Genomic DNA, 275,535 nt, shown 5'->3' with positions numbered 1-275,535 from the left:
GCAGGCGCCAAACCGCTGCGCCACCCAGGGATCCCCCTGAGATGAGATTTTTAAAGAGCCCCAAATGATGCAAGAAATAGATGCAACGATCCTACCCACCACCTACATCCTAAGACAGAGGGTCCCCTTTGCAAAATGAAATCTATGGGCCAGTGGGGCCTACAGATATGCTTTTGTTATATCACAAATCACACACACACACACACACACACACACACACACACACTTTTTCTGAGGCAGCTGTTTTGAGGTTTTGTTTTGTTTCTTACTATGAATTAGTTACCTTATCTAAAAATCAGGGGATTGGGACACCTGGGTGGCTCAGCAGTTGAGCATCTGCCTTTGACTCAGGGCGTGATCTCAGAGTCCCGGGATCGAGTCCCACATCGGGCTCCCTGCATGGAGCCTGCTTCTCTCACTCCTGTGTCTCTGCCTCTCTCTGTGTGTTTCTCATGAATAAATAAATCTTTTTAAAAATAATAAAATAAAAAAAGTCAGGGGATTTACAAAAAAATAAATCCAGATTTCTAGCTTCTGTTAAAAAATCAGATTGGGCAACACTAGTTTTTCAATGCTTTGTGGCAGTAATTATCGCCTGGAGCTAAGGAGAAACTGCCCCTTTGGGCAGAGCATTTGGTCACTTCATACCTCCTTCCACACATTCAGCTTTGTTCTTGCATTATTGTGCTTTGTTTTGGTTTCGCTTTTGTTCTTTTCTTCATACACCCAGAATGCTTGTACGTTTTGAATTTGGGACCCCCATCCTGGCCATCTGAAGAGGTAAGTACCATGTCAACGAACAGACCCACAAAAGAAGAGTCTAGAAAATTGGAAATGTGCTAACAGGAAGTAACAGTATCTGTCTGCCACTCAAGAAGTTTTCTCTTTACAAAACCATTAAACCAGCCTCTTCTTTGTATTAGGTTCCCAGAGCTGTCCATGAAAAATTACCAAATTTAGTGGCTTAAAACAAGAGGAATTCACTCTCTCCCAGTTCTGGAAGCTGGAAGCCTGAAATCAAGGTGTTGGCAGAGCCATGACCCCTCCCTAGGCTCTAGGAAAGAATCTCTCCTTGCCTTCTTCAGATTCTAGTGGCTCCAGGCCTCCTTTGCTTATGGCTTCCAATTCCAATTCAAATCTTTGCCTCCATCTGCATGTGGCCTGCCCCTCCTTCTCCCCTTTCGTCTCTAAGAAGAATCCTCATCACTGGATGTAGGAACCATCTGGATAATCCAAGGTGATCGTATCTTGAGACCCTTAGCTTAATGACACCTGCAAACTCTTTTCCAAATAAGGTCACCTCCAGAGGTTCTGGAGGTTGGGACACAGGCATATCCTATCGCAGGACATCATTCAACCCACTATATTCTTCAAAACATGAACTTTACTTAAACATATAGCTTCGTGATACAATCCATTAAAGAATGGAAAATACAAAGAGCCGCTTAAAATACCACACCTTAAGCAAAAGATACCAAAGCAAGTCAAAAACCTACTACAAAACAATGTAAAATTCACTTATCAAACAGTCAAGTGAGGGAATACGATCCTTAAAAAAAAAAAAAAAAAAAGATTGCAAGAGAGCTTTCCATAGAAAACTTTCAGTATATTCATATGGGATTGTTCAACATTGTCCAAAATTCAAAAGTATACAGAACTTTTTAAAGTTCACCTGTATAACCTTTCACATCTTTAAAAGCTCTGATAAGGATTTTAAAGCCTTCAGTTTGTCTTATCGGGACATTTAAAATGGAATTTGGCCATTTGCTTTATGGTATCATGAACTAAGAGGCAAAGAAATGCCCAAGCAGTCTGCCTACTCTTCTTTCAGAAAAGAACATGCTGAGATCTTAAAACTCATTTCTCGAGTAGGTAAGTTAAAGTGATATTCCTTTAGCAGGAAAATACAAAAGTAATGTATTTTTAAGCCAAAATTCTGACACTGAAGTTGGAAAGAACAGGGAGATCTTTTCCAGAGCTTAAAAGCCCAGACCAAGTCTTCCTTTCAGAAGAGCAAGTGATTTAAGATACCAGGAGTGGAGGGGCGCCTGGTGGCGGTTGAGAGTCCCACTCTTGGGTTCGGCTCCGGTCATGACCTCGGGGGCATGGGATCGAGCCACACATCGTCAGCTCAGTGCTCAGTGCAGAGTCTGCTGAAGTTTCTCTCTCCCTCTCCCTCTGCCCCTCCTACTCGTGCTCTGTCTCTCACATAAATATTTATAAATAAATAAATAAATCAAATCCCAGGAGCTGATCTTTAGACAGGTGCGCCAGAGGTTAAGTGAAAATGCCTTTTAAGGTAAGAATATAAGAAATGAAAACATGTGTCCACACAAAAGCATGTACGTGAACGTTCTCAGCAGCATTATTCATAGCAGCCGACAGCTGGAGACACCCATGTGTCTACTAACAGATGAATGGGCAAATAAAACATAGCATATCCATACAATGGGATATTATTTGGCAATAAAAGGAAGTGAAGGACTCACGCATGCTGCAACATGTAAGAACCTTGAAAACATGCTAAGTGCGAGAAGCCAGTCAAAAAGACCATCTATTAAAGGACTCCATTTAAGTGAAATGTGCAGAGTAGGCATGTCTAACACAGCAGGTGGACTGGTGATGGGCACGGGTTGGGGCAGGAGTCAGTTGGGGGAACAGTGAGTGACTGCTGATGGTACAGAGCTTCTGGGGGGGGGCAGGGAAGTGCCAAAAATGTCCTAAAATCAATTGTGCTAATTACACAACCTTGTGTATATATACTCGAGACCACCGAATTGTATACTTTAATTGTTCGAATTCTATGGTATGTAAATCATATCTCAAAAAAACTATTATTTAAAAAATAAAAGAGATTCCAATGATCCACTGTGTCAAACACTAAGAGTCCATGTGAGTAAAGAATAAGAATGGACCACTGGATTTTTTCATTGTGCTAAAATATATATAACAAAATTTAGTATTTTAACCTTTTTTTAAAAATATTTTTTATTTTATTTATTCATAGAGACACAGAAAGAGAGAGGCAGAGACACAGGCAGAGGGAGAAGCAGGATCCATGCAGGGAGCCTGACGTGGGACTCGATCCCAGGTCTCCAGGATCACGCCCCGGGCTGCAGGCAGCACTAAACCACTGCGCCACCGGGGCTGCCTGTATCTTAACCTTTTTTAAAAAGATTTATTTATTTATTTATTTGAGAGAAAGAGCAGGGGGTAGGGGCAGAAGGAGAGGGAGAGAAAGTCCCAAGCAGACTCTGCGCTAAGCACGGAGCCCGACACAGGGCTCACTCTCAAGACCTTAAGATCATGACTGAGTTGATACCAAGAGTTAGTTGCTTAACCGACTAAGCCACCCAGGCGTCCCTATTTTAACAATTTTTAAGTGTACAATTCAGTGGCATTAAATATATTCACTCTGTTTTGCAACCATCACCACCATCCATCTCCAGAACTTATTCCTGTCGCCAAACTGAAACTCTGTAACCATTAAACACGAACTCCCCGTTTCCCGTCCCCCAGCCCTGGGAACCACCAAAGGGACCTCATATAAGTGGAATGACACCATATTTGTCCATCTGCATCTGGCTCGCATCATGTCTTCAAGGGTCATCCATGTTCTAGCATGTGTTAGAATTTCCTCCCTTGTTAAGCCTGAATAAATTTCCATTGTCTGGATATACCAAATTGTGTTTATTCATTCATCCATCAATGGACACTTGGGTTTTTCCCACCTTTTAGACTTGGTGAGTAATGCCATGAACATGGGGTGCACACATACCACTTCCAGTCACTGCTTTCACTTCTTTGGGGTATTTACCCAGAAGAGGCATTGCTGGATGGGGCCATCAGATTTTAGCAACATGGAAGCCACTGGTGACCTGGACAAGGGCAGCCTGATTGGAGTAGGTTCAAGAGAGGACAGATGATAGTGGGGACAGCAAGAAAAGGCAATTCTTTTTTAAGATATTTTTTAACGAAGGGGGCAATAGCAGGAGAGCCTTATGAGGGCAAAAGAGGATTTGAGGAGACTTGAAACAGCAGGCCTGCATGCTAACAGGGATGATGCAGAAAAGGGCAGGGGTAGCCAAGAGCAGGAGGGAAGGGATGGGGTCAGTGTGCACGCAAGGTCTGGCCTTCAGGAGCAGAGCTCAACCTCTGTCAACAGGAGAGCATGTGGATGTCAATGCCAGCAAGTTGGAAGACCTCAGTGGAGAAAAGATAAAGAAGGTATTGTGTTCTTGGTGAAATAAGGAGCTGAAGGGAGAGGGGGAGCCATGTGGGAGAGTTTACTGAGGAGGGAAAGAAGGATTTCCAAGCCATGCCGAGGGCCCACTTGAGGTTTGTGGTCAAATTTTAAAAAGCCCAGTCAACAGGGCTGTGGCTTGCTCCGGTCATGGTCATTTCCAGGGCAGGAACTGAGTCACTGAGAGGCGTCCTTGACCAAGGCTAGGTTCTGGAGTAGTTATCATTTAGAACCAGATAAGATCTAAACAAAGTAACGAGGGAAATAAGGACACGAATAAGGTGATGACCACTGAGAATGATTGAAAGTTCTAGTCATGTTAAAGAACTTAATGGGGGGGGGGGGGGAGTTTATAGTAAATTAATGTTCAGAGACGTGTCACACAGACACACACACAGAGTCACCTCTATGGGTGGAGCACAATTCCTCACCCTTGGATTTTGGGCTTAGCCATATGATTTGCTTTGGCCAGTGAACTATCAGTGGGCATGACACAAAGGCTTGAAAAACACTTGCGCAGTTGGGATTTTCCTCTTGCAATATCAGCTTCCTGAGAAAGGAAAAACAGTAGGTTTCCTTTTCTTGCATCCTCACGCTTCTGCCATCACTAGGGACTAGCCATCACCATGCTCCCCAGAAGGATGACAGACATGTGACACCGAGCCACATCAACAACTACCGCAGCTGAACCCAGCCTAGGTCAGCCGAGCCCTAGCTGACCTGGACACATGAGTGATACATGATGGTTGTTTTAAGTCACTGAGTTTTGAGGTGGTGTTTTACAAAGCAGAAGCTGACCAAGAGAGAGTCCTAGGGGTGCTGCACTGGAAAGAAGGGGTGGTCAAAGTTGAATTTTTGAATAATCACCATACGATCCTAATTGTTCCCACTTAGAGATGAGGGAACTAATACTCAGAGAGGGGAAGCAACGTGCTCAAATATCCATAGGTAGAAAACGGAAAGCATGGATTTAAATCCTGGTCCATGTTGTCCCAAAGCCATGTGACACATCACCTCTTACGAATTTTATTCTCCTTATAAATTTGGCTCAGAAACTCTTAGGATGTATCTTAATGCCATTTAAAAGGAATATAATTCGGGGCACTTGGGTGGCTTAGTCGGTTAAACGCCTGCCTTTGGCTCAGGTCGTGATCCTGGGGTCAGGCCCCACATTGGGCCCCCTTGCTCAGCAGGGAGCCTGCTTCTCCCTCTGCCTCTGCCCCTCCCCCTGCTCACGCTCTCTTTCTCTTTCCTTCGCCATCTCTCAAATACATAATCTTTTTTAAAAAAAAGGAATATAATTCGATACTATCACCCAAGATGTAAAACCTAACTGGATAAGTTAACCTCATCAATATTTATCTTTGAAAATTACAGTAAGAGGTCTCAGGGCAAAACTGGAGACACTTCCAGGTGTCAGATCTTTATATACAGGAAACATGTTAGATACATGTGATTTCTAGCTAGTGACTTACTTCTAGACGACAAAATAGACCAAAGCAGAGAATTATCTTAAAACTCCATCTTTGTGTTTATAACCAATTTCTAAATAAGCTCCGTCCCCATTATTGAGTAACATTAATTTTTATAAGCTTATCATATATATTTAATACTGTAAAAAGCCAGAACGGTAGTGAAGTCACTATATTGAAGAGTATTCACCACTAGGCAGGGCTGGAAAATTTTACTTTCTATGTTGACAGATGTAACAGTCTCCAAGCACACTCAGATACAGGAAGGATTTGGGCAGGAGAATTTGGCAGGGTGGGGGAAATAGTCTGAACCAAAAGATTGCAAGTTTGTGTCTACTAGGGGTCCAATGGTTTCCTGAAGCCCAAGATCTCAAGGAATTCCTGAGAGTAAGTAAAAACTGGTTTTGAAGATCTGAGGTGAAGGGGATAAGGATTTTCAAAGAAAACAGGTTTTTATACTCAAGAGTTCACCTTTAAAACACTCCAATCAATTTTAAGCATGATAAAGATGAGTTAAAGAAAAAAAGAACTGGGGATCCCTGGGTGGCGCAGCGGTTTGGCGCCTGCCTTTGTCCTAGGGCGCGATCCTGGAGACCCAGGATCGAATCCCACGTTGGGCTCCCGGTGCATGGAGCCTGCTTCTCCCTCTGCCTATGTCTCTGCCTCTCTCTCTCTCTCTGTGTGTGTAACTATCATAAATTTTTAAAAAAGATATATAAAAAAAAAAGAAAAAAGAACTGGAGCTTCTTATTTTAAAAATTCATAATTAGACAAAGAAGTGAGCTAGTGGAAAAGAGAACTCAGTAATTTTCGAAGTTAAGAAATTTGCTGTTTTCCCAACAGAATTTAAAATTCTGGTGTCCGGTGTCTCAGAAGGCTGTGTCTAAAGGTTACTGGTTTAAACAAACAATATAGTATCTTTGTGATTTTCAATTTTAAGGGGAAGCATCTGATAACACATGACATTCACATTAAAAGTCCAACTTATATATGGGGCCGAAAGAAAGCAAGTACCATTCTTCTTATGTACAGATTATTTTATTGTAAAAATGTAGCAGTTACAAATCAGTCTGTTGTAAAATCAATGCTATATTAGCATGAATGTAATTCCAGGTTTTAAAAAAATCTGATCAATTCCAGGCAGGAATAAGCATTAAGCTATGATGTCACTGAAGTTATTTTCAAAAGACATCAATGCATTAAATGTGTTTTTCCCATATGGAACTGAGAAAAATTTAAATTTCTGGGTAGATCATCTTTTCTTCTTACATAATTACAGCCACACTTTTATTTAATAAGGCCATGAGATGATATATATAAACATACTAATTTCACCAAGACTTTATCTTATCAAATAAAATCATATTTCTGCCAGAAACTTTCATTCTAGTCATTTTAAGTGAATAATCCAACCCACTGCCAAAAGCAAATACATTTTCTTTTATATCATTGTTAAGCCCTACCCTTACTTCCCCCTAGGGAAATAGCATTAAAAGCCACTGCTACATTACTTGCGATAGAAACCTGGCTTATTTTAAAGGCGTAAGCTTGCATCTGCGCACCTAGCACAGGAGAATCTTCTATCCAGCGAAGGGTGGGTACGTGTGCGAACACCACGCTTTGCTTCACAGGTGGAGAGCAACCTGGGGCACGACTCTCACAGATTGGCTTTTTCCCTGGCAGCCAGGTGAGACCCATGCTGCATAAAGGTGTGAATCGCGTTCTGTTTTAAAAGAACAAGACCAGCAGGTTAATTAACTCGCTCAGCAGCAACAACTTGGTATTTATCTTAGCTTTAATTTGTGCTCGAATGAAAATAATAACCAGTGAGAATTGCATTTACTTCCACGACCTTATGTGGGCCAGAGCTGAAGTGAAGCGTATGTGCTTTGCGGGTGAGTTCTTTGCCTATCAAATGAGTATCCGAACAGCTTAAAAAAAATCTAATAGTTGTCCCTGAGAAGAATCCTCATAACAGGAAACCAAACCATCTGATCCATTCTGATTCAGGACACCCTCTTCCACGGCCAGGCTGCTCTGGGCTCACCTTAGGTTTCTCAGCATTGTATTTGTCCAAAAGAGCCTGAATGCGGGCCCCGTAGTCAGGGTGGACATCACTGAAGTTCTTGACCTGAAACCAGATGAAAAGAATGTAAATATGACCTTAGACTCCTACGAGGCCAGTCCCCAGTGTGTGTTTCCCAGTGTTTACCCTGAAGGTAGAGCAACACGGTGCTTAACACCACTAAATAAGATTTGGGGGGTCCGGGGGAAAACCCTGGCACATACTGGCTGAGCAACCTTGGATAAGCCATCCCTCTGAGCTTCAGTGTCCACTCCCCATAAAATGAGCAAAATAATTAAACCTACCTCATAGAATACTGCAAGAAAAACACACAGGAGGGGAGCGGCACTGACAGCATGTTAACGAGCTGACCTCAGAGAGGCCCAACAAGTCATGATGATTTGTATGAAGAGATGGGCCCAGGCACTGCCTGAATTTAAAGTGACGTATATATACAAAGACACTGGCACCTGCTGGGCAACCCCACATACTTCAAGCAGGAATTCCTGACCGTGGGCTGGTCCGAGGCAGACAGCAGGAGGGGGGCATTGTGAACCCACACAAAGCCTTACAGCTCCAGCACCAGCAAGACAAGGATGCCAAGGGTTCAAGCCCGGTTCTGCGACCTACACAGTCTCACTCGTTCTTACCGGTCAGATAAGACCTGCCCTCACCTACGTCACAGAGCAACTGTCCAGCTATGTGCTGCAAACGGCAATTTAAAAGTTTATTTTTCATACACGCATTTGTGAAAGACATAGGACTTTGCCTACAGAGAAAGCACCCGGCCTGCTGGTACTTGTCTCCAGGCCTTTGAACACATCCCAGAGAGCTGCTGGCCCAGCTGCCCCTTTGAACAGAGAAGCAGCAACCAAGAGACAAGGAAACTGTGGGGTTGCCTCAATTTCCAAGAAGCTAACTCCTGTGGCAGGCCCCAAAACTGCCAAGTGAGAAGCCTCCACGTAGCACAGTGAGCTGCCATTAGAAATACTCTGGCACCTCAGCTCAGTTCAGCCTGAGTTTGGAAGAAGCTCAGTTCTCCCCAGACAGCGTGCAAGTTTCTAGTTGCTTCTGAAGGAGGGTTAGGTCTCATGACACAAGTGGTTAGACAGGCTTCCCAAGACAAAAATGCAAATCTGTATTTCTTATCTTCTAAAGTCAAAGCAAAATTGTGGCAGGAGACACCTCTTATATTGGACATGACTCTGGCACAGAACTTGGCTGCAGTCAATGAAGAGCATAGGACAAAATTCTCCCTGAATTCAATTCACTTATTATATACACTGGCCAAGGAGCTAAAGGATTCATAGGTATAGGCCACATTCACTCAAGATACAACATGCAAAGAAAAGAATTGGAGGTGGGTTGGGGATTAGTACGATTTTTTTTTAAGTCTGATTAGATTCACGTAGAACACAAGGGACTTTTGTTAAAAAGAACACACTTCTTTTTAAACCAGCTGTGCTCTCTTCTCCGGCCAGCAGATGTCACCGTCAGCTTACGAAGTATCACTCACCGCTTTCTTCTGGATGAAAAGTTGTGCGTCCTTCAGATGGCCAGCAATGTTCTCGCACAGGCGTTTCCTCTCCTCTTCACCAAGTACCTTCAAATAGAAGGTCCGCACCTGCTCAGGGAAAATGCACGGTGCAGAGAGTCAAATAACCAGTCCGTCATGAACAAAATTCACCCAACCTGCCCACTTTTGAAATGAGAAAGTGAGACTTCTCAATGGTGTGAGACTGAAAAAGTTTTTGAATTTAAGAATAATTTAAAATTGTAGTGAAAACTCTCATTTGTGTGGTGTTCCTCGCTTTTTTTTTTTTTTTTTTAAGCAAGACAGGAAGAATTTGGTTGATAATAGCTCATAACTGCATCTTAGTAATGTCCCATCTAGTCAGGGCTTGCATGTCTCTTATAAACAAAAGACACAGTATAGCCTACAGTTAAGAATCCCACCCACCTTGCTACTGACCAGTCCAGAGTGGGCAAGCTGTCATCAGATGGAAACTTAGCATAATACAATCTTTGTTCAATTCACCTAGAACCATGGAGGAAAAACCCCTAATTCATTAATCTATACTCTTAGTTTTTCAGAAGCCAAGCTTTCCTGGAAAAGACACATGTTAATAGTGATACTTTATGTGATTACCTCCAAAATGACTACTAACAGATTAAAATGAAAAATAGGGGCAGCCTGGGTGGCTCAGGGGTTTAACGCTGCCTTCAGCCTGGGGCGTGATCCGGAGACCCGGGATCGAGTCCCACGTCGGGCTCCCTGCATGGAGCCTACTTCTCCCTCTGCCTCTCTCTCTATCTCTCATGAATAAATAAATAAAATCTTTATTTTAAAAAAATGAAAAATAGGAGCTAAGTAGTAAAGTATGAGTCCTAAGGGCTTTGCTCACTTCTGAAATCAACCATTTCTAAGTAACAGCTATGATTTTATTCTAACATTTCACTCCTTCCTTCATTCAATCAATACTTATTTATGAAGTACCTATAATGTACCAGACACTGTTCTATGTTGTTCTATTACTGTTTATAAAGTCCAACAATAACCAATTCTCCAAAGTATCAAACTCATAAAATGGCAAAATGTTCATGGCTCTTCTGTGTTATTAAATATCGAGACATAAAAATATTTAAATTTGAGCAAAGTTTATATTTGATACCAAAGTTTTAAAAAAAATCAGGTTTTGACATGAACACAATCCAATCACAGTACTGCATTATGGGGATTTTCTCAGATCTATCCCCCCAATTCACTAATTCTCTCTTCAGCTATATCTAACACACTGCTTCACCATCCACTGAGTCACTATGTCTGCTGAAATTTTATTTGAGAGATTGTACTCTTTGTTGCTAAAAACATATATCTGGTTCTTTCTTAAATCAGTTTTTTTTTTGTTTTCCCATATCCTATTTTTATCTTGTAGATCATATTCCTTTCCCTATCTCCTCAAATATGATATATATGCTTATTTTAAAGCCCTTTGAGATTATTCTATCACATACACAACTCTTCCATCAAGTGCATGTGCAATTTCTCGGGGCACTGGATTGTATTGTAATTTTTCCCCGGGACTCATCTCCAACAGGAGTTATCTTCTGCAGAACCACCACCTGTGTACAAATTGCGAAGGTGTCTTTTTCACCATCTCTGCAAAGGCCTAGAAGGGTTCACTGACTCATTGTTTCTCAGTTCAGGACTTTGATGTGATTCAAAGTGTAGAAGAATGCAGAGATCTCACTTGAGAGGAGAAGAGCACAGGAAAGGGACTCCCAATTTCTCAGGAAATCTAGAGCCCACATGCTGGCAAGCTGCATGCAGCCTCAGTCTGGTACATAGTTTTTCCCACAGAGTACTGGTTCCTGGCTCTCATCATTATGTCATTATGTCAAGAGCCCAGTTCTAGCTCTCTACAACACAAGGAGCCTGCAGCCTAAACTCCTAGCCCCCTTGGAGTCATAAAATCAAAGTAAGATATAAATAGGGTCTGGTTTCCCACCATGATATATATACCTTCAATGTTCACCAAGATATTTAATTTTGTTAGCTCAACTATTAAAAAAATATTTTAATCTAGCATGTCTGTGTATGACAAATAGAAGTAAGGCCTCCTACATCCCATCGATCTATCAACCATCAAACTAAAAAGAAATTGGTCCTGCAATTTCAGCAGTGTGCTGGAGCCTACTTACTCATGAGAGCACTGTCATCTTTTTAAGAATTTTGTGCATTGTTAAACATGGCTGTTATTAAAAACTCAATTATATAAATTTACAATTAAATTATATTGCAAACAAAAATAATAAACCTTTCAAAATGTATGATTTCCCAATTATTACATATTTGTGTTATTTGTGTCTACTCTATCTCACGGTAGAAATTATTACATAATAGTGTAATACTGAACATCACGTCCCAGTGCCACAGATTCAGTCACACCATGTTGCTAGCTTGATATCAGCTCTAGGGAACATTTTCATCAAGAAAACTGACAAACAGGGATCCCTGGGTGGCGCAGCGGTTTAGGGCCTGCCTTTGGCCCAGGGCGCGATCCTGGGGACCCGGGATCGAATCCCACGTCGGGCTCCCAGTGCATGGAGCCTGCTTCTCCCTCTGCCTGTGTCTCTGCCTCTCTCTCTCTCTGTGTGACTATCATAAATAAATAAAAATTAAAAAAAAAAAAAAAGAAAACTGACAAACACTATAGGGCACCTGGACGGCTCATTGGTTAAGCAGCTGCCTTTGGCTCAGGTCATGATCTCAAGGGTCCTGGGATTGAGCCCTGCATCAGGCTCTGCACTAGCCAAGGAATGGTGTGCTCTTCCCTCTCCTTCTGCCCCTTCTCCCATTTATACATGCACTTTCTCTCTCTCTCTCTCAGATAAATAAAATCTTAAAAAAAAAAAAATTGACAAACACTATAAACCAGGACTTTTCCTTTCTGCACATAACTGTTAGTATTTATCAACACACCTCTCAATAAAACCCATATAAAATATTTGCTCTCCTGCAGATCTGGTTAATCTAGCTCCAAGAGGTTAAAAAAAAAAAAACCACACAGACACACACAAAGATAAACAGCACTCCTATCTCAGTGTGTGGACAAGATGATTGCAATATAAACAGCATGGAACCCTTACCCATCTGAGCCTCGCTTCAGCAGTCACGCTGCTCAGACAAAAGGCAGGTGGGGCTTGGAAGTCAAACTAAAGAAGTCTCCAGGGTGCTCTTATCTGCATATCCTTGCACCTGGCTAGCAACCACCATCTGTACATACAGCTCAGCTGCTCACTACACGGGGGGCATGGACCCACACATGGGCTGGCCATTCAATTTTATTAGCCAGATAAAGAGTCTGAATGGCTTTATCAGCTCCAACACTCTAACCATAGACCTTTGATAGCAGGACCAAATTCCTTTTAAAGGAAACGTGATATTTTTACTAGTATATACAAATAGAATGATTTTTTATTTAAGTGTAACAGCCCAACAGTAAAGGGTACCAGCCACAGGCATGAAGTTCAATGATTTTTCAGGGAACACACGACGCAATCACCACCCAGGTCATGAAAGAACATCATTCACACCTCTGACATCTCCCCACCAGAGTCCCTCCTCCTCGTCATTATCCCCTTTTTCTCCAACTGCCTCCCCAAAGGCAATTCTTTTGACGTCTAATATTTAAATGTGTTTTGCCAAATGTGCTTATCCAACTCTAGTTGAACATCTGGGTAACATGAGCAGCTTCTGGTGCTCATATGTACACATTTCTATTAGGTTCCTACACAGCAGTGTCCTTTACTAGGGCCAGAAGACACGCACGTGTTTAGCTTTAATGGATACTGATACACAGTTCTCCAAAACAGCTGAACTAACTTACACTCACAGGAGAGTTGTTTCTTTTTCTCTCAACACTTGGTATGGCCAGTCGTTTTCACTCTAGCTACTCTGGTGCAAATACAGTGCTACCTCTTTGGGGTTTTACTGTGCACATCCCTGGTGACTACGGAGATAGACCCCCTTTCTGTATGTTTTACAGTCATTTAGATCTCTTTTGTGAAGGACCCGTTCAGGTTTTTGCCCAGCTTCTACTCCTTCGTCCTTCTCACTGCTCTGTAGATCTTCACATATTCTGGACATGAGTTTTAGATGAACTTCAAATATATTCTCTCACTCTATAAGCCATGCATTATCTAAATTAATTTTTGCAGAGGTAGTTAATACCAGAATTGGCCTCATGCAGGCAAAATTCTTTGAGAGGCAGGGATCACATTGTAATATACTTGGTATCACCCACATCACCAAGAATAATGAGGTTACTACAAAAGGATTTTAGAAGATTTTTAATTTCATCTAAATATGGTTTACACCCTACTATAATTTTTTATATACACGTACTTACATATACATATGTGTGCCTTTCAAATAATATATTTGTAGTGAATTAATTCATGTATTTAAATATCTTTTACTTGGAACCCACATTTATAAATTGAGAAACTAGAATATAGTTCTTATTCTAATTTAAAAAGTTTAACACCAACTCCCTGAACAGAACTCCAGGACAACTAGACTTTTTAATTTCATTCTTCTCTTTGTGTGAGGTATAAGCTATACTTAATTAATGAGAAGGCTGCTCTTCAAAGTCAAAAGGTCTCTTTCAGTGCGTCCACTGAGAGAACAGCACTCAGCAGCCACACGTGATTGGAAAGAGGGTAGGCACTTGACCCAGGGCAATTAACTACAAGCTGGCCAAAGGTCAATGATGCGGCCTAGAGTGAAAAGATCAGTCAAATCAATTTGACTCCCTCTCTCTAGAATCTGATATAGAATGTGTGTCAAAAGGGTCCAAAAAAAAGTAATAGGTGGAGAAAGAAGCCATAGAGTTAGGCCACCATCATAGCAAAGCCACAGCAATGTTAAAACAGAGGCTAAGAGGTAATGAGGAGAAACTCAGGGAGACATGTCAAGGATAAGCAATCAGTACTGAAAAATAGAAGCCAACAAGTGGAAAGCAGTGGAGTCATGTGAACAGTGTGTCCTACAGTAGAAACACCCACGCTCTCACTACTGAGGCTCCAAGGGCTACTGGGAATCCTGTTCTAGTCCCTTAAATCTGTCTGCCTACCTTCTTAAATGTAATTATACTTAACCTTTATTTGCCTGCTTCTTACATTTCTATGCGTCACTGCTTCCCCAATGGCCCCCACCCATAATCCCTTCAATAAAAATTGGGGGAACTGAAATGAGTCTCCATACCTTGTACTGAAAAAGCACAGTAACACAACTCTTCAACTCCATCTAATAAAGGGTCTGACTTATGATTAGAGATGTCTTTCATGAATTCAATTTAAGATATATTAGACACTTTAAGGTGGGGGGAGTTGGGGGTGCCTGGGTGGCTCAGTTGGTTAAGCGTCTGCCTCTTGATTTTGGCTCAGGTCATGATCTCAGGGTTGTGAGATCCGGCCCTTCATTGGGCTCTATGCTCAGCATCAGCCTGCCTGGGATCCTTTCTCTCCATCTCTCTCTGCTCCTTGCCTCGTTCACGTGTGCTCTTTCTCTAAATAAATAAAATCTTGAAAAAAATAAAGAGGGGGACATATAGACATTGACAAGGAAACTGATCAAATGACTCCCACAGAAGCCCAAGAAGCCATTACCTGAGTGACATTATCTTCATTGGCACTGTTGAAGCGCTGCACATCTGGCGAACATTGGCTGCTATGCTCTAGGACACAACGCTGTTGTTCAGGAGCACTAAAGCTATTGGGGTAGTAATTTGGAGCACCACCTTCAAAAGAAAACCATACAGATTCACTTAGGGAGATGAAAAATGAAGTAAATCTACAGTCAATGTAATAAGATATAATTCAAGTGGTAATTATAGATCATGTATATACACACACATATATAATACATATGTATGCCTTGTACATATTAATGTCTCCTATTTAGCTATAGGCAGGACCTCAGCTTCTTAAAGAATAATGCCACCTTCCAAATGTTCTCATGGGCAGTCTCACTCTGAGTTTTAATAAAGAGATCTCAAGTTTTCTTGAATACTTCAAGTGATCTGATCTTTAAACTCTTCTCTCTATATATATGCTTATATATATATATGTATGTTTGATCTGGCCTCCAGAGAAAAGGAGACCCAAAGATACACTGCAAATTTAAGAGTTTCATTTGGGCTTGGGCTCAATTCCAACACTGAATCACAGAATTCTTGGGAGCAACTGAAAGTTCTAGCCCTGCTCCTTTAATCTACAGACACATAACTGAGCCCTGACATGTTAACTGCCTGCTGCAAGATCACATGATAGTTACTAGTAGAACTGGGATCTGGGATCTGTTTTGTGTCTTCCATCCATCCAGCGCAGACTATATTCGTATTACAAAACTCTACTTCACTATTCCTTCAAGGTTTTTAAGATTCTCGGAGAATCTTCTTTTCATTGACTATGACTTTACACAATTCTAGCTTCACTTTTACTTCCCTCTACAGATAAATAAAAAAGGATTGTTTTTTAGGTTGATATTTCTAGGATATCAGCACTTACAGAAAAAAATGACAACTGCATTCAAAACATATTTTCTGACTTCTGGAATAAATTAAAAGGCTTTTTTTTTTTTTCATTTTGGCATATTTATTTTCCTAACCGCTTCAGCTGATGTTGGCTGAAGGCTGAATTACCTGAGCACATGCTGCCTAAGCAGGAGTGGCCTAGAAACATATTAAGTGTTTTGAATAAACCAGTCTGAGGTTGGAATTTTAACCAGCTCACTGCCAGAGTAAATTATGCGGACTGGATAATCTAGAGGTACCTGTACATCACACCAATCAAGGTTACCAAGGACATATAGGAAGGAGGAGGACACCATACTATTATGGGGCCCAATTATTAGCCCTTGGGATTCATTCTAGGTCAGCCTCATCTATATCTAAGGCAAAGTGCTCCAACAATCAGTCACCACAGTGGTCTTCTGCACTAAGAATTAGCTCTTTGAAATGTGCCTATTTGAGGACTTCTAAAATGCTATCTCCAAATGAGTTCTGACCTTTACTCAAAGTGGGAGTTGTCTTCAAGTCATTGACTACTGGGAACAATTAAGCTTTCATGAAACTTAAAGAGCACAACCCAAATGCTTGGCTTTTAAAAGTAGGCAAAGGGTGTGTCAAAATATATCCTTAAGTAGTTTTTTCACACATGTGCCACTATAATGGTAAACAAGAATGATAAACATGAAGCAGGTGCTTAATAAAGAAGTTCCAGAACATACATGAGCCTCTCTCTGATAAAGCCAGTCTCAATAACAAAAGGACTGACAAATATGAAAGGAAAAAATAACTTTAGAATAAAAATGCAGAAGACAGACACAGGAAATATCAGTTACTTTGGGCAATGGCACACCCCATTAGCTCTATAAACCTCAGAGAGCATAAGTATTGCAACACCTAATATAATCAGCTGGTGAGCAAGTAAACTCATTAAATACAAAAAGAAGGCTTAGTCATAATGGTAACAAATGCAAGGCACAAAATTATATAAACAAAATAACCTTAAGTCTGTATAAAATAGTCCCAGAAAAAACTGGCAAAAAATACAGCAAAATGCAACAGTTGTGGCCTGTGAGTGTTGGGGCTGTAAGTAGGTTTTTCTTCTCCCTCCTCTTCCTTCTCTTCTATTTTCCAAATTTTCTTTAGGGCACATGTGTTATTTGTATCAGAGAAAAATAAACTTTTTTTTTGAATATAGACATCGATGGCTATAAATATAAATCATCAGTAAAATTTCTGAAGGGATTAATGTGCAGCCTATTACTAAGACAAGTGTGTCCTAAATAGAAAAAGAAATTAAGATCTGTATTAAACTAAGGAGACTTAGAAGGAAAAAAATTAAACATTCTCTAATTTGAACAAGCAATCAAAAATAGAGGCTATTTGTACATGGCACCAAAAATAATAGTTCAAAGAAAAAAATCATAAATTTGGTAAATGAGCTCCAAATAACAAAATGCAGTAGAGCCTCATCTCATCAGTTGATTTACATGGATTCAACTACATTCATTTAGTAAAAAATAAAAAAAGTGAAGGCGAATCCCTTGATTTACTGTCTCCCTTATTCTAACCTGTCCCAGTCCATCTAAAACTCCAGCCACATGTTCCTCCATGACCCCAACAAAGGGCAATGAAAAACAAGAAACATGAACTCTTGGCTTTTGCACTTCCAAGAGTCTAAGTCCTCATGATTTAAGAGTGATTTAAGGAGCTGCCCACTTTGTGAAGAGTCTTTAAAACCTAACCCCTAAGTTGAATGCTACTCTACGACAGCCAGTGTAAAAGATCTTTCTCCCCCATCATTCCTTATCAGATGGGCAGCAAGTCAAATCTGAGATGGGAACTCTCAATAAAACATCAAAGAGATAAAGGCATAAAGGGTCTTCAGGCAGTTTAAACCTTCTTTGCTTCAGAGAGCAGAAGGTCCCCTGGGAACTCTTCAAGAGCAGGAGACTGACAACCACTGGCCTGGTATGACATCCTCTGTCCTCTTGCCCAGCAGTACCCTCTAGCCTCCCTGGGGGAGCGGAATGTCTGAGACCTACCCTGATTGTCGAGCATGCACATGGGGCCATCCCGTTGGTAGTTGGCCACTCGAGCCCGGAAAGGACAGTTCACAGGTATCTGAAGATAGTTGGGTCCCAGGCGGTGGCGGTGAGTGTCAGGATAGGCAAAAAGACGACCCTACAAGTTATAAATTAAAAAGGCACTGAGTGTGCCGTCACACACAAAACACAAGTCTATAAACTTTATTCTAAAATTTCAAGCACAAAGCACTGTGTTTACCACCAAACCCTGCCCATTCCCCCCACCCCACCCCAGCCAAAAGAGCAAAGTTTCTTCTCTCATGAAATGAGTTGTCCCTAACCCAACAGTCCTTAATCTTCTGCGTCATACAGCCAAACAACCACAAATCTTCACACCTGTTCTAGATAAGAACTCCCTTTTCCCCCTCAAATAACAAGTTACTGCTCTGTCTCATATTGCTTCCTACTCTCAAGGATGTATCACATTGTAAAATACGTTTGTTAGAACCCAACTAACTGGAATCTATGTCCTGTTCACTGTGATCCGGCTTACCGCTTTGGATAACACTCTAAAGTTCATCAACATGATCTGGTCGAAAGGTAACTGAGACCACTGTTCATTACCACACGACTACTGCCACCTCCAGATGCTCATTAGCACCCATCAGAGCAATTTCGAAGTCCCCCCTATCTGGCTCTCCACTTCTAGCTTGTCCTCCGCCATCATCGTCCTACGCACTCCTGCCAAAAGAATTAGCCCCAGGCCCCACGCAGATCACATCACTATCTGCTCAAAATACTTTAGGGATACCTGGGTGGCTCAGTGGTTAAGCATCTGCCTTGGGCTCAGGGCACGATCCTGGAGTCTCAGGATCAAGTCCCACATCAGGCTTCCCCGTAGGCAGCCTGCTTCGTCCTCTCCCTATGTCTCTGTGTCTCTCATGAATAAATAAATAAAATCTTTAAAACAAAAAACTTTAAACGTTTCCTCACTGGTCTCCAAATGGCTAACTAAGCACAGCTGTCCTTCCCTGCTGGATGGCTCCTCACACGCCCCCGTGGCATTAGAACTCACAGCAAACTGAGCTTGAGAAGTTGTAGAAAGATTGGGCAGAATCTTGACTGTACCTACTAAATAAAGCCCTTTTACTTTTTAAACACACTTCACAAAACAAAACAAAAAAAACAAGAAGATATCACATTAAGTTTAAAATATGTTTGCCATACCCAAAATTAACACTGACAGAAATTATAAGATTCATTCATACAATTCAATTCACTAATAGAATTGCATGATTTCAGTTATCATCTTTCCTCAGGACTTTTTTCCCAAAAGTTTCAATGGAATGTCTTTAACATTTGCTATTTGTTGTTGCAGAGAACACGGATTTGACTTGTGGTCCTTTTCCCTGGGCCTAGGCTTCTATCCAATGCTTCACTGCTCTTCTAACTGTATGACGCAGTGTTGTTAGCTGTCTCTATGTCTCACCATGGACCCACAGTTAACCTGGATTAGGAAAAGAATTTGGATGGTATTTGTTCTTTAACCTGTTCCCGCAATACCAGGGAACAAGTTCATGCCTTGGCAAATCCCAGTAACCTCCTTCACATGGTTCAGCTCCCTTCCCACCCCAAGGGAAGGTTGGGTGCCCAGAGTCCCAGGGCTTGGCTTCCTTTACTCCTTTCAACACAAGCACTTCTACTTGTGCTCTATGATCTGTTTGGCTTTCCTTCTTTAGTCCCTAACCTCCAGTTCTCTCTTGTTCTGTGTGTCACCAACTGGATGGGTTCTACTTGATAGAATGGTTCTACATTTCTCAAAACTGAAGAAACCTTCTTTTCCTAAAAGGGACAATTGTACAGACCTCTACTCAAGCACTGAAGTCCCTCCCTGACAGATGCTCAGTGTACCCCCACCTTATTCCTTCTACTTTAAGAAGTGGCTGTTTACAGTTTAAATATACTCAACATGGTCCATCATACCTATATTCAGGTCTCTCTCCTGCCCCATTTTATCTCTATTGAAAACTGAAATCCTAGCCATTCTTCAAAAGCCATCTCAAACACTACCTCATTCTTAAAAGCTTGTCATTATCCTCCTAATAAGATTTCTCCTGATTCAAATGGCAATCTGCCTTATATTCTAGTTATCTTGTGTTCTTCTGTTACAGCAGCCAGAGTAATCTATTATACACACAGGGGTGTTCAATTTATATTAGTTAAGCGGCCCCTGGGTGGCTCAGTCAGTTAAGCATCCAACTCTTGATTCCAGTTCAGGTCACGATCTCAAGGTTGTGAGACTGAGCCCCACATCGGCCCCATGCTGGGTGTAGAGCCTGCTTAAGATTCTTTCTCTCCCTTACCCTCTGCCCCTACTCACTTGCATTTGGGTGATCTCTCTCTCTCTCTCTCTTAAATAAATAAATAAGTTAAATTGAACTAAAAGCTAATGAAAAACTTATTTTCTATAAAAGTCTTAAATGTTCCCAATGTCAAAGCAAAAATGCTACTATTAAAAAAAAAAAAAAACAGAATCGTAGCTTGTCTCCATAGGGAGTCCAACGCTTACATAAGAAGGAGCCGTGGTCCGATCTAGCATAATAATCTTTAACCTTTGTTTCGAGGTCAGAGTCCAAAAACACAAGAGATTGATTTATTCAATAATTATTAAGCCAATTCTTTGCCTACTGATTTCTGGTCCAAAAAAAGTATTTTTCACTCTTTCTACTCCTGAAAGAGCCTAGTAGAGTGATGAAAAAATAGTGACTGTGTAGGAACATGACTGAAACAAATGGTTAGACTGACCTGCTGCTTTCAATCACTGGTGACATACGTTCAGCTCATAAAAAGCATCTCCAGTCTCTTTTTACAGATGGAAAAATTCAAGCATCACCATGGGAGGGGAAATGAATCAAGTTATACTGGCCAATTAACAATATTCCCTCCCATCAATGACAGACTGAACAAAGAGTGCTTTACTCTACAAATACCGGAGGCATTTCTGATGTCACTTCTTTTAAATTAAGAGACTAAATGTCAAAGTCTTAACATACTATGAAATCCTCTTTATACTGTAATTTTATAATGTCAGGATGCTTAGGTAGACCCGCAAGATTAATTAAATTTAAGTGGTGTTCTAGTTAATTCTTTTTATAAAGGTCATGCCAAATTACAGCACATGTATGTGTGTGTGTGCACAGGCACGCACGCATTTGCCTGTGTCCACTCCTGCACTCCTGCCTCAGAACATCTCAATCCACCAGGTTTACCTGAAGCATTTTGTCAGGGCTGGGCTCAATGCCAGGTGGCATGTTGCTTGGGTCAAATGCCATCTGTTCAACCTCAGCGAAGTAATTAACTGGATTCCGGTTTAAGACCAGTTTACCAACTGGGATAAGAGGGTAGTCTTGGTGAGGCCAAATCTAAAAATAAATGTCATATTCACAATTATCAGACAACCAACTAAAGGAAATTAAAGCACTCATTAAAAATGACAGATTTGGGGGCACCTGCATGGCTCAACCAGTTCAGCATCTGCCTTCATCTCAGGTTATGATCCTTGGATCCTGGGATAGAGCCCCGGGCTCCCCATTCAGTGGGGAGCCTCCTTTTCCTCCCTCTGCCCTTCCCACCTTGCTTGTGCTTGCTCAAATAAATAAATAAAATATTTTTAAAAATACTACCTTTCTAATATAGTGAAGCCATATAATATAATGAAATACCAACTTTCTAATACAATATAATGATAATAAGTGAAAATAATTTGTTAATCCAGTAAAGTGAAAAAGAACTTCAGGTAGTACACCGGTTGAATCTTTCACAACATTAACAGTAAATACTGACATCTTCCCTGGGCAAAATGGACATTAGCTTTGCAAGATCTGTTCCCTGCTAATAATGATATATCAAGCCACTTCAAGGAACTCAATGAACTTAGCAAACGCGAACTAGAAGTGAGATGCACAGGCCAGGAAAATCCAAAGCGGCCCTACTGCATTTTGTACAGGACTTCTCTATCGTTATGAATACTTGACTGGAATTTGTCAAATTAGGTACAAAGAGACTTAAAAAAGAAAATTTGGTTGCTAAGGGACTTACCTTGGTAAGATCAAATGGATTGAATGGAAAAGTTTCTGCCTGACTAAAAGTCATGACTTGGATATAAAATGTCCAGGAGGGGTAGTTGCCTGTGGCAATGGCATTGAAAAGATCCCGGAGGCCGTAGTCAGGATCTTCATGAGAAAGTCTTGCTGCGTCTTCAACAGAAAGGTTTTTGATGCCCTGGTCAGTCTACAGAATGAGAGAAAGCAGCTCAAACTGAAATGCATTGGCAAAGTTACGGACCTTTAATCAGTTATGCACTGAAGGATGATGAGCAACACAACTCAAAGACTGGATTTTCCTAGTAACAATTCCACTGTTTAAATCTGATACAGAGAGGAATTCATCAACAAGAAATTCTACTTGGTTATCTTGATTCTTTCAAATATCCAGGGCATCTGTATATACATTTCATATTTATAATTTGTCCTATCTTTCCCTTTCTGTAGCCTATATTACTTGAAATTTTTTAATTGTTAACATATATTTTATTTTCAATTTCTCACCCATGTAAAGAATGCTGTACTACTGTCTTCAGAAAAGCGAAAAAAATTAGGAATAAAACATATATAACATCAAATGTACCATTTTAAAGTGTCCAATTTGGTGGATTTATTTTATTTTATTTATTTATTTTTTTTTTAGTGGATTTTTTTAGTCTTGAAAGTCTTGAAATAAAGTTGCCAGGTCATACAGTAACTCTACCATCTAATTTCTTGAATAACTAAAAATGGTTCTTCAGAGTGGTTATTATTTGAAGTTTTAGAATTATGGTACTTTCCAAATCAGGAAAAAAAAAAGTCAAAAGGTATTTTTAAAATAGGCACATAATTATTTTTCTGCATAATTTTTCAGTTGTTTTGTAAGAGCTCAAATCAATTAATGAGATTGTGCTAGCTACCATACCTCCACTCCCATTCTCTTCCTTTTATTTTTTTTGAGAAGTCATAGAATCACAGTTCATACAGCTGAAAAGAACTTCAGTAGAGCTGCTCTGAACTACTTCTCTGACTATGAGCAGGCAAAATTCTTATTTTGACTTCCCAAGCAAGCCATTAACTAAGTTAGTCACTGCCACTAGCGCTCCTACTATCACACCCTATTGCCTTTCAACTGATTCTCACCTGTATCTTAATTCTGAAAGACCCTCACAAGCCAAGCATGGAAAAGACTGCCTCAGCAAAGTCAACTATGAAACTCTACCACAGAAATCTCAAGTCTTTCTATCCAGGGGCAAGATTTGAACCCTTCTCACTATCAGACCAGAAATACAGTCACCTTCCAGATTTAAAAATGGAGATCACCATCTGCAGATCACTGGAGAGCTAATACATTAAATTGTGCAATAATATTGCAATACTTTTCTGATTTTAACTGAATCCCTTGGGCTTAGGAAAGACTAATCATAGATCAGAATAATTCCAGACTGATACATCCAAATAGGTCTCAGGCTCCCCCAGGACTCTCTGCCAAACAGACCCATAAGCAATCCAATCCTTCCAGGATCAGGGACAGCTGCTATTATTATCCCAATTTTACAGTGACAAAGCTGGAGCACAGAGAACTTTTAATAAAGTGACCAAGTCACATTATTAAAGCCACCACCACGCGGGTCCCTCAGACACAGTCATTTAGCCTGTTCTTGGTGACACAACACTGCTCCCTTTGGCAGTTACAAGCCAATGAGGCAACTCTTGCTTAAAACTGTTCCTGGCCAAAGATTATACACCCAAGTTACAAGTATAAAGAGGGGAGATAGTTTTCCTGTTTGAGATACTTACATAAGTTGTTCAGATAAAGATTAAGACAAGACAGGAAAACAGGTCTTGGGTAGACACCACTAAGAAGGAGACTATATTTGTCCTGAGTCCACTTCTGGTATGCGCTTATTTTAGCAGTAGCATTTGGAAACATGTTCTTAGGCAACCAGAGGTGTTTTGTTTTGTTTTTTTTTTTAAATATAACCTTCTAGAGTTCTCTGAGAATACTGCTTACTATAACAAATGCCAAGATCATAATAAGAGAGAGCCCTTTAAAACACTTCAGTTAATTAAAATGTTCTTAAGGCTTCCCCCAAAGTTAACTTGTTTGATATGATTATATGAAAATAAATGAAAAAAAAACAATTTTTATTTTCTTACATTTGTAATTGATTACTTTTTTTGCCTGTTCATAACATACTTTTGATAAACACTACTTAAACAAATGGATGGAGGAGTTAAAAAGTTATGAGAAATGCTTCTGTAAAGGTAGTCTCAGACATTGAAAGTCACGGTGAGATTGGAATTACAGACAGGAATGCCCCATTTCTGCCACAGCCCCCTCCCTGGACCACCAAAGATACCTATGCTCAGCAAGATGAGTCAGGGCTACAAAAGGCAAAGCCACAGAATACTTTACTGTTTGCTAAGGCTTGACTCTAAACCCCAACAAAGAAGTCTAGAAGCTAGACTAAACCTGGTAGAAATCTCCTTTCACATAGCCTGGAGGCCTATATATTATTTCCTTACATTTGAGCCCAAAACCAAACCTTAGGTCTTCCCTCTTCAGGAAGAATGGATATTCACCTGCCAGCACTAAAAACATTAAACCAGAGAACCAGCATTAAATGAGCATTTTCCCAAATATTTATGCATTGCTCCAGGGCTCAGAAGAAGAAAGCCTGACCACTGCCAGCAGCTGTGTACTCCTACCCTCTGGTCATATGGAAAGAGGAGACCAAAGAGAGCCCACAGAGCTCCCCTAACTGGGCAGTGTGCATTCACTTGGGCGGAGCCAAAAGAAGAGTCATGGTCCTAGTCAACTGGATCAGTCAACTCTCAGCCAACTCTCAGCCTTTGGAGTGGAGGTAGGGGAAAGGGGGGAGGAGCCTTGATCTTTGCCCAATCCTCATGAGAAGTAAAGAGATGTGGGTGATAGGAGCCTTGTACCCTCTGCCCCAAAGGCATTATGTACCTTATAATGGAATTTGCAATAAACCGCCTCTCCCGCTGCATTAACCAGCTTAAAAGTATGTGATCCATATCCATTCATGTGCCTGTGTCCATCTGGAATCCCTCGATCACTGAACAAGAAGGAAACCTAAGGAACAGAAAAATAATGCCTTAAATCTTTCCATTTCAATCAAAATATCCTAGATTTTTAAGATATTCCTAAATTTCCAAAGAATCTCTTAATGACATGGAACACGCTAACCAAGTTCCCATAAAAAAGGTTATCATTAGTATCATTTATACAAAATAATAAGAATTTTAAAGCAGAATGATATGTAAATCATTAGCCTCATGGCTCAAAATTCAATAAGGAATAGCAAAAACAAATCTGAAAGGTAGCCTAACTTGTCATTCAAAATCAATTTTAACAGTAAATATGTTTGGCAACACTTTTCCCGTCTTTCCCTAATACAAAGAGCTCTACTTTGTACTAGAGACTTTAATCCTTAATATTGTTAAATATCAGTTGACAATGTTTCTAGCATCCCTTAAGGTCTATGAGTGGGGGAAGATTAATAAAATCAGTCATAACACTCTTCAGGGTCAAGAAATCTGAGCAAGCCTCCCAAAAAGAAAGTAGAAACCAAGTCCAATGAGATAGCCAAAACTGGAGAAACACATGATGAAGCAAAATTAACAGTTCTATTGCCGGTAAAGCATTATAATAGAATGGAAAAGAAGAGTTCCCACCTGGTGCAGAGACTCAGGGCGCAGGCTCCAGAAGTCCCAGACCATGTCCGGATCCTTCAGGTGTGTTTGAGGGTTTCTCTTTTGACTATGGATAAAGGACGGAAACTATAAACAGAAAAAGAGGGGGTAAAAATCCCAAAATTAAGTTTATAGGAATTATCATCTTACATTATACATTGCCTATTGGTAGGCTTAGGGATTAAAACTCTGAACAAGATAATCCTAGAATTTTACAGTGCCAAACCCTAAAATGAAATTTACCCTCTATACACTTCCAGGACAAAGTGTTTCTTTGTACTGATCTTCCAGACTCTACAAGGAAAACTGGGCCAATTCCCACGAAGTCAGTGAATCTTGAAATGCCAAACTGAAGACCAACAGTAACTGTTATTTGATTTTATAAGAAGGATATTAAATACAGAAAAATGTGCTTAAAAAGGCAATCCAGCCAACCCAAATTCTTTTTTCTGCTTTTCTCAGGGCTTCTCCTCAAATGCCAGTCAATGTAAGGTGTTTGAAATCAATTTAAATCAAACATTTGTAGAGTGCAAGATACTTTATCACCTACCAATATGGCATCTCTGATGAAGAAAATGGGGGTGTTATTTCCAACAAGATCCCAATTACCATCCTCTGTGTAAAATTTCACTGCAAACCCACGAGGGTCACGAACTGTGTCAGCCGAGCCTGATTCTCCAGCTAGAAAATTCAAATGGGAAGAAAATTAAGCATAAGCCAAGAGTACTTGGCATCCAACAAACCTAACATCACAAAGAAACATTGGGATCTATCCTTTCCACTCTACTTCCTCAAAGGAAACTAGGTATTTAAGTACCTGGGTTATTATCTCTACCACCTACCAGCTAATTCAGTCCACAAATTAAACAACAGAATTAATTGCAAGTAATAAGAGAGTACATAACTGTAAAAGCTCAAAAGATTATCCATTTCACATAAGATAGCTTTGTCCAAACAGGTAATTAAATTTTTAATTAAGATAAAGGAAGAAAAAAAAAAAAAGATAAAGGAAGAAAATAATTATAAAGATTAAGGTAGTAAATAAGGAGAATAAGTGAGTTGTCAAAATTATGAGACTAATATTAAGAAAATGAATGAAAATATAGATTCTTAAGAATCTAGAAACATAGACTAAAGGAGAAACAGAATTAATCCTGCATGGTGCTGTGTTGAGATGTAGCATGATAGATCTAGTTCGTACTAACACTACTGAAAAAAATCACTTCACCTCTGAAATAGAAATAACGCCACCTTGCAAAGTGAATCTACAGATGAGGTTATAGCTACTGTCTGTAAAGCGTCTGACCATGGATGGCACAGAGTTAATTCCCAAGAAAGGTCAGCTGTTGAGGTTGCTGAATAAGTGCCCCCACTCCACATTTCCATCTGAGGCAAGCACTTGTAGGAAAGCTCTTTCCAAATTCACAGAATTGCAGTGGTGGCCTCTGCCTAAGTGTGATTTCCTAAGACCTCAGCAAACAATTAAAAGTAACTTCCTGCCTGTCTCAAAATATTTTTTCTACTGTAAAACCTGGCTATCATTTGGAGAAATGATTTATTCTATCTTCTAATAGGCTTTCCTTGAAATGTATGTGTAAATACCCCAAATAGGTTGGGGGATGGGGTAACTGGGTGATGGACATTAAGGAGGGCACATGATGTAATGAGCACTGGGTGTTGTATGCAACTGATGAATCACTGATCTGAAACTAATGATACACTACATGTTAGTTCATTGAATTTAAATAAAATAAGATTAAAAATCAATCAATCAATAAAAATAAATGCCCCAAGTAAGATACAGGGTTGAGTTATGCAATGCCAGTCACGTAAACAGACGGACTTACCAACAGTGGAGAATCGAACTGCAATGGGGGTCCTCTTTCCAATATGCTCAAACACCTTTGCTTTGGAGTATTTGGTAATGTCATGTGTGACCTCGAAGTAGCCAAAAGCCCCTAATGAGAAAGACACAGAAGTCCTCACGCGTGAGACCATCGCAGACCACTGGGCCCTCAATGAGCATCTAGGTGACAAGAGAAACTGATAGGGTAGCACTGGCCTTTTGGGAGCTTCCAAGAGGACAGGAAAAGGGGAGCTAGATGTCCAAACACAAAATGATGGGGTCAAAATGCAAAGCCCTCAGTGCTATACCATTCAATCTGGAGAAATACCCATCATTTAATTATGAATTCCCTCAGTGGACTTTTTTTTCCCCTTTCCCCCAAGAATGGAGACTTGCCACTTCTGCTAAAGGAGCTTCAACTCTGTGAGAAGTAATTTTTAACCCAGGTGTTATGAAACAATCCTTTTACAGCAAATAAACAAGGCTCTCACCTGCTCCTTTAGCGTGCACGACTCTCTCAGGGATTCTCTCCCGGTCAAAGTGAGCCATTTCATCAGTGAAAACCACATCCTGAACAAGAAGGGGCCCCCGAGGCCCTGCTGTCATCACATTAAGTTTGTCTCCTATTGGATTACCGCCCCCGGTGGTCAGGACATCAGGTTTCTGAGTGGATAAAACACAAAAGGACAAAGAGTGTGGAAGAGTCAGTATAATCAAACCGTTATTTACATTGTCAGAGGGCACACTGTTTTCCAATTTTTATACCCTCTGATCACTCTTTTTAAATTTCCTGTGTCCGAAGTGCTGAAATACTGCCAAGATATGCCACCGCCTGAAATTCAGAGTCCAGTCTCAGAAATCCTTGAAAAATCTCAACACCAACTGCTAAGAAATCTGCTCTGAAGAGCAGAAAGATGGCTAAATAAGCTGCCAACTTGCTCAGCCCTGCTCTAGATGCAGCCACTGGGCTCCACACAGGAAATCCCCAGAGAGGGAACCCCCCACCCAAAGGGATCCTATGTGCTTAACACACTGAATGTTCAAACTGATGGTGAGAAGATGGTCTCTGGAGAAGCCATGCTGCTTAAGGCTTTATTTGGAACTTGCAGATGCTTTCTGACTGATACAGATGTTCAAGGGAGTCATCCCATATGGCGTGTTCATTTCTCTCAAGCAGCATATGCCAGCTCTTTGCATTTGCAACATCTCTTTCCAATTGCAAAACAAAAAAAACAAATAAACAACAACAACAACAAAAAAAACGAAAAAGTCAATAGCTTTTATTGTCACTGAAAATAGTTACTGGTAAAATGGATTATAGTATTAACTTTCTAAAGATGTCAAATGTCCCTGAAATGGGATAGGTTATTTTACTGTAACAAAGAATTAGTTTTTTAATCCACCAAATTCTCTAATATCAGCCTATCAGCTGTCCCTTCTCTAGGATGGGAGCAGCAACATTTTTAAATTAATGATCCTAAGCAGCCTTTCACATGATCTTGGCTCATTATCTTGGTCATACCCTCTACTCGTGACCAGGGACAACTGCCTCTCCAATGTCTTCCCCTGGCTACTGGGAAACCTAAGGGAGATGTGTGGGTGAAGCAAAGCTAAGATAGCTCCATTCTGGGAGAACAACTCAAAAAGGTCTAGTGAATGAAAGTCTAACTTCACGTGCCCAGAAAAGGATTATGCACGGAAGTTTCACAAACTTGGAACGGAGTGTTAACTCTTCCTCTCCAGGTACACCTGTTCTGAATATTAAAATAAAGTCAATATTTATCTCTTCTTCCCTAGAAGGGGATATTGATAGGAGGGGATCACTTTAAAAACTATAAAAATACCATGAGCTCTTTGGGAAAAGGCACTGAAAAGAGATCTTGGAATCTTCAGAATGAATAAATAAGATTCCTACACACAGTAGGAACCCCTCCCCCCACCCACTAGAGTTCTGTTCACATTGAAATGAGAAGAGGCCAACATGGAACCTCAGAGAAACCGTGAGTGCTGGCATCCCAGAGCCTGGGTCTGACTTAGAGCTCTGCCAATCAATATTACTTACTATTTCTGAATCTCAATTCTTCATCTGCAAAATAGACCAGAAACAACTATCTCTCAGAATTAATACGTGGCTTGGTCATCAAGACAGTGTGGTACTGGCACAAAAACAGACACATAGATCAATGGAACAGAATAGAGAATCCAGAAGTGGACCCTCAACTTTATGGTCAACTAATACTTGACAAAGGAGGAAAGACTATCCACTGGAAAAAAGACAGTCTCTTCAATAAATGGTGCTGGGAAAATTGGACATCCACATGCAGAAGAATGAAACTAGACCACTCTCTTGCACCATACACAAAGATAAACTCAAAATGGATGAAAGATCTAACTGTGAGACAAGAATCCATCAAAATCCTAGAGGAGAACACAGGCAACACCCTTTTTGAACTCGGCCACAGTAACCTCTTGCAAGATACATCCATGAAGGCAAGAGAAACAAAAGCAAAAATGAACTATTGGGACTTCATCAAGATAAGAAGCTTTTGCACAGCAAAAGAAACAGTCAACAAAACTAAAAGACAACCTACAGAATGGGAGAAGATATTTGCAAATGACGTATCAGATAAAGGGCTAGTATCCAAGATCTATAAAGAACTTATGAAACTCAACAGCAAAGAAACAATCCAATCATGAAATGGGCAAAAGACATGAACAGAAATCTCACAGAGGAAGACACAGACATGGCCAACATGCACATGAGAAAATGCTCCACGTCACTGGCCATCAGGGAAATATAAATCAAAACCACAATGAGATACCACCTCACACCAGTGAGAATGGGGAAAATTAACAAGACAGGAAACAGCAAATGTTGGAGAGATGTGGAGAAAGGGGAACCCTCTTACACTGTTGGTGGGAATGGGAACTGGTGCAGCCACTCTGGAATGCAGTGTGGAGGTTCCTTAAAGAGTTAAAACTAGATCTGCCCTACGACCCAGCAATTGCTCTGCTGGGGATTTACCCCAAAGATACAGATGCAGTGAAACGCCCGGACACCTGCACCCCAATGTTTATAGCAGCAATGTCCACAATAGCCAAACTGTGGAAGGAGCCTCGGTGTCAATGGATAAAGAAGATGTGGTTTACGTATACAATGGAATATTCCTCAGCCATTAGAAACGACAAATACCCACCATTTGCTTCGACGTGGATGGAACTGGAGGGTATTATGCTGAGTGAAGTAAGTCAATCGGAGAAGGACAAACATCATATGGTCTCATTCATTTGGGGAATATAAAAATAGTGAAAGGGAATAAAGGAGAAAGGAGAAAAATGAGTGGGAAATATCAGAGAGGGAGACAGAACATGAGAGACTCCTAACTCTGGGAAACGAACTAGGGGTGGTGGAAGGGGAGGGGGGCGGGGGGTGGGGGTGAATGGGTGACGGGCACTGAGGGGGGCACTTGACGGGATGAGCACTGGGTGTTATTCTGTATGTTGGTAAATTGAACACCAATAAAAAATAAATTTATTTTTAAAAAAAGGAGAAAATGAATCAGAATAAGGAAAGAGAAAATTGTAGAACTTCCCTTTTAGTTTAAACCTAAAACCTTGAGTTTCCATGTTGGCTGTCACTGGAATCACCGGAGGAGCTTTTTAATTCATAGACTTAGCTGGGTCATCCCCCTGGAGATTTCCAATACAATTAGTCTGGGTGAGGCCTGGGCATTGGGATTTTTTTGAGCTCCCCAGGTGATTCCTAAGTGAAGCCAGGATTAAGTGCAACTGACTTAAAGCTTTGGAATGATCCACAATTAGAATAATAAAAGAGTCTGAGCAAACAATCTGTCCACACCTTACCATGCCCTTTTTGAACATATAAACACAGCACTAGAGGAAATAGATAGATAGATAGATAGATAGATAGATAGATAGATAAGACATCGCATAAAGGAGAGAAGTAGGACACAGGATACCAAGAAGTTTGGGAGAAGGAAAGGTAAACAGGTCAGAGTGATCATTTACATCACTCAGGAAAGCAATAAAAGCATATCACATGCCCTCTCCGCACGACCAGGTCAGAGTGGTATGGTCAAGAATAAAAACCATGCCCAGAGAAGGCACATGCGCAGCAAGGTAGACGAAAATGGCTGGGTGGAGAACTAAAGAATGAGGTGGTCTCACTTCATGGGCCAAACTCAAGGAAAGTTGGGAGCGAGAATACTGGAATTATGCCGTCATGGGGCCTCCCTCCCACCCAACACAAGAATGTCCTCCACTAGGTGAACCTGGCTTTCTACCTTACAAATGTAGCATCCGGCCTCTCCTCCTTGCTCTAACAGATCAACAGTCCTAATTTTTAACAGCCTTCCTCATACACACTAATGTACATGTGATCCGCCTTCAAAACAAGTATGGCAGGAAGAGCTTCAACAGGGTGAGCAACACGGGAGTCCAACAGGAGGACAAAGACTAGAATACAAAGATCCCCAACTTCAAGGGCTGTTTAGGGCAACATTTGATGAGAGAAACCCACGTGAACCAAACAGAAGAGAGTATTTATTAGAAGGTGAGGAGAAGGATGTCATATATTTGCTGAGAAGAAAAAAGTTAATGCAATGAAGCTGTATTAAATAAAACGAAGAGTGGGGGAATGGACCGTGGAAAGCAAATTTTTAAACATAATTTCTGGGGGAAAAAAAAGTGCAAGGCTTTAGGGAAATAAGATAATATCTTGGTGTAAGCAGCGGTCTTACCTCATAATGCCCTCTTTTCTCATCTTTATGTCATAGGGAAGTAAAAATGGACAACCTGAATTAAGGGTCCCCTCTCACAGAACCCAAGACAAAAAGGAATGAAAAGCAGTTATTTAATGCATGTGCTTACCTTGGGGGATGCTATATTCCAACTATGTCTTCAAAAATACTACAAAATAAGAAATTAAATCACCACTCTAGCTTCCCTTTTCTATTCTCCAGGTGGATTTAGAGTCAGGAAAAATGTGCACATTAAGATTTAGAGTAATTTCACCCAACAGCATTCCAAAAGTGTTTAGGGAGTCCCTACCCTGTCTTAGGTGCTGGGGATTACATTACAGCAGCAAACATCAACATTCCTGCTCTCGTGGAGCTCACAGTCTACGGCGGTATTAAATGTTATATTATTTACTGCAGCAAAAGCTGATGGGTAGCTTAAATACACAAAAATAAAGGAAGGGTTAATTAATGAAATATTATGCCACCATTAAGAATTTTACCCACAGAAAAACTTCAATAACAGTGAAATGATCGTAGAATTTAGGGGATATAATTACAGGTCATTTAAATTTTCTTTAGATTTCTTTTTTCTTTCCTAAATTAATTTTTAAGTCAGAAATTCCTTGCCTACATCTAATCAAATATCAGAAGTTTTTCAAATTATCTACATTTTGTATTGACTTAAGGCAATGTGATACACCTTCACGTCATAAAAAACATTTTTAATGAAGGGACTGTATCACCACAAGTATCCACTTCTAATCACCTTTCTAATTACTTTCTAAAAAGTCCTTAAATTATGCTTAGTTTTCACTTGCTCGGGTAAAATTTAAAAACTGAAATTTTCATTTGGAGTTAACGTACCACATCATCAGCTTAAAATAACTACTTCTAAAAACAAAGAAACATGATAGATGCAAATCATTTTTATGAGGAAAGTCCCTAAAGAAGACTCCTCTTCTCCAGTTTCTTTCTCCAGAGAAATAATGATAACTCAGAGAATGGGCTGCTGCTGAGCACAGGCTCTTTAATGTTAACTACCGTTAGTGCATTAATGATAAACATACGCAATTTTTTAATAGTTTTAAGATCTTTAAAACTGGGGTATGTCTTGCTATCTGTGGCATCTTAGCAATGAGTCCGGGTTGGGACAGGCGAGGTTTTTTGTCTTCCTAAGTAGTGTATAGAATACTGGCACATTTCACGGTACACAGCATCTCAGATTCAATGAAAATAGATGTTCGTTCAAAGCTGGGAAAGTGTGGTCTTAAAATCCAACTCAAAAGCAGCTATTTTTATTTTTTTTTAAGATTTTATTTATTTATTTATCCGAGAGAGGGGGGGGGAGAGAGAGCACAAGCAGGGGGTAGGGGTAGAGAGAGAGAGGGAGAAGTAGACTCCCCATTGAGCAGGGAACCTGATGCGGGGCTCGATCCCAGAACCCCGGGATCAGGACATGAGCCGAAGGCAGATGCTTAACCGACGGAGACACCCCGGCACCCCAAAGCAGCTATATTTAGTGGGTAAATATAATAAGGGATTGTGACCATTGTGTTTGGCTGCAGGTCAGTGACGCTGGAGGCCCACGTTCCATGGAGCAGGCCAACGAATGCAGAGGAAGGAAGGAAGCGGAGGTGAGGAATGCAGCGTCCCCAGCACGGCGGGGAGAAAAGGAAGGGGGGAGAGGTGGTGCCTCAGAAAGAAGGCAGTGGGCGCCCCGTGTCCAGTTCCACGGTCAGTGCCGTGTGCTGGGCTCTGTGACCCACCTCACTGTGAGTACAGTTTGATTTTGTGCTGGTTTAAGGGCAAACTTCCAGCAGGCTCCAGCATTTAGACTTTTGGGTTTTGGGAGGTTTTTGTTGTTGTTTGTTTTTTTAAAGGTTTTATTTATTCATGAGAGACAGAGAGAGACAGGTAGAGGCAGAGGCAGAAGCAGGCTCCATGCAGGGAGCCCGATGTGGGACTCGATCCCGGGACTCCAGGATCAGGCCCTGGGCCGAAGGCAGGCGCTCAACCGCTGAGCCCTCCCAGGCATCCCCTTTAGAAGACTTTCGAACTAGCAGGTGCAGAGCAGCGAAAGCCAGCCAGGGCTACAAACCACCACAAAAACAGCCAGGCTTGGAAGAGGGGGCCTGATTAGCTGAGCGCAGTCAGCTGAAGCTACCCCCTGCACCAGCTGAGAGGGGCAGAGGGTCAGCAGAGGACGACAGGAGAGAGGAAGGGGGAACACGAAGCCCACCAATGGCAGGGCCCCCTGCAGCCACCTGAGAAGGTTGAGGGGAGCACAGGGTGGCAGGCTTTGTACAGGTGCTAGGGAGACACGGCAGGAGGCGGAAGGAAGTCTGGGCTTGTCTGCGGGTCGAGGACACAAAAAGCAGCCACAGGGCACCTGGTCACATCAGAGAAGCTCAGCCATCCCAACCTGGACCCCTCGTGATGCCATCCGGAGGGCGCAGCATTAAGAACACGGGCCCCTCGGTCACACTCAGTTCAACACTCATTCATTCATTCCACTGACATCGTCCCCTCCCCTCCTCCCACCCCCACGGACCACAGCCTGCCCCGCAAGGGGAGCCTCTATGTTCCGCACAAACGGGACAGGCTGCAGTCCTGGAGGAGGGAGGCCAGAGGGCCCGGCGGATGGAGGTGGGCCAAACCAGAGCCAGGCCCTGCCATCGGTGCCCTTGGTCCTTGCAAGCACCAGACCAAAGAAACAACATCCCAGGATGCCAGCTCTGAGCTTTCTCTAGTAATAGGATGGAGGGTGGCTGTTCTGGTCCAGAGCTAACCAAGGACAGAGGATCAGTGCAGTTGACAAAGCTGTACAGGATTTCCAATTTCCCTTCATGACTACCATTTCTGAAGCACCTGCCATATCCAAGGCTTTCTCCTGGCTACCTTGACATAAGTCACCTCACTTAAGCCTCCAATAATCCAGGAAGACACATGTGATTATTCCCATTCAATGGGTGATGGCTGTATGATCAGAGAATTTTGCTGATTTTACACAGATTTCAATATTGGGGCACAGGTTTGCTTGTTATAAATAACAAATATGATGGGCCAAGAGATTTCCTCCAACTTGCTGATTATTATGTTATTGTTGTTATTTTTAAACTCAGATTATTTTAGAACTAGAATTTTTTAATGACAGAAAAGCTTTTTATTGCTGGAAAATTCTAAGAGCACACACTCTCCCTCTCAGGAAAAGCGGCATTCGTTTACATCTTTCTGGCTGACAACTACCCACAACATTCATACATGCTCCACCTGAACGGCTCTTCCTGCCCCTGCCCCATGCCATCCCTCGAGCTGGGCATCTCTTGCACTCCACAGAACAAAATATTTATAATTTCCTATATGCTTCACTGTTTTCCTCTCTAGGTGATATACTCATTATAGATCTATAACCCTGACATCTGACATGATGCCGTTATCAACAAGTACACACAAAAATGCTTCTGTGGGATGCCTGCATGGCTGTGTCGGTTAAGCATTCGACTCTTGATTTTGGCTCAGGCAGGTCATGATCTTGGGGTTATGGGATCAAGCCCTGCTTCAGGTTCCATGCTTAGCACGGAGTCTGCTTGTCCCTCTCCCTCTGCTCCTCTCCTTGTACTCTCTCTCTCTCTCTCTCTCTCAAATACATAAAATCTCTTTTAAAAAATGCTTGTGGATTCAACATGTGAATAAATTAAACTATGGACCAACACAAAATGGCCAAGAAAGATTATTTCTAAGTAGGAGGAGGAAGCAACAAGTCTATCCGTCTTCCTGTATCTCCATTCCCAAAAATAAATGGGAAATATCTTAAATTATAACTTCAAATTCTGATCAAACACCTTTAGACAAATGTTTATGAAAACTGCTGCAGAAATTGGCAAAGGAATATTTTGGCTTGGCTAAAAACTGACATCATGATTCAAAGGACAGACTCAAAGTAAAATTCCATTTTGGCTTTGCTCTTTCTATTTTTTGGCTGGAGTTAAGACATGAACGAAGAAATTTTCCTGGGAGGAATAAGGTTAGCTTTCTCTGATAAAATATTCTATCAACAGTTTCCACTTCTACTAGTGTCCTCTGCTTACAGGAGCTCCAAGAACTTACCAAACATCATTCTTCCATTTTTTAATTGACAAAGATTGGTAATACAGCCCGTCCCTAACTTTCAATCCCAAAGAGTCATAATGACAGCTTCTCATTCTCAGAGATCAATACAGAATATACCTGACATTTTCTATCAAGTTATTGCTTAACACTTTACATTTATTCAACAAGATTCATCAAGTACCTACAATGTGCACACTCATGTACAGAAAACCAAGCACTGTCATGGCCCTCAAATTTCTTTGGGGGAGAGAGGAGAAACCAGAGTGCTCCAGGCCTCCTGGCTCATTCCAAGGGGGAGACCGGGCAGTTTGGGAAAAGAACCCAAGCCTGCACAGGGCACCCACCCTTCTTCACCTTGCAAGCCAGTGGCCACAGGCAGTACGCGTCCTTCAGCGCACATCCCGCTCTCCCAGGGGCAGGCCTGGTAATCTCCACTGCCTAGATGCAAGGGAGTAAATTCAACACAGGGGTGCAATCTCAGCAAGCTCTCTTGGCCAAAACACCTAAGCTGCTTCCTCCAATCAAGCCTCTACCAGTATTAAAGGTAACACTTGGCACTCCCTCATCCCACTCACTCTTGATTCAGCTTGGGAATGGAGTGTGTATGAGAGGTCTTACTTATCTCAAAACAACAATAATAACAGCTCGGTAAGTAGGTACTGTTCTAAACTCTACTTGGGTTATCACATTTAATCCAACTGTCTGAAGTAAGTAATAGTATAATCCCTGTTACACAGAAGAGCCACAGGGAAGTTATGCAACTTGCACCAGGTCACTCACTCAAAAAAAGTCAGAATCAGAATTTGAACCCAAGCAAACTAGCTCAAAAACCCAAACTCCTTAACCACAACACTAACGCATTCCTCAGAACAACAGAGCTAGCATGTCCTGTACACATTCTATACGCTAGGTGATCGACCTACATTAATTTATAAATGTATATTACATAAATGAGTCCTCAACAGTCCTTTAAGATAAGAACTGTTATCCCATTTTTAATATGGAGAAACCAAGCGGGAGAAAGGTGAAGTAACCTGCCCAGTAGTCAAGCCACAATTTGAATCCTATCTGAGTATAAACCCTGACCCTTCATTGCTTCACTAAACCACTATAAACTGTGTTGATAACCACCAGAAGATAAAGAGGAGCTTAAAAGACACACCAACCATCGCAATGTGTGAACCTTATTCAGATTTGGGCTTGAACAAAGCATTACAAAGGAGACAGACAGATGTGTCAAGGGTCCCCAAGACCACCCACCTCCAGGTGATTCCCTAGGAGGAGTTAGGAGACTCAGCACCTAGTCACAGTCAGGGGGTCATGAGTCATACTCATATTATAGCATTTTAATACAAAGCAGAACCCCAGCAAGGAGAAAGGCATGTGGAGTGAAGTCCAGAAAACTAGCACAAGCCTCCAGAGTCCTCTCCCAGGGGGGATCACGCAGGACACGCTTAATCCCCCAGCGAATTGTGGTAACACGTGTGAAATGTGGTCTAGCAGGGAAGCTCATTAGAGACTCAGAGCACAGGGTTTACACAAGGAGCTGACAGTGGAGGTGCCCTCTGGCTCCCAGCAGGAAAGCAGGCGTTCAGTAAACACCACACTGTTTGCACGGCTCTTGCACAGTCAGCTGCTCTTATCAGCTCAGGTGGGAGGAGCCCTCCCGAAATGCAACTTCCAGACACCAGCCAAGGGCTGGCTACCCTTGCATGGAGGCCTCTGCAAAGACAGTCGTCTCAGGTCTGTAGATGAAATCATTTCTGCACAGAGACAATCAGGGAAAGTGAACACACTGGCCAGCTGAGGAAGGTAGACATCACTGCTCCTGTTCTAGATGTGACAATGCTATTCTTAAAGTCCTCATCTTCTGGCAATACAGGCACTTGGAAGGTTCATTGCACAACCCTCTCTACTCAGTTCTGGCTTGAAACTTTCCACAATATAAAGAAAGGTTCTGGGTTTTCTCATATCAAGAATCAAGGAGAACTGTCTAATAAAAGAAATAAGAGGAGGTGAAGTGAGAGGAAGGAAGAGCTGCCTCAAGAACTCTGCTCATTCTGACCTCGCTCCATACTGAATCCTTTCCTTTGGCAACTCGTTCCATCAAGACAAAGGGCATAATTCAGCACCACACACAAAATACACACTAGACAACCGACCAGATGGTTAATACCGGCTCCTGCCCAGAGAGGGCTTATCATCACTAGAAGATGGGGAAAACCCTAACTACCACATAGGCCATTTAATCCTAAATTCCAGATGCTGTCTGATGGGCTTTGCTTGTTTTTTTTTTTTTTTTTTTTTTTTTTTAAACCTCAAGACATCCTCAGCATCAGAAGGTGCCCCACCTTAAGGCCACATCACACCAGGGTGATTCACAAGATTAAAATACATGAAGTGGTAACATTGGGAAATGTTTCTGATTGCCTTAATGACCAAAAACTATGCTTCCTGGGCTATACGTGGAGACTTCATCATCGGGACGTGCTTTGTCTTCTAAGTGGACCATCCTGGTCAAGCCACCAAGTGCCTTGTAGAAGTCAATACCAGTAGGTCATTCTCAGCTCAAGAAGGAAGACTGATTTTCATTTCACTTTACTCATTGTGAACGTTATCCAGTACCCTCCACCTAAGGTATGGCCACTCAAAAAAATATCACACATATTTCATAACGTAATCATGGAAAATGTGAAATCTTTTCAAAAAGGGTAAGTAAAAAAAATCAAGCCTTTTTTTTAAAGTATGATGAATGCGCACATACAACATATTGAGTCTACAATTCTATACATTACTCAGTGCTCACCATGGTAAGTGCAGTCACCATCTGCCACCCTGCAGCATTACTATAATATTCAAACTCTGTTCTTTTTTTTTTTTAAGATTTATTTATTCATGAGAGACACAGAGAGAGAGAGAGAGAGAGGGGCACAAACACAGGCAGAGGGAGAAGCAGGCTCCATGCAGGGAGCCTGACGTGGGACTCGATCCCCGGTCTCCAGGACCACATCCTGGGCTGAAGGCAACGCTAAACCACTGAGCCATCCAGGCTGCCCCAAACTCTGTTCTTAATAAACAACACAAATGGATCCTGTTGGTACGAAACAAGGTATATTGAAAGCTTCTAGAGAGACCACTTCAGCAGTGTGCTAACTGCTACCATACGTGCAACCTTTATGGTCTTAGACAAACCACAGCCCATTGAGCAAGGAACAATAAGATCTATCAGGCACGCAAAGAATTGCCTGTCCGTGTGTTTCACACAGTGGGGGACAGGAAATGCAATGACAATCATGCAAATGACACAAGAAAATTAAAAATCCCAAGAAAGAGAACTAGTGGGTGGTTTTAATATTAGAGAAAAAATAAAAGTTGCCTTTTACAAAAAAGATAAATGTCAGACTTAAAGGCCACATGGTGGGATCTCTGAGCACACACAAACTGAGCACACCTCCTCCTTCACCCAAATGGGAAATGTTTGCTTTCCAAGCCAGGCTGTTTCACGTTAGTATGTGTTAATAGGAAAAGTGGCACAATTCTAATGTTTTCTTCTCCCTTCTTGGTGAGCTATCAATGCTTCTGGCAAGAAATGATCAAAACATTGCGAACGGTGGAATGGTGTTCAATCGTTAGTAAATATTTAGAACAATCCTATCATGAATAAAACCTTTAAAATACACAAAATAATAGCTATTGCAAGAGGTTTTCTCTGCCTTGAAATGATCTTAAATAAGTCTGGGAGGACTGAGAATTAGCCTAGTCCTTCAATCTTTCAAAACAGTAGGGAATAGGGGCAGCCCAGGTGGCTCAGCAGTTTAGCACCGCCTTTAGCTCAGGGCCTGATCCTGGAGACCTGGGAGCGAGTCCCACATCGGGCTCCCTGCATGGACCCTGCTTCTCCCTCTGCCTGTGTCTCTGCCTCTCTCTCTGTGTCTCTCATGAATAAATAAATAAATAAAATCTTTAAACAGTAGGGAATAAGAGGAAATGAGAAAGAAAGACTCAAAATATGAAGGACAGTAGATCCACAAATGTGAAAGATTCCTTGGCTCTTTTTATTAGAAACTACAGCAATCACAGTACTCAGGAAGAAAGTAAAGAATAAAAACAAGAAGAAAGTAAACAAAAATAAAGATCCGCTTTTACATTTTGCAATCAGCCGATCTTTTTTATCTAGAGAAAAATACGGAGTGGTCTAAATATTGGCTAAAACAAATGAAAGTTTAGAAATTTTGATTCCACTTCTCCTGTCTCTCTCATTGCCACACTATGACCCAGGTAGTCCCCAAGTGAAAAAAAAAAAAAAAAGGCATATGTTCATAAGGAGCTCCCAGTCACCCCTTCTCCATCCCAAATGTTGGCAGTATGATAACAACGCAGGTATTATCAAATCACCCTAAAAGATACATAAATCCTCATGTGTTCTGTCTTATGACTCAGTGACGGGAATGGATGGACCAAGACCCAATCTCTCTCCCAGGTAATAAAGGAACTGTTAAAAAAACAAGAAGCTTGAAGTGTTCAAATTCTCTAATTTTTAAGGGATCAGAGGCTAATAACTAAGCCTAAGCATCCAAAAGGAAGAGCATTCTAACTGATGAGCAAGAATGTTCCTATTTAAGTTCCATCCAACGTGACTGGGAATAGCTGGAGAACTAATTCCTTCCCTTCAGTGTATTTCGAGAGAAAGAGAAAGATTTTTCAGAAGATCTAAGTCATACCTATGAACATATTTGATTCAATGATCGCTTATTAAAATTTACAAAGCTCCCAATTCACTTGCCAGCAACAAACTCTGACTACAGGAGAGATTCTCAAAAAACTGCTTTTACATTGGTTGACATCCTGGCTCCAAAGGATACACCTAGCTTGGCATTCTGCACCTGGTGCTTGAGGAAGGAGACAACAGGGTGCCCTCCTATAGTAGTTCCAGAAAGTTCTCACAGTCTAGCAATAGATGTAAAAACCAGGGGGCACCTGGATGGCTCAATAGTTTAAGTGTCCAACTCTTAATTTACCCTCAGGTCTTGAGTTCAAGCCCAGTGTTGGGCTCCACTCTGGGCATGGTGACTACTTTAAAAAACTAAAATTAAAAATAAAGGCACACCTGGTGGCTCAGTCAGTTGAGCATTCGACTCTCGATCTCAACTTGGGTCTTGATTTCAGGATTGTGAGTATGGGCCCTGCATTGGGCTCTAAGAAAAAAAGACAGAGAGACAGGAAGGAAGGAAGGAAGGAAGGAAGGAAGGAAGGGAGGGAGGGAGGGAGGGAGGGAGGGAGGGAGGGAGGGAGGGAGGGAGGAAGGAAGGAAGGAAGGAAGGAAGGAAGGAAGGAAGGAAGGAAAAAGGGAAGAAAAAACCAGAGAATAAGAGGGAGGATGTTGATACAGAGTTGCCCATTTATATGGAGGCATTTGCCAAGTACAGGGAGATTTAAAAAAACAAAATACACCCGCACACACATCATCATCATCATTATCATAATTTTCTAACAGAAAGAATATTTTAGTAACAGAAAGTAAAAATGATATCTTTTTTTTTTAAGATTTTATTTATTTATTCATAGAGACAGAGAGAGAGAGAAAGAGGCAGAGACTCAGGCAGAGGGAGAAGCAGGCTTCATGCAGGGAGCCCGACATGGGACTCGATTCTGGGTCTCCGGGATCACGCCCTGGACTGAAGGCAGTGCCAAACCGCTGAGCCACCTGGGCTGCCCAAAATGACACAATCTTTTTAAAGAAGACTGTATCTGTTTGCCCATCCCCACATTACAAGAAATGGCTAAGCAGATTTTCCTATGGATCATATGGTTTGGACAGCATAGTAGGGTCAGCTACCTGGAAAGGAGAAGACTGCATTTCCCAACTGCCCTTACTGTTAGGTGTGGCCCATTGGAGCCAATGTAGTCAATGGAAGATGAGCAGAGGTGACCCACATCACTTCCAGCCTGGTCCCTAAACATCCCACACACCCTCCTCCACGTTCTTAACCTCCTATGGCTGGATGGTGATACCCAGGACAACCTTTAGAGGTAAGTGTTGTCAAAGGGGGAGCCTCTGTCTGCCTGGAGCCCTCAATAACTATGGGCAGTAGAGTACTCACCCAAACTTTGGCCCATCATGTAAGAGAGAAATAAATTTCTAATATGTTTATCCTATTACATATTTTGGAATTATTACAGCACTTAGCCCACATATGATTTAAAATATGAGCCATATGAATCAATAATAAAAAGACAATCTAATATTTTAAAGCACAAAAGAAAAAAAAAATAAAGCACAAAAGATTTGAACAGATATGTCAAAGAACATATACCAATGTCAATAAGCATGTGAAAAGATGCTCAGTTCCCACTGGTCATCAGATCAATGCAAATTATCAGTGAGACCATCACTTCATACCCACAAGAATGGCTAAAATTAAATGACAACAGCAAGGTTGACAGAATGTGGAGCAATGGAACTCTCATATAATGTTGATGGAAGTGTAAAATGGTAAAAACAAACAAACAAAACTTAGGAAAAAGGTTTAGCAGTTTCTCATAAAATATTCACTTGTACCCAGCAATTCTACTGCTAGGTATTTCCTAAAAGAAATGAAAGCATTTGTGCACGAAAATACTTGTGTAAGACTTATCATTGCAGCTTTATTCAGAACAGCCAAACCATGCAAATAGCCCACATGTCCGGCAACGAGATACACACATGGTGCTGTATTCATTCAATGGACTGTTACGCAGCAATAAAAATAATAAACTGCTGATACAAACAACATCATGAAGGAATCTTAAAACTTTTTTTTAAAGATTTTTATTTATTTATTGATGAGAGACACAGAGAGAGAGAGAGAGAGAGGCAGAGACCCAGGCAGAGGGAGAAGCAGCCTCCACGCAGGGAGCCCGATGTGGGACTCGATCCCGGGACCCCAGGATCATGCCCCGAGCCAAAGGCAGGCGCTTTAACCACTGAGCCACCCAGGCATCCCTTTAAAACTTTTTTTAAGTCTTAAAACATTTTTGCTGTATGAAAGAAGTGTTAACACAAAAAAGTACGTAGGTCAATGGTTAAAAAGATAGCAAAACAGTGGTGGAAACAGCATGAGGGAACTTTCCAGGGCGACACTAATTGTCTATATATCTTGATAAGGGAATAGGATTCACAGGTGTCAAAATATCATGGGATGGTACACGTCATATTTGTGTATTTCACTGCCCTATTATCTTAAACACATAATCAAACACTGAACTGAAAAGTAGCTGTGAGAAAAGGGGAGGTTAATGGATATACGAAGTGATGGACATAGAATAACATGTAATAAAAAATACATAGCAAAATGTAGTCAATATATAAGTATTGAATGCATAATTCTTTCAACTTTTCTGAATGTTTGAAATTTCACTGGAAAATTATAAGGCCTATGAGACATATGCAAAATTCCTTTTGGAGGACTGGGCATGGGAGGGAGTAGTCACCTCAAAGAAATGAGCAGGTTTACTGAGAGCAGGTAAAAATGAAGAACAACAAGACATTAAAGTGACTGCCAATCAGGACCATGTACACAGTGCAAAGACCTGCCAGAGGCAGAGGAGACGACAGTATTGCCACTACGAGTCCCCCCCAACTATAGATGTGTTTGGTGAGCAGGCAACCATGGAGGGTAAATCACCAGTAGCACTGTAATGATTTAACAACAGTTACTGATTCTCAAAATGAAGAGGCAAGCTAGTCTCAGAACAAAGTGTGGGGGAGGGGTGGTCATTTAAAAATGAATTAATTGTGGTTTATGCAAAACTCACTACAGTATGTGTATTGTTTGCAGTTCACAGGGTATCATGAGAACTTCAATGTGAATCAGGATTTGGCAACTACTGGATATGGGAAGAATCCTGGGCCCCAACTGGTAAGTTCTCATCTTGACTCTGCCACTCACGAGTTGCCTGTCCTTGATTAAAGACTCCGTGTCGCTCTGGTTCACTTTAGGAATTCATGAAAAACTGAACTAACCCTCCTGGCCTATATTAAAGGACACAACGAGGGATCCCTGGGTGGCGCTGCGGTTTGGCGCCTGCCTTTGGCCCAGGGCGCGATCCTGGAGACCCGGGATCGAATCCCACATCGGGCTCCTGGTGCATGGAGCCTGCTTCTCTCTCTGCCTGTGTCTCTGCCTCTCTCTCTCTCTGTCTGTGACTTAAATAAATAAATAATAAATAAAATATTTAAAAAATAAATAAATAAATAAAGGACACAACGAGAAGAGAGATGCGCCAGGGCCATAGGGTGGTGGCATGACAGCCTTCTCAAGAGCAGGGAACTATTAAGTAACCCACGGACACTTAGCATTAATACTCCAGTTCATGAATACTAACCCAGTTTTGAGAAAGAGCATTAAGACGAGGAAAAGCGTAGCTCTCGTCCTCTCTCTGCCACTAACCAGCTGCCATGGGAACAGGCCAAGTCCCTCAAGACTCTCTGGGCCAAGATGACAAAAGAAGACTCAGATCAGAAGCACTCTCAACTAATCCAACCTGCTCAAGGATGCTCTTTAAGGCTCTGCATCCCAGGATTACAGGGCAAGAACGCCTCACCCACCACCACCACCACCGAGCTGAGCTCCTTTCTCACCTTTAAAGTTCTTGTTCAGCTGTCATGTGCTTTGGGCAGCTTTCCAGCCAAGTCCCATCACTCCCTTTACACCTTACAGATAACCTACATTAGAGCCCTCACCCTGCTGCAGGGTGATCAGGGTGATCACCTGTTTACTCATGTTGTCTCCCTGCCTAGCCTTTGCGCTTCTCAACGCCGCAGTTCCTGGCAGGTGTACACCTGGTACTCAGCACAGCGACCAGCACGGCCAGCAGGTCAGGCGCTCAGCGCCAACGTGTGAATAAAGGCTGTAGCCTGTCCCTACCGGGGCTCCTAGCTCTCCAATGTCAGGCAGGGTTTTTCTTGTTTGTTTGTTTGTTTGTTTGTTTGTTTATGATAGTCACAGAGAGAGAGAGAGAGAGAGAGAGAGAGAGAGAGGCAGCCCGACGTGGGACTGGATCCCGGGTCTCCAGGATCGCGCCCTGGGCCAAAGGCAGGCGCCAAGCCTCTGCGCCACCCAGGGACCCCCAGGCAGGGGGGGTTTAAATGCAAATGGCATCACGGATGTGAAACTTCTTTATTTCGGCGATCCGTCCTCGCGACTGGTGCTGGGGGACCCCGAGATGATACAGCATTGTCACCCCGCAAAAATGGAAGCTTGTAGTTAATGCTTGAGCAAGGCCCAGGCTAGAGCCCCGTTGCCACTTCCCCCGCACCCCCCCCCCCCACAACTTCCTTTTCTGCAGCTGCAGCTCTCTGCCTCTTTCCGAAGGAGCCTTCCTTGCTCCCTGGAGCTGCGACCTCTGTCCCAGCTGGCAAAACTGCAGAATTCGGAGCCAACCACCCACGCCCGCGGCGGCCCAAAGTAAACCTGCAGGAGGGCGCTCCGGCCGGGACAGCACCCCCTGCCCCCCGCCCGGGGCACAGAGGCAGCGCCCACCCCGCCCGCGATCTGCAGGACAGCACCCCACCACCCCCCCGGGCACAGAGGCAGCGCCCACCCCCGGGGCACAGAGGCAGCGCCCACCCCCGGCTGCGATCTGCAGGACAGCCCCCCCCCCCACCCACCCCCGGGCACAGAGGCAGCGCCCACCCCCGGCTGCGACCTGCAGGACAGCGCCCCCCCACCCCGCACAGAGGCAGCTCCCACCCGGCCCGCGATCTGCAGGACAGCCCCCCTCCCCCCCCCCGCCCCCTGGACACAGAGGCAGCGCCCTCCCCGGGCTGCGACCTGCAGGACAGACTCCCCCCCCCCGCCCCGGGCACAGAGGCAGCGCCCTCCCCGCCCCCACCGCACCCCCACCCCCGGGGCGCCGCGGCGCAGGCGATGCCCGGGCCGTTACTCGCCGACGCCCAGCGCCCTGCGCCAAGCTTCGGGCTCTACCTGCGCGGCGCGCTGCTCCTTCCAGAGCTTCATCTGGTCGCTGGCTGGGTCCCGGCTGTCCGCCATGGTGCCCGCCCCGCCGGCCCCGCGTCCCCACCGCCGCCGCCCAGCCCGTCTTCCGCCGCGCGGCTCAAGTAGGCGACCTCGGCCTGCGCCGGTCAGCCCCGCCCCTCGCCCCGCCCCCCGCGGAAGGCCGCCTCCTGATTGGCCGCCCGGGCGCCAGGCAGGATGGGATTGGAGGAGAGGGGCGAGGCGCTGCGGCCCCGGGGAGGCTGAACCCGGCCCGGGAGAGGCGGGAGGGCTGCGGGGAAGGAGGTGTGTCGGGGGAGGGGGAGCCCCGCCCCTCTGCCCTCCAAACCCCGCGATTTCTGAACTCAGGTCTGGGCCCCGCCTTCCGGGCCCTGACTCCCTCCCGCCTCCAGTGCATCCTTCTGGAACCCGCCCAGACGCGAAGGTCGGGGTTGGGGGGGCGGGGGAGGGGCTGCCGATTTTGCAGAAGGAAAGCTAAGGTGCTGCTGGGTGGGGCTTTGCACCCTAAACGCGATCTCCGCTCTCAAGAAGTCAGAAATCCTGGCTTGAATTCCTCGGTGCAAAATGGATTTTTGACATACCCTAATGTTAGTGTCCTTTGCAGCTGAGGGATTGATGGGAAGTTGCAATAAATGCAAACAGCTAAGCTTTTAACGCGTTAGTTTATTCTCAAATGTCATGTTAGTTTAATCGGATCGTAGACTACATACACAGGAAAACTGCCTTTAAAAAAAAAAAAATGAGGATGGGCCGCCCGGGTGGCCCAGCGGTTTAGCTCCGCCTTCAGCCCAGGGCGTGATCCTGGAGGCCTGGGTTCAAATCCCACGTCGGGCTCCCTCCATGGAGCCTGCTTCTCCCTCTGCCTGTGTCTCTGCCTCTCTCTCTCTATGTGGGTCTCTCACGAATAAATAAATAAACCTTTAAAAAACAAATAATAAAAAAATAAAAACAAGACAGTGAAACATTGACAGGTTCTTAATGATCTTAAGAGTCTCAAACCCATAATGAAGGACGTTCAGTCTTTTAGGTTCCCTTTTGGTTAGCAGCTCCCCTCTTCAGAGTGTCTACCTTGTGCTAGATGCTGCTAGATGTTTGCCAGACAATAGCATTTAATCTTTACAATGCGTGGTGGAAGGTTGGTTGTCCCCCCACTTTATTTTTTTTATTTTATTTAAATTAAATTTGCCGATAGTATAACACTCAGTGCTCATCTCATCATGTGCCCTCCTTGATGCCCGTCACTCGGTTACCCCATCCCCAACCTACTTCCCCTTCTGCAATCCTTTGTTTGAATTCCCCACTTTAAATATGAAGAATCTGAGGCTGAAGAGAGGTGGAGGAACTTGCCTTAAGCTTAAAAACTAGCAAAATGTCAGAGCCTAGATCCTTGGCCTTCTGATTTCAAACCCTGGGCCCTGTGCCACTGTGCCATCCTACCTCTCTCAGAATAAGAATTTTGAAAAATTCTAAAACTTTTGGAACTCTGTTTTTCAAGAGTCATGTTGGAAAATTAAATGTTTAGTAAGTCATGGATTGGTTTGTCGTAATCAAATGGACCGAATGATTTTCCTCCTTGAGGTGCTAGGATTTCCCTTTAAACACCTTACTTAATACATATAAACATAGCATGATCTTCAAAATAAGAGTGCTCAACTTTTAAATTTTACTTTTTCCAATAAAGCTACAAATAATGGGCAGACATATGACAATAAAAAATTTCAGGTGTTCTTAATTTTACAAAAGTGTGCTATCAGGACTCAAAGTCATAAAAGTTTCTCTTTTGCAGTTCATTGAGAAAGCAGCCCCAAAATTGATCTTCAGTGCCCTGTATTTTTGCTTCATTTCACTTAACACAGCTGTGAAGATGCTATTAGCTGTGTGATTTGTGTGATGTTTTTTGCTACCCACTCCATCCATACTGCCACTAGAGTGTAAACTCCATGAGGGCAAGGGCCATATTTGGTTTGCTCTGTGTTGGATCTGGTGCACCTAGAATTATTGAGTATTTACTCTGTGCCAAGGAGTATTCTAAGATTTTTGTGTACAAAAAAAAAAAATAAAAAGTTTATTGCATGTAGTTTCTTAGTTGACCCTCCCAATAACCCTATGAGTTAATATTAGTACAGGTACTAATATTATCCTCATTTTACAGATTAGGAAACTGAGGCATAGAGAGGTTAAATAAGTAACTTTTCCAAGATTACACCATTATTAAGGCATAGAGCCAGGATTCTAGCCCTGACCATCTCCCGAGCTCATGGCCTGTTGAATAAATAAATGTTGAAAAAATCAAACTAATCATTTTTTTCATCGACTAAGGTAAATTTCAACGAAGTAAATAAAAAAAGACCTGGTGTCATGTGTTAACCTTTGTTCTTTACATGAACATTGTCCTATTTCTTTTTTTCTATGTTTCCTTCAGTGTTGGTTTGGATACCTAAGGAATTTCCAGTGAAAGAGAAATGGAGAAACAAGACACTTTCAGATCATGTCATCTTGTACATTAAAATAAGGTATGTGCTTACAAGTAATGACAATGAATTTATATTGACTACGTATGTAATATTATATTCATTGACTTCATAACTATAATTTTATTATAGTTTAAGTGAAAACACTTCTAAAAATCAGCCCTAGTTAAAAAACACATTAAATCTATCTGATATGGGGATCTCTGGGTGGCTCAGCGGTTTAGCACCTGCCTTCGTTCAGCCCAGGGCATGATCCTGGAGTCCCGGGATCGAGTCCCCCATCGGGCTCCCTGCATGGAGCCTGCTTCTCCCTCTGCCTGTGTCTCTGCCTCTCTCTGTCTCTCTGTCTCGAATGAATGAATGAATGAATGAATAAATAAATAAATCTATCTATCTATCTATCTATCTATCTATCTATCTATCTATCATCTGATTCCTAAAGGTAACTCCAGGAGATTGCTTCAGTAAACAAATTTGGTCCCAGATTTTTATATTTTATTGATATAAACACATGAGTATTTTCATTGGTATTGAATAAAATTGTTATTTAGAAAATGCTATTCTCTGATTATTCAGAACCCAATGAAGTTAAATGTACTGGCACAAAATATAGTGTCATGAATCCTGATGTCACCAAACCCACAACCGACCGTACAAAGTAGGCCATACAATTAATGCTGAAGAGAAAAATCTGGGCACTCGACAATGAACCTTTATTGACCAAATTTTCTTTCATCACTATTTGAAAGAAAAGAATGGAGAGGATGAATTCTGTTTTGTTGGATGACATGTATACAGAGCAGCATGAGCAGTAATGAGAAACCGAGATAATTATTTCTTTCTTTAAAAAAAAAAAAAGATTTTATTTATCTATTCATGAGAGACACAGAGAGAGAGAATGAGAGGCAGAGATACAGGCAGAGGGAGAAGCAGGCTCCATGCAGGGCTCGATCCCGGGTCTCCAGGATCATGCCCTGGGCCGAAGGCAGGCACTAAGCCACTGAGCCACCCAGGGATCCCCAGTTATTTCTGTTCTGATTCCACCCACCCTCTGAGGGGCTGAGAATGTTCCACGTATTTTTTTTTTCATTCTTTTCACAGTGGCCTTTTGGAGTCACTTGGGGATTGAGAGAGGGGTAGAAAAAAGGAACAGGGTATAAAAGAAAAGAGGTGTGTTGCAATCCAGAATGCCCCGAGAGGGAAGGACGGTGAACACTACCACAGCTGTATGTTTCCAGTCCGCTGTGGGCTAGGCCTGCAAGACAGGAGAAGGAAGCAGAATTTGAAAAAGTGCCGGTGGTTTTATATGTGGTAGTGTCATGTACCCTCTACTCTGCCTATTTTGTTTTGCCACACCTTACGCCTGCTTTAATAAGAACAATTACTTAGAAGGAGGTGGCCCACATGTCCCTTGACGTCTGGTAATGGCCATCGTTGGAACTGTCCTAAGGGAGAAAAAAAAAATCCATATGCTTTTTCTCCTCCAGGCCACATGTTCCATGTATTGATCTGGGTGTTTGTGAAAAAGGAAACACAGAAGTGAGGATTTGGAATTTGTTATTACCCTAACTCCTTTTTTCTGATTTTATTTTATTTTTTTTTTCTTTTTTCTGATTTTAAAAGTAACGAATGCCTACTAATGGGGGCTTGGAAATACTAAAAATATGTAAAATAAACAATTATCCATGGGTGGTAATAAATAGATATCTTTCTTACTAATATTTTCTCTTATATATGTAATGTGTGTGTTTGTGTGTGTGAGAGAGAGACACTAGCAATGGGTCATACAGAATATATAATTTTGTGTGCCGCTTTTTTTTTCAACTGTTAAATCTGTTTAGTAGAGACAGTTTTGCTCATACAGAACAACAGTTTACAACAGTCTGACACAGCATCAGAGACAGGGAGGCACTGCAAGCACTCAGAGCCCTTCCCCACACGCAGAGAAGACCCTGGGTGCTCCTCCACCACCTTGCCCCTGAGGGAGATGAGACTTGAAGTGTAACTGCCACCCCCTCCTCGCAAAAGACCGTGGCAAAGAGGACCTCTCCTTCCTAATGCTAGGGGAGGGCCCTCCCCTCACTGGCCTGGACACAGAAAGCTGAGTTGTTTGGGGAGAGGGTGGAGTGGCTAACGGGCAAGGAGCAGAGTCAAGACATCTTTGGTGTGAAGACCCCCACCAACCCACCCGCTAGGCCACAATGGAAATTTGCAGGACCACAAAAATGGCACTGCCTTTGCCCACAAGCTGCTTTTTTTTTTAAACTTTCAAAAAATTTCATTTCACCTGAATTTCACATGACACAAAAGTATTACCTGCTTAAACCTGTCACCCAAACAAAAGGCTCTTTCCATTCTTTAGGCCAACTTTCCTCAGAGGCAAATAAATAAGAAAAAAAATCATATTCTGTAGATCATGTATGGAAAATGTTCCCTTACAAGGACAAAAATATTTAGACATGTGATATTTAGTATAGCTTAGCATTGCAGTTTATGTTGAGAAATCTAGTTAATTGTTGGGAGGTACATCACACGTACAAAAGAACTCAATAGACAGCAGATCGTTTAACCCTAGATTAAGGACAAAACATCTGACAGTTTTTTAATATATATATATTTTAAAAGATGCTCCATTGGTGAATTCAAGTTTGGTTGGTCCTTTTTTTTAGGCTTTTTGCCCAACTTTTGAGTGCTTCCATTTTTTTCATTTTGTAGAGCTTTGTCTCTCTCATTTTCTCCATTCAGATTCTTGTTTCTTAGCAGTACACTTAGCTTTTACTCGTTCACATTTTCCTTGTGCTTTTTCACCCGATGATTTATATTTCTTTGGAATAGTAATGAAGTTTACACTTTGCTACACTGCGCTGGCTGAGGCTGGTCAACTCTGCAGTGTCCTTCAGATGAAGTCTGGTCAGTGCTACCTTGTTCTTCTGGCAATGGCTGAACAACTTCTTCTTCCGACAAAGGCTAGTTAACTTTTCAAAATTGCTTCCTGAGCCTTTCCTTTTCAGCAAATTATCAGGTCATCCATCTTTGAATAGGGATTCCTATAAGGTTTGAACCTTCTTTTCCTTCCATAGCAACCTCTTGTAATTTTGCTGAATCTTCCGCTTTCTTGAAATGCAAAGCATGCCCATCAAGAACAAAATGGTTAGGTCTCCCCCAAAATTGTTAGGTCACCACATCTTTTGTTTAAATTTCTTATTCCTGAATCTGATCAGAAACTCCTTTGCCATGCATCCCAAAACTCCCTGTCTGCCACCTTGCTGCCAGCCTCTCTGGCACCATGGCATGACAACCCTGTCCTATGTCCTGCTTTTTTTTACTTAATCTTATGAGATGAAATTCTCCCTGAGTTATTAAAAATTCTTCGAAAGTGTAATTTTTTTTCTCATGGTTACACAATGTGCAATGAAAGAACTAATCCCTTATTTACACATTCCCTTCCTGGAAACATTTAATTTTTTTTCCAGTATAAAAAACAGTATAGTGAACATCCTTCTTCGGTATTTGTATTTATTCCTTAGGACCTATTTCTAGAAATAATTTTTAGATCAAATCATATGAACATTTGAAGTCCCTTGTGACATATTGTCAATCATTTTCTGCAAAACTTGAGCCAGTTGACTCTCATCAATGCTTGAGAGTGAGGACTGGAAATAAAATTTTAAAGATAGGTAAAGAGTTGGATTCTAGATGCCTACAAATTGCATGTCTTATTAGATTGTTCAGAAAGAACAACAGTTCTCATGTTATTTTCAACTATTATGCACCCCCCATGGGATTCATTCCATCCATCCAGTAGATGTCTATACTGTCCTCTGTGGTTTGTATACTTGTCTTTCGGAACAGAGCACCAATGGAGATGGGTATAGGCCAAAAAACAAAACAACAGCAACAAAAAAAACCCACCAGGAAATGACACGGTGTGAAGAACGTTCTGAGAAGGGAAGTACAGCTGCCACAGTGGTACCAAAGAAAGTCACCTAACCTGAACTTGAAAGGCCATGGGAGGCTTCCTTCAGGAAACAATGGCCAAATGAATCTTGAAGGATGAACAAGTGTTAGGAATAGTGCCAAGAACAGGCATTATGTTAGCCCCACTGTGGCCACAGAAATCTGAAGAGATTTCTTCCATTCTTTCATGAAAGTCTGACTTCATCAGTGATGGTATTGTGATACCTTGAGTAGGACAAGAAGAGCAAGCAAACATTTGCGGCTGGAGTTCAGCCTTTATCAAGTTTGCCCCTGTATCTGACTCAGACTGGCTTTGGCTCCTGCTGTTCACCTACTTTGCCTCCTCATCTGGGATCTCGCAAGGCCTCTGCAAGTTTGTCTTGTTATCTACTGGGATTGCTCTGCCTGGCTTGAGTTGTTTTCCAAGGCTGCTGTCTCTACAAGGATGGTCTCCTTTGAGTATGCTGTTAAGTGTTGCATTTGTGATTGACTCTGGGCTTAATAAACCTGTGTGCAGAAACCAGACTTAGATCCTTAAACACTGACAATTCAAAAAAATGACAAAAACCCATAAATAAATTAATACATTCAATATGGATTGAGACCACACAATTATGTACCTGTGAAGAAACAAATCGCTATAAATTATACACGCTGAGTAGAAGTATTGGTTGTTGTAGCTGAGGATGTAGACCAGGAGGACTGGCACAGGTATCTCTTTCCCCCTTTCTTTCCCATAAACCCAGATCATAGACCAGCAGGGCTTCAAGGGGCAAAACAACATAACATGATGCCCAGTTAAAAGTCTCAGCTCCAGGGGATCTCTGGGTGGCGCAGCGGTTTGGCACCTGCCTTTGGCCCAGGGTGTGATCCTGGAGACCCGGGATCGAATCCCACGTCGGGCTCCTGGTGCATGGAGCCTGCTTCTCCCTCTGCCTGTGTCTCTGCCTCTCTCTCTCTCTCTATCATAAATAAATAAAAATTAAAAAAAAAAAAAAAGTCTCAGCTCCAGCATCAGAGCACCTGGGTTTGAATCCCACTATGGCTTCTTATGAACTTTGTGACCTCTGGCAAGTTACTTAATCTTTCTAAGCTTCCATTTCTCTTTTGTAAGATAGAGATATTAATATCTTCCACATTATCCATAATCTAAGCTGCTATAATGAAAAGAAGCCCCCCAAAATACCATGACTTAAACAATATAAAAATTTATTTCTTTCACACAAAACACCTCAGAGCTAGGTGGCTTGGCTGTCCAGTTCAGCCAGCCTCAATATGAGGCTTTCGTCTCTGAGTCCAAGATGGCTGTTCCCCCTCCCTTGGCCGTAACTGCATGCCAACCAATGACAAGGGGACAAAGGAGCAAAGGGAGCATACATTTGTTCCTTTTGAAGGCACAACCTGGAAATGGCACACTTGATTTCTGCTCACATTCCTTTGGCCGGAACTTGGTCACATGGCCATGCCCCCAGCTGTATAGGAGGCTGGGGAATATAGTCACTAGCTGTGCAACCATGTGCTCGGCAATACCCAGGCATTCTGTAATAAAAGAAGAAAGGGAAAATGGATATTGATGGTCAATTGGCAGCATCTGCCACACTGATGTTGTTGGGTTGTTGGGAGAATCAAGAGAGGTGGAGCACACAGTAGGCCTTAGTGACTAGCATTTCCCGGTATTGCTCTTGAGCCACACACAGCTCTTTCATGAACTGATACAGCTGTTGAGAAAACACAGCAAACCTGGCATAGGGTATTATATTACAACTACCCTTATAGAATGTGCTGGAGTGAAGAGACTGCCTCTGGCTACTGCAAGTATAGCTCCGAGTCCTTGTTATGGTGAACAAGGACCAGCCACTGCCCTAAACCAGACCTTCCTGTTCCACACAACAGTCACCTCAAACCTATTTTAATATTTATTTAATCAGCATTTATACCATTCCCACTATGGCTCAGGCTCTATTCTAAAAAGCATTTCCCAATATTAACCTATCTAACCTTACCACAACCCCATGAAGTATGAACTCTTATTATCTTCATTCTACATATGAAGATCCTGAGACACAGAAAGATAAACTAACCTCCCAAAGTCACATAGCTCGTTAGTGGTGAGGCCAAGATTGAAACCAGGCCCCGGAGGTCACATCTCAACTTCGACACTGTCCTGTCTGCCACATAGCAAGCAGGAATACAGGAAGCTCTGGAGTAAGTGTCCCACATTCTTAGAACACAACTGAATCATCATACCACCTCCTGCCCACTTGCAGACCTTGCTTTCTGAGAAGCACACTGATGAAAACCAATTGTGAACCCCACATAATTGAGAAAGACCACAAGAGAATGACATTACAGAGTGTCTTTGAAAGAAAGAATGGGAAGTAGTTGTGATCAAGAGCATTACAGGCCTGGGGAACCATATGGGATTGAGGGGTAGCCAAAGGAGGTGAAAAGAGCAGCAGAGAAGATGGGACTTATAGGAACAGTGAGATGAAAGGGGAGAAGGAAGACCCTTAGGCATCTCCCCATCCCAACAGCAAACAGCAGCTGGAACCTCAAACTTTGAAGATAGTAGAATGGACATTCACTGAGAAAACATATTCATTAAAAGACTCCCTTTCCACCAGGCAAGAGGATCCATTGACCTGTATTATCGCTTACATGAAACTCTCACTGTAGGCTATGTGGACGTAAGCAGATTCATTTCTGAGATATTGTATAATTAAGCAAAATTCTTCCTATGGTCTCAAGTGTCAAAAACATTGCTTCATGCAATCTGAAAACAAATTTACTTTCTTAGAAATAGACTTTCTGAGTCTATTTACTTTATTAGAATACAATATCTTAAAATACAGCATATAATATATGCATTGTACGTTATTGTCTAGCTTACTTTGTGCCAGCTCTTATTCAAATTTTGCCCCATTTATCCCCCTTAGCCCTCCATCTTTGTCCCTTGCCTTATCTTTTATTATTCCACTTAGCAGCAACTAGGTTAATTCTCTGAAACTTTGTACCAGGATTACATCTTTCCCAGTTCCAACTCACCCTATATTCTAAATTCCAGTGAACAGTAGTCACTGTTACTTGCCTCCTCCCCAGCCTCTGACATTTCAACTACTTGATGGATAAATTATAGATAATTCACTAATAAAATTTTCAGAGGTACAGTTCTTTCACTGCATGTAAAGAAGTCACATCGCTCAGCCACTGGGCCAGAATGTTCCCTTCTCAGGAAGGCCTTCCTCATCACCTCTCTTAGTGTTACAGCCTCCTGCAGTGTTCCCAATCATACCTTCCTGCTTTATATCTTCCCCACAGCACTTCTTACTTCCTAACATACTATATAACAACCTAAATTGTTCAATATGTATTTCTCCACCCTAGAATATAGAGGCTTCAGGAGGAAGATGTGGTTTTGTTTTTGTTCTTTCTGCTTATCCTCAGCACCTGGAGTGGTATTCTACCACTCAATAGGTGTTTGACCAACATGGACTAAATGAATGAACAAATAAATGAATTAATGGGTGAACTAATAATAGTAGGACATACCATGTGACAAACAAAATCCCTTAAGGGATTTGATAAGATGTATTATTGAAATACATTATGCCCTCTCATTTCATTTTTAAATATATTTTCCTTTAGGACATGAAAGCTTTCTCATATTTGAGTGCTCTTTTAAAACAGTAATGAGGGCAGCCCGGGTGGCTCAGCAGTTTAGCGCTGCCTTCAGTCCAGGGTGTCATCCTGGAGACCCGGGATCGAGTCCCACGTGAGGCTCCCTGCATGGAGCCTGCTTCTCCCTCTGCCTGTGTCTCTGCCTCTCTCTCTGTTTCTCTCTGTCTCTCTCTCTCTGTGTCTCTCATGAATAAATAAAATTAAAAAAAAATAAAAAATAAAAAAGTAATGTATTCCAACCATTGTGAGCCTTCTAATATGCTGTACCAAAAAGAACACATCACTTCTGTGGCATTTCTATCAAACATGCATAACCTGAATCTCATCATGAGGAAACATCAGATGAACTCAAACTGAAGGACGTTCTACAAAATCAGTGGCCAGCACTTTTTTTTAAGTATCAGGAAAATGAAAAAGACGAAAGAACTGTCCCAATTCTAAAAAGACTAAAGAGGGGTGCCTGGGTGGTTCAGTTGGTTAAGCATCTGCCTTCGACTCAGGTCATGATCTTAGGGTCCTGGGATCCAGCCCTACATAGGGCTCCCTGCTCAGTGGGGAGTCTGCTTCTCCATGTACCTCTGCCCTTCCCCCCCCCCAGGTCATGCTTTCTCTTCTCTCTCTAATAAATATATAAAATCTTAAAAAAAAAAAAAGGAGACTAAAGAAACATGACAACTAAGTATAATGTGCGTTCCTGGATTGGATCTAGAATGAGGGGAAAGGTTTAAAGAATATTATTGGGATAACTTATGAAATTTAATATAGACTATAAATTTAATATGAATAATAACACTGTATCAGTGTTAAATTTCCTGGTCTTGATCATTCCACTGTGGTTATATAAGAGGATATTTTGTTCTTAGAAAATACATATTGAAGTATTTAATGGTAAGGAGGCATGTTGTCTGCAACTCACTATCAAATGGTTCAGAAAAAAATACATATATACCTACAAATGAAGGGAGCAAGCAAATGATAAAATAGGGGAAATGTAAACAATTACTGAATCTGGGTAAAGGGTAAACTGGGATTATTTGTATTATCTTTGTAACTTTCTGCAATTTTAACATAGCAAAGTAAACATTTACCAAAAAAATATAAATACAAAGGTCATATATAAATATTTCCTCAGGTAATACCTTAATTATAAATTGTGTAGTAGCTGATTGAGACCCAAAATGGGGTCCAGTTTAGGCCTTATGTGGGAGTGAAGAAGTAGCAAGAGAAGTAGCAAGAGTAGAAGAGAAAAAAGTAGCAAGAGAAAGGAAAATGAGAAGGAAGTGGAAGCCATTGAATTCAAACTTTACCTATGTCACATTTTTCCTTGGACCTAGTGATTTTTTTTATTGTGTTTGTAGCAACAATTTAATACACAAAGACATAAGTTAAAAAGGAAGAAAATAAATAAAAAATAAATAAATAATTTAAAAAGGAAGAAAATATAAACACAATTAGGCTACATAGACAAATGACCATATGATTTTCTTAATTCTTATATATATTATGATATAATGTATTAATACTTAAACCTGAGGTCATCTGACCAAAAGTATGATAAGCTAACCTTGTATTATTATCCTGAGATAAGGAAGGAATTACTTGCCAATGAGCATTTGTTTGTTACCCTTCATTACTGTATAATTAGTTGATTAGTTTAGTAAATATCACCTATTATCTTCAAAACAGGTCCTGATATTATGGGCCCCTTTGGTAGTGTTTAGAATATGACCTGTATTGGGCAGCCCCGGTGGTGCAGCAGTTTGGCGCCGCCTGTGGCCTGGGGTATGATCCTGGAGACCCCAGATCGAGTCCCACATCGGGCTCCCTGTATGGAGCCTGCTTCTCCCTCTGCCTGTGTCTCTGCCTCTCTCTCTCTGTGTCTCTCATGAATAAATAAATAAAATCGTTAAAAAAAAAAAAAAAGAATATGACCTGTATTGCTATGTGATCGATCACACTGTCAGGTTTAGAGATTTTTCTGCATACTATCCCATTAACAGGAACCCTGATGATACAAACCCTGATGTCTTAAGTGTGGGAGACTCACCCTACTTATGACAACATGCATTCCTTAAACAGTCTAACTTCTGATGTCCAGGTGTCCATAGTAAAAATCAACCATAAAGTAAATCTTGAGCAAAGGAAAATATCATGATATTGGAAAGGGGTTAAGGCACCTGAAGCCCACAGCAAGCAAAAGGTGCCAAAAATGTCAGTCACCAAGGCTCCTCTTCATGCCACAGTGAATTCCACAGGGAGCATCACATTTGAAAGAAATGTCTAGCAGTGGCTAACCACAGGCTGCGTGGATGGGGAATTCAACATCAACTATGGACAGAAGCATTGCACTGGGCTAGGGACAGAGGAGGTATGTGGTTTGTACTAAGAAAAGTATATGTCCTCCTTATAATGAATTCTGTTGTTATTACTTTTTGTCCCTTCCAAACTACCAATACGAAAGCCCTATGCTCTAAAGTGAAAAAAAAAATAAGTATTTATAACTGTCAGAGATATAACCTGAAACACAACAGTCTATGAAATCAGCCACATAAATTGTGAAACCAAAGTCAAAGTTACAGTTCTATACCAGTGTTTAAGGGAAAAGGGGGAGGGGATCAAGGTGGGAAGCATATTTGTAAAGAAAGAAACTAAAAAAACAAAGTATTGCATGTGCAGCCATGTGAGGAACCCCATCTAAACCATGTCAGAGGGGATCCCTGGGTGGCTCAGCGGTTTAGCGTCTGCCTTTGGCCCAGGGTGTGATCCTGGAGTCCCGGGATCCAGTCCCACGTCAGGCTCCCGGCATGGAACCTGCTTCTCCCTCCTCCTGTGTCTCTGCCTTTCTCTCTCTCTCTCTCTCTCTCTCTCTCTATGTCTATCACGAATAAATAAATAAATCTTTAAAAAAATAAAAAAAATAAATAAACCATGTCAGATCATCCAAACACTCCACTCCAAACCATTTTAGCCACTCTTTCTATGTATTCATGACTACATCTAGGAAATGAAAGGTAGATCGAATACAATGTCACTACAGCCAATAACTATAGCAAACACTCCTTCCCTCCAAAGCATTAGAAATTTGTGGTCGTGGGGCCAGGAAGCCTGAATCATAATTAAATGCAGATGTGCTATTATTTAATGCTCTTGTGGATCTAAAAGAAAGATGACCTGGGGGTCAAAGCTAGTGCCTCCCTGAGAGCCCAAGCCACACAGTTGGACTGAGGACAAATGTAGCTGTGGGAACCTGGCTGCAAAGGAAGGCTTTGGAGGAACTAAAGAGATAAGGTTGAGTTGATGGAGAGTAAATCGTCTGCCCTCATCAGAGAAAAAATAAAGGAAGGAAGGGAGGGAGAGGGGAAGAAAGAAAATGTGGGTAAATAAACAGTGATCAAAACTCAACTTGAAAACGTTAAGGAAAGTTCTATTTGTCCGGAATAAAAAGATGGAATTTGCTCCAGCGAAGTCCAGGGAATAGTGGCTGATGCAGGGATCAAAATAGAGAGGTGGAGGAAGCAAAGTCTGGCTACAAGAGACCTTTCCACTTAGAAAACTTCCTACTTAGAGCAGCACTTGCCTAGGAGACCGCAGAGGAAAACATTGTGTTTCATCATAACTGGTTCTTAGCAGCTGCAACTGGTTAGGACTGTAAACCCTGAGCACCCCAGGCATGCCTGACCTCAGGGAATCGAACTTCGAAGTATTTCTTGACCAATGGACTGCAGGTCCTGTTTAACCAGCACACAGGTTTGTGGACTTGTCCTTTCCTATCCAAGTGTTAGTTTTCAGTCCTTGATTTGGAGCAGTGAACAACTCTGGACTTTTTCCCCTTGGCAAAACCACTCAGTAAATTTCCTTTGTGATCTATGTTCCCTTGCCTGGTGAGTTAAGAAATACTTGACTTTATTTAAGCACTGTTTTTTTTTTTTTTTTTTTTTTTTTTTAAGCTGAGGAATGTGAACAAGAATGATTAAGTACTGATGTGTAAATGAGCTAAAGGTGACTCTCGTCCCCAAAACTGGATGAAGTCTGAAAAAGAACCCGCTCATGTTTCCTAGTTCTGATGTGGGGGCAGGGCGACTGAAGAGAATGGTAAGTGTGGTCTTTGTCAGTGCAGTTCTTGGATCCTTGCCACCCCTGCTGGTCCTGCACCTCCATCCCAACGCCTTTGGTTTCCTCATTATCACAACAGTGGACAACTGGAAACCCCTCCCTTCCTGCTGGAGCTGTCAACACAGCTCTTCTCTTACAACTCAGATCCCTGCTGCCAACAGCAGGGCCATATCTTGGCATTGCTTCTAGTAGACCCTATCGCAGTCACCAGGGTAACTGCCACCTCCTCTTGTTTGATAGGCATGGCCTTCAACAATCTTTTACTGCTCAGCCAAGTACCTCTCCTGGCCCCTGCTGATGTGCCCATCATATAAGGAAGACCAACATTCAATTTTGTCTGAGACTGAGGGGCTTCCAGGGATATAGGACTTTTCAGTGCTAAAATGGTAAAGTGCCAGGCAAACCAGAAGAGACTGGCATCCTGCCACCATAGTGGTTACAACTGTCACTGCTGACCTGTGTCTTAGAATTCAAGGTGGGGACAGTGGAATCAAAAGCATACTCATGTCCTAAGAAAAACTACTGAGATTGCTTTTTCCTCTGCCTTGAGGGCACTCCACTGGATACCCTGGAGAAACTCACACACCTCCATTTCCTTAGATGGAACTAAGCAACCCTAGGAAGCTGCATTTCCTCTCTGCAGTCCACCCTGTGACACTCTGTGTCTATCCCACTCTCCCCAATGCTTTTATCTTAGGGGAGGACCTATCCTCACCACCACAGCGATATGGCCCGTATTTATAATTTACTGTGATTTTTAATATGTGTGCAGTGAGATACTGTGTGGATTTCTCCCATTTTTTTTTTACTTTAAAATCTGCTAATATGTTATGCTAAATGCTAAAAGGTAAGGGATACTTCCAGATAAGTATACTTGCAGATTTTTTTTTCTCCCAAAAAAAACTCTGAAATCTTTTGAGGAGAAATTTCTTAATCTCACCAAAAACTTTTTTTTAATCAAAATGGAAATTAATTTGCTGGTTTAAAAAAAAAAATTCTTGTTTATTTATTTGACAGAGGGAGAGCACAAGCAGGGGTAGCAGCAGGCAGAGGGAGAGGGAGAAGCAGGCTCCCCACTGAGCAAAGAGCCTGACCTGGGGCTCAATCTCAGAATCCTGGGATCATGACCTGAACCAAAGGCAGGTACTTAACTGACTATGCCAACCAGGCACCCCAATTTGCTAGCTTTTATAAAAGCCACATATGCTTATTTCAAGTGCTTTAGAAAACAGAGAAAATCATATAAACTTAACCAAAAATATCCCAAATCCTACCATTCCAAGATAACCACTGTTAATATTTTTTATCAATTAGATAAAACCAATATTGTGTATGTCCTTCTAGTTTTTTTTAAAGATCTTATTTATTCATGAGAGACACACAGAGAGAGAGAGAGAGAGAGAGAGAGAGGCAGAGGGAGAAGCAGGCTCCATGCAGGGAGCCCGATGTGGAACTCCATCCTGGGACCTCAGGACCATGCCCTGGGCCGAAGGCAGGCGCCAAACCGCTGAGCCACCCAGGGATCCTTGTCCTTCTAGTTTTATCTATGCATATATATGTTCTTAGATATAGAAGGCTTTAAATAAAAATAAAATCATATAATATATACATTATGTATAAATATTGTGCATATATGCATACTATATACCTTTTCATTTATTAATATATCATGCACATCTTTCCATATCAATAAATAATAACTCACATGATAATTTTTAATGGCTGTATGGTATCCTGCAGATGTTTACACTAAGTGTTCTTTACTGGAAGTAGGGGCAGCAGAAACTTCCCAAGGAGAAACTGTTAAGAAAGCATTTTTCTTAGGGTCTATCTCCATTCATCACAGTGTTGGCACCTCTTAAAAATCTGCCCTAACTGCAATTCCCAAAAAAGTTTACAGAGTGTCCATAAAATAAAAATAAAATAAAATAAAATAAAATATCTAAAAGTGCATCTTTATCAAACATCAGCCAAAAAAAAAGGAAATAGAAAACCCAAAGGTCTGGTCTAATAGACAGTGCATCTGCAATGTACACAGAAAACCATTCCTGAAAACAAAAAGAGGCAAAAGGAGCTCAGTTGCTGACTACTGGCAGTATAAGCCTGGGAGGTGAAAGACAAATTTACAAGAGCTAAAGAAGCTAGCAGTCATGAAGGGAGCAGAGGTAAAAACCAAAAAGGAACACAGGACAGCCCCTAAGATAAGAAAAAGAAGGCAAATATGAAAAGGACTCTCCAGAACTTGAAGATTACAATAAACAATAAAGAGGAAGAGCACTAAAAAGCAAAGGTTTCAGAAAGCAGAGCAAAGTACAAATCAATACTTACGTGTTTTTGGGCAGCCCCAGTGGCTCAGCAGTTTGGTGCCGCCTTCAGCCTGGAGAGTGATCCTGGAGACCTGGGATCGAGTCCCATGTCAGGCTTCCTGCATGGAGCCTGCTTCTCCCTCTGCCCCCCTCTCTCTCTCTCTGTGTCTCTCATGAATAAATAAATAAAATTAAGAAAACTGTGTTTTCTTAAATCGGAAAAAAACTTCTAATTATGACACATTTCATATTTAAAATTTTGGATGTGATGTAATTCATATATATGTAATGAGTATACGTCTATTATAAGTAATAATAAAATCAAACACCATGGACACACCACTCAGCCTAAAAAATTAAACATTACTAATATAGGTAATGTCTTTTATGTATCCCTCCCTGACACTTTCCTCTCTCCCTCTTGCCTGCCTTTATAGGTCAGCCAAACACAAATGTTCTATAAATATTTGGAGAACAAAGTCTACATATTTTTGACCTTCACGTAAATGCTATCACATTGTTTGTTCTTTTGTAAACATGAAATCTGCCTCAGCAGAGTCCATCTGTAGGAGGTAGGGTGTGTGGATATGTCTGATGAAGTAATGGGGAAGGCCAAAGAAAGTCTCCCTGCCTGAAGGCCAAAATGTCTCCTATTAAGAACTTAAAGTGCACTATCAAACATCAGCCAAAAAAAAGGAAATAAGAGTTTCCTGGACAAGTCTACTAAACTGGTAGCAAGAAACAATACAACCTACTACAGAACAACCCATCCTACAAGAAGAAAATCCAGGCATCAACTTCGGGATCCAGAACAAAACCTAAATTACCAAAGAGAAGTGATTCTAAATGCACCCTGGGAGCTGTGATGCAGATTTGGAGTGCAAATTTAATTCCAACAGTACTGCAAAATAAAAGATTATTCTTTCTGTGTATTCTTAACACACTAGAGCCCAGACAACACTGCTTTAACATGCCATCAACAGACTGGAACCTAAAGGGGAGAGAGTCCTTCTTCCTCACTCTGCCAAGGTCAACCTTGGCCTCAGGAGGGCTTAAGATGCACTGGCAGGAGGACATGGTGAAAGCCACTGGCACCACCAGAAACACAGACAGCTTCCCTGACACCTAGCAGGGTGGAGTAGCAGCGTGCCTGGCTGTCAACTCAGATATCATTTCAATATATGGGGACACTCTACTGGAATTCTCAAAATATTTGAAAGAAAAGTTGGTAAGGGCTTGGACTTCCTGTGTCTGAGAAGCTAGTGAAATTGGGGTACTGATGCTAATGTGCCTCCTATTCATCCTCAGGCTGGTGAGGTCTGAGGAAATTTCAAGTTATAACCACATTAGCAGGTAATCCCAGGTAGAAGTAGGGTACCGCGTGGGGAATCCAGGGACAATTCAGTTTGCCTGGAACTTAGGATCTCTGGAAGTTACTGGAGGATGTCTGGAAAACTAGGTTTCTCTCAAGTTCTTTGGGACCTGGAAAGCCAAGCTAAGGGGTGTAGACTGCTAAGGCTTACTGAGTCCTGCTGAAAATGTTTTAACACACAGTGGCATGCTCAACACTGTGTTTTAGGAATATCAATTGGTCAGCAAGATAAAAAGAGGTCATAAAATGGAGAAAGTGGAGATCGGAAAAGTAGTCATAAGAAGAGTCTGGATAAATTGAAGAATAGTGGCCATGGGACAGATTCTAGAGCAACTGTGAGGTAGAATTGATGAGGCCTGGGCACTTCACCCGACACATCATTAAGTGATGTTTGCAAATCATGCTATACTATGCAAGTCAACTATGTATGAAACTTGCTGAAGTTTAATGCCTTTGGATGTAAAGCCACAAGGATACCTAGAAAATATGTCACTGTGGAATTGTCAGTGTTGCTGTAACTACAGTACGACAGCTCTAACACATACACATATTCTTCACATATATCCTATATTTCCCCCTTTTTATTTATTTAAAAGAACAAACATCTTAGAAGGAGAGAGATGAGCATGTCATTTTCCAGACCTTCAGATTGTTAGCCTGGTCGTGTGAAGAGAAATCTGAAAATTATGCTGTGCTTTATTCTAAAGAATCTGAGAAGCCAGACTTCAAGTGTCCTGTCTCCATCCAGATTGCGCATGTTGGGGCTTTGAGTGAGGTCTCAGGTGGGTCTCTGCTCACATGCCTACCAGACATAATCTGCGGTCAGGACCACTGTCCCACAGCGCTGCAGGTAAGGACACTATTTTATGTGCTGGCTGTGACACAGGAGGCTACAAGTGAAGGGCAGGCCTAGCATTTTCCTAACAAGAGAGCCATGAGCTCTGTTTTGAAAAGATTGTGTCCCCAGTTTAGAGAAAATGATTTATACATTGATTGGTCTATTCTAAGTGATTCCAAAAGAGATGAAGGAGAAAGTGGCCTCTCCAGTAATGACCCCATTCCAGCGACTCCTCTTCTGTTGAAAAGAAACCATTGAATCTTAACTGAATGGCTCATGCCCACTTGCCAATCCAGCGCCCCCTAACCTGTGTCCCATGATTATCATGTGTGAGTATGAAGAGCGTGTGGCAAGGTGGAGGAGGGGACAACTCTTTTAACTTCTTTGAACTTTAAGAGTAATACATTTATACTTTAGCCAAGAGGGTTTTTTGTTTGTTTGTTTGTTTACTTGGGTGTTTTAGAAGAACAACCCATGCTTCTTATAAAACAGGATGCAACAAAATAAAAATGCACAAAAAGCGAGAGTCCTTCCCCATCATGACCCACTCTTAATGCCAAGCTTGTCTTCTCTCTCTCCCTCTCCCTTTCTCTCATCATTCGGTACAAACTGATCTGAAAATTGCTTATGTTACTGAAAAATACCTTAAGACTATGCTTTCCTGTTAACATACGTAACTACACCTTGTTCCTTCAGATCCCTACGTGATGTTCTATAGGATGTGCACACCGTGAGGTGTGTAACCACTCTCCCAGTAACAGACATTAGGTAGTCTCCAATGTTCATTTTTACAAACAATAGTGTCCTAAATCTGTACTTGACTGTACAGTTTTGTATACCTTGATAAGTCTTCCTGTAGGATGAATTCTTAGAAGCTGGATGACAAAACCCCTCTCTCCTATCCACAACACTCCTGCACTAGCCAAATATCCGTCACACCAGCCTTCAAAGTCAGGCATCCACTGTCTCTCCTCCCCCACTCGCATCCATTCCCAACTTTCATCTACACACTGCCACTAGCCACTGGAGACAAACCATTTGTTTTATGCTCAGGGGATTCGGCCAAGCAATAAGAAGCAAAAATTAGTGTCATAAATATAGAACAAGCTTAGTCTGAGAAAGAGCCTACTGAGAAATGATGGATAAGAAAGTGGGTACTCTGAGGTCATAAAGTAGACTGAACATATTCTTAGAGTCCCCTAATGGGGACTTCGTTCTTAGTTTTGACTCCTTGTCTCAGTGCTGGGTAGAAAGAATTTCTAAATATTTTAGTAGATTCTCTTTTCTAACTAATAGCTCCTTCATTAGGCAACTTGTGCAAGGAGAAGCAGACAGGCTGGTGCCGACCGTTGGCAATGCATGTTGCAAGGTTCCTTTGCAAACCACATGTCATTTAATCCCCACACCCATCCTGGGAGGGGTAGAGGTTATGACAGGGGCTCAGCAATGATGAGGTGACTTACCCACCTAGTGAGTGAGGTCTAGGGTTCTGAGACAGGTCACCCTTACTCCGAAGCTCACGTTTCTTTCAGTCTTTGAGAAACTTGGTCATAGTCTTACTCCAGACCATTCTCTCCAGACAAGTGGTTAGGTGACCTCCTTGCACAAGTGCACCCCCTCGCTAGAATAAGAAGAGAAAATCATTGTTTCTGCTGGGTTGGACAGCAGAGACTGAGTAAAATACAACTTAGTCTCTAAAAGTCCTTTACTCCTTACAACATGTGATAGAACATGAAGGCGGAACCCAAGTTCAACTGAGGACTGAGGGATGGGCAAAGCACCACCTATTTTTAGGAAAAAGAAATTCAGGGATCCCTGGGTGGCTCAGCGGTTTGGTGCCTGCCTTTGGCCCAGCGCGCGATCCTGGAGTCCTGGGATCGAGTCCCGTGTCGGGCTTCCGGCATGGAGCCTGCCTCTCCCTCCTCCTGTTCCCTCTCTCTCTCTGTCTATGATAAATAAATAAATAAATCTTTAAAAAAAAAAAGGAAAAAGAAATTCTCAGACTGGCTCATAATGTTGAAGAATGATTAATCTTTGGTTACTTGACCTTTGAGTTAAGCAAATGGAAATAGATTAGAACTTATTTTTTTAAGAAATGTGTATTTCCAGAGAAATTCATGCCTCGCAAACAGTAAGAGCCTGTGATTATTTAGCCATTAAGACAATCCAGAGGCTCTCAAACCCATGAGCTATAAAATGATCTTGTAATTAATATAGGCCAAGAGCTTTCTCCCTGAAGCCCTTTTATTTTTTTAATATTTTAAAAATTTATTATTATTATTAATTCCAGTATAATTAAGGTACAGTGCTATATTAGTTTCAGATGTACAATATAGTTATTCAGCAATTCTATACATTACTCAGTGCTCATCATAAGTGTACTCTTAATCCCTTTTATCTGTTTCACCCAACCCCCCACCCACCTCCCCTCTGGCAACCACCAGTTTGTTCTCTATATTTGAAAGTCTGTTTTTTTGCCTCTTTTTTGTTGTTGTTCATTTGTTTTGTTTCCACATATGAGTGAAATTGTATGGTATTTGTCTTTCTCCGACTGACTTATCTCAATTGATGTTTACCCTCTAGATCTATTCATGTTGTTGCAAATGGAAAGATTTTGTTCTTTTTATGGCTGAATAATATGCCAATATCTATGTAATACTCCACATCTTCTGTATCCATTCATCTATCAGTGGACATTTGGGTTCCTCCTATACTTCAGCTATTGTAAATAATGCTGCAATAAATATAGAAGTGTATATACCTTTTCAAATTCGTGTTTTTATATTCTTTGGGTGAATACCCAGTAGTGGAATTACCGGATTATGTGGTAATTTTATTTTTAATTTTTTGAGGAACCTCCATACTGTTTATCACAATGGCTGTTACCAGTTTGCATTGCCACCAACAGCGCACAAGAATCTTTTTTCTCCATCTCTTCACCAACACTTACTGTTTCTTGTGTTTTTGATTTTAGCTCTTCTGACAGATGTGAGGTGATATCTCATTGTGGTTTTGATTTGCATTTCTCTGATGATTAGTGATTTTGAGCATCTTTTCGTGTGTCTGTTGGCCATCTGTATGTCTTCTTTGGAGAAATGTCGGTTCATGGTTCCTGCCCATTGTTTAATTGGTTTATTTGGCTTTTTGGTGTTGAGTTGTGTAAGTTCTTTATATATTTTAGATAGTAACCACTTACTGGATATATCATTTGCAAATATTTTCTGCCATTCCGTAGGCCATCTTTTTGTCTTGTCAATGATTTCCTTTGCTGTGCAGAACCTTTTCATTCTCATGTAGTCCCAATAATTTATTTTTGCTTCTGTTTCCCTTGCCTCAGAAGACATATCTAGAAAAATGTTGTTATGGCTAATGTCAGAGACATGACTGCCTATGGTCTTTTCTGAGATTTTTATGGCTTCAGGTCTCACATTTAGGTCTTTAATCCATTCTGACTTAATTTTTGTGGATGGTATAAGAAAGTGGCTCAGTTTTATTCTTTTGCATGTAGGCTGTCCAGTTTCCCCAATACCATTTGTTGAAGAGACTGTCTTTTTCCCATTGCATATTCTTGCCTCCTTTGTTGAAGATTAGTTGATGAAATGATCGTGGGTTTATTTCTAAGCTATCTATTCTGTTCTCTTGATCTGTGTTGTCTATTTTTGTGCCAGTACCATATTGTTTTGATTGCTACAGCTTTGTAGTATATCTTGAAATCTGTGATACCTCCAGTTTTTTTTCTTTTTCAAGATTTATTTGCTATTTGGGGTCTTTTGTGGTTCCATACAAATTTCAGGATTTAATGTTCTAGTTCTGAGAAAAATGCTATTGGTATTTTGATAGAGATTGCATTAAATTTGTCAATTGTTTTGGGTAGTATGGACATTTAAATAGTATTTGCTCTCCCAATTCATGAGCAAGGAATACCTTTCCATTTGTTTGTGTCACCTATAATTTCTTTCATCAGTATTTTATTGTTTTCAGAGTACAAGTCTTTGTCTTTCTTATAAAACAGGATGCAACAAAATAAAAATGCACAAAAAGCGAGAGTCAGTTCTAGTAGGTTTTTGGTGGGGTCATTAGGGCTTTCTATATATGGTATCATGCCATCTGCAAATAGTGAAAGTGTTGCTTCTTCCTTGCCAATTTAGATGCTTTTCTTTTTCTTATCTTGTTGCTGAGGCTAGGCCTTCCAGTACTATGCTGAATGAAAGTGGTGAGAAAGGACATCCTTGTCTTGTTCCAGATCTTTGGGGAAACGCTTTCAGTTTTTCATCATTAAGGGTGACATTAGCCCTGGGCTTTTTGTATCTGGTCTTTATTATGTTGAGTTATGTCCTTCTAAACCTCCCTTGTTGTGGATTTTTATCATGAATGGATGTTATACTTTGTCAAATGCTTTTTTTGCATCTATTGAAATGATCATATGATTTTTATCCTTTCTCTTGTTGATGTGATGCCTCACATTGATTTTCAAATACTGAGCCACACTTACATCCCAGGAATAAATCCTACTTGATCATGGTAAATGGGTGTTTTTTTTTTTTTAAGTTTTTATTTATTTTTTTCATGAGAGACAGAGAGAGGCAGAGTCACAGGCAGAGGGAGAAGCAGGCTCCCTGCTGGGAGTCCTGTGGGACTCCATCCTGGGACTTAGAGATCACGACTGAGCCGAAGGCAGATGATCAACTGTTGAGCCACCCAAGCATCCCTGAATGGGTTTTTTTTTAATGTATTGTTGGATTTGGTTTGCTAATACTTTGTCGAGGATTTTTGCATCTATGTTCATCAGAAATATTGGCCTGTAGTTCTCTCTTTTCTGTAGTGTCTTTACCTGGTTTTGGTATTAGGGTAGTGGCGGCTTCCTAGAATGAATTTGTGGGCTTTCCTTTGTCTTGTTTTTTGGAATAGTTTGAGAAGAATAGGTATTAACTCTTCTTTAAATGTTTGGTAGAATTCAGGGCATCTGGGTGGCTCAGTCAGCTAAGCATCTGCCTTCAACTCAGGTCATGATCTCAAGGTCCTGGGATTGAGGCCTGCATCAGGCTCCCTGCTCAGCAGGGAGTCTGCTTCTCCCTCTCACTTTGCGGGCCCCCTGCCCCTGCTCCCCGCACTCTCATGTGCACATGCTCTCTCTCTCTTTCTCTCTCAAGTAAATAAATCTTTAAAAATAATAAATAAATATTTGGTAGAACTCACCTGTGAAGCCATCTGGTCTTGGACTTTTGTTTGTTGGGAATTTTTTTTATTACTGATTCAATTTCATTGCCAGTAATTGGTCTGTTCAATTTTTCTTTTTTTTTTTTTTTTCCTGATTCAGCTTTGGGAGGTTATATGTTTCTAGGAATTTATCCATTTGTCTTCTAGATTGTCCAATTTTTTGACATATAATTTTTCATAATATTCTCTTTGTATATTTCTGAGGTGTCTTTCTGAGGTGTCCATTGTTATTTCTCCTCCATTTTTTATTTTGTTTTGAGTCCTTTTACCTTTTTATTTAAAGACTTTATTTATTTATTTATTTTAGTGAGAGAGTGTGAGCAGGGGTCTGGAAGAGGGAGAAAGAGAATCCCAAGCAGATTGCACTGAGTGTGGAGCCCTTCTCAGCTCAATCTCACGACCCTGAGATCATGACCTGAACTGAAATCAAGAGTCAGACTCTTAATCAACTAAGCCACCCAGGTGCCCCCTCTCTTTTTCTTTTATGAGTCTGGATAAAAGTTTATGAATTTTATTGGTTTTCAAAGACCCAGCTCCTGGTTTCATTGATCTGTTCTGTTATTTTTTTAGTAACTATTTTGTATTTCTGCTCTAATATTTATTATTTCATTCCTTCTACTGGTTTGGGGTTTTGTTTGTTCTTTTTTTAGCTCCTTTAGGTGTAAAGTTATGTTCTTTATTTGAGATTTTCCTTGTTTCTTGAGGTAGGCATGTATGCTATAAATTTCCCTCTTAAATCAGCTTTTGCAGCATCCCAAAGATTTTGGACAGTTGTGCTTTCTTTTTTTTATTTTTATTTTTTTGTGTGTGTGCTTTCATTTTCACTTGTCTCCATGTATTTTTTTAATTTCCTCTTTGATTTCTTGGTTGGCCCATTCCTTGTTTAGTAGCATATTATTTAAGCTCCGTGTATTTGTGTTCTTTTCAGATTCTATTTTTGTGGTTGATTTCTAGTTTCATAGTGCTGTGGTCAGAAAAGATGCATGGTATGACTCTGGTCTTTTTTAATTTGTTGAGACTTGTTTTGTGGCCTAATGTATGATCTATTCTAGAGAATATTCCATATGCACTTGAAAAGAATGCATATTCTGCTGTTTCAGGTTGGAATGTTCTGAATATGTCTGTTAGATGCACCTAGTCCAACATGTCATTCAAAGCCACTATTTCCTTACTGATTTTCTGTTTGGAGGATCTATCCATTGATGTAAGGGGGTTGTTTATGTTCCCTACTGTTATTGTTATACCATCATTTACTTTGTTTATGTTTGTTAGTAGGTGTTTTATGTATTGGGTGCTCCAATGTCTGGCACATAAATTTTTACAGTTATATCTTCTTATTGGATTGTTCTCTTTGTGATTATGTTGTATCCTTCTTTGTCTCTTGTTACAGTGTTTGTTATAAAGTCTATTTTGTCCAACATAAGTATTGCTACCCTGAATTTCTTTTCACCTCCATATTCATGATAAATATTTTCCCATTCCTTCACTTTCAATCTTCATGTGTCTTCAGGTCTGAAACATATCTCTTACAGGCAGCAAATAGATGGGCTTTGCTTTTTTATCCATGCCATTACCCCATGTCTTTTTGTTTTTTAAAGATTTTATTTATTTATCAATGATAGACACAGAGAGATATAGGCAGAGACACAGAGAGAGGGAGAAGCAGGCTCCCAGCAAGGAACCCAGTGTGGGACTCGATCCCAACCCCAGCATCATGCCCTGAGCCAAAGGCAGATGCTCAACTACTGAGCCACCCAGGCATCCCACCCCATGTCTTTTGATTGGAGTGTTTAGTTCATTTACATTCAAAATAATTATTAGTAGGTACATATTACTGCTATTTTATTGTTTTACTGCTGCTTTTGTGTAGAAAATAGTCTATAATAAGTTGATGGTCTCTTAAGTTTGAATCTGTTGTCTCCAATATCACTATAGGACAGGAGCCTCAACATACAGTTGCACACCTAGTTCTTGATTACAGGTCCTGAAATGGGTGGAAAGCATTTCAAAAGTGCCTGTGCAAGATAGACTTAGGACAGAGCATAAGAGAGAAGAAACTTCCACTCAAGATAAATAGTCAAATAAAATTTTCAGGCATATAATGAAAATGAACAGAAATAACCAGCCAATGAGCTCAATAATGGAGAATTTACTTCACTGCTCACAAAATGCAATTGGTATACTGCCCTCAAAATTACTTTGAAATAAGCACATTTCAGGGGTGCCTGGGTGGTTCAATCAGTTAAGCATCTGCCTGATGCTCAGGTCATGATTGCAGAGTGGAATCACGTCCATATCAGGCTTTCTGCTCCATGGGGAGTCTGTTTCCCTCTCTCCCTTTGCCCCTCTGCCTGCTTGTGCTCTCTCTCTCTCTCTCTCAAATAAATAAATAAAATCTTTTTTTAAATACATTTCAGAAATTCAAGGAAATAAATTAAGCAATAATGTGCTTTAAAAAAACAGAGAATGTTGGGACACCTGGGTAGCTCAGGGGTTAAATGTCTGCCTTTCAGCACAGGGCATGATCCTGGAGTCCCAGGATTGAGTCCCACATCGGGCTCCCTGCATGGAGCCTGCTTCTCCCTCAGCTTGTGTCTCTGCCTCTCTCTATGTGTCTCTCATGAATAAATAAATTCAAATCATTTAAAAAATAAAAAAGACAGAAAATATAAGGAAAAAGAGCTTAAACTAAGAACCAGTGTGTATGGAAAAGAACCAACTAGAAATTCTGCAGATAAAAAATATAGTCCTGGAAATAAAAACATGGTGAACTGGATATACAGGCAGTCTTCACTTTGCACAATGTAGCATTATCCCAACTCATGCACATCAGAACTGTGTCCTTGCACCATTCTATGATCATTGAGGACACAGATATGCACAGATTTCTTAACATGCTATCATGCAAGGTAATGATGGCCTAGACCCTAGGCAGACAAAGTCAAAGAAAGAATTCACGAATATTGGAAGCTAGTACAAGAATTCAACTGACAGTATAACACAGACCAATAATGGTATTAAAACACGAATGGAAAACTAAGAGAGATAGAGTCTAGATTAAAGGCTTTAATACACATTTTTCAGGCTTTAGAAATAGGACGGAATAGAGAATGGTAAAGGGTCAATAATGGAAGAAAAATGTTAGTTTTTAGATTTTTTTTTTTAAGTGCATATTAGGGGTACCTGAGTGGCTCATTGGTTGAGCAGCTGCCTTTGGCTCAGGTCGTGATCCTCGGGTCCTGTGATGAAGTCCTGCATCAGGCTCCCCACAGGGGGCCCGCTTCTCCCTCTGCCTATGTCTCTGCCTCTCTCTGTGTCTCTCATGAATAAATAAATAAAATCTTTTTTTTTTAAAGTACATATTAAATGGGGTGCCTGGGTGGCTTAGTCAGTTGAGCATCCAACTCTTTTGATTTCAACTCAGATTATGATCTTGGGGTCATGAGATCGAGCCCCGCATCAGGCTCCACACTTAGCAGGGAGTCTGCTTGGGATTTTCTCCATCCCTCTCCCTCTGCCCCTACTCCCTGCACTTTCTCTCTATTTCTCTAAGATAAATAAATAAATATATTTTTTAAAGTGCATACTAAGTAATGAGAGAGGAGGAGGGCTGGGGAGGATTACCATAGATAAGTAAAGCCTGTGAGAGAGACTCCAGGGGGCCCCAGCAGAGAACATGATGTATGTTCCCTCAAGTTCAGGGACACAAAGCACAGATACCTGACTCACATTTGAGAAAACAGTCTGTGGTAACAGAGCAGAAGCTATGTCTGGGGAGTAATGTACTCACCTTCAACCATAGAGCAGACTGCATAAATGCTAGGGACGGGATGGGAATCTGGGATAGCTATGTCAATGGAGCAAAAATTAAAGGGATCTAGAAGGCAAGCCCCTGAAGAACCTATAAAAATATCCATGGGAGAAAGATCTGCATTAAAATATCTGCCAAGTCCAGAATGCCCAAAGCAATCTTATAATAGTACTGGCCAAGGAAGACCTTTCTGATCCCCATGACCCGTCCTCACTCCTCCTGCTTCAATACAAATAGGGTTAATAGAACAGTTGGGGAATAGAGGAGGGAGAAAGAGAGAATAAACTCATATCTCTCTTTCCCAGATGGTATGTTCTTATCTGCAGTAGGCCCTAGCTGAGAGAAGAGAGAAAACTTAAATACTATTTTGAGACAGAATTTGCAACTTAAAGCGACCATAACATTTTATTATCTCTATTGACTGTTCAAGTTTTCATCCAGCAGTAGGGACTGACTACCCTTAGATTAGAGAAACAAAAGCAACGTTGCTTTTACTATTATACCCTGGTTCATACACTGGTGACAGTAATTTCAAATATGGCTCCAAGATGGAATCACAGATCTAAAATAGACCTACTGGTCCTACCTACTACCCCAAAAGTCCTCCCTGTATCAAAAAGACCATTCAACCTACATGAGAATTATCTCTTTTCTTCTTGATGTCTCAGCTTCCCTAAAAGGGAAGAAAAATTCTTCCTTCTAATGATCCAGAAGGCTCCTTTTCTACTCCAGGATAACTAATGGTGGGAAAAAAAAATATTTCCTGAAGGGGGAAAGTCATTTCCTCCTTCCCACAAGGAGTATAAGCTAACTTCTGACTCAGGCAAGAAACAATAATAAGCCATAGTGGATTTCCCAAAGTCAGTTATTCATAATATTCCATGTAGGATACCTTTTATTCAGTGTAAGGTGAGCTTTCAAAGATAGCCAGGTCTTTACTATGGTCTTTTCTCCAGTATGAGTCAGAGACAATCAGACTGCATGCCTGTCCTCATGTAGTTTTGTCTCAGGTCCTTAATTGGGTTTAATCGCCTATCAGTTTAGACAAGAAGATATAAAGGACTTTATAAACCTTTCCAAAACACTTACCCCAAAGTAAATGAAAATTTTCACTTCTGAAAACAGATACTGGTAGCATCTTTTAAATGACATTTCACTGTCTTAAAAACAAACACCACTGGTCCCACCAGGTATTCCATTTTATCCATCTTTTCAACATCAGTAGCATTAATGTGCATACATGGGGGGGAGGGGAACACCATGATCTTTTTTTAAAGATTATATTTATTCATGAGAGACACACAGAAAGAGGCAGAGACATAGGCAGAGGGAGAAGCAGTTTCCATGCAACGATTCTGATGTGTGACTCGTTCTAGGGACTCCGGGGTCACACCCTGAGCTGAAGGCAGAGGCTCAACCTCTGAGCCACCCAAGTGTCCTGAAACCCCATCATCTTGTAGCATAAACCCAGGGATACTTGATTCACTGATATGTCTTATGTGACAGGGTGATGTTGAATACAAATGAACTGAATGACCTATGCTTTCTTTTTCAAGTACATTTTGCCTTCTAAGATTTGGCGCAAATTTTATTTTTAATACTTCTGACTCACCTCTCTTTAAAAAAAAAAGATTTTATTCATTCATTCATGAGACACACACACAGAGAGAGATAGAGAGAGATATATAGAGAGAGAGGTAGAGACACAGGCAGAGGGAGAAGCAGGCTCCATGCAGGGAGCCCAATGTGGGACTCAATCCCGGGAATCCAAGATCACGCCCTGGGCCGAAGGCAGGCACTAAACCGCTGAGCCACCCAGGGATCCCCTGACTCACTTTTCGAGAGAGGAAATTTTGAATCCATTTCTCAGGATGATTTGTTTCTTGAAGGCAATATTCTGCTCTGCCATTTGAGTCTAAACTACCATAGATGATGGAGGATTATAGTGTAATATATGGCTCAAGTGGTTCTCATGTTACAAAGTGGTTCTACGCCCTGTTGTACCACTGTTGCCACTGGTTTACCACCACCTGAGCCCAGTGTTGTTCATAAAAACACACTGATAATGTCTGATCCATGCAATGACTGCTCCTTATTGCTGTCTGCCCCTCTCTTTTCATTTCTCTACTTTTCCTTTTCTCCCTCAAGTTGTCTCTCATTTCTCCTGGGCTCCTTGCAAGCTTTTCAGCTTTTGGCCAAAACAATAACATAAATAGATGTCATGAGAAAGTCTCCTTCACCTTTATGTTGTCAGCACAGAGCACAAAAAGTCAGTAAAGTTCAATGAAATCTCCCTACCATGAAAGAATATAAACAAGCTTCAAGATATTGGCTTGCTTCTGATGTAGAACTAAGATGCTCAAAGCCACTACTTATTAATAGAAATGCTGGCATAGAATGTCGAAAATGTCTTCAACAAGTTAGCAGGGATAACGTTTGAGGGATTTGGGCTGTGCATTTTAAGTGAAGTAGGCTGAACATGTTCTGTGATATTCCAGAAGAAAATCGCCAAAGAGTTCAAAAATCCAAACAAGTTCTATGGCAAAATAATTTTCAGTTGGTGTTTTACTCATGGCAAGATACTTTTCTTTTTCCCATGGCAAGATACTTGATTAGAAGCAATATGAAAGGAAGACCTGCTGGTCTCCAGCTAGAAAGGTGGTCTGCAAATTTTGAGACTATTTTGTTGGCATGATAAGGCTGAGGACACCTGCACCTCCACAGGGGTCTCACTCCTACAACTTGTCTTACTCAGGCCATACTATGGATCTTCCACTTTGTGAGCCTCCCTCTTGTAGGGCATCACATTTATTCTTTGGGTCTTCCCTTCTCCTCAGTTGTTTCCATCCTTCTTCTATGGTCAAGGATCACCTTATTCCAGATGGACTGTTAACTCTTTTACTTCCGGTGTCTCTCACTATTTGTGCTTGAGATGGTCTTTGAAATGTTGGCATACTGTTAGCGTTCTAGTTTAGACATATTTGTATGAAAAAGGATTTTTGTGGATAGATCTGGACATCTAACCACTATTTATAATGTTATTTTCAAGAGAATAAATATTTTAAGTTCATGTAAATGAAAGCTACCAGAGATTTTTGCCAAGTCACAGTGGTCACCAGACCTGTTCGAGAACCTAAAGAAGAAAGAGAAAAACAGTGCCCATAAAGAACTGTCAAGTATCCAATGGTTTCTCCAGTCGTTCAAATCCTCATCTCCTGCATATGTCTCCTTATTTTAAAGCCCCTTGTTTTCCCAGGGCTCTGCTGTTCAATGGCAGGACTTTTGATTCTTTCTAGTTCCCACTGTGAATGGGATCAATTGCAATATCTCTCCAGGTCATCTATTAACTTCTCTGTTTCACTTGAAAAGTAGACATTCTCTGTTTGCTCCTCCAGATCCACTCTCCACCCTTCTTTATCTTTATCTATACTCAGGAATCTTGACTTCATCATCCACTTCGCCCCATGATAACCCTGGCTTCTTGTTGGGTTCAGCCAATGGGGTGGTTGGCATGAGTTGAGAGGTTAGGAGGAGAAAAGGCGGAGATGTTCTTCAAAGCTAAAGCTAACGAAGCTTAAAGGAGGAGAGTTCCTCACCTGTGCTTGTTCCTGCCAAACTTCTGTGAGGAGTCCTCGCAATGTGTTTACATGTAATGTACTTTCCATCAAAGTAGAAAAAGTAAGATGTTTTAATCACAATTGAAAATAACTATTGTTTCTTTCCACTCTGAATTCTCCTCCATCGCACTATGTTTTTATCAGGTGTCGTTGGAGTGGCTGTGGTTATTTTTAGCATCTGGCTAAGGAGACACTTGAGTTGGAGATTCATTTAGTTGGGTTTAGTGGAATTCAACTATGGGGGTTCATAGTCTCTTCCATGTTTGGTTAAGTTATTGTTCATAAGGTTTCACAGGCTAGAAAGTGGCAGAGTTCTGTCTGATTCTAATACTAAGGATCTGTATCGCCTTTCCCATGTCTGGTGATCATTAACGAGCCTTTGATTCCTCAGTCTTTTGCCAAGATTTGACACTTTTTCTCACCTCCCTTCAGACTCCAGCACACTTTTGTGGTCTTGGTACTGGGTCTTATCTCCCACTACTGCCTTAGCTATAGTTTTACCAAGCTAGAATTTTTGCCTTTGCTGAAACTTGCTTGTATTGCCCATGTCTTCCCTTAGCCTAAAATAGTCTTCCCCAATCACGGTCATTTCGGTTCTAATTAATTTCTTGCTAATTTGAAGATGATATAAAATTCATAATGCAATATCACAGCAAGAATGGTTAATACACATCATCACTTCAAGGAGTATTTGGGATTAGCCACAACACAAGAAAATTTGAAATGTCCTGAAATCTTCCAAGTCTCATATAAAAGAAAGTTGGTGTTGCTTTCCTCAAGCTTCACAATTCATAAATTTTAAATTTCATTATCAAAAGTATGTTTTATATTATCATATAAAATATGCCATTCTCTAGGACTTTATGATGTGTATGGTACTTACTAAATTGTTCAAGTTTTTAAGTTGTGATTTCTTTTAAAAAAATAAAGGTTGTTTTGTGTTCTTTTCCCATGAGGTACTGCAAATTATGTAAATGTTAGACCCCTGAAAATCTGGACCCACCCCTACCAGGCTCACAGTTCCTCAGTGCAGCCCTTTCCTACAGCCACAGGTGAAATTGTTTCCAGGAACCACCTTTTGTCTTTGCGTCTTGACCCCAGGGGTGGTAAAGCCTACCTGATAATCACAAATGCTTCACTCTCCCCTGTTGGTTTCCTTTAACTCTAATCACGCTTTTTGTACAGTCCCTTCATGAAAATTCCCTCAGTGATCTCTTCAGAGTGTGCTGTCTCCTGCTGTGATCCTGACTGATACAACTTGTAAAGAACAAAATAATGTGACACATTTTAAGGGACAGTTTCTGGAGCTATTACAGGCCTATCTTGATTAATATTTATTTCCAACCAACATGGTATAGGGCAGCAGTTCTCAAAATTTTGGACTTAGAATCCATTTACACTCTTAAAAATTATTGAGGATTCTGAAGAATTTTATCAATATTGTAATATTACACACACATATACATATATATACACATGTATATATACACACACATGTCCATGTATACATATGGATAAAAATTACAACTGAGAAATTTTAGAAATTTATTTTAAAATAAAAACAATAAGCCCAATATATGTTAAACATAAATGATAGTGTTATGAAAATAAGTATATTTTCAAAACAATTAGTGAGGATAATATAACATTGTTTTACATTTCAGGGAATCGTTTCATGTCTGACATAACAAAGGACAATTGGATTCTCATACCTGTCTTGGCATTCCATCTGTTGCAATATCATGTCATGTAACTCTTGGAAAACTCCATGGTACACTCGTGAGAGAATGAAAGTGGAAAAAAAGGCAAATAACATCTTAGTATTATTAAGATAATTTTTACCTCATTGACCCCCTGAAAGGGCCTTAGGAATGTACAGGGTTTTCTGAACCACACTTTGAGAATCACTGGCGTAGAGAAATAGACTGATTTGGGAATTAAGATCCCTAGGTTTTGGTCATAATTCTGGCTTCTTCTAGCAATGTGGTCTGCAAGAAATTATTTAACTTTTTTAAAACATAGTTTCCACACCTACTAAGTGAAGCATCCAAACAGAAGAACTTAGAATATTACTAATGCTAAAATTCTTTAATTCTTCAATTTATAATTTAATGTTTACTAAAAGCAACATTGGCTGTCTTTGAGCCACTTTGGAAGTTACCTAATGAGATGTCAGTATGGTTCATCCAAATGTTAATGGAAGTCAAGTGCCACGGTGTTGAGCTTTATTTTTGAAGACAGGATTAGAAAAATAAAGAAGGAAAAAATTTATGTCTAATTAGATTTGTTCTGTTGAGAAACGCATATTAGAAACTCTCAATCTCAACATTGCCAAACAATCATTTAAGATACAATGTGGTTATGATGAGACATGTTAAAGCGTCCTGGAAAAATTACAACAATGATTTCCAACTTCCCATGAACTAGGAACTTAAAGAATTAAGTGGCAAACATGTGGCCAACCTCAAAGATACTTGGCATAAATGTTTGAAGCTGTAAAAAAAAAAAGTAATTATGGGCAAAACAATATTATTAAATTCTGAGGGTAGACATTCTCGTATTTTAAGAACCGAAGTTCAGGAAAAACAATCTCCTCTGCTACTTACTGCCTGGGTTGGACAAAGGACAGAGATGGCTTTTGTAACTCTCCCCACCCTTTCTGGGATGTGTCCAGCCCATTGAGCAGCCTTGTTATGGAACATCCAGTTAAACTGGATCTCTGGGGGTGGAGCTGAGGTTGCACTTTGTCAATGTGAGAGCAATGTGTGCCAATAACACAATCCCCACTTTTCCCTAATTTTTCCTGGGGTTCGATCTTATATCTGGACCCACAGAAAACTGCCACTGGCACATGCAAAGAGGGATGATGGTAGATACCAGGGGGATGGGGGAAGAAAGAATGTCAGGATCCACTGGGGAAGTCTGATTTTGTTAGATAGGGCAACATCAATACAATACACATCTGTTCCATTGAGAAAATGGAACATTTTCAATGTTAACAACAAATGTTAAACATTTGTTTAACATATGGAACTTTCAGTGTAAGTCATGCTCTTTGGGTAGGTCATAAAGTGACCTAACCTGTCACTTTATACTAGGCTGGGGTGTTAGAATCCTCACCCCTTACACCAATGGAAGCTGTTATTCAAAAATTTTGTTTTCTTTGTAGTTTCTCCAAATGTACACTGGTCATGAACCTTTCAATTCACAGCCTAAGTGCTGTTAAGTAGAGCTAGCTCTGAATTGAAAATCAAAATCTGCTGGCTAGCCTGTCCTCTGTTGGAGCCTAAAGGCTTTTATTGGACATCTACATATGCAGGCAATGCAGGTTCAACAGTTAGTAAACAGTCATGGTCTCTGCCCAACAGACCTTAACATCTACTCTTTCTCCAGTTAGCAATATCACTGTTCTAGGAATTAGGAAATCAGCTGTTCCGAGAGGGCAATTGACTAGGCTGGAAGGAACCACCCACACCTTTTCAAGTTATCAATTTTAAAATAGGGGTTCAACTGTATAATTTTCACACACACACACACACACACACACACACACACGTTTTATGGTTTTGATGTCACGTTTTACACGTTCTTATCTTGTGTCTCCCTTAACTAATTATTGTAATTATGGTTATTTTTATTACTTTTGTCTTTTAACGTTTATACTAGTTTTACAAGAGATTAATCTGTTAACTTTACTATATATTTACTTTTCCAATGATATTTATTTTTCCATGTATTTGTTACTATTTAGCACCCTTTCTTTTCAGCTTAAAAAAGTCTTGTTAACATTTCTGCTAAGGCCAATTTAGTGGTGATGAATTCCTTTAGTTTTTGCTTGTCTGAAAAATTCTTTATCTCTCCTTTACTTCTGAATGGTAATGTTGCTGTCATTCTTGGTTGGAAGTTTTTTTCTTTAGCATTTTGAATATTCATACCACTCTCTTCTGGTCTGCAAAGTTTCTGTTGAAAAAAAATCTGTCAAAAGTCTTATAAGATTCCCTTGTATGTAGCAAGTTGTTTTTCTCTTGCTGCTTTTACTATTCTCTGCTTGTTCTTGACTTTGGTATTTTAATTATGTGTCTTGGTATGGGTTTCTTTGGGTTTCTCTATTTACAACTCTGTGGGCCTCCTGGATCAGGATATCTGCTCCCTTCCCCAAGTTAGAAAAGCTTTCAGCCATTGTTTATTCATATAAGCCACTTTCTGTCACTCTTCTTTCCGATATGAATGTTAATCTGTTTGATATGTCCCTTAGGTCCCTTAAGCTATCTTAACTTTTTCATTATTTTTTTCTTTTTGTTGCTCTGATTGGCTGAGTTCCACTGCTATATCTTTGAGTTCACTGATTCTTTCTTCTGCTTCATCCAGTCTACTATTGAACCCATCTAGTGTATTTTTCAGTTTGGTTTATTATATTTTTCAGCTCTGTGACTTCTATTTGCTACTCTCTTATATTTCCCATCTCTTTGTTGTAGTTTGCAATGTGTTCATCCAGTCTTCTTGGTGAACATCTTTATGACCATAACTTTGAACTCTTTGTCAGGTAAATTACTTACCTCCGTTTCATTAAGGTTTTTCCCAGAAGTTTTCTCTTGTTCTTTCATTTGGAATATATTCCTGTTTCTTCATTTTGCTTGAATTTCTATGTTGGTTTCCATACAGTAAATGAAATAACTACCTCTCCTAGTCATGAAGGAGTGGACTCATGTAGGAGATGAACCCTGAGATTCAACCCTGATCCAGCTCTATGTCTCTCAAAACTTTTGCTTGTCTGAGGAACCTATTATACTTCTAAGAGATCCCCATAGCTGAGGGTGTGCCAAGACTTGTCAGCATCCCAAAGGACCTCAGTACCTAGGTCAGGCTGATTGGAAACCAGACCCTCAGGCATCAACTTTTAAAATATGAAAATATGGGCAGCCCCTGTGGTGCAGCGGTTTAGCGTGGCCTGCAGCCTGGGGTGTGATCCTGGAGGCCCCGGGATCGAGACCCACGTCGGGCTCCCTGCGTGGAGCCTGCTTCTCCCTCTACCTGTGTCTCTGCCTCTCTCTCTCTCTCTGTGTCTCTATGAATAAATAAATTAAAATCTTTAAAAAATAAAGTTTTAAAATATGAAAATATATACAGTCCTGTGGAACTGCAAGCAAAGCCCTGCTGGCCACCAGAACCAAGCAATCGAGAAGTGTCCCCTAGCTAGCAGCCACAAAATTCAGAGCATCAGACACATATAAAAGTTCCCATCTGGGAGAGGCTGGTACTCTAGAGCATGGCAAGGAAAGCCCAAAGATGATGCTCACCAGTCTCCATCCCCATGTTTTCCAGCAGGCTTCTAGATATGTGTGTGAAATTAGATGCCTGTTCTCAGGTTAATGCTTTAATATAAACAGGTGGTCCTCCTTCCCTTCAAGTCTGGGTGCTATCCGTTCCCTCTGAACTTGGTCCTGGGGCCAGTGAGATCAGGAAGATAAGGATGCCTACTCTTACCATATTAATTCAGCATAGTATTAGAAGTCCTAGCCACAGCAGTTAGGTAAGAAAAGGAAATAGAAGGCATCCATATTGGAAAGTAAGAAGTAAAACTGTCACTATTTGCACATGACATGATATTATATATAGTAAACCCTAAAAAAAGTTATAAAAAAAGATGAATTCAGTGAAGTTACAGAACATGAAATCAATATACAAAAATCTGTTGTGTTTCTATACATTAATAAAGAACTATCAGAAAGAGAAATTAAGAAAACAATCCCATTTACAGTTGAATCAAAAGGAATAAAATAACTAAGAATAAATTTATCTGAGGAAGTGAAAGAACTGCATATTGAAAAATACAGGATATTAATGAAAGAAATTGAAGACTGCACAAATAAGTGGAAATATATTCCATGCTCATGGATTAGAAGAATTAATATTGTTAAAGTGTCCATACTACCCAAAGCTATATACAGATTTAGTGCAATCCCTATCAAAAATCCAATGTCATTTTTCACAGAAATAGAACAATCTTAAAATTTGTAGGGAACCATAAAAGACCCTGAATAGCCAAAGAACTCTGGAGAAAGAACAGAACTGGAGGCATTGCACTCCCTTTATTACAAAGATTTAGTAATTAGAACAGTATAGTAGTAGCATAAATATAGATACACAGGTCAATGACACAGAGACTTGGATCAATGGAACAAAATATAAAGCTCAGAAATAAACCCATACATTTATAACCAATTTATGACATGCAAAGGAATGAAGCTGGACCACTATCTTACACCATCCACAAAAATTAACTTGAACATAAGACCTGAAGCCATAAAACTTTTAGAAGATAGGCAGTAAATTCCTTGGCATAGGACTCAGTGATGATTTTTTTAATCTGACACCAAAAGAAAAAGCCACAAAAGCAAAAATTAACAAGTGGGACTGCATCAAACTAAAAAGCTTTTGCACAGTGAAGGAAAAACATCAACAAAATGAAAAAGGCAACCTCCTGAATGGGAGAAGATATTTGTAAATTATATATCTGATGAGGGATTAGTATCCATATATATAAAGAACTCCTACAACTCAATTGCCGAAACCCAAAAAATCTGATTAAAAATGGGCAGATCTGAACAGACATTTTTCAGAAAGGACATACAGTTGGTCAATTTGTATATGAAAAGATGCTCCACATCATTAATCATCAGGGAAATACAAATGAAAACCACAATGAGATATCATATCACACCTATTAGAATGGTTATTATGAAAAACACTAGAAATAATAAATGTTATTTGTTGTTTGCAAGGATGTGGAGAAAAGGAACCCTTATGTACTCTTGGTGGGAATGTAAATTGATACAGCCACTATGGAAAATAGTGTGGAGCTTCCTCGAAAAATTAAAATAGAACTACCATATGATCTAGTAATTCTACTTCTGGGTATTTATCCAAAGAAAATAAAAACACTAACTCAAAAAGATATGGATGCCTCCCCCCACCCCGTGTTTATTGCAGCAGTATTTACAATAGCCAAGATATGGAAACAACCTATGTATCTATTGATGGATGAATGATTACAGAAAGTGTGGTGTATATACAGGAGCACCTGACTGGCTCAGTCAGAAGAGCATGCAACTCTTAATCTCAGGGTTGTGAGTTTGAGTCCCATCCTGGGTATAGAGATTACTAAAAAAAAATAAATAAATAATTGAATTTAAAAAGAAAGAAATTGTAATACACACATACAATAGAATGATATTCAAACATAAAAAAGAATGAAATTATGCCATTTGCAACACACTGATGGACCTGAGATTCTGCAAATCCAACCATCTTCTAGGTAATGTTGTTACTTCTAGTCTGAGGATCATACTCTCTCCCTTTCTAGACCATACACTAGGCATCCTGCCCAAAGTGTCCCACTGCACAAGCTTTGTCTATGGGTCCATCTTCCTGATGATAGCCCACATTACTAGTGTGCATTCCACCAAGACTGAGGTCTACTCCAAGGAATGGCTATTTGAGGGTAAGGTGACAGAACTTCAACATGCAGGGATATCCATGATTGCATATGAAAATCCCCATCGGGATCCCTGGGTGGCGCAGAGGTTTAGCGCCTGCCTTTGACCCAGGGCCTGATCCTGGAGACCCGGGATCGAATCCCACGTAGGGTTCCCGGTGCATGGAGCCTGCTTCTCCCTCTGCCTATGTCTCTGCCTTTCTCTCTCTCTCTCTCTCTGTGACTATCATAAATAAATAAATAAAAAAGAAAAAGAAAATCCCCATCATGTGAGATGATGAAGGAGGAGACACAGGAAGAAAAGAAGGAGGTGTACTAGGAATGGGTGGGGGGTTGGTGGGCAGGGTCTGGTTCCCTCCACATTGGCAAATTCCAGTAGGGAGCCAGAAATAGTCCAAGGATTCTGTTTCAACCTAGCCTTGTAGTTTTTTATAAAGGCAACTTCATCAAGGTAGGAGAACAATACAAATTTTATATCATAGTTTAATATGTAATAGTTTAATAATTTGTTAAACGTTTAGGCAAATAGTATGTAAGCCTCCTTTCTTATTGCCTGCCCTGACTTGGGCATGTGATGCTAGGAGCAGGTCCCTACAAAGAAGATTTGCTTCAAGCCAGACCAAGAGTCCTGTGGGAGCTGGAACTGGCCAGAACAAAATTTCACCAGGAATGTGCAGAAATGCTGGTGAAGATGTACAGTGGGAGGCTTACGCTAAAATCTGGACTACATTTAAATGTTTGGAAAGTATCAAAATGTGATAAGGGAAAATATAAGACTGTACTTGATTTAAAAAAGATGGTCTCATCCCCAGAAAACTTACAATCACATTAGAGAGGATGTAATCAAATACAAGAAATACATTAGCAACAATTTATCTGATATATTGAATATATATATACATATATACTGAAATATATATATACTGTGAGGAACTATTGAACACTCAAGCAAATTAAATAACATTTAAAATGTTGAGGACATCGTGTTAGTTTTCTAGCTGATAGAGAAATGGCAAAAACTAGAGAGAATTGCCAACTATTATTTTAGTGGGTTGGTACTTGGACCTTTCAACATGAAGGGTTGCAGCAAGATTCCAAAACCACAGTCACACCTCTATGTACACAGAAAACCAGAGTGCAAAATATTCTTTTCTTTATAAGGCCATGAAAGTCCTGACAAGTCAAATTTGGAACATACTTGCTTTTAATACGCATCAGATTTTCTTTCTTATTGGCTAAATTCAGTGGCTCTTAGAGACCAAGAGTGACTATGTCAATTAGGATCAGTATCAAGAATCAAAGAGCCTTGGTCCAGAAGTCTGAGCCCACTGTATTTTAGTCTCAACTTTAGACTCTTATGAGCTATGTAACCCAGGCAAGTTGTTACACCTCTTTGTGAATCCTCTTTAAACTAACAGGACTATGAGGGCTTCAGCACAAACACACCTGGTGTCTATAAATATATTATTGTTTTTACTCTTTAAAGTACTGCTGCTGATGGTATGATTTTCTGTTCCCAAAAAAATTAATACTTATCACAGAGTGAAAGAGGAAACAGAAGTAGAGTTTCAGTTTTACTTATGAGAATATTGAGGCTCAAATTCAGAAAGAATCTGTACCAGTTAAGGTTCACAAATACAGGGAGAATTTATTGATTTGAAATTAGAAAGGCCATAATAGGCAAAGTTTTCAGGTGTTCATTCTTCTAGGTTCAAGTTCAGTGAAAAGTCACTCACTCTGCAGTCTAGGATCTTGTTTTAATTTCCCAACAGTCCCACAAGGTAGGTATTATTATTCTTCCTTATTAAATACAAGTTCCTATTTCATGGATTTGTGTTGAATTTAAAATAAAACCATGCATTAAGAAAACATTCAGCACAATCTTTGCACAAAGTAAAAGCAATAAATGTCAGCTATTATATATATTTATATATCATGTATTTTATTATATATAATACGTTACATATATTTTATTGTTATACTAGTGGACTTTAAATTGTGCTCCAAGCAAAATAAAAGTTTCCATAATGAAGTATCTGCCATCAGTAATGAGAATTATTAAATAAGGAGTCCATTTGTTGATTTTTTGAAATGTATTTTATGTATTTGTATATTCCATGTAAATCTGTGCTTGAAAAAATGGGATTGATGGCTAAAAATATATTTAAAAACCACTGATATATTCCAATCCATTAATTTACTAATTATAAAACTAAAGCACAAAGAGCTGAAGTTCTTAAGTCCTCTGTTTTGAACATCTTAATAAATTGTTTAGGATATACTCAGTTGTAAATAACAGAAAATCCACATTAACTGGCTTAAGTAATAAAGGCAAATGATCACATAACCAACAGAAAGGCCCATAAGTAGGGCCTATTTCCCAATTGGATTGATTCAGCAGCTCAGTGATATCATCACTGCTTGTCTGTCCTATCTGCCCCCCCCCCCCATCAGTTTTATCTTGTACCTAGCTTCCTTATGGTGCAAAATGGCTGGAACTGTTCCAGGCTTGAAGACCATCCCAGGCTATTCTGAAAGAGACAGTGCTGACATGTCACCATGCTACGTGAGAATTCTAACATTCACCTTGATTGGACCAGTTTGGATCATGTGTCTACTTCCAAAGCAGTTACTGTGTCTTGAAGGATTAAATAGGCCATTCAGAGTACAACCTTGAAGTTGAGAGGGATGTTGTTCACCTTCCTCAAAAGCACACAGGCTGTCTGTGAATGGGGTTAGATGCTCAAACAAAAACCCGGAGACTATTAGGAAGAGAGGGAGAAGGAAAAAGTGCTAACACACCCTAAAATGTATAACTTTGGATAAGTTACTTCCCTTCTTTTATCAAATAAGATATTGGACTTGACCAGGGAATCTCAAATGCTAATACATATCATAAAAATTGACCAGGTTACTCGTTAAAAATGCCAATTCAAAGACCCCATGCTAGGCAGCTTGTATTTTTCTCAAGGCCACACATAGGGAAACACTGGACAAGATCAGGGCTACTCAAAGCGAGGGCCAAGGACATGTGCCAATTTCTGAACTATTTGTTACTGTTTTGTGATGAGGTAAGGACCTCATTCCAGAATACGAATCAACTAATACACACAGCACACTAATTGAAGCTAAAATTTTTTTGAGTACCTACTATGGGCCAGGAACAACAGTTCTTGACACTTGTGGTACATCAGTAAAATGAGTAAAAACAAAACCCCAAAAACTATGTCCTTCCAAAGTTTGTCCTAGCAAACTTAAGTTAACCCAGTTTCCCATCATTCTAGGTATAGAGAATAAAAGAAACACTGAGTCGGATAGGAAATACAGCAGAACAATATGTAGTCCAGTTTAGTTAGAAAACAGCTTTTTAAAATATATATGACTTTCTTTATAAAAAAAAAAACACAGTACACTGATAAATGGATCACAGTAGAGTTTCATTCTCCAATTATAATGATTATCAGAGGGAAGTATTGCTGCAGACACTAACAACCAGGGAATAGAGAAGGTAGGTCACAGTGAGATATATAGGGATTCAACGCATGGAGGACCACAGGGCATTAGATGCTGCAAAATCTCACCCTTCAGGCAATAGCATGGAGAAAGTGAGAGCAGGAACATTTCACATGGCCCTGGGGACCTTTTACCCTCGTTATGCCATTGTTGCCAACCAGATAATACTTCCTTAATGTGAAGCTCTGGGATTAGGTGGCTGATTCATAGGGAATCTAAATTCAGAAATGGCCCCATGCCACTGATGTAAGGCTGGGCAACAGGGCAAGCTGGTACTAATTCTTGTTTTCTTTAGCTTTCTTGTTGAAGCACATCCTTTGTGATAAATTGTATATCCTTCCATTTGTATGTTCCTCTGGGGTATTTTATATTATAAAACATTATTCAGTGATAATATTTCAAAATTCTGTTGGAATGAGATAAAGGGGAATAAATTTAGAAAATTATATTTACTAATTTTTGTGTCCTTGTATTTTAGAGTTAGATGATTAGAGAAGCAGTTTTAGGTAATGTAAAAAGCCCAGACCATGGGGATAAATAGATTTGAGTTTCAATCCCAGTTCTGTCCATTCAGCTGTGTCACTTGGGGCTTATTTTATAAATGTGGGTAGTATTTGTACTTCCTTCTTAAGGTTGTGCAAATTATAGAAGCAATTCATCCAAAGCACTAGCACATTGCCTGAACACTTAATAATCCAAATTAAATATAAACTCCCTCCTGCCCAAAATCTAATCAGCAATTTAGGATTGTAGTAGATGTAACAGGCATACTGATAGTAGTAAAGATCTAGGTTAGTGTAAAAGACATCTTTTTATTCTATTTCTGATAACCATACACCAATTTTTTTCTCAGAAGTCACCTACACCGTGTCCCTCTCCCAATCCATATCCTTAAGGATGAGTTGATGCAACCCTCAGCTTCATGACTAAAGCCTAATGGATCAGGTCATTATATGAGACTGGCATTGTAATGGCTTTAGGAATGAGAACATGACCCAGTTGCAGCCAATGGGTTACAATGACAATTTTGCTGGGAAAGCTGAAAGAAGCTTAACCTTATTCTGTTGAACTTGAAGCTTGAAGAAGGTGCCCATGGCTTTTGGCAGTCTTTTGCCCCAGATGGGGGAGGGAGAATGGAGGAAAGCCAACAAAGAGAAAAGCAGAGCACAGTGAAGAGAAAGAGTCCTGATGACTTAATTTGATGCCTAAATTCAACTGTGCCAAAGTTTTTATTAAATGAGACAGTAAATTCCCTTTTTGGCTTCTGTTATTTTTGCAATCAAAAGAGCCTAAACTGATATAACCACATATGCATGTTGTAAGATATCTGTACTAGAAAAATAGACCTAGAAACTCTCCAGCTAATTTTCTGAGACTGGTATATAAGTAATTAGAGAAGAGAAAGCATATGATCATCTCAATGAATATAAAAAGGGGATTTGATAAAATTCAGTATCCATTGATGATTAAAAAAAAAAAGAACTCTTAACAAACCAAAAATAGAAGGAACTTTCCTTAATCTTTTTTAAAAAAATATTTTATTTATTTATTCATGAGAGACACAGAGAGATGGAGAGAGAGGCAGAGACACAGGCAGAAGGAGAAGCAGGCTCCATGCCAGGAGCCCGACGTGGGACTCGATCCCAGGTCTCCAGGACCAGGCCCTGGGCTGAAGGCGACGCTAAACTGCTGAGCCACCCGGGCTGCCTGAACTTTCCTTAATCTTAATCTGAAAACAAAAAACAAAAAACAAAAAACAAAACCCAAAACGCAGCCTATAATCAATTGAGTGAATCTTTGAAATCTTCCCTTTGGAGATTGGAAATAAGACAAAGTCAGTTCTATTCATAACCTCTACTTAATTTTGTTGGGTATACTACAGGCCCTAGAGAGTACAATAAAGCAAGAAAAAGAAATAAAAAACACATCAATTAGAAAAGAAGATAGAAAAAATCCATTTACAGATTGTATAATAATGACATAAAAAATCCAAAAGAATCTACTTTACATTATTAGAGCAGTGAGAGATTTTAGCAAAGTTGTTAGGATATAAAGTCAATAAAGAAAAATAAACAGTATTTCTGTACCAAAAACAAATAGAAAATAAAATTTTTAAAAGTGGTACTGTATATTAAAGAAGACCTGATTAAATGGGAAAATAAATAATATTCATTGGCCAAAACACTCAACAGAATTTGGGGGTTTTGTTTTGTATTGTTTTGTTTTAGAACTTGACAAGCTGACCTTAAAACATATGTGTATGGTAATGCCAAGGACCAAAATATCCAAGACAATCTTAAATAAGAATCAAAATGTCAGAGGATTTGCTCCAACAGGTACCAAGAAATGTTGATATCAAAGCTACAGTAATTAAAATTGTATAGAACTGATACAGTAATAGAAGAAACCAACAGATAAGAAAAGCACATCCTAAAAAAAGGCCTCTACATATATGGACTTTGATTTAGACATAAGTGGCACAGGGCATGAGGAAAGGACAGTATTTTTTTTAATGATGCTGAGATACTTGACTATATATGTGGGAAAAATGAAATTGGACCTAAAAGGTACTGACCTCATTGATAAGCAGGTGCGTGCAATTTAAAAATCACAGGGAGATACCACAGCACACATCAGGATTGCTGTCATGTAAACATCTGAAATGTGAGAGTGTGAAGCACTAGGTATTTTTACATACAACCGATGGGAGTATAAATTGGCTCTGTTGCTCTGGAAAACAGATTGGCATGATTTATTAAAGGGGAAGAGATGTACACTCTATGACACAGCAATTCATTTCTACTCCAGGAATGTGCCTATGTGCACAAACATCCACAAAGAAACATATATATGGTTTGTCATCACCAGAAGCTGGAAACAACCCAAACATGCAGCAACAGTAGAATGGACTTTTCCTTAAGTGTATATATTCACATAATGGAGTACTATATAGAAATGATGTTGAACAATAGTTAAATATGAGTGGATGTTCAAAACAATCTAGAAGCAAGACAACAGAAATGCTGTAAAATTACATTTTTAAAGGTCAAAATAGGCAAAACGTAAAACATCTTGTTTAGAATGCTTACAGAAGTGGTAAAATGATAAAGAAAAGCAAGGATATGATTACAATACAATCAAGAAGAAGCCTGATGGAAAAAAAAAAAAAAGAAGAAGAAGCCTGATGGAGAAAGGGAGGTCTGAAGATGGTCAAAATTCTATCAGGGCTGTCCAGTACAATTTTCTGGGATGGTGGAAATTTTCTGCATCTGATCTGGCCAACGGTAACTTTGAGTCATATGTTGCTATTCAGCACCTGAAATGTGGCTGGTGTGACCAAGGAGCTGAATGCTGCATTTTAATTTTATTTCAATTCTTTAATTAAAATGAAGATTTAAATAGCTACATGAAGCCAGTAGCTACTATATTGGACAACGTGGTATCTTTTTGGGATCAGTCAAGGCTCTAATGGGAAACAGCAGGCTTACTCCAAATAGGGTAATTTGAGGAGTATTCATTTAAAAGACAATAATTACAAGTGTACAGGTGTAGGAGAAACAACCTGGGCCTAGCGGCAGCCAAGCCATGCCATACCATGTCTAGGCCTGCAGGAACAAGGGGAAGGCTTGGTTCCTGAAATCAAAAACAGACAGAAAATTAAGTAGATTCAAACATGTCAAGAGGAGCGGAAGGACACAGCCAGCCTGAAATGACCTCACATTAGGAGCCACTAATTACTCCCCAGTCTCTTTCCTTCCTTGGATCTCCAGCCAAAGCTTCCCATCAACCAGATCTAAGAGAGAGTCAGCAAAGTTGCTCATGCTCCACACTGGTCAGCCTCCAGGGTCAGCAGCAGGTAGACAATGGATCTGGGGGAGAAACAGAAGATATCTAGCACATGGATCTCAACCCCAGTGCTTGCTTCATTATTATTCACTACCTCTTACCTAGACATGTTATTCTTTTTTTCCATATAGGATTGTGGTTTACAAAAAAAGGAAGAAGAAAAAATAGAGAGAGGAAGGAAGGGAGGAAGGGAGGGAGGAAGGGAGTGAAGAAAAAGAAGAAAAGATAAAATGGAAGATAAAAAAGAAAACAGACCTGACGGTGAGCTCCTACATGCAACATACATTGCTAAGAACCTGATGGACTTGTCAAAATAGGAAAACGGTAACCAAAAGTCTGAATAAGTGAACATTATCAAATATTTTTGTTGAATCATTAAAAACAACAGAATTTTTCATGTAATATATTGCATTTTGTTATACCTGTGATGAATCTCAGATAATAGCCTCTATTTTTTTTAACTCTCAATATCTTTTTAAAGTAACCAGAAATCAAATAAAGACACATATAACACTCTCAGGAATGCTGTGAACAAACACCACAATGGTGTGGACCTCTGGTTTTGTTTGCCTTCTTATGTGTTGGAACTGCATGTCAATGTTCTGGATAAAACTAGCCCCATGAACTTGAACTGTGGTTTGTTTTTAAAGATGTGTGTATCAGTCAGGAATGCTTTGGCTGACAGTGAAAGGCGACTGACTAACACTGGTTTCACAGAGACTATTTTTCACACATAAAAAAAAAAAAAGATCTGGACACAGGCAGCTGCTGGTGTTGGCTCAGTAGTTCAATAATTTCTGGGCTGGCATCTCCAAGATTCTTCTGACCTTTTCCTGTGGGTCACCAATGACTAAAATGAAGTTGAAGGCACCTGCTGTGGAGCAGCAGGCGGTTCTGAAACATCAGAAAAGTAGAAGTTTTCTCCCCAAACCCTCAACAACCTACATCTCGTTGGCTAGACCCGTGCCACCTGGCTACCCCTAGCTGCAAGGAGACTGAGGACAGGAGGATTTAGCTTTTTGCAGCCTTGTTAGGGACCTTGGCAAGAGAGCTGGAAACAGCCATTGCTCAGCCAGCTCAGCTATGAATGCATAAAATATTTCACCTGCAAGGCCCAAAACATCTACCGTGAGAATGATGAATGCTTTGGCTTGAGGAATAATTTCTAGAAGGCCTCTATATGTATCCACATTGCCTGGAAGTGTGACGTATCATCAACACACTCATGCTTTATCATGTTAGCATTGATTCGTTTCTGAAGATTGGCTGGCAGTTGCTGAGTATAAAGCCAACTGTTAAAACAATAGGATAACTAGAGTCTTTAACCTAGTAGAAATCGGGAAATCTCCAAACATTTAGAGTAGATCTTTAGTATCAATAATCACGTGAAGGCACTAAGTTTATCCAGAGAGGCAGGGAGGCCAGAAGGTGCTGAGAGATCAACTTCACCCACTGCACTTCTCTCAAAACCAACTCCTGCAGGGCAGGATTCTCTCCAGTATGTGCTGCCCTATAATCTGCTTAGAATCAACGAGACATGACAAAGGGGCATCATGGAGATGGGATGACAGGGAGACCCAGACCTAGAATTGGCCCCTCATAGTAAGGTGCTTGCTAGAAATGCAGACTCTAGGGCTGGCCTCCCAGAGTCCAAATCCTGGCTCCAGTCTATGGTTTATTCACAGGGTTGTAATGAGGACTAAATAGTTAATGAATATAACTAGCTTGATAGCAAGCACAGGATAGAGTAGGTGCTAAGAGCTGGTTTCCAAAATTGAAGCTTTTCTCCTCTGACCTTACTGATTTTTAGGCTTTAATAGGAGAAGAAAAAGAAAACAAAGACTTTAACCTATTATAAAAGCAACAGAGGTTTACTGTAAAGAACTCAGACAAAGAAACTTCTAACAATCCACAATCTCCCTCCTCCAGATGCAACCACTTGTTGCATTTGATCCATATATATTTTTTCGCTTATAAAAATTAGGTCTGCTTTGCATACTGCCCTGTATTTTATCCTTTAAAAAATTTTAACACTCTATTTGGAGCATCTTTTCATATCTAGAAATATATTTCTACAGTATCTTTTTAGTTGTCACAAAGTAATCTGTTAGATGGCTATTCCATGGCTTAGATGGCTTATCAGTTCTCTGGGGTTGGGCATTGTTTATTTGGGTTTAGTTCTTTTGTTCTGGTAACCTTAGAAATAGTGCCAGTTATTTTACCAGCAAAAGATGAAAGATGGGCTTATTTGGGAATAAAAGAGAATTGCAACCTGGAACAAATAAGCTGCAGTAAAACCATAGGCGAGTCGGGGGAACAAAGGAGAGGCACTGTTTTTTTTTATTTTGTTTTGTTTTGTTTTAAGGAGAAAAGGGAAAATTTGGAAAGGCTGTTATGAACTAAAAGTCCACTGGAGTAGGGTGCCTGGGTAGCTCAATCGGTTAAGCCCCTGACTCTTAATTTCCACTGAGGTCAGGATCTCAGGGTCCTGTGATCTAGCCCCATGTTGGGGAGGGGGTTTCTGTACTCAGCAGCAAGTCTGCTTGAAGATTCTCTCTCCCTCTCCCCCTCTGCCCCTCCTCTCTCTTTCTCTCTCTCTCTCTTTCTCAAATAATCTTTAAAAAACAAACCAAAAAGTCCACTGGAGTAAAGCTGGGAGCTTGAAGTGTGGTGGTGCTCATTGGCTGAGCTGTTACTGGGGAGAAACAAAAAGCATGTCTTCCTCCAGCTGGAGTTGAGTAGCATCCACGTGCAAGGTTAAATCCGAGTAAGGTCAAGTCTATCTCTTCCTGTTGGGTCTGCAATTGACTAGTGAGTGAGAAGACATGAGAGCTCCCCTGCCTTAACCTCCCAACTTTATTTTAGAGAGATTTCCCATAACTAATTTTCACAGTTCTTTTATTTGTTTTTGGTATTGTAAATGGAACTGTGATCAAGATCCTTAGAGTGAATTTCTTAGGCACATCCACAATAATTTCCTTAGGATAAATCCTCAGAAGTGAAATTACTAGGTCAAAAGTTATGCTTATTTTTATGGCTTTTGAGGAATAGGCTTCACTTAATCTCCAGTAAATATGCATAAAGTATGCATGCTTTATCCTTCTTGAAACCACTGTTAACATTTGCTTTCTTTGCAGTTTTCCTGTAATACTGAGATCCCAAACTTGATGGTGTCTTTGAGGTAGAACCCACAACCCAAACATGTGATTTCTCTAAATTATTTGTCTTCAGCCTGTGGCCCCTGACCTTTTTCTTAACTATGTCTTGAGGACCTCCTGGGGTTGGTTGGATTTTTGCCATATTTACAGCTGGAGATTCTTTATGTCAGATTCTGATTTGGTTGTTGGACAGTAGAGTTCCCAGATGTTTCTGATCATCATCTAGGTTGGAGAACCACTGCTTTTTTCATTTTTATTTTAAAGATTTTATTTATTTATTTGAGAGAGCAAGAGAGAGCATGAGCAGGGTGAGGGGCAAAGGGAGAAGCACACTCTCCACTGAGCAAGGAGCCCAACTCAGGGCTCAATCCTGGGCTCCGGGATCACAACCTGAGCCAAAGGCAGACGCTTAACTGACTGAGCCACCCAGGTGCCCCTCACTGCTTTGTTTCAAATCAAAGTTTAACATAAATACATTGACTGCATTCTTGGGTTAGTGGAAGACAGATGGTGTGATTGTGAACAGCATGCATTGAAACTAAAATTGAAATCTTTCAGCATTCTTCGGTGTGCTATATACTCAATTATTCAATATTTACTCATCACCCTCTACATTCCTGACCTATGTACTAGGGATGTAAAGATGAATAATAATAATCCTAGCCCTGGAGAAGCTTGGGCCAAAGGGGAGGTAGATATGTAAACAGATAAAATCACAATGCAATGTGAAATATACCATTAAAACATTTTACTCACAAGTCATGAGAGCACAGATTGCTCTGTGAGGACAATTGGACATTAAGTAACCTTCGGGGGAAGCCTGGGTGGCTCAACAGTTCAACGTCTGCCTTTGGCTCAGGGTGTGATCCCGGGGTCCTGGGATTGAGTCCCACATCGGGCTCCCTGAATGGAGCGTGCTTCTCCCTCTGCCTATGTCTCTGCCTTCTGTATCTCTCATGAATAAATATTTTTTTAAGTAACCTTCGGTTCATTCATTTATTTTCATAATACTTAATAGAGCTAGGCCAATACATTTATTTTCAAAAGTATTGCTTTGCTATAACAAAGCAATAGATGCTCACTTCAGAAAGATTAGAAAATGCAGGCAAGCAACAAACCAGCTTTAAAGCTGTAACCTTATCTGCTTTATCGACCTTGAGCCACCATTGCCCTGCATATTTTAAGCTGTTTTCTTTTTTTTTTTTAATTTTTTATTTATTTATGATAGTCACAGAGAGCGAGAGAGAGGCACAGAGACACAGGCAGAGGGAGAAGCAGGCTCCATGCACCGGGAGCCCGATGTAGGATTCGATCCCGGGTCTCCAAGATCGCGCCCTGGGCCAAAGGCAGGCGCCAAACCGCTGCACCACCCAGGGATCCCTTAAGCTGTTTTCTATTTTTTTTTTTTTTTTAACAAAGGTAGGATCAAAACATACAGGTTTTATAATCCGCTTTTATCATTTAATATATCATGAACATTTCAAGATAAAAGACATATTTCTACAACATCATCTTAAATGGTTACACATTATTCCACTATGTGGATATTCTATCATTTATTTTAGCAATCTGCCATTGTTAGGTATTTATTTTGTTCCTATTGTTTTAGAATCATTGACAATGATGCAATAGATTTTGTTGTTGTTGCTAAATATCTGAGCTTAGGGGATCCCTGGGTGGCTCAGCGGCTTAGCGCCTGCCTTCGGCCCAAGGCATGATCTTGGGGTCCTGGGATCGAGTCCCTCACTGGGTTCCCTGCATGGAGCCTGCTTCTCCTTCTGCCTGCTTCTCCCTCTGCCTGTGTCTCTGCCTCTCTCTGTGTCTCTAATGAATAAATAAATAAAACCTTAAAAAAAATAAATATCTGAGCTTATTCTAATTTCTTACCACAAATTCCAACAAGTGAAACCAGGTAACATTTGAAATACTTCACCTGTGGTCAGATTTAGAGACAATGGCCACAGTATAAGACTCTCAGCTCAGTTCCTTTTTGTGGTCTTGGGTTTTAGAACCAGCTGCTGTAGATTAAACTTGATCAGAGGTGCGTGTATCACAGGCCAAAGTTTAATTGATTTTTACCCCTCTGGCTGGCTGGAGGATATCACCTTGCTCTAAAACAAGATGATGATTAATTCTGAAGTGTAATGTCTTCTTGAAGCCCAAATGACAAGCTGCCTGAGATAATTTATAGACTACCTTCCCACATTTATTTTCCAGTTATTTTTTCTAAGGGCAATATTTGTAACTCAGACTATCTAAGTGCACCCTTGGCAAGATTGTGATTGGGCCACATTTAGCTGTGGCTTGCCAAAACCCTGGGTATATTTCCTGCTTTGCAAACTCGTATGCGACCTTGCTCCACTCCAAGCTGACTGTCAGCATGTTAATTTTGCTCAAGTAAAGAGCAGTTTGCTCTCTGGGGGTTATATTCTTTTTTTCTTTTAAAGATTTTTTAATTTATTAATGAGAGACACAGAGGGGCAGAGACATAGGCAGAGGGAGAAGCAAGCTTCCTGCAGGGAGCCCGATGAGGGACTCGATCTCAGGACCCCAGGATCACGCCTGAATCAAAGGCAGATGCTCAACCGCTGAGCCACTCAGGCGTCCCTCTGGGGGTTATATTTTGATTTAAGAAAATGAAAAGCAGGACAAGGAGGTGGAAGATTCCTTCAAAGACAAGCAACGAACCAGGGCCTCCGAGGCAGGTACAATGTGGGCATAATGGTACAACGATTACAACACAACTTGCCTAGTTCTTCTGGTTTCCCTGCGCCCCAGTTTGTCACATATTAGAAACAACCCAGGAGTCACATTAGAGGGCACTAAAAGACGTGGTCCCCAAGATTATACCATGAGTTCTACTAGGTCCTGTTAGGTCTCCAGTTTCCAGACGAAGGACTGACAAACGTCTTAATCCACCCCTTAACACTTTGAAAAGTGCATTCCAACTATATGACATTCTGGAAAAGACTTAAGTATGAAGACAGTAGAAAGATCAGTGGTTGCAGTGGGGAGAGGGGGGAGATGAATAAATGGAACACAGGGAATTTTTTTGGCAGTGAAACTATGAAACTATTCTGCAGGATACTCTAGTGGTGGACACATGTCATCATACATTTGTCCAAACCCATAGGATGGGTAACACCAAGAGTGAACCCTAACAAAAACCATGGACCCTGGGTGATGATAGTGTGTCAGTGCAAGTTCATGAGTTGTAACAAATGTACCCCTTCAGTGAAGGGTGTTGATAACGGGGAGGCCATGTATATTTGGGGGGCAGGAGTATATGGGAAATCTCTGTACCTATCCCTTATTTATGGTGTGAGCCTAAAACTGCTCTAAAAAATAAAGTAAAAAAAAAAAAAAAAAGCAGCAGATGAGAGTAAAGTGGCGTTGCCTCATCGACATTATTACCTCAATTACTCCTGAAGAATTCCAGAAAACAGGTTGTAATTTCAGACTAATGGATGAGTGGGTGAGTAAAATGGCATTTATTCTTGTCATTAAGATACCAGAATGGACACGAAGACAGCCACAATCTGAGTCATCTCTTTATGTAATTGTCATATTAACAATAAGCAAGAATAAAGAACATTGATTCTATTGATTCTGCTCCCTGGAAAATAGAATATTTGTAGTGAGGTGGTTAGGCAATCGGGAGACCTCATTCATTAAGTCATTTTTTCAACTGAGGACTAAGTGTTAGGGGTGACTTTTCCTGTTGGCTGTCATAAATGATACATCTTGTGACAAGACTAGTTTCTTTCTAGCTAACCTATCTGATCTATAATCTTTCTCATTTTGAAGAGAGACGGTGTGTTCTAAATTGTATTACTTAGGAAGTATTTACAAATCCTTTGCTGTACAGTCTTTGCGAGCAAACTGTGTATAGCCCAGCAAGGTGCAACAAGTGCTGCTTAATTCGGTGTAAGTCAACTGAGTTTAAAGAAACAAATATTTACTGAGTGTCTATTCTGGGTTTAAACAGTGCTAGGTTCTGGAGGGAAAAGGGTATAGAACAAGAAACACAAAACAGGTTTCTTCCAAAAACAGGTAATGTTGTTGGAAAGAAAAGACATATGCAATTCAATCATGTTTTGGGCCTACATGATAAATTTCATTGATTCATCTATTCAACAAAAATACTGAATGTTTTCCCTGGGCCTGTGCTAGGTAGGAACCTGGGTGCACAGTTAAGTGGAATAAAATCTCTGCCTGCAAGATCCTTACAGTAAAATGGAAAAAAATCAGACAAATGAGAGTTTCGTCACACTATGATGAGGGATGATTACAGCAGAAGAGGGATTGAAGGGTGGGGTAGGGTATGGGGAGGTTATGGAAAGCTTCACAGAGAAGATAACTCCAGGAGGCCCCACTAAAAGGAGCCAGGGCCTTTTTTGAGAAATAACAGATCCAGGGACACCTGGGTGGCTCAGCAGTTGAGCATCTGCCTTTGGCTCAGGGCGTGATCCCGGGGTCCTGGATCGAGTCCCACACCGGGCTCCCTGAATGGAGTCTGCTTCTCCTTCTGCCTATGTCTCTGCCTCTCCCTCTGTGTCTCTATGAATAAATAAATAAAATATTTTTAAAAAAAAAATCCGGGTGTGAAGGAGGAAAAGGTAAGCCTTGTTAGATATTTACATTGTTTCCATCTTTTTTAGAGTCACTGACAATACTACAATGGGTTTAGTCCTTGTTCTTGCTAAATACCTGAGCTCCTTCTAATTTCCTGATCACACATTCCAAGATGTGAAACCATGTAACATTTGAAGTGAGCTGAGGGCATAAAGGGCATTCATTAAATATCTCTAACAAAGTACCTTGTTTTAAGAATAGTCATGTATGAAACAGCCAAGAGCCCTGAGTGGTAAAGAAGTCACAAATTACAATGGGCTAAACTACTAGGCAAAGTTTCCCCGAGAAGCTAGGAGTAGGAATCCTGCTGAAGGTTGGAACATATATAGGATTTGAGAAGGCAGCATGTAAACTGATGTAACATTTAAGGGGGAAATTTGGTGATACATTTTTTTTTTAATTAAGAGCATACCCAGTGACCCATAATCCCACCTCTAGGAATATATCATATAGAAATAATCGGAAGGGGAGAAAGGTATATGTACAAGAAAGTTTATCACAGCATGTTTGTACAGCAGAGGAGGAAACACAGAAATAGGAAGGAAGGGAGGAAGGAAGGAAGGAAGGAAGGAAGGAAGGAAGGAAGGAAGGAAGGAAGGAAGGAAAGGGGGGAGGGAGGGAAGAAGGAAGAAGGAAAGAGGAAGAAAGAAGAAGAGAAGCCCTTCAATAAAGGACTAGCTGAAAAGACTGCAGTAAAATACATTACTATCTTGGAAATATGTATCTTTTACATGATGTCTTGCAGAAAATATGCATAACAAACTCATCCTTGTGAAAAGAAAAAAAGTGTGCATGTATGTGTGTGTGTGTGCATGTAAGTAGAAAAAGATGTGTCTGTCAAGCTCAAGGGGAAATTCTGGAAGGCCCAGTTGTTAAGGGGCATGAGCCTGAAGAAATAAGCAAGGAACTTGTACTTCCCATTCTGTACAGTTTGTTACTTAGTGGGTTTATGGTTGTTACTTCTCTTCATTATATTTTTCAAATACAAATTTTAAATATAGAAAGACATGTAAATATTAGAAATAAAGTTGCTCTCCTAGGTCCCTAGTATAAACTTTAAAAAGCATTTCTTTTCTAACTTAGGGGAGGGTGATGATTTAATAACCAAAAACCATACAGGAAAAATAATTATTAGAGAATGACTCCCTCTGACATCTTATAGTCAGCCCCTTGGTAAAAGTGAGGGGTGTCTTGGCTTCAATCCAGAAATTAAGGAAACAGATTAATAGTGGTTGTTCATACTGATAACATGATTATTTTCACATAGGAGGGGAAAGTAATACCTCATCAGGTGTACTCTAAACCCCATAATCTAAAGTAGCACCCACATTTGCAAGTGTTTTCTTGGCATCGGGGGCAGTATTTTGCAACACTGGGGCATGTTCTCTTAATGCAAAACTAGCAGGACTCAAATTAAGAATGGTCCTATTATGGGGCTCCTGGGTGGCACAGTTGGTTGATGGCCCACTCTTGATTTTTGGCTCATATCATGACCTCAGGGTTGTGGGATCGAGCCCCACATTGGGCTCTGTGCTCAGCGTGGAGTTTGCTTGAGATTCTCTCTCCGTCTCCTTCTGCCCTTCCTGCATATGCTCTCTCTCTCTCTCTCAAATAAATAAAATTAAAAATTAAAAAAGAAAATTAAAAAGAAATTAATTTAATTAATTGATTGATTGATTAAATTAATTTCTAATTTTTAAAATTAAAAAGAAATTTAAAAAAGGATGGTCCTGTTAGGCCTGCTTCAAAGCACTGAGACAGCCCGGCAGGCAGACTTATATGAACATTACCCAATGTTATGACCTTTGAGATTTGCTTTAAAAAATACTGGAGATGGGAAAGTAGGTGACAGTGTAAACAAGGCTGGCCACAAACGGATAATTATGAAAGCTGAGTTATAGGGTTCATTATCAAATTCTGTCTTTTTCTATGTTTGGAATCCTCAATAATACAAAAAATTTCTAACTAAGGTCATTCAAGTAGAAGTCAACAAATCTTGGTCATTAATCACATGTCTGATTCTGGTTTGCTGACCAAACTGAGTCAAGGAAACTGCCTGTGTTCTGGTGTTCATCTGTAACGTAGGGGTCATCCCTAATGTCCACTAATGTCTTCAATTCCAAGTTGATTATTTTGGACTGCTTTTGAAAAAGTCTAAAATCTGGTTCAATTTTAAACCTTTGGTGGTAAATTAAGAGATAGTCCCACCATAGCCTTGTCTTCAAATTAATTCCTCATTGAAAAGGCTGAAGAGACCGTTGTCTGAACTCTAAAGATCATTCCCTGCAGGCCCATGCCTGGGCTGGGAGCTGTGTACCATCACTCCTGTACCATGGGCATCCTTGCTTCAGGGAAGACAGAGACATCTCCCAATCATGCAGTGGGATTTATAAACAGGAATAGCTATTTGGTCCCAGATCTATCCGTGTGGGAAATTTAAAACTTTTTTAAAGATCCAACTCCTGAGTAATGAATTTAATTTTTAAATGGACAAATGTTTAGCAAAATGAACAAGAGCACCACCTGCTGGAAACCTCTGAACTCGCTGAAGAGCAAGTTTTCTGGACTCCACGCATTCCAATCACCCATCCACTAAAAATGAAGCGTCGTAGGCTCCTGGCCTATTGAATGAAAAACTCGGCAGGTATGCCTCAAGAATAAGCATTTTTATACCAGCCCTCAGGGATTTTTGAGGCTTAAGAGACAAATGCCTTAGCATTCTGGGAACACTTGTTGAAAATACTTTTACCTGGATCACACCCCAGGCTCACTGAATCAGGACCTTCAAGAAAGGTCTTGGTAAAAATCATCTGGGAATGCTTGTAGAAAATACTTTCACTTGGATCACACTCCAGGCTTACTAAATCAAGACCATCAAGAAGAGGGGCTGGGAGTTCAGATTTGTAGAAAGAATGCCAGATGAATCTTATCAATGAATGTCTAGCAAACATCGCAGAGTTGAATATCGTGTTTCACTCTAGATGGTCTCTATATCAGGACAGGAAAGCAGCACAACTGCAGTGAATTGATAACCAGCATTAGCCAGTTAATTGATAACTAGAACATCCAGATGTGTGTAGTTTGGAGCCCCAGACCATCCCCTAAAAATCTTACCCTTAATCCCCAGGGGCAGATACCAACTGCCTAATAAGCAGAGTTCCCCCTTGGAGAGACACCAGCCTCCAATCTTGTTCCCTTTGTGAACCTTTTGACTTGTGCCAGTCCCTGAACCCACATCACCTCCTTTTCCCCCGTAGACCAATGCTCTAGGTTTACGTCTACCCTTGGAATCACATCTGTCTAGCAGATTGCCAAACTCCAGCTTTACACAGGGGTTAGATGGGGAACCTTGCTCTATTCTGGGATTTATCTGGATCTCTTCCTACTTTACCTCCACTGCCTGAGCAGACTCAAAGCATGCTCACTGTCTTTTCTGCTAGGAGCTAAACAAAAAGTCCCAATTACTTTGCAGTAGCCCCAGGGCAGGAGGAGTTCTCTGCCCAGTTAAGCCTGATATATACTGGGTTAAAGGAAACATGAAAGAGCCTTAAATAAAATACTGTCCATCATGAATATACTACAGGGAGAAACAGAATGCAGAATTTTCCAGACTTAACTACTGATCCTTGTTTCACAGACCAAACCCATGACACCATTCTGCAGAATGTGCCTTGCAGAAGTGTATTTCTTTTTCCCTTGGTCATCCTGGGGGCTCTTTGTTTCAAATGATCTGTATATCTCTTTAGTCATGAGGTCCAGAAAAGAGAGAGAGAGGGAGAGGGAGAGAGAGAGAGAGAGAGAAACAATTCCTGTGTCAGGAATGGGCTAACAAGGATTGCATGGAATGGAAGGATTACCTCACATTTTCCACACCATTGGTTCCTTTTTCTAGCAACCACTGGCATCTTTTTCAGCTCTCCTTGCGTTCCACAGAGTATTTTCTCCCTTCATATTTGTACCATTTCTCCTCTAGGTGTATCAACCTGTGTGGTGAGTCAAAGAACTGGCGGTGGCCCTTGATCAGTGGTTTTTGAGCAGCTCTGCAAAGCATATTTTGCAAAATAGTCTCATGTGCCTTTCTCTCTCCATATTGGGCATGTGTTTTCATTTTGTTGTTGCTGTTTTGTTTAATGGCCAGAACCTTGTCTAATGCACCTCTCATGTCTAGCGCAGTCGTAACCCAGTAGGCATTCAATAACTATTACTGAGAGAATTTACCGAAAATGATCCACAAACTAATTTGAAACTTGGCCACTCTCATGGACATAATCTGTCTTTCTCGTACAAGAGTTCTATCTGTACTTAAATAGTTTCAGCATCTTCACTTTCAAGATATATTCCAGGGTATTTTATTCCCCCTCCCCCCGCCCCCATCTCCAGATTGATTTTGATTTTGTAAAAAATTGTATAACAAAATATGAGACATCAGCCAAGGTGTAAAGTTTCTAAACTTTATTTCAAGCTTCTTCCCTTATGTAATTTTTGCATGGGCAATCCCAGATTTTTAATTACTCCACTGGGAATTCTCCCAATATTTGCCATGGTTTCATCATGTTCTTTTTAACGTGTCCAGATATGTGACAGTTGTTTTTCTCCAAAAATGATGTTTGGGCCAGATTTGGGTTGGGATGATATTTCCTCTTCTTCTAATATAACTTGCATTCCTAACATTAAGCACATTACCAGCGGATTGCCTTAAACACACACACACACACACACACACACGTACATATGTATAAGAAGCCATGTCTTTTCTTTCTTGATCTAAAGTTTTTCACCCTGCCCGCCAACTTCCTAAACGATTAACTGAAAATCAATCAGTTGGTTAATTTCTAACATAGCCCAATGTATCTTGTCCTCTTTCTCTCTCTCTCTTCCTCCATTTCTTTCTACCTCCATCACACAAAACACAGAGACACACTCCAGGTATACTTTGTATGTCCTGTCCTCAAGATGGCAATAGAAGACTTTGGTGAACGTATGAAAGACAAGAGATCTACAGTCTTAGCCATCTTTCATAACTTTCTAGTCCCCTCCACCAGATCTTCCCAAAATAATTTACTTCCTTTTTTTAATGAAAAAAATCACAACACACATTTCACTATGTATATCTAAAAGACAGTAACATTTAATAAACATACCACACTACCATTACATTAAAAAACACAATAATTTCATAATAGCAAAGATCTGGGTGATGTTCCTCATTTACAATTGTTTCATAATGTCAAATGTTTATTGATTCTAAAAAAAAAAATCCCAATAAATTCCACACATTATGACTAACTAGTTGATATGCCTTAAGTGCTTTTTTTAACGTATAGGTTCCCAGCCATCTTTTTCCTCTCCTTGGAATTTATTTATTAATGAAACTCAATAGTTTTCCAGTAGTATTTTCCATGGCTGAATTTCATGGAACAAATCTTTGCAGAGTAGTTTAATATCCACAAGACTCTGAAATTGGGCTGTATGCATGTTTATCTTTACACTTTTATGTCATCAAGTCATTTAAATATAAGATAAATGGCATTAGCTCATTCCCAGATGACTTTTCCCTGTTGTAAATATCCAGTTGAGACATTTTCTCTGCTTCTTAAGGGTGCGCACAACAAAAAGAAGAAACCCAGCCAGCCAGTCCTCCGCCCTGTGGGCCACTTCTTTCCTCCAAACGTCCATTAGAGGGCAACATTTGCTCTAAAATTAGATTTCCCCGACTACGTTTTAAATTGCATCGGATTTGTTTTTCGAATTTTTGACACGTTGAACCTCAATACCTACATTTGACCTCTTCAGTTCTAGCGGAGGTAGTCCCATCCTGTGTCCTCTGTGAACTTGATCTCTGCGGACTTTGCGTCTTTCGGGTCACTTCCATCCTCGACCCCGTTCCCACTTCTGACCATGAGGCGGCGATATTGCATAAAGACAGACCCGAAGAAAGGAGAAAAGAAGCCAGAGCGCTAAGGAGAAAAAAGAGTTGCACAGGGAAAGGGGCCATTAATGTCCGAAGGAGAGAGTCAAACCAGACATTTCTAGTTCGTACCCAACTCGCGGCCGGAGGTTGGAGCCGCACAAAGGAGCCATTCAGGAGCGCGGGGGGCTGACCTGGGGGCGACGCGTGCACAATCCCCTCCTGGACTTTGCGGTCGCCCCGCGGGGCGCAGGCGCGGTGGAGCCCGTGTGTGCTCCTGGCTGCAGGACGGCCGCGGCACGGAGAGGACCGGGCGTGCACCCGCTCCCACCGACCGCTCCTGGACACAGGCCCGGACCCAGGCTGACTTCCAACGGCGCTGCTCGGAGGTCAGCACCCATTCCACCCCGAGTCCCAAGGGGGCGCAGGGCTCGGCCCTGGGGACGCCACCGTCAGGAGGTGGCGCAGCCGGGGGTTCGAGCCCGGCCAGTGCCAGGGCCCATTTCTCACGTGCACACACTCTGGGACACTCGCACCCTCGCACCCCAAGGAGCCCCCTGACAGCCAGCAGCTCTGTACCCTTGTAACAGGGAGGCCCCCGACCCTTGTGAGCCTCGGATGCAAGTGAGGACCCTCTCCCCCGGAGTCACGTCCAGAAAACGGCCTTAGTTTCCCGTGGCGCGGAGGGAGGGGACCACAGACCCGGGGCCCTCCCAGTCATCAGGAACCTGGACGGCAACGTAAGGAAAACCAGACCGTTTCGCGAGAAGCAAGAAAGGCGTCTCTCCTCCCCCCGCCCCCCTAAACACAAATGGAGTTTCATCTCGGGAAACGGGAGAGGCCTGCCAGAAAGTCCGGGCGAGAGGTGGGGTGCCTGGCTCGTGCACCCGCGCCCCAGTCGGCTGTGCTCCCCACGCCCACCCCCGGGCCCACAGCGCCGCGCCAGCCTCGGTGGGGCTCGGCTGCGGAGGGCTCGATGGGGGCTGCGCGGCGGGCGGGGGCAGCGCGCACCGGCCTCTCCTTTCCATTTCTCTTTAAACCGTCAGCTCCCGCGCCTAAGGCCCGACCCCTCCGCTCCGGGTCTCGGCTGCCGCCTCCCGGGGCGCGGGGTGGCTCGCAGGCCCGCGGGCCCCGCCCCCTCCATCCCCTCCATCCCCTCCATCCCCTCCATCCCCGCCGCTCCCGCGACCCGCGGCCTCCAGCCCCGCCTCCTCCGCCGCGGGGTTCCACCCGCAGCCCCGCGAAATCTGCATAGTGACCGCCCCCCGGGGAGCTCATTGGTGCAGCGTCTGCCCGTCGCGGCCGGTGATTGGTGGGCCGGCCCGGGTCATTTGCATGCCGGCGGCGGCCGGGGTACCCAGCGGCGCGGGCGGCCGGCGCCGAGCAGAAGTTTGCAGAGCGCTTTCTCGCCGGCTGGTCCCGGACTCGCGCGCCGCCGCCGCCGCCGCCGCCGCCGCCGCCTCCTCCTCCTCCTCCTTCTCCTCCTTCTCCACCTCCTCCTCCTCCTCCTCCCCCCGCCGCCGCCCTGTTCGCTCGGGATCCCTTCCCCGCGGAGGACGGACGCTCCGCTGGCGGGAGGCTGCAGTGGACGCGCCGCGGGGCCGAGCGGGCGCGGCGGGGGCCGTTGCGCTGACAGCTGCGCGGGGGCCCCGGCCGCCCCGGCCGCCCCGGCCGCCCCGGCCGCCCCGAGGCTCGCGCACCTTCCCGCGGCCCGCGGGCGCGCCATGTGGCCGCCGAGAGGAAGGAGGGCGCCCCGGAGAGCCTAGAGCCCGTTCCTGCCCGCTGGGGAGGGGAGCATGGAGTCGTGAGCGCCCCTCGCTCGGCGAGGCCGCGGCCGGCGCGCTCCCCATGGCCGGGACGTACAGCTCCACCCTGAAGACGCTGGAGGACTTGACCTTGGACTCCGGGTATGGGGCCGGGGACTCGTGCCGCTCCCTCAGCCTGTCGTCGTCCAAGTCCAACTCGCAGGCGCTCACCTCTTCGGCGCAGCAGCACCGCGGGGCGGCCTGGTGGTGCTACTCCGGCTCCATGAACAGCCGCCACAACAGCTGGGACACGGTGAACACGGTGCTGCCCGAGGACCCCGAGGTGGCCGACCTCTTCTCGCGCTGCCCGCGCCTCCCCGAGCTGGAGGAGTTCCCCTGGACCGAGGGGGACGTGGCCCGGGTGCTGCGCAAAGGCGCGGGCGGCCGGCGGCTGCCGCCCTTCTCCGCCGAGGCTGCGCGGCGCCTGGCCGGGCTGCTCCGCAGGGCGCTCATCCGCGTGGCCCGCGAGGCGCAGCGCCTGAGCGTGCTGCACGCCAAGTGCACCCGCTTCGAGGTGCAGAGCGCCGTGCGCCTGGTGCACAGCTGGGCGCTGGCCGAGAGCTGCGCGCTGGCGGCCGTCAAGGCGCTGTCCCTGTACAGCATGAGCGCGGGCGACGGGCTGCGCCGCGGCAAGTCCGCGCGCTGCGGCCTCACCTTCTCCGTGGGCCGCTTCTTCCGTTGGATGGTGGACACCCGCATCTCCGTGCGCATCCACGAGTACGCGGCCATCTCGCTCACCGCCTGCATGGAGAACCTGGTGGAGGAGATCCGGGCCCGGGTGCTGGCCAGCCAGAGCCCCGACGGGGGAGGCGGAGGCGGAGGGGGAGGGGGAGGGCCCGGGGAGGTGTCCGCCGAGGCCCTGGAGATGGTCATCAACAACGACGCCGAGCTCTGGGGCGTCCTGCAGCCCTACGAACATCTCATCTGCGGCAAGAACGCCAACGGTAAGCGTGCGGGCCTCGGCGGTGGACGGTGGACGGTGGACGGACGGGAGAGGGACATCCCCCTCCCTGGGCTGCCCCACCGGGCGCATTTCCTAGGGCGAACGACGCTGGGGGGTGTGCCAGGACCTGGGAGAGAGAAGACGTTTGTTCTCAGGGTGGAGTCCATGACATGGTTCTGGCCCGAGATAGTTCTTCTGGCGACTGGCTTTTGGAGGATAAAGCTGACATCCTGTTCCTCGTGGCGTTGTCACTGCCTGGGTGCTCTTCCCTGATTGAGGCTCTTGACCAAGCCATTCCTGAACCCCTCCTGCCTTGCTCTTTGCCTTGCTGGACTGCGTGTCTCGCGTGGTCTTTCCCCAACAGCGGAGCAGATGGACTGTGGCTCTGATCCTAGATCTCTCCAGCCCAATAGCAGCAGCCAGAGGGTCCACCCAGGCAGTAGGATGGGAAGAAGGGGGCAGGAAAGCCAGGATCAGGTGCAGCTGCCTTGGGCTTTGCTGGGTTGAAGGATGTACACTTCAGGCCTTCTCCTGGAAGGCGGAGAAGTTCTGGTGGGTTCTTAACTGCCTGTGCTCAGGCCAGTGGAAGCTGGTGACTCCTGAATCCCCTTTCCAGAAAGAGAACCACATACGGACTCCCAGGGGCCTGAACTTCTTAAGCTGTCACCAGTCAAGTGAGCAATTGATTAAAGCCCCATGTGTTGTATTAAATGCACAATCTTATGGGCTTTCCTGAAAGAAAAGATGACCCAGTAAACTGGCAAGTGGGGAAGAGGTGTGGGGGATAGGAAACTGCATGATGTGCATTCTGAGAAGGGAACCACACTGAGTACTTAGTTGCATTTTTCTGAAGGAGGACAGGGCTTCAGTGCAAAGGGTGGAAGGGAAGCACTTGACCTTCTCCCTGGTAAGGTTAGGGTGTGACATACGTTTAACAGCAAACTGCCTACCAGACTCCAATTTCAGAAGTCAGCAAACCATAAATTATTTAGAATGGTACTATGGCGAGGCATCCTTGCAATCTGATTGGAAGGCCATTTTGGGAACAGCCTTCAGTGGCAAGCAAGTAGTCCGCGGACGAGGCCAGGTGGGTACTGAAAAGGGAGTCAAATGTAAATGTGGTTTGACATCAAGTAGCTAAAATTTTAAATGAGCACTTAACAGTATGTCAGTTGCTGTTCTTAGCATTTCATGTGTTAACCCAGGAAATCCCAGCAACCCAATAAGTTAGGTACCCTATAGTCTTATTCTCATTATACTGCTGGGGAAACCAAGGTACACGCCAGTTAAGCAATTTACCCAAAATTACACAGATATTAAGTGACAAAGCTGGAATTTGAGGCGAGGTAGGCTCCAGAGTTCAAGCTTTTAGCCATCAGAGGGGGAGGAAAACAGCTTCGTTTTTATCAGCACAGTTTCCAGGGACAGCAGCTGACATCTCAGGCCTCATTTTGAAGATAATCTGTATGTAGCAGCATGGCTTTTGCTTAGCCCTTCCTTGGTTTTGGTTTTAATTCTGGCACCACCAGAGGAGATGCCTGGCGTGGAAGAGCGTTTGCCTTTTAATTTTCCTCCTCTTAGATCAGAGTTGAGGTCAGCCCGGAGTCTGTGTTGATGATGTCACAGCTGATAATTGTGCTTTGCGTCCTGGGTTTGTGGTATCAACACCGGGAACATGAGCTCCAGGAGAAGAAGTGGGGGGCAGGGGGGTTTCCACCCACTGTCCTAGCCCGGGGGAGAGTCCTGTACTTTGGGCTGAGGGGGAGGCCCAGACTGAGCTCAAAGAAGTCAACCCGCTAGGAGAAAAGACTGACGCCCCAAGCCTGTAAACCAGACTAGAACAAAAATGGAACAGTAGGTGCCAGACCGAACCAAAAATGCCCTTCGTGCACAGCTGGTGCCCAGCAGGTTGAGGAACTTCTCAGTTTTTCCAACTGCAAATTGAAGCTAGAAGGAACAGCTGCCTCTCCAGGGTCCCCTGAAAATGTAGGTAGAGTAGCCAGAAATTGCTAGAACACAGGTGTCTTCCACTGAAGGGCTTATCCCAAAGCGCCATTTCTTGGCTAGGGTCATCACTCCTTGGGATTTTCTTTACAGGATGAGGTTTTGACCCCATAACCGACCTTCCTCCCCCACTCCAAACAATCCTTCTCAAGCCTTGGTAGTCAAGACAGCAGGACTCCATGCGACTGAGAGCAAAGCTCCCTGGATGTTGGGAGCAAGAGTCGCCCTCTGTGCATCCCCTGGTCTCCTGGGGAGTCTCTTGCAGGCCAGGTGACCATTGGCTTCCACTTAGTAATACGGATGCTCATTTTTTATACATGAGATCCTGGGGGTGGCCTCAGTAAACAATAACCGGGCTGATTTATGAAGTCTGTTTAGATGAGCTAAAATGAATGTGTAGTAGAGGAGCAATGAATTACTTATGCCTGAAAGCTGACCTCAGAGGGAAGCAGAAATTGCTCAGGGGAGGAATGGGAGATCCAAGCCCTTTGTCACACTGAAGCCCCATGGCCGGCCAGGTGACCGTTTACACAGCTGAAGACCAAGGGAGAAATGGCTACACCCGGGAGGAGGGTGCCGGTTCGTGTTCTCGTCCTGCTGGTCTTCCCTTTCAATTATATCTTTATTGCTGTTGCGCCTGCTAATTATACAGCATGGGCACATGCATTTGACTCAGCTATATGGGGCTCTTAAACTTTTAATGTCTTCCAACCGGGAATTCAAGGGCTCTAATCCATCCATTCCTGGCCATTACTCAGAGTGCTGGGCAAATATGGTTTTGCTCAGCCCAAGATGGATGATAAAAGTTGTGCAGTGTTTATACAACATGATCTCAGCTTCATAGAGCAACAGGAGCTATAGATCACTTGCTCATTTGGTATTGATGTCCGTCCGTGTTCCCAGGGCAGTGTCATTAAGTGATGATACTTCCGCGGCTTCCTTATGGGAGCTGGAGAAACCACTTTAAGAGGATAGTATTTATAAGCATGGACTTGGCAGAAAATAGAAACTTCTCTCATTCACTGCCCGCTTCCTCCCTGCCCACTCTTTCCTATCTCTATGTAGAAGTTTGATAACTGAGACTCACTCCTGGGTTTCTTCTTGGCTGTCTTTGTCTTAGAAGCTTTCATGAGGGTTCAAAGCATTTGAGAAAATCCTCTTCAATTCCCAGGATTGTGTGTGAGGTGATAGGCTTCTGCTGAGAATATTCTTACTTCAAAGCAGTAACCAGGAAGTGCGCAAGGGTAGCTGGATCACAGCGGTAAGGGGTGCAAAGTCCCAGTGAGGGTTTGGAGCTCACCTCTGCTGTTCAGACGAGTGACCTGGGGCATATTTCTTAGCCATTGTCATCTGGAAAATGGGTGGTAATGACAGCACATACCTCATAAGGTTGGCATGAGGATTGGGTGAGATCATAGATTTAAAGACCTTAGCCGATAGTAAATGATAGCAGTTCATTCAACAAATATTTACTGAGCACTCACCCTGTGCCCATCACTGCTAAAAGTGCTGTGGATGAGTGGGGGGAGGGTCCTCCTCCCATGAAGCTTATAAACCAGTGACAAATAGGAATTTACCCTTAATATTAAATGTTATTTAAAAGAAAAACAAACAAGGTAATGGGATAGTGTGGCTAGAGCTGATCTAAATGCCAGCCAGGGAGGGCCTCTCTGGTGACTCACAAGCAATAGGCAGTGTAGCAATACCACTGCCATCGAAGACTCTAGCAAAACATAGTGGCTGAGGGCTTTTCTGAATTATTCAGTTTTCTGTCATCTGAAGCAAGTGCCAACAGTCTCACTCACAGCCAAGAAATAAAAGGGCTGCATCTACAGCGGAGACGAGCTGTTCTCCCAGCTGTAGGACGCAGTTAGCAGGAGACCATCAGGAGGTTTCCCTGACGTCATCAACGAAGGGGCAAGGGTTAATTGAGCCGCTGGTTGCTATGTAATCAGTTTCCACACCTGGTTAGTCTGAGGGGGGAGGGCAGCTTCTCTTGGGCTATTTTATTGAAGCCAAGGGAGCTGGTAACACTGAAACAAAGCAAGCTTTGGAAATGAAAACTTATTTTTTTTCACCCCCTTGCATGCCTGAGAAATGCAACCCCAGCCCCAAGTAGTTAGAGGAACAAGGTGGGGTTGTTCTGCTTTTTCCAGAAGGCTTTACCTGACTCCTCCACCCCCCCACCCCCGCCTCTCCGCGATGTTCCTGCAGCACCCAGAGCATTTGCTCTGTAGCATTTCCTGCTTTTGGGTCTGTGTCTCCCACCCAACTGTGAGCTCGTTGTTACCCCCCTCGTGCCTCACCCGGTGTCTGGTGCATAGTACTTGTCAGGCGAATAACTGATTACACCACGGAAGAACCTTCCCCCTTTTATAACGAGGCAGGGAACTCCAAGTTCTTGATGAATAGAGGCAGCGTTGTGGGGGTTTCCAAGTCTTAGGCACATCATTCAGCCTTTGATACCCTCGTTTCTCGCAAAGTTCCCGAGGCCAGCTGTGATTCATGGATGTAAATGGAGGGGTTTCAAAGGTAAATAGGGGGTTCCTTCAGGGTGCAGTACCCGAAGTGTGACTTAGTCACAGCAAAAGTCTGCTGGGCAGCAAATGAGTCTACAGGAGGGCTGAGTTGAGAGACCGAGGCAGCCGGTTCCCCTAAGAACAGCACCACGACCCGCCCCTTGCCCGCAGCTACCCCAGAGGGCTATCTTGGTTGATGACTCTTGCTCAGAGGAGGTTCCACCCCCCTGCTTCCAACCTGAGAAGGAACCGAGGCAGTTGACTGCCGAGACGCTCCTGGGATCCACGAGTGCCACCTAAGTTCCAAGACAAGCCAGGGACACCCCGCTCATAATCCTCAGGTTGTCCGAATCCGGCCCTGCCAGGCAGGACGGTGGGTGGACGCTTTGGCCTGTTTCCGCACTTCGACACTTTGTGCAGCACCTTAAACAGTTTTTCACCCGTGACCCGGTAAGGGGACCCATCAAAATCCATTAAACAGGATGCCCTTTCCCGAATTGACAGTGAGGTCACAGCCGTGCCAGGACCAAGCCCCGTAGTGCTCAAGCCTTTAGGCCTGTGCTTCTCCAGTGAAGACCCACAGGGCACCTGGGTGGCTCAGTGGCTGAGCATCTGCCTTCAGCTTAGGGCATGGTCTCGGGATCGAGTCCGGCATGAGGCTCCCCCAGGGAGCCTGCTTCTCCCTCTGCTTGTGTCTCTGCCTCTCTCTCTCTCTGTGTGTCTCTCATGAATAAGTAAATAAAATCTTTAAAAAAAAAAAACACACACACACAAAAAAAAAACAACCCAGGCACGGCTCTTCCTCCACAGGAGTCTGTGTTACTTTGCTTAAATGCCCTGGCCGGCTGGTGCTGTCTGTCTGGAGGAGCCTCGACCGCTGCTCCTGGGGGGGTGCAGGGGCTCGCCTGCCCGGGGAGGGCCTTACAAGTGTCAGCTGCTTGGTGATCAGTGAGCCCAGCTGAGTGGAAAAGCTGCGGCCTCCACTGGCCAACTCTTACAGGGAGTGAGTCAGTTCAGGGGAGGAGGAAGCACAGTAGGAAAAGTACCCCGAGGGCGCCTGTGTTTAGGCCACTGCCCTCTGGGAGCTCAGCGCACTGGCTCTGCAGTTGGCAGAAAAGCCTTCACCATCTCAGGCTCTGCTAGGGCGCTGCCTCCACAGGGCGAAGGCTGGGTGCTGGATGCCCGGGGAGAGATGTGGCCCCTTAGCAAGCGCCCAAGTGCGTTGGTTTTGGAGTCTGAGTTGGGCTCCAGGTTGCTTTGCCTCAAGTAAGTCGCTCCAAGTTTCTGTCGATCTTCTGTAAAATGAGGGCCTGGCTCCCCTGCGTGGGGCGGTGCACCCGGTGTGTGGTCGGTGCTCCAGGCCGGGTGACCTCGGCGGCACCCTCGCTTGGGAGCTGTGAGACCCTGGGCGGGTTAGCTTCTGTGCCTTAGTCTCTTTCTCTAGAACAGGATCTCAACCCTCGCCACTGTTGACATTTGGGACCGGATGGTTTCTGTTGGGGGAGCAGTCGTGGGCGGCGGGAGGTTCCTCTACCCACTAGATGCCAGTAGCATCCCCCATGCCCCGTGCTGCCGGCTGTGACAATGAGAAACGTCTCCAGAACTGGCCAGATGTCCCGTGGGGTTGGGGGGGTGGGGTGCGAAATCACCGCTGATTGAGAAATGCTGCTCTGTAATAGGACTGGAAAGAGCACCCGACTCACAGGATGAGTATGAGGATTTAATAAAAGCCTCTGCAAGGAACTTTGTACTCTGCCTGGCACATCAAATATTAATTCTAATTATCGCTGTAGTTTTGCAGACTCGTGTCGAACGTGCTGGTCTTATTTGTTTTTGTCGTGGTGGGAGGCTGTAGCACAGGGGAGGACCGTGACCCAGATCGCAGGGTGACGAGCGTTCATCACAAGGCTTTCCTTGGTGACTAACAGGTAGAAGGAAGTTGTGGAATCGTGAGAAAGCACCCTGGCGGCCTGCTCGGTCATGTGGCTCGACGGTCCCCTGGGTGAAGCCGGCTGGCCGCTAGCCCGCTGCCCGAGCCCATGCACAAATGACCGCGGCGGTGCCAGCCCGCAGCTCGGGCCCCGGGGAGCACTTCTGCGGAGGCTGGGCTGCGCATGTCGCGGCTGCCAAGTCCCCAGCCACAGGACAGCAGGTGTTTTGTGTTTTGCTGGCCTGTCACGTAAACATACTTTGTGGTCTTCTTGCTTGTTTTAGAAGAGGCCTAAATGGTTTTGCAGCTTTGGCGGCACGTTTGGAGCCGCACGCCAAACCGGGAGGAGCAGCTTAAGGAGCACAGCCCGAGGAAGCCCGGGACCCGGCTGCTTCCCGAGAGCCAGCTACGGGCGAGGCGGACAGATCGGAGGAGGACAGGCGCTGATGCTGCCCGTCAGGGAGCGGAGAATCCAGCAGGGAAAGCAGAGCGCACAGCGGATCCCCACAAGGAGGTCTGGGGTCGCTGCCCTGGGCCTGCGAGGACGGCCTCCACCTGCCGCGGGCCACTGCCCTGCGTGGCTCTTGGGCGCTGTCCCACTTGGGAGCTTCCCACTCCCAAGCCCTCCTGCAAGGTGGATGCAATGTCTCCCCTACAGATGGGGACCTGGGGGCTTTTGGTGACTTGAGAGCACCAAGTGGGGAGAGAGAGGAGGCCTGGCTGGCTGGCAGGGACACAGGGCTGCTTCCTAGAGGATGTGGCATTGGGGCCAGTGGGATTTGGGCAGGCCAAGCCGTGACAGGGACGGCGAGGCAGTGCGGGGAGCACGCAGGCTTCCAGACAGGGAGAATGATGTGCGCAAAGACCTGGAACCCAAGAGAACGGCAGGCAACCCTGTTTGGCCAGAAGGTTCAGGCACATAACAGGGAGAGCAGAGCAGATAACACAGTGAAAAGGACAACTTTCCCACATCTTTCATCCAGATGTTCAGAAGCCTGCCAGCGTGCAGGAAGAGCGCTTTCCAATACTCATTTTTATAATTCAGAAATCGAGTGTGTCTGCTCCCCAGTGCATCCTAACCACAGCCCCAGACCTCCCATTACCCCTCCAGCTGATTGAAAGCTTGGCCTCAGTGATGCCCCCATCCGTTGTCCCAGCAGCACAAGGAACCAGAGACGACTAACCTAGCAGACTTGGGTTGAGAGGGCGTGGAGAACAAGGCTTCACTCAGCCCCACTTCTCCCATTTGACTTGGCTTCGGACTCGGCCTTTCTTCCCAGGGCCCTGAACAGAGCATTTCAGGCCAAAGCGATCCCAGTACCAAACGGAGGTCAGGGCTGATGGGCTTGTTCCATGTGGCCGTTGGATTAACTCTTGCCAAAGCAGGAGTCTAAACCCTGGAGGTGGAGAGGGCCCATAACACAGGATAAGATAATAGGGTTCCAGAACTTTCTTCGTTTATGAGTCTGACTTGCTAGGTTCAATTTCTAGTTTAGAGTTGATCATTTTGGAAAGTAGCAGTAGGTCGGTTCTCAGAGAGGTTCAGTCACTTGCCAGTTCTCGGGGAAGGTGTTTCCAGAGCGTTGATAAAGATTTCAGTCTTGTTAAATGTCTGATCTTGTGGAACCACCCGATCCACCATCTGGATTGGACTCCCTGGAGTCCAGCTGAACTCCAGTGACAGTAATAAAATGTGATAGGTCATTAATGGCCTAGCTAATAACTCCACTGTTAGTCCTTTTCCTGACCCCAGTGGAGGATTATTATCACTTGAAAAAGATCATGAATGAAATATATACACACACACACACACACACACAGTCATTTGTGTTTAATGATTTGGAGTCCATTTTTTTCCAGAAGTGAGGAGGGTGGGGGTGGGTTCAGGTCCATGATGGAAAAATTAAATAGGGAAACTCAACTTGGAAGCACCAGGTAGACAACATTAGGGCAGGAAGGGATTAAATTGGACCCCAGAGAGGGCAAAACAAGCCTTTCAGTGCATGGAAACCATCCCTACAACTGAGGCCAAGCTTTTGTTAAAAATTAAAAAAAAAATTTTTTTTAGCCTGTGTCTTTTAAATTATGAAAATTGGCACTTTCTGTGAGGAGAGCTGTTAATAAACACAAGCTGAAGCTCATGCACCGAGCAAGTATCTCATGTACAAGCGTCTAGGACCGTCCAGTTTGGAGAACAGAGGGTTTGGATCCAGAAGATTCTGTGTTGGGAGTGCGGCCCCTCCATGACCTGGAGTGAATCACTGTCTTCTTGGCTCTCCTGTTGCTTTATCTGTGGTGTGAAAAGGTCAGGCTACATTCTCCATGGGCCCTTCTGTCTCTGATAATGTTTCTAGACCCCACAAGGACACTGTGAAATCATTTTCCTAAGGTCAGGCCCCGTGATTAGTATCCTTGGGAAAGAAACAGCCCGGGATGGAGCTGGACGTGCTCTCTGAAGACCTGGCTGGGTAGCAGGACTAAACAACCATCCTTTTCCATATTGGGATTAACTGCAATTACTGTATTAGAGATCTCCCCCGCTCCCCCCCGCCCCCCCCATATCAGAAGGATAAGTTCTGTCTCCTTCTGCCGACCCAGCACTTCAGTGCTCAACAGCTGTGTCCAGACCCTGGCAGGCCAGCACAGTGCTGAGATCGGCTCCGAGGTGACCTCATGCAGCCAGTGTTTGAAGCCCGCCCACCCAGACTTGGGTATTTATAGTAGGGGAGCAGCTAGGAAAAAAAAAATTAAATACGCTACACCCGTCTTTATACTATGTGGGACAGAGACAGGCATTGTGAGGAATTTAGAAAGCAGGGCTGTATAATCCAGCAAGATATTTTTAAATGCTGTTTGTTGCAGTTGGCAGGGCCGGCTTTTCAAAGAGGAGGGAAAGTAAGAGTAAGTGGGGATGACAGGCCGCCAGGAACTCCAAGCAGTGAGACGTGGAGCTCGGCAGTCCAAGGTGTACGGGTTCTGAACCCCAGGTTGTCCCACAACCACAGAGTTTGTGGTTTGGGGGTTTGGGAAGGTCACCTTGAGAGGCTCTGTGAATGGGGCAGCCTACCATCCCTCTTCCCCACCAGCCCGTCCACTGGACAAAATCCCCAAGTCGAAAATGAATAAAATGTTCTGAAGACGGCAGCACATACAGCCAGAAAAAGTTGCTTCTGTGGAAACCAGGGGCCTGGTGCTGCTTCTTTAACACCTCTCAGCAGCCGGGTAGATCAAGTTGTACACGAGCACACACTTTGGAAGCAAGTTGCTCGCAGCTGTTCTTCTGGATGGACTCCTCCCGGGACGAGCCGGGCAGGCCAGAATTATGCTGGGACCCAATTCAGTAGCAGGTGACTGCGCTCCAGGGGAGACCTACCTCTGAAAAGGCATCACAGTGAGCCCCACCCATCTAGTGACCAAGAGTTGAGATTGGGGTACATCCACTTGTTCATCCAACACATATTTAGTTACGACTTACCGCGTGCGTACTGGGCACTATTACAGGTTTGGTGATTGAGCAAATGAACCTGAGGGGCCTGGAGGGTGGGGTGGGAGGGTGTAGTCCTGGTGCAGAACGAGGAAGAGTGAGGCCTGCTGGAAGCATCACAGTGAGGCCAGCCAGGCTGGAGCAGACCGATCCGGGCAGGGGAAACAGCAAGTTCCTGGTGGGTGCCAGGAAGCCAGCCTGGCTGGGGTGGGACGAGTGTGGGGGAGCTGCGGTTGGAGAGCATGGAGAGGGGTGATCACCCAGGTAGGGCCTTGTAGGCCGTTGTGTGGTGCTCCGACTTTTAGCTGAGAGTCTGCTGGGAGCCACTGGAGGGACTTACAGAGATGACATGATCGGATTTGTATTTTCATGAGGTCACCCCCTCTGCTGTGTCGGAAAGGGACCGCGGCATCAAGTACGGAATGGAAGCAGCGTGCCACTGGGAGGCTTTTGCAGGAAATCCAGGCGAGGGAGGATGGCGGCCTGGATTGGGTGTCAGTGGGGAGGTTAGGGGGGTATTTTGAAGTGAGAGCCAATGTGTTGTGTCAACAGCTTGGATGTATGAGATGTGAGAGAGGAATCAATATGACACCAAGGTTTATGGTCTGAGCACCTGAAAGAAGGGAGTAGCCGTTGCTTAGAATGGCAATAGCTGTGTGCGGAAGAAGCCGGATTGAGCCAAAGGGCTGAGTGTGAGTTTGGTTGCTTGCCTCACACTTCTCTGTGGAGATACCAAGTCGGAGGTTGGCCCCCAGATCTCCTCGAATGCCCTAGATCATATGATGGATTGAAACATTGCCCTCCTTTGTCTGCCCTGCTAGTGGGCACGGTCCAGCAGGGTCACAGTGCCTCAGGCAGGAGAGATTTATTTTCAGCCTTATAATTCCGTGGTCGATGGCCTTAAGAGCCCCTGAAAGTTTGCTTTCCAGCTTCTTCACGGGCAGCCAGCAGCCTCTAATGAAGATCATCAACTCTGTTGTTTCCTGTCATTAAGTTGAGATCTGTTTAATTAGGTCCAGTTGTTCTGTGGATTGCTCTGACTTTGGGCGTGTATCCCTCAGTCTTGGGAAAGTGAGACTCCATCTCAGGCCGCTTTGGGTTCGTGGAGGTCAAATCTGGGTCACAAATGTAGCCAGAGAGAGAACCTTGTTGGGTGCTTGGAAAAGGCAGAGGGGGGTCTGGAACAGTCTGAGAAAGGCACTGGGAGTGTCTGAGTGCCTGTTACATGGCGTGGGCTCTGCATCTCAGGAGGGGCATGCCAACACAGGTGGCCAAGAGGTGGAACATGAGTCACCACTGCCTGACTGCCAGCTAGTTACCTGGTCTCCGAGCATCAGTTTTCCAATGCTGTTTAATGGATATTTATCATGGTTCCTCTCTCAAAGGGTTATTTCAGTGGCTCTTGACCCTAGATTCACATTAGAATCACCTGGAAAGCTTTAAACACACACAAGCGCACACATACACCTGTGTGTGTGTGTCTTAAGGCTCCACCTCCAGGAATTCTGATATAAATGGCCTGGCGTGGGGCCCAGGCCATGTGGGTAGTGTTCCTGGGAAGTCTGGTGCTCAGTGAGCACTCAGTAGCTATTATTGATGGTAAAAGAATCGTTGTTCTGGAGTGCTCAGTTCTGCTCCACCCAGGATGGTGACTTGCCTTCACTTCACTGCTATGCTGCTGTGGTTCACTCATCTGGAAGTGTCACCACTGGACACCCCAGAGGAGCTTGAATTGATAGGGTGGCATGAAAAGGGCAGAGCTGGGGCACCTGGGTGGCTCAGTGGTTGAGCATCTGCCTTCAGCCCAGGGCGTGACCCCGGGGTCCTGGGATTGAGTCCCACATCGGGCTCCCTGCAGGGAACCTGCTTCTCCCTCTGCTTATGTCTGTGCCTCTCTCTGTGTTTCTTATGAATAAATAAAATCTTAAAAAAAGAAAAGAGGGGGGAAGAGTTAGGTCTAGAATGGTAGTGGCACAATATCATAAATTTATCATGTTAATAAATTATTTTATTCCATCTTTAAGAGGAGGAAACTGAGTCACAGAGAGGTTGAGTCACTTGCTCAAGGTCATGCAGCTAATGAGAAGTAGAGACTGTGATGGACCTCAGGCAGCCTTCCTGCAGCTTCTCTCCCCAACCGCCACCCCGTGTTCCCTTCCCAGCCAGAGAAGCTGAGAGGCTGAATTCTCACCTTAGACCCCCAGCACATACCTGCCCTGTGCAGTCTTTCCAGAGTCACCAGGCCCTACGCCATGCACCTTGCTTGTGTTTTACCGTGTGATTCTCGACATCGCCCAGTGAGGTGTGTATTCTCCTCACCCTCTCTCACAGCTGACGAAACTGAGGCCCAGAGAAGTCCAAGTGGCATCAGTGGGTAAATGACGCTGCAGGATTCAAACCCGGGTCTTCCGGGCTTCAGAGTCCCCGCCTCTTCTCTCCTCGGGAGCGGCCTGGGTGGGGAGGAAGCCCATGCAGTGGTTTCCTGAGCAGGGTCGGTCCAAGAGGGCAGGAGGACCTGAAGCCAGGCCAGAGCATCCCTCTGGACAACAGAGGCCCGTGGGTGCCTTAAAATAGTGACCTGGCTCAGCGGGGTGGCCGGGGACAGGCCCAAGGGCTGAGGTGTTTGTTCCCCGCTGTTTAAAGAGCCCGCCTGCCAAGCCCATTGCTTCTCATCTGTTGCTGTGAATGAAATAACCTCTGAGAGATTGTATGTGTTGGTTGCTTAAAATAGTTCAAGAGGAAGAATGTTTGGAAGCTTTTAGCTCCCTGAGTCTATTTCCTCTTGATTTATGACACCTTAGAGAGTGCTGGGCCTCTTCTTGTTTATTCTTCAGGCTTTTCCTTTCTACCATATTTTAGCCCTTATGTCACTGTAAACCAAAGGGGTTTGTTCCTTCCCACTCCCCCCCCCCCCCAATTGTGACAACCTTTCCTAAACAGTTTAATGGGGGTAGGGAGCTACACATTTAATTTTTGTTTTTAAAAGGAGGGGGGAAAATGAGGTGAGGCCATTTGTTTTGGAAATAGTCATTTTTCTCTTCCAGCTGCAGACGTTTCCAGATCATAGTGATGGTGTTTGCTCTGGGCCGAGAAGGATTTATTTTATTTTTGTTCATTTGCACTAAGTCCTGCTCTGGGAGCGGGAATTTTCTTACAGCCTTCACCGTGTGATGCCCAGGGACCCTGGGCCGTGGGGGGAGGAGTTGCCCTGTTCTGTACGCAGCCACGAACCATGGGATGCTGTCTAAATGGACATTTAGTAAATATTCAGTGAGATTTAAAAAAAAAAAATCACTTCCTGAGTCACACAAGGCGCATCTCTAGTGCACGCTCGTCACAGGCGGCTCGTGGTCCCCATATTGGACAGCGCGGATAGAGGCCTCTCCATCATCGCAGGCAGTTCTGTGGGACGTGTGGCCATTAGAGTGGGTCATCGGTGGGTCACTTGGGGCCCGCTCCCTGGGTTTTCACAGGCCTCAAAATTTTAACTATCCTCCAGCCTGTCTATAGCCCTCTGTTTGCAGAAACAAGAAGATTCATGGAAGTGGAGATTAAGGCCATTGATTCTTGTGGCTCTAACCTCTGGACCCTTGACACGAGGGTCAGGTTTTATGATTTCCAAGCTGCGTGGCCTGGGGCAGGTCAGTTAGCCTCTCTGAAGTGGCTTCCTTGTCGGTGAAATGGTGGTTTAAAGATACCTTGGGATTTTGTAAGGATTAAACAAAATGAAGAAATAGGTATAATACACTGAGCAGAATGCTTGACAGGTAACACGGGCTACAAAGTCTTCCGCACGTTTTGCCCGTGTTTTCACCCGAGCCACACAGTATCCTTCGGGGGCGGATATTGTTGCCGTTCTCCAGGTGGTGAGGCAGGAAGCAGGCTTCTGGGGTCCACTGCTGCTCCCAGGCTGAGTCTGAGTACTTGAACTTGAGCTCCAGCGCTCTTCCTCCCTGGGCCGGTTGATAGGCCCCCCCTGTCAGAAATCAGAGGCTGTTGTCTGAATTAAAAGCCCTTTTCGGGGATCCCTGGGTGGCTCAGCGATTTAGCACCTGCCTTTGGCCCAGGGTGTGATCCTGGAGTCCCAGCATCGAGTCCCATGTCGGGCTCCCGGCATGGAGCCTGCTTCTCCCTCCTCCTATGTCTCTGCCTCTCTCTCGCTATGTCTATCATGAATGAATGAATGAATGAATGAATGAATGAATGAATGAATGAATGAATGAATAAATAAATAAATCTTTAAAAAAAAAAAACCCTTTTCGAAACGTTTTTTTCTTTCAGGAACTGCCCGTCCCTTCCACCATTGGAGGTGAGCTCTTTTCAGAGGCCTTTTGCCTAAAGCCGGCCCGTCTGTCTCCACTTGCAGAGCTGCCACCAGGCGAGCTGCCGCTGCCAGAACCTGTGGCTCCTTAGAACCCGAGGTTTACCCAGGAGGTTAAGATTTTTAGTGCTTCACATGGCCTATGGTCCTTTTGCATCCTTTGCCAAGAGGACTGAGCCCAAGAGAACCCTTAGTGGGATCCCGGAGGAAGGTGGCTTTGAAAGGAGTGTCCTCGGAGCAGAGCAGGACCAAGAGAAGCCTCTCTGATGGGGAGAGGCGTCTGAGAGGATTTGCTCACGCTTGGGGCCTGGGTTCAAACACTAACTCCATTACTCACTTGCCCAGATCATACAGCTCATTATGTAACCTTCCTGAGCCTCAATTTTACCATCTGTAAAATGAGGACAATCCTAGAACCTACTTGTCAGAATGGCTCTAAGGATTAAATGAGACGATGTCAAACCAAGCCCCAGCCTGGTGTCTGGCATGTAGCAGAGGCTGGGCGCATCCGCTGGCCATCCTGGCCATCACTCCCTCCGGGCAATGGCATTTGGCATGCTTTCACTTTCCCGTGGTGCCTGAGTCGTCGTCGTCTTCTGTCTGGTCAGAAGAAGTTGACCCAGAGGGGGTCAGCTCTTCAGGTGAATGGTTAGGTTAAGTTTGTGTATCTTGAGCCTCCACCTGGTCTCCCCCCCGCCCCTTCTCTCTTCTTTCTGGAGGATGGTGGGGGTAAAAGGCATGATTCTGTGCAGTGGTCATGTCAGCCCCTCACATGGTTACCACCAGCCTACTTCCCTCCTGCTAGGTGACCAGCACCGCCCTGTCAAACAGTGTAATCGGAGCTGGATTTGTCCTGTAGGATTAATTTGTGGTGTGAAGTGCCCAGCTAGTTATGCAATTGCCACTCGTTTGTCCACATCCAGAACGGGCTACATCCACCACTTGTGATGAAGTCCAAGGAACTTGGAACTGTACGTAAGGAATAGGATAATTCCTACCACAGTTGTTACAAGAGATGGATTTAAAGGAGGGGAATCCAGATGCCACGGAGGATGGTAATATCCCTACTTTCCTCCTATGGATGGTTCTTCGGAGGGAGGCACCACTTTTAAATGCTTCTGAGAGAAGAAGGGAAGGACACGGGGCCAGGATATTGCATTATCATGATGTCATTTGTGTAACTTGGGCCCTCTGTGGGCCCCCTACCAGCTGCCGAAAGCCTTGTCGTTTGTGTGGCTTCCCTGGCACTGACAAATCACTCTCAGTCAGTAACTTGGATCCTTCTTGGCAAATAGTTGGTTATCTGTGCCAGGGTCTCCGCCATTACCCCTCAAGTTTCCAGAGGTCCAGTGGTGTGTGTGTGTGTGTGTGTGTGTGTGTATGTACATACCTGTAGCTCGAGCCCACATACTGCCTCTGCCCTCCTAAAATGTAAGCAGTTCTTAAATCCGTCATTTCCAGGCCTGGCTGGCTGCTGAAACATCTTGAGGCACTTTCAGAATTCATCTTCTGGGTCCCCCCTTGGACATACTGAGTTAAAACCTGGAAAAGTGGGGCCAGAACGTGTGAATTTTCTAAACACCCCTCAGATCGTTGAGATTTGTGACTCCATCCTCACTTGGTGATGGGTTTTGGCTTCTAGGCACCTTACGGAGTATGCATCAGGCAAAGGCCCCTCTGAGGGAGTGAGGTGGCAAGTGAGGCTGGCCTGCCAGGGTCTCCTCTGCACAGTGGGCTGAAGACTGTGGTTGGCGTGGCTGAGCGGGAGGAGCAAGGAAGGCCGTTGCCGACGTTTATTGGTTGCTGTCTTGTGTAATCCTCTCGACCACACTCTGAGGTGGTGGTAGTGAGAACCCAGGCTGATGTTCACTGAGTGCTGTGAGGTGGGGCAAGAGTCCAAGCGGTCTACACGGGTTATATCATGGAGTCCCATGCCCGCCTATAGGGTAGAGGTACTATTTATCCTTACTTTCCAAATGAGGATGCTGAGGCCCAGAGACCAATAAAATGACTTGGCTAAGGTCACACACACACAGCAGGTGGCAGAGGTGGAATTTGAGAGGTTAGACCCATCAGACCTCAAAGCACGTGGCTTCCATTGCTAGAAGCTGGCTGGAATTTTAATCAGAATCCTTAGGCTGTTGGGAGTGGGTCAAATAAGAATTCCATATTCTAAATAGAATGAGTTTTTCCAGAAGGATTTGTGCTGTCTTTCCTCACAGCCCTGGCTTTCCGAGCTTGGTTATTTCCTTCCACAGACCCAGGTCCCCGACCCGGACTAGCCACCAATAAACTGGGCCCCTCATGGCTGAGCCCGTCTGTATTTTAGTCTGCTTTTTCTCTTCCTCCTCTTCCCCTTCCTCCTTCCCTGCCTGGCCCCCCACATGCAGCTCTTCTCCAGGCCTTGGGGCAGCACAGTCCTCGATAAATCAGTCAATCAGGATCTGGGAGTGGGGCAGTCCCTACCCAGGGTGCCAACTCCACACAGCCTCTTAGTCACTTGTACTCAAATGGGTGTCCCTCTCTGCAGCCTGAGGGGCATACAGCCTTGTGACTGAGGGAGCGGATGTGCGGCCAGACTGCCTGGGTATAGGTCCTGGATCCAGGGGCATCTAGGTGGCTCAGTGGTTGAGTGTCTGCCTTCAGCTCAGGTCATGATCCTGGGGTGCTGGGATCGAGTCTCACATCGGGCTCCCCACGGGAAGCCAGCTTCTCCCTTTGCCTGTGTCTCTGCCTCTGTGTCTCATGAATGAATAAATGAAATCTTTAAAAATAAAAAATAGATCCCAGATCCACTGCTTCCTTGACAAATTGTTTTGTGTCTCCGAGCCTCAGTTTGCCTGTAAAATGGAAATAATGCTCCCTACCCCTTATGGTGGTAAGGAAGTAAATGAACTCTACTTTATAAAACGCTTGTGGTGGTACCTGACACGTACATTCTGGTATGTTCACCATTGTGATGGTGAGGAGGACAACAGTGACCATTGGAGGTGGGGGTGGGGGGTCCTTGGTGACCCTTTCCATGGTATGGTCACGGAGCCCACTCCTATGTGAGCACATCCTGAGTATTGCAGTAGAAAGATCAAAGGCTTTAGAGACAAATCTGGGTTTAATCCCAGCTAAGCTGTTTTTTTTTTTTTTTTTTTTTTTTTTTTTTTTTAATGTGGGGTTGGGAAAGCCCCCAGAGCCTATTTGCTTTGCTTTGTTTTTTCACCTATAAAATGAGGATGACAGCTGCACCTGCCTTGAGGTGTTGTAAAGGTGAAACGCAAAAATGCCAGCAAAGCATGGCCTTATCTGGCAATGAATGAATTGGGGAGAAAAATAGGAGTTGAATGAGCCATAGCAATAAAATAAGCGAAAATAAAAAAATCAGTCGCCAAAGATCACATATGGCATGATACAATTTTTTGTAGAGTTAAAACCAAAGTTTTTAAGTTAAAAAGTACTGGAGGAGCACATCGCAGGCACAATAAATGCTGCATAAATACTCTCCCGGGAGTGGGTGGTAAACATGGATGGTGTTTATGTCGTGTGCAGGGAGGAAGGACCCTGTGGTTGCCATGTGGAGGGTTGACAGGGCTCTAGCTTTGTTTTCGAGGTGAGTTCACATTATTACAACAAAATAAAAGTGGTCCTGAACCAAGGGTTATGATACATCCAATCTGCACATCTGAAGTTAAGAAATCAGTGGGTTCGGGATCCCTGGGTGGCGCAGCAGTTTAGCACCTGCCTTTGGCCCAGGGCGCGATCCTGGAGACCCGGGATCGAATCCCACGTCGGGCTTCCTGCATGGAGCCTGCTTCTCCCTCTGCCTGTGTCTCTGCCTCTCTCTGTGTGACTATCATGAATAAATAAATAAAATCTTTAAAAAAAAAAAAATCATCAGTGGGTTCTCAGGAGGTGGTAACTATCATTATCCCGTGAACCACCTGGACCACGCCGTAGGCCACCATTCCTGCCCTTTGAGATTTCCTGCCTTCTGTGCCAAATGCCCTGGGAGCCGCATTTTCCCACCTCCGGCCACAGTGGCTTCCACATGGGGAGCATGGAGGGATAGCTCAGTTGCCTTGCTCCTTAGGTTTGTCGCAGGTCTTGGGCATCAACTCCTGTGTGTGTCTAACTAACACCGTCGAACAAAGACAGGGCTGTTTTTGTCCTAGCTGTGCCAGATATAAAGGCTTTCATTAGAATCACTTTAGGAGCATTCATGTTAGCCAGGAGATTTTCTTTCCAAGGGAAGGCAGTGTTTGGGTTGGATCTGATGGTGTTTGTCTTGGTATGATCTTAGACCTCTCTGCTTTCATTGCCACCATCAAGCATCATGACCTTTGCCTATGGCTTTTCTTTACCCGTGGTTCCTTCCTTTAACAGAAAGGGGAAGCGTGGAGAGCACTGGAGACACCCTGGTCCTGTGCTGCTGGGTCCGTGGCATCTGGGTCTAAATGATCCTCGTGTCCTGCCACCCTCTGAATTTGACGAAGTGGAGGAGAAAAGAGTGTAGGCTTTGGGATTAGGGAGACCTGGGTTCGATTTCGGGATCTTCACTGTGTCACAGGAGGCACAGGCATTATTTGTTTTTCCTGATTTAAAATTGAGGTGCATGAAGTGCAGATTCCTAAGTTCCATTCAGCTGGATGAAATGTTACCTGGACATACAGCTGTGTCCTCTGCCCAGGTGAAGCTCAAGATCTAAAATATCCCCACCCCAGAAAGTGCCCTCATGGTCCTACCCCATCAGTACCCACTCCCCACCCCCACGTACCCATTATCGTGACTTTTGTCACCATCTATTAGTTTTGCCTGTTCTGGAACTTCTAGGGGTGGGAACATTATCAAACCTTTCTGATCGCCCCCTCTTTTTTAATTTTTGAAAGCAAAATTGTAGGTAGTACTTGTGTTGTAACGTTAAGGAAATCAGATGAGACAACACATGTAAAGTCGTTAGTAAAATATTTGTAAAATAGTCAACTCTTGATCAGGTAAAGCTGTTTATTGTTTACTATTGACATGGTGGACTTCAAAGTCTGCCCGTTTCTCCCCTGGAGACGCAGGCCTTTCCCCTCGGCGCTCCCTGCAACGCCTGTTTCCTGTGCCCTGTGACCCCCTGAACACCCCCTCTGAGAGTGTTCCCTCTGTGGCTTTCAGGGTTTCTTACTGAAACCCGTTCTTCTTAAGTCAGAGGAAATGGGCAGGAAAGCAGAATTCTGCTTTTGCCTGGTTTTTTTTTTTTTCTTTTTTCAAAGAGGGTCTGTTTGTTCTATTAGCAAGATCAATAGAGGCTGTGCTGGACTGACTCCCCTGGGTGGGAGTTCCTTGGATGCTGCTTTTGCTGAAAGGCCAGGAGTTGTAGTCATTGCAAGGTTTCAGGAGCAGTAAGAGAAGCCATCTCCTTCAGTTCCTCAAAAACAAAAAAGTAAAATGATCTGCGTTTGCCTAAAGCTCTAGAATCATAATTCAATTCCTTGGGTCAAGGAAGGCCACTAACGCCCCAAGTTTGAATGGGGGGGGGGCATCCCGTTTTCATGATGTAGGATTCCATTTGATCCTAACCCCAATGGTCTTTATCCTGTCCTTTCCCAAGGGTAGGTCTCCTGAAGGAAGTGGAACCATGTGGTTGGTGGGGGGACAGTGAGCGAACACAGGTCAGAGGGAGTCCATGAAGGCAAATTCCATGAATTTGTGATGCGATCCAGGGCTAGGTCTGCCCATGAGACGTTGTACACACATGAACAGAACGTCAGGTCTTCTGTCAAAATGCAGGGGAAAAGCTCTGGGCCCTGCCCTTGGGGAGAAGCCTCCAGTCGGGGAGCAAGAATTAAACAGGCATTTGTAACACTAGATGCTGTGCTTGGAAGACCATGGCCCCCGATCCAGATTGGGGGGGCAGGGTTATCATGGTCCTAGAGCTAGTGTCGTTTGGCTGGAGATGAGAGAGGTAAAGAGAAGTTAACCATCAGCTAAAACACACGGCCCCCATCAGGGTCCCCTTGGGACTCTCGCGAAGTTCATTTCCAAGGACAACTTTTGTCCACCCAAAATCCATGAAGATTTTGGTTTTACTGAACTGCTTGACGGCTTTTGCTGGTGGCAAGACCATTGATAATTGTTTCCTCCAGCAACCTTGTAGCCTCTCTATCCTGGGCAATGCATGGAATGCTGAATACACACAGGCCCTCTGATTCTGCAAAAGATTTTTTCTTCCCTGCGAGGTGGGTGAGACCGGCTGGGAGGGGAGATCCGTTTATAAACTGAAGACCTTATTAGCAGGAGTTTATGGGTAGGAGAGCGGCCCTGCCACAGAAGCAGGAGAGGGATATGTTTGTTATGGAAGAAGATACCCGCTTGGCATCCCTCACGTGGCCAGTCATTGCCTGTGGGGCCGGTGTGCCAGATTTCTGCAGTTACCATGGGACCCAGACTTAGACAGGAAATCATGGTAGGATGGGAAAGAGTCCAAAATATACACGGCTGGTATACAGGCTGCAGTTAGAAAAGAGAGTAAGAGAACAATCTATCTATTTTCCTGCACGAGTACTGCAAAATCAAATGGGGTTGTTTTTCCAAGACTCCTTGCATTTTATGGACCTGATTTTCAGGCTTTAAGTTTTTCCATATTAAGCAATACTTGGGTTATTTGAAGTGACCCTTTTGTATGTTTGTGGGGAGCACTTCTTAGGCTTGTTATGTGTTTTTTTTTTTTTTAAAGCTCCCAAACTAAAAAGAGAAAAAAAAAAAACCAAAACAAACAAAAACACCAGTGTCCCTTCAGTTTTGGGGGACATTTTCATCCAGAACCTGGGAACCTGGGAGGAGTATCTTTTCTGGTTTTCGCAGGAAAGACCACAGCTGTGTCTTTCCTGCGAGCAGCCCACGTGAAACCACACACTCCCTCATTTTAACGGGATGTGCCAGTGGAAAGTAGGAGGGGTCTGCTTAAGGCAGCGCTCCTCATGGCGGGGCTTCTTGGAAATCTCTGCCGCCAACTGCAGCAACTGAAATTTCTCATTCATAAAGAAGCACCTTTTCATCCTGCCCATGAAGTTGTTAAAAGAAAGAGAAACATCGGGAAGGGGATCTCACTTGTACTTTTGCAGATGTAGCTCTGGAAAAGTTCAGGACGGGCCAGAGCGTTCACAGCTTGGGAACCGTTCCAGGCCTCCAGAGGAACGTTTAACAGGTCGCTACTGATAGAGCTTTCCATGAACTGCCCTGATCTATTATTTCTTGGGGAGTGTGCTAAACTGTTGACAAAATGACAATTATATTATAGCATGGGGTTCATACCCCTGTGTCCCATTGACATCTCTCTCTCTCTGCTGGGTCAGGTACGATTATCAGTTGCAGTCATTTCACTGGGTTTCTTGCCTTTCGCCCATCCTGTGACATTCTAACCATGGCCAGTTTAGGAGTGAGGTGATGGGGACACAGTGCCTTATGGTTTTTACCAAGTCCTTTCACGTCTGCCTCATTTCATCTCCATTATAGCTAACATTTCTTGAGGCTTTACTATAGACCAGCTGCATTGCTAGACACTTCACGATTTACCGGGTTCAATCCTTGAAACAACCCTGTGTGGTAACACTCTTTCTATTTTACAGACGTGGAAACTGGCCTGGAGAGATTAAATCTGTGACCCAAGGTCACATAGCTAGTTGAGGGTAGACCAGGGATTTGAACCCAAATCTACGCAACTCAAAGCAAGCACATGTTGTTACTGCGATGTGGTGCTGCTGCCTCTCATTCTCCCTCCGTTCCAGGCAGATGGCTTCATTCGCTTATTAGAAGGAACCAAGGGTAAGTTTGACGTCCCAGGGCCGATGAGGGACCAGTGCTTTGTCATTACCTAAGGCCTGTTAACCTGAGCAGTTATTATCTCGGTGAAGTCACTAGCATTTTTAAAAAATATTTTATTTATTTAATTTGTTTGAGAAAGGGAGTGGGAGGGAGGGAGAGAGAGAATCCGAAGCAGGGTCCCCCATGAGTGCAGAGCCCAGTGTGGGGCTCAATCCCACAACCCCCGAGATCACGACCCCAGCTGAAACCAAGAGTCAGTCAGACGCTTTAACCCACTGAGCCACCCAGGAACCCCGGCATTTCTAAGCCAGCAGCCACTTACTCAGAAGGAGCCAACCCTGTACCCACTCTTCAGGGTGGCCAGATGGGAAGGATTCTGGGGATCCAGTTCATCATTCTTTTACTCTACGTTGTTGGAAGCTGAGAAGCCATAAAATTGCTATTTAACACAAGTACACCTCTGTCGAAAACTCCTGTGTCTGGAGTTTCAAGCTGCAGATTGCAGACACATTTCAAGCTGAATAAAGAAAAACGACATACACGGGCTTATTTAAAAATCCTGTCGTAAGGCTGGCTTCAGGGTTGCTTTGATTCAGGGGTTCGGTGGTATCTCTGAGACCCCATTTTCCCTTGCTGGCTCCCTGCTCTTCATTCTGCTCCTCAGCTGGCTCCATTTCCCAGCAGCTTTTCCCTCGTGATTATAAACTGCCTGCAGCAGCCTCAGCTTTAAAGCCTAATAGTGACGGGGCCAAGCTGGCTTCTAGGGCAGCTCCAACACGAACCCTGGAGTTGGGTCCCAGGGACCCTGACTTCGGCCGTAGGTCCACCACTGAACCGTAGTCCACTGGCCACATGCAGGTCTCAGGCTGGGAGTCCTGGTGGTCATAGAGCCAAGGGTGGGGCGGGCGGGGAGGTCTGTGGGTAGAAGAGAGGAGAGCTGAGCCCGTGGAGACGAGGCACTGGGGGACCTGGGAGGCCTAGGAGGAAAAGTAAGATGGAAAAACCAGTTTCATGGAGAAACCCATCTGCCACGTTAGGCTGGGCAAGGGTCACTTTTTTATTTGAAGAGAATTTATTAATGTGAACGGGAAGCTCACAAGTGTCTTTTAGTTGCAGCTCTTAGAACAATTATTATTATCTTCACTGACTTCAGTGTGTATTTGTCCTGATGTAAGCTTTCCTCTGCAGGGGCAGATTGTAGGTTTGAGGGAGACAGCTATTCGGTCCCGAACAGCCAGTGGCTGGGCTCATTTCTGTCCGACTGGTACCTTACCCTGTGCCAGGGGAATGGAAGTGCCACCAGCTCTTCCAGTCCGCCTCCAGCTCGGGGCCACCGTGAAGTGCTTCAGGGTTTAGTGACACCATTTGGTCTAAACTGCGTGTTGTCAAGCGTCACAGGCGAGTTCATCTCACAGCACCTTGTTTTTAATCAGCTGCAGGTGCACCGGAAGGTGTGGTGATACTCAAGGCCACAGGTTTTCAGTATCTTGGATGGCTTGGTGGCTAGTTTGCTTTCCATTTCTGAAACTAAAGCAGACAAGGAGGGGTGTTATTAAGTGTTCCTTTTAAAGTACGCGTAGCTAACCAGATCCAGAGAGTGTGAATGCTTAGCCAGCCAGGGGTTCCTTGAATGCCTGCCCTGGGCTGGCATCTTGTAGGCCTCATGGAGGACATGAAAGGAGTGGTTTCTGTGCTGGAGGAATGGAGGATCTTGGGGCAGTCCTCACAGAGCACTTCCCATACATGGTCTCGTTTAATCCCCACAACACCCCAGGGAAGGCAGATACTGTGTCCTCGGTTTGCAGAAGCAGCAGTGGAGGCTCAGAGAGGTGAAGCACCTTGCCTCAAGTCACACAGCAAGTAAGCAGCAAAGCCAGGCTCACGGTGAGCTCTCCCCAGCTGCACAGCCCGGGTCCCTCACCCCAAGTGCCGTTGACGGAGCCCATCCCAGCAGGATTTCTCACCATCCAAAAAGAGTGCTCCCCTGATAACAGATTTCATCACTCGTGAAACTGCAGGCCTGGGAAGAAAGAAGATTGCCTGACTGGTGAAGCCAGTGCCTTTCCAGAAGGAGGAGGCTGGGTGGGCCTCCTGCCAGCCCGTCTGACCCACGTGATGCCTCCATCTGCCTGACTTCTGACTCTGAGCTGCCGGTCTAGCCTGTCTGCAACCTGGACAGCAGGACGGGTCCGGGCACAAACCAAATCTTGCTTCCAGAATCGGCGGGGCCGAGGTTGTCCAGCGCAGCCAAGGGCACCACAGTCTCGGTATTTTCACACATTGTGTAGATGACACGCCGGGGGGTGCAGGCAGCATGGGGGCTGGAGGGGTGACACACTGAGGAGCTGAGTCTGGGCGGCCAGACGGCAGACAGAGCACGTCCTAACCATGTATGCGCCCTGCCGGGGGCTTGTTTCAACCAGGTTCCTGCCAAGGTCATAGAAGCAGAAAACATAATCCAGAACCCTTTCTTCTGTGCAGGATCGTTTGGTTTTTAAAGCCCCCCTCCCCCCATCTAGTTTCTCTTGGTAGAAATGTGAGGGGGTGAGAGGAGAATAGAAGTGGAGGGATTTTTGCCCCAGATCCCTAACTGCGTGGGTGTGGAGCCCCCCGAGTAGCATGAGGCTATGGAGTTGAGAATTTACCCCAAGGAATGAGGGTGTAATCCTGCACTGGGGGTGGCTTTTTCAACAAGGTCACTGATGCCCATGACTTTGGGGGGTGGTTTTCCCACAGAAGCTAATTGAGATTAGAAGGGAATTGGGGTGAGTAGGGAGAACTGTGTGCCTGAGGCCGGGGAGGGAGAGCCAGGCATGTGACAAGGCCCTGGGGCAGCTGAGATGGGGGTGGGGTGGGGAGAAGAGGGTCTTTCCCAGCGGTTTCCTGCCTCATCCTACTAGAAACTTCATCTTCTCCAATGCCTTATGTAAAAGCTAGCATTGTAAAGGCCTGCTTTGTCCCGAAGAATTATCTTTGCCCTGAAGTCTGCTTTATCCAAGATTAATTATAGCCACTCCAGTTTTCTTTTGATACATGTGTACATACTTTATCTCTCTATACACTTAATTTTAAGTGGTTTATCTCCTATGCCAACCTAGTTTCTGGTAAACAGCACGTAGTTGCATTTTGTTTGTTCTCTATTCTCACCACCTCTGTCTTAACTGGTGTGTTTAGATTGTTTACATTTAATATGAATGTCGATATATTTGGATCTAGGTTCTACTATTTTATTTGCAGTTTGTCCCTTCCTTTTGTTCTCCTTTTCCTGCCTTTAGATTGGTTGAACAATTTTTCATATTGCGTCTTACCTATTTTTTTTTACCATCTCTTTGTGAAGTTGTTTTTTTAAAAAGTGGTTGCTCTGACATTTAAGAAAATACATACTTGTGTTTTCACATCAACTGAGAAGTCCCGTCTTCATACTTCAGGTGCAGTGGAGAATGCTCCCCACCGTACGGGTCCCTTTACTGTCCGTGTAAAATCTAGCTTTAGGGCAAATCATTCTAACCCATCAGTCAGGTAGTGTGGAGAGAGGAGGAATGAATGGAAAAGATTGAATTTGGTTTATCTCATTTATTCACTCATTCAGGAACCTTTATGTAGCATCTGACCAGGCAGCAGAACCCCTTCCCTTCTAGATTGGATGATCCAAAGACTAGTATTGGTAGTAAGAGTAGAAGTGAATAATAGCTAACTTGGGGCACTTACCACGTGTCACGCACTGTTTCAAGTTCTTTACGGGCATTATGTTGTTATTCTGACGATCCTGTGCTGTAGATACTATAATTATCTTCATCTTATAAATAAGGGAAACTAGAGTACAGAGAGTTTAACTTGCCCAAGGTCACCACACCCAACCAGTAAACAGACTTTTGACCCATTGATTTTTTTTTTTTTTTTTTTTTTTTACCTCACTATCAGAGGGTCTTTCGATGGAGGGAGAACATGCTGGAAGGTATGCAGGCTCCTGGTCTGCTCTGGCCATCTTGCCCTGTCCACTGCGTTGCGATCACCCCTGCCTGAGCCTGCCGATGGTCCGCTAAGAGGCTCCTTTCCCTCCTATCCACATTGATGGGAGACCTTCTCTGTGCCAGGCGTTATGCACAGAATATGAAAGCTCTGAAAATGGACCTTGACTCTGAAGTGAGAACTCGGAGGGCCTCTAACTGTGGCCTAAGCAGTGTACTTCTCAGGTGTGGACTCCGAGGCAGGAGGGGTGAAGCAGCCTGCCATGTAGAGGCGGAATCTGGACTGGACCTGGGTCTCCTGACTCCTGCATTTGGTCCTGGTGCTTCCATGTGCTTTCTTGGCAGAAAGGTGTGGGAAGCTGAAGAGCAGCAGAGCTGGAAATTCTGATCTGTAACCGATGGGGACAGCCAGCAGTCCCCACAGGAGAGCCCTTCCTTGCACGCCAAGCCTCAGAAGGCTTTGGCAGCTGGGCTGTGCTATTTAATAACCTTCTGGAGGCTGATCCAGTGGTCTGGCAGTGTCACTCGCCATGGCCAGGCTGTATTTGCAGCCTTTGGTTTTGCATTTCCCGAAGAGGCAAGAATGAGCTCCAGAATGCTCTTTTGGAGGGGTATGTCCATCACACACCTGCTTTTCCATAGCGACACCTAGTATGGGAACGGCAAGTAGACCTCACCTCGTGGACCAGACCTAATCAAGGACACTAACTGCCTGGAGAACTGTGTTGAATCCAGGCCTGGTGGAAGGAATTCAGGGATTTACCAGGGATGCCTGTCCTGCACCTGGGAATGGGCAGGAGGCCTGTGTGTCACCTTTTCCTGCGCAGAGGTCAAATATCATAGCACCATACGACCTACCCTCCTAGGATTTTTGTGAGGATTAAATGAATAGATGTCAATTGTTCATTGAAAGGTGATCATTCCGGTTAGTGTCGATGAGGGCTTTTAAGAAAGAGAATTCAGCTTCTTGGTTCACATATTTGAGGGCCTTCTATATGCGTGGAACTGACTTAGCACCGGAGAAAGATTGTATAGCATATGTTAGGTCACTCTTCTCATGGAGATTGTTCTAGATGGAAGAAACAGACCATAACTGGTGAACAAATAGGGTAACTCCAAGTAGCAATGAATACTGAACGGCAGCAAAATCAGGCTGAGAAGCTAGAAAAAGACCGAGGGAGGGGGAATGAAGCCAGTGCAAGGAGATGTGACATCTGGACAGAGGCCTGAGTTTGAGAAGGAGCCAGAAATGCAAGATCTTAGGAAACATGCCAGGAAGATGGTAGAGAAAATCCAAAGGGCCTCGAGGAGGAACAGCCTGAAGGCATGGTAAGCTTTCTGAAGGCAGGGTCAGACCATAGCATACCTTACTTGCTAAATCCTTGTTACAAAATATTTTTAAACATTAAAGAGGGTAGAGAATTGTGTAATGCACACCCATATATCTCTCACCCAGATTCAGCACTTAGCACCATTTTGACACTATCTTTATGCCTTTGCTTGGCTGGAATAAATCAAATCCCGGACATTGTGACATTTTATCCCTAAGTGCTTCAGTATGCATCCTTTGAAGAAATAAGGGTTTGCTTACATGTCATATAGCTTCCTATATTTAATTGTCACGATGCCATCATCCTAATTCCTTAATATAACCCAGTACCTCGTCCACATTCAAATGTACCTTTTTGCCTCAAAAATATCTGATGTAAACTGGTAAGTTTAAATTCGATTCCGAACAAGGTCCACACACTGCAAGTCATTGTTAACCCAAATGTGTTTTCGTGATGGGTAAAATTCTAAAAGAGACATTTGACATCAGACCTGCGTGTTGGGATGGTTTTTGTATGCCTTGATTTGTAGTCTAAATCTGTAGGAGGCCAGGAGGACCGTGAACTATGATAGATACTGTTGGATTGTCTCCCAAACTGACACCAGAACCCCCTGCCCCATCCTTTGTTCTTGCGAACGGAACTGTGGCCCTGTTCAGGAATCAGAAGGAAGTTGCATTATGTGCCTGGGCTCTCCCTCCTGGCCCGGAAGGGAGTCCTGACTGTCCTGATGGTTGTGGTTCTTGCCCTCCGAACAGCAATTAATTTAGGAATGGACCTGTGACCTAATTCAGACCACTGAGGGAAGTCTGGTAGGTGGGACTTCTGGAAGGGTTTTCTTCTCAAAGGAATGACCCAAGTTTGGGGTCCTCCTCTTTTCAGACTTCTGGATGTCATATGGACATGTTTGGAGCTGTGTCAGGAGCCATCCAGTGGCTGTGCAGGGAAATAGGATAGAGTCCACCATCCTGATGCAGACTGAGGGGAAAAAAGAAATGCCTTGGATCCTTGATGATAATGTGGAACCACAGAACCAAGAACCCCGACACTCCCCTAGCTGAGCTAACGTAAGAGCTAATAATGCCCCTTACTGTGCAAGCCACTTTCTGTTGTCTTATACCCAGAAGCATCCCAATGATACATCCAGTTCACAGGCATCTTTCTGGAAAAAGAAACGTCACCCCTGATAGGTTTTCATTTTCTTTGGATCATAAAAGGGGAACTAACCTTCAAACTCTCCTTATCCTCCTGCTTGAACCTCTGTGTGTGTGTTTGTGTGTTTTCAAACTGGTTGGTTAATGTTTCTCCTTTTCCTTTGAGCTTTTGGCACACCGCTATCTGTGGTTTGACCAGAAACGTCAAGGTTTCTGAAGGTCTGACCTCTGTGGAGTGGGATATCTGCCCATGTCCCTTCCCTCCTTGCAAAGACTTAACCCAAGGTGAAACATCTTTGAATGGCGCAAAGCCATTCATGGAAGATCTCAGTGCACCTGGCTGAAAAAAAGATAAAAACTGTGTTGGGGGAGATTGTAAGCTTGCTAACCGAAGTGAGCCATCCTTCTCAGGAGAGGGAAGACAGCAAGCAGGCCTTGCCTGAGGGAAATAAACTTAGTCCAGTAGGTACGTTCTGTGAGAATTTGGCAACCCTCTGATGTGGACACACAGTGCCTATGGACGAAGTACTTAGTGACAGTTGCATAAGTGATTGGAAAAGGCACTCCACACCAGTCCACCCACAGAGGCCCCTTGGGCTTCCAGTTTCTACTCTGCTTTGGAGAAGAGATTCCACTGTGGTGAGACATGTCCATTCAGGGGACCTATTGTCATGCATCTCTCCACTTGTGGGGAGTTGAAATGGCCATGGTCTTTAGACCTGGAGATCATCCAGGGACAATTTCTCATCATCAACTGGACTCCTTCTACCATTGAGTACGTTTCTAGGGCCCTGTCTTCACCCATGGCTTGCCCAGCTGATGCAAAATATTTCAGTGTTTGCCCAAGTTTAATATCCTTAAGAAAGTCTGCTCCTTCCTCCTGTAATGACATTAGTGCCTTCAAAGCTAGACTAGTTCCTGTTTGGCTCATCCATGCATGTGCGTGGGACAGATAGACATGAAATCACATTCAACTCTGTGGCTAGAGATCCTGGGGAATTAGCTGTGTGTTAAGAATAAAACTAAAGGGACGCTTGGGTGACTCAGTCGGTTAAGTGTCTGCCATCAGCTTGGGTCATGATCTCAGGGTCCTGGGATCAAAGCCCACATTGGGTTCCCTGCTCAGCGGGGAGTCTGCTTCTCCCTCTGTCCCTTGCCCCTGCTTGTGCTCTCTCTCCCTCTCTTTCTCTCACAAGTAAGTAAATAAATAAATCTTTTAAAAAAGAATAAAAATTAACATGTATTAAGGGATTAATATGTTCTAGGTACTAGGCTCTGCATACTTCATACCTATTAACTCATTATCTACTTTACTCTCTAAGAAGGGATGGTGTCTCATTTTCCAGATGACAAAACCGGGGCTCGGGGAGGTGAAATAACTTACCATGAGGTGACCAGTGATGGTAAGGGGATTCATACCCAGGTCTGGCTAATTCTGAACTACTTCCCAAAGTCAGCAGCACGCAACTGCTCGGTGTGTGGTGGCCATTCCCTTCTTGCCCACAGCCATCCTTGGCTTGGAGCTGTCCTAAACCTAGGTTCCCCTGCCCTACCTCTTAGACACTGGCCAGCCCAGGCATCACTTGGTCCTGATGGGACCTGTACCTATGTCTATGACAAGGTTGGAAGAAAGCTCAAATGAGCCTTGCTGATGACTCTCTGACCTGCTCCACCTGACTGTGGTTTGACCTCCTAATGTCAGTGGGATTGGGGGAAAGAAGAATTGAACCAAGGCTTCCCATCCACCAGATCTGGGCAACAGAGCTTTGTGGCCCTGCCTTGCCCCTCTCACCTCCTGGAGCTTGGGGTGGTCTTTGCTCCACTGCTGTTCCTGTTACTCTGTGGGGATGACAAAACATAGTCCCCAGCTGTAGGAGACTTTGCTGTCACTCTTGCTAACACACTGCTGGTTTCTGACTCCAGAATTTTAGTCTGGGAAAGAGGTGCCTTTGGCAGTATAGCTAACTCAGACTAATAACTGGGCCAGTCCTTTGAAGGGCATGCCAGCTTCCTTCCTTAACCCTAAAATGATATCTCTTGGTATTTCTTCATCAAAACATCTTGCTTCTTTAAACACTGGGTTTTATGGATTACTTGGGCTGGTGGTTAAGCTGCTCAAGGAAAACCTGAGAGCAATATATCGGATCCTTATCACACGGTGGATCACCTCCCAACTCAGAACATGGAGTCCTGACTCCCCATCTGGCACTAAATGGAAAATAATCCCCTGGGCTCTTGGACTCTGTACTTACTTGGTGATTCACAATCGAGTAAAACCACCTTCTTTCAGATTGCCCAGAAATCTAAGTTGGAATTTTGATGACTGCTCCATTGTGTAGTTAGAAGCTGAGCCTCGAGTCACGTCCTGGCTCTGCCACCAAATGGCCGAGTGACCTTTGGCCAGTCACCTGAGCCCTCAGAGCCCATGCTTCCTTCTCGGGGAGTTGTTGGGGCATGACTTCTCTAAGTGGTGTCTGAGTTGCCTTTCAGGTCAGCCATCCGCAATCTTGCTGACCAACAGTTCCCCTTACTGTTGCTCTTGTGCTCATGCTTTCTGGCAACGCCTACTCATTGGGTGCTCTGTGGGCCAGGTGCTGTCTTGGTGAAGTAAGAATTTGACACTGGAAGAGGGGGACATGCCCCAGCCCCTTTGCCTGCAGGAAGATTATAGTGTCCAGGGTAGACAGGCCTGTCAACAACATGCCAATGACAGTGATAATGATCTGAACCCAGGGCAGTGGAATCAGAGGGCAAGCATTGCCTGAGCTAGGCCTTGTCCAGCGATTCTAGAGTAGAAACAAATCTCACAGGTGACATGCTTACCGTACCCAAGACAGGTCGTGTTTTTGTGGAACATCTGACCGTGCACTCTGAAATGCCAATGGGTCTTCCATGCATTTCTGGTTGGAGTCCCTCTACCTCTGTTGACCTGGTCATTGTCTGCTTGTGGCAGAGAAAGAAACAACCCTTGGGGTCTCTCCTGCCCCAGGTCCCTCATGCATAGGCATTCTGGAACTGCTACTGATGGGCCCTGAGAGTTGTGCCGAGATCTGTAAGCTCTTTCCCATGTGCCTTTCTGGGCTCCTCCCCGCCCGGTGAGGTCCTTGGCAAGTAGGGCGGGGAGCTGTGTCCTAGACTGCTCACATCTTCAGTCTCATTACTAGCTTAGGAATGCAGAGATCCTTAGTACACCCTTGATGTAGTCTGTTAGGATAGGCTCAGCTGAGCTTTATTGTTGAAAGCTCTTTATTTTATTATTTTTTAAAGATTTTATTTATCCATTTGAGAGAGAATGCACACAAATGTGAGAACACGGGTAAGAGGGGCAGGGAAGCAGAGAGGGAGGGGAAGCAGACTCCTGGCTGAGCAAGGAGCCCAATGTGGGACTCGATCCCGGAACCCGGGATCATGACTGAGCCACCCAGGTGCCCCTCTCGGAAGCTCTTTATATACAGTCATATTGTTGTAGTTTTATCACATTTAAGTATGTGGTATATTTAAATGTGTATGTATACATGTGTGTACACTGAAGCTCACAGATTAGCAGCAGCACCAGTGGGAACAGTCACTTGGCCTTAGCATTTTCACCACTCAGCCTGGGTGCCTTTGTACTTGATGATGAGATGTTTGTGGCAAACACATGTTTACACTTGGTCACTGACTTAAGCCTGTTGGTTTTAGGAAAGCAAACGAGCAGAATGTAGGAGATGATCCAAAGAGTATCTTTGCCTCCCAAAGGATCAGGAGGTCTAGACCATTGGCTGGGCTGGAGCTGAGTTTAAAATGAAATCATTTCTAGAAAGTGAGTACCTCCCTCCTGAGGAGTAGGAGAGGTAAGAACCTCTCCAGCGGGTCCCAATTACTGATGATCGACAAAGGATTAAAAGGGAATCGTTTTCTGATACCCACGTGACAAGGGCTACTGGGTGGCCAGGGCTGGGACTGACCACAGAACGCAGGCTCATGTTGGATGCCCTCAGCAGAGAGCTCTCTACACCACATGCCCCACAGAGCACCCCTCGAAGGCTGGAACCATAGTTTTCCATCCTGCTAGGTGGGTAAAGCACAGTGATGTTCTAACAAACCTGCCCTCTTGGTCACGAAGTCGGTTCTGGGCATTTCAGGTGTTAGGACCCTGCAAAACATTTTTTTTCTTACCTTACAACTTTAACTGTAAACATTGAATTTGCAGTTTGACCCTGGTTGGTTAAAAGTTGCTGTGTAAGCTGCGTGTAATCCGCAGGACAGATTATCCTATGCCTCCCTCCTCAGGACCCCTCTTTGGAGAGGGACTGACTAGCACAGGTGTTTGGGGATTCTGTGCATGTGTCGGAAGCACCGACATCCAGCCACGGAAAATGGTCTAACACACGAAGAGTGGTTGCTTCTGACTGCTGCTCTGAAAAGGGAAAGTGGATTGGAGACCTGTGTGCTTGAGAACCCGACTCCTGGTGGGGAAAAAAAAAAAAAGCCTCAGGGCTGTGGCCGGCCAGAAGTCTCCCCTTCCTCCCTGCTGCATCTGCTGAGGCTTTGTGGGCGAGCTGGGCTTTGGGTAAGGGTAGGAGAAACAGAGGAGCAGGGAGCTGGTTGCAGGGGAGCGGGGGGGGGGGCATGGAGGGAGAGGAGAATGAGAACCCAGAACTCATCCCTGGAATCAGTCTAATTGTTTCCATTCCTCCTCATGAATATTTGGAGCTGTATTCCCCAAAGCTTTTTGGCGGCCCCCAAACAGCTTTCCATTGTTTCAGAGTTTCCCAGAGATGGGTTTCTGGGCCTGAGAGCGAGCCCGATCCCAGACCCCTGCGAGCCTGGGGTCAGGAAGGCCCCGGACACAGGTAATTTCGGAGAGACTCACTGCTCTCCATCAGCAGAAACCAGTCAGCCTGAACTGGGTGTGTTTATTCAGTGGAATCCAGGAACCTCAAGCCACTGGTTTTAATCAGGACAGCTCGCTCTGTGGTAATTGGGGCTCCTCAACCAAGGATCTGGTCCCACTTAGGTTTCCAAATGCCGGCAAGCTTGTTTCCACAGAGTGTCTGCTGCTCACGTGGCCTCCTGCAGACGTAGACTGTCCAGAAGACAGGCTCACTGAAGCACAGGCCTCCTTTTAATGTGGAATTCTGAACTTTTCTGGCAGAGATTTTTCCAGTCTTTGCTTTTTTTTTTTTTTTTTTTTTTTGAAGGAGGGTAAGATAATACTTGATGGCCTTTCTGGAGAAGTCATTTGGAGAGATGAACTGGAACGTGGCAAAGTGAAAATGGTCAGGACCAACGCAGGGCTGATTATACTCATAAACTGCGTGTCTCCCTCAGCTTCTCAGAGCCAACCCCGTGCAGCAGAGCCAGCCTCATGGGTGTGTGTCCCGTGGGGTCCCATAGGGTCCCCACTCAGAAAGGCCCCCGCACTTCACTTACTGACTTCTTGTCACTATCTTGAAAATCCTTCATGTTTGAACGAGGGGCTCCATATTTTTGTTTTGCCCTGATCTCCACAAGTCATGCGACCAGTCCTGCCAAGAGGATTCTGTCGGGCACCCGGGGTGGACTCTGGGATGAAGGCTGGGCTCTTCCACTCACCAGCCACGAGACCTGGGGCTCAGAGTCGTCCTTTCAAGTGAGAGCCTGTCGCCTATGGCTGCTGGGAGAGAAGGAAAGGTTATATACCCTGTAGCACGTAGCACAGTGTGTGGCGCCTAGTAGGCGCTTGAAAACACACACGTCTGGCTGGCCTTTCTAGTCATTTCTTTGTGTCACACGTACTGTTGAACACATACGCCACGTCCTGAATTGTGTCCCCCTGAATTCACACGTTGAAGCCCTAACCTCCCCGTGTGGCTGTACCTGGAGACAAGTTCTTCAGGAGGTAATTAAGGATACATGAGGTCATAGAGGTGGGGGCCTAATCTGATAGGACTGGTGGCATTGTAAGAGGGAGGATGGGGGCGGTGGAGAAGAGAGATCACCACGTGAGAACACAGTGAGACAGCACCTGGTTCTCCGCAGGCCCTCACCAGAAACCAAATGTTCATCTTGGACTTTCCAGCCTGCAGAACTGAGAGGAAAGAAGTTTCTGTTGTTTAAGCCGCTCGGTCCATGATCTTCTGTTTTAGCAGCCCCAGCTGACTAAGAGGGCATACTATGTGCTGGAGGAGACTTGCGGTCTAGACACTTCACTGGGGAAGCCATACTGGGCCCTGCCTTGGTCAAGGTGGAGGGATAAGCTCAGACCCACTCCTCCCTCCCTGAGCAGCTTATGGAAGTCTCCATTCTGTCTCAGCTTATCCAGGAAGAGCAGCAGCCTCCACGTCTGGGACCCCCAGGACACCTGGACCAGCCGTCCTTTGGCTTTGGCCTTGCTGGGTTCGGGGGTGCTGGAGATCAAAGAATCGAAGCCACCCTCATGGGAGCGTCCCTGGGGAATGTTTTCTGCCATCCCTGTCACCCGCATCCATCTCTTCTTGCCACTGTTGTAAAATCTGGGGCCTGTTTCTAGATGTGTAGTCATTCAGCCACCACTGGCAGTGCCCCTCACCCCAGCACCGTGTGTCAGCCGGGTCACACCCCCGTGACCTTCCCCCAGCTGGGAGACACTTGGCCTTACCTTCTGCCCACTGTGCTTGGAAGTGCCTCTCCAAGGACGGGGTGGGGCAGCGATGTTGAGGTTCTGTGTAGAGAGCCTGTGAAGTCTTGCCCATCGTCGCCGTGGTGGTAACGGTGATATAATAAAGGTAAGTAGCCGCACTTGATGAATTGAAGCACCAGGCACTGTTCTGAGTGCTTTATGCATATTAACTCACTTTGCCAGAGAGTCACAAAGTCCTACTATTGAGCCTATGTCACAGATGAAGAAACTGAGGCAGGTGAGTCCTCACAGTGGCATCTCTCCCGTAGCCGATAGCATCACATGCATGTATGCACATGCGTGTGTGGTACCAACGCCGGCTAGCTCTCTGGGTGTTTGAGATGACTTCTCCAGATGTCCACCTGTTAGGTGGCCCTTGGTTGTTTATGAGGGAGGGAAGGGCCTTGACTTAACCAGGGACGTGGCTGGCTCCCCTGGGGCAGGAAGTAGGGCTTCTCTGCTGAGTCTGGCAGTGATGCGGGCTGCTGCTCAGGTGCTGGCTCGCCTTCTGAGCCAGGTGGCCTGCAAGGAGCTACCAGACACTTGAAAGAATGTGGTCAGACCACATCCTACCCAGGAGACAGCTGGGGTGCTCAGGAGCCAGCCAATAGTAAGATCTGTCTGTGAGCCAGCCCTCAGGAGTGCCTGTTTGGGGTGTCTGGTCATCCTCTCCCTCCTCTTCCCACTGCCAGCCACTCTCCAGCTGCTGATCTCATTTCATAGAAGGCTCCAGAACCCTTGAGCAAAAAAATGCACATGGGCTCATGTATAAATTGCCTCCCTGACAATGAGCTATTGTTAACCCTTTAAGTTCTTAGGCCATTTCCAAATCGAGAATACATATCTGATTTTAGTATGTGTATCTCACTTGCTAAAAAAGTTTTTGGTTTTGTTTTGTTTTTTAAGAACATGGGTTTTTAGAATCACTTGGGCTTGGTTGAGGCCCAGCTGTTGCACTTGCTAGCTCTGTAACCTAATGCAAGTTACTTACCTTTTCTGAGCTTGTTTCCTCCCATAAACTGAGAATAATGAAAGCTATCATACAGGGTTGTTGAGAGGATTTGAGTGTGATAGTGCATGAAAGACATTTACGTAGTTTATGGCTTATAATAAATGCTCAATAAACATTAGTTGCTGCTGGTAAGCAGTCTGAGGTAAAGGAGTAGCCTCGGGGAGGCTCAATCTCCTGAGATCAACTAAGAGAGGAAAGAAAAAATAGGAAATCTGAGGATTGCAAACCAGTTTGATTCAGGGAACTTTTTTTTTTTAAGGTTTTATTTATTTATTTATTCATGGGAGACAGAGAAAGAGGCCAAGACACAGGCAAAGGGAGAAGCAGGCTCCCTGCAGGAAGCCAATGTGGGACTCGATCCCAGGACTCCAGGATCACATCCTGGGCCAAAGGCAGGTGCTCAGCTGCTGAGCCACCCAGGGATCCCTGGAGACCAGGTTCCAATGCAGCAAATGTCTGTCCGGCCCTACCAACATGTATGGTTCGTCTCTTGTTATCCTAGAGGCAACCTCTACAGGCAGCTACCACCCAGTTCACAGTCGAGAAAGCCTGCCTGATTCTGCAGACTTGAGTCAGAAGCTTCTGACCCTCAAGCCCAGTGTTTCTTACCCGTCAGAGATCCTCTGAAGGTGAGTAGAGAATGTGGGTTTTCCTGGGATTCTAGTGTCGAACCAAACCAGGAACTCCCTGGGTATTTTGGGATGTGCTCAGTAGTTTGAAGACGACTTTCCAGGCAGAGACACCTGATGTTCCAGAGGATTATTTTGAGTCACTTTCTCTGAATGAACTGACAATTAGAAGTCCTGCCCCAAGGATGTCCGGCTGGCTTAGCCGGTAGAGCACGCAGCTCTTGATCTCAGGGTTGTTGAGTTCGAGCCCCATGTTGGGTGTAGAGATTACTTAAGAAGTCCTGTCCCAGCAGACAGTAATAGTCAATTGCTACCTTTTTTACTAGAAACTTCCACTCGAGAGAAATGGTATAATTACCCCAAGGCAGGATGCTAGTAACTAGGACTGTGTTTAAATAATTGCCTCACGTTGAAAATGTATACCTTATTTTTTTTTTCTTTTTTTTCTTTTTTTTTTTTTTTACATTTTATTCTCAGCCCTGGAGAGCAACCTCAGCTACCCTCTCAATTAAAATATCAGTGGCAACTGCAGAATTTCTATGTAGGGGAGGTGCTGCCTTAATCTGGTTTCAGGGAGTGGTTGAGGGATTGGTTTGAAGCTCCCTGGGCATAAGGTTGTCTTTTACAGCAAATTTATTTGGGTTGGTGTGGAGCTAAGGGTAACCAGGGGACGGCCGAGGCCTTGTCCAGGCCGCTCTGGTGCTTGGACGATTAAGCATCACCTTGGGTATTTTTAGACCTCTCGGCGGCAGATAAATTTAGAAGCGCGGCAGCATGCCTTTCTGGGTCTGTAGCTTGCAAATGGTGTGGTCCTGTCCAGCTTCACCTCGCAGCTTCCAGTTCTCAGAGGGTGAGGCAGCCCTCCCGGTGAGCAAGGGCCCTGCCAGGATCCACTGAGGCCCAGGTCCCAGAGCAAGCTGGGAGGCAAGCACTTCCTTCTCACGGTCAGGAACAGAGGTCAGGGGAAGAGGGGGCTGTGTGTGTGGGGAGCCCCAGGAATAGAGAAATGCCCTCTCCATGTAATTTTTTCCCTGAGTCCTGACCCTGAGCCCTGACCGGTATCCTCCCTAGGGACCCGGGCTGAGGAGAGGGACCACCACAGAGGAACTGCTCCCCCTTCGGGGAAGATCACATCTGTGTGTTCTAGAAGCTGGTCTTGAGTGTTTCATATGTAGGCACTGTGCTGGGGACGGAGGCTAGGGAAGGGCAGGCGACAGTGAGGGTTAGCAGGGGGCTGTGCATTAAACAGCAATGCAGCCACCCCTGGAGGAGAACCGTGTGGCCCCTGAACCATGGACACCTGACTGCTCTGGGTCGAGGAAGTCTCCTGAAGCCAGGAGCGGGAGGGGGTTGGTAGAGGGGGAAGCCTTGGGTTGGTTGAGGGGGAGGCCTTGAGTGTGGGTGCTTGAGGGGAGGGACAGTACAGGGAAAGGGAACAGCCTGTGCGAGGGCCCAAAGGCAGAAATCAGCATAGACCAGAAGACTGGAGTGGCTGGGGAGGTAAACACGACTAAGGATTGTGGTGTTTGTCCCGAGGCGGGGGTTGTCATGGTGGGAACTGGGCTTGGAAAGGAAGGATCGCTCTAGCTGGAGAGTGGATGGATCCTTGGGGCCAGGGCAGGGAGCTGGATACCTGTGTAGAGGCTCTGGGGTGCTCCAGGAGGGAGAGAGCAAGCTCGGACCACAGTAGCCTTGGAAGATTGAGGCAAGTAGGTGGTTCACAGGACACCACAGTGACAGGTTTAGAAATCGATTAGATACTGGCAACATTGACAGTCAGGACTCAGGCGTCTAGGGTTCGTGGTAGGTTAGACATGGAGGCTTTCGATGGGGTGAGAGGAGCCTATGGGGAGAGGACCAGGTTTGGGACATGCTGAGATCGGGGTATCTGTGAGATATCCAAATAAAGTTGTAAGTAACAAGGTGGCTGATGGACCTGAAGAAGACTTGAAAATCGTCCACATTTAGGTGAGCAGTATCTAGAGGTCCTGGAGTCCTTCCTGGTGCTCAGCGCCTTCTAGGCCTTCTCTCATTTCACTGACAAGCATGCGACACACACACAGTGCTTATCCCTCTTTTAGAAACGAGAGTGGAGGCCTGGTGGGTGGGGGAAGGTGCCTCCCAAACCACATGAGTAATGAGTCTCGGGGTCAGGCGTAAGTGACCTGAAGCTCACACCATGCCACCATCAGGGGCAGTCCAGGTCTTCTGAGGCCTCAAGTGTACATAGTCAAGAAAAAGAATCCAGAGGAAAAAAAAGAATCCAAAATTACAAATGCAGCATGGGCATACAAGCAAGTATTTATTTAGAATGAGACAAGGATACTACAACACACTTATGAAAGCTGACACATGTCACAAAACCCAGAGCAATCATTTGATTAACTGCCTAATACACCTCGACGGTACTTCCCCCCCACACACACATTCTTTGGCTTTGATCACCTCTTCAGATGACAATGCTCTTAAACTACTTTTAAAAAAAAAAAAAAGATTTTTATTTATTCATTCATGAGAGAGAGCGAGAGAGATTGGCGGAGAAGCAGGCTTCATGCAGGGAGCCCGATGTGGGACTCCATCCCAGGTCTCCAGGATCACACCCTGGCCTGAAGGCTGAGCTAAACCGCTGAGCCACCGGGGCTGCCCTTAAACTACTTTCTAAAGGAATAATCCAGTCTTCCCTTTAGAATAGTTTATCAAAGGTTTGTTTTTCTTGTATCACTGATAGTTTAGAAAACTTTGTTTTGGCTTTTTACCTCATCGTGGGTGGTGTCAAGTATTCATAGGATTGTTGTGAAATTTAGGGAAACAGTGATCGTATTTATTTACAAGCCATGAGATGTAGAAGAATTTCCTACAGACTGGCTTCTGGCCCTATGCTTTCTGAGCTTCATTTCTTCTTCGCTCCTCTCCCTGTCTGGTGCTGAGGACGGCCGTGCCCATCCATACCCTGATCCGACCTGCACCCTGCGTCAGGACGCATTTGACAGTAGAGTGCGTCTGGCTGTCCTTGGTTAGCGATATATTGACTGTAGGTGGGAACGACTGCTAACCACTAAGCCTAGCAGACTATATCCCCACCTCGACTTCCCTTCATGCAGCTCCTGGAAGTGCCCACCTAATGCCCATGGACACTGGATGGATGGTCAGTTGGCGTGGGAAGAGAGAGCAGTCTTATCTGGTGTGGTTAATCTTACGTTGGCCACCTTTTATAAAAACACATGTCCAACTGAACACATTGCTAGCCCCCCCCCAAGGGTTCTGGGAGGGACCTGCATGTGTAAGGGCTCAGCAATGTTTAAGCTTCCTTGGTCTCACCGTAATTTGCCTTGGCTGAAACCCCAGCCCATCAGACCGTAGGGAGGTGGGTCAGCCTGTTAGCTGCACCTTCATGTCCTGAAAGTGCCCGAACTTTGTTGCTGTAATAAAACTTCTCAACTGTTTAGACCTGAGTATTTAAGAACTGTTTCACACAGTTTCCTGTTTTCTGAAACAGAAACAGAGTGAGCTGAGCAGGCATGAATGTGTTCTTGATGACTCAAAGTCTTCATATGAGTTTTCTGACAACACCATGGTTGCACTGAGGGAGTGATTCACCCAGGGGCCCCAGGAAGTGACCAGGTGTTGACCCCAGTACTAAATGGCCCCACACTTAATCTTGAATTATGTCTACTTTCTCTTTTTGTATATTTTTTTTGAAAGATTTTTATTTATTTACTCATGAGAGACATGGAGAGAGAGAGAGGCAGGCAGAGACACAGGCAGAGGGAGAAGCAGGCTCCATGCAGGGAGCCCGATGTGGGACTCGATCCCGGGTCTCCAGGATCACGCCCTGGGCTGAAGCCGGCGCTAAACCACTGAGTCACCTGGGCTGCCCTCTTTTTGTACATTTTTAAAAAGATCTATTCATGAGAGACACGGAGAGAAGCAGAGAGACATAGAGGCAGAGGGAGAAGCAGGCTTAACGCCAGGAGCCTGATGTAGGACTTGATCCCAGGACCCCAGGATCATGCCTTGAGCCAAAGGCAGATGCTCAACCACTGAGCCACCCAGGGGCCCCTTTTTGTACAGTTTTTAAAAAGATTTTTATTTACTTTAGAGTGTGTGCATGAGTGGGAGGAGAAGCAGAGGGACATGGACAGGGAGAGAGAAGCTCAAGCAGACCCCCAGCTGAGCACGGAGCCTGACATAGTGCTCAATCCCAGGACCCTGAGATCATGACCTGAGCCAAAGCCAAGAGTTGGATGTTCAACCTACTGAGCCACCCAGGCACCCTTCTTTTTGTACATATTTAAGACCTCCTACAGCTGTTAGATGTCATTTCTTCTTCACACAAGCTGTAGTTTGAGAAATAAAACCAGACAGCTTTCTTGGAAACAGTAGGCTCTTCGGAGCACCTGCTGTGTGTCAGGTGATGAGGCCTGGGAACTGTACGTATAATAATGATGACTGATAATGAGCATCGAGTGCTTGCTCTGTATCAGGTGTTCTAAGCCCATCACATGTTGCCATTCACCTAGTCCCCATAGTATGGGTTCTCACCAGCTATGAGGTAAGTGCTACTATTATTACCTCCATCCTGCTGGCGAAGAGGCTGAGGCACAGAGCAGTGAAGTAACTTATCTGAGATCCTGGAGCAAGAGGTACAGGCCTGGGATTCGCTCCTGCACAGTCTGGCTCCAGAGCCACATTCTTGACCCCTGTGCCCTATGGCTTCTTAGTGTGTAATCTCCTGAAGGAAATGTTTTAGACTGCCTTTTAAGAATAAAGAAGTCAGAGCTCAGAGAAATTAAGGCACTTGCGCAAGGACCCTGGTTCTAAAACACCTACCTTTCTTATTCTGCTATGTTGTAACTCAGAGAATCGTCTGCTTATGGGGCTGGACTTCTAACCACTGATAATGTAGAACCAGAGCCGGAGAGCGTTATCTGTATCCCCAGAGATCTGTCTCTCAAATGTACATGAAAGGAAAAGATTGTGGTGTGAGTCTGGAGAGCCCTCCTGCTGGAGCCAGGAATGAGGTCCAGGGTATTACTTTTGACTGTTTAAGCTCTTTTCTTTCATTTCCTGATCGTTGGCTGAGTTATGGTTGGTGGAGGTTGCCGCAGGGTTGGGTTTTGGGAATGTGAGGTGTCAAGATATCCAAGAGCTTTGGGAGGTGGTAGTGATGCAGGGTATGCATTCAAGGGGATCCGGGAAGACCTAGGGAAAAATGTGATTCAGTTGAAAGAACGTGGTTGCCCATTTCTCAGTTCTGAATTCACAAGTATTTTGGAGGAGTGAGATAGTTGTTCTGGACTTCTTCGTGTGTGACCCAGTGAGTTACCCTTTTGGAGTACCTCAAGCTGGTGACAAGTCTGACAGTACCAAGAGGGGAGTCTGGATAGTTTGGGACATTGTTCTCTGGGTTCTTAGGATACGGAGCTCTGAGTGAGTGAATGATTCATTCAGGGAGGCATGCAAGAAAGTCAGGCTCACAATCAGTCACTGAGTCTTCTGCTTGAAGATTTTATTGCTTAGCTTTTTTTTTTTTTGTAAATCCCTTATTACACTATTAGCTGTCATTTCTTGCTGTGGTTGGAAAACCAAGTAGGCAAGCTTGTTTCAGTTACTAGGCATTTTTGAGTATCTGTTATGTGTTGGGGTCAAATGAGCCTCTCATGTAGCAGAATTTCCTAAATATTATAAGGTAATGTTTGTTTATAAAAAAGAAAAAGCAACTAAAGAAAAATGGCTCAATTTCTAGTCTTTTCCTAAAGCAGAAATATGTTTTACTGACTGGCAAAAAACAAGAACACAAGTGAAAAAGAAAAAAAAAAAATTTTTTTTTTTTTTTTTTTTTTTTTTTTTGAGAGCAAGAGAGAACACACGTGCATGGGGAAGGGGCAGAGGGAGAGGGAGAGAGAGAGGGAGAGGGAGAGGGGAAGCCTTAAGCAGGTGCCAGGTCTGGTGCAGAGCCCGACACAGGGCTCGATAATCACAACCCTGAGATCATGACCCAAGCCAATATCAAGAGTCAGCCGCTAAACCGACTGAGCCACCCAGGCGCCCTCAAGCAAATATCATTTTGAAAACAACTTCCCAGATGTGTAGTGGGCTCCATTCACTTTGAACTTCATCTCCCTTGCTGGGTCTACTGTGTTGTTTAATGAGAAAATTGGCTTAGGTTCATGGTGCTGAGACCTCGCAAATACTTAATCATCACATGAAGGTTATTTTAGTCGACGGGCTGCACTTAGAGAGTGGACTCTTGTATGTTTTAGAATTATTTTGCCCTCTGAGAAATTAATTGAATCCAAATTGTACAAATCTAATTGTATCATTTTATTTGAGGCTTTGTTGACTTCCTATTTTTAGAAGTAAGTGTAAAGATGTAGATTGATACCAGTTAACATTATCCTGTGAGCATTAGCTTTCTTGAGAACGTCAGGTGCGTGGCGAGTTGTGATACAGGAAGCCCCGTGTCTGCAACTTGCAGGTGGTTTAGCAAAAAAAGAGAAAATAAATGTGGCGGAGTGGCAACAGTTGGTGAATCGAGGTGAAGGGCATATGGGTAGTGATTGTGTTATCCTTCCCATTTCTTAGTAGGGTTAGACATTTTCAGAAAGAAAAGTTGGAGGGGAAGTACAATGCGATGTCTTTTGTCCTCTAACTCAGCTGTCTCTGAGGGCAGAAATCATCATGAATGAAATATATCGAGACATCAGGTCTTTATCTCCTCCTATTCCCTTATTCCCCTCATTTCCAATCAAGCCTCGAATATTTCTGTGGTGTGCAAGGTTGTTTTCTGCCAGGATTTCCGCAAAAATCTCAACAACTCCATCGACTCGATTGTTTATAGTTTGCCGGGAAAGTGGTCCATGACATATGACTGCCCCACCCCATGACCCCTTCAGGAGTTATCAGCTGCCTCAAACTGCAAGGCTTACCCCTTTGAAGGGGGAAAGATGTGCTGTGTGTGTTAAGAGGACACGTGCACGAGGGAGCAAGCTTGTCCCTTAAAGGCTTCTCTGCTCTCATGCTTTAGGAAAACACTGCCAAGACTTAACATGAGAGCCCAGGCACGGTCTCTTGGGTGTGTGTTGCTGAGTTTTAGCGTGGAGGCCCAGCTTAACTTCTTGATTTTTTTGCCAGAGGATGCAAGGGCCTCCTCTCGATCAAGTGCACCTATGTGGGGTCTTCATTGGGAGTGTGTATTTCTTTTAGCCCGAGATGTGTTCTCTGATGTGGAAGCCAGTTATCTGTACTTGTGTGCTGTTCCAGACACGCCTCGGAGAGTCCGTGCATTCAGTAGAAATTACATGGCCAGAATTTCTCCTGATAATCCCTTAAATCGCCGGTAAAGTACACTGTGAGAATAGCACCTGGGAGCAGGCCGACAGAGGGAGAACAGGTGGATGTGCCTGCCCCAGCCCCACGTTCACTCCAGGGCCCAGGCCCTTTGAGGGGATCGGCAGCCTAAATGCCAGTCTGTAGGGCCGCTCCAGCCACTGGGTGGCTTAGGACCCTCTTAGCTAGACTGCCTGGGTTCAATTCCCGGTGGCCCCACCTTCTAGTGGTGTATTGACCCCTGTGTCTGTTCCTCATCTGCGAAACGGGAATCATACCTACCTCAGAGGGTATTGGGAAGATTAAGTGAACCCACTGATAGGAAGTGCTTCTGACAAAGCCGGCACATAATTAGTGCCACATAAGTGTTTGCTCCTAGAAGCTTTTTTTCCTTCAAGTGTTCATATTTGCATTCAGGTCAGTAAAATGCATTTAAAGTGCAGCTGGTGTAAAGGGTGAAGAGTGTATTTGATTTGGCAGTGTAAAAAGAAACCATTTGATCCCTTCTTCCGCGAGACAGGAAGCTTCTACATTGTGCCACTCATGGACTCCTTGCAAATGATTAAGATCGCCTTAGATGTGGGGAGGCTGTTTCTCATCTTCGTACCACCGTGGGAAGTGACCCGTGCTAGATCGGTTAATAAAAATGGAAGATGGAATTGGACAAGAAAGCTTTGGAAGCCATCCGATGGTGGTTGATGATTGTCTGGCCTGCAGTTGGGCCCCACTCAGTGCAGGAAGTTACCTTTACACCTCCTCCCGTGCCTCTCCATCCTTGTGCTCTTGTCCAATGAAGTAAGCTGACCACTGCCATCTTCCGAAGAACCGTAAACCCAACAGGACTGTGGGGAGTGGGAGCTGCTCCCTGTGTGGTCTCTCTCCTTGGTTCCCACCTGAGAAAGTGTCCCCTGGCCTCTGACTTAAAGGCCTGAGGGATAGGAATGTTGGGAACATAACTCATCAGGAATAAATCTGCCAGAGCCAGGAAATTCAGTTAGAGGTGTCTTATCAGGTGCTGATCTTAACCCTGCCCTCCCAGAGAAGAGCCAACAACCCAAGATCCAGGTATACAGATATGGTTTCCATTTACAACTGGAGGCTTGACAGCTCCAGACCCCTGGGTAGCCCGGAACACCCCCACCCCCACGAATCTGAGATGCCTTCTGGGTAATAAACCAAACTGCCAGGAATGTCCCAGCTTCCTTTGTGACTGGGGCTTTGGATGGAAGGGCTCAAGAGGTCCTGTTTCTGAGGGTTTGGAGGCTCCTTAGCATTAGCTGACCACAGGGAACATCTTGCCTGGCTTGCTGCATAAGATATTTTCAAGGCCACAAACACTGAATCATTTGAGGGCCACAGCCCCACTGACCAGCACAAACCGATGACAGAAGTAGTGGGCCCAGACCAACACTTGATTTCAGGCCTTGGTAACCTTTCTGGCTGTAGCTTGAGCCCTCCGCGGCTGGAGATCCCCGTGGACCTTCTCCTACCCGGAGATCTTCGTGCAAGAATTCTTGCTCTTGAGTTTTCCCCAGTAGAATATCCCTTGATGGATTTGAACTTGTCTGATCGTGACTTTCAGATGGGAAGATAAGAGTTTAATTTTAGTAAAGAAGCCACGGAGAGATTAAAATCCTGTCTATATATCATCTGAGAGTGGCGAAATTAATCACAGCACTTGGGTATGGTGAAATGTATGCATCCATTAGAGAGCACATTTTTGAGGGAAATGTGGTGGCCTAGGGAAATGCTTAGCAAATATCCAGTCGTGGTGGGCAGGAGGGCAGGATAGGAAACTCTATCTGCCGTGGTCCGGCTCTGTAAAAACATGTGTCAGCTGTGTGTGGAAATGTACCGGAGTGTTGCTAGTGATTATCTCGGGGAGTTGGAAACACACAGGATTTTTGATTTCTTTATTCTTTCTAATATCTGCCAAATTTTGTACTCTGGACGTGTATGATGTTGAGATGTTTTCTAATGTTACATATCCCGCAGTGAGGAGAAGCTGAGGAGTTCTGAGTGCTCTGAGGTGGATTCTTCTCTGGGTCGCAGATGGAGGGTGATGCTAAAGCGATTGGGTTTCAACAGGATCGCAAAGCTCACCAGCGTTTCCCTCCTCTCTCCCTTTCAGCGTTGAGGCGAGCCCTGCATGCTTTGCTAGTGGATGTGACTGTACCACTACTTACTCATTGTTTATGCCCTCTTTTTGACAGATAGGAAGAGTGCACATTCGTTGACTTAATTTTTTTTTTTTTTTTTTTTTTAAAAAACAGCGTAGTCAGGATGATCATCAGAAGATGTATTTCGTGTCCACAGGCCCTTTTGTGCAGCCCCATTGTCCGGAAAACTCTGAAAATGTAATTTTTGTCTTCAACTCATTTGTTGGCTTGGTCAGGGTGGGTGGGTGTCCTCTGAGCAGCAACAACCACAGGAAAGGGATGTGTTTAGGAGCGTGTGAGTAGCTCCCTCTTCCCTGATACCCTTTGTGACCACAGTGACCCAGTGAGCCAAGACAGTGATGGAAGCCTTCAAGGCTGTGAGCTGCTTTTCTGTAATAACCTTAGGAAAGCTGGGAAACTAACCAGCCGCAGAAATGCCCTATAATTGGGCAGAAAGACAGGAGACCACAGAGTTGTAGATAGAGATGAATTGTAGATAGAGCTGCTTCATCTCCTCTCCTTCCGTCATGCCTCCTTGTTAACGGCAAAGATCCAAGACAGCCCCATCTACCTGCTGGGGTGGAATGGATCCTCCCCTCCCCCACTCATAATAACTGGGAGGGAGGGATGGAGGGAAGTTAACCCAACTGGGAAAGAGTTTATGATTCACATTCTTTTCATGAGAAACAAACAAACAAAGAGCAAAAAGAAGAAAAACAAAAGGGTAGAAATGTTGAGAGTCCTTACAGGGACTGTTGCAACTTAAAACCTCTTCTCACTGGTTATGTTTACTGAGTACCAGGAGTTTGAGCTCATCCCACACCCCCAGTTTTCTTCCTTTAAGCCAAAGGATGAAAGAGCTATGAGGGGATGTATGAGCTCTGATTATGCCCAATTACATTTGGCAAGCCCAAGACAAAAATTAATGGGACCAGATTATTCTTCTGCACGAGACGCAGTATTGCCCAGCCTAACGATTTTAGCTCTTGCCATGCCGGAGATCGTCAAACAAATTAATAGCATGCTAATGGGTGCCTTTCAGGCTTCTCGTTTATATTAATGAGTTCCACTCCATCCGATAACCGGTGATTTATAGCATTGGAACTTGGAGGCTGGCTGTAAAGATTGTCTTTTGTCACTCTTCCTGGGGTGGAGCAGTCAGCCTAACAAGCTAAATGGTAGGGTTTTGTAATTGAATTCTAGAATGTGAAACGCCTGATCCGAGAACATTTCATTCTGATCATGGCTTTGGAAATTGAAAGGCCTTCACTATGTCTCCCACCACCCAAAGCTGAATGCAGTCTGATTCGGGTTTCCGCAACTCGTGAGACAGGAGTGTGACAGGATTCTTAATGTAGGGGTGTTCATGCTGAGCTAGCATGGCAGTTGGCTTCAGTGGGCTGTGGAATCGCTCCTCTCAAAGAGAACAATATATTTTTAAGAGCCATAAAGGAAGCCCCTTTCCTACCGCCAAGGTACTCTCATGCCCCGATTTCACCCTCCGTCGCATGCATGGGAGGCAGAGAATACTGTGTGCCAGGTGCTGTGCCACCTGTTTTATTCTCATTTAGTGTTCCCAGTGGTTTTATGAAGCCGGTAGTTATAGTACTGCTGTCTCACAAAGGTGGAACTGGAGCGCAGAGAGACTCTCAGAGCCGGTCAGTGGTGGACTCAGACTCGGGCTTCCAGCCTCAGCAACCTCTGCTGCCTCCCGTATCTCCCGCTCCTCTCTCGCTAGCAGGGTAGGAACCATGCAGAACGGGAGCCCCAGACAAACGCCAGATACCCTTAGCACGAGGGCCCAGAGTGTCATCGATGCCAGTTTGAGCCTGGGAAAAGAAAAGCCAGTTGCAAATGAAAAGGCCCAGCCCCCGTCAGGCTTCAGGCAGGGTTGGTGTGCTGGCCTACGTTGTCCCATCAGGGGGTGGTGAGCTGGCTGGTCCCCGATGGAGCGAGATCTGCAGAGCCGCAGCCTCCTCAGGCTCTGCAAACAACCGCCTTCATTGTTTTCCATGAGTACTACGCTATCACAACGTCCCAAACACGCAATCCTTCCAAACGAGGGAACCCGATACCCTTGGAGCTCCTGGCTTAAACATCACAGGAACGTCCTGCTTAAATGATTATTATTTTTTTTCTTTTTACATCAATTTGGATTCATTTTCATTGGTCCATGACCACCGTGTATAGCCATGTCCTAGAAACGATCTGAAGACAGCTTATTTTTCATAAGCAATAGTCTGGAAACTTAATTGATATGCCATTCCTGCCTCCCAGTCCAAGCCCCTGCCCGGTCCATCCTCCTTACCTACTTTGACTTTGATTCTTTTAGTTCTTCCTATTTTACAATCACCAGCCATTCCAGAAAAACATCTGCTAAAAAGATCCATCCCCCGTAGTGGGAATTAAGTACATATTTTAACTTCAGACAATTTTACTTAATGTTTTCTACATTGCATGGAACGGAGGATTAATGCAGACGTCCCTGAAAATCTCCTATGAAACCTTAAGCTGCATCTTCAATCACTCAAACAGGTCAAGGGCCAGAATGTGAAAGAAGGTGAGAAGCACCAAGAATAAAATTAGAAAAGGGATCTTCATTAATGTAAACATTTATGCAGGCCCAGTTATGTAGGAAACACTGAAACTCTTTTGCTTTGGTGTATCCAAGCCAAGCATGGGTTTCTGCGGGAAGACCAAAAAGTAAAATGGCTTTTGAAAGTAATTGGTTTAAAAAAAAAAAAAAAATGAGATCCACCTCTTCCACCCCAACCCAAGTTTCTTTCTATAACCTTCAGGGTTTTAAAGGTAGAAATCAAGACCTGAGTTTTATGCCAAGGGTATGCCATAAGTGACTGAGTCCAGTTAGTAATATTGCAGTGAGATGTCGATGTAGGTTACGTGGTGTATATTGGGAGTGGTTGGTAGCCAGGAGTCCTGGGTTCTGGATCTGGTTCTTAACACACCTCCTGTGATCTTGGGCAAGTCACTTAGCCTCTCTCAGTCTGAGTGAGATGACCAAAGTTGGACAGATTGTCTGTATACACTCTGCCTGAACATATGGTTATGTTTTCATTTTAAGATATTCTACTCCAAAGCACATTAGAAAAAGTTAACCAGAATTTGGCTGACGTTCTTCGAGTTAACCACTTAAAAAAATACGTAGTTGAAAAGACTGGAGAAGGAACCGGCCCAAGGTACAAAGGCTTCAGAGAGGCAAGGGACTTTTCAGGAAAAGCAAATCCGTTCCTGAATTCACACAGAGCATCTACCGTGTGCCAGGCATGAGGCTAGCAAGTGGGGATATAAAATGGATACGTAGGTAAAGTGCCAAGACTAAACTATCTTCCTAAGGGAAATCCTTTTATTAAACGGGTTTCCTTTCATGGTAAGCCATATATAGATGGCTAAATTGTCCTAATGTTAGGCTTTTAGTCATTATGTACGTTAGGCTTTTATTTGTATATACAGACTCATGAATGGTGGTAAATCTTTCTACATCTTTGAGCATGTCAGGGTTGTCCAGAAGTCCAGGCTTGTTTAAAAAAAAAAAAAAAAAAAAAAAACAGAAACAAAACCTTTCCTTTGCCATGTTTTTGTAATTGAAACCTCCCCGTGGGTTGGAGGACATCACTGACCTACAGTCTTCCCGGGGAGTGGCTGTTTATTTCTCCCACACTCTGTGTACACAGGGCCTGGACATAGGTCAGGACTCTCCCTCGCTCCTTATTGTCGTTTCCAGACCTCCCCACCCCACCCCCCGATTTTCCCCTTAAAAAGAAAACAAACTCCCAGCTCCTTCGAAGCCTTGAGCATTTCAGATTATGCCACCCACGACTGTTCCTTATTTCATGAATCTGCACATCTTCAGATCCCCACCCCTCCTTGAAGATGGGGGCCCCCTGCCTCACTGCCTTTCTCGCCGCTGCCACCCCCACCCCGTTCTGGGCAGCATCAGCACGCAAGAGAACAACGTGCTCCTGGACCTTCGCACTCCCAATGGTCTTGTCCTTTGCTGACTTTAGCCACCTGCTCTTGCTCCTACGCTCCTACCTGGGCCCTGTCATGACCACTAACTGCATCATCTCTAAAGTCATCTCATCTCTTCTCTTCTCTCTCTCCCACAACCATCTCCTGTCTTTTTGGCTTAATTCTTCTGTCCTGACACTCAAGTGGTTCCTCTGTTCCTGTGGGACCTCGAATCCATTGATCCCACTGTCCAGGAACACCCTTCATTCTTTCCTTCCCTCCCTACCCGCGTTAGATTTCAGGACCCATCACTGTAATCACTGCCTTGTCTTTTGCTCCATCTCATACTTTCTGGAAAATCTTAACCTTGGTTAAACCCCCCGCCCCCCACCTCTGCCCTCTGCCTGCTGGCACCCAAGCAGCTGAATGTGGCTGGAAAAGAACACGCACACAATCATCCTGATTAGATTCACTTTAGATTTATGGCCACATTCCTAAACTGAGCTTTCTGCTTTGGTTGGCAGTCCATTCACTAACTTTATTTTCCCCACACCTCCTCTCCTTTCTGAAACCTTAAACATTTTCCCTGTCTCTGTTCAGTTGCTGACTTTCCCTTATACATCACTGAGAAAATACCAACCATCAGAAGGGAATCTCCTTCTGTTGCCTTTGCCACATCCAGTGACCTCCTTGCATCTGTAGCCACACACTCCTACACCTCCGGTAGATGACCTGTTTCTCCACCTGTGTGTGGCCAACCCTCCGCTTCTGTATGAGCATCCCACACGCTCTAGCATGTGAAAGAGCCATCTCTGCTGGATCGTTCTCATCAGCAAAGACACTGTCTTACATAAATAGTCTCCTAATTTTTTTTTTTTTTTGCCTTGACCTCATGCTCATGGCGCCTTCCCATTTCTGCATTCAGTCTAGAGTAAGACCCTCTGAAAACGTTGTGTCTACCTAATATAGTCATTTTCTCCCCTGTCCTCCTCCTATTGGGCCCACTGACCTTCAGGGTTTCATCTCCACCCCGCCGGAGTTGTCCTTGTGGGGGTATCAGCAGCTCCCGTTCTATGTGCCTCATCTGACTGGATCTCTCAGAAGCATCATTTTCCTTTTGACTTTTACTTTGAACATCTTTCACATGTAAAGAAAGTTGCAAAGAGCCAGATCACCAGGGTTCACATTTTACCATGTTTGCCCCGTGCTCACCCCCATCTGTGTCTTCCCCTGTGCACGCATAACACTGGGCACAGCAGGTCACTCCCAGTTCTTGGAACAGGTGTCTAGAGCACCCCGACTCTTTCTTCTTCACAGTCCCTTTGCTGGGTTCTTCTCCCTCCTTCCCTGGAGGGCTAGAGAGCTCTCCAGTGCTCAGCCTTGGGGCCTCTCATCTCTGCTGACTCCCTGGGTGATCTCATTTGGTTCTGAAACTCACCGTGTGCCTCCAGCTGGGGCTGCCTCCCTCGACCCCCCGCTCTTCTCCCACTGCCTCCTCTCTCCCATCAGATGTCGCAGTCTGGAACTGAGGTCCTGATTTCACCTCCCCAGACTCACTTCTTGCCTAGGGCTCCCTCTGTCCACGAGTGGCACATTTTAGTCACTCTGCCAAAAACTTGGCAGTTATCCTCGGTTCTTCTTTCTCCTGTCCCACATCTGATCCATCAGCCAGCCTGCTGGTTCTGCCTTCAAAGAATCCTGTCCCTGCACTGTTGCTATAATCTAGGCTTCTGTCTCCTCTCCCCTCAATGACATCAGCATCCTCCTAGCCTGTCCCCTGGAAACCAGAGCTTACCTTGCCACTCCCTGGCCAAAGGCCTCTCGTCACACTTAAAATCCAAGCGCCTTCAGTGGCCTCTGTGCCCTCTATGATCTGGCCCCTGCATCCCCGGGTGACTCCTCTATTACCACCCCTCAGGGCTATACACCTGCTGTTACCTTCCCCCAGGTGGCCTGTCACAGGTGCTCTCACTTGCTGCGGGTCTGCTTCAGGCCACCTCCTGAATGGCAAGGGACAGGGAGCTCCACTCCCCTGTCCCTCACCATTCCCTTGTCTTGCTTGATTTTTCTTTGTATCAACAACCTCTCTCTGCTACATATATTTGCTTATTGTCCACGGTCCCCTTTCTACCCATTGGAAGGTAAGACCCTCAAGACAGGACTTGTGTCGGTTTGTGTCTGGGCCCTTGTGAGTGTAGGAGGCGTCCCGTCGAGTATCCCATATTCCAGTGGGGCAAACGCAAAATGACTGGCTGGTTTCTGAGAAGACTGGCAACCAGTAGCCCTGGCCTGGCCGTCTTCACCATGACTAAAAGGATCCTCAAGACCATTGGCTGGTTTCAGATTAACGCTGACAGTTACCAATTTGCAAAGTGGTAAGGATCGTCTTGTGCCATCAGGCATGTAGCTTCTTGCAGCTCTTTCCCAAGTTTCCAAGCGACTCTTTGCTCAATCATCCCTAGCCCCTTTGTGGAATACTGCAGCTTTTCCTTCATTACTGGGGAGGGAGTGGGGTTATTGGATGAACAAAAGGAATGCAGTGCTGGTGCTGATCCAGTGGACTTTAGACCAGGCATTCAAGCAGAATGAAATATCTGTTTGATTTAAGGCCTATTTAGATTTGCCTGCCATCTGCCCCAGTTCATTTGATCTACAAAATGGATAGCCTGGGTTTGGGAAGCAGCCTATCCATCTATATGGCCTGTGTTTTAGATGTGTAAATCTGCTGAGCTCAGGTTCCTACCACAAGTCATTTAATGGTAGCTTAGTTTTATTGATGTGAGCCATTGGAAGAAACTTTTTAAAAAACCCAAATTCTAACTTAGCTCCAAGAAGGGATATTTCTTTTCAGACCATTTTTGCCCAACTGAAAGCCCATTCATGTTAAATAACAACATTAAAAACAATTTAAAGATAAATCTAGGGCATCCCAGGTGCTTCAGCGGTTTAGTGCTGCCTTCAGCCCAGGGCGTGATCCTGGAGACCCAGGATCGACTCCCAGGTCAAGCTCCCTGCATGGAGCCTGCTTTTCCCTCCTCCTGTGTCTCTGCCCCCCTCTCTCGGTGTCTCTCATAAAAAAATCTTCAAAAAAAAAAAAATCTAATCACAATCCGTCAGAGGAACAGTTTTCGGCCCCGTGTCGCACCCCCGGAGAGCCGCAGCCACGTCTGTCCCAGCCTGTGATCTTCCAGAGTCAGACTGCCAGTTTTGCAGCCCATGTGTTCGGTTGACAAAGGGGTCTCCAGCCCTGCTCCCTCCAGGCTGGGAATGTTGATTACAGACCCCTCACCCCAGCGCCAGGGGCTGGCCGGGAAGCAGAAGCTTGGTCCACTTGGGATGAAGACATCAAAGCAGATTCTGATCCAATTAGAAAAAGATACTATTGTCCTCTGAATTCCCAAAGTTTAGCAGGCTGTTAGGAACACTTAGCCAGTTTCCTTGGGGATCACGGTGGCATTGACTTAGAGCCGAAGCTCATTGATATGCACACATAAGGACAGGCTCTGGTCTCTCGGATGTGCAGGGAGCCTGAGAAACCTGGGAACCACTTGCTCCCTTTTCCACTCAGCAGATGAAGGTTTTCAGGGTTTGCACGGTGGCTATAAAATTCTATTTTTTCCTCAGTTGGTCTTCAATGAACATTAGTCTCTTGTGTCTTAGAAAGAAGAATATGAACACTTTATTGGGAAAAAAATTTATAACTGTTTCCATTTATAGCACTTCAGAGAATGAACATGGGAAATAGTTTAGGCTGGTAATTTTAGCTATTAGTCCTGGCTGTGGAATTCCCGGAGACACTTATCCGTCTGTGTTCAAGTCGCAATTATTCTGTCCTCTCTGGCACACACTTTTCTTTTGTTCCACTTTTTTTTTTTTCCCTTCCCCTCTGAAGCTTTTCTGAGGGCCACCTGTCTTTGATGATGTATAGATGATTTTCATATCTGCCATATGTGGCTAATGAGCTGCTTAAAATATCTGCTTTCCTCAACTACTTCCATCTATTACAGAGAAGAACCACACTTTTAAAGTCTAGAAATTGGTTTTCCGGGGGCTCCTTGGGTTGGTGTGCACTGCTGAATCAGGGCGGAATTAGATAGAACCTCGCCAAGAGAAGTCCTGTCTCCTCTGCTCCCTGGCCACAGTGTAACCCTTCACTCCTGCTGGCATCTTGAAAGTGTGGATTATTGGTCTCAAATGAAACCGAACCCAAACCCAGTCCACTCTGCAAAAAAGATACCTGCCCTCATCCAGTTAGTTGTTTGTATGCTGTAATCGTTTCATGATTTTGTCCACACCTAAACATGTGGGCTGTAAATATATTACATTTTACTCAATATTTCTCTCTAAATCCATCTTTAAAAATTTGGTCCTGTTCTGAGTAATACTGTCCACATCATTGAGTTTGATGGGGCTTAATTGTTTTCTAACGCATTGTACACGCTACTATTACTTTTTAAAAATGTTAATCCAGATATCATTAAATTTCCTGGCATTACACAAAGAGTAATATTTCTTTTGCATGAGTGCTATTTTTCTTCCATAATGATTTAGAAATGACTTTTTGAGAGTATCAGGAGGTCTGTATTTTGAGTATATGTAGATTGTGAACCCTGTTCTGATTTTAGAAATGTGAAAACTCAAGACAAGGAGATATGCATAAGCACATTACAGTACTATACAAACATGAAGAATTTACATGGCCTTGTCTGAATATAAAAAATAGAGCATTTAGGAACATTGTTTGAGATAGAAACAAAATAAAGATTAGAATCACTAAGGTCCCCACACTGTTTAAGATTTTAATCTTTTTTAAAGATTTTATTTATTTGAGAAAGATAGTGAGCAAGCAAGAAAACATGAGCAGTGGGTGGGGGGGTAGAGGGAGAGGGAGAGGGAGACATAGACTCCCCACAGAGCAGGGAGCCTGAGGCGGGGCTCGATCCTGGGACCACATTTAGGGTACAGTTTAGTATATATAAAATATATTCACATTGTTGTGAAACAGATCTCCAGAACTTTTTCATCTTGCAAATCTGAAACCTAGTACCCATTAAACAGCAGCCCTGTTCCCCCTCCTCCCAACCCCTGGTGACCATTCTACTCTTTTTTATGAATTAGACTACTTTAGCTACCTCATATATGTGGGATCATAAAGGGTTTGCCTCTTTGTGACCGGTTTAGTTCACACAACACAATGTCCTCAGGATTCACCCATGTTGTAGCATGTGTCAGCTCTCCTTCCTCCTTAAAGGCCAAATAATAGTCCATGATATGTATATACCATATTTTATTTGTCTGTCCATTGATGGACATTTAGGTAGCTCTGATCTCTTGACTATAGTGAACAGTGTTGCTGTGAACACAGATATGCAGATAATCTCTTCCAGACCTACTTTTGATTCTTTTGGATATATATACCCAGAAGTAAGATATTGCTGGATCACGTGGTAGTTCTATGTTAATATTTTTAAAATTTAATGTTAAAATACTAAACCTCGGGGCAGCCTGGGTGGCTCAGCGGTTTAGCGCTTGCCTTTGGCCCAGGGCATGATCCTGGAGTCCCGGGATCGAGTCCCACGTCGGGCTCCCTGCATGGAGCCTGCTTCTCCCTCTGCCTGTGTCTCTGCCTCTTTCTCTCTGGATCTCTCATGAATAAATAAATAAAATATTTTAAAAAATAAAAATAAAAATAGAATACTAAACCTCCATACTGTTTTCCATAGTGGTTGTACCATTTTACAGTCCTACCAACAGCGCACAAAGCTTTCAGTTTCTTCCATCCTTGCCAACAATTGTTATAGTCTGATTTGGGGATAGTAGCCACCCTAACAGGTAAGAGGTAGTGTCTCATTGTGCATCCATCCTGTTTTTATATATGTAGCACACATCTTTAAAACACAAGTGGGATCATATATGTGCTTTCTTTGTAGAAAACAGCTTTTCTCTATTGCCATATTTTTGTAAAAAGCTATTAACTTACATAAATATTTTAACTCTTAGTGCCAAGAGAATAACACAAGCTAAAGCAGAAGAGTAGGTTAGTTTGGTTTTGTTATTTTTAGACCAGGTATTTTTAACCACGGTTGTAATATATCCATTTGGAATCATTTTTTAAATTCTATTTTTGTTTCTGTAAATTTTTTAGTAATAACTTTGTAATACCCTAGTGCTTTTATTAATTCATTCCTTTTTTCTGACCTTCGGAGAAAAATGGAGTGAGCTAACATTCATCTACTTGTTTGCTGACTCTTAACTGCATGCTTAGAGAAGTGTTAGCTTGTGAGCAAATATGGAAAATGGCATTCTGAGAAAGTCTCGGGTGGGGGCCTTGGAGCTTGTAAAATCCAAAGCAGTAGGAGGAGCATTTGGGGGCCAGTATCAAAATCCCATTGTAAGAGCCAATACAACTGGTTTGCTGTGATTTAGGAGTCCCACTCAAATGTTTTCAGGGGCTAGGCCATTCATCTTTGTTCATTTTGTTAATGAAGGTGTTAGAGGTAGGACAATGGGGAATAGTGAGGACGATAGTCAGCTGCAGGCCCTGACCAAAAGCTATTCAAATTTAAACTTAAAAAAAAAAAAAAAAAAGGCAAAGCTGTGTGGGCCAAGCAACACACATCTGGCCTGAATTGGGCCCCTGGGTACAATTTGACATCTGCTATAGAACTGGTTCTTTATGGGATATTCTTTGCCTTGGGGGTTGATTCACCATCTCTTAGGTTTTAGATACCTACAGCTAGCCCTCTCTCCTGCTCAGGGTCCAGAACCTTCTGCTCCTGGCTCGTGCCCAGGGCCCATTCTGGCTGGCCTGCCGGGAGAAGTTGGCTCATCAGTTGACTTTAATAAGTCATTTGCATGGGAAGGAAGAGTTGGGGTCAGGGTAGCTTCAAGTTATGACCTGAGCATGGTTGGTTGGAGGGATCTCAAAAATGCCACGAGCTTTGTGGTGGTGGTCCTGAAGTCAGGACCTGGGTAGACTCCAGCTCTGCTGCCCGTGAACATCATGTTCTGCCTTTGCAAATAGGATGAGGACAGTGAGGAAGGGGTTGCCGTGAGATTGAATAAGACAATGTAAATAAAGTGCCTGACACAGAGCCCAGCACACAGTGAGCCTGCATTAGCGTGAACCACGGCTGCTAGAACGTAGGGGCCTGGAGGGGGTACCCCGGCAAACCCCTAAAAGTACTTGCAGAGTGTTGTGTTGACATGCACTTTATTTTTCCTGGGATGGGGCGGGGGGGCAGAGATCTGTTACCTTTCCTAAGATTCTAAACATCAACCAAGAGAGAACGGTGAAGCTGTTTAGGGATGCTGAGGATGTCCTTACCAAAGTGACAAGCAGGTCCTCCTGAGCCTAGGAATTACAAAGTCGTGTTTGGTTAGCTCTTTCCATCCTCATCAGAACTTGACTGATCCTAGATTTACGCCACCGACCCATTTTCTTCACCAGCAGAGCCAGTTTTCCAGGCAGTGCCGATGTCAGAATTAGAAAAGCAGATCCTCCCTCAGCCGACGTGACCTCCATGAACACGTCCAAGTTGCTGGGTTTCCATTTGAAGGCAGGGATAGGGGTGGGGGCATGTGATGGATCACCGCGGAGGGACCGTGAAGGTCACTGCTGATGTTCTCACCAGATGCAGGAGGGCCCAGAGGAAAGCTGTGCTTTGTGTCAGGGCGATAAAGTAAAGCACTTCCGAGTATACTCGGCCACAGCCTTCCTCGCGCACCCGGGGAGTGATTTCTGCAGCAACATAGAAGCCGGCTTCTAGGGCAGTGACCTTGGAAGTGGGGCCCAGGGTCATCCTTCATTGTCATCCCCCTGGGGACTCTTGAGTCCCTAACCGCCTCCTCCCGCCTGCCCCCCTCCCTGCCCCCCGGGGCTGAAAACAGGCCTGAGGAGACTAATGAGGCAGTGGGGAAAGAGCACACCTAGTGCCTTGTCCTGCTTGATTGTTCCAGACTTCAGTGTGAGTGCTCAGGAAACGTCCAAGGAGTACTGGCGTCCAGGGGACACAGCTCCTGGAAAAATAGGATTATGCTTGTACTTGGGAGAGCTCTGAAGAGTGTCCTCATCCCTAGTTGGTCTCCTTTGTTGATGCAGTGGAGTCTTTTTAGATGCTGGGCTAGAAATGAGCGGAGACAAAGCCAGGTGGGTTAAAGGATGGGGAGAAGGACAGACCAATGGACAGGTCTGTGATAATGCAAGTATAGCAAAGTGTAAGTGACGACTCTAGGCTAGGCGTGGCTATAGCAGAGTTCACCATAAAATGTCTTCAACTTTGCTATATGTTTGAAAATGTTTTCAATAAGCAAATGTTGGGGGAAATGAAATATTTGGGTTTCTAAAAATTTGGAAAAGGGTACAAAGGAATTCATATTTTTGTGATTTCACTGTCGTTCCCCTCCCCCCCGTAATCGTTTTGCTGTTTTGTTCAAGCTCTGTCTTCTTCTTGGTCTAGTCACTGTGTTGGGCATGTTTGGGCATGTCCTAGATGATGTGGATATGACAGTGAGCAAGATAGTCCTCTGACTGCCAAATATACATACTTCCCTCTTTGTTGGGAGGACAGATAATAGTGAAATGTTCTAGAACCAGAAAAAACAAACAAACAAAAAAAGCCACAGAAACACTGTGTTGCATGCCAAAGGCTCAGGAAAGGTCCCTCCAGGGAGGAGACATTGGAGCTGGGACCCCGGTGAGCTGAAGGCACTGGCCAGCCGTGCAAGGTGAAGGGAGGAACATTACAGGTAGTGCAGAGGCCTAGGGATGGGGAGGAGCTTGGCGTTTCTGAAGAAAGAAAAGGCAGCTAGTGTTGGAGGTGGGGGTACAGAGAGAGGTCACAAGAAAGGCCTGGAATGTTCCTCTGATTGCAGGAGGCAACCATGGGTGGGGGTGGGGAGGGCATTCCATTGGGTAGATCTCTGGGTTACTGTGCACATCAGCTATGATGAATGGGGTCCCCGAAGCTGAGTAATGCAGGTAGAGGCCCCAGCGTCAGGCGGAGAGGCTGTGTGTGTGTTGTGTAAAGGCTGTCACTGGAAGGATTTTAAACAAGTGGCTCTATTTGGCGACTAGGATCAGTCCATCGTTCATGATTACAGAATTTCTCCACCCCCATCCCAGGATGGGATCAGTTCTACTGGTACTTTTTTGTTTTTTTAATTGTCATCATATGGTAAAATTGGCTTTGGAGCATGTGTACAGTTCTCTGAGTTTTAATGCATGTGTTCATTTGTAACCATCACCACAGTCAAGATGCAGAACAGATCCATCACTTCCAAAAGCTCCATATTTGCTCTGCTTTATGGTCACCCTCTCCCCCTACCCAACCCCGACAACGACTGTTCTGTTCTGCAACATGATGGTTCTTTTGAGAGCTTCATGTACATGCAATCGTGTAATACGTAACATTTTGAGACTGGCCGTTTTCACGCAGCATCATGCCCGTGAATATATTTCTCAGCCTCCTGGGGACTTGTTGAGAAGAATAGTTAAGTGGCTTTTGTTTTGCTGGGAGTATGGGCAGGGGAAGAAACGACAGGAATGTGGTGGTGGATCCTGAGGACCAGAACGGGGAGTGGGGACTTCAGCGGGCTCTGGGAGAGAAGACTGGAGGGAGGCCAGGTGAAGTTTCCTCCTCTCGGTGTGTGGTGTAAACTTCTTTCGATTTTTCCCTAAGAAATTTTCAGTACCGTTGGGTCACAGAGTTGCACTTATTTGGAGGATATGCCCACAGTCAACCTTCTGCTCCAAGATGCACCCCGGACCGTGGACAGACTGCTCGTCGGGTTCCCAGATGCAAGCTTCAGGGGAGCAACTTTTGGCTTAATGAAACAGAAAACAGTGGAATGAAAGGAATAGGAGGGCGGTCGCCTCCCTGTTTCTGAAAAGCAATGACACAGGCTGGCCAAGTGCTATGCCCTTGGGCTGGGAGAGGGCCTGGTGAGCCCTGCCCAGCTCTTGGAAAGGCACGACTCCCTGACCAAACCCAGCAGTTTGTGCACGTGTGTGGGGGTGTGAGTGTAATGGGACCAAAGGTGGGGCTGCACGCCCCGGCCTTCCCAGCTAGGCTCCCGCAAGCACGGGCCCACCTTTGACCTTCCCGAGATGACGGCTATAGGATGGCTTTGCAAACTACAAACTACCGTGGTCCTTTCATGGTCACTGGCCCTCTCTGCCCCTTCCTGGCCACAGGAGCTACAAGATAATTAAAAAAGAGGGGGCGGTGGGGAGGCCAACCTGTTTTCCCGCTGGCAAGGATGCATTGCCATGTTCCTCCGGTTACCGCCAGAGCGGAGCACACGCCAGGTCCTGCTGCATAATGACGAGTCCCCGGAGCCCCCCGATAGTGATCGATAGCCCCCGCCTCGCTCTGGGGCTCGCATAATGAGCTGTGCAGCCCGGCCAGAGTCGCCAGCGTCCCCAGCCAGCCTCGGGGAAGCCTCCCCTCCCCCACCATCCACTCCAACGGCCACCGGCCCCCTCCCCACCCGCCACCTCGGTTGGGTTTCCCCTTGATTGGCAGAGGCCTGTTATTTCCGCCCGGGCTGCCTGACAGCCCCTCCGCCTGGTCTAATTATGCTGCTCTGTTCGGGCCACCGCGACCCCAGGAAGGCTTTATCAGATTGTCCAACTGACCGTGACCAGATCTCCAGCACCTGCCTCCCTTGCCGATGGAGGAGGGAAGGTGCTTACACGCAGCAGAGCTGGGGGCTGATTGACTGGCCGGGCTCCTGGGCTGGGGACGGCCCGTCTGGGTGTCAGGGATGAAGAATGGAGTCGCCTCACCACCCAGCCTCATTAAGGCCCGTCCAGGTCTAGACAGTATCCAGTGGGGGGTGGGGGGGAGGTGGTGAGCACAGCGCCTGCTGCCATTGTTCGGGGCTCCGGGGACACGTTTGGGGCCGCAGCCGGGTCCTTGGGTCCGTCTCTTACCATTTTTATGTCCTCTGCACCCCCAGCCCTTCCCTTTAACAGTCGTCCATCCCCTGCTTCCTGTTCATCCTTCTCCAATCCCCCCTAAGTGTGGCCTCCTACCTTCCTTCTAGTATCAGAGGCAGCCAATCAGAATTACTGTCTGGGGTTGGTTGCTTTTGCTGTCGTGAGTGTCCCACTCATGAATGGAACCTCTGGCACTGCCCACCTAGTTCAGGCGGCCATGGGTGCTTCTGGCTACACAGCATTTCTGGAGGGCAGCCCAGCATTGGGGCGCTCCTCTGGTGGCTGTGGGAACTGGCTCCTTTTGATAGGAACATTAAGTCATCAGTGTCCTTCAGAGTTCCATCTAGATCACTTGCTCGTTGGTCACTACGGCGACCTGAGGAGGTGAGAGTTTTCCAAAAGCCAAGCCATTTCTGCCCTCCTGGGTGATGGGATTTGGGCTGAGCCAAGCCCCCGCATCTAAGAATCACGGACTGGGCTTTGCTTCTCAAACTGTGAGCCCGGGACCAGCCTCAGCATCACCTGGGAATGCAGGTTAGAAAGGCAGAGTGTCTGGCCCGACCCCAGACCTGCTGAATCCAAGTACGCATTTTGACAAGATCTCGGGGAGCACGTATTTGGTGCAGTTCCAGATGCTCTGTACCAGGACAGTATAAACCCGGGTAGGGATCCCTCTAGATTTGCCAGGAAGTAAAAGAACCCAGCAACTGACTCCCATGAACTGGCTGGCAAAGAGTCCATTCTCCCTTCTAGCTTCAGAGGAGACATTATTAGGAAACAAGAAAACCAATTTGAAGCATCTTTACTGACAGTAAAGAACCAAATATGAGTCTTGACCCCTGGGACTAAGCTTCCTGGCAGTTTCTCCTCATTCCCGGGGAAATGTTTTGGTGTTAAACGACCACCTACAAAATATAGTGTCATCTGGAGCCACCTTGTGATGATACCCTCCAGGCTGGCTGGCATTTACTGACAATTTTCTATCTTGATCTGTGTCCTAAATTACTGCTATTTGCCTTTGGTTGATTTGAAACTTTGAAGCTTAGATTTATGAGGTTTTGTTTTCTTTTCAATATATATTTTTACACCTGCCAAATGGATGCATATTGCTTCTTCAATCAGAAGAAAACTTTTTATAATTTTTTGTACAACTAACATGTTCAGTGTAAACAAACTTTAAAAAATAATGTGCTGCTTTTTGATGATCCATAAAGTCATCTATAATTTCACCACTTGGAGAGTGTCTTCAAGATGTTAATGCACACATAGAGATTTTTTTTTTAACAAAATTGTGACCTCACTTGCATACTATTTCATAATCTATTCATTTCAATACATTATAAATATCATTCTAAGTCAATAAGCATAGGTCTTCTACATATTTAATATCTTGCAGAGTATTTTGTTCTATGGGATTCTCTGCATAATGGATTTTTGTAATTCATCACCTGTGACTGGGTATTTGGATTTACAGTCTCTTTCTCTGTTTTATCAACACTGGCATGAACTTCATCTGTAGCAAAATATTTGCACATGGTCTAAATGACTACTTTAGGATAACTTTTTGAATACATACAAAAAACATAAGATTTGAATGAGAGGCCCAAAGTTCCAAGAGCTGGAAGATAGACTTTGAGACGTCTATCCCTCCTGGGATGGAATGTAGCCTGTATCCATTAATATGGACTTCAAGAGAATTAGCTGTCAATATGCTGGAACTAGGGAGTACAGCTTCATTGCGACATATGGCTCTTAGGAATCATCTGGGTTTTCTGAAGAAAACAAATTATTTGGCCTCCAGAACTCAGTGGCCTGCCTGGTCGGTGCTAGGATTTCCAAGTATGGTTGGCCCAGGGTTGGTGATAGTTGCAAGATCACCTCGACAATAGGGCTCAGGGGAGGTACAGAGGCTCTTTTAAGTGGGTGGGAAGCCTGACACTCTATGTACCTATGGGGCCACACCCTGGACTTTAGTAGAAGTCAGAGCAGATCCACGGCTTGGGTGTGGGCAGCTGTGCTAAAAGGGGAACGTGAGGTGGTTTCAAGCCAGTGCAGAGCTGAGAGCCCAGCTTGCAGAGTAGAGTGACCTTCACACCAAAGGACAGCCAGCCTGGGTGGAACCAGGATTGACAGTTTCAGTGAGAAGGTCTTAGAGAACTCCTGCTGTATACTTGGCAGATAGTGAAGAACTCTTGATATGCACGGAAGGGATGCCTTTGCCTGCATGCAATTTGGGGTGCACACTCCAGGTCCAGGAAGGACTCTGCTGGGTGTCAGTGCTCCTGCTGAGACCGTGGTTGGGGCAGAGGTTCTCATTCCTGCAGGGCTGTTAGCTGTTCGTCACATTTATGTTCCAGGCTCTCCCATGTAAGGCAGCCATGGCCCCTCCAAACACAGCCTCCTCCTGGCTTACAACAACCTCTCCTCTTTGCTTTATCTGTATCACAATCAGGGCATCTTCCATTGTCTTCATTATATTCTCTTTAGTTCTATGCATGTCTCAGGAAAAGCAGGATGTAGGGTAAGACACCCAGGGATTTTGAGTTCGCCAGCTCTTTGCTTAGCATTCTGCTGCTACCACTACTGGGTCATCCTTGGGCAGGTTACGGTTACTTAACTTCTTTGTAAAACAGGGTGGTTGTAGGGATTAGAAGTGACGACATGTAAAGCAGCCCCCTTAGTATCTGGCTGAATGGGAGGTGCTTAAATTGTCTATTAGTCTGGAGGGCTTAGCCTAGTCTACTCTGTAAGGGTTGAAGGACCATCTTTATCTGTAGGCAGATCCCACTAGACATGCATATTAGGTTGGTAATAGGGGATCTGAGGTCGAAGGCTTGGGACAGCTATGGTGCCTCCCAGACCTGGGCTGTGAAAACAATCACTGCCAACAGATTGTAGAGCTGTGCCTTCCTAAAACGAAAATGGGAAGAAGAGAGGAACCCCGGGGCAGCTGTTGGGGCTAGGAAGGGGCTGGGTGACGGAAGGCTTCCGCAGAGGGCACTCCACGCAGGCACAGCAAGAACTGTGTGAGGCTCTCCTCTCTGACCTATATGCTGGAGCCCAACCAGCCCAGCAGGCAAGAGCTGGAGACACAGCCTGGGAACTTAGCCCGGCCTAATTCACCATCTTAGCTCCAGACTTACCTTCCTTTGCCATGATGTCTAGGATAGTGATCAAGCCTGCATGTACCAGGGTCCTGCCCCAGCTTAATCCTTTCTGCTTGTGTAACCTGGGGCAAGCTTCTGACCATTTCTCAACTCAGTGTTCTCATCTGTACAATGGGGATAATAGTACCTGCTGTCTAGGAGGTTGAGAGGATCCTTGAGAGGATCAAATGGGTTTATTTATAAAAAGCATTTAGAATAGTGACTGGGTTATAGAAGGCATTTTCTCTATGAATGCTTGCTAGTGCCTTCTGGGGTTTGCATCCCCACACCTCAGGCCTTTTCTTCTTGACATCTTATTTCTCCTTGAGAGCAAAATCCCCCTCTGATCCGTTTAGCCCCACAGTAGGTAGCCCAAAGTAAGGACTCCTGAATGTTTGTTGGGTGGATAGGTGGGGGAAGCTCAGGCTATGATACGAGGTGCACCTGGGTTCAAATCCTCACTCTGCCTCCATCTCTGGACCTTTGACTGCTCTGGCCTCATTGCCTTATCTATAAAATGGGGTCAGTAGTAGACTGGTTACAGGGCTCAGGCAGTGAAGATGAAATTGTAGAACACGTGCACAGCACATGGCAGTGTGAGTTTTCAGGAAACGATGATGCCCATGCTGAGGAGTGAAACCGTGCCTCATTCGCCCTCACTCTACTGCATCAAGTAGGTGGCTTGTGCATTTTTTGAGGTTTCATTTTTGAAGTAAGAGGATGATTTCCACTTTCTGTTTCATTTTCCCCCGTGACTGTCAGAACACTAGGAGGAAAGCAGGACCTCTGTGCACACATGCATCCTTTCCTGTAGAGCTGCATTTCTGCGTCTTTCACAAGGCATTCTCAAGCATTAGGCCACCCAAAAGGTTCATGGCAGCCTTTGGAGTCCACTGCATGTCCTCAGTGGCCACGATGATTGGGCATCTCCCCAGCCTGTTTGTGGTAGTAGCCTGACTTGGAGCATATCTCCTAAATGTTGCCAAGTTGGAATGGAGTCTCCAACTTGGAAAGGCCAAACACAGAGCTTTGTGTGTGCACTGATTTCATGCTCACAAATGCACCTGTGCAGCGTCTACTCCCACCAGAGTGTTAGACATATGGAAGACCTGGCAGGCAGGAAAGCTGTGTTACCAACAAGGCTCAGACCCTACAAGGCACTGTGGGAAGCCAGAGGGAGACCGTGTTTCTGTGTTTCTGTCCACTGTGTGCTCACAGGAGCTGGTGACACTCAGCCATTCCCTCATTGTGGAAGCCAGCACATTGGACAGCCTTAGTTTCCTTCTCTGGGGGTGTGGGGTGGTGATTATGAAGTAGAGGACTCCAGTATCACCTAATCCCCAAAGTGAATCTCAGAACACTGATCATGTCCTTACCCATAGGAAAAGTTTCCATGACCAAATATGTTTGGAAAATGTGTTACACTGTCTTTCCTTCTTGGCATTTTATAATACGCGTCTGTGCATTCAAGGCTCTTGAGAAGTTCTGCAATCCGGGAACAAACTTAACATTGTTTAATCAGTAGTGCCCAAATGTAATTCACCGTGAACCCTTTTCTTTTTTTCTTTTTTTTTTTTTTTCATGTAACATCTATTAGCATTGCTAGGGGCTAGGCAAAGAAACACTGAAGAAATCTAACTATCTTAAAAGAGTTTATAACAAGTGATATGTAAACATTAAGAAGAGATAATCCATAATTTTTTAATAAGACATTTAGAAAATGGCAGGATTTTAATTCAAGTATTTTTAAGTACTTGGCCAAAAAATAAATATATATATATTGGGTAATTTTTTTGTGGCCACTTTTTGGTTTGATTGTAAAATATGCAATGTCTCACCAGCCTACTGTCATGTGACCCACCTGAAGATGCCTCCACTGGGGGCAAGACTTGCACTCGAGGAGTAAAGGTAAAACTTGAAATTTCAAATATGTTCTTCCTGAGACCCTGGATTAACTGGGGTTGTGCATTCAAGTAGTGCCCTTTGAGCCTTTAAACTCACATTCTCAGCCAATTGGGCATCTCCTGGGCCAGCCCCCGATCTAGTTGTTAACAGCTAGCTTGCGTAGTATTAGCTCAAAGCATTATGAAAGATCGACAATGATAGATTTATCCCGAAAAATATCTTTCATATATTTTGTGTCTCTGGGGATAGCACTAATCCACAAAACTGCCTTGCAATGGAATTGCCTTGACAAGAATCACTTGAAAATGTGAGCGTCCTCCTGATGCTGCACCGTGGAAATCGGGATGAGTTACCAGACCCCCACCAGCCTCATTGCTCACTTCCTTAGACTGTCCTCATAAGGAAGGGAGACGTGGATCTGCAGGTCACCGTTCTCCTGGATTGGAGAGTTCATTAGGTCACTTCTGAAACCTCTGTGCCAGCTAAGCAAGAAACAATGAGTCCCCTGCAAGCTTTTATTTATTATTACAGCCCTCCAACTGTACATCCCACTCACCCCTTTGCTCCTGTGGCTGGTCAAGCTAATTTGATTTGACATCCTGGCATTTGAGATTTGTCAAGTATTGTAACCCTAAGCGGTACTAATATTGAAAACCATACTCGAAATTTATATAATCCAGATGTGCATGCCAATAGAGCAGATGAAATGGCAGGCTTGGGCCAGGGTGTGTGTGTGTGTGTGTGTGTGTGCGCGCGCGCGCGTGCGTGCGTGTACACGTGTGTTAACAATCCTGTTGCCCTATATTTTTTCCACAGGGTATATATAGCCAAGAAGGATTTTATGTATTAATATTTTCCCTTAAGAATAGTAACTGGATTATGAAATACAGCTTTAAGTAAGTATCAGCATTGGTTTTATTTGCAGCCAAGAATAACTGATTAAGTTTGGGGGAGCAGGAAGGTCTATTCTAAATGCTTTTTAAAACTTCTAAATTGGTCAGGACCCTTCAGCAGTGCGGTCTGGGGAATTATTAGTCACACCGAGTCGGGATTTTTGACAGGTCTCTCTTTAATGTCAAATTTCTTTTTCCTACTTGGACATGTCATTCTTCCCGTTGGAGGGCCTTTGGTGTGATCCTGAAGACTTTGACTCCTGAGCTGGTATTTCTGAGCCCTCCCACGTTGGTAAATGCCCAGAGGCCGTTTCTCTTTTCTGTAAGCTCAACAAGTGGCTGAGTTGAACTCGCAGAGATCTCTCTGTCCCAGTGCGTGACAGCGACCTTGCTTGGAGTGCTTGGGTGTCTCCTGTCTCCGCCGGCCAGCGGTGCCCCCCGTGACGCCTCTAGCAGGATGGTCCCTCCTCTGGCCGTCGCTCCGCTCACCTGTGAAGACGACCACGGCCGACCCGATAGAGCAGTGCGTGCGGCTCGGTGGTGGTGTTCTCGACATGAAAGGGCGGCGGGATGTATGATTATTCCTTCGCCCGCTGTCATAATTAACTATCCTCAACTTGACCCAGCAGGCCGGGGAAAACTGGCCGTACCAGCTCAGTAGCAGCAGCTGAGAGATGATACAGAAAGGAGACCCAGAGCTGACGCCCACGGATGGGGGGGCCGGTGTGGCCTTGGAGCTGCACCGGGCCCAGGGTCCTCCCAGGCTATTGCGAGATGGGAAGTGAAAGGTCCCGGTGCTGTGCCAGCCCCTCCCAGGGCAGAATGGGAGGAAAATGACGCCTGATGTTCAGGGGAGGCTCGTGGCGAGTCGTCGCCCCCCGTGTCCCCTCCACGGGGTGGCTCTGGAGAACGTCTAGCACGCCGGTTCCGAGGCGGGCAGGACGGAACCCTCCTCGCGGGGGCAGGTGGGGCGTCCACCAGCTGTCCTGGGGACGTGCTGTACGGCCCTAACTCCAAGAGGCCGAGGGGGACCCTGCCCGTACCTCTGACTCCCCCCCGCAGAGCGGTGCCCGGGGCCCCGGCCCTGTCCCCACGCGGGACCGGAGGAGGGAATGCCGGCGCGCATCCAAGCTAAGTAGATGCCGAATGATGGGCTCTCATTTCCCTGTCGGGGTCTGGATCGGGGTCGGAGGGGAGGGCGTCCGTGTGTATGCGGCCCCGTGGTTGGTGTAGTTGGCAGGTGCTCCAGGCCCGGGGAGTAGAGTGAGAGATCCAGAGCGCAGGCGCCTGTCACCACCCGGGCAGGTGATGCCCCCGGGCTGGTCAAGGCCGCTGGTCTGGTTCTCCCCACCGCCCGCCGTCACCGCCCCCCCCCCCCCCCACCTAGTCGGGAATGACCGGCAGCCTCCGCTGAGGCCGAGAGCAGGCTGGAAGTGGGAGGGCAGGAGAGGTTTCCAGGGCCCGGACGCATCGTGGGGTTGCAAGGCACCTCTACTCAGCGTTTGTGCCAGGCCGAGCCAGGGCGGGCTGACCCCGTGTCTGCTAGGATCCCAGGACTGGCGTGCGGTTCTGCAAATCCACGGGTCTGACCCTTTATCTCCCATATGAAAGGCAGTGAGACCTGCTTGGCCAAAAAAGAAAAAAAAAAAAAACCTTGTCTTGTCTTTTCTTTTTAAAATGTTATCCAGCTGACGTGTGCTGGGTTTTGTTTGTTAATATATACAAACCATTCCAACCCACTACCTAATGCAGGGATGCATAAGATCATCCTAGAAGGGCTGTAACCATGGGGACGCCTGGGGGGCTCAGTAGTGGAGCGTCTGCCTTGGGCCCAGGGCGTGATCCCGGCGTTCCGGGATCGAGTCCCACATGGGACCCCCCTGCATGGAGCCTGCTTCTCCCTCTGCCTGTGTCTCAGCCTCTCTCTGTGTCTGTCTCTCATGAATAAATAAATAAAATCTTTTAAAAAAAAAAGGGCTGTAACCAGACCCGAGCCAAGCATGCATCATAGCACTAGTGAAAGGCAGAATGAGAGCCAGCCTCGAGGAACTGTGGCTGTGGGGTGGCGAGTACAGCCCTGTGGCTCACAGCTTCAACATGCGAGTTTTTTTTTTTTTTTAATTATTTATTTATTTATTCATGATATATAGAGAGAGGCAGAGACACAGGAGGAGGGAGAAGCAGGCTCCATGCCAGAAGCCTGATGCAGGACTCGATCCTGGGACTCCAGGATCAGGCCCTGGGCCAAAGGCAGGCGCCAAACTGCTGAGCCACCCAAGGATCCCCCAACGGGCGAGTTCTTGAGCCTGGGTTTAAATCCTGACTCTGTGGCTTAGCTGCTCTCAGCCTCCCCTACCTTTTCTTCTTTTACTGTATGTTGGGGCGATGTACCTCATCTGTGTGCCTAGCACAAAGTGAGTGCTTAGTAAATGGTAGTTGTTGGCATGATGGTTGTCATCCCTCTGGGGTGACGAGAGCCTGTCTGGGGTGACCCCCTCCACGCAGCTGCATGTGTCTGATTTCCTTCCTCGTTGCTCCAATACTAGTGCACAAGGGCATGCAGGTTCTTAGGAACTCGGACCTTGCAGCCAGACCGTGTGGCCACCATCAGCTCTCCTCCCACGGGCCCATTGTCAGGATGGGTTTCTTTTACATCCCCCACCTCTGAGGTCTGCTAAGGTTGCTCCCCCCAGGAAGCCCATCTGTGGGGCCACCAGTCACATGGATGGAGGAGTCTCTCAGAGAAAGCTTGGGCATTCTGGGATACTGCGAGCCGGGGTCAAGCACTGGCCTTTGGGAGGTAGAAAGGCCAGTAGAGCCAGCCAGCTCTCACCCTCCCACGCTCCCTGCCAGCTTACTTTCCAAAACAGTGAGCCTAGAGTCCGTCAAGGTTCCACAACAGAGACCCCAGGCCTTCCCAGAGCAGGTTCAGGCCTACACTGCCTGAGTTTTCTCCAGAGAGCAACCAAGGTTTATTCCAAAACAAAACAGCAACAAGAGCAGACGCCCGGTATTTCCTTGGCTCACTTCTGTAAAGCATCCTGACCAGCAACCAAAGGGAGAAGAAAGGTCTGAGCTCCCCAACGAGGCCAAAATTATTTCCACCCCCCTCTCGTCCTGGGTCCCAGAAATAGTAAGAATCATGAACATAATAGTAGCTAAAATTCATAGAGTGTTTTCTTAAGTGCCTACCTGGCACTATTTAAGCACCTAACACATATTAAGTTATTTAATCCTAATAATCCTGCCAGAGAAGTTCTATTATTGTTGCTAGGGGACTAGGGCACAGAGCAGTTAAGTAACCTGCTAAAGGTCATACAGCCAGTTATGGCCAAACCCAGTTCTAGAACCCAGACAGCCTGGAATGAGCACACTTGACCACAGCTGTGTACTGCCTCTCATGGTAGTTATAAATTATAAAATGTTTTTTTTTTTAAATTTATGATAGTCACACACACAGAGAGAGAGAGAGAGGCAGAGACATAGGCAGAGGGAGAAGCAGGCTCCATGCACCGGGAGCCCGATGTGGGATTCGATCCCGGGTCTCCAGGATCGTGCCCTGGGCCAAAGGCAGGTGCCAAACCACTGCACCACCCAGGGATCCCTATAAAATGGTTTTAATCATAAAAACAAACCATAAAAAATGATAAAATGGCATAGACCTATACATACACATCATTCCAATGTCCATTTCTTAGTTTTGCTATGGTTCTGTAGTTCATGTAAGATGTAACCATCCAGGGGAATTGGATGAAGGACCTTTCTGTACAATTTTTGTTGCTGCCTGTGAATCTATAACTATTTCAAAATTAAAGGTTCCAACAAACTACTGCCAACGTTGTATTGCATCCTAATTGTATGTCAACCACTGTGCTAAGCACTTTACAGACATTATTTTATTTCATCCTCCCAGCAACCCATGGAGGTGTGGGTGCTTTAATACCTTCACCTACAGATGGAGAAACTGAGGCCCGGCGAGCTTGAACAGTGACATAGTCACTGGGAAGTCGTGAGGCCATGGGGCCTTCCTGACTCTAGAGCATGAGTGCAGGATGCACCTTTGGAAGTAGGAGGATTTTAGAAGGCGTGTGATGTGGGAACTCTTGTCAGGCTCCACTGTCGATCTCCCTGGGTGATGGGTAACTCCTTGGAACAACCCCGGACATTGTAAGGTCTGTGGCAGACCCGACGAGGAGTCCATCCAGGCAGCTGCCATCATCTTTTTTCCTCTCCCACTGCTCCTCCCAGCAGTTCCCTTCCTGCCATGAAGGGTGTTCTGGCCACATGAGCTTACCAGGCCTTGGAGGGATATCCTTGGGGCTGAATTGCAGGTGTTTCTCACATCTCAGTGAAAGAGTGGACTTTGGGGGATCAGACCTGGGTTCCAATCCCAGCTTGACTTCTCCTCAGGTTTTCTAGCTCTAAGAAAGTCACTTAAACTCCTAGTGCTGGTTTTTGGTTTTGGGTTTTTTTTTTTTTTAATTTGTTATTTTATCTGTACAATGGGAACAATAACAGTACCTCCTTGTTTTATTACAAATATCAAGTGGAATAAAGCACCCAGGGCATGAATGTTCCATGAGTGTTGATTTCCATGTGCTGGCTCAGCAAACATTGGGCCCCCACTGGGCGCTATACACAGCATTGCGTTAGCCAGTCAAAGCCTCTGCTGAGGTTTGGCACAGAGGAGGCCAGGGCTTCAAGAATGACCACAATGTGGTTCTACCATCAGAGAGCACGTAATGGGTCATGGTGCAAAAGGCAAGTTACAAGTATTTACAGAGTGTAAACTGGGGGCGGGGTACCCACTGAGCCTTGAGCCCCTTCCTCTGGATCCAGAGTCTAAATGTTGGACCCAAGCCAAGCACCTTGCTGGGATTCAAGGACGCTGTTGCGATTTGGAAGAGGGAACATTATCAATCACCATGCTGGATGGCATCAGTGATTATCATCTTCATTTCCGTCAAAGGTGTCTTGTGACGGGATACCGTCAAGTTCAATTTAGTCTAAATAGGGACATGGCAAGGACTTATTTTCTATTTCTGCCCTGGGCTGAAGCTGCCTTGAATAATTCAGTGTTCATCTACTTCCAAATACCGAGCCCTTTTTTTTTTCCCTTGTACTGCTGTATTCAGGGTCATGTGGCTGCTTGTTTCTCCTTGTCTCCTCTCCAAAAACCAACCCACCCACCCACACCTTTGGCTGCCAGTTATGAGTGTTTTGGGGAAAGAGAGTCAACCTTATGTACCACACGATGGTATCCCCTGCCTGAAGTTTAGAGACAGGCTTCAGGACGGAGGCTGCACACAGAAGCCCATGGGTATCTTTGACTTAGTACCCTTAAAAAAAAAATAAATCATATGCTATCGTTTAAAATTCAGAGGTTTCCTGATCTGACAACAGTTGGCTAAAGCTGAGTGGCATCTGCCCCCCCATGATGGAGCAAATGTTCTCCGATTTGCCGTGGGCCTCCGTCCCCCAAATTTGACTCATTCACCTTGCGTGCCTGACCCCGTAAGCATCTCGGTGTCAACTCCTGACACAGATGAAGAAGGAACACTGTCTTGAACAGTGTGGCCCATGAGAAGCACCGGGAGCTATGTGGAGCCAAGACCCTGGCTGGTCCTGAGACTCTGTTCCTTATTGTGTGTAGGAGCAGTGGGAGCTGTTCTGAGGGCATCCTCCGCCGAGGTCCACATCCCACCTGGCCGCCCCAGTTAGGAAGTGAGGATTCTGGAGGAGAAGGCTCCGCTCTGCACCCACACCCCAGTTGTGACGGAATGCCTAGAGAAGTGACCGAGAGGATGACACGTGCTGACTCAGGGAGTTGTGGACGCAAATGTACATGTGTGGGGGAGTAGCTGGCTCGGAGTACACCTGGGTGATGTGTGGAGTCTTAGCTGGGGTGCCAGACAGGGAGTCAGAAGACATACGTTTCTGTCTGGTGTTACCACTGGCTAACTGGAGATTTGACTTACTAGAGTCCTCTGTTTTCTCATTTGTAAAATGAGGGTAATGTCCAGTGTGCCTACCAACAGGGTGGATAAGAGGACGGGGTTACATGATCCTGTGAAAATATGCTCTAAAAGTATATAAAGTTATCTCGAAACATAGGGTAATACGACAGCAGGGGCGTGCTGTTGGTGAACGAACAACCTCTGGTACCTGGTGGTGTGAGGATCAGGGGTCCGGGGCCATGGGACAAATCCTGCCTCCTGAGAATGGTGTTTACTTTTAAAATGGTCGAAAGACAATAAAAGATAAATAATGTTTAATGGTACATAGAATTTCTATGAAGTTCAGATTTCAGTGTCTGAAAAAAGAAAGTTTCATTGGAACTCAGCCGTGCCCATTTGTTTACATATTGTCTCTGGCTGCTTTCACGATATAATGGCAAAGTTGGGTAGTTGTGACACAGACCAGATGGCCCCCAAAGCATAAAATATTTAACTGTCTGACCTTTTACAGTAAAAAACTTACCAACCTCTACGGAAGGACGTGGAAGGGTAGGGACTCAGTCCCCCACTCCTTGTTCCATTTCTTCTCCCTTCTGGACTTACGTACTGTTGTGGATAGGTGGCCCCAGGAATATTTTCACATCTTTAAAACCACCCAGGCACGTCCTCTGTGGCCCACAGCGGATCTGCGCTCCGTGACAAAGCCAAGGATTTCTCTCCGTTTAACTGCCGTGGAGCAACTGGCAAGTCCCATTCTCTGGGCTCTAGCTAGGGGCTCTTCCTGATGGAAACCACAGCATTTTTTATACAACTGGTCCCCTTTTTAGCAAAAACCGCAAAAGGAGAAGAGGCTGTTCCTGTCAGAATGGGCATTCCTCCAGCATATTAACCGCTGAGCGGGCCTGGTGGGCAGTTTCCTCCCCTCAGCCACAGACTGACAGGAGACGCCCCTAACCACTCCAAGAGGCCTGCAAGGGGGTGTGAGGGCTGAATTGTGTCCCCCAAAAGATCGGCTGAGGGGCACCTGGGAGGCTCAGCAGTTGATGGTCTGCCTTCAGCCCAGGGCGTGATTCCAGGGGGTGTGGGATCGAGTCTTGCATAGGGCTCCCTGCAAGGGAGCTTCTCCCTCTGCCTGTGTCTCTGCCTCTCTCTCTATGTGTCATGAATAAATACATAGAATCTTAAAAAAAAAAAAAAAATATATATATATATATAGATTGAAATTCTAGCCCCCCGTGCCTCAGAGTGTGACGTCATTTGGAAATAGGGTTGTTGCTGATGTAATGAAGTAAGTGAGATGAAGTCCTGATGGAGTAGGGTGGGCCCCTGATCTGACCCAGCCAGCATCCTTCTTGGGAGTGGGAACTTTGAGCACAAAGACACAAGGAGAGGAGCACCGTGTGCGGGTAGAGGCTGAGATTGGAGGGGTGCATCTGTAAGCCAGGGAATAACAGGGACTGGCAGCCAGACCAGGGGCTAGAAGGAAGCAAGAAAGGGCTCTGCCCCGAGAAAGCTTGGCCCTGCCGCCACCTTGATCTCTTGGAGTCTCCAGAAGCTTAAGAGAATACATTTCTGTTGTTTGAAGCCACCGGTCTGGGGTGTTTTGTTACTGCAGCCCTAAGGGAACTCCTCCGGCCACCTGCCCACCCTCCGTGCAGCCTCCTGATGCCTTTCAAGGCTCTTGGTGATAACCCTGTTCTGCAAATGAGGCCACAGAGGCGCAGCAGGCTTCAGGAGCTGCCCGAGGTTTGGGCCGGTGGCAGGACTCAGACCCAGGCCTTCCGGTCCCCAGGGGCTGCGATGGGTGGTCCAGGGAGCAGTGTTCCTCCGGCTGGTCCAGAGCATCCTCCCCGAGGGACGAGAAGGGTGTGCTCTCCAGGTGATGGCTGCTCCGCCTCTTGTTGCTCATCCCAGGAGGCGCACAGAGCATTTCTCTCCTGTGGTTGTGTGAACCTGTTTGCACGAGCTCTCAAATGCGTAAGAGGAAAATTCAGTCAGTAACTTTAAAATCAAACAACGGAGTTGGGGGATGTGTTTTGCATCCATCCACCATGTGTTATTTAGAATTGGGAAATAACGGAAGAGGAGGAAACTCGCAGTTTTCTTGCAGGGCATCTGAAAAACGTGTCAAAGAGATCTTTGGGGAGATACCCCAAAGAAAACCCCAACTTGGGAGGTGATTAAACAAGGGAAGTCTCCAGCGGCCTCCTGGAAAGCATAACAACACTGATGCACTTCCTTCTTAGGCAGCACTTAGAGTTGCCCAAGCTCTTGCGTAACACATAAGTGAAATCTGCACCAAAAGCTTTCTGAGACGCTGTGCTTGTCCACACTAGGGCGACTGCTGTAACGCTCCCAGGTCACAGACTCGTGAAGAGGCTCGGCTTGCAAGTGAAATTCTTACCACTGAAAGTCTGGCATTTTGTTGGAGACTGTTTCTCTCTTATGAATATTACCGTCCTCCTTCCCCTGTGTCCCTGTCCCCTGCTGCTGAAAGCATAATCCCAGAGTTCATGTCATTGCACCCTTTCCTACTGCAGTACACATCTCCCCCCCACCCCCCAAAAAAATGTTGCTTCTCTTATGACCACAACATTATTCCTATGCCTACAGACACTCGCAGTGACTGGTGTCACTGAGGTTTCTAACTGTATGGGTGGCAGCGTAGGCTGGGCAGGGAGGGGGAGTAAAGGCATCGGGGTGTAGGGCAAGAGGCTGGGGTTGGGATCCAGGAAAGAGAGTCCGAGGGAGTCCTCTGGGACGGCAAAGGGCTCTGTTTCAGAAAGTCAGCGAGACTGAGCGCACATGGGGGTGTTCCTGGCCAGTTGAGTCTTTCCCCCAGGGAGGTGGGGACCCACGTTTCTCCATGGAATTGGGCCAGCACTGGCTGGCTCTCCTGAGGGCCGCTGCCTCTTGGACAGTTGGAGAGTTGGATGCCCAGCCTCGGCTTTGGAGGACTGAGCATTCATGACATATGGCTGGCAGCGCCCCGGTGCGCGCTTCTGGTTGCTGCCAATAAAGAGAATTGTTTCTTTCTCTGAGCAGTGTTCATTTACATCAAGAGAACTTCCCTCTCCTACCACCACCACATACACATACAAAAAGGAAGGGGAGGGGGAGAGCTTTTTTTGGAATTTGTTTTTAGTGGGCTCACTCAAAAGGAGCTTTATATTTATTTTTTGAGTGGCTCTCTGGCCTGTTGTGTACATTTATCATGCCTCACTAGCAGCCCTCCCCCTTCTCTCCTTTACTCTGCAAGCCCAAACTCCATCAAACTGCTCCTAACGACTACCACATGTCCGCAGAGGGCGCAGGGGGCAGGGGAGGTGGGAGCTGGGAAATGAAGGAATCCTCCGGGGAGCACAGTAGCATATTAAAATTCAATGGCTTAGTCATCAGAGCCTTCAGCCCAAGCTCCGAAGAAAAAGAATTGAATATTCTGTAACAGTCTTGCGGATCTCGGATCTGGGAGGAAGGGGGCGGCCGGGGGAGGGAGGCAGAGGTTGTGGTTTTTAGATAGAGGAGTTCATGCTGTAGAGAACAATTAGGGCCTTTGCTCAGAAATAACAAGACCCACCACTGTTTTCCTGCTCGACGGGAGGAGTGCGCAGTGTCAGCCAGAAGGGATCGCTCCACAAGGCTAGTTCAGCTCCCAGACGAGGAAACAGGGGCTCGGGCAGGGGATGGGACTTCTTGACAGTCGCACAATGAGTTAGTGGTAGACTAAAGCCCAGTCTTTAGTGGGACTAGAGCCCAGGCCTCTGCACCTGGCTCCCCCATCCATGTTCTCTCCTCCTTGCTCAAGGATTTGCCTTTTGAAGGTTGGTCTGCTCCTGGCAAGCAGTGGGAGGGACCCCTCTGGGTGACCTGTGGGTCTTAAGAGCCTCACTGTTCGGCCTGGGAATGGCTGTGGGGCCCCTGAGATGTCTGAGGACTCAGCCAGTGACTTTGTAGAAATGCTGATGCAGCCTTGCCTCATCCTCTGCCTCGCTCCGCTGGAGGGAACAGAAAGTGAACGTGTGGGCCGTTCATACTGCTCAGGTGTTGAGGGCTGTGAAAGACCTGCCTCTCAAACTGGCTGCATTCGCTTCTGTTCCTTCCTTTGTCTGTGCTTCTCCCTTCGGAGGGATAGGCCTATAGCCCTTTCTTTTATCCTTAGATAAAGCAACTGAGTCATAAGCCAGTAAGATGACTCGAAGTCCTGAGTTATCAGTGGAAGAGCAGGCTCTGCAAAGCCTATCTCCTCATTCCTGGCCCTTTGTGCCAGATTACAGTCCCCCACTTTTGGTGACCAAGGACGTTGAAGGGTAGAGGGATTGTGAAATCTTAGGCTAGAAGAGCATTTACAGGAAAGCCAAGCTAAGCCCTTTATTCTAAGGATGAAGAAACCAAACCAGGAGGGGGAGGTTGGTGCCCTGCAGAACCAGGCCCAAAGATGTGTTGCATCTGCCCAAGGCCGTAGCCCCAGGACACTCTTCTGAGCAGGTCAGGGTCCCAGAGGGTACTGAAGAGTGGCCAGTCCATGACACCCACCACTGGTCCTCTTCAAGGAGAGCATTATAGCTGACTGTTGGCTTTGAGTCTCTATTTGGGTTTCTTTGATCAGTGTCAGGGGAAAACTGAGAGGCAGAAAGAGTGACCAACTCAACTAAATGTTGGCAGCAGAATGCCAAACAAGATGATTTTCTGAACATATTTGAAAGCTCTCCTCTAGAGTAGCTGGGCAAATTCCCAAGGATTAGGGCCACCGAGCATGATTCCCAAGGGCCTCCGTCCACTGTAGCTCCCCCAACGTATTGTAGAGATGCCAGCTGTATCCAGACCTCTGATTGTACCCCTTCCTGTCCACAGTCCCAGGGGAGGAGCCTCTCAGTCCATGTGTGCTCTTGAAGTGCTGCCATTTAATCATGGAGGTAGCATAAATAGAAGCTCTCATTTCACAGAAGAAGAAATCAGGACCGAGAGAGTTAAAAAAAAAAAAAAAATTGAACCAAGGGGAGTCAAGGTTAGAATCCCAGCCTTTGGTTCCCTGCACACCGTGCTCCCCACACAGTACTCCTCTCCAGGCTGCTGCTAAAAGATCAGGAGCCCTTTCTGTGGTCCTGCTGGAGAAGCCTGGGAAGGCCAGAGAAGGAGGTGGGAAACCTTCTCTGTTAGACCACTGATCTTACAGAGCAAAGCCAGTCAAAGACGTTCCGTGAAGGTGTCAGTGTGGAAAGGAGAGCTCCCTGGGCCCACAGCACCCCCACACCCCTGCTGTTAGATGGTTTCGGGTTCTCCCTTCTAGGCCTCCAGATCACAGCCTCCCCAGGAGTTGTCAGCAGGAGGGCTGGAGGGCTGGGAGGTTGTGGGGAGGAGCAGCGGGGTGGTGGTATCATGCACGTCAGCTACGCCTCTAGTTTCTGAGCACAGTCTTGCTCTTTGGACTTGATAGAAAGGACTCCTGGGGGCAGATCGAGGCTCGTGGTCTTTGTTTCCCCACTGGGCCTAGATTTGAGCTCTGTCCACAGCAGAAGCTCAGGATCTGCTGGTGCATGATGGGAACGTGCCCTGTACCGCACCTGCCTGCCTTTCCAGCCTCCCCAAGAAACAGGTCAACCACACGTATGAAAGGCTCAAGGAAGGGCCTGGCTCCTTTGGTTACCTGGGCCTGCTACGGGTGACAGTAAAAGTAAAGCAAGAGCAGACCTGCTGTTTATAAGCGTGGGGGTAGAGGTGAGGACTCTGTCCCCAGAGGTATGTTAATTAAAAGCTGAGAACCTGCAAAAGAACTTATGTTTAAACCCCACCTCCCCTCCACATCTACTCTGCTTCATCCCGATGGTGGCTTTTGTTGCAATAAAAGCCTTTTGATTTCCCCCCCTGAGCCTTTATTAATGAATTTCTAGCCAGAGCTCACAAACGTGAAGGATGAGCCTGGCTCTCATGCACACACTTGCACACATGGACCCTTTGCACATGAGCCCAGACACCCCCCCCCCCCCCGCGTCCCCTCCTTCATCGAAAGCAGTGTTTCTCAAGAGATGAACCCTTAACCCGTCAGAGCTTCCACGGGCCCAAAGTGCCTAATGAAAACCAGAGCTACCCTTGAAGCACTCCTGATGCCGAACGAGTCCCCCGAGCTGTTTCAGTCTACGCCCTGGGCTCCAAATGAGCTCAGTCCAAAAACAAAGCTGGGGTGCATTAGCTCCTTGGCCTGGTCTTGTCCCCCCCACCCCCACCCTCCCCACCCCGGGGCTGCCGTGTTTGTTCTCCGCTGGCACTCTGATGGGCTGCAGCGGGCCCTTCTCCCCTGCCCGACAGTCAGGGCCCTCGGGAAGCTAGAGAGGGGTTCGGTGGCAGGATGCGGAGGGCAGTGCTGGGTACCAGCCTCCGCCCCCGACAGCTCAGGGGCTCCCAGGTGAAAGCCACCAGTGAGAGCTGGCAGGAAGCAGCGAGGCATTGGTCTGGCAGGCCCTTGAGAAAACAGTATTGCATTATTGTCACCATTAATAATAGGCCTTTATTTGAGCCTTGCAAGGACAATGCGCCAAACAAGGCTGAGAGGAAGAAACCGTCCCTGCCGGGGGCCTCGTAATCTATCAAGGCGAATGGAGGAAGAGACAGGACCGGGGCGGGGGGCTGTCGTGCGGGCCGGGCCGCCGAGACATTTCCGAGTCGCCGGAGGGACGGGTGGAAGACACCCCACGGCCTCCCTGTGGCAAGAGCACCGCGTCCGGGGCCGCTGAGGACTGCGAGGAGGGCCCAATCTTGGCCCCGACGCAGCAGCGCGACCCCGGGCGCCTCCGCTGCAGGGGGGGCCTCCGGTCGGTGACGGTGACCGCGGAGGACAGGCCCGTCGCCCGGCCCGGGGCTAATGCCCGCCGCGAACAGGTGGCGAGAGCGTTGGTGGACGAGGACTCGCCAGGAGCGGAGCCGCGCCCCGCGGAGCGCACCTGCCGTCCGCTGGGCCTCGGTGGCCCTCGGTGGCCCTCGGTGCCCTCCGTGCAGGAGCCGCCCCGGGAGCCAGAGGCCCGCGCCTGATTGCTCGCGGGGCCCGGCTCCCCGTACCGGGGGTGCGGTGGTATTTGGGCTGGAGGGGGCTGAGGAGACCGGGCCCCCCCGGCGCGTCGGAAGTGGCGCTGGCCTCCAGAAAGGCTGGCAGCCGGTCGCTGCAGCTGTGTTGCAACAAGCCTGATTTAATTTGGGGGGTGGTACAGACGGCGCTGTGTGGTGTTTGTTAAAAGCCAGAAGAATGCAGCTTATTCACCAGGCTGTGAAAATGGCTGTGCCTCGGGTGGGGGACGCCAGAGGAGAATGTGTGATAGCATTTTAAAAGAGTGAAAATGCTGATAATTATAAATTTATCATCATGCCCATTATGCATGCGATCTAAGTGGATTAACTCCTTACAGCTGAGGAAGCATCAGGTTTCTGGAGGCCTCGTTCCTCCCAGGGCTTATAATTCCCTTCTGACCTCTCTGTTAATCTGTAAAATGGGAATCTCCTTATTGTCAATAACCATTGTCTGTCACAGTCCTTTTATCACCACTTTGGTTTCTTGGAAATAAAAACCTGGCAGGAAAAAAAAACAAAAAAAAAAGTACGTCTTCTCCCATAATGCAATTGGTATAAACCCAAAAAACATTGGAGAGGGGAGAAAAACAGGCCACTTACTGGAATCCTATGGTAAATGGTTTTGTAAAGCAGAGAGGCATCTGTATATTTATCTTTTAGGTCTGTCTGGATTTTTCATATCCACAACTATTGCACTGCGCTCTCGACCATTCTGGCAGCATTTCTTGTTTTCACATTCGCCTCTGTCTTTCCTGTAGAAAATCTTTCAGGTTGTTGAAGCTAGTGAGAGAGATCGAGAAGGAAAGCAAGAGTCGAGATCGGGAACCCCGGTGTCCCCTCAGCTCTGACCTCCTCTCCTGTGTGGCCTCGGGCAGGACGCTTGGTCTCCGTGGGTGTCAGTTTTAACATCAGTAAAACGAGGGATTTGAAGAGTTAAGAAAAATCCATGAAAGGAGTAACTATTATGGAATTCTTCCAAGGAGGCAGTGCTGGGCCCAGTGTCCATTTAGAAGAACTGTTACTCCCTTCTTATCAGTGCAGATGTATCCCTTGAAAGGTGCAGGAGCGTTTCTGGACAGCGTTGTCGGGAAGAAACTTGATCTGGGAATTCTTTGTCCTCGAGGCCCTGGCACGGTGGCGTTCGCCGACCTGTCCCCTTGGGAGACCCCCTCATTGAATTACACCGCCATCAGCAGTTGGGACCTGGACTATGTATTATTCAGGAGACAGCACACGGCCCTGCAAGTGCAGGTACTTTATCAGCTGGGATCAGATGTGTTATTGCATTCAGAAAATCCTCATTGTGTATTCGGCTTGTTTCTGCTCCCTGTTCCACTTGACCACGGTCCTCATCAGCTCCCAGGGCCTCCGGGGATTTCGCAGAGACACCTCAAAGTGCTTGTGAATCTGCACCTGAGCAGGAGAACCATCAAATGCAATCTCTCCAAAGCTTTACGTTTAGCAGAGATCTTTTTAAGTTCTTTAAAAGAAAAAAAAGAAAAAAAGAACTTGGGGAAGCTCTACTGGGGAAGCTCTCTGGGGATTCATGGACTAATCCTAGTTCTCTAGGGGTGCTGAACCTTTGAGGACAGCGGTGCACATGACCCTCTGCCCAGCCAGCCAGCTAGCTCTGAAAAGCCATGGATTGGTGACACTCAACTGCTGAGGAATCTAACCAGTCAGCAGTTTGTAAGGCTCTAGGCTGGAGCCCACCTGCCGAGAGGGAGGGAAGGAGACAGATACCCCACACATCCCTAAATGTCAAAGGGCTGAATTTGCACATGCCCAGACGAAAGAGGTTTGCTTGTTTCTGGGAAGGACTGGAACTGAGCTGGGGAGGACTTTATAGCCTGCCCTCCCTGCAAACAGAAATCTGTTCATCTTCCAGAAGTTTCTGTGGTAGTTCTTGCCCCATTTCCCAGACTGCTTATAGGGTTTTAGGGGTTGCCAGCTGCATGATCTTTCTTATCTCACCCACCTTGTTCCTGCTGTGACATCACCACACCTGATTCAAACCACAGCGGTAGAATCTGACCCACCCATCCTCATTCAGGCTCAAAGATGATGCCAGACACATGGGACCTCACTAGAGACGATGGGTGGGAGAGCAGAGGTTGAGCTGGGATAGAGAGACCCATCAGGCTGTTAGACCAAAACGCTAATAGGCCTGACACCAGTAACAGAATAATAGCTATAATTGACGATAGCAAACGCACTGAGTGCTTGGACTTTGCCAAGCATATGTTAAGCTGTTCACACGTAAGATAATGTGCACAGAGCAATGCTGTGTGTGTTTACACAACCAGGTATATAAGCATATGGTAATGTCCCCCCACCCCCACACATACACATCACAGCCTTCTTGATAAGCACACTCCATAGAGTGTCTTCTAAGTGCTGTGCAGACTCTAGCTCCTGACCACCCGAAGAGGCAGGTGCTTTTGTTATTTCCCGTTTGACACGTGATACCAAAGCACTGAGAGGCTAAGTAACCTGCCAAAGCGACACCAGATTATCCTCTGTCTTCTGCTGGGTCGTTAACTCCACCTCTGTAAACCCTTGACAGGTGTATTTTTCTCATTTGTGAAGCAGGTATGATCTTCCCTCTGCCTCCTTCTCATTGTGGGGATTAAATGGAAAATTTAATGATAAAGCAGGGCAGAAATTTGTGTTATTCCTTATTTAAGTGAGCTGTAGAGAAGGCATGTGAGGGGTGTCTAATAATGATCAATATTGGCTGAAATGAGTGATCTAGACTTACAGGCCAACATGCAGTCCATGGGTATGCCACGGGCCTTCATCTTAAACCTTGAGATTTCTAGAAGTCAATCAGAGAAAGACAGTTACATGATTTCACTCCTGTGTGGAATTTAAGAAACAAAACAGAGGAGCATAGGGGAAGGGAGGGAAAGGTAAGACGAAATCAGAGGGAGGCAAAAGATAAGAGACTCTTACTCTAGGAAACAAACTGAGGGTTGCTGGAGGGGAAGGGGCAGGAGGATGGGGTTGCTGGGTGATGGGCATTAAGGCGGGCACATGATGTGATGTGATGAATCATTGAACTCTACCTCTGAAGCTAATAATACGCTATGTGTTAATTGAACTTAAATTAGAAAAAAAAAAACAGCCAAAACCCTTTGAGATTTCTATTGGACATAATGGGTTGGGATTTTTGAGGGGAGCTCTGAGACAGTGGAGTTTTTGGATCATACGAGCAGTCTACCTGCAGGCCTTGAAGGGGAGCTAGGGGTGCTGCCCCTGGCTGGCCGGGGAAGGTGAGGCAGCGTGGCCCACGATTGGTCGGATGTGCTTTGGAGGGATTCAGTGGCCTCACGGGATTGGTAACCCTCAGGTAGAGAACGTCTCCTGGGGGTGGGGGGCGCACATCAGGGCCCATCTTGGCTAGAAGGTGGCCGCTCCTGAGTTGGCCTCCTAGGTTTTGTGACTGGATATCCTGGTGTTAGAAGGTGTGAGCTTGGCTGAGCTTGGCTTTCTTTAAAAAGAAAGAAAAAGAGTAATTGTCAGGGAGCTTTGCCGGAGGCAGTTTTGGGGGCTTTTTCATTAACAGTGATCAGAGGTTTGATTTTACAGTGTTGTCCAGTATTTTGGCCACTCACTTCATGTGACTGAGTTTACATTTTAATTGATGTTAAATTAAGAGTTTATATCCTCAGGTGCACGAGCCCCATATGGAGCCCCCGTAGACGAAGTGACTGGTGACCATGACGTCAGACTGCATAGATATAAGATATCATCATTACAGAAAATTCTAGCTGGTAGCATATTCTTCTGGGTATAAGACGGCAAGCCTGCTCCTTCCTAGGTTGACTTCTGTGGCCCCTTCTAGCCCCAAAACTCTACTCCGTCTCTCGGAGTCCCACAGGACTCCTGGAGGCCTAGTTGCTCCTCTGAGTTGCTTTTTCATAAGCACCAATTCTAAATGCTTCCGTCATGCTTTTGCTGCCTATGCCATAGACCCAGGTCTTCTGCAGACACACGTGGCTCTCGGGCTCATTTTCCTTGCACTTTTCTCCTCCAGCGGGAGGACCCGAGGGCGTCCGTTCATTCTGGAGCAGTTGCCTTCCAGAAGGTATTCAGAATGGACTCCGCGTGTTCCAGCCAGGCTCCGCAGGTCAGTCTTACAGACCCACCTCCGTGAAAAGCCATCTTACAGGTCCAGCTGCTCTTCGTGCCAACTGTTGGGGCTCCTTTTGTGTGTGAGGAATAACAGAACTATGTTGTGTATTTTGAATTTTCTCGAATGAGTTTGTGTGTGAGCTGCTCAGCTACAGAGAAGGCCTTTGACTAGAGGGAGTAGTCTTGTGTGGGAGGGAGCTGGGCTGTGGCAGGGATGCAGGGCACCCCCAGACACCCCCGGCTGCAGACAGGGCCAAATCTGTCTCATTCTTGCAGCTGCAGGGCCCCGGCGTCCCCCCAAAGCAGGGAGCTCCCCGACCAGATGCTTCAGGATGTCGTTTCCCGTGGCCCCAGGTACCCTCCTCCCTGCTGGAGTGAGTGTGTGTGTGTGTGTGTGTGTGTGTGTGAGAGAGTTGTGGTAAGACACTGAGAAAATAGACTTCGTGAAACAGTTTTTTACTTGGGAAAGAAAAAAAAAAGAATTATTGGCGATTTTGCCTCGAGTGTTTGGAACCTGACACCAGCCTCATTTTCCAACATTGAGCCTCCAAATGTCACCCGGTCCAGGTTGCCGACACCGTGTCTCATTACCGTCTCGATTCTACCCCCCCCACCCCCCCAGTCTCCTTTTCCCAACAAACCCCTTACATCTCGAAGGTCAGAACCCCGGACAGCTTTTTACACAGCCACCATATGGTGTTTGCTTTAGCATAGATCCACAAATGATGTGTTATTATAGTGGAGGTGCAGAAAATTATATGACAAAACCGGGTTTGTTTCTTTGCTAGAAACCCAAGGCTGAAATACTGCAGTCTTCCTTCAAGCCTGGCTCAGAAGACGAAAGGGAGCCTTTCCCAGAATTAGGGGGCATTCACCAGGGACCAGAGGGGAAAAAAAATAACATTGTGCTGGTCACTAGGTTCTGGGCTAGTGGTTTATTTTCTGTCTGTATTTTATTAAATTCTCGTTCTGTTTCTCGTGCAACTCATTTCCACCTCTAGCTGTCCGCCTGCCCCCCCCCAGGAGGTTGTAACCTGGCTGTAGTATGAGTGTGCAATTATAAACTGACAGTAGTGTGGGCATCAGAGCTGAGACTCATCCGTTGGATCTCACAAAGGAACGGGAGTGGAAATGAGTGTTGGGTGAGCGCCAGGGTGTTTGGCAAGGACTTAATGCCCACCCAGTGGATTATACCATTTTGGGCGGAATGGTGATGTCCCGTGGATTGGATTGGTCCTAAAGGAAATGATCAGGAGTTGGGTCTTACTTATGAAGGCACTGGGATGTCCTGGAGGCCAGTATGTGGGATCACAGTATTTTCCCCCCTAACTATGGCTTCTGGGGCAAGACTTGTGGACAATGGAAAGAACTTACCTAATTTCTACCTCATTTTCCTCACCTTTAGAAAAGTGACTTGGAGCCACACAGGAGGTTAGAAGGATCTTGAATCCCGACCACCTGTTCCTCTGGTCTGAGGAGACCATACCCCAGACTTCCTGGAATGCTCTGCTATGTGCATCTATCCTTCTTATTTCTCAGCACAGAGGAGGGGAAGGTGAGAAAGTCATGCGTCAGTTTAATAGTGAAGCCAAGTGGAGTCAAGACCCTCTCTCCTGGCCCTTAGGTCAGAGGTCAAGTTTGAGTAAAGGACATGTTGATGAAAAATAGTTTGAGAACTTGACATGTTGAATTCAACTTGAGCAGACCCCCGAGTTTCAGTTTTCTCATCTGCAGAAAGGGTTCGTTTTACTTGCCCTATTTGCCTGAAAAAGGAATAATATGGTGCTACCTATGGAAGTACTTTGTATGATTTTATATCCGTGTTGTCCAGAATGGTAGCCACTAACCACACGTGGCGACTTAAAGTAATTAAAACTAAATGCAAGGAAAAATTTAATTCCTGATATTCACTGGCCTTACTTAAGCGCCCAGGAGCTAGTGGGTGGCTCAGTATGGCTAGTGGCCACTGTATTCGCCAGTGCTGGTGTATACCAGAAGGAATGGGGGCTTGGCTTAGGGTCCTGAGGGTTAGTATGGGGACTGGGGACTCGATCCAGACTCTGTTGGTCGCCAGCCATAGGACTTGGGAGGTGACCTCGATTTTCTGAGCCTCTCTCTGCTTCCTCATCTGAAACATGGAAAACATAACCGTACCCTCCTTACAGGGTAGCCGTGAGGGTGTAGTGGAATTGTGTCTGCCAAACAGCTCAGTGCCTAGTACTTCCTAAGTGCTCCTGTGACTTCTTATTGCTTCAGTCATGATTTGTTAAGCTGTGGTGCTGTCACTCCACTGCTACACCGTGTGGGAAAATCCACATCTACACGGTCCACACCCTTCTGACCTACGTAAGGAAGGAAGGAAGGACAGATGAACTTCTCCAAGGTGGTGTTGAGCGAGGGAGTGTGGTCTCTTAAGGCCAAGGGGGTGATGCCTGGACAAGGCAGTTTTGTTCCAAGTGCCCCCAGTGCCAGGGAAGTAGCTGTTCTTTGGGAGAGTAAGAAAGCGGGGGATTCCTTGCAGTGGGTGGGGAGGGAGGAAGAAGCTGAGGATAACCATGGGCTTTTGGCATCCTCTGTGGCTCCCCTGGAATCAGGGCGGCTATTTCACTGGGCTGAGCTGAGCTGCATGTGTGCAGTAGGCCCGGGTCGGGGCAGTGGCCATATACGGGTGGTGCTCCCAGTCCTTCTGCAGGAAGGGAGTGACGAACCCCAGGCCTCTGCTGTCCCCCAGACCAGGTGCCACTGATGACATGAGAGACTGGCAAGCCTGCTGTCACCTGGGAGGAAAGATGACCAGCTGTTCTCCCCCAGCATGGGGATGGGTGATAGCTGGGGAGTCGGGGAGGGAGCTCGGGGCCAGCGCTAATGGGAGGTGGGAGGTGGCGCGTGGGAGCCCCTTTCCTGTGGACGGAGGGGTGGGGTCAGCCCTGAGCTGTGCCTGGGCCAGGTGACGCCACCTGGAAGGAGGCAGGAGAGGACCAGGTGTGCAGGTCTGGTCACCAGGTAAGCTCCCTGGAGATTACCTCAGCTCTCGTGGCCCCGCTGGCTCTAGATTAGGGAGGACTCTTGTGGTTGTAAGTCATAAAAAACACCTTTGAGTATAAGGTAAAAATGCGAAAGGAAAAAGGGTTTTGGAAGCAGGATGTGAGCCTTGGGATGTGCTGGGACCAAGGTGTGGCAGGATGCGCCCCCACTCCTTTTCTCCCTCCCTCTCTCCTTCTTGCTTTCCTCTCTCCATGGGCTTCTTTGGAAACAGGGGCACAGTTGGGGGTTGGGGCTGGGGGTGTGTGCCCCAAATGCACACCTTAGGAACCTTTCTCGGTTCCCTTTCCAATTCTCTGGGATGGGTCGGTGGTCCCGTGGCCCTGGGTCAGGCTATCCAAATGGTACCTCCCGCTATGACTGAGGAGGGCTAGTTAAGCTGTGGTCATTAAGAGCTGCCCAGACACCCCAAAAGGTGCCTGTTCCTAAGGGGAAGTCAGCTCCTGCTAGAGCAGAGATATGGCCCCTTCAAGGAACGACCCAAAGGAGGTGGGGAAATGTGAAGATTTGGGAAGGGGCTCGGGTCTCTGACCCCTCGACTGGCTCCACTTACCGTCTCCCAGGCATGCAGTCATGGGGCTCTGGCTTGGGGACCTGCCGTATTGGGTGACCTTCCTTTCAGTTCACCTCCTTGCATCTCCACAGCCAGGCTTCTCTTCCTCCTAGGCTCCCGAAGCCCAAACTCAGAGCCACCATGTGGGACTGACCATCGGTGTTGGTTCTCTCATGAGAGTCTCCCCTTCCCCGGGTGGGCAGTGAGCCCCGTGATGGGGGGCAGGTGCAGGGGGGGAAGAGTCTCCCCTTCCCCAGATGGGCGGTGAGCCCCGTGATGGGGGGCGTGGGGGAAGACGAGGCTCAGATCCCCAGTGCCCCACACACTGACCCTGTGCACGCCCAGAACGGGGTGGGCTGAGAGCTGCTCCTGCACCGGCTCCTGAGTTCCTGTGCACACAGGCCCGAGAGCAGCATCAGGAGCCCCCTGGGTCCCTTTTCACCTTCCAGACTACCGCTGTGCAGGCTGCAGCAGGTCACCCCTCCTTTTATCACAGGCAGCCTCGTGGTGTTCTTCCGTTGTTCGTGGGGACCACTGTGTCCTCCACTGCACTCTCCGTTCCTGGCGCGGGTACCGTGTATCTGCGTACGGCTTCATTGGAAAGACCGCATTTGCATTGTGCTTGGTCCCGGGGGGTGGGGGGAACGAGTCAAGGAGTCTTACAGAAATGCGTCGTAAGACCGCGTGTCCCTCGTGGCCCAGAGCACCTGACACCCTGCCGGGCACCCCTGCGGATGCCTGCTGCACTGTGGCCCAGGGGAAGGCAACAGATGGGGTCCTGTCAACAGAGCCGGGCACCCAGCGTCCCCTCGGGGTTGGGGAAGGCTGTGGGGTGTCTGTGGCGTTCCTGGCTGGGACTGCGCATGTCCCGTCCCCGCCCCCCTTCACCAAGAGCTCTGCTCCTCAGCCTTGGGCTGTCGCACAGGCTGAGCAGAAATAGTGTCGGGCTGTCTCGCAGGCCTCGCCCTTCACCCAGGCATGATTCACTTGGGAGTGATGCGCTCCCACGCCCACTGGCAGCCGCGCCCCCTCTATTTTGGTTTGGGTGTCCTAGGAGGAGGGAGGAGCCAGTCTCCTGGCATCCAAGAGGCTCCCCCCACCTCCGCCTGCCACAGCCAGGCCAGGCCCTGCTCCTAAGCCAGGGTGGAGCGCTCAGCTCTCAGCCCACCCGCTTCTGCCTGCCCGTCTGGGGGCACCTGCCCGCCTTCCCTTCCTCTGTGGCCTCACGTCAGGGCTTCTGAAGGAGGGGTGAGCGTAGACATCAAGACGTGTTCTTGGGGGGCACCTGGGTGGCTCAGTCCGTTAAGCGTCTGCCAGTGATCGGCAGTCTGCCTGAGCGTCTGCCAGCTCAGGTCATGATCTTGGGGTCCTGGGATGGGATCAAGCTCCATATCGGACTCTCTGCTCAGTGAGGAGTCTGCTTCTCCCTCTGCCTCTGTGCTCTCTCTCCCTCTCCCCCTCTCTTTCAAATAGACAAAATCTTTAACCAAAAAAAAAAAAAAAAAAAGAACATGTACTTGGATGTCAGACCGGTGTGAACCTGGCTCTGCCCCTAATGAGCTATGTGACCTTACAAGTCACTTAGCCTCTCTGGACCTCAACGTCCTCACCTATAAGATGGGGGTGGTGGTATCCACGTCTCCAGGTTATCCCGAGGATCAAGTGGGCAGAAGGCGGTCGGTACAGTGCCTGACACGTGGCAGGGTCACAGTAGTGGCAGCTGATGTGCATGCCGCAGAAGGAAGCTTGCAGCCGCTGTTGTCCCTCTTTGACGGGGCATCTCCACCACGGCTTCTGGGGTTTGGGAGGAATCGACGTGGAGGCTGGAAGGATGAGGTGCTGTGCCATGACTGTTCACCGTCTGCAGCCGGCCCCCTCTCCCCTCTCCCAGGACTCAGCTTCATCGCCATGTGGGCAGAGAGCTGACCTCAGGGGTCATTTGAGAAATGGTTTCCGTTGGCCAGAACCCCATCACTTGACGTCTGTGAAGCCCATGCTTCCTTGGACCGGGAAGGATGGGAATCTGGATTCACATCTGTCCTCACTTAGTTCAACCAGCGCTTGCTGTCTGTGTGCCACATGCCAGGCGTTTCCCTGGGTGCCGGGAAGGAATCCCCTGCCCCATGGGACTCACAGTCTGGGAGCCCTAAGTGACGCGCAAGGCCTGTAAGGAGACCCGGAGAGACCTCTCTTGCACCGACACCTTCGGTGCCCCCCTACTGCCCCGAGATGAGATGCAGGCTCCCTGCCTCCACTCCCCTTGCCAGCATCCGCTGCCCCACGCTCTCATGAACGCCTGCCCCTCACACCCTCTCTCCTTTCTGTCGGCGGCCGTGCCCCCTGGTCCATGTATACCTGTTGACATGGGTGAGGCCTCGTCCTCCCCGCCACACTGTGTCCTTTTGTGGACTGATTTAAAGTCTTACCCACTTGGAGGTTTTTGGTGTAAAACTCGTATTTCACCAGTGCTGTGTGGCTTTTTCCGTTGCTCCTTGGTGCCTCGGTAACACTAGGCTGGCCACAGCTGCACCCCTCGGGCTGGGCATGCTGGTCCCTGGGGGACAGAGCATGCAGGCCCGGGGTGCGGCTGGGCTTCCCGCGGTGGTTCCGCAGCAGCCCCAGGGGCCCCGACGCCGGTCCTTGGCCAGCGTTCACAGGCACACGGGTCACAACCACCTCTGCAGCGAGTGCACGCTGCCGGTATCTGATTTTTCTGTGATGCATCAGTTTTTACAGTCTTAAGGAGACGTCCTATCGTGAGGACTTCAGGGGACTTTGCTGAAGACCCCCCCCCCAAATCAACATTGTGCTTTTTTAAAAAGTTGTATGTCTGCATTCATCTATGCAAACCACACTTGTGAACTAAATTGCTTGTTTCACTCTCCTAAGGAACCTTTCTGGAATGCCCTGAGGGGGGATATTGTGTGCCTTCTCGGTCCCTCTGAAGGTAGAGCCACCCCTGAAGTGGACTGGGCCGTAAACCCACACTTTTTTAATAATTCCTACTCTGAGTAACAGCCGTTCTGGCTTCCAGGAATGTGGAATGGAAATGAAGTCGTAATTAAAGGAAGTGAGGAAGTTTCTTTTCTTTTCTTTCTTTTTTTAAAAAGATTTTATTTATTCATGCATGAGAGACACACACACACAGAGAAGCAGACACAGGCAGAGGGAGAAGCAGGCTCCATGCAGGGAGCCCGACGTGGGACTCGATCCCGGGACTCCAGGATCATGCCCTGGGCCTAAGGCAGGTGCTAAACCGCTGAGCCACCCAGATGTCCCAGGCAGTGATTTCCTAATGGAGGTGAACCCCCAAAAAAGAATCAGCAGCCCCTCTGCCTGCAGGGATGGTTTCTCAGGGAGGCGGCTCCAAGGAGGGGGGTGGTGGTGGACGGCCCCCTTCTGGAGAGGAAACTGGCCCCAGTGTGAGCAGCTGCGGACCTGAGAGGTTCCAGCCTCGTGTGCGCTGGAGGTGACATGCACGTCACAGGGCTGCTCCCAGTCATGGTAGTAGCAGCAAGAGCTAACGTTCATGGAAGACTCGTGTCCCAGGTCCTGCCAAGCCCTCTGTGTGGACTGCTGACGGTGGCCTCCTAGGTGGGGCCCAGGTTTACCAATGAGGAAATTGAGGCCTGACGCATTGAAACCGCGTGCCCTAGTCCACCCAGCCAGCGAGGCGAGGGGGGGCGCGGGGCGTGGGGGTGACCGTTTACAGCCACGCAGCCCACCTGACGCTAACTCACGACGAAGGCCCCCGGATGGCCCTGTTTTCCCGTGTGCTTTATCAGGCTGCGTTTGGTGCCACGGGCCCAGCGGTGGATTATTCTAGTCACATGCTAAAAATGTGCAGGGTTTTCAGTCTCTTTGTGTGTCTGTGAAACTGCTGTTTATCTACTTTTCCCACAGCCAGCCCGGGCCTGCTTCCCTTTTCACTGCGAGCTTTCAAATTTCAAAGGTCAGGGGAGTCCTGATAGATTGTCCTCTTCTCCCCTAAGAGCTGTTTATTCATTTAACAACTGGAAGTGAATGAAAGAGGTGGGGGGACCCAAAAACCCCCACCACACCCCTTTTGGCCACCAGTGACGTCTCCTACATCAGCACGCTGGTTCTCTGGGCGGGCCTGGTCTGCCTGTACCCAGGCTGGTGCCAAGGGAGAAGCTGGTGGTGTTTCTGTCGGTATGTCCAGAGCTAGCGCGGGGCCTGCCGTGGGGACTGGCGCAGAAACAGAAGTGGTTTGAGAGTGACATGCGTGGGGCCGTTTTGCGTGGTTAGGTCCTGGAGCCAGTGCTTCAAATTCCATCCTTTCTGCAGACACGTCCACTCACGTCCTAGGGTACAGAAGGATCTTGGCCACAGTCAGGAGGGGTTTTCCAGGATAGTTTTGGTTTTTTTTTCTTTTTTAAGTCAGTGGAATGCCCTCCGCTGAGTCACCGAGCCGATACCTGGGGCTGGGGCGTGTCCTTGAAGAGCATCCTCCTCTGGTTGTCTCAGGGCCCCATCCTGGTCTGACCTGATGGTGTCCATGGAAGGACTTCGAGTATTCACCTTCCAGAGTCTTGTGCGAGGTGCATTTCATAAATGATTTTACTGAGTCCTCGTAGGAATCCCATAAGAGCACCAATATTCCCATTTTCACAGATAGACAGTAACAGTCTGAAAAATAGGGATGAGACAAGGGTCTGTATCCCAGGATTATTTCTGAGGATTAAATGGGGGTACTGAACCAGAAGTATTTAGCAAGCGTGCTAGAAGGCGGTAAATGCTAGGAGATGTTAGTGGTTACTTTCTAGGGGGTGGGGAGGGTCACGGGTGAGGGAAGTGGGGTCAGGAAGGGTCAAGTGATCCACCCCGGGGCAGGAGGCTGGTCGTGGCAGAAGCAGACCTCTGTTACGCCTCTGGGTGTGGAGACCACAGCCTCCCCATCTGCAGCTCCTGGTTGGTCCTGTCCCGTGTGTGATGGTTCCTCCTAGAGGGAGAAAGCTCCACCAGCAGGCACCCTACCTCAGTCTTCAGCTGCCTCATCAGTACCTGTGAGCTGGGGTCAGGCCCTCGGGGAGGCCCCAAAAGTGACCCCCCAGGCCTCTACTTAGCAGCAGTGACCTCTTAGCTGCACTCCCCTCTTCTGGAAAATGAAGATGGTGGTTGTTGCCATCCTGTAGGGACTTTGATGAAGATTAACTGGGGTGATGCACGTGGAACCCCGTAGCTCAGGGCAGAAGCGGTGCCCCGAGGCCTGCAGTCACTAGCTGGATCTGTCGCGCGGCCTTATGACAGAGGGGACCGCACGGCTCATTTTTCCCACGAGTCCACAGCCCCAACCCCCCCCCCCCCCCCCCCCCCCCCGCCAGGACACCAGTCCGGGTCCTTCCGTTGGGACTAATGCAGCTGCAACTGCAGAGAGCCCTCTCACAGGATTCCCACCCCTTCCGCCAGCTTCCCCCCCCACCCCAAAAAAGGAAGCACACGTGGTCGAGCAGTAGCTTCCACTCCGGGGGCGCTGCGTGGCGTGGTGCTCAGCAGCCTGATGCAGGTGTTGGCTGTGTCGCTGTCCCATCACTACCGCCCCGTGGCAGATACTGTGCACTAAGCACCTGACACACCGGGAGAGCGTGGCGGGGTCTGACTCACAGTGACGACAGAGTACTTCACGGATCCCTGCCTGAGTGAGTCTTGGTTTCACTCATAAAAGGCAAGGCCCGCTCTTTCTGTAGTCCTCATGCAGCCCCGGCCGTGGGGGGGTCCAGGAGCACAGTCAAGGCAGAGTGGCTGCAAGGAGACTCCAGATGTGGGGCCCGGCCAGTATTCTCTGCGTTTCGATTCGCTCAGTTTGTGAAAGCAGGAGAGGGCCCGGGAGGCAAGATCGCCCTGCTGGAGCCTTCATGAGACACCTCGAAAGGGTTAGCTTCTCACAGCAGCGTTTTGCGGGGAAGCTGTGGCCTGCTTCTGGCTGAAACTCGGCCTGCATCCTGAAAGCTTGACTTCCTTCATGGATGCGGAAGGGGAAAGGTGTTTGCATATTAGAATAAAATGTAGTCAAAGTTACATTCGGTCTAAAGAAGAATATGAGATTGACAGGATCTCCTAAAAATAATAATAAGTGAACAATGTTGGAGCACGGGGTGTAGGAGATGTGAAACAAGCCTGTCGGGCCCTTTCCCTGGTTCCAACCTGGACTCCCAGAATGGTGCCTGTGTGGTTCATGGTGTCCTTCCAGTATCTTCCACTCCATCATTTCTTCTCCCTTCTGTGGCATTTGGGCAGTAGGGATGTCATCTGGCTGGAAATGCAGAGGATGATGGAGGCACCCTTGGACTGTCCCTGGAGTGAGCACCGCCTCCTCTCCCTACCCCACTTGCCCTTCCCTGGAAAAACGCACGAGCGAATGTTTGATTACGTTTTCCATTTCCCCTTGTGAGGCTGTATAACAGAGGTATGAGCCCATTTAATCCTCACAACACCCCAGGAAGGAGGTTACTGTTAGGTCCACTGTACAGATGAGAAAACTGAGTGGTTAAATAATTGCCTGAAGTCACAGAATAACTGGCTCTCAAATCCTTTTTTTTTTTTTTAAAGATTTTATTTATTCATGAAAGACACACAGAGAGAGGCAGAGACATAGGCAGAAGGAGAAGTGGGCTCCCTGCAGGGACCTGATGTGAGACTCGATCCCAGGACCCCGGAATCTTGAGCCAAAGGCAGATGCTCAACCACTGAGCCCACCCAGGTGTCCCTCAAATTCTTCTTCTTTTTTTTTTTTTCTTTTTTAAGATTTTATTTATTTATTCATGATAGTCACAGAGAGAGAGAGAGGCAGAGACACAGGCAGAGGGAGAAGCAGGCTCCATGCACCGGGAGCCCGATGTGGGATTCGATCCTGGGTCTCCAGGATCGCGCCCTGGGCCAAAGGCAGGCGCCAAACCACTGCACCACCCAGGGATCCCCATCAAATTCTTCTTTTAACCACCATGCCATAATGCCACTCTTGGAGAAAAAAAGCAACTGTCCTCTTCTCTCTCTCTCTCTCTCTCTCTCTCTCTCTCTCCCTGTCTCACTACCCATTCCCCATGAACTTGGTCTTTCTGAAGATTTCAGCCCAGGCATTCAAGGGCAGGATGCTCAGTGGACTGGGCACAGGGCAGGAGGGACCTAAACATCTATTGCGTGATTAGTTTATGATGACAAACCCCCCCGTCCCTGATTACCCAGGGCTGACAGTGGGGGGGCAGGGGGACCCTTCTTCAGGGGGATGACTGCCAGTGGAGGAGGTGAAGCCCGGTGCCTGGGAGCCTGTGTGCCTCGGCCAGGTGGATCATCAGAGATTCGCTGGCATCCTGGCTTCCAGCCTTTGAGTGCTTCCTGTCAGCAGCTTGGCTTCCCCCTGGCAAATGGAGTGGGTGCATCAAATGGAAGTTTCCAACACTGGAGAGGAGGGTTCTTTGAGAGCTCTCCTGGCTCGGGCTTTCAGGGGGCAGGGTGGTGGGTGGGGAGGCGTGGCCTGCGCACACACACAGCCTTTGCTTCTCCTCTGTTCTCAGAGGCCCAGGAAAAAATGGACCGTGATGAGTAGCCATTGAGGTCATGACGATTTTCATATGAATTTTCAAATCTCCTGTGTCCATTAAACTGTCTTGTGGTGAGGAAATTGTGTGACTGAAATAAGAAACTCCACCTAACTATTAAGTGATAATTCAGTCCCCAGGCTCTTGGCTCTTTATCCAATATTAAAAAAAAAAAAAAAAAAAAAAAGCCTAGACAACTTGCTTCGCTGGGAAAAATGGTCAATTCAGATTACAACATCCTCCCACCCTTTGTCTGGCGGTGGGTCTCTGGTGGATTTTTGCCAAGAGGTGGGGAGGTGGTGGGGGAGGAGGCCTAGGGCAGAGAGAGAGACAGACAACTGCAGTCGGCCCCCCAAATGTCAGTTCTTTCCATAGACCCTCTTCAGAGACTTACCTTGTGCCACAGTACAGGTCTGAGTTACAGGAAAAGGCCTGTCTTGCAGTTTGTTTGGGTAGTTGTTCTTTGCTGGCAAAAAGCCCAGGGTAGGGGGGCGGGTGGCATAGGAAAGACAAGGGTAGGAGCCTGAGCCCGAATTCTTGGTTGGCTCAGCCTCAGGGGAAACTGCTTTATGTGCTTCTGAAAAACTCCGTAGGTGGGAACCAAATCCAGGAGCTAGATAAAAGGGAAAGCAGTGAATCCATACCCTCCCCCTCCCCACCCCTTATTGGATATTCTCATTTCCTGGATCTTTACAGAGCATGGGGTGGGGCAGGGGGGACACAGTGAGGAAGAGGCCAGACATGGCCCTGGGCCTCAAGGAGCTTCCAGTCGGCTGAGAAAACGGACACCTGTGAGCACAAGCAGGTGTGATGAGTAATGAGACCAAATGCAATGAAAGAGACCCGCCCACTCGGGCAAGTCACTTAGCTCCCAGCTCACACCTCCCCTCCTGGACTGTTGCAAGGCTTCCTGGGATTGTGTATGTTAAGTACTTAGCATACGGTAGGTCCTGGATTAATATTTATGCAAATGCGTGTGGATGACTATGAATAGTCATATGGCAAGTTGCTCTTCGTCCAACAGATATTTACTGAGCACCTACTGTATCCCGGGCATTGTTCTAGATGTGAAGAATATAGCAATGAATAAAACGGACAAAAGCCCTGCCTCGCGGGGATGAGATAATATTCGTGAAGAAAATAATTTAGTAGAATGCATAATCTATTTGATGGCCAGCGAGGTAGTGGAAAAAAACATCGCAGGGAATGTGAATAGGGACAGCTCTGGAGGTGGGCCGATGCAAGTCAGGGAAGGCCTCACCGAAAAAGTTTTATTTGTGAAAAGCCCTAAAAGAGGTGAGGGAGGGAGCCAGCCATGCAGATACCCGGGGAAGGAGCGTTTCAAAGAGGTGCAGCAAGTTCAAAGGCCCTGTAGCTGCATCAGGCCTGTTGTGTTAGAACAGCAAGGGGGCCAGTGTGGTGTGGCCAGAGAGGTAGGTGGGGGGGGGGGGGATGATATAGGGCTCTGAAGCCAGTTTAAAGACCTACCCAGAGTGCAGTGCTGGGCAGCAGGAGGGCACATGGGGGTGGGGCAGAGAGAGGAGGGCTTTGAATAGAGGAGTGGTATTATCAGACTTGGCTTCTTGATCCTTCTCTTTGTTCCACTGTGAATGGAGTATAAAGAGAGAGGCAGGGAGGAGATCAAGCTAGGCCACCGCAGAAAGCCACGTGAGCAGCAGTGAGGGTCTCTTGGACCAGGCGGTAGCAGGGAAGATGGGAATTGGTCTCCTCGGCAAACACAGCACATTTCTGGGTAGACATGGCCCGATTTGTCCCACCTTGACCTTCCTTCTCAGATGCCAGAGGAAATTGATGGTAACCCTGGGGTGCCCCGGCCCCCTGCTAGGCCCCCTTCAGGAAACTAGAGTATCTTAAAAGTCAAGGCCAGACTCTTCTTCTCTAAATAAGATGAAAGCTACAGAAATACAGGTGGGCCGAACCTGGCCTATCCTTGGAAGGGAGTGTTTCCAGGATTTCATTCCTTTGGCTGGGACTCTGCTTTCGTTAGGACTTCATGGCACCCTCATCGTTGTTCATACCTGTGGCCCTTTCCCGTAGGTAGTTGTGATTTAGAGAAGGAGATAGAGATCCGAATTACCTTCAGGAGGGTGTCCTAGCTTCCTGGCTGTGTAGCCTACGGCGCTTCTTGAGTGAGTCCCCCCTTTTAAGCCAGCCTGAACTGGGCAAGTTCAGATTTATACAAATAATAATTCAGATTATCCTTTACAAAGAGCATGTGGTGGTGATCTAAGAACCACGCATCATCTGACAAAGGAATTTATAGCGATAACAGGAAAAATGTAAGATCGGAACATCCAGAAATGTCGTGAGGGGATAGTCATGGTGATTGTTATAAAAACTACCAATATGGTTTATTCTGTAGCCACTGGCACATTTACTTTTCTTAACAACCCCATAGACGTGGTGCTGAGGCCTCTATTTTCCAGATGGGAACACACAGCACACATGCACAGTGATTCAGACGTAGGTGATCTGTCCCCAAAGCCCCTGTTCTTGGCCTCGACTCTAAACAGTGTGCTTTCCATGTACAATTTAAAATGATATTAAGTCTTTATGTTTACAGTCAACTTTCTCATAAACTTGAGGATCACAGATAATAGCTGCCAAAACATTTCCATGGAACCTAGAGTCCGAATCCCTGAGGGTTCCCAGATGGCTCTGGCTGGCCCAAGACACTGAGGCTGTCTAGAATGATTAGGGCAGAGGAAGGTGCTAATCCATCAAGGGGAGGCGCTTTGCAGCTGATGTGAATTCGTTTATCTCCACCCGCCCCCCTCACTCTTTGTCTGTTTATCCTCCCTCCTCCCTCCCGGGGCCCTGCCGACAGGCCTGATGTATGGGCATCTCAATCACTTCTGCTTCCCCTGGAGATCACGGCCAGGCCTGGGGCCCTGAGGCCTCCCCTAGTAAATCAGTAGGTGGGGGGGAGGGGTGCGGGGATGGGATCAAAAGAGAACGGGGTCCTCTCTGCTTCTAACTACCTGTACTCTGCACATCCTGAAGACCCCCGGGGTAAAGGGGATCTCCCTCACCCCGACCTTGCACGAAGCTGGCCTCTGGGAAATCTAGGGGCCCAGGGTCCTTCTCCAGCCCTGCAAATAAGCTCTTGGAAAGCCCTCGGATGAACCAGCCCAAATCAGGAAGAATTTATTTTCTTGAAAAGTACATGAAACTGTATCCTTTGTGTTCCGCCCTCCACAGGAGGCCAGAGGTACAAGACAAGTGTGAACTCTCCCAGCTTCCATAAGAGCAAAGGAAGAAGAACATTTCCATATTTTCTCAGCTATTTCAAAATGCATTTCCAGATTTCTGATGAAGAGATGTTTCCAAATGACCTCTTCTTTCGGGAAAAGAGCCACCTCTATTTCAATTCTTGATTTTGCTTCCCTTTTGCCTCCAGCCTCTATATTTTTTCCCCATTTTTGCCCCGCCCCCATCCCTGTACCCCCTCCCCCAACAAGAATCACCAGGGACTTCCCACCAGGACTTCTTTCCTCCTGATTGCAGAGCTGTCCCCACCAGCCCTCAGCCCGGCAGCACTTCTTTTCCCTTCTGGAGGTTGGCCTGCCCCTGGGCGGCAGAGAAACCTGGAGCTGTTCTTTTTTTTTTTTTTCTAAGATTTTATTTATTTATTCATGAGAGACACACAGAGAGGCAGAGACATAGGCAGAGGGAGAAGCAGGCCCTGCAGGGAGCCCGCGGCTGTCTGTTCAGAGCTTGGCTACCCTTGGCTACCCGGAAGGTTTGCATCAGGGAGGAGCAGGTTCCACTCTGCCTTCCTGGCTTCGCTACCTGGGGCACACTGTTCGATTAGCTACTGGCTGCCCTCCTGCAGCTAATTAGAGCCTTTAGCTGGACTGAGCAGCCTGCGTCCGGAAAAGGTTTACAGAATGGCAATTAGTGATGGGTTGGTTGGCGCTGCTTCCTAGGACCCGCAGCCCGTGGCTTGTGAACCAAAGGGCACAATTGCCACTCAGACAGGGTCCTATCCAGGACTCTGATAGGCAGATCCTCTTAGGAAAGTGGGATCATAGGCACCAGTTCCTTTTGTCCTTCCCCTCTGCCACCCCGCTCCTGCGGGGCTGGTTGAACAAAGGCAAATTCATTAAGAACTGGGGATGTGGCCATTTACTGCAGGGTCCAGGACCCTCCTCACCTCTGATGGTAACAGAAAGAGCCCATTTATTGGTTTCTTGAACTCTTGCAGTGTCAGGCACCGGGTTCAGGGTTTATGTGCGTTTGCCTTCTTAATTCCCACCATCACCACTAGAGAGAAGACCCCATATCCACTTTACAGATGAAGAAACTGAGGTCTAAGAGTCAGTAAGTTACCCAGCTCACAATGAAACAGCTAGTTCATGACCTTCATTTTTTTTTTTCCATTAGATTTTTACTGAGCACCTGTCATATGCCCACCATCCTTGAGGCCACTCCTGCCAGAAGGAGTTTGCGTTTTGGAGGGGAGCACCAGACATTGAACACTCCAGCCAGATAACCACAGCAATCTGTGCTAGGGTGCTTCAGGGGAGCTGAAAGGGGGCCCTTCCCTGGTGGAGCCGGGATTCCCAGCCGTCTCGGAGGCTAGCAGGGGCAGGTAGCATTACCCTGTAGTGTGGGTGCCTCGGTAGGCAGAATGAGTCACCTGAATGCCCCCTGGTCCTCAGCACCGCCGGGCAGCCTTGTGTTTTCATGAGGAAGCAATTAGGTGCAAAGCACCTTGGTCTCGTTTTATGAGAAGCAGAGCCAGAGCTGACTCAAGGTGTCCCTGCAGTGCTGGCACTGTGATGCACCAGGATCGCATGTCCCCTGCTCCTCTGCGGGGGCCCAAGCAGCCTGGCGCCTCCCTGACTCAGCCTCCCCTCCCCCTGGTGTAAGCAGTTGTCTTATCAGTGAAAGTAACCGAGGAAACTCCCTGATGGGGAAGCCCTGGGTGATTCCCTGTGAGCCCCACTTTCTGGGCACAGCCTCTGTGCTGGGCGGGCCTGGGCCTTCTCATCAGCTCTTACCGGGTCTGCTCGAGATGGGAGCCCCCATCCCTTCCCTCTGACCTCACTGAGGCAGTGCTCAGCAGTCCCCGCCTGGTGGGGGGTGGGGGTGGCCGCAGACAGCTCCTCAGTGTGATGTCACTCCCCCGGCTCCTGGGCCTGACTCAGGGCCGCCTTGGGCACCTCCTCCAGGGAGCTGCTCCCACCGACAGCTGCCCCACCTTAGCAGGGGAGGGGCCAGGAAAAGGGGCAATCCCTCCCTGAGCCAGGGCAGGGGGTGCCCATGTGCACGAAGTCCAAGTTTGAGGAGGCAGTTGTAGCAGAAAACTGTGCAGATCTTAACTATACACACACACACACACACACACACACGCACACACACACGTGTATTGCCAAGTATAATGAGCTAAAAAATGTCCACAAAATATAGGATTTAGTGTTAGGATCATAATGAAATTTTTTTTCACCCATCTGTGGAAAAAATACTGATATGGTAACATAGACACAAAAAACTATTTGAAGAAAAAGTACACATTGTATTAATAAGTTACCTCTGAAAGGTAAGATTATAGGAAATTTCCTCTTTTAAAGTTTGTCTTTCTGACTTTTATTTTTTATTTTTTATTTTTTTTTAAGATTTTATTTATGTATTCATGAGAGACACAGAGAGAGAGGCAGAGACACAGGCAGAGGGAGAAGCAGGCCCCATGCAAGGAGCCCGACGTGGGACTCGATCCTGGGACTCCAAGATCATGCCCAGGGTGGAAGGCAGGCGCTAAACCGCTGAGCCACCCTGGGATCCCTCTTTCTGACTTTTAAATAATAATCATATTTACCTTTGTAATCTAAAAAATAAATCTTTGGGGGGAAGAAAGAACTAAGAAAACAACCTGAAGTGTCCTAAAGGACGTCAGTGTTGCTAAATGCCTAACTACCCAAAGGTGACCGACCACCAAGGGCGTGAAGTGCCCTGGGATGGCCGGAACACTCACCTAGCAAACGTCAGCTGCCTCACAAGGACCAAGCCAGTTCCACAGGGCACCTCCTGTCACGGCCCCCACACACAGGGAAGAGGGAAAAACACTGAATTTTCCACCATTATGTCTTTTGAGCTTAGCACCGTGCCTGCACACCCCCCCCCCCATAAAGGCTCAATAAAAATGTTTTATGAATGGATATATATAAATCAATAGATAGGGGACACCTGCGTGGCCCAGTGGTTGAGCATCTGCCTTGGGCTTAGAGTGTGATCCCGGGGTCCTGGGATTGAATCCCACAGCGGGCTCCCCACAGGGAGTCTGCTTCTCCCTCTGCCCGTGTCTCTGCTTCTCTCTCTGTGTATTATAAATAAATAAGATCTATAAATCAATAGATGTAATGCAATCGAGTATGCTGTATGAGAAAAGTGTCTGCAGATTGCAGATTTTAGGGATTACAGGACAGGTCACCTTGCTAGGAATTAGCGAAGTGTACATGATGTTTCTGGCACGTTCTTTTTTTTAGAATTATTTAATAACATTTAATAAACTTTTTACTTTAGTTTTAGATTTACGGAAAAGTTGCAAGAACGTTACAGCTAGTTCTCAAATACTCCACACCTAATTTCCCCTCTAATCATATCACATTTGTCACGTTGTGCGTTTGTCACAATGAGTGAATTAGTATTGATACATTGTTGGCTAACGTCCATACTCCAATAGGATTGCCTTCCTTTTTACCTCATGTTCTTTTTCTGTCACAGCATCCCGTGTTATATTTAGTCCTCGCGTCTCCTTAGACACCTCTTGGCGACAGTTTCTTAGACTCTTCTTGCTCTTGGTGAGCTTCACAGTTTAGAGGAGTCCTGGTCGTGTGTTTTGTGGAATATCCTTCAGTTTGGGTTTGAGGTTTTTCTCCTGATTAGGTTAGGATTGTAGGTTTTGGAGGCAGAAAATCGCAGAGGTAAAGCACCCCACTTGTCACGTCATGTGAAGGGTACGTGATGTCAACGTGACCTAGAATGATGGCGTTAGCCCTGACCACCTGGCTGAGATCATGTTTGTCCGGTTTCTCTGTCCTCCCCCAGCGCTTTCCATACCCCTCCTCCTTCGGAGGGAGTCGCTGTGCCCATCCCACACTTAAGGTGAATGAATTTATGGCCCACCTCCTTGAGGGGGATGCAGTTATATAAATTAGTTGGCATTATTTTGTAGGGAAGACTTCTCTGTTTCCCCATTGATTCCATCATTACTAATCACATGGACACTTGGATATTTATTTTCTACTTTGGGTTGTAATCCAGTACTATGTTATTTTTTTATTGCTCAAAGTGTTCCCGCTTGGGCCCCTGGTAGCTCTTTCTGGGGGCTTTTGCATCCCTTGACCCGCCCTATCGTTGTCTTTTTCTGACCGCTCTCTTATTACTTTCTGGGGCTGTGTGTTCCGAGCTTATCTTTTGCGTTGCTGCCCCATTCCTAGAATCTGCCATTTCTCTAATGGAACTCTGGGTTTTTAAAATTTTTTTTTATTATTTATTTTTTTTTAAAAAGATTTATTTATTTATTCGGGGGGGGGGGCGGCAGAGACACAGAGGGTGAAGCAGGCTCCATGCGGGGAGCCCGATGTGGGACTCGATCCCGGGTCTCCAGGATCATGCCCTAGGCGGCAGGCGGCACTAAACCACTGCGCCACTGGGGCTGCCCACTCCGGGTTTTTTTTAATTGGAGAATGGCCTTAGAACCCTGGGTCGGACTGTGGCATGTGCTCATTGCTCTTGGGACATTGCTTTGGGGAAGATTTTCAGAGACTGGGAAAAGAGGAGCCACATCTGTACTAAAGTTCTATGATAAGTTAAGAGGGAAGGTGCTAGAAGAGGCATTCTAGGCCTCTCACCAAATCGGAGTCCTGTGGCCTCTGTTTTGGGGGTGGGGTTGGAAACAGGAGAGTAAATGGCCACAGATGCTTTAGGGTGGGGCTGCTCATTCAGGGGTCCTCAGGGGGGGCAGGCCTCCCCATGGCTAACTCACTAGGGCTTTCTCTGCTCACTGCCTGGCTCCAGGGACCGTTTTTTAGCTCATTCTGTGTCCCAGGCACTGCCCTAGGCTCTCACTGGACCCTCAGAGCACCCTGCCAGGTACTTGAGGGGTTGTCGGCCCCATTTTACCACTGAAAGGCTGAGGACGCGCCCAGCATCCCCGGGTAGAGGGCCCGCCCGGCATTCAGACCTCAGCGTGGCCCTCAAATTCTCCTTTATTGAGCTGTGCTTTCCCTCACTATGCTTTGTGAACTCACTAGCTTTCAGGGCAAGCGTGGACTGTGGTGTCCGCAGGTCCACCCTTGAGGCTTTCTCTCATCAGAATGGCCATCACAGGGAGATGTAAGGACTGCGTGTATATATTTAGCGGTGTAAAAAGATGCTTTGCTGGGTCATAGGTGAAGTGATACAACACGGCTTGTTTAAAAAAATATATCAGTACTTCTTCCAGTAATGGCATTATGGGTGATTTTATTTTTTACCTTGCACTGGACTGTGTTTTCTATATTTTTAGGAAGTACACATGCATGGATTATTATTATAGAAGTAATTTGACATCAAGCTAGTGAGGAAGCTTCTTTCTTAGGATCATACTAAACTCCTGGGGCTGATTTCTTATTAAATGTGTTTGTCTTCTTTTGCTCTTTGCTCCCTCCATGTCTTCTGTGGTTTCACTCCTTCTAAGGAAGCCCATTTGAGCATCAAATCATTGCCAAAGAATAAATCTATTTTTTAAAGATATTATTTATTTATCCACAAGAGACACAGAGAGAGAGAGGCAGAGACACAGGCAGAGAGATGAGCAGGCTCCCTGCAGGGACCCCGATGTGGGACTCAATCTCAGGACCCCAGGATCACGCCCTGAGCCAAAGGCAGAGGCTCAACCACTGAGCCACCCAGGTGCCCCAGAATAAATCTATTTTTAAAAAACCATGACAAAAATAAAAAATAAAAATAAATAAAAATAAAAAACCATGACATACTGAGATACAGCTTCATACCCGCTAGCATGGCTTAACCAAACAGACAGTAACAAGTGTTGGTGAGGAGGCAAGAGAAACCAGAACCTTCCTAGACTACTGGTGGGAACATAAAATGATGCAGTCACCATGGACAACAGTTTGGCAGTTCCTCGAGAAGTTAAGCATGGGATTGCCCTACGACCCAGCAATTTCAGCTCCTAGAGATAGACTTGGGAGGACTGAGAACCCTATGTCCTCACGGAAACGACTGTGTGAATATTCACAGCTGCCTTCTCCCCAATAGCCCCAAAGTGGAAACAAACCAAATGTCCATCAACAAACGAAGAGGGACGTGAAACGTGGTTTATCCATACAACCGAAGATCATTTGGGCACAGAAAGGAGTAAAGTACTGACAAATGCTACAGTATGGATGGACCTTAAAAACACTACCTAAGAGAAGCCAGACACTAAGGACTGCTTCTTGTGTGACCCCAGTGACACAAACTGTCCAAGATAGACGCATGCACAGAGGCAAGAAGTCATTACTGGTCCCCAGGGCTGGAGGGGTGGGGCGGCAGTGGGCATAGACAGCATGGTATGGCTACTGAGGGGTACAGGATGTCTTTTGGGGTGACAAAAATGTTTTGGAGTTAAACAGCAGTATGGCTTCATGAATGTGAAAATACTAAAAACCACTGAATTGCACCTTTCTAAAGGATGGGGTTTTTCGTCTTGGTTATTTAAGGGGTGGTGGGGCCGAGGGAGAGGGGGAAAGAGAATCTTAAGCAGGCTCCACACCCAGCACGGACCCCCACATGGGGCTCGATGATACAACCCCGAGATCATGACGTGAGCCGAAGTCAAGAGTCAGAGGGATGCTTAACCGACTGAGCCACCCAGGTGCCCCTAGGGGCTGAGTTTTATGATACATGAGTTATATCTCAATTGAACAAAAACAACCAATTTTGACTTGTAAATGCGAGGCCCGGGTTTCCTGTGACGGAGAGGTGAGGCATGCAGGCTCTTGCTTCCTAGCCATGTGATGGTAGGCAAGTGGCTTGACGCCTTACGGCGACGCTTGCTTAGTGGCAGGATGGGGACACCATGAGATCTCAGGGTCCTCGGACGCTTGGTTCTGGGCCCACGCTCCTCTGTGCGCTGCCCCCCAGTCCGCAGCTGTTCACTGTCCCCCGAGGAGGCAGGGTCATGGCTCCTGCAAGGGGGAGAGTCCTTTTCCCTTTCTGCCCCCACAGGAGAGCCCCTCTGGGAAACCACCCCTTCTGGGAGACCAGCTCCCAGGGATGGGGCAGCTGGAGGGCTCGTCCTGCCAAGCCATTCCCAGTGTTTATTTGAAGACCAAGAGTCAAATAGGCAGTGGCTTTTTCTAAGACTTTAGTTAATGGAAATGTCACAAGGGTTCTAAGTTCAAAGCAGTCATGTAGCACTTGTGTTTATTTTTCGGATAAACGCTTTCTTCTCTTTCCGTTTCTCCCTTCTTCCCTCCTTCTCTCTCTCTCTCCTCCCTCCCTATTTCTTTTTAAGGTAAAGGAGTGGGAGAGCAAGGGGCGAAGAGGGTGGGCTGTTGGTGGCCTGTAGACATCACCAGAACAGTGGGCCAGAGCTCTGCAGACAGTTCCAGCGCTCCGCTCCCCCCACCCCCATCTTTTGGGCCGGGATCAGGGCCAGGGGAGGCGGCGCTGAGGTTGGCGGCCACGCCGACCCCTGCTTTCTGTTCTGCTCTCCTGTCTGTGGCAGAGCCCTCAGCACCCCGGCAGGCCCCTGCCCTCCGACGTCCGCCCTCCCGGACGTGCTGTTGGAGGAGACGGACGTCACGGAACAGATAGGGTGGTTTTCTTTGACCCTTAATGTCATCTGAAGCCACAGCCGCTCTCTTGGTTTGCTTTAATATTGCAAGAGTCCATTTCGTGTTCTCTGAACCTGGGTTTTTCATACTCACTGAGCACGTACCATGTGCATGGAACGGCAGAGAGAAGGAAGGAGGGAGATGAAAAATGAAGCTCCTGCCCTTTGTGAGCTACCCACCTAGTATCCCAGGTGACTCCTGTGTCGAGCCTGAGGACTTGGGAGGGGAGCAGGGTGCAGTGGGGGTCGCAGTGAGCCCATGGGGACAGTGCATGGACAGAGAGGGCCTCCGGTCACTGTGTGCCCACCCTGTGCCTGGCACTGGACGGAGCCCTGTGCGTGTGGTCTCCGCTAGTTGTCATGCTTGCTCCCTCAGACTGGGTGTTACCCCCATTTCACAGGCAGGAAAGCCGGCTCAGAGGAGGTGTCCTTTGTCTCAGGCCGCATGGCAAGTGAGCGGTGGAGTCAAGAGTGGAGGCTGGACGTGCCTAACTTGGGAGCCTGGGGTCATAAGCAGGCCACTGTGGGCAGGGTGGGCTCTGGGAAGGTGGTGGCCAGTCGCCAGGGAGCAAGAGGACAGACACAGAGTGGGACACCACTGATATTGAGGTTGCAGTCGTGAGCATTTCAGGCCCTGAACTGGTTAGGGTAGACACACAAGCAACACACGCCAGGGTTGTGCAGGCGTGCTGGGCTCCCAGGACTGGGAGGGGCGCATGGCACATGGGGAGCTTGTGACGGAGGTAGGGGCCCCACCATGGGAAGAGGGTAGGTTTACTGGTGTGGACACGGGACGGAGGGTATAGAAGCTGCAACAGGACAGAATTGGATTAAATAAGAACTTTCTAACAGTTGGAGCTGCACATGAGCTCTCTTAGGAGGAAGCTAGATTGTGGTCCCTGGGTCCAAGCCCTCCGACAGCCACTTGGTGTCTTGGCTGGGAGTGTGACACATCAGAGCCATGGTCAGCAGAGCTACAGGTACTGGGTGGGGGACTAATAGATAACACGAAGGTGGGCTCCCTGGGTGGCTCAGCGGTTTAGTGCCTGCCTTTGGCCCAGGGCGTGATCCTGGGATCCCAGGATTGAATCCCGCATCGGGCTCCCTGCATGGAGCCTGCTTCTCCCTCTGCCTGTGTCTCTGCCTCTCTCTCTCTCTCTCTCTCTGTCTCTCATGAATAAATAAAATCTTAAAAAAAAAAAAAAAAAAAAAAAAAAGAACAGGACGGCCACATGTTAAATCTGGAGCGTGCATGGGCAGCCAGAGCGGGGCTGGGGGCCCATGTGGTTTCTACGGCCCCCTCCAGCCTTGGCTGTATGAGCACGTGCTGGGTTCTGGTGCACTTGGGGGGGTGGAGAGCGAGGGTAGGAGAAGTGTGTGTGTGTGTGTGTGTGTGTGTGTGTGTGTGTGTGTTAGTAAAGCCCTGGGTCAGAGCAAGTATCTCCTGAAACTTCAAGAAGGTGAAAAGACTGTGATTCTTTCCCACCTTGGCCCCCCGCGGGCGGCTTGGGGGGCAGATAGTAAGATCTCTGAGATTGCTTCGCTCAGCCGCAGTGGCGCTGGGGGCGTGCTGACCAGTGGAGGCTTCGAGAAGGAACCCGATGCCTGGGAGCGGGAGATGCTTTCTCTGCCGTCCGCTTGCCCTGACCTGCCACCCGCCCCGGTGGGGGGAACCCTGCCAAGGCGGCAGCTGCGACATGGGGGTGACACGGCAGGGACGGGGCAGGAGGAGCAGCCCCGGGAAGGGGAGAGGGGCGCCCGTGCCCGCGGGGACGCACCCTGAGCGGGGTGCTGCGCGAGGGGGTGGGGAAGGCTGGGCCCACGTGGGTCCGGGAGCTGGCCTGTCGCTCCCGATCACCTGTCTCCGGGGACCCCCAGCTGCCTCCCCTGGCCATCGCCCGCGCAGCTCCTGTCCAGGCGGAGGGCCCAGGAGAGGGTTTTGCCCCAAAAGGCTGATTCACCGTTCCCACTGGGGCCGCGGCGGGCTTGGTGGGCACATCACACGCCCGCCTTGTAAACCCGCGCTCCGCGTGTCCGGGTGACGTTTATAGCCCCGTGGGGAGCTGGCTTTTTAACGAGCCTAATTTGAGACTGCAAGTAGGAGTTTGTAAAACAAACAGCGAGGGACTCAAGCCAAAGCCCAAAGTCGTAGTTCAAGTGCACGGGGTCACACGCAGCTCTGCAGCCAGGCGGCGACCCTGCCGTAGCCACGGCAGCGGGACCGAGGAGCGCCCCAAGGAAAGGCCTCTGTCCCCGGGAAGCTTGCTGCGGCCTCTCTTTCCCCCAGAAACCCATGACTTAGCAAGAAACCTTCCCATCTGGGCTCTGCCTGGAAAGCACCGAGAATCCTGGGTTTCCCAGTGGAGAAAAGACACCCCCCCACCCCCGAGGGTGGACCTGTGTGCAAGTCCAGATGTCAGTGGGCCAGAGGCCCCGAGTGCTCCTCCCTGGGATACGGCCCCCATCGCCAGCCCTTTGAGGCCTCCGGGAGTGAGACTCTCATCCAGAGACACATGCGAGGAAACCCCACATCTTCCTGGGGCTTTAATTCCTTTTTGGTGAGACCTGGTTTTCAAATGAAGAACGAGGTGGAAGGTGCTGATTGAGGTCTGTTAGAGGCCCTGATAAGGTCCCAGATGGGAGAGGAGGTTCCTCACCTCCCAGGTGGAGCCCTCACGTTGAGGGCTCTTCTCTGTGCTGGAGCACCGGGGTTTGAAGTGACTCAGGGAGCACTGCCCGTTGTGAAGTCCAGTCAGAGGGGTCCCTCCTGACTCACCCAAAATAATGGCAGTGAATGCCGTGAGCCTCTAGGATGGTGTGTGCCGCAGCCATCGAAAACGGTGATGAGGAACCTCCTTTGGGGGCCGTGGAGAATGTCCATGAAATATTAAGTGAAAAAGGAGGTTATTAAAGCACATGGTAGGGTTCCTTTTTTAAAATTTAAGGTATAGAGGTGCCTGGGTGGCACAGTCGGCTAAGGGTCCGACTCTTGGTTTCAGCTCAGATCGTGATCCTGGGATCGTGGGATTGAGCCCTGTGTCAGGCTCCTCGCTCGGTGCGGAGTCTGCTTGAGACGCTCTCTCCCTCTTCCTCTGCCCCTCCTCATACATGATCTCTCTCTCTCTCTCTCTCTCAAAATTAATTCTTTAAAAGATTTATTAAAAATATAGGTGGACACTCATAGGCGTAGGTGCATATTTGAAAGTCTGAAGGATATAAAACCCTGATGTCGGTGGTGATTATCTCGAGGTGGGAAAGCTACAGCAATTTTTATTTTCCCCATTGTGCTTACCTGTATTTTTGTAGTTAAACCATAAGTGACATTCCGCAGCTACTCACGTAGTAGTAGCCAATTGGTCTTCTAGAAAGAGTCCCCTGTGAGGCTTCCAGCCTGTACCAAACGGGGCCTGGAGTTGCTCTTGCCGCCCTGAGCCCTTCAGGAGCTTGGCGTTATGGACCAGAACCACTCTGTTCTTGGTGGAGTCTGATGGGCAGCGGAGACGTGGGGGCCTGGAGAGTGGAGAGATGGCTTTACTGGAAGACGTTCCACATGATTTCTTTTGAACAAAGGGTTCTATGGCTTAAAAATATTTTTGGAAACATGATCTACAGAAATCGTCCTCGTATTAGACAAATCCCTTCATCTGCAAGTCACCGGAAGCCCGACTGTTATAGTCTGAATTGTGTCCCTCCAAAATTCCTATGTTGAAGTCCTAACCCGCAGCATCTCTGCCCATAACTGTGCTCGCAAATGGAGCCTTTAGGCAGGTCATGAAGGTAAAATGAGGTCATGTGAATGACTGGTGTCCTTATAAGAAGAGATTAGGACACGGACACAGAACACGGGGAGATCACGGTCAAGCCTGAGACAAGGCAGGAGGCCTCAGAAGAAAACAACCCTGCCAGCGCTTGATCTTGGACTTCTGGCCCCCAGCATCGTGAGAAGACAACTTCCTGTCGTTTAAGGCACCCAGCCTGTGGTACTTTGTTACGGCAGCCCTAGGAAACGAACCCACTGATCAGCAGGGGGATATTTTTCTCCCATAAAACATTCAGAGCCTCCCAGTTCCTGCCAGTTGTTAGTTGCCAGGGGAGGCTGTCAGAGACCCAGGCTCTTCCTCCTTCCTGCTCTGCTGTCCTTAGCACGTTGGCTCTCATCTTGCTCTCGTCCCTTCCTGCAGACCCACCCCCTCCACTGTGGGACCGTGGGGACCGAACAGCACTCAGCTTTTGCAGGTGGCCTGCCTCCTGGTTGCACAATGGCTGCTGCTGCACCATTTTCAGATGGTGCGTCACATTGGACGCAGTAAGGAAAGCAAAGTTCTGCCGGCCGAGTGGCCCATCCCCTTGGGTCAGGAAAAGTGACATTTTCCAGAACCCCTGATGTCTTGAATGTATGTCTCATTGTCCAAAACCGTGTTGCATGGCTCTAGGGAGGCCAGGGAAGGTGTCCCCTGGGGCTCATAGTACCTGACTGTTCCAGACAAAATGGCTCAGGGGTTCTAGAAAGAAGGAATGGTATATTGGCCACTGAGAACATCAGCACGTCCAGTGTCAGGCGTCCGGTGGCTGTTTTCCTACATCTTAGTGGGGGAAGGTTGTGGCGTCCTTTTGGATCCTGGGAGTGACACAGTCAGGTATAGGATGTCCTCAGCCCAGAAATGAGCAATTCTGGAGGCACCTCCTTTCTAGAAATGAGCTTCCTTCCCTGTCCTTCCTTCATCCCACCCTGGTGTTGCATGATGTTGCTCAGCCATGGGTTGGCCGGGGACTGTTTGCTTCTCATAAATCTGTCAAATCCCTCTGGGGTTCTTGGAGTAAGTGGGGTCTCTCTGAATTGTCCTGTTATTATTTGTCCTTAGTTCATGACCGCACATAGCAAAAGCCCTCTCTCCAGACTCTGTCCAAATTTCTATTAACAGACTCCAGACCCTGCCTCTTGCACGGATCCTGCTGCATTTTAATTATCTGCCTCCGTGTTTTTCCCTTTCCTCTAGAGCAGGATCCTGAGTCTACGCAACCTCTGTATTCCTCTTGCCAAGCTCAGGGTAATTAATCGGCACATAGGGACATTTGCATAAGTGAATGAATCATGGGAATAGCACGATGCTAAAATTTCCGTAGCCTGTCCAGATCCTTATTCCAAATTTGGGGCCGTCGGTTAACCTTGACACAGAGGGTCCCAGGGCCTTAGAATGTGTTCTCTGTTGCAGGATTTAGCCGCCTGCAAGCGGCCGTTCCTCTGTGTTTGGGGGTGGGAATGTGTGCGTACACTCCGTATGAGTTCTGAGGGGGGCTCTATTGCCTCTGGGCCCTGCTGCCCCCAACACACTCAGCCTTGGGGTGTCTTGCTCTGATCCAGATTTCAAGGTACGGGTTGTAAAAATTCTCCCGATCTTCGTGAGTTGCTTTTCTGAGCCTGGTAGGTTGAAGTTTGCCAACTGCTGAAGGCTGACCCAGGAACATCACCAATTTTAAAGGTGGCCAAATAACAGTCTTCACTTATTCGGCCTTAAAAATGATATCTTGCTGAATTTCAGTTCCAAAAAATACGATCTACTGCATCTGTCTTTGACGTTAAAGTGTTTCACGCAAAAGCCAAAAGAAATGCGCAGCTTTGGCTTGAACCCCTTCAGTGGGTCCACCTCGCCCTCAGGACAGAGCCCCAGCCCATTAGACTCTTGTGACTGGCGCCCTCCACCCCGGCACCTCCCCTGAGGCCTGTCACATCGCTCCGCTCTCCCCGTCTCGGTCCCCTCAGGAGGCTCTGGGTCAGTACGCAGGTGGGGCCAGCACCACCCCGGGGCCAAAGCCCACCTGACACCTGTTTCCATATGGCCCACAAGCTATGGATGAGTTTTACGTTTTTACATGGTTGAAAAGGTTCATTAAAAGAAGACTATTTCATGACCCACGGAGATGATGTGCAATGCAAATTTGTGTTTACATTTTCGTACGGGGAACACAGCCATGCACGTTTGTTTGCATATTATGTGTGCGTATTACACAGGCCGTGTTCAATGGTTGTGACCAAGACGTGCAAAGCCAAAAATATTTACTCTGCCTCTTTACAGAAAATGTTTGCTAACCCTTGGATTAGTACTGGCTCCAAGGGTGGGTGGGGAGAGGGCAATGATCTCCATTAGCCACCTCCCAGGCTGCAAATAAACGGAGTCTGGTACAAATAATGTGCTTGCTCTACAAACTCGACTTCATGACAAATCCCATCGGGCCTCTCCTCAACCTATCACTTACCCGAACCTTCCTTAAATAGGCTTTTCGTTTCCGTGGAAGAGCCACCCAACCCGTTCAAATAGGCTTTTCGTTTCCGTGGAAGAGCCACCCAACCCGTTCAATAAACTATAAATAGTTTATTCATCATCAGCTGAGATGTCCCTTCCTCCAGGAAGCCTTCCTTGACCATTAGCCCTGGATAGTCTGGGCTTAGACACCGCTCCTCTGGGCTCCTTGTTCTGACTCTAGCCCTTTCCATAGCATTGACTGGGCTGGTGTGCCGACTGCCTTCCTTCCCTAGACTGCAAGACGTCAAGAGGGTGGGGACCTTGTGTGTCCGCTTTTCCGTCCCCAGAGCGTAGCTACTTCTGGCACATGGTTAGGCCGTCAGTAAATCGCTGTTGTATAAATGAGGGAGCAGATGAATACAGAACAAATAACCTTTCATGAATAAAGCATGATTCGTTATCCACGGAGACCGGGGTGGTCTTTAGAAAAATAACGGGATAGATTGGCTCCAGGTCCATCCCTTCCTCCTGATGGTGGTGAGTGCTTTTAAATGGTATCTGATGATTTTATTCCGAAGCCAGTGGCCCTGGGAATCAGTGAAGCCATTTATAAGGGCGGCCCCATTTACTACACGCTTACTATGTGTCAGGCATTTTGCTAAATGCTCACTTCACCTCTTTTAATCCTCGATCCTGTGAACTAGGAGCTATTAAGCCTTTTGCACGGATGAGCACATTGAGGCTCAGAGATGTTAAGCAACTAGTCCAAGGTCACACAACTAATAAGGTTCAGAATTGGATTTTAAGCCCTTTTTTTCTCTGACTCGTGCTATTAAATCATCTAGAGAGCCTAATAGTCGAAACCCTTTGGAATAGGACCCAAACTAAAGCAGGTTACATTTATTAGAAGAACTCCAGTGCAGTAAATTTCTGACTAATGCACTCATGATCTGTTAATAAATGCCTTGGCCATCTGCCCTGGGCCTTGTGATATTTGCCTTTTTTAACCCCCACGGGGTGACTTTGTGTTTTAGGTGCTTGGCTTATTTATCCCTCTTTTCGCCTCCGGGCTGACCCTGGGGGGACCTCTGTGCTCCCCCTCTTTTTCCTCCAGGCAGCACTGCTCCCCAGCAGGAGGTGTGGTCCGAGCTCTGCTTGTCTCCCCTCCCGGTGCCCACTGACACCCCCACGCTAGTGCTGGCAGCCCAAGACTCCTTTTCTTGATTGCTGATTCTGGGCCTGTGGTGGTGCGAAGATTTTCCTGGCTGTCCCTGTCAGCAGTTACCAGCACGTTGCAGCCTGCACCTACCCTGGTGGATGCCGGGGGTGCAGCCCACCGTGCGGGCTGTGTCATGATCACAATGGCTTGGGGACACAGCTGGGCCGAGCATCAGCAGGACGCCCCAGGAGTCCGACGGGTGATGTGGCCCCAGGGTCACCCGGGGTCACCAGCACCTGGCCAGGTGACGGTGCTGGCTCTCAGAGGGGCAGGTTCTTAGAATGAGGCGTGCATACACAATCTTACCTCCTCGGTAGCAACGTAGGACAGTTTCTACCTGGATTTCTTCCAAAAACAATATCCTTTCTTCTAACCTTTATTTTCTTTTAGTAATATTTCTGTAAAACAACCATGTTCTCCTTTTATTTACCTTTCTTTTGGGAGGGGGCCTCCATGAGCTCACAATGGTTGTAATTATGGTTTTGTTTTTATTAAAATACATGTGGTCATTATTTAACCAGTAGAAAAAAGTATGAAGAATAATGGAGAAAAAAATTCATCTAAAATTCCCCCCTGTAGAAATAATTCTCGGGGATCCCTGGGTGGCTCAGCGGTTTAGCGCCTGCCTTTGGCCCAGGGCGCGATCCTGGAGTCCCGGGATCGAGTCCCACATCAGGCTCCTGGCATGGAGCCTGCTTCTCCCTCCTCCTGTGTCTCTGCCCCTCTCTCTCTCTCTCTCTCTCTCTGTGTGTCTATCATAAATAAATAAATACATCTTTAAAAAAATGTTTAAAAAAAAAAGAAATAATTCTCTTTTGGGGGTTCCTCAGGTGGCTCAGTCAGTTAGGCAATCTGCCTTTAGCTCAGGTCATGATCTGGGAGTCCTGGGATTGAGCCCCACATCGGGCTCCCTGCTCAGTGGACGCTTCTCCTCCTCCCTCTGCTCATGTGCACATGCTTTCTCTCTCTCTCTCTCTCTCTCTCTCGAATAAGTAAATAAAATCTTTTAAAAAAAAAAAGAATGATCTTTTATGATAGGTGACCTCCATTCTGGGCTCTTTACAGAATTTATACATGTTTATAGTCTTTCTTTTTAACATTCACTTATTTTCCTTTTTTTTCTTTTTTTAAGATTTTATTTATTCATTCATGAGAGACACACACACACACACACACACACACACACAGAGGTCAAGAAGCAGGCTCCATGCAGGGAGCCCGACGTGGGACCCGATCCCGAGTCTCCAGGATCACACCCTGGGCCGAAGGCAGCACTAAACCGCTGAGCCACCTGGGCTACCCATTCACTTATTTTCCTATATAAATATTTAATTTCTGATAACTAATCTATCTTCTATCATATTTGAAGTTATGGATATTCCTTTGCTCAGGAGACACATTGGTCACCCTCCTCATTCTCTAAGGACAGCTCTCCCTCCCCGCCCCCCATTTCCCTTATAACAATCACATTTTACTACGCCAACAAATCCTATTGGTTGTAAAAAAATAATAAAAAAATAAAGTTTAGAAAGCATGGTAATTCAAACTGTTTTTTCACCCTAGCAGAGAGAGAACCGCTCTTACCTGGGTGGCTGTGTGCACTGACTGGGGGGGGAAAGGCTGGTATTTTAGGGTGATGATGACTGCGTGTGCGTACCCAGCCATGCACGTGAACTGCGTTGCCTTTACACAAAAGTGGCTCTGTGTTGGCCTTGGCTCACAGGAGTTAATGTGCTCACCCGCTATGGGGCAGGGGCGGCATTTGCCAAAGGACCCCGGTCATGCGGTGCCTCCTTTTTTTTTTAAGAGGCGGCAGTTCCAAGACTCATGCTTCCTGGTCGCTCGAGTTCTTGATGTGTTACATCAATACTTTGCAGAGAGGCCACCCAGAATCTCTTAAAAAGTATTCTAAACACCACGGAGATGTTTTTCCATGGGAAAAAGCTCAGTAGGTCACTGTGAGGTTTCTGCCCCGTACTGCCCGATGTTGTGACTCTTGCTGGTTTTTCCAGGGTTCACCTTTAGGTTTAATTTCCTGAAATTGATCTGCTTGGTTACTCTGGCTTTAGTTCACTCCCTTGCAAAGAAGGGAAATGGCAATGAACAGACTGCATTTTATTAGGTTTTTTACTCCCCCCCAAATTAAGCAGCAATCCATGATCTCTACTAGTTTGTTCTTTTATGGGCTCCCAGCACTCATCCTCTGGGTCAGTGGCAGAAGGTCGGACCTATACCTATTAAACAAGTGGCCAGAATGCCAGGGAGCCACCGTTCCTCGTGGAGATTCTGGGGTCACCCCCACCACCCCGCCACCAACTGCTTTGCTGGGCTGTTGTTGTATGGTGGCTCCTCTCTCGCCCCATAAATCCTCGCCCCGCTTGGAGCCCCCTGAGAATCGGGTGAGGCAGCCCTGAGGTCAGAAGGGCTGCTGCCAGCTGGATGGGAAAGGCAGCCCCGAGGCCAGCTCCCCAAGCGGGTCCACAGCCAGCAGGCCCAGGACGGTCACGGATTCCAGAGGGAGATGAGTTCCAGCCCAGAATTCATGGTGAGATTTGCTTTGGACTTTTTTTTTTTTTTTTTTTAATCATCATTTTAAAGATAATGGAGGATGCTGGCAATGAGCAGGTTGTACTTTAGTGGCCTTTGATCTTGCCCTGGGTTCTCCGGCCCCTAGCTCCCTGGGCAGCCATAAATGTGCATTATTATCTTACTGTTTAATCGTGAGCTCCTCGTCCCCTGGGCCTGACCTGACTGGGTGACCACCGTCAGCCATCGGTGTTCTGATAACTTAGCCAGAGTAAGATGTTAACCGGAGCACAATTATTTGTGTTTAATTTCCTAACTCTGAAGAAGAAGGGAAGGCGCACTAGGAATCGGAACCCTAAGTGCAGAAGGAAGAGTCTGTCCCTGGGCTCGAATGGGGAGAGCCTGAGTCTGAGAGGCTATGATGGGGTGACCGGTATGGATTTGCATCGGGCAGGCTGGGTCCAAATCCCGCCTCTGCCATTGTCCATCTCTGCGGCCTTAGCCTAGTGACCCGGCCTTCCAAACCTCGGTGGCCCTCATTGGTCAGTGGAGCTAGTAACAGCATTAGCTACCTGCTACTGGGAATAAGACCTCTGCTGGGGTCTTCCCATGGGCTCAGATGCTGGGGTTCATCCCATCCCGGGCGTAGAGTACTACTTACCATGTGGTGGCCCATCTCCATTCATTATTTTTTTAGGGGGGCCAGAGGGAGAATCTTTTTTTTTTTTTTTCCAGAGGGAGAATCTTAAGCAGGTTCCATGCCCAGCACGGATTCCCATGTGGGGCTCAATCTCCCAACCCTGAGATCATGACATGAGCCTAAATCAAGACCTGAACTTGAATCAAAAGTCCTATGTTTAACCGCCTGAGCCACCGAGCCGCCCCTCCATTCATTATTAGCCAACCCGTGTTCAAAACCTGCTTCCCAAACTCAGACCACACTCCTGTCTCCCCCTGGCTCTCCTCTTCTCCCACCTGAGCTCTTGAGCCTCACAGTATGGTGGTCTCATCTTCAGATGGGTTCTGGCCACGCGTTAGGTGAGCTTTTGATTATTCTTGATGAATCATTTTTACGTGAACGATGGACAGGTTGCCAGGTTTTCACTTCTTTCTGCCTTCCCCTAGCCCCGTCCGAGCCTCAACACCCACCCCCGCAACCTTTTTGGACTCAGAATGTCAGGAGAAATACTGCTCACTGAAGTTTTTCTAGAATCGACTGTCCTTGTGCTCCGTTTGGGTCCCTCTGAAAAATATCCGTGCTTTACCTTTTCAGCACTTTGTTTCAATATGACTAACATCCAACACTGGGCGCTAAACGTGCTATATATAAAATTCCAGATCAGAGAATGGAAACACTTTTTAAAAAGTAAGAAGTGTTGGATTATGCGGGCTATTTGGAGACCGTTCAGTGGGGCAATATAATTTTATTTTCAGAAGCTTATGGATTGAACCCCACCCAAGCTTCCAGCTCCTAAGAAAACCAGCAGAACACACCCTGCCAAGTTTCCTCACAGGGGCAATAAAAGAGTAATTCTCTGCATCCCGGTTTTCATTTTAAAGAAACAGGAGACAGGGGGTGGCCTCTGCTGTCTTCACAGATGAGCTTCCCTGAGTGGGTTGCTAGTGAGCCTGGTGGGGGGGTGGGGGTGTCGTGGGCCGGGGCGGGGGAGGGCGCTGGACATGCAGGCTTGCACGGGCGGCTGGGCCCACCGTAGTCACGGTGCCCTGGAAAGACCATTTACGAGCCTGGGGAGAGAGCTGGTAATAGCTTAAGTTGGGGGGACAGTTATATTACAGTCTCAATGGTTTTTTGATGACTGGTCAGAAAAGCTGGACCGTAAATCCAGTTTTCACCAAAAAAAAAGGACGTCTTTATATTTAAAATTGTGCATGCGTGCGTGCCGGGGAGGGGGTACTATAGCTGTGGGGGAGATTAAACCGTAGGAAATCGGAACAACAGGGTCTGCTTGTGCCCGCCGTTGGCGCTTAGACGTGAGACAGTGGAATGGAAAGCAGGGAAAGGTTTTGAGCGCGGCCCCGCGGGGCTAGAGCCCAGCAGAGAGGCCAGAGAAGACTCGAGAAGCCACCGACTCTGCCCCAGTGTTTCACAGAGGAGAGAATGATCTCTCCCCGTTGGATTTGGCCTTCGGCCTAGGCCCCGCTTCCGAGAAGCCTTCGCCCTGGAGTCTGGGTTGCAGCCCCTGTGCCGTCCATCTGCGTCTGGCTGGGTGCTTGCTTGGGGCGCGGGCACCCCTGCAGGCTGAAACCAGGTCGACGCCGGGTTGGCAACCACAGAGCACAAGACGGGGTGCCCGCCCCCCCCACCCCTTGCTCCCTGGGTTCCCCACCTGACTCACTGGCGCCCTGTCTCTGGGCACTGGTGGCCAGTCTCTTGGGAAGAAAATGTGTTCCTTTTCCAAACTGGAAAAGAGCCAAGTGACCAAACTCACAGAACAGCCTGGAGAGACCCTGCCCGTTCCCGGGAGGTGCTGGGGATCGCCCCCACTCGCCGGTAGAATTGTTTTCGTCCCTCATTTTCAGAGAAAGAAAATGATCTCTGGTGACCTGTGGGAAGGGGGTCACCAAACCTCGCTGCAGGGGCGGTGAGCAGTCACTGAAGAGTCCAAGGCCAAGTCTGAGCACCCACCAGAGAGGGGAGGCAAGGGTGGGCAAGGCAGGTGGGAGGGCACAGGGGAGGAGCCCTGGCGCTGTGTCTGCTGAGGGGAAGGTGGTGGCCTGCACCGGGGTCGGTCAGAGCAGCCAGGCTTGCGGCTGATAGGGGGGTTGCAGGTGGAGGAGGAGGGAGGCTCCATCAGGGCGACTCTCAGGCTGTCCTTACGCAGAGGGGCGGATGTGACCCTGGGCTCCGGAGGCCTGGGGAGGAGGCTGCCAGGGCTTTGGGGAGTGATGTAATGAGCTCTGAGGTTCGGGAGCTGGGCAACCAGACTGCACAAAACTGAGTGAGGGAAGGTGATGGATGTGTCGTCTAACAGAGATGCTCGCTTTATTTTATTTTATTTTATTTTATTTTATTTTATTTTATTTTATTTTATATTTTATTTATTTTATTTTATTTTATTTTATTTTATTTTATTATAAATATTTTATTTATTTATTCATGAGACACACAGAGAGAGGCAGAGACACAGGCAGAGGGAGAAGCAGGCTCCATGCAGGGAGCCCGATGCGGGACTCGATCCCAGGACCCCGGGGTCACGCCCTGGGCTGAAGGAGGCGCTAAACCGCTGAGCCACCCCGGCTGCCCGATACTCGCTTTATAGAAGAGGGTGAGCAGGGGGGACCTGGATCAGACTTACTGCTTCCTACCACTGCCGACCCCGCGGCCCGTCGGGGACGACCCAGGGATGCGGGAGGGTTTTCCATCACTTCTGTGGAGTTCAGCAGGGAGTGATCAGGGATGTCCTTATTAACTCATTGGGGGAAACATTCGGGCATGCTGGCTTTTCCATCAGGACTGAAAGAAACAACTTTTCCTAAGGATTATACAAAAATGAAAAAAAAAAAAGAGAGCTGCTCTTTCTTTTCGTGTGTGTGTGTGTGTGTGTGTGTGTTTTAAATCCCTTTTCCCAGAATGGCCTTGCCCTGGGCGGCCCCTATCATAAAGCTGGGAATGTGTGGGGGGCAAAGGCTCTAAAGTGTTGAGAGGACGTAAAGATTTTCCATCTCCAGTGAGAGCTGCTGAGGAACAGGCTTATATGAATTTCAGATTGACATTAAAAAGGCTCTCGTCGGGGCAGCTGCATTCTGGAAAGATCCCAGGGAGTAAGAGGACAGCCTCCATCTGCAGACTTCCCCGGGAGGCCTCCAGGGACCCCTGGCAAGAAGTGCCTGGGGACCCGTTAAAAGGAAAGTCCCATTTCTGGGTCTTAGATTCTCTTTCTTCCTGTCAAACCCCAGGCCCACACAGTTTGGAACCCCTCTTCTCCCAAATCACCGGGTGTGGGGGGGGATGCTGTTTAAAGGACAAGGTGGCCGCGGGCAGAGTGTCATTTCATTTCAACGGCTTGGAACCCGAGAGATTGAAATTCTGGCCTCAATTTACTGTCTGCCCTCAGTGACCTTGGGCAAGTCTTCCAGGGGCCTCGGTTTCCTCATCTGTGAGATGGGTGCAGAGGGTACATCCTGCATGGAGGTGGGGGCTAAACGTGACGATGCGTACACCGTTATCCCCGTGCCCGGCACACAGGAAGCCCCCCGTGGAAGCCAGACGTGGCTGCTAGGACACCGAGCGCCCTGCTCCTCCCTGCTCCTCCCTGCTCCTCCCGCCGGAAGAACACGCTGCTCCATGCTGAACGTCTCTTAAAAGCGAAAGGTGTACTATGCAAAAGCTGTGATGCCATCGACTGTTGTTATTAATAATCGGTTCATAATTACTTTTGCCACAATATTAAGTGAAGGCCCCTATGGTGGGTGATGACTAGGAAAATGGGAACTATTATTAATGGACCTGCCAGCTCCTGTTACTGGATCCATTGACATAATATTTCTCTCTGGGAATCCTTTGACAAATCAGCTGAATTTCCTATTCCCTTGCACTAAGCGCTGTAAATTTGATCCACATGTCCCCGGTGTTGTTTCTGTAGATTAATAATGAAGAAGGGAGGGGGAGCAGAGCCTGCCCGGCCCCGTGGATGTGTGGAAACTCTCCCAAATGTTGGAGCTGACTCTAGGTTGGAGCTTGGGGAGAGAGAGAGAGAGAGAGAGAGAGAGAGAGAGTTGGAGGGGAGCGGATTCTCTTTTGTTTCACTTGTTTTAATGCTCAGAGCCAGCTCTTCCTAATGGTGTGGGTACTCAGCCAGCGGGGAGAGTTTCTGCTTTGGGGAGCAGGCCTGGGGAGGCAGGGGGAACCCAGCCATGCCCTCCTCCTTCTCCCACTAGAAACAGTGCTCTGAGGAAGTGCTTTGATTCCCTGCCTCTCCGTGTCAGCACCAGATGCAATGGGAGAGGCCCCCATGCAGGACGGTGGGGGGATTCAGGGGACAGTGGGGCAACACAGAGGAAGGTGGGGAGGCCGGGGCAGGGCTGACGGTCAGCTGAACCTGCAGAACGGTCGGAGAACACCGCCAGGGTCTGGGCAGGAGGAAGACTGCCGTGGGAGAGAAACACAGGCCACAGCAGGGGGAGCTCCTTGGGTGCCCCGGGCAGCCGTAACACAGCAGCGTGGGCTCACACGGGCCCCCAGCCGGGCAGCCAGAGGTGAGCCTTGGTGGGGTGCCCGCTGGACGTGGGCCCTACAAGAGGCAAGGTGCACGCATTGGAGAGCCCGTCGGATCCGGAGTCAGACCCTGGTTCTGCCACCACGTTGAACGAGGCATTCAAACTCTCTGCACATCCGTCCCCCAATATCTAAGGTAGAGGCCGCAGAGCCTACTCGCAGAAAGAATAAGTCGGTGGTGTGAATGAAGCCGACATTCCCAGCACATAGCAGAAGTAATAGCAACCTCCCAGCAGGGCCCCCTTCTGAGGACACCCCGGTGCAGGCATCGCCATCCCCTAGCTCGGTTGATCCCCGTGGCTACACTGCGGGCGAGGCTCTTTCCTTTCCCTTGGCTGACATGCAAGCACCCCGACCCCAGATCACCCCGCTGGGTAAGTGGCGGAGCCAGAAGCAGGAGCCCGATCGTGCCGGCCCCAGGGCCCTGTCCTCACCCTTCTGCTTCACCACCTCTGGCTGTCACCATCCTCGCTGTATTTCTGCAGGACGGGGACGGCTGACCCGGATTTGGCCACATCCCAGGGGCTCTCCAGCCATCTCAAGGAATTTTTTTAAGAGATATTCCCAAAAGTGACTGATTAAATTCCTGTGGGTATTTTTCTTTAAAAAAAAAAGAAAGTTCAGCGGGGTGTGTGTGTGGGAGGGGGCAGGGTGTTGGACGAAGATGCCTTGATGGAAGAAATGGCAGTTTCCGAAGGCTGGGAATCTGTGGCCGCGTGCTCTTAAGAACCAACATGTAATTTTGAGCCGGGCTGATTTTGCTTTTCTGGTGCTTTCTAAGAAGCCACACATTTAGTTGGAGAAATTTACAGGCTGTCACCCTCCAGGATTGATTCTGACAGCCCTGTCCCTCTGGTGCTGGAGTGCTAATGAAAAACACTAATTGGACTTGGCCAGTGGCTGGGACGCATCCCCTCCTTGGAGCGGGGAAGACAGCACCCCTCTCCCTGCGCTCGGCCCTCGCCCCGTCTTGGCAGGAAGAGTGAAAGGGGGCAGCATGAGGAAGTGAGAGGACTCGGCGGGGGGGTCCCACGCTTTGGGGGGACATAGTAGACTATAGTAGACTCTCCTGTCCCCTGAGGTCCATGAAGGCAAGGCCGGGCCTCTGTCACTGCAGAGTCCGAGGGAGACACTCTACTCCGCGCATGAAGCAGCAGAGGAGTGAATGAACCCCTGTGTGGCCCGTGAGCTCGTGCAGGCCGGTTCCTTACGCGGCTCCAAGCACCCCACCCACAAGTGGGCCGCTCCTCACTCTGGCTTCCGTAGACATCAGAGATGAGTGTCCTCATTGCCCATGACCACCCCCCACCCCCACTCTACCAGAAGCTGCGGGGCTGGGCCTGTGGACCTTTGCTTCCTTCCTGAACTCACCTGTCTGCCCGTTTCCCCACAGGTGTCCTCTCCCTCCCCGCGTACTTCAGTCCTTACAACGGTGGGTCCCTGGGCCACGACGAGCGAGCCGATGCCTATGCTCAGCTGGAGCTCCGGACCCTGGAGCAGTCCCTCCTGGCCACCTGTGTGGGGAGCATCTCAGAGCTGAGTAAGTGTGGCGCGTCCCAGCCTAGCCGGCTCTAAGGGAGAAGTCGGGGGAGTCTGGAGTCTGGCCTCCTCCCCCTTCACACGTGCTGCCTTCTCTGAAAGCCAGATCCTCCAAGGCTGGGGATTGCAAACTGATGGCCCACAAACACGTATGGTTTGGTCGGCCTGTGGGCTTAATCGTATGCAAATCTGGATCACCGGTTTCTCCTGAAAATCAGATGACCTAGTGACTCTGCACCCCGTTCCTGCAGGGCAGCAGTCAGGGGGAGCTGAGCAGCTCCGTGGGTAGCATGTGTTCCCTCCGAGGTCACAGACCTCCGTAGTTTATAGCTGGCCCGATCCATTCATCTGTTTTCCCCACCTGGCCCACGATGCTCTGGACTTAGACCTGTTATTCTTTCTTAAAAGAAAGCGTCCCCTGAAATCCCAGTGTAGAAAATGGAAGATAAAAGCAGAGCTCCCCTGGCTGAGGTTGGCTGTGGTGGGGTGGCCTCAGCCCTGCAGTGGCCCTGGGCTTCTGGAACCTCAGGGCTCTGTGGAACACACTGGGAAACCCCTTAGTCTAGGTCCTGTTTGGCAGCTGCTTCCAAAGAGTGTGTTAGGCAAGAAATCCCATGCGCCTCCTGTTATCTCTCCCTCTCTCATTCCAATATTTAAGACATCAGGCTGCATGCTCTTCCTCCCTAGCTCTCCCTGGCGGCACCACGAGACCGCCCAGCGGCGGGCGGGGACACGCACAGGGGTCGAAGTGCATGGTGTGGAAACAGGTGCAGTTCCCTCTGCTCCAGCCCCTCCCCCCCGTGACTGCTCTGAGCTGTCTGAACGGTGAACGGTGAACGGCAATCCTTTTGCTTCTTCAGGACACAGCCTCCGCCCTCCACCCTTCCTGCCCCTTCCCAGAGCGGGAGAGAAGGTGCCTGGTTCAAGGTCCCAGAGCAGATTCATTAGAGGGCTGGGGGAGAAGGCTCTGTGTCTCCTGGACGGCATCACTGTAGTCTGGGCCGGTGCGGGGCCCCCCGGGACCCTGTAAGAGGTGGGCTCAAGGAGGTCTGGCTTAATTGCTGGGGCTGTGGGCCCCCTAGATGCGGCCAGCAGCCCGCCCACCAGCATCTCAGGCGGCTGACATCAGGATTAGAGTCTGATCCTTCGCCTTTTACCAGGGCGGCCTTTGTGCCCGTTAAAACCACAGTCAGGCAAAGGGAGGACCATTTAGGGACGTCCTCCGAGGAGGGCTTGTCGTCATTCTGCCCTTATCATTCAGCCCCTAATGCTTCTACCTTCTAAAAATATCCCAAGTTCTAGTTTGGCCCTTTGGCCACCTCCATTCCTATCAACTCAGTCCAAACTGGGGCCATGTCAAACACAAAGCGGATTGTGTCACTCATCTGCTCAATATCCCCTCCATCCTCCCGTGGCTTGAAATCCAAAATCCTCACCATAGCTCAGAATCCGATATATGATCTGGCCTCATCGCCTACTGCTCTTGTCTTGTTGACTGTGCTCCAGCCACGCTGGCCTCCTGGCCAAGATCCTCCCACCCCAGGGCCTTTGCACTAGCTGTTCCCTCTGCCTGAGACCACTTCCCCCAGATACCCAAATATGTTGGTCTCTCATTTTCTTCATCTCTGCCCCAATGATACCTTTCTGGACAGGCCTTCCCTGAGCACCCCTATATAGATGAGCACCCCATTCTCATTTCTCCACCTCCCCCCATACAACTGTAGTTTGAGCACTGCTCACCACTTAAACTATGTCATATATTTACTTGTAAATACTTTGTCATCTCTTTCCCCTGACTAGAATGTCAGCTTCATGAGAACAGACTTCCTGTGCTTTGTTCGCTGCTGTTCAGTATCCCCGCTATTGGAATAGCACCTGATGCTATGTGTGTGTGTAAATGTGCGTGTAAAGGAGTGAGTTCTGTACTGTCCATTGTTTGCCTCCTAAATCCCACCTAGGGTGCGTCCACATCCTGTTTCAGCTGCTGCTCGGGGCAGAGGGAAGAAGCATCCCCCTAGCACCTCTTCACAGATGCCGGAATGGGCTGTATCGTGTGCCACGTTGCCCCACCTCCCTCACCCTGAAACTGGGGTTTCTGCTAACCCACTGCAAAGGAGGGAGGAGACGAAGGTGGAGGCAGATAATGCAGATTTTCCTCCCTGAGACTGAAGAACCTAATGAGGCTAGTGATACTTGGCACCGAGCTCCCTGTACCTAAAAGTTTACCCTGGCTCTAACATGCATTAACTCCCTGCACCTGGCCATGACCAGCCTGCCAGGTAGGTCTAGAAGTTTCCTTCTTGTTTCAGGTCCAGCTTCAGAGGGAACTTGGGCACTTGTATTTTTCTCTGTCCCTCCCTCCCGTGTAAAGGTAAATGGGAAAGAGGAGAAGATAAATAAAACTAAGCATTTCTTTTTAAAGGTAGTCAGATGATGTGGGCCTCGTTTTGAAGACAGAGGTACATTGCTGACTCTTGCGTGCTCTTTTTATTTGGTGGCTCATACCGAGGCTGGGACAGACAAGCCCACAGCACCTCCAACCAAGGCTCTCATGATTAGCAAGCAGTGCAGGCTTGCTTTTCCCTGCCTTGTGGGCATTTCTGGACTTCAGACTAAGGTGTCCTGGAGCTTAGGATCAGCTAATTCTCGAGTACAAGGACCCTTCTGGAGTGGCTCTGAGCGCCCACCTGCACGAAACCAAGAGAGCAGGCCAGTCTGGACCATGACTTCTCAAATCAGCTCTGGTGAGGGGGGAGGGAGTGCGGATTCTCTGCCCCACCCCATTACAGACTTGGTAAAACAGGATAGAAATTTCTAGAACGTCTAGAAAAGCGAAATCAAAGACATGTAAAATGCAAGCCAATTTTTTTTTTTTTTTAAGAATTGTTAGACATAAAATCATTTTGTCAGATTGCTGGGGAACTTTTTAAAGCTCAGTTTCCATTTCTAAAATTAGCCTGTGTGACCCAATAACGAACGGTAACAACCCAGACTGCAGACCGGTCCCCAGGGCACAGACCGCACTGTCACGGAACCCTGGCCAAGAGCATGCGTTTGCGGTGCAGGGTCCCCAGATCGAGTCCCGGCTGTTCACTCACACTGGTGCAACCAGGACAAACCGTTTAACTTCTGCGAGCCTGTTTCCTCGCCTGTAAAGTGGAAATACCTCCTTCACGACGCATCCCGTCTTGTGAGGATCAGAGGAGTCTCAAGCCTAGACCATAGAAGGTGGCAGGGAGGGAGATCGCCCTGGGGAGAGAACCCAAAGTGAGCAGCCTGCCCTGGCGGCAGAGCAGTGAGGGTTCTAGACGCCTGGTCGGAGCTGTCTGCAGGCCTCTGCTGCTTGGGCTCGGAGAGGCTGGCACACAGCTGGGCCTGGACCTCGGAGGCTGCAGACCTGCATCTCCAGCTGCCCCTCGGCGATGACCCCACCTCCCCCCAAATTTTGGAAGGCCCCTCTTTGTGCCCGGCTTCCCTTAAGGGAAGGCTTAAGGGCCGCTTCTTCCATTTCTTCCTTGATTTTCTTGCCTGCATCCTGGCTGGAAAAGTGCTGCCAAAAGGGTTCTACACCAATAACAATAAAACCATCATAAACCTAATTAACGATAATGGCTTTTACCTTGTCAAGCCTTTGAAGTATTTCCACAAGGTCTCTCTTTGATGCTATCGGGAACTCTCTGATTTCTCCTCCTTGTGGTCCTGTGATCCTGCCAAAAGTTATGACATTTTGACCTGGAGAAATAGAAGCCAGGTTTCAGCTTATTGCAGCCAGCTCTGCTGCTGCGAGGCGGCCTGGCCTGGGATGTTACCGATGCCAGTTTCTGCCACCCAGGAGCCCGAGGGCAGGGCTGGGACCTAGCATTTCAGGGCCCAGACTCCTCGTGTCCTGGGAAATGTGGGGCAAACCCTGACTGCATGGGAAAAATTCCTGGGAGGAAGAGCACCACGGGAGGTGGTCCGTAGGATGGAGGAATAATGGCAATAGGACAGTAATAGCAGTGTCTTGTATTTCACTTTTCCAACTACTCTGTGCCAAGCATGATACTTATTATTTATTTGAAATCCTCACGATTTTGAGGTTAGATACAATTATTCCATTTACAGATGAGGAAATGGAGGCTCTGATGAGAAACCTCTATAAGGTGCTTGGTTGGAAATAGAGCCCCGATCGGAAGCCAGGCGTGTCTGGCTGTGGAATCTGTGCTCTCATCCGTTAACCGGGTGATTCTCTAACCTCACTGGACACGAGATTCACCGACAGAACCTCTACAGATTTTATTTTTTTTTTTTTTAATTTTCTTTTTTTTTTTAAATTTTATTTACCCATGATAGTCATACAGAGAGAGAGAGGCAGAGACACAGGCAGAGGGAGAAGCAGGCTCCATGCACCGAGAGCCCGACATGGGATTCGATCCCGGGTCTCGAGGATCGTGCCCTGGGCCAAAGGCAGGCGCCAAACTGCTGCGCCCACCCAGGGATCCCCAGAACCTCTACAGAATAGACGCCTAGGTCCTGCCCAGACCAATTAAATCCGAGCCCTGGGGATGGGAGCCAGGTGTCCGTAAGGCATTGGCAGCCACTCCCGGAGGTGTCCAGGCAGCTGAGCTACAGTCGCAGGACGAGCAGAGTCAGGTGTGGAGCGAGGAAGGTGGGGGAGGCATGGAGAGCCTAGCGGAGATCTCCAGTTCCGGGGCTGTCATTTTCCCTGCTCGGAAGCCAGACGCCCTTGCGGAGGCTGGCCTAGGAGACCTTGGCCGCTGATGGGCTCAAGTCAGGCCCCACCGGAAGCTGTATTTTAAAATGAGGTGAACGTGGAAGGCTACTTCTGCAGCCTGTAGATGTTTGCCGGGCACCCCTCCTGCAGCGGACCCCGTGTGGGGAGCTGGGGACACGGGGCAGCAGAGTGCCAGACTCACAGAGGCTGCAGTGGAGGCCAGTTGACTACGTGAGCTGGTTCTGTGACAAGTCGCATGCCCTTCACCAGACTCCAGCCTGTGGGCCTCTCTTGCTTCGTGGCCAGCCTTGTCCAGAGGCCTTCCCTGGAAGGGGCTGTCCCTAAGGAACTGCCCGGGTGAGGGGAAGCTTGGCCCACAGGCAAGGCCCCAGTTCTCAGGCCTGGGGAGAATGGAAGGGTAGCCACTTTTCCAGAACAGAGGGGCCCGCAGGTGTCTGGGGCTGTTTGGCCCATCCTGTCTCAGCATTGTGGTCTCACACAATGATGGGACATTTCCTGCCCCGGGCGGGTGGGAGACTGAAAACTTGACTTGGGCAGAAACACAGCACAGGATATGGGGACCCAGGGACCCCACAGACGTCAGTGGGTCAGGCCTGGGTCACAGTTCATGGACTTTGGAGTCAAAGACGCCTGCATTCGAGTCTAGGCTCTACCATTTACTAGCCACAGGACCTTGGCTGGTTAAGCTCGGGGCACCGCAGCCACCCTGTGACCAGGGGAGCGTAGGGGGTGGGTGTTTGTTTACCAGCTAGGTCTCACTTTCTTCACCTGTAAAGTGGGGATACTACTTGGCCCCAGCATTAAAAGGACCAAATGAAGTCCTGTTTCTGGGAAACTGAACTCTGGGCACGCAGTTGAGCACTCGGGGCTGGTGGAGGCGTCGTGTGACCCGATGTGTTAGACATGGAGGGACCTTCCCCGCCCAAGCACCTGGGCTTTGCACAGGGTGGCTCAGGGGAGGGTCACCGTGCCGCCAGGCGCTGGGTGTCAGAGGCTGGGCCTCCCTTGGTCAGGGAGCTGGGGAAAGGCCCACGGGCGGGTGGAGGGCGTGGGATGTCGAAAGAGAAACCACATTAGCCTAAATTCTGGAGGAGACCGGCCCTGCCGAGGCTTGAGCTCAACTGTTCAGGCGAGACTGGCAGTGAAAGGAAACGAAATCGCTACTGTGCGTCTCGGTGACAGTGTCCGCCCCCGCCTGTTGGCTCCGGGAAACGGTGATTATGCACCAGGGCGAGGGGCACCGTGAGCCACGAGCAGTAGCCGTGGACAGGTGAGCGTGGGGGACTCACTTGGTCTTTTCCCTCCCGCCCTCCCCACCAGGTGACCTAGTCTCCCGTGCCATGCACCACATGCAGGGGCGCCACCCGCTGTGTCCCGGCTCCAGCCCCGCCCGCCAGGCCCGCCAGCCGCCCCAGCCCATCACCTGGTCCCCCGACGCCCTCCACACGCTTTACTACTTCCTGCGGTGTCCACAGATGGAGTCCATGGAGAACCCCAACCTGGACCCCCCGAGGATGGCCCTCAACAACGAACGGTAGGGGTCCCCCCCAGCCCACGTGCGCGCCTCCCAGCGTGCTCGCTGCCCAGCAAGGTGAGGACAGGGCCCTGGCCTGGCATGCAGCGGCAGCTTTCACCCCGGGTGGAGGTGGCCTGGGGTCGTTGAGGCTCAGAATGGATTTTGGCTTCTGTGTCGGGTGTCCCAGCTCTGGGCTCCCCTCCTGGGCCCTCTCAAATTCAGTTGCCCCTTTTATAAAAGACGGGTATTCACACCTGCATGGAAAGGTGGTAGTGAGAACTGAGTGGGTGAGGGCTCTGAGAAAAGGCGCTTAGGGCAGCGTCCGGGTGGTAACCGGCCCCCGTCGATGGTAGCAGCACCTCTTGTGATCACAATGATGCCACCGTTCCCACTGTGGGAGGGGGCTGAGGCATGCTTTGCCCTGTCCACTCATGTTATAGGTGAGGACGTCATGGTCCTGGCAGGTTAGTGGCTGAAGAGCCGCAGGATCCGGGTCTCAACCCTTCCCCAGCGGGGAGCAGGGCCACTAAAAACAGATGTGAAGGTTTTGCACTGCACAAGGGGACCCAGGGAGGGGCACGAGTGGGAGACATATGCAGCGTCAGGTCGGCCTGAACAAAGGTGCCTTTTCTAGTTGGTCTTACTCAGAGGGCTGCCTTTTAAATTGTTTCTCCCTAGAGAGGATGCTCTTTTTTTATAATTTGCCCAGAACCTCATACACGCTGGCACGGGCCTCGCCTGGTGGTCGGGGTCTATCCATGGGCTCAAGAGTTGTGTGCTCACAGGTGCCAGGAACCAGGAGACTTGCCCTTGGTTTAGAAAGACAGGGAGAGAGCCCGGGAGGCGGAGGGGCATGGGGGGGGGGGGGTGCTGTGCCGCCTGGTGGAAGGGATGGGCCACAGCCTGGAAGGGCCCCCACCCCAGCCGCAGGTTGCCTTCGAGAGGCGTGGGGTGTCATCAGCTTTGTGGTCCTCACACCTGCTCCACAGCCAGGCCCACCTCTCCGCTGCCCCCGCGGTCACGGTCAACAAATGCGGGGTGCCCTGGTTCGTTCAAAACAGCCATTGTGACTCTGGGAGAGCCCGCGAGCCCGGGGTCAAGCGGCCTGGGTACAAACGGTGCTCGGGGAGAGCTTTGTGCGAGGCTTCGGCCCTCCCTGCGCCTCGACCTCCTCTGCCGCAAACGGGGTGGAACTGAAGCAGTCGAAGGATTGAACGAGGATGAGCGGGCGTTTACTGAGCACCGGCTATGCCCTGTACGTGTGCGCTCGTTAGCGTGCACGCGGGAAGTGGGCACGTTTCACAGCCCCATTGCACGGGTGGGGAAGTAGAGGCATGGAGGGGTCTGATAACTTGCCACCACTGCTGTGCGGCACTGTCCTGCATGGAGCAGCGGCGGCCGGGTGACCCGCGTGGCGGACTCCCAGGGAAGGCCACCACAGCCGTTACTGTGGCCGGTGTCATTGGAGCTGGTCGTCTCGGGGACGGACGGTGAACGGAGGCCCAGGTGGGTCACCGTGGGCCTGACACAGCAAGAAGGCCGCGGGCGGAGCTGCGGCCTCCTGAAGGAAGCGCCCGGCAGGAAGGTGGAACCAGAGCGCGGGCCCCAAGACACAGCGGCTCTGCTTGGTGGAGAAGCTTCCAGAGCTGGCCGGGAAGGAGGAGGGCCAGGAAGCCGCGCTGAGGTGGGGGGGGGGTGGGCTCACGTGCTGTTTGGAGGTCCCCAGGGCGCTCCCCTCCCCCGAGGGAAGGGGGCTGGGGAGGACCGGAGCCGCCTGGGGCCCGCGGCCGTGGCAGGCCAGGGAGGGGCCCCTCGGGGGTCTGCGGCTGCCCGTGGCTTTCCTCCCGGGAGAATTCACAGCTCCGGCTCCCGCGTGACCGCCGTGGTTACCTGGGCGTGATCCTAGCAGCCGGCCTTGGGCGGCAGCGTGCACGCGCGCGTGTGTGTGCGTAGATCTCTCATTATTTAAAAACCACACTGTCTGTGGCGCAAAGAAATTGGTAGCGAAGGCATTTTTCCATGAATCATTTCAAATGAGTATTAGATACATGAGGAATTGGAACCACCGTCAGGAAAAAAAACGTATCCAGACATTTTGGATTTGGGCACGAAAAGGAGGACACCCTAAAAATACCCACTGGCAGACAGCCTGACAGCTGTGTGGTGGCCCGGCCCCCGGCTGCTGAAGGGGCTCCCGCCGCGCCTGGGCCCCGTCTGACGGGGCAGGCCCCGGGGAGCCTGGCCGGCCTTCCTGGGGGCCACCGGGCTCACGTTCCACAGCAGGCTGAGCCACGTGTCTCCTCCGGGCACCGCCACTCGGGTGTCCTCGCCAGAGCCCTGGGGAAAACCTCCTCTCCGTGCACACAAGTAGCTGGAGCTTGCCAGAGCTCCGGGGAGACAGAGCTTGGCTTGAGGGAGTCTGGGGATGGCGGGAGGGCTGGCTGTCCCTCTCTCCCTCCGTCACCCCACTTCATTGACTCTTGCAGTTCCTCCATCTCCCCTGTGTCAGGAGCGTGGGGGCCGAGGCCACCAGCCCGGACCAGGCGGGGCCTTCTGATTCCCCGTGTGATGGCGGAACGTGGCTGCTGCTCGGGGATTGTTTGCCTTGGGGATTTCTGGGTCTGTGGGGATTGGGTGACCTCTTGCACGTGGGCTAAGGAGCCCTTTGGTGGCGTTGATGGTGCCGCTCGAGTCTGTGCTCACAGATTTCTGCTTTGGGGGAACGAGCCTCCTCCCTTCCCACTGGGGGCCGTGCAACCCCATCCGTGCCGATCAGGGGTGGGCCTGCCGTCACGTCCCGTGTGAAGCTCATGGAGGCCTGCCCTGCTCTACCACGTGCTGCCTCTGCGCTGCTGCCGGACGGGCATCGGCATCTCCCCGGGAGGGGCCCTTCCCCCCAGAGCCCCCTGCTCTGGGTTGGAGAGGGGAGCTGCAGAAATAGTGGGAGCCCAGGGTGGGCAGGGGCAGCTTTGCCAGGGACAGGACGGCGCTCTGACATGCCTGTGTGTGCTGCGCCAGCGAGCCAGGGGCCCAGGGGAGAGAGCCAGGGGTCTGGTCCAGCCTCCCACGCAGGCCCCTCCACGCTCCAGGCTCCTCACCTGTAAGATGGGAACGACGGGGGTAGCCAGCTTTTCCTTCGAAAGGGCTTTTCTGTCTACTTGTGTTTCTTCCGTGCCCCACAGATCAGCAAGGTAGGTGCTAGAATTACCTTCATCCTACAAACAAGGGCACAAGGCCAGCTGCTGGGTGGCAGAGCAGGGATTTGAACCCAACTTCTGACCTCAAAGCCCTTGCCCTGCACCATGCCCGGCTGCTCAGCCCCGCTCCTAAAGCTCTCAAGGCTGCCCGGGTGGGCCTTGGCCACTGGGGCCACCTCCCCCGGGGCCATCCCTGCCCCACCTGCCTCTCCAGTCCCAGGATCCGCGCCTGGCCGCCCTGGGAGGGCCTCACAGATGGGAGCTCCCCGCACCCTCCCCGAGCGCCTCCCCGCCTGCAGCCCTGCATCGGAGGCCTCGGCGAGGCGCAAGGCAGGGTCTCACACACAGGATTAGTCACAGCTGCTGCCCTGCAGGGCATGTCATCACCCGAGACCAAGCCTGAAAAGTGAAAGAACTTGCTGTCAGAGATCCAGGGTTGCCCATGGAGATGGGGGAGCCTCCTTCCCCCGAGGTCTGGAGGAGATTGGGCAGCCATCTGGCTAAGTGTGGGCCTTGCTAGTCGCGCCCGGAGGCAGAGGGATGAACTAGGGGGCCGAGCATCCTGGGTGGGAGACCCCTCCTCGGTCGTCCTCCTGCTGGGGCCGGGGGCCGGGGAAGCGGATGCACGGGCAGTGGGCGGGGGCACGCTCGCCAGCAGAGTGCAAGCCCAGCACGCGGGGGAGACACAGGCCGGGATACAGAGGGGGCCGAGGTACGCAGGAGGCAAACCAATTTTCTGCTTCAAAACCTCGGGCGCTGGAGGGCCCGGGCTCGGCAGGTGGCGTCCCCAAGTGCCTCTGAGCTGCTGGCGGTGGCAGCAGCGAAGCCAGACCTCGGAGGATGAAGTGGGAGCCCTAGGAATGATCGCAGGCCACCTGTCCACAAACTGCGTTTGCTGGAGCCCCGGCCTTGTCCGTCTCCCCGGCCCCGCCTGGTGCCCCTTTGTCGGGGAGGCACACTTGGGAGGCCTGGGGGCCCAGAGGGGTGTGGGAGCCCAGCCAGGGCTCGCTGGAGACGGGACCTGAAGCGCCTGGCGTCAGGACTCCTAGCGTGCCACGGCCGGGTCTGAGGAGGGACCTGCGGCCAAAGACGCGCCTCTCAGATCGGACTTACCGCGGACTGATTTTAGAGCCAGGAGGTCCCGCCGAGGCCCAGGTCCTGTAGACCCCTAGTGTGTCGTCCTTACAGCCGCTGGTAAGGTGTGGGGTCCAAATGAGCTGACATTCCTAACCTTCTGGACGGTACCTAGGACACGATAAACCCTAGATATCAGCTACTGTGATTCCTTTTTTTTTTTTTTAAGATTTTATTTATTTGTTCATGAGAGTGTGGGACTCCATCCTGGACTCCAGGATCACACCTTGGGCTGGAGGCAGGCACTAAACCCCTGAGCCACCCAGGCGTCCCATTATTTTGCTTTTTTCTGCAAATGTGAGAGACCTGTTTGTTACTCCTCAATTTAGCGAACGTGACTTTTTTTTTTTTTTAAGATTTTATTTATTTACTCATGAGAGACACAGAAAGGGGCAGAAACATAGGCAGAGGGAGAAGCAGGCTCCCCCCGGGGAGCCCGATGTGGGACTCGATCCCAGGACCCCAGGATCCCATCCTGAGCCGAAGGCAGGCCCTCAACCACTGAGCCACCCAGGTGCCCCAGCTACTGTGATTTCTTACCATGATCATTTGTACTGGGCAGAGGGAACAGCAGGTGGAGACCTTGTGGCAGGAGAGACCGAGGGGGGCAGCGTGGTAGAGAGCAAGGAATCGGGGTGCAGGACAAAGCTGCAGGGGAGCCAGGGCTGAGCGGGCCCAGATAAGGAGGAGAGGGCTGAGCTGTGACCTGCAGGGCCCGGGCCCTGCCCTCCAGCTCGGTGCTTTCTGGTGGCTGGTTCGCTTTGCCCTCGCTGCGGCCTCCCCCCTCAGCATCCGAACCCCTCTGAGAGCCCGGGAAGCAGAAGGCACTGGGCATCCCTTCCCGCCCTGCTGGCCCCAATGCCTGCAGGAGAGGCAGGTGCTCCTCCCGAGATCCGCCCGACGCCCCAGCCTGGAGCAGCCTGGGATGTGGTTCTGCAGCAGCAGACAGGCTCGGGGGGCACCGGGGACCCACAGTGCCGGCCTGGTACCCGCGTGACGTGGCGGTTCCCCGAGAGGCCCCAGGGCCTGCACGGAGGCCAAAACCCTTGTCCCGGTGAGACCCGGTGGAAGACGGTGCGAGTCTGGCCCAGCTCTGGGCTGCTCCGTTCCACGTCTGGCTAGCCAAGAAGTTTCCAGCAAGAACGGACACCGAATTTGGGAGCGGGGGGACCAGCAAAGGAGTCGTTACAGGTCCCCCCGCTCTCCTGGAAGTGCACGCCGGTGGTTCTAGATACCAGCCAGGGGGAGAGAGAGTCCATGAGCCTCTGGGGTCCCCCTGGAGGCGTTCTCTCTCCAGCAGGATGGCAGGTCGGCTCATCTTTCCAGGCCTCAGTTTCCCCGTTGGGAAAATGGTGAAGGTAAGACGGCGGCTGGCAGTAAACGAGGTAATGTGGTGAAGCCCTAGCTCCGTGCCTGGCACATGAAAGATGCTCATCGAGTGGCGGCTGCCACCCTCCCCCTCGTCGTTATAATGGTCAGAGCAGGTGCAGAGGACAGATTTGGCACCCGGAGCAGCCTGGCTGTGTTGACATGGAATGGCGTTTCTTAAATTGTGGTTTTCAAGGGGTCTGTGCTGTGACCTAACACGTCGCGGCTACCACCAGCCCGCCACCGCCTACGAGCCCCGCGGGGACGGAGGAGAGCCAGCGTCTCCGGAGCTCGGGTAAAGTGGCGGACACCGTGGTCACCGGCTGACCTAGGTCCTCACGTTCCTCCCCGCACGTCTGTGTGTCAGGAAGAGACAGGAGCCAGTGACACAGATGCCTATTGTGACTGGGTCTCTAGCCTACTGACGGAGGCAGAAACAAGACAGGAGACCCCCAAAAATGAGCACCTCCCCCCGACAGTGTAAGAGGCAGCCTGCTGCGTGGTAACGTGAGCCACAGGTCAGCCCTCGGGCGTGGCAGCCCACTGGGTTCGGTCCTGGCTCTGCCCCTATGGACCCGGTGGCCTCAGGCACATCATTTCGCCTCCATGCCTCGGTCTCGTCTTAACAGGGATACAGGGGGGATTGAGCTAATGTACCGAGAGCCCTTAGAGCAGCTCCTGGCACGCGGGGTGTTGTCAGCATCGCCACCGTGTTCAGGGGGATCTCGGGAAGCCCGGAGGAGTCGGGCGGCCTTCAGAACAGCCTGGGGTGGTGCCCGGGCTTGCAGGGACAGCCGCAGGAAGCTTGGGACAGGCCGAGTGGCACGGGCAGCAAAAGTCACACGAGGACTTAGTTGTCTCAGAGTGTGTACTTCGCGACAAAATTGGGTCTACATTTTTAAATCACAAGAATTAGTGGGAGAGAATTTGGGTTTTGTTTCTTCAGGTTCCTACCGACCGTGCATCTAGGCAAATACGTCGAGGTCGGGGGCAGCTCTCCAGGGGAGAGAAGGACATCCTCAGAGGTGCCTGAGGGTCAAGTCCGGCTCCTGCCGCTCTGAGGCTGGGGTCTGATTGAGTCCGGCTTCCCATCTGAGCCTCAGTTTCCCCGTGTCAAGTGAGGATCACCTCCTGTGTAAGGTGACCGCCTTTGCTGGCTCCTCTGCTTCCCGATCCTGCCTCCCGCGGGCACTCCCCAAGTTGTGGGGAGATACCCCCCATACGAGTGAGGTACAGAGAGAGGACAGGCGCCTCTGTTCCATTCCAGATGCGGAAGGGGGGCTGTCTCCCCTCCACCGAGCACTTTACATAAATAGGAAGCGCCACGGATAGGCTGTGTGCTCAGCCTGAAGAAGTGGGCTCGTTAATCTTTTGCTCAGCTTGCGAAAGTATTTTCTTATCAAATAATAGAGATGATGGCAGCGGGGGCTTTAATGCTACTGACTTAGGGTTCCCTTAAATACCATTTCAAGAAGATTTGCAACGTTAAGCTCTTTTCTCTCTTTCCCTCTCTCTCTTTTTGTGCATTAAATTTCCATCTGCTTACCCACAGTGGAAGTAAAAGAAATCAGAATAGCTATTGGGTGAATTAGTACTTGTTTCCCTGACGCATCCAGTAGCCTCCGAAGTGGCTTGTTTGCGGTCTGCCTCGCACGGGGAGTGGGCCCACTCCCGCCCGGTCCTTCCGCATCACTTTACTCACCACTTTTCTCCAGAGCACCTTCCTCTTCCCGATACTACCTGCCCACCCCTCCCCAGCTCCTCACCTTCCAGAATGTACCACCCAGTGGCTTTGTTCCCGCTGTGTGTCCGGCACAGAGAGCAGTGCCCGGCACGTGGTGGGCTGTTAAGTATGTTGTTCAGTGAGTGAAATAGGAAGTAGAGCCTAAAGGTTGGACTTTGGGCAACTTCCTTCATTCCTCTGGCCTCAGCTTCTCTGCTTTAAATGGAAAATGGCTTGGGGACACCCAGGCGCCTCAGTCAGTTGAGCGTCTGCATTCAGCTCACATCATGATCCCGGGGTCCTGGGATCGAGTCCCGTGTCGGGCTCCCTGCTCATCAGGAGCCTGCTTCTTTCTCTCCTTCTGTAGCTCCCCCTGCTTGTGTGTTCTCTCTCTCTGTCAAATAAATAAAATCTTAAGGAAGGAAGGAAGGAAGGAAGGAAGGAAGGAAGGAAGGAAGGAAGGAAGGAAGGAAGGAAGGAAGGAAGGGGAGAGAAAGGGAAAGGAAAAGAAGAAAGAAAGAAAGAAAGAAAGAAAGAAAGAAAGAAAGAAAGAAAGAAAGAAAGAAAGAAGAAAGAAAAGACAAAAAAGAAAAGAGAAAATGGCTTGATCTTCTTCCAGAGGTTCTTGTGGCCATCGTGTGAGGTAACATGTTTAAAGGACTTAGCAGCACAGAGTAAGCTCTTCATACCTGGTAGTTGCCATTATCCGTGTAATTACTGTTTTCGTCAACCTTATGAAAGGCCTAGAAAAACTAAGTCGTGTTGAGTCCAGAAACGATGGTGAATTTATTGATTTGTTTTTTTAAAGATTTTATTTGTTCATGAGAGACGCAGAGAAAGGAGGCAGAGACAGGCAGAGGGAGAAGCAGGCTCCCTGTGGGGGAGCCCGATACAGGACTCGATCCCAGGACCCCGGGATCACGCCCTGAGCGGAAGGCAGATGCTCAACCCCTGAGCCACTCAGGTGCCCCGACAGTGGTGAATCTAAAACATCACATGTACTCAGAATGCACGTTTTCTCAGGGGGCCTGGGCAGCTCAGTTGGTTAAGCGACCGACTCTTGGTTTCAGCTCAGGTCATGATCTTGGGGTAGTGAGATCGAGCCCTGTGTGGGGCTCCATGCTCCACAGGGCGGCTGTTGGACATCCTCTCTCTAAAATAAATAAGTCTCCTAGACACGCCCGCATCCCTGCCCCTGCTTCCTTTACCTCAGCCCTGACGGAAGCCAGGGCGCCAAGCAAGTGACCGAGAAGATGAAATAGACCAGGTGTCACAAAGGACCAAGTGAGGACGGTTTTGGACAGAGGCGTGTCCAAACTTCAGATGCATCACAACCTACTGCCGAGGGATTTAAGAAAACTTTAGAAACTGGATTTCATCCACCCACTGGTTCAAAGACCGAGCAGAAGACGGAGGGTCAGACAGTGTCTGCACCCAGTTGCTGGGGTACCCAGGCCCTTGCTTGCTGGTTGGCCCCGGCGCCTCCATGGGATGGACTGTGGTTACTAGGTTTCAACTGGGACGTGAGACCATCTGATGGGCTGGAAGCATCTGGTGAGAGCTTCACGGCCTGTAAGCGCTTTACAGACACGGCCGCTCCGGAGAAAGCTGTTCCCGCCCCCATTCACAGATGAGCAGACCGAGGCCTGGAGAGGGGCACAGGGGCAGCCAAGCTCACGGCTGGGACGAGGCCGAGCAGAGCTCAGGCGGGGAGACGGACTATAAGAACACAGTGTTCACACCATCCAGGGTGCCGTGTCCCCCTCCCGTCCCAGGGGACAGGGGACGAGACCCCGGGGGCCGGGCCTCGGTAGGCACCACCTCTGCCCAGCTTGACTTAGGCAGCTCGCCCTTCCTCAGCGCAAGAGTTCACTGGCTCAGGGTGGGCAGCCTGGGGACGGGCGTCTGTCCAGCGTCTGACGAGGAACGAGCCAGGGATTGGGGGCAGACAAAGGAAGTGGCAGTGCCAGATAACGGGGGATGGAGACAGGGCAGGATCCTGGCCCTGCCTGCCGTTGACAAGTGCCGCCGGGGGCTGCCTGTTGCGTGTGACTTCCTGCCCCACTGTTGGGACCACCGGTCCCCACAGAAAGGGAGACTGGGAGGTGGCAGGCCCAGGGGCTTCATTCACTGACAGTCTTTGTAACGGAGCCACGATCGCCCTTGTCTGTAGTATCTCCGGCATCCCGGGAGCCTCGGTGTGGGAAGTCCCAGCTCTGCGGGGCATGGACTTCGGGGCTTAAGGGCGGCTTCCAGGGCTGAGCCGCTGCCTCCCCGGCACTGAGGGGTCGGGACAGCAGCTCCGATGATGTCTGCAGTCGGGCCCGCTCCTACCTGCCTGCCCGGCACCCCTATGGATTCCCCTCCGCCGACAGGACAGCCATCTGGGACTTGCCCCTGCTTTGCTGCTTTAATATTGGACATTTGCGGGGACAAGTCTCTCCAGAGGTCTGGAGAACCCCCGAGGCCCCGGGGCCCAGCCCGGCCTCCGTTCCCTGCTGGCTTCAGGGCTGGTGAGGCCACCGGTGCAGAAGCTGGAGCTTGAGGGGGGCCCGGGGAGCCACCGAGGCCTGCCTTCCGCCCACCCTGCCTGCTTCCCGAGGTTCTCAGCCGGCTACGGGGCTCCGAGCATCTTGCGTGTGGCGGGTCCTTTTCGAGCCGGACAGAGTGCCAGCGGCTAGCTTTGTGACCTTGGTCTGCGTCCAGACCCCTCAAAGCCTCGGTCTCCACGTTTGTAAGATGCCGAGTAATAATGAAGCGTGGCCTGCGGGTGGCCGCGGTGGCGCTCGGGGACTGTGTGCACGGCGGCCCGCAGCCCGCGGCCCTGCCGCCCAGAAGCCAGCGCCGGTGTCCTGGGCGCGCAGCTGGGAGCCGTGTGGGCTGCAGGGTGCTGGGAGCCACCCGGCCCCGCTCTCGGGTCAGGGACGACCCCTGCTCCTCTGCCAGGCCTCGCGGGCTCTGGGCCGCCCCCAGACGCCTCTAGAAGCCGCCGGACCGCGGAGCCGGTCACCTGCCTTGCCTTAGACTGTGGAGGAAGGGGCGACAGATCTCGGCGGCGCTACTCCGCTGGAGCCAAGCAGGACCGCCAACCTGACGCCCTAAACCGGGGACGCCCGGCCCCGAGTGCGTGAGGTCAAGAGGCAGGGCCGCCGGCGCGGGGCTGGAGGGCTGGCGGGGCCTTGCCGAGGCGCCCCGGCACCGGGGAGACCCGACGTGCGCTCTGCCGCCGGCGCTTCTAGTGTGCCTGGCAGCGGCCCCCCTTGTCTAAAGTGCCCGGCTTCGGTGACAAAACACGCAGTTACTCACCTAAAACTCGTCCCTGACGTGAGGGGGTCGGGGAAGGGCCGTTGCGTAGGGACGCGGCCTGCGAGCCCGGGGCCGGGCGCACAGCGGGGCCGGCTCTGCCGCTCACTAGGTGCCTGCACGGGGGGGCTCACCTGGGCCTCCGGTTGCCCAGGTGTGAATCGGGGTAGGAGTACCGGCTTCGGGACACACGTGAGGGCTCAGCGGGTCAGCGGCTCCGAGGGGCTAAAGTGGTGCCAGGTGCTTAGCTCGCGCTACGGGGGTTCACGTTAGTGCTCTGTTATCCCGGGGGTGCCTCGGGGGCCAGGGGGCCCCAGGAGTCACCTGAATGACTCCCACCCCCGCCCGCTCCCAGGCCCCCGCGGGGTGGACGGGGCAGAGGAATTGCTCGGCTGGTGGAGCCGGCCGGTTGTATTCTAGATTTACATCCGTACGCAGATCTGGGCAAGTAGAGGATTTTAGTGCCCCTAATCCGTAGCAGATGAGCTGCAATAAGGGAAGCGTATTTCCCCGCAGGAAGGCCCGAGCCCTGCCTCTGCCCGCGGTCCCCACCCCCGCGTGGCGATACTGTCGTGGGTCAGCCGCGGAGCGGGGAGGCCTGCGGGTCAGAGGACAGGTGCTTGCCCCGCCCGGCCGCCAAGCCGGGCCAAACCATTCTGGTTTACCAAGCAATTCTACAAAATTAATTAGTCCAAGATGTGAACCAGACTAGAACTGCTTCCTTTGTGCTGGGAGTAGCATCTGACGTCGTGGGACACGGTGGGTTTTCTTCCCCGTGGACGGTTTGGCTTGGTGCTTCGGGCCACGGCGGCTCTCGGAGATCCTGGGCAGCCCGCGGGGAAGGCCTCGGAGCCAGCGTGGGAGAGCCGACCTCGACCTTCCCAGACAGGTCTTTGCCTGCAGGGCTGTCGTCTGGTGGGACAAAGCTTGGTCTCTTTGCGGGGTCCTGGTGGTGCCCCTCTGCAGCCCCAGCCCGGACAGCGTGGTGGGGGGGACAGGGGCAGTGCGTGCCCCCGGGGAGCCGGGCGAAGGGTGGTGCGGCAGGGAGATGGCCCTGTGCAACCCCAGGGCTTGGCAGGGGCTCCGTCTGAAGGTGGGGCCCTGAAGAATTTAGGGGCTGAGGGTGGGAGACGGTCCAGTTGGCCCCCATGAGACCCCTCTCCTGGGCTAAGGGCGCTCACAGGCAGGGCGGGCTATTTCCTGGGTAAGGGGGAAATCTCATTAGGGTGCCAGCCCAAGGCGTCACAGACCCCCTCAAGCCCTCCAGCCCTGGAGCCAGGCCTGCGTCCAGAGGCCTCTGTCCTCCCTGCCAAGGGTGGAGGTGAAGAAACTGCAGCCCGGTTTTCCCAGGGCTGAGCTCAGGCCAGGTCTCAAGGCCCTGCCCAGCCGTGGGCACACCCAGGGCCTGCCTGCATCCACGCGCAGTTCCTCCTGGGTGGGCACAGAGGGACGTCGCTGCCCCGGTCCCTGAGGACAGGCACCCCATGGGCTTGGGTCGCACGGCCGCTGGTTCAGGCTTGTGCCCCGCTGCCCAAGGCCGCTGCCCACCACCTCGAGGAGGAACAGAGCCTGCTTTGAGCTGGAAATTAGAGTCGTTTCCTGTTCCATGTTGTTAAGACGCTGCTTATAGGGCTGTAATCCCAATAAATCATACGCTTGCTGAGTGGGGCCGGGTTTTTTTTTTTTTTTTCCAGGCTGCAGGGACCTCTTAAAACCAAGGCCTTAAGAAGTTTATTCTCTTTCATTTTTTTTTTTTAAGGGGGGTAAAATGGCTTTTGCAGGCCTGGTCCTGTCGGAGGGCCTTATGAGACCCTCGGCTTGATATACTCAGGTTCAGGTATATGATTAAAGAGACGTGAGGAGAAACTTGAGTTATGACCCGTGGGTCTGGTCTCCCTGTTGCTGCTGAACTGGCTTCTGCAACCTTGGGTGAGGCACTTGGCCCCATGGGGTTTCCATTTCCTCCCCCATCAAATCAGAGGAGTGGGTCAGGCAGTGTCCCGGCTCTTCCCGTAGCAGCGGCGGCTACACCAGTACATCTCCCGGACGTCGCCCCGTGACGTGACACATGGACACATGCCGCCTGCCAATGGCCCTTTAAGTGGTTTGGTTTGTCACAGCAGCAGCCCCACCCGAGGTGTTTGTGCGCGTGTGTGCGATGATTTTCAGGTGAGGCCGCCAGCAGCACTTGGGGCGGGCCGGAGGCGCGGGACCCTGGCGGTGATTCCGTGCCCACCCCCCACTCCCCGTCACCTGTCAGTGAGTCCGTGTTCCTTGTCATCATCGCTCGCCCCGTGCGAGATCCTCCTCGCCGAGGCCGAGAGCCCGCGCTGCCAGAAACAGCTTCCAGATCATACTCCACGTAGTGGTTGCAGTTGTTTTGTCTGTTTTAGGAGCTGGGATGGAGTGGGTGATGGGCCGGTGATGAGCTCTCAGGCTCTTGCAATCCTGACATGTTTGTACTTGGCGGCGGGGGGGGGGTGGGGGGGTGGGGTATTGGCCCCACTTGTAGGTCTAGAGCTGAAGCATTTAATAGGACCAGATTCCTGTGGCCTATTTTGCTATTATTATGTTTTCTCTGTCAACAGATACTGACATAGTAATAATAGTTCACCTTTCTTGAGAACTTGCCCCGTGCCAAGTGCTGGGCTAAACCCCTCCCGTGCATACTTCCTGTGAAGTGGGCCTACTATTTATGCCCATTTCACTGATGGGTCCACTGAGGCTGAGGGTGCGCAGGCTCACGTTGGAATTCATCGGAAGTAACACTGGATCCCACCTCCGAAGGCTCCCTCCTGAGCCCACGCTCTCGGTCGCTGCAGGGCGGATACGGCCCTCGTCACGTGGGGCCTGTGAAACAGCAGCAGGCGAGGTTCTCACAATGGGAAATATCCAGAAGCCACCACTTAGCCCTCCTTTAAGAGAAAAAGAGGCCCAAAGAGTGCAGTAGCTGCCCCAGGTTACAGGGCCAGTGCACTTGCTTCCAGGACCCTGGGGCTCTCTCACAGTGAGGATGCCACGGGGAAGGGGCGGTAGGAGCCTCAGCTCGCTGGGCCGGGAAGGCGCGTGCAAGTACTACGCTTATTCTAGAATTGGCCAGACGGTGGGCCGCCAGAGGCCGAATTCCAGCCCCACGTCCAGCGCCAGGACAGCCTTGTCTGAAGGCAGTGATTCTCAAAGCGTGGTGGTCTTGGGACCCCTGGGGTCCTGGACACTTTTCAGGAGTCTGCAGGGGCACAATTATTTTTATGAGAAGAGGGTGTTATATGCCTTTTCACTCTCCTCACATGTGGACATGTGGTGACAGCATCACCAGTGGCTCAGGGGGGACGCCACATTGTGTATCCACATGTTTTAACAGTTTTTTTTTTTTCTTTAAGACGTCATTTATTTGAGAGGGAGAGAGAGAGAGAGAGAGAGAGAGAGAGAGAGAGAGAGAGAGAGAGAAGGCTCCCTGTTGAGCAGGGAGCCCGACGCAGGGCTCGATCCCAGGCCCCCGGGATCATGGGCTGAGCTGAAGGCAGACGCTCAAGCAGCCGAGCCCCCTGGGCGTCGCTGACGTTTTCTGTGTTGGTGTCTGACACCGTAAGTTGTGGTACAATAACGCACTTAAACTAAAGCTCTTTGGAGACCCCAGTAGTTTGTAAGAGTACAGAGGGGATCCTGAGATCCGCTATTCAGAGGTACTGGACCCAGCACGGGGGACATTCGGCGGCAGAGGGGCCCAACAGAGGGGGTTCCTACAGCCCTGTCCCCTCCCCCTGCCTCTGGCCAAGCTCAGCCGAGAGGGACACAGCCTTTCTCAGAAGAGAAACGGACAGAGCAGATGTCCAGTCATCCCCAGCCGCACTCCTCTGGAGCCCTCTCACCCCACTGTTAGGATGTGGCTGCGGCCAATACGGACGGGAGTTTTTGTAGGGATTTTCCAGAACGTTCAGGAATACAGACCAGCTTCTCAGCATGTCCAGTGGGTTAGATGAAATTACCAGAAAGGAAAACAGCCTGGAACCCAGAGGCCAAGGAAGGATGTTACTGAGAAAGTCCATGAATTGCTTCTCATTTTATCTTCCTGTGGACCACAGTGGGGAGGGGAGGCCAGGGAAAAAGGCCTGAAGAGGCCAGGGTCGGGGCCGGCATGGCCTTCTTTATGGGGTAGGGACACCAGCCCCTACCCCAGAGGCAGAGGATTTCCATATGTGGCGAGTATCCAGTCAGCGTGCACTTCAGGAAACAGAAACCGCTCTAGGTATTTTAAGCAGGAAGGGATTTAATGCAGGGAGTTAGAAGCCTGTAGAATCATCGGAAGAGCTCAGGGAACAGGTTCAAGGCCAAGCCTCCAAGGACGGTAACAGACTCCTCCCACCAGGGGGCTGCATCTTAAGGACAAAACTCACTTTGCCTCCAGAAACCCAGCTGCAAAGAGTCTGGGAAGTGTAGTTTTCAACTTTTTATGTCTCCAACGAAGATGGGATGATGGAGGTGGAATGAGCCAAACCCCAGTAGCTGCCCACCAGGGTTATCAACACTGTTTTTTCATGTGCCGAGTTCTAAGAGGCCCAGAGCATAACGAATCATGACACCATCGGATTAGACCCGGTGATTCCCCAAGTCCCCTCTTGGATTTCCCCTAGTGCCGCTGGGAGATGCCGCTTAGAGCTTCAGCGTCCGTACTTGGCACCTGGTCTTGGCCATTGGCCATGACACGGAAGAGCGGCTGGCAGATCCACGAACTATCCTTTCATTTACACTTCAGTCCCAATGCTGCTGGTTGAGATAAAGCCTTCCTCTTGGATCAGAAGCACTGATAGATATAGAAATACGTGTCTGAGCTTGCCTTCTAACGTTCACTGTAAGAAGTGGAAAATCCAAGGATATTTGGGGAGAATTCAAATGGGTATTTATAATCAAGACAGTTCTTGTAAACAGAGGAGTAGTCCACAAAGGACTTGTCGTTCCTCCCTGCGTTCTACAGGCTACCCCCTGCCCCCGGGGTCCTGGCTCTCCCACTCCAGCCAGTCAGCACTGTGCCCTTGAAAATCATATGCCATTCTTTCCTGGGCAGAAACAAGAGCTGGTCCAGAACGGGAAACTTAGATGCATCACAGTAAGTACCTGATCCTCAGCCGTTCTTGTAGTCACTTGGCCAGCGTTTATCGAGGACCTCCTTGTGTTCAGGCCGCGTGCTGGGCATTCCTGGAGGTTCGCAGACATGAGCAAGCCATCGTTCTGGTTCCGAGGCACGATGCATCTAGTTGGGAAGATGAGACACATTCATGGGTGGAAGAGCAAATTCTAAGGGATCTTGGAGTGGGAAGAGGTTACTTTCTTTGGGGAGAGAGGATCTGAGACGGCTTCTGGAAACAGAAGGTATTAGAACTGAGCTTTGAAGCATAAACAGGATCTGGACAGACAGAGGTGGGAGCTCGTCCATTCTCTCGAGGACGTAGGATGGGCAGGTGGGCTTGAGAACCACCGGGGCCTGGCGGTCTGCTGAAGGACCCGAGCCAGGACTGGGAAGGGGGTGGGGCGAGGTCCCGGCACTCCTGAGGGCCAAGACCAGCCAGGCTCCCCCCGCCCAGGACTCCTCCTCACCCACTGCGATTGGTACACCCGGACCCGTATCGGTTTTCTGCAACCACAGAGCCAGGACGTCAAAATAGCTTCCAAAGGAACTCGCCTCACGATCACATCTGCTTATTTTGTTTAAAAATAAATGAAAGCATCCTTTGCCCTTGAGGAGAGAAGCTCTTAAAGTTTTGATGATTTCCTAAGTGTTTGGAAATCTGAGACAAGTGGTCGGAGGGTCTCTCGTGGATTCCGGCTGACTGACCTGGTGGCTGAGGAGGGAGAACGGAGGTGCTCTGCCTGGTCACGGTACCTCTGCGCGTCCAAGGGCGAGGTGGCGGCGACCGCAGAGGCCGGAGGCTCCGGGAGCCCGGGGCGTCGGGGAGTGGGGTGAGGAGGGCGTGGAGGAGGGCGGGAGCACGCGCAGGAACAGGGGCAGGGGGCCAGGGCTGCCTCATCCTTGTGGCCAGGCAAGGAAAGTTCTGGGTCGAACCGGCCGGTTGCCCATTGAGTCATAGGGCCAGAGCCTCGCCATCAGGGCCGTTGGTGGCCCGGAGACCCTTTGGACGGTGAAGTGACCTCCCGGGACGTGCCACCGCGGAGACTTGGCAGCTCTGGTAGAGGACGGGAGGGAGGCCTCTCTGTCGTGAGTGGACCCCGTGAGTGGACCCCCCTCCGCAGCTGGAACCCAGAGCTGCGGGCGGCGTGGGCGGGCCTGGGGCAGGGCGACGGCCCTGAGGGCCCTGACGGGCTGGGCCGCTGTGTCCCCCCCCATGCCAGGTGGCACTGGGCCCGGGCCCTGCGAAGGGGCATGGCGCCCCCTGCTGACACGTGGGGTACCTTGGAGCGGTGCCCCCTGGAGTTGGCAACGCTGAGGCCTTAGCGACGGGAGCCTCTCCCGCGTCGCGTCGCGTGGCCCTTGTTCTTTGTGTTGGGCCCCCGAGACCATTCCCGCCGTAGGACTTGGAGCGCTAAGCTGAGGCGACACGGGCCCGCCCCGGCCCAGGTGCAGGTTGAGGGACAGGTGACCCTCAGCCGTGCCTCCCGGGTGGGGTTCAGCCGTCTCGGCTTCCCCACCGCCCATCCCTCGGATGCGGGGAGCAGGCTCGGGCGTGTGGGCGGTGACGGAGCTCGGCTGCTGGTGGCAAAGCTGGGGTGGGAGCGTGCCTCTGGGCGACCCTGTCCTGCACACGCACCCCACTCCGCAGGACGCGGTCTCCTGGAGAGGCAGACCTGGAGACCCCGTCTGAATTCTTTGCAGGGGACGGGAGTTGCCACTTTGACGCACTGGCAACGTCTTTCTTTCATTGGTCACCTAAGGCCCTCGGGGTGCACTCGTGGCCCTCGATGGCAGTTTCTCCCGCCCCGTGACAGCGTCTGTGGAACGGGACTCCCTGGGGCCTCTGTGAGGAGAAAGGGGGCCCTCTCCACACCTCACCGCCCGGAGCTCTCGGGGTGCCCAGCCCCCAGCCGCCCTCTGAGCGCGCACCCCGCCCGCCTGACCCTCTCTCTCTGCTGCCTCGCAGGCCCTTCATGCTGCTGCCGCCGCTGATGGAGTGGATGCGCGTGGCCATCACGTACGCAGAGCACCGGCGCAGCCTCACCGTGGACAGCGGCGACATCCGGCAGGCCGCCCGGCTGCTGCTGCCCGGCCTGGACTGTGAGCCCCGGCAGCTCAAGTACGGCCCCGGCGGGGAGCGAGGCTGGGGGGCCGGGCCTGGTAGAGCTGACCGCGCCCGACCCCGGCCGGTTTCCGGGTGTATCTCCTGTAGCCGCTGGTCAGGTGCACAGAGCGGACGCGCACTTGGATCGGGGCAGGAGAGCCCGCAGTCTGGCTCTGTGGGACATCTGGGGCGAAATCGGCAGAAGCAGGTCCTTCCTCCCTTCTGCCCCTCAGTGTAGCGCTGGGCCGAGCCCTTGTCTTTCCCGTGTGTCATCTTGGTCCTCGTGACAACTTTAGAGTAGGAGGGGCTCTAAGGCCCAGATTCAAATGGAGAAACTGAGGATCAGGGAGGAATAATAATAATTTGCCTACAGATAATCAGCTAGCAAAGTGGCCAGGCCTGAATTTGACCCCAAATATATATGGCCCCAAGTCCGGGCTCTTAGTTTTCATCCCAGTGTGACCATCCTGTACACAGGATGGGCTGGTCTCCTAAAGTCATTCTGGAGAATGTTCTCTGTGGCCATCCTTGTCCTAATGAGAGTCTTGCCATTTTTTTTTTTTTTTTTTTGACCCTTTGCCCCAACTCCACTTACAACTTCCTCTGTTTCCATGGCAAATTTCCAAATGTCCTTCCGGGACATGTACTTTCCACACCTTGGCCCAACTAAGGCTCCAGGCTGAAGGCACCTATGGGAGGCCTGTGGTGTGATGTCTTGTAGACACAGTTTTTAATCTGTGATTCTCGTTGCTAAGATGGTTGATGGCAGTGGGACTCTGAGCCATTCCCCACCATCTGTCTGGTAATTCTGGGCCTCCTCGGGAAGCCTTGAGGAGAGGACGTGGAGCCAAGAACTGGAGCTTGGCCACAGCGGCCGTCCCATGGGCCAAGCACGGGCTTCACCCCGCAGCAAGGACACGGGCAAGCCCCCTGCCCCGCCCGCCCCCCCCACCCCCCCGCCAGGCTGGAGCTGCCTCCTCCTCGGGCAGAGCCCCTGGTGGGTTATTTCCGATGGTTGTTTCCCACCAGTGGGCAGCTCCGAAGAGCTCAGGGCTCTTCGACATGTTCATAGAAGAGCCGAAGCCTGTGCTCCTCGTGCTGCTGAGCAGGACAGCCTTCCATCCACGCGGGCGTCCTGCCCCGCTCAGCCCTCCCCAGGAGGCCGCGTCCTCGCCCCAGGGGCTCACGCGCAGCCGTGCTCACACACCTCCGGGTCTCTTCCACGCAGACCCGAGTGCTGTTTCAGCTCCTTCCGGAGGCTGGACGCCCGCGCGGCCACCGAGAAATTCAACCAGGACCTGGGTTTCCGCATGCTCAACTGCGGCAGGACGGACCTGATCCACCAGGCGATCGACGCCCTGGGCCCCGACGGGGTGAACACCATGGACGACCAGGTGCGTGCGGAGCGCTCCGCTGGCCAGGTGCAGGGGACGGAGGGGGGACTCGCCACTAGGAGGGGTGGTGGCACCCGTCCTTCCGGTCCAACCCTGAGAACCGCTCAGCAACGTGCTCCTGAGAAGTGGGCAGCCTCCCGAATCGTGGCCTTGCCCGTCCCTGGTGGGGTGTCTGCTTGAGGACTTCCTAGCACCCCTGGGAAGACCTTCGCACGGCAGGTTCTGCTCCGCGGGCCGGAAGGCCAGAGGCCGGCCGGGCTGGTGCCGGGCTGGGAGAAAGGCCGGAGGGCTCAGCTGGACCACCAGCCGTGGGTAGTGCTCGCTGGGGCGCGCCCTGGACCCCCCAGGCCTACTGTGTTCCAGGCCCACAGAACCTGTTGCCTTTGTGGACTTAACATTGTAGTCGAGGAAACGTGTGCTAAGAAATACAAAACGTCAAATACAGAGCACGTTGTTGAAAAGCACTAGAGAATAAAATGAAGCCGGGAAAGGAAGCATGGGAAGTGCTTTAGTTTTACATAGAACTTGAGGTTTTTTGTTTGCTTTTGTCTGTTGTTTTTGCTGTGAAGAGCTCACGTTTATAGAGCACTTCTGCGTTCCAGGCATTGTTCAAAGCACTTTGCCCAGGTGAACTCATCCTGTCTTGACAGTGGCCCTGTGATGTCATACCATCATTATCCTCTCATTACAGATGAGAGAACTGGGGTACAGAGGAGTTGGTTTACCTGAGGTCACACAGCAGGGGCCGTGGGGGAAGCTCAGTGACAGCAGCGGGCCTGGGAGGAGTGCTCTCCCCAAGTGCCAGGTTGGCCAGGGTGGCCCTGGACAGGTGACAGGGCCAGGAGGACGGCTGGGGCAGGGGTGGGAGCCCAGCCAGAGCTGAGGAGGGAGGAGAGTGGGGGGATGGAGCGGGCACTCGGGGACTCCAGGGAAAGAGCGACGGGACGAGGCAGGGCGGCGGGGGGCCACAGCCTGGGGGCCAGATCCCCCAGGGGTGCCCGTGTCAGTGCAGGTCCCCAGCCCCACTTTCACCCTGGGGCAGTGGTGAAGCCCAGGGCCACTGCCCGTCATGGACCAGGTGCCCCACCTCCCTGGGGTCACTTTCCTCGCCTGCATCACTGTCCCGGCCCTTCCCGGCCCTGTCGGCTTAGGGACCCTTCCACGTGGGGCACGTGATAAAGGCTCAGGATGGGCTCCTTCTGGGTTTTGCTGTGCATCCCATGACGGCGTCGATGACGCCTGAGCTCTGTTCCTCAGCCCTTTCTGCTCGTGGACCTGGAGGGGGGCTGGAGCGACACACAAGTAGCGTGAGGCTCCTCGCCAGTGTGACCAGGGGACCGTGTACAGAGGCGTGGGAAGGAAGTCAGGCAAGGGCCGAGGGGGCCGAGACCGAGCCAGAGCTTCCCTCCGCGGCGCTCGCTCTGCCCTCAAGGCCCCGTCCTGTTTGTCCCCTCGGCCTTGGTATTTATAGGATGATCTGTGGGTAAACAGCTCTCTCGCCCGTGATTAATGTCAGGCCATTTCTTTATCTCTGGGCACTAGGCAAGGATTTATGAGGTAAGGAGATCTTGTCTACACACAAATAACCTAATAAATAACAGCGCGGGGCTCCAGACAAACGCTCGCCAGGATCCAGCTGTGGAATAACACTTTGCACGGCTGCCTTTGCTATTACTGGCCACGGAGAAAGATTCCCAGCCAGGAGGCAGCCCGCTAGCCGCCGTCCACCTGAACTCGGGAAGGGCCCGGGCCTCCCCAGTTCCCCTGGAGGGACGGCTTTGGGAAAAGCTCTGACTTGCTCGGTAGCACCAGGTACTCGAGTCAGGCCCCCGTCCGCGCTCTGTGAGGTGCCGGTGGGGGGGGGGGCCGGGGGCGGGCGGGGGGGCCGCTTCACGGCTCAGGTGGATGCGGCTTCCAGCGTGACTCTCTCCCCGTGTGACCTGGCCTTGGGTTGCCCTGCTCCCCATCCGTAAAATGGGCAAAATAGTAGATCCAGTGAGATGCACACAGGGCCCCAGGTGCCCAGGGCAGGTTAGGATGTGGCCGCATGTCCAGGGGCAGCGACGGGCTCACCGTGTTCTTGTGACCAGTCAGCTCCCGAGGTCGGCTTCCTCTGTAAGGGGCACTTTGCACACAGGAGCTCATGCTCTTCGCAGCACCCCCGTGAGCTAGCTACTGTTGCTAGTCTCATTTTAAAGAAGAAACTGAGGCAAGCGAGACGGGTACCCTGGACAACGTTTATGGCGCCCTGCAGCAGAGGTGGCCCTTGCACCCGGGCCTGGCTTCGGGGCCTGTGCTCTGCCCCCCCCACCCCGCCGGGGCCCTGCCGGGCTTGTAGAACGGCCCCAACTCACCCCTCACGTGTGGCGTGTCCAGCGGGCCTGGGAGGGGCAGGAGGTCGAGCCACGACACGGGACAGCTCAGGGTGGGCAGCCGAGTCCAGCGGGAGACCCGGCTGTGGTGTGTGGGACCGCGGCCCCTGGAGTACGTGTCATTGCGTCTGCTTGCAGATGGTTCAGCATCGCCCTCTGATTCCCGCAGGGTCTGACGCCGCTGATGTACGCCTGCGCTGCCGGGGACGAAGCCATGGTCCAGATGCTGATTGACGCGGGAGCAAACTTGGACATCCAGGTGAGCAGGCCCCGGAGGGCCACCAGGGCCCGGCGCCCGGCCCAGCGGGGAGCAGCCGCGTGGGGACAGCAGTTTGGAGGAACGGGACTAGAGACGCCCGGAGATCGCAGTTAGCCAAGGGCGCCTTTCCCCGCGTTGGGCTTTCCATCTGAGGCCGGGGAGCCGAGTGGAGAGAACGGGCACGGTTCTGTTACCAGCACAGCCTGGTCCCCTGCTGTCCCCAGAGCCGCTGGCAGCAGGTACTCAGGGCTCTGCTTCCCCCCGAGGCTTGGGGCGCCCTTCCTGCCGTGTCTACCCGGGACAGGGGCGCTAACTGACCGCCCCCCTGATGTGTCTGCAGGTGCCCCCCACACACGTTACCAGTTGCACCCAGGGCACTTGAACAGGCTCCTGTCACCATCCCCACAGGATGCCCCCCAGCCACAGGTGCTTGAGTAACCTGCCGAGGTCACCCACAAAACTGATCATTTGTGGCACTTTCCAGGTTCCAAGCAACTCTCCCAGGCACCCCTCCATCCACCCAGACAGCAGGCACTGGACATCACTGACGTTTGCTGTGCTGCATGGACACATCTCCGTGGTGCAGGTGAGTTTCCACCAGGTGTGCAGGGAGCCCTCGGCTCGCCAGGTGGGCTGCGCCCCACACGTAGCCCCTGCTTGGTGGCGGGAGCAGCCGCCTGGAATCCGAGCGAGCGGAGGGCCTGCCTCAGGCCGCCTCACCTGGTCAGCAGGACGACACCCCCGGTTTCCCTCGGGGAGAGGGCATTAGCGTAAGGATACAACGTGAGGCGTCTTGGGACGGTGTGCGGGCATCTCTGTCCCTGTCGAGGAGTCTCACCGAATGCTGCAAGTGCGCTCCGTCTTCTCCCTGAAAACGTCTCTCCCACCCAGAGCTCTCTGCTCCCCCGTGAATGGTCCCGCGGAGCTGGCCCTGTGTCACAGCATCCTGGTCCTGGCCGTCCCCGGTAACAGGCTTAGACTTTCAATTTCGCAGTTCCCGAGAGAGGTCCCGGAGTGGCACAGCTCACCTGTCCGCCAGGCCAGGCCGTGTTGTGCCCGCGTTGGCCCAGGTAGCTGTGGCTGGTGTGCGGCTGGGGTTCAGCCTCGAAGTGGGGCACAGCAGCGTCCCTCCCCACCCTGCCACCGACTCCCAGACTCCTTTGCTCCTCGGCCACTGGGGTCTGCAGGGAGCTGCACGCGGCTTCCCGGGAGCCCATGTGTCACCCTCGCTGGCGGCTAGACGGCAGGTCCTCTGGGGTGGGGGTCGTGTCCAGGCTGCCCGTGGCCGTCAGCACAGCCCTGGCCCGGGTGGTGACTCAGTAGATGGTCTGTAGCCGGCGGGCTGCCCTGCCTGCTCTCTGGGTAGTGCCGTTCCAGCCTCGCCCGGACCGGCCTGCAGGGCCGTGCCCTGGACCTGCCTGGACTGGTGCCCAGTTTCGCCCCACCGGGTGAGCCTCTGCCTCCCCACCTTGGCACAGCGGCTCAGGCAGTGCCACAACTGGTTCTGGCTGCTGAGAGCCTGCAGCCTGCAGCCGTTCCCCACTTCCCACACAGCGGGGCGCAGGCTCGGAGGGCGGCCCGGCCCCCTCAGTCCCGGTCTGCAGGTGCGGGGCCCGCAGGGCCTCCCCTGGCCCGCCCGAGTGCGGGCTCTGGGATTGGTGTCCAGAAAGCCGGGAAGGATCCGTGCTCCCCTCCGGAGCAGTGGTCAGGGTCAGGGAAGTCACCTGTTGGGGCAGTGCAGACGCCACCCCGCCCAGGGCAGAGCCAGCCCGGCTCCGCGGGAACTGCGTGGTGGCCGCTCGCCGCACACCAGCATGGAGAGAGGCGTCCTGGACGGCGACGGCTGGCCCCGGCCCTCGGCCTCCCAGCCTCGGGTAGCTTGCCGGACACCTCCGGTGACACCCCTCGACGCCACCGGTCACTGAATCCCTGTGGTGGGTCGAGCACCATTTCGTTTCATCCCTGGCAAGGCAGGCCTCCGGCCGTTTGTCGAATGGGAAAGGCTGAGGCCTGAGCTGAGGCTCGCGCCCCGCCCCGGGTCCCTCACTGCTCGGTGGCCTCGCTGGCACTCCGCGCTCTCCGAGTCTGATGCCTGGGCCCTTCCCACTACCTCTGCTGCCTCCGGGAGCCCCGTTTCCCCTGGTAGATTGGGGGCAACGCTTTCTTGTTTGCGTAACTCAGGTCACTGCAGTCAATTCATAGGAAAGTGTTTGAAAGAGAAAAACAGCTCAGAAGTCCGGGGAGCAGAGGGGCTTGGTTCAGAGCCCCAAGAGTAGAGGCGAAGATCCTAGAAACTTGAAGCCCTGAGGGAACTTCAAGCTCCAGAGTTCTAGCTCCTCAGCTGCCCAGGGGAGCTGGGTCTCGGTCACAGGCCGGGAGGGAACTAGGGGCCCCCTCCCAGAGCCCCCCCTGCACACATCCCAGGCGCTCCCCGCCACGCTGACGTGTCCTGCTCTGCGCCCTGCAGCTGCTGCTGGACGCCGGGGCCCACGTGGAGGGCTCAGCAGTGAGTGGCGGCGAGGACAGCTACACGGAGACCCCCCTGCAGCTGGCCTCTGCGGCTGGTAGGTGTACAGACAGCTGCCCTGCCCTGCCCAGCAGGGGCCCCCGCTGCCCCCCCCGCCCCCGCCCCCGCGGCCAGGCCAGACCCGCAGCTGGACTTGGGGCCACGTGCCCAGGTCCCAAGGCGAGCCTGGAAACCCCTCTCTCTGAGCCCCTGGGGGCTCCCCTCGCCCCCTCATCAGTGTGTCTGTTGGGCTCGGCACCCGGGTAGCGGCCAGTAGAGGCGCGCGGTGATGTGGGCGGCGGTGGCATCCCCCGTCGGCCTTGTCTTCTAGGGAACTACGAGCTGGTCAGCTTGTTGCTGAGCCGCGGCGCCGACCCCCTACTCAGCATGCTCGAGGCCAATGGCATGGCCTCCTCCCTCCACGAGGACATGAACTGCTTCAGCCACTCGGCCGCCCACGGCCACAGGTACGATGCACCCGGGGTTCCTGCCCGTGTGAGGCGGGAGCATGAAACAGGCTTTCAGGAGTCTGACTCCCCTGTGCGGAGCAGAGAAGCTGGGGAGCTCTTTCCAGATGGGGGCTCTGCGTGGAGGCCACCAGAAAGATGCGGGTCCTCAACCAGCCGAGGGGCCTCGGATGTTGGAGGCCCAGAGACACTGGGTGGCGGGGAGGCCTCCCGGCCGTTCCCAGCACACCTGGGACTGCAGCCCGGCCCCCGATGCCCAGGGCAGGGCAGGCCCCCCACTCCCTGTAGACTCTACCCTGTGAGCGCGGGCCCCCCTGGGGCCACATGCCTTCCCTTGCTGGGCTGGGTGGTCCTCCAGGGGCCCCCCCGCAGGCGACGGCTCACCCCGGGGAGCCTCCTGGTGGCTGCGCAGGGAATCCCATCCGCCCAGGAGCAGATGGTGGGCCTCGCTTTGTGGGGCCCAGGCCTGCCCAGGGCTGTGATGGGGGGCGGGCAGCGGGCTGCGAGCAGAGCCCTCTGGGGCGGAGGGGGGCAGAATGAGACAGAGGAGCCAGAAAAGGGGCCAGAGGGCAGGGCGGGCGGGACAACTGTTCCCTATTGTCCAGCACCGTTCTCAGACCCAGCGCGTGCCCGGCCATGAGGCCCTCCCTCGGTGGCTCTGCTCCCCACCTGCCCGCGCTGGCCCCACTTGGCCACCTGTCCCCCTGCCCCCAGTACCGTACTGCGCGGCCTTGCCGCTGGGCCCCCTCCCCCACGCAGCCAGCACCCCGTCCTGCCCCCACCGCAGCCTCTTCACCCTGTGCAGTAACGCTCTGTCCACGCACATGCTCCCCATTCTGTCTCTGGACCACAGGACCTGGGGACCAGGAGTGGGGCGGCTCACCTCACATCCCAGCGCCCGGCAGAGCAGATGCTCTGTGAGCTCATGGGGAGCAGGGCGACGGCAGGCTGCCCCCGGGGGTCTCGAGGGGTCTCTGCAGGCACAACGTGACCTCCACCACGGACTGGGGAGTGGGCTGGGCGGGGCTGGGGGGGAGGCTCAGCCCCAGGTGACCTGTGGACCTGCCTACGCGCAGTCACCTCAGGCCCCGGGTGTGACGGAATGAGCCGGGGTTTGCCTGGTGCCACCTGGAGCAGGATGCATTCGCCGGCCGTGAGTGGCGGTGTCCGCAGCCTGTCACAGGGTCAGAATGAACCTGGACTTCAGTTCATTCTTGGTCAGGCCGGGAACAGGAGTATGAGCGCGTCCCGGGTTTCAGACCCTTCCTGCAGTACAGCTGGCTGCCACCTCGGGGACTGCCGTGTGTCAGGCTCTCCACCTGCTATGTCACATTGGCCTTGCGTTAACACTGGGAGACGGTGATGCGGACACCCCGCTTGCAGATGACAGGGCAGTCAGGGCACAGAGAGGCAGAGCAACCCCTCTGAGGCCACACAGCCAGGATGGCAGGGCCTGCTTGGCCCCAGAGCCCATGACTTAGTCGTACTGTACTGTACTGGGATGGTGGCAGGGGGTGGGGTGACCCTCGGTCCCTTGTACCCGAGGGTCCCTTGTACCCTCCCCTGCCTCACTCAGGTGGCTGCAGATGGAGGCTGCTGGGAGCGCCGGCCCAGCCTGCCTGGGAGGGGAAGCCTGCATCCCTTGTGCCCACGGGTGCCGCGCAGCAGCCCATCTAGGCCACGGGGTTCTGGAGGGCTCCTCAGACGGGCTGCGTCACAGTGAGGACCTCCGCCCCACCCTCCCTCGTGCCTTGGCCTGCAGGAATGTCCTGAGGAAGCTCCTGACGCAGCCCCAGCAGGCCAAGGCGGACGTGCTGTCCCTGGAGGAGATCCTGGCCGAGGGCGTGGAGGAGAGTGACACGTCCAGCCAGGGCAGCGGCAGCGACGGGCCCGTGCGGCTGAGCCGGACCCGCACGAAGGCCCTGCAGGAGGCCATGTACTACAGCGCCGAGCACGGCTACGTGGACATCACCATGGAGCTGAGGGCGCTGGGTGAGGCCCCGCGGGCGTGCGCACATGCACGCGCACATGCACTCGCACTCTGCTGCTCTTTAGCCGACTGGAGGGGGCGGGGCCCACACCGCCGGGGCAGACAGGCTGGGGCAGCTGGGCACGGGGCAGGCCACGCCCCGAGCCTTGGACAGTCCCTGACGGGGCTGCGTCTGCGGGGCATCGCCCTGGCCCTTCATCCTCCGCGGTCGGCGCGCCGCGGCCCCTCACAGCCTGGGCTGCGTGGCCCCCGGCGCATGTGCAGCACCGAGCCAACATTGCTGGCCAACTTGCCGTTCTGTCCCTTGGCCAAAGTTCTGCCCCTTGTGCCTGCAAGTCTGCGGGGCTCCTTCCTCGCGGGAGGCCGCTCACGGAGGCCTGGGTGGGGTCCCGGCAGCTCCACGTTCACTGGCGCTGATGATCCTCTAAGAACATGAGGTCCCACGAGGCCCGTGAGCGCTCCGTGAACACGCGTGCGCAGCGGCGGCAGGGCTACTGCCACAGGGGCCAGGGGAGGCCATGCCGCCCACCAGGCTCAGGGCTCCTCACTGCCCAACGGGCAGCTCGCTCCCATCCAGTCAGTAAACTGAGGATGCTAATGGCACCCACGTTATTGTGTCCCTGGGGAATGCCACAGTGAGGCTGGGGGGTAAGAAGCTTCTCTCTAATTACCAGGAAAATTACTAGTTTTTGCCATGACCTCCACAAAGTAGTTTTAAGTTATTTTATGGCCCCGCTGACACACTCCGGGGAGCTGGCGCACAGTAATTATACGCCACCGGGTGCCCGTGACCTGCGTGCTGGCAAAGCGCTCGGAGGGAGGTCGGGCGTGGGCCTGGCTGTCCTGCGTGTTCTCTAGGCGTCCAGGCGCAGCCACCAGCCCTCATAATCAGCAGGTCTTCCCACGAGGGAGTTCCGGGGCCCCACAAACAGTGGGGCTGGGGTGGCCCCAGGCCGCAGCCAGTCCTCGGCCTTACCTGATGGGCCCCTGAAGTCCTTCTGACCTCCCGGCAGGGCCTGCCAGGTCATGGGGGGGGACAGGGGGGACACCCCCGCCCTGCAGATACCAGGGGCCCACCGACTCGGGGTCTCGGTGGTGCGGACCGGGGGTCTGCACGGGGCCGGCGGAGCTGAGGTGCCCCCCCCCACCCGCCCCAGGCGTCCCCTGGAAGCTGCACGTGTGGATCGAGTCTCTGAGGACCTCCTTCTCCCAGTCGCGGTACTCCGTGGTGCAGAGCCTCCTGCGGGACTTCGGCTCCATCAAGGAGGAGGAATACAACGAGGAGCTGGTGACCGAGGGCCTGCAGCTCATGTTTGACATCCTCAAGAGCAGCAAAGTGAGTGACGCCGGGCCTCCCACCGTGAGCGCCGAGCCCCAGGGCGCGTGCAGACCCTCCCGCCCCGCACAGGGCCCGGGATTTGCAGGGCAGGAGGTGGTGGTGGGGCCAGGCAGGCTCACGGCCGTGTCTGCCCCCCCGCAGAACGACGCTGTCACCCAGCAGCTGGCCGCCATCTTCACGCACTGCTACGGCAGCAGCCCAGTCCCCAGCATCCCGGAGATCCGGAAGACTCTGCCCGCCAGGCTCGGTGAGGCCTGCCCACCCCACCCTCTCCACTCTGCTCCCAGCCCGCTGAGGCCCTGGCCTCAGTCTCCGTCCTAACTTCATCGTGCCCCCTGACCTCTTGGGATGCTTACGCAGCCCCCAGGGGGCCCTCAGTCACATCCGCCTCTCCCTTTGGGCACAGATCCTCACTTTCTGAACAACAAGGAGATGTCCGATGTGACCTTCTTGGTGGAAGGGAAGCTGTTTTATGCACACAAAGTCCTGCTGGTGACGGCTTCCAACAGGTAGGCTGCCCCTGGGAACGAGCCCCGGCCCGGACGGTGGGGCGGCTTCATCTAGACGCCGGGCGACGGTGTTCGGGAGACGAGCCTCTGCGCCACGGGCCTGGCTCACGTGTCCCCCCACGGGCCGAGGGCAGGTGCACAGAGGGACGGTAGGAGGGCGACCCAGAGGAGCTCGGAGGCCGTGTTCTTCCCGGCTGAGCTACTGGTTCCAGTTATTAGAAACGATTCTGGAATGAAGAGTCACTTTTCTGGCCAACGGTGTCACAGTCACTCGCGGGGGGCCATGGGGACAGATCGGGGCCCGGCCCAGCTGTCAGCCCCGGATGATGTAAGCTGCCATTTGCTGAGAATTATTTTGGGAGCACTGCAGTAATTTTAAAAATGCGCCGTCTCCCGGTGACCGGTCAGGTGATGGATGGCGCCGTTGCTGCCCAGTGATGAAGGGGAAGTCGTGCTCAAGACCCGCCTCGTTTCACCCCCTTTGCTCTAGGTTCAAGACGCTGATGACCAATAAATCAGAGCAAGACGGCAATGGCAGCAAAACCATTGAGATCAGTGACATGAAGTACCACATTTTTCAGGTGTGTGGGCCTCCGGGGAGTGGGGGGCTCCCCCAGGGCCCCCGGCTTTGTGCACCTGGGCTGCGAGGCAGCTGGGAGTTGGCCGTAATCTTGCATTCCGTCCCCGCTGCCTCCTGCGTTTGCCGAATCAGTGATCAGGTTAGAGCGTCCGGGTCTTTCTCAGGCCAAGGTGGTCTTTCTGGGACGGGCTTGTAGTTCAGAGCCTCTCGTGAGTCCTGAGCTCTGACTAGACAAGGGGCCTAGGCAGATGGACGGACAGACATGTAAGGCCCGGCTCACGCCACCCACGTGTGTATGCACCCTCGTTCCTCGGGGTGGGCTCCCCGCAGAGCAGACCAGACCCCTGGCCTCCCGCAGCGAGCCCCCAGGTGGGTGGCGTGCTTGCACTCAGGAGCATGGTGTGGGCCGCACCACTCCTCCGAAGTGGGGACTCCAGCCAGGCAGGCCAGTCGAGCCTGGTCGGCTTGTGGAAGACCAAGGTCAAGTCTTCCGGAGATCAGCGGCTGCGTGACGGGAAGCGCACAGGCTGGCCACCAGCTGTGCCAGAGCGTCTGCAGGGAGGGGACTGGCTGGGAGCTCCTTCCTGGGAAGTGGTGACCAGGAGTCGCCAGCCTGTGTCCCTGGGCTGCAGGGATGACCCCCAGGGGCTGGGACTGAGGCCGGGGGCAGCCGGGACGTGGGTCCATGGCCTGGCCCTGCACAGGACAGCTTTGTGGCCTGGTGGGACAGACCCGCCTCACAGAAGCACAGGAGCCCCCGTCTAAAATGGCCTAGTTCCCCGCCCAAGCTGTCTTCACCCACTGATTTGTCATTTCGTCATCTCTGGACACTGGGGACAGCAGTAAAGGGGACAGGGCCCTGTGCCCTGGGAGACAGGACTAAGAGAGAGTGAGATTTGTGGGGAGCGGCTGGGAGCGCAGGAAATTGGATCTAACCCAAAGCCATGGAGGCTGTCGGCCTGGGGCAGCCAGCGGGAGCTCTGGGCAGGGCACGCTGCACCCAAAACCCCAGCAGCAGGGACCACGGCATGTTTAAGAAACGCCTTCTGGTCTAGTTGGGTCACTGCTTCAGGAGAAGCCTTCGCAGGAAGGGTTTGGCCTTTAACCTACAGCAGCAGCTCGCAGAAAGGTCATCACCACTCACGCTTAGGCGCCTCGTCTGTGTCCGTCAGTTGAGCTTCCTGGCACAGCACAGTCCTGGGAGGGGCAGGGGTCACCGTCCCTCGTGGGGGATGAGGAATCCGGGGCACAGAGAAGTTGAGTAAGTTGCCAAAGGTCACACATCTGGGAAGTGATCGAGCCAGGACTGAAAGCTAGGCTGTGTGGAATGGTCAAGTTCGCACTGACAAAGCTCATGGGGAGGGTGAGGAAGGGCCCACAGGGGCCATAGCTGCAGCCGGGGGCCAGGCAAGAGGTTGAGAAATCCAGCTGTGGGGACGGTGAGCAGGCGGGATGGGGGGGACATGTGAGAGGAGACCCGGGGACTGCCGGGGTGGGGGGGTGGGCAGGGCCTGGCACGGGCAGCAGAGTCGAGGTATCTCTGTTTCCCTCTTTTCTATCCCTTGATCCGAACCCACTGGGAAGGGGGCAGCTCTAGAAACTTGTTTGGCTTAGGGGCCCAATGTCCGGTGAGTTGGCACAGGAGGTGGGGTCACGATCAGGCCCAGGAGGGCAGTGCAGGAGCGGGGACCTGGGTGGCCAGGGCCTGCGTGGGGACCTGGGTGGCCACCACCACAGAGCTGCCCAGCAGCTGCACCTGCTCACGGGGTGGGGGTGGGGGGTACCTGCACCCGAGCGCCTCTCAGCGCCTTTGGGAGGGTCAGCAGGGACTTCAGGTCTAACATCCACGGCACCCGTGGGCCATCATGGGAGAGCGCTGTTTCCGGGGGGGCCTCGACGTTGACTCTGCTCCCCCAGGCTCCTCGGAGGGGTCGGCCTGAAGCTGTCGATCCCAGGCCGGAGCTTCCTCGCAAAGACAAGGTTTCAGAGCAGCCCCTGAGTATCTCCCTGGGTTCACAGCACCGGGTGGGAGACAGACAGACAGACAGACACGGAGGGAGGGCAGGCAGCAGGTCATTGTATTTGTTTTCTAGAGGAGGAAACAGGCCCAAGGATATCGGAGCTGTGCCATCCGAGAGAACGCAAGCCACATATGGAATTTAACATTTTGTAGCGGCCACATAAAAAAAAAAAAAAAAAAAGAGATGGCTGAAGTTAATTCTAATGATATGGTATTAGTTCTTTTTAGTCCAAATATTCCATGTAGTCAATATAAAAATTAATGAGCTAGTTTACTTTCTTTTTTCATGCTAAGCTTTTGAAACCCGGTATGCATCGTCACAGCACATCTCCATTCTGATCAGCCCTTATTTCAGACGTTTAAGAGCTACGTGTGGCCGGTGGCCGTTGCATTAGCCAGGTCTAGACGCTGCCAGGGTCCCTGCCAACAGAACCCCGGCCTTTGGGGACCAGCCTGCCCGTCTCAGCGGCCTCTGACCCCAGGCCTGTCTGTGTGGTGTCCGTGGCCTTCCCGCGTTCGGGTTCCAGGCCGTAGTCCATGCAGGAGCGAGCCGTGCTGCCCCTCCTGCCCAGGCCTCTCCCCAAGCCGCCTTCCAGAGCCACGGGCGGCCTGCCGGGGGGCACTGAGCTCCCCTGCCTGCCAGCCGCCCAGCTCCCTAAGGAACGTTCCCAGGGAGCCCTTCTGGTCTGATCTCCACCACCTGATATGCATTCAGGTGATCTAGGAGGGACCCACAGGCCACAGCCAGCTGCACTGTGTCAAACCCACCCCCACCCCGGGTCCCCTGTTGCTGAGGGGCTGCCCCGAGGCCATCCTGTAGCAGCCCGTCCTGGGAGATCCTGCCAGCCCCCCCAACCCCCGACCCGCTCAGCTCCCAGCCCCGGCCTGGCCTGTGGGGCTGTCCTGAACGGCCATCCCGTGCCCAGCGAGGGGACAGCAGAACCCAGGCCTGGGGCTGCAGAGGGTCAGCGGGAGCCCTGCCTCTCGGGGGAGGGACAGATGTCTCGGACACTGACCGTGAACCCGGACAGACTGGCCAGGCCGGCTCCCCACGCCCGTCCCGGGAGGGGGGCTCCTTTCCCTAGACCCCGTGGTGCCGCCTCCAGCCTGGGGGGCCCACTCCTAACAGAGCCCCACTGTGCCGGCTGGAGCCGTGTTTACTTACACACTTGCCAGCTCCTCGCTGGGGCTCTTTCCTGAGCCAACCAGCGCCAGGCATTTTTCTTTTTCCAGCGGGGAACCTCCTGGACTCCAGCGTGACGGCAGAGCTTGTGACTTAGACCTCAGCACGGCTCCTCACTTGCCCTCCTGGGCCGCCTCATGTGCTGTCCCGGGCCTCTGCTCCCAGAAGCCCCAGGCGGGTCTGGCCAGGCGGCGGGGTGGCCTCTGGAGCACCTCCCGGCCCAGCTCTGTGCCTGTCGTCCCTGGGAACGAGTCCAGGGGGAGAGGGGTCTGGCTCTCGCCTCACACTGGAGGCTCAGCACAGACGGGAGGGGTGGAAACAGCTTCTGGCGGGCAGCCCCCTCCCCCCCAGGCCCTTAACTAGATTAGGTAAGAGACCCGCGCAGTGTGCTGCCTTGGGGTCTGGTGTGGGAACCAAGGGACCCGAGTGACCCGCTCCCAGGCCTCAGTTTCCCTCAGTGCCTTCCCTTCTGGGCGCACGGGGCTGTCCTGAGGATCCGAGTGAAGCCGCCCCAGGGAAGGAAGCTTGTTCTACGGGCTGGGATCCGGAGGGAGACTCTCCGGGGGCTGACTGCTAGAGGTGCTGCACAGTCGCCTCTGGAGCGCCCACACACGGGCGGAGAGCGTGGCCCTCTGCTGGAGCCCCGTGAGGACGTGGGCGCAGGGGTCCGCTCGTTCACACGGGCCTCCTCCCGCCGCAGATGATGATGCAGTACCTGTACTACGGAGGGACGGAAGCCATGGACATCCCAGCCGCCGACGTCCTGGAGGTGAGGGCCGGAGCCCGTGCGCCCCGTCCCCAGCTGCTGGCTCTCAGCGCCACGCTCTGGGACGTGGCATTTGGAGAGCCGAGGAGGGGGGCGGCCTCTTCCGAGACCTCCTGGGTCCCTGCTGGCCCTTCCTTTTCTGTGACAGGAAGGGCCTCTCGGAGAGGCCAGGCCGGGGACCTGTGTGCCCACCTGCGTCCTGGGCGGGGGCAGGGGTGGGGGTGGGGGCGGGGTGAGGAGGAAGGGCTCCCCAGTGGGGTCACAGGCCCCGGAGGTTCAAAGGCCGCCCAGCCCCTCACGTACCTCCTCACCACGTAGAGAACGGGCCCCCTGCCGGTCAGGCGCCCGTTGAAGGTCCAGGAGACCGCAGCCCGCAGTTGAAGGCCCTCTGAGGTCAGGAGTCCCATCCAGTGTCGCCACCGTCCCCTGCCTTCCAAGGCGTCCCGGGAAGTACCTAGGTGGCCCAGAACAGAAGGCAGTCGTCACACTTGACCTGCTGAGGTGGGCAGGGCCCGCCACACCGGGCAGCTTCGTTCCCCGAGGCCTGGCTGCCCCCACCAAGGCCACGTTTGCCCCACCAGCTGCTGTCGGCTGCCAGCCTGTTCCAGCTGGACGCCCTGCAGAGGCACTGCGAGATCCTGTGCTCCCAGACCCTCAGCGTGGAGAGCGCGGTGAGCACGTACAAGTACGCCAAGGTGAGTCCGCGCTGGTGGGCCGCGGCAGCTCGGATCCGGCCACACTCAGGCGGGGAGCCTGGGCTGAAGGGCGGAGCTGCTCCAGGGGGATGGTCCCCGCCCCCAGCCTGCCCTCCCCAGGCTTCCCCCTCGGCAAACAGCACAGCCCTCGGCTCAGGTGCTCACTCAGAACTTAGGAGCTGTGTTCCCACCTGCCCCAGCGGCAGTCGGCTCTGCCCACGTCCCCCGTGCCCACCACCCCCCCGTGCCCACCCTGCCGCCACCCCTCATCTGGCTGACCGAGGCACCGGCCTCCCCTCCTTGGCTCCTGCCCTGGGCGGGCTCCAGGCTCTTTGAAGAGTGTCAAGGCCACGGCCTCCTGCACCTGCAGCCTCCCTCCCCCCGGAGGCTTCCTCTGCTCCGGGCTGACTGTCCCCCCAAGGGCCCCTGGGGCCCCTCCCACGTCGCCCTTCACCTGGCCACCCCCACGTGGCTCCCCACGGCGTGACAGCCATCCCCTCCCTCCAGGAAAGCACCTTTCCGAGCTCCTCACAGCCCCACGTGAGGGGGCTCACCTGCCCTCCTCCCAGCACATGCCGCTGGCTGCCCTCCCCTTAGTGGTTCTCTGGCTTCTGGTCTCCCCCAAAGTAGAACTTGCGCTGTAGGAGCCCGTGGTGAGGACCTGGCCCGGAGCCGCACCCGGTAGTTGTGGAGCCAGTTACTGAGCACCCTGGTGAACGGGCTCCAGGTCCCCAGGTGGTCCCTGGCAGTGGTCAGGGAGCCCCCCCCCACCCCGGCGTGCCTGCCCTTCCGTTAGGGCAGCGGTGGGGGGAGGCAGGGAAGGTGACGGAGCCGAGAACGGTGATGTTCCTGGTGAACAGTCGTCCCGTCTGGAGGAATCCAGATCCGGGGGGGGGGGGGGGGAGGACGAGGCTGCGGTGCTCTCACCCACCCCTGGCCCCTGCAGATCCACAACGCCCCCGAACTGGCCCTGTTCTGTGAAGGCTTCTTCCTCAAGCACATGAAGGCACTGCTGGAGCAGGACTCCTTCCGGCAGCTCATCTACGGCCGCAACAGCAAGGTGCAGGGCCTGGACCCGCTGCAGGACCTGCAGAGCACCCTGGCCGAGCGTGTGCACTCCGTCTACATCACGTCCCGGGTCTGAGGGAGCACACGGCAGCCCGGCACGCCCAGCCCCCTCTGGGCCGGGGGGTGAAAGGCTGGGAGCATCTGATAAGTCCGTAGCCCGAGCCCCCGCGGATGGGTCGGGGGCCCCCGGGATGGGTGGGGGCCCTGGCTGTAGGCCTCCCTGGAGCCAGGCTCCTGGGACTCCGTTGCCCTCTCTGATGTCTGTCCTTGGGCAGGTAGATGGGCTCTGAGCCCTCCCATCACCGGGCAGCCCCACCTTCAACCCCTCTGCCCCCAGAGCTCTTTACTTCACTAGTGATCGGCAGACAAGGCCAAAGGGTGGCCCTTCCCCCGCCCCCACCCCCCATAGTTTGCACCTTGAAGGCCACCGCGTACTCACCCTCGTGTGCCACTTCTTCCCCTGGATGTCTACGGCTGATCCTGATGCACCCCTGCTTGAAAAAGCTTCTGACCATGCCTTCCAGGCTCTGGCCACCCCGAATCCCCAGGCCTCCCTAAGCTCAGGCCGTCCCAGCTGGGGCTCTGGGGGTACAGGCGACCTGATGGTTCCTTGAGGGAACCTACACGCTGGACCCCGGGCCACTTCTTGCAGAAGCTGTTATTGTTCCCTCAAGGTCCCGCCAGAAAGGCTGCCAGGATCCCTGAATTTCCTCAAGGCTGTGCCTTCCCACGTGTGATGTGAGCCTCCAGGGGCCCCGAAGATCCTACCCAGAGGGTCACAGAGGGCCCTATTTCCTTTGGCGTCCAGGCCCCAGAGCCCCTCCTTGGGGGACCCACGCACCCGCTCCGTTAGTGCGAGAAGGCAGGTCCCCAGCTGATGCCCTCAGACATCCAGGCTAAGCCCGGGGAGGCTTGGGGGCGCACAGGGTACAGTGGGCGAGTCTGGTGGCCTCAGCTTTCGTTGCTGCTGCCTTGGGGGCCCATTCTGAAACCCCAAGCCTAGAGCTAGGCTGCCTCTGTGGGCTCAGGAAGCAGCACCCTCGTGTGCCCCTGGCTGGGTCCCTCAAGGGAAAGTCCTTTCCCTTGGACTAGAGAGGGGGGCGCCCCTCATTGGGACTGCAGGTCGTGGGGGCATAAAGGGGGGCGGTGGGAGGAAAGGACCTGCTGTGGACTCTCTCCTGCTGCCGCAGGCCTGCTGCTGGCTCCAGGCTTGCCGAGGTGGAGACGCAGTGTCAGGCGGGCCGCTTATTGTATTTATGGACCAGACACCGGGGGAGCAGCACAGACAGCTTGCTCTGGGCGTAGCTCTCCGGGCCGTCTGGCTGCACCTTAGAAACTATTTATTCCCCAAGAGCAGAGCCCTGGGCCCGTCAGGAGGTGTCACTTTGGTTACCTTGAAAAGCCCCCGGGGCTTGCAACCTTGGAAAATATTTTTGAGACTAGCTGCTTGAGGTGGATGTACAAAGGATAGGCGGTATTTTATTGCTGTAATATTGTACGATACTGTAACTATACGTTGTCACTTACTGTAAATGTACCATGGTTTTATTAACAATAAACACTTGTTAACAGCGACCTTGGCCTGTCACTCCTGCCCGAGGCTGCTCGGAGCTAATTCCGGGCTCCTTGGGCTCCGGCCTCGGGCTGGGGGGCTGGGGGGTGGCTTCCCGCCCCCTCGCCTCACCCACCCCCTGAGCCTGGAGCCGCCCCTCGCTGGGCCCTGGTTTTCTCTTCTGCCAAACAAGGTGGCCGACGACAAAACCCTCCGTGGTGAGCGCTTACGGTGCCGTCATGAGGACGGAGGGGGGTGTGGGGACGGAGGCCGCTGCCAGGCCTAAGGACGCCGTCGCGGGCGTTTCCCATCCTCCCTGAGCCCCGGCCACCCCTGTGGCCCCCGCATGGGAACTGCCAGTGGGGTTGATGGTCACCTGCAAGCCCCTGCGACGTCCAAACCTGTGTGGCGGCCAGGTGGAGGCAGGGCCTTCTCGCCTGTCCCTCGGTGGCTGCTGCCCGGGGCCCAGCCAAGCCCGAGCTGGTCTGTGCCACCTGTGAACGGAGGAGGACAGGGAACTGGTGACTCTGGGCTG

General features: G+C 48.5%; 2 protein-coding genes and 6 long non-coding RNA genes across 11 annotated transcripts; 3 read left to right on the top strand and 5 right to left on the bottom strand.

Moving 5' to 3' along the window:
- Positions 1 to 6,731: 6,731 nt before the first annotated feature.
- CAT (catalase) lies at positions 6,732 to 46,522 on the bottom strand. Its single transcript, XM_077863557.1, has 13 exons — positions 46,363 to 46,522; positions 28,019 to 28,190; positions 27,529 to 27,639; positions 26,232 to 26,362; positions 25,664 to 25,768; positions 24,936 to 25,061; positions 21,978 to 22,169; positions 21,149 to 21,301; positions 17,898 to 18,036; positions 14,954 to 15,084; positions 9,297 to 9,404; positions 7,763 to 7,846; positions 6,732 to 7,438 (listed from the first exon to the last, which is right to left on the bottom strand). The coding sequence occupies exons 1-13, from the start codon at positions 46,426 to 46,428 to the stop codon at positions 7,373 to 7,375; spliced, it is 1,584 nt and encodes a 527-aa protein (XP_077719683.1). The 5' UTR covers positions 46,429 to 46,522; the 3' UTR covers positions 6,732 to 7,372.
- Positions 46,523 to 60,117: 13,595 nt separating this feature from the next.
- Positions 60,118 to 67,897, top strand: LOC144292761 (uncharacterized). Its single transcript, XR_013360098.1, has 3 exons — positions 60,118 to 60,245; positions 60,446 to 60,590; positions 63,355 to 67,897. It is a non-coding gene; the product is annotated as an uncharacterized LOC144292761 (long non-coding RNA).
- Positions 67,898 to 105,525: 37,628 nt separating this feature from the next.
- Positions 105,526 to 107,504, bottom strand: LOC144292760 (uncharacterized). Its single transcript, XR_013360097.1, has 2 exons — positions 106,522 to 107,504; positions 105,526 to 106,376 (listed from the first exon to the last, which is right to left on the bottom strand). It is a non-coding gene; the product is annotated as an uncharacterized LOC144292760 (long non-coding RNA).
- A 501-nt stretch (positions 107,505 to 108,005) lies between these two features.
- On the top strand, positions 108,006 to 273,657 carry ABTB2 (ankyrin repeat and BTB domain containing 2). Of its 3 annotated transcripts, XM_077863555.1 has the most exons (18): positions 143,546 to 144,308; positions 145,717 to 145,843; positions 231,950 to 232,096; positions 238,151 to 238,364; positions 256,163 to 256,315; positions 257,529 to 257,694; positions 260,236 to 260,325; positions 260,810 to 260,911; positions 262,793 to 262,889; positions 263,163 to 263,298; positions 265,061 to 265,290; positions 266,446 to 266,624; positions 266,769 to 266,874; positions 267,034 to 267,136; positions 267,627 to 267,717; positions 271,620 to 271,688; positions 272,267 to 272,380; positions 273,327 to 273,657. In XM_077863555.1, the coding sequence occupies exons 4-18, from the start codon at positions 238,171 to 238,173 to the stop codon at positions 273,522 to 273,524; spliced, it is 2,028 nt and encodes a 675-aa protein (XP_077719681.1). In that variant the 5' UTR covers positions 143,546 to 144,308; positions 145,717 to 145,843; positions 231,950 to 232,096; positions 238,151 to 238,170; the 3' UTR covers positions 273,525 to 273,657. The 3 variants fall into 3 exon arrangements, with proteins under 3 accessions (XP_077719680.1, XP_077719679.1, XP_077719681.1); XM_077863553.1 differs by lacking the exons at positions 143,546 to 144,308; positions 145,717 to 145,843 and adding an exon at positions 108,008 to 109,076; XM_077863554.1 differs by lacking the exons at positions 143,546 to 144,308; positions 145,717 to 145,843; positions 231,950 to 232,096 and adding an exon at positions 108,006 to 109,076.
- LOC144292756 (uncharacterized) lies at positions 142,721 to 144,406 on the bottom strand. 2 transcript variants are annotated; one of them, XR_013360092.1, is made up of 2 exons: positions 144,182 to 144,406; positions 142,721 to 143,218 (listed from the first exon to the last, which is right to left on the bottom strand). It is a non-coding gene; the product is annotated as an uncharacterized LOC144292756 (long non-coding RNA). The 2 variants fall into 2 exon arrangements; XR_013360093.1 differs by having other exon boundaries at positions 142,721 to 143,215.
- LOC144292757 (uncharacterized) lies at positions 164,147 to 170,578 on the bottom strand. The gene is made up of 4 exons (XR_013360094.1): positions 170,339 to 170,578; positions 168,706 to 169,125; positions 167,230 to 167,319; positions 164,147 to 166,654 (listed from the first exon to the last, which is right to left on the bottom strand). It is a non-coding gene; the product is annotated as an uncharacterized LOC144292757 (long non-coding RNA).
- LOC144292759 (uncharacterized) lies at positions 168,227 to 177,534 on the top strand. The gene is made up of 3 exons (XR_013360096.1): positions 168,227 to 170,776; positions 175,230 to 175,296; positions 175,543 to 177,534. It is a non-coding gene; the product is annotated as an uncharacterized LOC144292759 (long non-coding RNA).
- LOC144292758 (uncharacterized) lies at positions 263,921 to 271,221 on the bottom strand. Its single transcript, XR_013360095.1, has 4 exons — positions 270,902 to 271,221; positions 269,501 to 269,678; positions 268,861 to 269,000; positions 263,921 to 267,956 (listed from the first exon to the last, which is right to left on the bottom strand). It is a non-coding gene; the product is annotated as an uncharacterized LOC144292758 (long non-coding RNA).
- Positions 273,658 to 275,535: the final 1,878 nt, after the last annotated feature.

The sequence above is a fragment of the Canis aureus genome, chromosome 21, assembly GCF_053574225.1.
Source record: "Canis aureus isolate CA01 chromosome 21, VMU_Caureus_v.1.0, whole genome shotgun sequence".
NCBI lineage: Eukaryota > Metazoa > Chordata > Mammalia > Carnivora > Canidae > Canis > Canis aureus.
This window is presented reverse-complemented; position numbering and strand designations above follow the sequence as displayed.

Bases quoted from the DNA above. Each gene is read 5' to 3' on its own strand.
- CAT (XM_077863557.1), bottom strand. From the start codon at position 46,428: ATGGCGGACAGCCGGGACCCAGCCAGCGACCAGATGAAGCTCTGGAAG. The intron at 21,302-21,977 runs GTAAGTCCCTTA...ATTTATTTTTAG, and splicing joins ATCCATTTGATCTTACCAAG to ATTTGGCCTCACCAAGACTA. The intron at 9,405-14,953 runs GTAATGGCTTCT...TTCCCTGAGCAG, and splicing joins ATGAAGATAATGTCACTCAG to GTGCGGACCTTCTATTTGAA.
- ABTB2 (XM_077863553.1), top strand. From the start codon at position 108,176: ATGGCCGGGACGTACAGCTCCACCCTGAAGACGCTGGAGGACTTGACC. The intron at 263,299-265,060 runs GTACGATGCACC...CTTGGCCTGCAG, and splicing joins TCGGCCGCCCACGGCCACAG to GAATGTCCTGAGGAAGCTCC. The intron at 265,291-266,445 runs GTGAGGCCCCGC...CACCCGCCCCAG, and splicing joins CATGGAGCTGAGGGCGCTGG to GCGTCCCCTGGAAGCTGCAC.